General features: G+C 46.9%; 3 protein-coding genes across 7 annotated transcripts; 1 reads left to right on the top strand and 2 right to left on the bottom strand.

The window, feature by feature from the left end:
• Nucleotides 1-6959: 6959 nt before the first annotated feature.
• On the bottom strand, nt 6960-61210 carry MST1R (macrophage stimulating 1 receptor). 3 transcript variants are annotated; one of them, XM_090021987.1, is made up of 21 exons: nt 60747-61210; nt 57064-58395; nt 29472-29639; nt 28744-28869; nt 28161-28331; nt 25073-25251; nt 23568-23745; nt 23080-23225; nt 22450-22611; nt 21795-21888; nt 20895-21122; nt 20280-20426; nt 18990-19146; nt 18393-18485; nt 17727-17942; nt 16143-16223; nt 15123-15304; nt 14517-14626; nt 13939-14104; nt 12991-13127; nt 6960-12447 (listed from the first exon to the last, which is right to left on the bottom strand). In XM_090021987.1, exons 2-21 carry the CDS (start codon nt 58288-58290, stop codon nt 12222-12224), a joined length of 4194 nt encoding a protein of 1397 aa, XP_089878113.1. In that variant the 5' UTR covers nt 58291-58395; nt 60747-61210; the 3' UTR covers nt 6960-12221. The 3 variants fall into 3 exon arrangements, with proteins under 3 accessions (XP_089878113.1, XP_089878115.1, XP_089878114.1); XM_090021989.1 differs by lacking the exon at nt 60747-61210 and adding an exon at nt 60242-60659; XM_090021988.1 differs by lacking the exon at nt 60747-61210 and adding an exon at nt 58994-60140.
• Nucleotides 61211-74240: 13030 nt separating this feature from the next.
• MON1A (MON1 vesicular trafficking associated A) lies at nt 74241-99057 on the bottom strand. Of its 2 annotated transcripts, XM_090021964.1 has the most exons (7): nt 98818-99057; nt 95613-95695; nt 85006-85153; nt 83162-83629; nt 81794-82559; nt 79008-79155; nt 74241-77104 (listed from the first exon to the last, which is right to left on the bottom strand). In XM_090021964.1, the coding sequence occupies exons 3-7, from the start codon at nt 85130-85132 to the stop codon at nt 76964-76966; spliced, it is 1650 nt and encodes a 549-aa protein (XP_089878090.1). In that variant the 5' UTR covers nt 85133-85153; nt 95613-95695; nt 98818-99057; the 3' UTR covers nt 74241-76963. The 2 variants fall into 2 exon arrangements, with proteins under 2 accessions (XP_089878090.1, XP_089878091.1); XM_090021965.1 differs by lacking the exon at nt 95613-95695.
• A 3150-nt stretch (nt 99058-102207) lies between these two features.
• RBM6 (RNA binding motif protein 6) lies at nt 102208-204178 on the top strand. 2 transcript variants are annotated; one of them, XM_090021191.1, is made up of 22 exons: nt 102208-102272; nt 121335-121433; nt 124128-125448; nt 126151-126240; nt 127388-127457; nt 151797-151870; nt 183105-183179; nt 184887-184947; nt 186346-186414; nt 188323-188589; nt 189806-189966; nt 190981-191078; nt 192658-192700; nt 193496-193556; nt 194606-194697; nt 195463-195615; nt 196649-196738; nt 197565-197831; nt 198902-198976; nt 201338-201435; nt 202775-202904; nt 203880-204178. In XM_090021191.1, the coding sequence occupies exons 2-22, from the start codon at nt 121390-121392 to the stop codon at nt 204003-204005; spliced, it is 3465 nt and encodes a 1154-aa protein (XP_089877317.1). In that variant the 5' UTR covers nt 102208-102272; nt 121335-121389; the 3' UTR covers nt 204006-204178. The 2 variants fall into 2 exon arrangements, with proteins under 2 accessions (XP_089877317.1, XP_089877318.1); XM_090021192.1 differs by lacking the exon at nt 202775-202904.
• The last annotated feature ends 39615 nt before the right edge of the window (nt 204179-243793 follow it).

Below are 243793 nucleotides of genomic sequence, written 5' to 3'. Positions count from 1 at the left end.
GTGCTCTGATATGGTTTCCTGTGATCTTCCACAGAGGTGGTTGCCATTGGCCTAGGGGCTCCCCAGATCAAGTGTTCAAAATGGAGAGGGCTGAGTGCCCAAGATCATGGCTCCAGTTTGGACACCCTCTGTCCTGGCAAGACACATAGCAATAGCAGAAGCTAGGTGCCAGCTGTTCTCAGAGACCAGCCCTAGCAAGCCCTGCCAGTGCAGCTGTAGTTCTGACCCTTCTTCATCTGGTTGGCAGTGACCTTGGCACCCCTCACTGAAGCAAGCCCTTGCATGCAGCTGTCTGCTGAATACTTCTCCCCTCACGCCCCTGCTTAGCGCTGGCGGGGAACAGCACATAATTGCAGCTCCACTTCCCTTTCACACACTGCCTCACAGCCTTTCTTTCGCCTTCGCTCAGAGTTGAGAAGTTCCAGCACTACATTGTTGCTTGTCCTTATTTCCTCTTTAGCAACAGCAACTTCACAGAACAAATCCCCTTAGCATAATAAAGCAGACCCTGGGCCTTCGCCTCAGCTCTCTCTGCTCACTTGTCCTCTGGGCAAATTACCAGTGACTCCTTTCACTCACAAGATACTAGAATAATTCCAGCTGGCTAGTAGCAGTGTCACCGGGTTTCCTTAGCATGAACAAGCTGCACAGCTTTAAGCAATCTAAAAGCCTCTGGACAAACGCTGGCTTCAAAAGCCAAACTATTCCCAGACCTGATGATTGTCCAAGCAGCTGATTAGGCCTGTCACTGATTATTCATGTCACCAATAGCTGTCCATGCCTCTAATTAGCTGCGTCCCTGATGCACACTTCCCACCCTCTCTCTCGCTCTGTAATTTTGCACACTGCCTCAGCCTTACATCACTTTCCAGGCATATTTGATGCTTCTTTGGGAATCCTCCCCCACCATGTGTGGAATCAGTTAAGCTCTTGGAACCACTAGCAAATGGATGCAAAGGAAGATGCTAATTCAGGAGTGATGAGCTACATACACCTCCTTGTCTCTAATACTGTTGCTCTGGGATGAACTTGTGCCCTGCATGCACCAGGCAGACCTGTGGAAACATCACACATTCACGAGGAGTTGCGCTTATGGCCTATTCCATCAGCTTCCTGATGTCTGAGCTGCTGGAGAGCACCCGTAGGTCCCTGTAAGGTGTTTAGTGGCTGTGTATGGATGACCACTAGGTGGTGCCATCGACGTACAGTACAGCCATTCACTGGAGCAGGGCTGTCCATGGAGGCAGGGTAGGTGGATGGCCAAGGGGTCACATGCTTCAAGGGCCCCCATCACCACCTCCATCAAGCTATACTGTGCCATGGGCTCCTTGCACCTTATAGGCTGGGCTGTACCATGCTGCACAAACCCTTGTGGCCTGAACATGGCCTGTGGGCCACCACAAGTTAGTTAAGGCACAGGCCATAGGGCTCCCAGAATGCCTGCCCCAGCCCAGCTCAGTCTATCATGGAGATCCATAGGGCAGTGACAAAGGGCTGGGTAGGGCTGGATGGTAATGCTGCATGTTTTGAGGCATCTCTGTACCTACCTGTCATATAGTACTGACCTCTTTATACTAATGAACATCCAGGTATCCTAGATTCTGCATTTCCCAGGCATGGTCCCCTCCAAACTCACCCGAATGCCCCTCTATCCTGCCATTGCCTCCAGCAACCTCACCCTGTTGACTCAAGTTCCCTGCAATTGACACTAGGTGTGTCCACGTGGCACTCTGTACCTCTGCTGCAAGGCTGGGCCATGCAGAGGTAGGAGACCCTGCCATGGCCAGAAATGACTGAGCTGCACTATTGCACATCTGCCCTGCAGTGCTCTCTCTAAGGTGGGCTGCCATCAACAGATATGGACTGAATCTCCAGTTCTCTGGCAAAGCAGAGGGAGCAAGACTGAATTGAACCAAGGCTTCTGGTCCATTGGATGCCTGCTTCTATTTGGCTCAGACATTGGCTGCCAGGATCACATCCTGGCTACTTCTCACCTCAGTGTCAACTCTTCCACCCCACATTACCAAGGCAGCAAGACGAGGGTAGAGAAGGGGTGGGAAATTATTTTGGGTGGAGGGCCACACACATAAAATCTTTCAGAAAATAGTATTTTAGCAAATTATAGATAAAAAAAATCATATACTAAAAATCAAAAATCTACAATAATATATTTTAATTTTATTTTAAAAAAATGTTTGTCCTGATTTATGCTCTTTTGAGTACTGTATATAGAGGGTGACACAGATTCACAGAAGTTTAGGGCTGGAAGAGACCTCATGAGATCATCGGATCTGTCTCCCCTGCTCTGGACAGAAAAGACTGCTGGGGTCAAATAACCCCAGCAAGGTGTGTGTCCAGTCTCCTTTTGAAGATCTCCAGGGTAGGTGCCTGCATCGCCCCCACTGGGAGTGTATTCCAGGGTCTGGTCACACAAACCGTGAAGAATGTTTTCCTTATATCCAGTCTGGAACCTTCTTCTAGGAGTTTATGACTGTTGCCCTTGGTTTTCCCCTGGGGCACTTTGGTGAACAGTTGTTCATCTAGCCCTTGATGCTCTCCCATGATATATTTGTAAGCTGCCACCAAATCCCCCTGAAGTCTTCTCTTTTCTAGGCTGAACAGTCCCATATCTGTCAACCTTGCTTCATATGGCTTACTCTTCAGGCTTTTAATTGTACAAGTGGCTCTTCTCTGGACTCTCTCAAGCTTCTCCACATCCTTCTTGAAGCATGGTGACCAGAACTGGACACACTACTCCAGCTGTGGCCTCACCAATGCCACATAGAGCAAGAGAATAACTTCCTTAGTTTTGTTTAAGATGCATTGATTAATGCATGCCAGTGTGTTTTTTGCTCTGCTAATTGTATCATCACACTGGTGGCTCATATTCATTTTATGGTCAACTATGACCCCCAGGTCCCTTTTGGACATGGTGTTAGCTAGCAGAGCACCACCGAGCCTGTAAGTTTGTTACACATTTTCCCTCTCCAGGTGGATAACTTTACACTTCTCAATGTTGAACAGCATCTGATTCTGGTCCACCCATCTAACTAATCTGTCTAGGTCCTCCTGGGTCGTCAGCCTACTCTGAGGCATGGCTGCACTTCCCCACAGCTTAGTGTCATAGGCAAACTTTGCCAGTGTGTGTTTCAGCCCCACATCCAGATCACTGATGAAGTCCAAGTACTAAACCCCGGGGGACCCCACTAGCTACCTTCTGCCAGGTTGACACAGATCCATCTATTAGTACTCTCTGGGTTTGACCCCACAGCTAATTTTCTACCCATCTGACTGTACAATTGTTGAGCCCATAGTCCCCTAGTTTTACCTTGAGAGCCTCATGGGACACCAAGTCAAAGGCCTTCCTAAAGTCCAAGTAAAGGATGTCAACATAATCTCCCTTATCCAGATGGTGAGTAACCTGGTTGCAGAAGGAGATGAAGTTAGTCAGACATGACCTACCCACAACAAAACCATACTGGCTGTCATTCAGAATTTTGCCTTCTACTAGCTTATCATATATGGACTCTTTGAGAAATTTTTCGAGGCTTTTTCCTGGGATTTAGGTCAGGCTGATCAGCCTGTACTTCCCTGGTCCTCTCTCCTCCCCTTCTTGAAGATGGCCCAACACTGGCCCTCTTCTAGTCTTCTGGGACCTCTCCTGAGCACCATGAATTCTCAAAGAGGTTCGTCAGCAGTCCTGAGATGACTTTGGCTAGTTCATTCAGCACTCTTGGATGGAGTTCATCCAGTCCTGCTGACTTACAGATATTCAGCCCCTCTAGCTATTCTTTCACCAGCTCTACATTGACTATTGGTAGGTGATCATCCCTACTGTGACTATTCTGTGTCATATTTGTATTTGGCAGGCTATCACTCCTAGCCTCGTGGAATACAAATGTGAAGTACTTGTTTGGGAGTTCAGTTTTCTTCTTGGTGTTGGTGATCAGATGTTCAGATGCATTGAGCAGTGGTCCCACACTTCCACTTGTTTTCCTCCTGTTAGCTGCATACCTATAGAAAGACTTCTTATTGTCCTTGATTTCAGTTGCTAACCTGAATTTGGTCACCGCCTTTGCTTTTCTAATCTGCCCTCTACAGGTGTGGGCCAATCTTACATAGTTCTCCTTGGGGCCTATTCCTAGCTTCCATCGTTGGTAAGCCCCCCTTTTCTTTTTCAGAAGATCTGTGACTTTCCTATTGAGCCAAGATGGCCTTCCAGCTCTTGTGTCACCTTTTTTGCCTACAGTTATGGACAACTTTTGTGCACTGAGTATTGTATCCTTGAGGAACGACCACTCTTCATCCACACTCTTCCCCTGTGGTCCATGATCCCATAAGGCATTACTCACTAAAGTCCTTAGCTTATTAAAATCAGCTTTCTTAAAGTCAAGAATTTGTACCTTACTGACAGATTTCCCAGCCCTACGACAGACAGTGAAAGTGATAATGTTGTGGTCATTACTGCCTAGGTTACCCTCATTCGTTAGATCACTCACCAAGTTGTCCCCCTTGGCCATATTTTTCAATCACATCATGTAGTGGATGTCTTCCTTTTGGGCTTTGTTTGCCAGGTTAAGCAGTATTCCAGATCTCTTGATGTTATGAGCAGTGATTCCTGCCAAGATGAATATGTTTTCCTGTTCTGTGTATACCGGATGAAAGTCGTATACCTTCCCATGGTGCAACCTCTGAGAAGCTGAGGAGTCCATTCCACAGCAAAATTAAATACATCGAGTCAATTTCAGAATGGATACAGTCAATTGACAGGCACCCACCTGTGGGCAGGATTCAATTAGTTGGCAGCCTGGATCTGCACCGCGGGCCGTATTTTGCCCACCCACATTGTAGAGCCTCTGTGGATGGCCAGCTCCCAGAGCAGGAGCTGACTGATCAGCCTTAGTCCTCCTTTGATGTTCCTCCAGGTGTGTCTCCTGGCTGCAGACAATGTGTGCACCTGGCTAGGGGGATGTGCACTTTAGGCCATAGGGATATGAGCACACCTGGCCATGAGGGTTGTGTATGCCCAGCAATAAGGGATGTCTGGATGGTTCCTCACAGGGAAGACTGGGGCTTAGCCAAGCAGTGGAGTCAAGGCTGTGGAAAAATTGGCTCTGCATGAAGACTGCATTTTACCAGCTTTCAAGCAAACAGAGATCACTTGAGAGAGGACTGGGCCTCATTTCCACACAGTGCTTGCTCCTTCTGTGTGGGGCCCAGCACCAGCTGCAAGAGAGAGGTAGAACCCAGGGCTGGAGGCAGCCATGGGCCAACCTGTTCCTTCCTGGGCACGTGGGTAGGGCTGGCTTGTTCCCTGAAGCAGGAAGCTGAAATCCTGTTCCCTCTCTTGCATGCTGGTCTCTCTAAGCTCCGTAACAAGGTGACTCCCAGCTACTTTTGCCAGAGCAACCCCCTGCTGCTGGCACTCCCACCAGTACCAAGGGTGGCAGGACTGAGCCCTCTCCCCTTATTCAGAGCTGCCCAGGCTCTATATCCCAGCAACAGGGCTCCAGGGGAAGGAATTGAGTATTGAACCTACTGGAGTGCTAGCCCAGGAGAAAGGCTGACAGGCTGGGAGCTACACTGGGCGGATGGGCTGCATATCCCGAGCTCAGTGTGGATGAGTTTGGACTACAGGGTGGCTTCAGCAGAGTGTGATCATACCCAAGACTTGGTTCTGTGGTAAGTCAAGCTCACAGGCGTTATCAGTTGTCTGCTAATGGGATTTTGCACTGTTTGTTTCAAGAGAGCCTGGGAGGGCGGTGGTGAGGTAAAGCAGCCGCGTGCTCCTTGGCTTGTCTGTCCCCAGGTTGGAACACAGGAGAGAAGCAGGGAGCTCATGTAGGACACCCAGAATCCCTTGTAGGACAAGAGAGACAGCAATGGGATTTGGAGCAGAAGCTCTTGAATGAAGACAGGCTCTGTGATGCTCTCTCTCTCTTTTATAGATATATCAAATGTGTTTATGACTCACCAGGTCCCAGCCTGTGATGTTTGATATCACCACTAGAGAAGCCCCAAGCCTTAGCCCTGATGCACAGTCCCGGGCTGAACTGGTCCCCCCGCTCCAGTGCTTGGGGCAACATAGGCTATGTCCCTGACTGGTGCATGGCCTTGTCTTCCCAGCCTCTAGTGACATGTGCATATGGCTGCTACTGAATCACCATGCTGAGGGGAAACAGCAGAAGAGACTGCAGAGAGCTTTGCCAGAGGCCAGTCACAGGGGAGGTGGGAGTGCAAGTGCAGGGTAGGAAAGTATTGCCCCCCAGTTGTCCCTCCTGCTTCTGCTGCTCTGGTTGCTGGCCTGGGCACTCCTTACACCTGGGCACTCCTTACTCTCCAAACGCTGCAGGGCTTGGCTCTGAAGTGAGGAGCTAACAGGACAGAGGACACAGAGCTGGTTCTAAAAAAGGTATACTGGGCTCCCACTTTTGCTTCTGGGATAAGGAGTAAGGGAAAAGGGACTGGGGCAGTAGCACTTCTTCTCCATCCCTAGTCTCATGCGGCATGTCTGGAGGAACCTGGAAAACAACTGACCCACATGTCATGCATTGGAGAGCCATCCCCACCTCGCTGAAGCCTCTGCCCCTTAACTCTGGGAGTCAGGTTCCAAAGTTTCCACCTCTGTTGTTTTAAGGTTTTTCCATATTTTAGGTGTCTGGGGGACCCCTGCAAGTTATTTGCTCCTATGTGAACATGTCAGAATTTCCAGGGTCCTTCCTTCTCCAAGCATATTTGCTAAGCACTTTGGGTTAATTCAGGCTCTCCAACAGCCCTGCTGGTTCTCTGTCTCCCAAGTCCTCTTTGACTCCACATCCGTCCCCTGAAGGTCCATATGCTGCATGCGAGTGCCAGGAAGTGCTGGTGGTGCAACCAGACAGGACTGTTGGAGAAATAAAAGCACACATACCCCAACTTCTCCTAGTTAAGGAAAAAGGGAAGGAAATGCCATTTTGTGTTTTAACTGGGTTTTTTATTATTATCTAAAATTCAGGTTTCTTGTCTAAATGTTTCAATCTGAATTCTGCATTTCTATGTATTTTAGAAGACATCAGTGGGTAAATTCAAGAAATCTGAAGAGGAAACATGGTTTGGTACCAAGGTCCCTGTGAGGCATGATGGGCAACAATTGGGCTCAGGCCCCAGGGCACCTGCAGCCTGTGCCCCCACCCCAGCTGAAGCCTAGCTGAGGACCATATGACCTGGAGGTCTCGCAGGGGTATTAACCCCAACTCCAAAAGGCAGTGGTGGGGGAAAATACCAAGTCCCAGCAGAATCTGCTATCCCCAAGAGCTTTAGCGTGGCTGTAGGCTGTCCTGAGAAACAACACGCAGTTCCAAAGTCTGATCCAGCTTCTGCTCAACAAGTCATGCTGGGAGACACGCTTGAACAGAATACCACACTGCTGCAAGAAACACTGTGAGCTGTGTGAGCTGAGGACTCCCCCTTCTGGCCACTACAGGACACAAATCTGTCCAAGAGCTGCAGCCCGTGGTCTGAACTGCTTCACAGCTGGTCTCTGCCTGGCTGCCCAATCTGTCCCAATCCCTCCACCTTCTGGTCCTCTGCCAGGATTGTTTTCCAGTCTCACAGCTAGCAAGGAGCTTTGCTAACACTCGAAACCCTGCCTCCAAGACCAGCCCACATTCCAGAGCATTACTCGTTCACATGGCCCTGCAGGGCCCCCAAGGAAGAGGCACTGGGCCTGGAGGCTACTGGACACATGGACCCTGTGCTTCCTTTGGGCTCCATCCTGTGCTGGCACCACACAGCAACTCCGAGCCCCTGCCTGGAGTCCACAGTCACAACCACATTGCAGGCAACCCTGTACTTACTTGTGCCTTAGCACTGAGCGTGGGAGTGAGTGATGGGCAAGTGTGGAAGGGAGCTTCAGTACAAGTGCCTCATGAACAGGGGTGTGTGGATGAGCCAGCCCTGCCTTTCCCTGCACAGGGATGGAAAGTGAAGTAAGTGAGATTGGACAGTGAAGATGTAACACCCCCACCATGGAGACTCGATAAGCAAATACCCAAAATTTCATGCTTAAACCACACATGGCAGGGGCAGACAGGGGGCTCTAGGAAGCCTTCTTGGCCACCTGGGGTACCAGCAGCTCCAGTGTGGAAATGCAAAGGCCCCATTGGGCAGTGGCTGCTACCTAATGAGTTCATTCCCTGGCTGGGAGCCCTGGGCACAAGGAGGAAGAGGTGCTCAGTTGCCTCTGGCAGTCAGGGCCTAAGGGCTGCCTCAGCAGCATCTGCAGGGCCCCAGCCACCCTAAGCAGGTACACTAGGGTGGGTTACACTGTGCTAAAGCATTGCTGCTTCTTTGGCAGGGGAAAGGGAGCACTGCAAAAGGTGCAGGTGTCTCCCATGGCTAGTTATGAAATAGCTTGTCACTTACTAGGATACCACCTCTTTGCTGGTGCCTGAGTTAATGGCAATTCAGGTGCCAGCATCAGCCCTTCTGGCAGAGCAAAGAGACCCGTTGTCTTCAAGTTTCCATCATAGGGAATGTCAGGTCTGTGTCTTAATGTCCTAAGGAGTCCCCAAAGCAGGACTGGTCTCAGATTTGGAAAATGTGTCCTGAATTGGCCCCACACCCTCCAGCCAAATGCTCCAGGTGTCAGATACCACACTGCTGCCCCTCCTCTGATGCAGGACTAATTAACCTGGGCACAGTGCCTGGGTGAATTAGCTTTGACTCTTGGCTGGCAGCTGGATGGTGCCTGGTGCTACAGTAAGATGACTAACCAGCTTGTGCTTCAGTGGGCTACTGTCAAACCTGGATGCAGTAGAGCCACTTTTCAACAAGGGAAATTCAAGCTGCAGCAAGGAAAGCTTAGGCTAGATATTAGGAAAAACTTCCTCACTAGAAGGGTAGTAAAACACCGGAACAGATTACCAGACAGACTGTGAATTCTCCTTTCCTGAAGGTTTTTAAGACAAGGCTAGACAAAGCCTTGGCTAGGACAATATAGTTGGGGCTGGTCCTGCAGGGGGTTGGACTAAATGAGCTCCTGATGTCCCTTCCAATGAAAATTTTCTATGATTCTGTGATTTTAAGGCAGCACCCAGACTAATTAGCTCAGCCATCACAACTGCTAACAAGCCTATGAGACATACCTCTCTGAGGAAGCTACACAAACCAGACCTGGAAGTGGTGTAGACAGCTCCTGGTTCTGGAGGTCTAGAGAGCACAGAAGACTGCCATGGATTTTACTTCCAAAAGCACCTTAGGCGGCAAATCCTGGTGATACTCATGCACCCAAGGCAGCCATGAAGCAGGGCAGCAGGACAAGGGTCCTGGAAGGGCATAGGGCAGAATTTTTCCCTGTGACACACAGGTGGAGCACATGAAAGCAGTGGGGCAGGGCTTTCTCTGCCTCCATGCACAATGGCACTACAGGGAGCAGGGGGGGAGCAGCACCCAGGCAGCCAATGAGAACTGAATGGGGAGGTCAGCTCTCGGGCTGAGCGCTAGAGCATGGTGCTGGTTGTATTTACACCTGGACTCATTGAAACAGTGCCCTACTCTGCAGTGATGACTGCAGGCAAGGAGCAAGTCAGATCAGGGGTCAACCCCATGCACAGAACACAGCTCCCTTGCTCTGAACTGCAAGCGGACCTCCAATCCTTTGCTGACACTGCCCTCTGGTGGGGCTGGCCAGCTAAGCAAGACACTCCGGTTCCCCTGGCCTTGCCGGTGATGATCTGGGGTTACTTCTTGTGCCAGGCTGCAAGGACAGTGCGATTCTTAAGAGACTGTCAAGCTGGGATCCAGAGGCAACTGGTATCACACTCACTGGGGACCCTCTGGGGCTAGACTGACAGGAGCAGCAGAGAGCTGAAGACCCAGTTAGCAGTCTGGAGAAGAACGACCCCCTCCCCCAGTGTCCCCCCAGGTCTGAGGGAGCAGAGTGAAGCCAAGTCAGAGTGAGGGCAGGATGCCCAACAAGCCCTGCAGCCAGAGCTAGAAACCTGCTTCCAGTTCCTAGAGAGCAGGAGAGCCCCCACTGCTGTCCAAGAAATCTTAGCAACGCCAGAAAGCAACATGCTGGCTTGTGCTCAACTAGGATGCCACGTTGAGATGCTCAGGGGACCTGCAGGAGTGGCAAGTCGTTTATGCCACTGCTGCACACTCACACTGCTCCTAGGATGTGTGGTTCAAAAGCAGAGACTTCCTGCTGAGGTGGCAGCCTGCTAAGCTCACTTCCTAGAAAGGGCATGAGCCAGGCAAACACAGACAGCCTGAAGTAAGGAGCCAGAGCTGGGCTCCTAGTTCTTCCCAGCAAAGTGCTAGAGGAGAGCAGCTTTCAACCTCTGGCTGTTGGATGAATCAGGGGAAATCCAAACATTTATCCAGGAGGTGACATGACCTGGGATTGAGGGATTTTATTCCTTCCCTGGCCTCCTAGCTGCAGGGTCTGGCTAAAAAGATCCTGAAGTGGGGAGGAAGGGTGACAGGAAACACAGCTTTTTGGATGGCTGCTTAGTTTTGGAGAGATAAGAGGTTTGAAGAGATTGAGGCCCCTCCTGTGGCCCCTGTACACAGCACTAGGAGGCATGGGTAGGGTTCTTCACTCCTGAGAAGCCCCTTGTCCTGCACTGCCCCATTCAACTAAGGAGTCTGCATAGCACATAGGCAGTCTGACACTCCCTCCTCTGGGTAGAAGATGCAAGAATTGTTTGAGCCGAACCACAGGGCCAGAGGGGGCAGAACAGCATGGAAGAGGAGGAGGGAAAGGTCTGGCTACGGTCCTTGCTTGTGGGAGAGGTGTGGAAAGAAGAAAAAGGGACACATGAACCTCCACTGTGCTGGAGGGAAGCTATGTGCCCTGTGCCTTCAAATGGAAAGAGGCTGGTGTGCTACAGTGCAACTCCCCTGCCCTTCCAGCCTCTCCTCACAAGGCTGCCAGGTTGCATCATAGGACCCCAAGGACAAGCATCATGGTCACACTGGCTGAGGAGAGGTACAGGGACGGTCTGAGCACAGAGAACTACGGTGACCAAGCCATGAGGTCTGAGCTGCCCCCTGCCCCCAAGAAGGTGGCTCCACAGAACCATCCAGTGGGGCTGTATGAAGAAGCTCACCTGGCTACCTTCTCTATGTGCTTGGCCAGCTTTAAATTTTCACAGCTCCCCCTGTCCAAAGGGTTGGTGTGTAAGGGGGAAAACATGGCTGGGCCTGGGGCCTCTCAGACCTCCTTTAGACAGGCCAGATCCTAACCTACCATCTGGACATAGACTTTACTGTGCCCAGTGACAGCCCCACACCTATGCGGATGGGAGTCATCCCCTGCAGCCCTACTACCAGCATCTGTTAGGGCTTTCTCACCTCAGCAGTGACCAGCTTGTCCCAGAAAATGTGTATGCATGCACTAACTTACTCACAGGAGAGAGAGAGAGAGAGACAGGGTACACTCACACACCCAGGTTGTGCAGTCATGTCAGAGGTAACTATCAGCCTGGCCTGCATTTATTCCATATCCAAGTACATATTCAATTAAGTACAAGACATTCATGAAGCCCTCTGCAAAGCCAAAAAGGCTCCCTGTCACCTCAAGGGCTGTACTGGTACTTCCAGCCTCCTCCTGCTCAGGAGACCTAGCCCATTCACTCCCCTAGCAGGAGGCCACCTCAATCTTTTTTTACTCTTGAGCTGTTCTGGGTCTGTAGGGCAGGCAATGAGGGTGCAGAAAGGAAGGATTCACTGCTGCTGATGTTCCTGAGCTGGCCCATGGCCCCACTGAGGGAAGAGTTCTGAACCATCTCTGGAGCTGTCGTCACAAGTCAGTCCCACAGGAACAATCTTAGAGTTAGGGCTAGCTCAGAACTGAATTTTGTTCTGAAGAAAACTGGCTTTTCAGGAAGAAAATCCCTCTGGCTGGAGCCTGAATCACAACTCTCCAAGGAAAAAAAAATTCTGGAACCTTTCTATGCAGGACTAGCCCATCCCCTTAGACTGTAACAGTGCATGAGAATGTTTGAAAAATACTACGCTTGTGCCATAGAGGGAAATATCATTTCATCCTATTATCACAGACTCTAATGTTCTCCATTGAAAAGTAATGTTGAAATCAGCACCATCTGGCCAAGCCCCTGGGACTGCAGCAGAAGTGTGCTTTGGGATGGAAGAACTGCTCCATCTGCATTCAGGGACCAGTACTCAGTAGGGTCCGGCTCCAGCACTGAGTTGTGAAGCAGGGTGAGAGCCTACTGCTAGCACTCAGCCTCTTCCCCATCACTGCTGGAGACCAGCTCATCCTCAGAGCCCTGTGCAGGTGGGAAGGGCTGGTTGTGCTCCAGGTTGATGTAGGTGACAGTCAAATTGATGTAGTGCTCCCCCTTCAGGGAGACCAAGATCTGCTCCAGCTCCACAATCAGGGCAGAGAAGCTTGGACGTTCACTGGGCTTTGGGGACCAGCAGCTCAGCATCACCTCATACCTGTACCAAGCAAACAGGACCCTTAGCACAGGAAGGTCACAGACCAGCCCCACTACACAGCTGGGCAGTGCCACACCAGGCAGGCTGCTCAGCTGAACACTAGGAACAAACCCACATCAGCAAATCAGGCATACTGCCCCAGTACCTATGCACCAAGTCCCTCCTACCTCCATCCCCACAGCCAGAGTTCCCAAGGGAGGATTTGAACAGCTGGAGGAGCTCAGCAGAGGGCCCTATTCCAGGGGCTGCTGGAAGGCAGAAGCCAGGCTAGGGTGCCAGTCCCCAGAGGGCTCTGGAGGACTGGCAGGCAGGATCCTGGCAGCTGGGAGAGGTGAGAATTCCCTGGGGAAGTAGGAGGGGGGCAGTTGTAATGGGAGAGAATGTCACAGAGGAGCTCCTGGGCCACCATGTCCCAATTACTGGAGTATATGAGAGTTTCAGCAGAGAATCCTCACCCCAAAGGGGACACCAGGCCTGGGCAACCCTCAGGCAGTAAGCCCATGCCATGGCTGAGTGGTGAGTGTGGGGATGCCCTCTACTCACAGCAAGTCAGGGCAGTACTCTGGCTGTGGCAGGCGCCTTCCTTGCAGCAAATAGTGGGTTATATCATAGGGATCCACTTCACTGTATGGTGAGGCTCCTCGTGTCATCAGCTCCCACATGAGGACCCCAAAGGACCACTGAGTAAGAGAAAAAAGGGTTTGTTCTACTGCTGGACCAGGCACCTGAGAACACTGCTTCTGGGGCCAGGCCCCAGCTGGGGACACTTCACCCTTCCCTAGCTCCTTCTAGCCCAGTACATCCCAGAAAACACCCCCTACCCCACAGGGGAAGAGACTCTCACTAAAAATGCAGGAACTAGTGGAACAAGGGCTTAGGGGAGCCCTGCCGGGGTTGTGTTGCTCAGCCTACTCCAGACAGAGTTGACAGTGGTTTCATCTGCCCTGGCCTAGAGGGGGCTGAGAGTGCAGTACAGATCTGTCCCATTTGGACTGAGGTTCACTCCTGCCACCAGCCAACAGAACCATCCCCTCAGTGAGGTTCCCACTGCTCAGGACAGAGCCAGCCCTGCATCATTTACAGAAGACTCCTTGGTAACTCTGGAGAGCTCTTCTAATTGGTCCATGGGCTGTGTGAAATCCCCAAGTATCAGCAATACCTTACATTGCGCAGACATCAAGCATGCTACTCACCACTTGTCACTAATATTAACCCTGTACAAACTGGTTAGAAACATTCCCTGCCTATGAAGGGGAGGGTAAGAGGCACTGATCCCTCCCAGGCAGGAACAGCAGGGTGGACGCAGGCAGCCCTTGTCCAGGCCTGTGCCCAAGGCAGAAAGGACAGCATAGTATCTGATAGGAGGGCAATGAGGAAGCAAATAGCCCAGCAAAAGGCACTGAGCCTGGAGCAGGTAGACGCTTTGCAGACCTTCTGCCAGTCTGCAGGAGCAGAGCTGCCCTATAGCCCTGCTGTGAATTCCACACTCACCACATCTGACTTGCTGGTGAACTTCTGGAACTGCAGGCTCTCAAGGGCCATCCACTTCACTGGCAGCTTGGCCTGGCGGTGCTGCCGTATGCTGTAGTACTCCTTGTCAAAGACATCTCGAGCCAGCCCAAAGTCTGCTACCTTCACTGTAAACATCTGGTCCAGCCTGTGAGGCACATCAAGGGCTGAGGAGTGCGAAGGACCCTGCGGGCCCTCTATCACCAACAGGGGCAGCATACACAGGGCCTTGGCATGCAGGGCCCTTCAGTGTTAGCTGGCTGAACCCAGCCTTGAGGCAGCAGCACCCAAAGCTGCTCCTAGCAGACAGCTTTGTGAAATGAGTTAGAAGCTCTCAGCCTGCGTCTCCAGCGTTCAGCCTCCACTTCCTGGAACTGCTGGTGCTGCTGCAACTTTTGGGTGGTAGAGAGGTGGGCAGGGGAAAAACCCATGACTCCTGAGACAGGGGCTGCCATGGCAGAATCCATGGGAAGGGAATGGGACCACCTCCCTCTGGAGAGGGTGACTAGGAAGCCCATTCAGCAGTTCTCCAGCCACATACTGTGCCCAGTGATACTCACATGCAGTTCCTAGCAGCGAGATCCCTGTGGACAAACTTCTTCTGGGCCAAGTAGTCCATCCCCTGAGCCACCTGCAGCCCAAAGCTGATCAGGTCCTTCACCGTTGGGTTCTGTGGAGACAGAGCCATCACTCAGCCTCTTGGTGCCGAGCCTGGAGCTGGCAGTCCTCCTGGGCAGCCGAGTGCCCCTAGAGCAGGCCCATGCCATGACTTTGACACAGCTCCATGTGGTGACTGGTACCAGCATGGAGAAGGTGATGTCCACTAAAACTGCTCAAAGGCCCTGCTACCAATGGGCAGCAGAGCTCACTCCACTGTGGCTCAGCTGGCAGAGTGCTGCAGGCTGCAGCTGGCCTATCCAGTTGGTCTCACCTGCTTTTGTGTATGGTGAAAATAAGACCTGATTACTCAGTCAGCCCTGCAACGGCACAGCTGTCTGACTCCTGCAGGTACAGCAGGGCTGGGAGGTTATTGTTGCCTCCACCTCCAACAGAGTTGCTTTTATTTGAACTAGAGGCTCACTGAGCCCCAGCAGTAGCAGTTCTCCTAGTCCCATAGCCAGAAGGAAAAGCCAGGCATGGGGCCACGCAGCTAGCCCATCCCTTACCCGTTCCTCAGAGCGGATGAAGTGCCGCAGGTCTCCATGCTTCATGTATGGTAGCACGACCAGGGGTAGCCCCTCCTGGGGCAGGCAGATGCCAATGAGTGAGAGGACATGTGGGTGATGGAAGCTCTTCATCAGAATACCCTCCTTGAGGAACTCCTCCACCTCCTCCACATCAGTGATGCCTGCCAAGACACTGTGTAAGCCAGGCTGGTGAAGCACAGGGCTGGGCACAACCTTATGAGCCAGTTGCACCACACTATGGCTAGGAGCAGGCCTGGCAGGACAGCAAGCACCAGGGTTGTGGAGACCAGGAGGGAGAGCAGGGGCTCAAGGGCAAAGGCATAAAGAGCAAGGCCTGAGGTCCATGAAGATGATGACTGCTTTGGGGGTGGCTAGCCAGTCCCCACCTGCCCAAGCTACAGCCCCCACTACAGAACAGCTAAGAAAAGAATGGCACGAGGTTGCCTCAGAGGGGGGATCAGAAGCCAGGTCTGTACCTGCTTCCCCAGGTACCAAAGTGTCCCTGGGCTGTGCATGCTGGGGGCTGCTCAAGGGAGCCAGAGTATGGCTCCACCATTCAATACAGGTAAAGTGCCCAGGCTCTCAGCTCTGCTATGGTACCATGCAACATTGGGACTTATATCCCAGGAAGCAGTGGGAGTACCAGTATGTGAAGGGCTGGTGTCACTGGTGCTGAAACTTGGCCCAGTGCTCACTCAAAACCATGTGGCTGAAAATGAGAGCTGAATGCCCCAGCTTGCCATGGCCAAGCCAACCACGGTGCCCAGCTCAGCACTTCCAGGTGACATTGAGCCCTGGAGCAACACACAGCCCTGCTCTTCTTGGGGCCATGACACAACATAATCCACAGCGTCAGTGCAAGAGATAGGAAAGACTACCCAAAGCCCAGAAGGGTCCTTGCAGGTGAGGGGTATCTTGAGGAGGCATTTCCTGCATGGCTGCCATGAAAAGCAGTAAGAGGGTGTGCCAGGGAACAGGGACAGGGACAGGGATACTCACGGTTCAGGGACTTCACAGCGCAGTGTATCTCCTGATGGGACGCATCTGTGTATGTGCCATGATATACACTCCCAAAATGCCCTGGATGTAAGCAAATACAGTGGCCCTAGAATCATTCAGGCCTGACGACCGTATGGGTCTGCAATGAGCAGGGCACAGTTCCTTTCCATAGGGATGGGCTGTGACATGCATAAATAGAAGCAGTTGTGTCTTGGTACTGCAGCCTCAGTGGGGGGAGCTGGGCATGGCTGCAAGACAGTATGGCAGCCATGCTGCCAGCTTGTATCTAATCTAGTTCTGGTTTCTCAGTGTTAGCCTGATACCCTCCTATGCAGTTCCAGTCTAATACTGCAAGTGCAACAGCCACCAGCCTCAGCACTGCCAGGACTGTCAGGGACTGGGGACAGATGTGGGGATTCCCTTGACTCCAAGCAGTGGGCTAGTATCCCTACCTTTACTTTATGGTGAGAAGAAGTGAGGGCTCCTGATGCATGGAAATTACCGTACTCAAGCAGACTTGTGTCACGTGCATCAGCTTCCCTGCACTGAAAAATGGCGGCAGGCACTTTGAACTAAAGCTTGTTGAATGAGCTTTAATTCAAAGCACTCCATCACCATTTTTTCAGTGCAGGGATTCTGATACACGTGATGATTAGGCACTTTTAATTAGTGTGCCTCACTAATTAAGGCACCCCTGCCATGTATCCCAGAACACATGTAAAAATGCCCTAAGGCAGGGAGGCTGCAAGAAGAGATACACCTCAGGCCCTCCAGAAAGACAGTGGCTGTGTCTGGGCTCCTTGGGTGCCTATACATGTGCAGCACGGCTGCTCTGATGCATTGTACATACAGTGCATTGAAGAAGACTTGATCAATCAAGTTTACTGGAGCGTGGTAATTACTGCACTCCAGCATCACATGTGTCATCATCCCTGCACTGAAAAATGGTGGTAGGGGGACTTTAACTAAAGCTTGTTCAACAAGCTTTAGTTAAAGCACCCCCATTGCCATTTTTCAGTGCAAGGACACTGATACAAATGACACTCCAGGTGCTTTAAGTACAGCAGCTCTCTGAGCCACTCTAATTAACCCCCCCAACCCAGAGCTTGTGTATAAATGCCCCTATAAGTGCCAGGGTCAATCTCACATCCCCTGCTAGCCAGGCCGCCCCTGCTGGGCCAGTGCCAATGAGGGGAGTAATTCTTCCACCAAGGCTAAGGGTAAACAGCAGCATGAGCCACTGTCCACTCCTCCCACAAGAGGCCCAGGGCTGTTGCAGGCCAGCAGGAAGCCTGAGCATAGCCAGGCCCAGTCACTTTTGTTCTCCCCTCTCACAAACTAGGTCATGGCCCAGTGCCACTCACATTCAAAGGGCAGCCAGAAAGGGACAGCTACCCCAAGGCCCAAGGCTGGGACAAATAGGGAAAGGAAGTGCTGAGCTACTAGCGAAGAAGGGCAGCATTGTCCTCTTCACAAAAGGCAGGTAAACCAGATGCCCCAGGGACACTGGTAAAAGTAAAAGTAAGAGTCCTTCAAGCCTCACCTTGGGGCTATGTCAGTGTCCAGCCCTCATTGGGTGCTCACCTTTGCCAATGACACGGTCCCGGTGGGTGACCAGTCGCTCCTCAGGGATAAGAATGTCCTTTACCTCCTCAAGCAGCTCTGGGCGGAGGTTCTCAATGCAACAGGATGGCACCCTCATGAGTGGCACAACCAAACCATCACTGATAGCTGTGTGGGAGGCATCATGGAACCGTGCCCTGGCAGCACTGCTGTGGGGGGGTGTGGTTGAGGGCACCACTACCAGGGAACAGGCAGTCAGGGATACATCAATAAAGCCCCGCATCCCCTTCCCTTTGCCCCCCTTCACACACCTATCTGGCACTGTGGAACCTGGCTGCTCTCAGATCTTGGATAGCAAGGGAGAGGGACGGAAACTGGATCCCCGCTCTCCATTAGGGTACCACCACAGGGTCTGTCCCACAATGCCTGACAGCCAAGCAAATGGCTATTGGCACTCCCTGGGTGGCAGTACTAGGTACCAGTGGGCAGGAAGTCTCCAACTCTCTGAAGTGTGAAATCAAAGAAGGTCTCCAGCCTGAGCATGGGGGAGGGAGTGATGGGTCACTGGATGAGGAGCCAGGCACAGTCACTGCAGAGACCCCTCCCCAGGACATCAGCAACAGTACCCAGCAGACGGCTCACAGACAGACAATACTGGCCCTCTGTCTGTAGTGCCCCTGCCCTTACCTTGCAATTCCCGGTAGTCCCTGGCAGAGGGGTATATGGTGATGCTGGGCGCATTGCTGTTGGCAGTCACAAGCATCTGCAGATTCTCTGTCCCTGCAGACCCAGAATGAAGCACTGAGAAGCTGCTCTCACTTATAGGCAGCCCCTGCCCCATAAGCAGTATGGACTTAACCCACTCCTGCCAGAGCACAACCCCCCTTCCCCATGTGCCATGGGTACTGCTTATTCTTCCCCTGCCTGGAGGGTTAGCATACAGTTGGAAAGTAGATGCGGGTTGGGGGAACAAACCAGCTCCTATCCAGCTGTGCCAAACCAGCTCCTATCCAGCTCAGCACCAGTGCCTGGTGGAATGACTGGCAAAGATCAGCAGCACTGTGGGGGCCAGAGGGCTTGTAATGCTAGGTGGCACTCCCTCCTCCCAACCTGGGTGCTGGGGCATTCCCATTCACCCATGCATGTTCTATGTGGAGATGCCCAACTGTGCACTTAAAAGGCAGATACTGAGAGGGGGCAGGCACTAGAAAGATGTCCCATGTTGCCCGTGGGGATTGTGCTGCAGGACCAGCTATCTTGCGGAAAAGTCATGGAATTAAGTACCCCTTTTCTTCATCTGTTTGCATTTCAGGAGCAGGAACACCAGGACACAGCAGAGCAGGATGGCCACTACAACACCCACCACAATGCCTGTCCCAGGATCCACAGAAGGAGTTTTCACCACCCAGCCCAGGTCTGTGCAGGCTCCATTTACACAGATCTGGGAAGAGAAGATTGAATGTCACTCTTAGGGGTGCATGAGTCTTGCTGCAAGATGAGGTGAACCGCCCCACATATCCATATCTACCCATGCTGTCCATCCACATATTAACAAGCTAGGCACCCACAGCTGAAACTATCCTTTGACTGCCAGTCAGCTAGGGGCTTTGTGCCCAAAGGTACTCATTGTCTTGCTATGAATGAAGTACATAACCTAGGTACCAGGGGCACAGACCTTCCACAGAGAAGGTGAGATCCCCAGTCAGTCGTCCTGAAGCTGCCATGACCCAGCAGAAAGGGGCATGGTTCAGGAACCTGCCAAGCCATCTTCTAAGGCATGAGGGACAAAGGCACATTATCTGGCTCCTGGGGGACACTCCTGGCACAACAGGGTTATATGTACTGCTCCTCAAAACACATATGCTACATGTCAATGCCTCCTGTCCTGGTCCCTCTTGAGGCCCCATGCTGAGATCTGGCAACTATTCCATCCTCCCATAGTAACCACTAAGCTAAAAAAGCTAATGAGAAACCAAAAAAACCATACAGGAGCTCAAAGAACCCTCAAGCGCCCTCCCAGCCCTGGCCAGCAGCATCAGGATCTCTAGGGATGTGGCAGAGAGCCAGGGCAGGTTGGGAAAGCAAAGTCAGGGCTGTTCAACTTCTGAATGGCTGAGGGGCATGCACTGTGTGGCTGCAGACCCTTGAGCCACATGTGATGCGAGTCTCCTGACACAGATGGGCACATGGTGGGTACCTGCTCCCTTGGTACATAGGCTGCATGGGCTTCCTCAGTGCATGGGCAGTCCAGTGACCAGGAGGCAGGAAGCAGAAGCTAGAGGAGGGAGGGGAAACTGGAGATGCTGGCAGCAGCAGCAGGAAGGGTTGGAGGAGCAGCAACTGGGCAAGTCAACCCCTTGTGGGCTGCATGAGGCCCATGGGCCACTGGATATGAGTTGGACATCCCTGTGCTAGGCCATGCAGGACTGCTACAGTCCTAACATGCCAAGGTCTCAGAGTCGTGAGGGAGCAGAAGGACTGAAGCCAGTGCCAGCAAGAAAGTGCCTGTGCCAGAGCAGACAGCTAAGACAGGGTGGCCAGACTTGATCCCACTCCCCTTTCCCCACTCTCTACCTTCACAGGAGCCCCATCCATGGGGATACTCATATCCTTGGGGATCCTGCAGGTCACTTCATTCTTCAGCACGTTAGTGTTGCAGTCCCTTCCCGCCACCATCATGGTGATGCTCATGCACTCTGCCAGCATGTCCAGCCCTATATGCTGCGCAGACAGATTTGGGTTAGGGGGCACAGAGGAGTGGCACCCCAGTTCCTAATCAAGGCCTCCTTGCTCCCAGCCTGAGCACCCTAGCTTCTCCTCAGGGCCTCCCTCCACTTAGCCCAAACTCAGCAGCCCAGCCCCTCCCCTTCCTGCCCCACCTCTGGTGCTTTCACCCTGACTAGTGCAGGGGTGGGCAAAAAGTGGTCAATGGGCTGGATGTGGCCCGCCAGGCCATTCTATCCAGCCCGCAGGGCCCCTAAAAAATGTAGAAAATTAATATTTATTTGCCCCTTGCTGCCTGTCATGCGGCCCTCAATGGCTTGCCAAAACTCAGTAAGCGGCCCTCCGCCCAAAATAATTGCCCGCCCCTGGACTAGTGCCTCTACCCTTCAGGGTCCAGACCCTCAGTTCTGCAGCAGCCACCACCCCATGCTCTGGACCCTGCAATTTCCTGGCCACATGCCATACATGTATCTCAATTTCATCATCGCCTGGTTTCAGCCGGTTTGTCCTGTCGTCATGCTCAAAGGGGAGGATCTTAGGTGCAGGGTAGTAGCGGAGGCGGAAGACCCTGTGTCCAAGGGTGCCATCCAGCAGCACGGTCAGGTTGCCCTGGACACTCTCCCCCTTGTTCTCAAAGGTGTAGGTTGGGCTCTGGCACACCAGGGTCTTGGCAGAGTGTGATCCCTGGCATAGCTGCAGGCAATAGAGTATGGGGATGAGGGCTTGTGGGAACCCCAAGCCCAGAACACAGAGTATAGCCAGAGGAAGGGGCCCCTCGATGCTGATCAAACATACTGACCACAGAAGAACTGCTGGCCTTCTGAGGCACCAGAACATCAGAAACAGGCCAAGGACTCCTGCACAGCTTTCAGCTGTCTATGTACTCTAGACCCAGCCCTGGGCTCTGGTGATCTTGAGTCTGTCTCTGCAGGGAGCTGGGTACAGATGCACCATGTTAATGTGCCAGGCTTGTACAGCTGAGGGGACTAGTGGAATGAGTTTGAGTTCTCATCCAAGTTCCTAGTAAACATGGGTCCATAACTCAGCAGGATCTGGGCAAAGCTTACTGGAGTGTGGCACCAGGGCCTGTGGGTCAGGAGTGAGGGACTCCAGCTGAGCTGGGTTGGGAGGGGGGAGCCCACACCTGAGACAACAAGGGCAGCTAAGCAGGGTGATGCTCTGGCAGCATTAGGTGAAGGTGCAGTGGATTCTCACCCATCCCTACCCACCTGGGGCCATTCTCTTCCCTGCCAGCTCAGCATGATTCCCCACCCCAGCAAATGACTAGCTAATTCTCCCTGGGATCCATTGGTACCAATTTATGACACATGTCTTGGGCCAAGAGGAGCCACCCCAGGTACTTACTCTGGCCTGTGTTTTAATGCTGCTACTATCAAACTGGATCTTGGCGTAATACACAGAATCCAGGTGGGTGCCAGTGATGGTGAGGTTGGAACCCCTGCAAAAGGGCAAAAGTCACTGTCACAAGACCTGGGCAAATATCTCCCAGACACAAAAAGCACTCAGCCTGGGCTCCAGTTGAGAGGGCATCCATGCCAAAGCAGCCTGGCAGGGCTGGGCTGACACTCAAGGAAGCAAGGGCAGGACCTGCATACAGGGGAATTATGGATCCTGCCCAAACCCCTGTGGACAAATTCCTTGTGGTGAGGGCTAGAGTCCAGTAGGTGGGTACTGCCACTGGAAGCAAGGACTACAGTGATCCCAGGTCTTACAGCAGCGGTTCCCAACCTCACAACGGACAAGCTGTGCTGCGTGCTGGGAGCTCCCCCGCCCCAACCCCCAGGCCACTGCACTCTGCTCCCAGCAGCAGGTCACAACAAAAAAAGGCTGGGAACCACTGTCTTATAGGGTGACACCAAGAGATTCTCCTACCCTGGCTTTAACATGATGAAATGAGCTGGCTTGCTGGACACAGGGCAGTGGCAGCTCTGTGGTTCCTGCCAAGCCTGGCTGGTGTTAGAGGGGCAGCATAGTACGGTCTGCACCTGGGTACACTCACTCATAGCTGCAGTTTGGGGAGATGCTGTGGATGATGGGGTCCGGGCGGTATATGAAGGGCTGCAGGACAGGGAACAGTGCCTCGTCTATCCATAGGGCCACAGAGGCTGTACCCAGGATCCTGCTGGCAGGGGTGGTGCAGAAGATCATCCCATCTCCTTGGCTGGGGACAGAGAACAGCAAGACCTGAACAGACACTGAGCTGTACAGCAGCCCAGCAGAGCCAGCCCTTCCCTCAAGGCCAGGACCCCTGAAGCTCTTGAGTCTGGCAACATGCAAAGCTCTGCAGCAGAAGCTGGGAACAGAACCCTGGAGTAGGTGCAGTGCAGTTGGCAGCAAGACACATTTCATCACCTGCCTGCTCTAAACATATCATAGCTTGTGTTGCAGTGACCCTCTGATTAGGAAGGAGGTGGTGGGGGCTCATAAACCCCCATACTGTCAAGAGACTTGGGTGGAGCCAGTGATTTGTGTAAGATGGATGCTAGCCTGCTAGAGTGACTCAACAGCCTCCATCCATGGTACGTCCAGGCCATCAGACCTGATGGGGTCCACTCCCTGTTGGAATCAACACAAATCCAACCCCTGGGCTAGAGGAAAATGGTCCCAACACCGGAGACAACACTTGTACCTGTCCTCCCTCAGCACAGGGCATTCCACACCACTGACTGTCACCCTCCGGCTGCTTCCCACGGTGAGATTCCTGCCCTGGATAGAGACCTGGGTGCCGCCAGCCACTGGGCCGAATGTGGGGTGGATGGAAATGACATTGGGCTCCTGTGGACAAGAGGATAAGGCAGTGCTTGCCTATTGGATGAGGGCAAAGCACCCCAGTGGAACATCACAGGATCCTCACCCACCAGCCTCTCTGGGGCCCCTGCTCCCAGAAGCCAGGCAGAAGACATCACCTGTCAAGCCCAGCTGACCACTCCCAAGGTCACCTAGGGTGGGGCATGCAGAGAATGGATGCATCTACAGAACAAAAGCCACAGCCCCCCCCTGTAGAAGAGAGGGTGTGGACTTGGGGGGGACAACTGGGGAGGATGGAGGGATTTTCCTTGGGATTAAGCCTGGGTGGCAGGAATGGTTAGGCAGAGTACAGAGCAGCTCAGGACGTACCACAAAAAAAAAGCCCCCAAGGGTCGAGGAGCCACTGACGTAGAAGGGACGCAGCCTCATTGACTCCAGGATGGTAAGTGTTACCTCAACAGACACTGCCTGCTGTTGAGGCTCTGATGGCTCCAGCGTGCAGACCAAGACATCTGTGAAGTCCTGCCAGAGGGGCAACAAGCGGGGCCTGCAAGGCAGCAAGGTGGTGCCAAGCTGTGCAGACTCTGCAGCAAGCTGTGGTTGGGGACAGATTCCCCTGGCCTTACCCAAGTGGGAGGGAGGCAGAATGGGACATACACCTGACTGCCCCACTCTGCTGACACCCCACCAAAGCCTCCTTCCTCCCCCCTTACCTTTCTTTCCCAAGGGGCCACAAACTTCCCCTTGTAACTGTCCCTGCCCTTCTCTGAGGGGTCCCATGAGACAAATACCAACACCTAATTCCAGCTTCCTGTGGAGTCAGTCACAGGAGCAATCAGACCTCCCCTCCCTGCCAGCCCTGCAAGGAAGCAGCAAGATCTCTTGGAGATGCTGGGAGACCCCCATGAAGAACAAAGTTCAGCATGTCAGAGTGTATGACCCCTCACTAGAAAAAACAGTCCCAGATGCAACAGGATGGCCTGGCTCTGCACTGAGCAATGCTAAAAAAGATGGAAGGTCGATAATCTGGAAGAAGAAAGGCACAATTTAAGCAAGACCAGGGTATACTTCCCCCCACAGCTCTGCTGGTGCTGCTCAGTCCTAGTCTACAGCCCCCTGCTAACCCAACCCTGGAATCCACATACACAGTATTGCTGGTGTTTTTCTAAGTTGATTCACATCCCCCACCATGCCAGCCATGGGCTCCCCCTCGAGCTCTGCCAGTTCCCATCCATCTTAGTCAGCATTCACTGATACTGTTAATCATGCCCAGCACTTGTGTGGTACAGACAGAGGGACAACAGCTCAGGAGCCCATGTCATAAGAGGTAAAAAATTTGAGGCTGCTTTGTTCTTTGGCTGAGGAAGATGACTGACTCCCACCCCTGTACTAGGGAATGAACTTGGCACAAGTTGTGGTATCTAGGAAACCTGCCAGCCTCTGTGGCCAGCACCCAGAACAACATACCCACCTTGCAACATGACAGCAGGGCAGAGGCTGTTACAATGCAGTGTGCTGCTAGTGACCTCATATGAGTACATGAAGTACCACCAAGGCCACAGCATGCCAGGTACAGAGCAGGGGCCAGGGGTCACTTCTCAGCAAGGGGCCTTTTTGGGTCTGGCTGGGAGTTGGAAAGCCACAGCCAGTGCTGGGCTAAGTACAGGAGCTTCCTCCCCACCAACCAAATGGGGTCTTGCCCCTGCCCCCCCATCTTTGCCTTCAGCTGAACTCCGCTTCCCACCCAACTCTCAAATGGCAGCTGGCCATGGCAGAAGCCATCTGCAAGGTTTAGACAGAGTAGCCTCTCAACCAGTGGGAAAGATTAAAGGTAACAACCTTAGCAGACACTCCAGGTCCTGCACACTCCTCACCTGTTGTTCAGGCTTTCCTCAGGCAGCACAGTGCAGTTCCTGTGTCCCACTGTCACCTGATAGGTGCTGTCAGTGATGGGGGAGCCCACAGAGGCGGTGAAGAGTGAAGGCGACTGGAAGCCCAATCCACAAAGCGTCACCTTGGTCTTGCCTTGAAATGGGGCACTTCGGGGGTGGAACTGAGTTGAGGGAGAGAGCATGAAAATGTCACCTTCCCAGCACTACCGTAGGGTTGTTGTCCCATACACATTTCCCCATGCCTTTTAGGCACACTAACTGGCCTACAGGCTGTTATCCTTTGCTCTGCTATTGCACATCTCTGTCCTGATAGATTCAGGCTGCTAAACATTTTGAAGGAGGGAGGCCTGAAAGCCTAGATTTAGACAAAACCACTGCCTTCAGCATCCAGAGACAAGTGTGGCTCCAAAGTGGAGTTGCAAGCCCACGAATGGAGCTAGAATTTTTGCTGCTATGAGGCAAACAACTAGAGGTCTGGAAAAGTTCTCTCATGAAGACATTAAAAGATTTGAGACTATTACCATATCATGGGGAAGGTCTAGAAAGGAGAGAGTGGGGCACTGGTTCACCCTGCCTCCACACACGCAAACAAGGGAAAACTCCTACTTGTGGGCTGAAGCCAAACACTCGCCTTGATTGTGACCAGGCTGAGGCCCACCATAGGAAGGCAGCACATCTATCTGCCAGGAGCATTCATATATTTCTGAGCCATTTGTCAGAGACAGGGTCCCAGGATCGTGGAGCTCACCTCTGACTGCCCCTGCCCCTGCCAATGCCCACATGCCCACAGCATGGCTGCCACAAACCAGATCAGGCCCTGGAATCCCCTCTCAGCCAAACACTAGGGCTGTGCAAAACGGCAACATTTTGTTTCAGTTTCAGCTTCACTGTTTCAAAGGGACAGTGTTTCATTTCACTGTTTTGAAACACTGTTCCATTTTGTTTTGCCGAAACTTTTACTGTTTTGATGCGTTTCACCCATAGGCTATAACGGGGAATACAAAAATGCCTATAACGCTGTCATTTATAGCCTGATTCAGATGCAAGCAGCAGGGAGGTAACCCCTTCTGATGCCATGAAGCCTGTTAAGTTTCAAGGAGATAGGTGCAGGGGTTTCTGGGAAACAGCACCTCAAACTGTTCAGAGCAAAACTCATGACGTGTGAACGTGAAGGCACAGGGGAATGAAAACAATTGGCATGGTAGCCCCTGCTGAAGTCATGAAGCCTTCCAGCTTCCAAGGAGATAGGTGCAGGGGTGTCTGGGAAACTGCACTTTGTCACGGGGTAGGGTCCCTAGAAATGGCCGTGAGACCCCTAGGGCCCTGTGACCATGCCAGCTCTGCCCTGCAGGTGCCTTCTCTTCTCACTTGCCACCACGTCTTGTTGGAAAAGGTAACAGATAGGGAAGCTGGCCTCAAGCTTCAGCTCAGTCATGGTCCTAATGGACCCCACCAAACCCTGTAGGTTCTTGGACCCCTTGCTGGGACCCACTCTAAGTAGGTGCATCAAGGTGCACAGCAACAGGAAGAGCAGACTCAGTGGAGCCACTTATCTCCACAATCTCTATCTTAACCTCCTCCGAAGTGCCTTCTGGGGAAGGAAATCTGTCTCTATGGGAAACTTGAAGGGTGTGGAGAACAAACTCAGCTGATTCCCCTTCCTTCCCCAGAATTTCCCTTGCTAGGGCACTGAGATCCAGAGCCAGCTCTTCCTCTGGCACTGGAAGGCTCAGGCTGGGAGTTGAAATTGGGGTGGAAGAGACTGTAATGCTGGTGGTGCTCAAGGTTGTTGTTATTACGGTAGGCTGTTATTATGGCAGGTGCAGACACTGCTCCCATCTCCTTGGTGCCACTAGCAGAAGTGGCATGGCAGCTAGTTGTTGGAAAGAGGCTGCATCTAAGCTTTTTGGGGGGACACAACGGATGACTTAGAGCTCTCCCTCTGTCCTCTCTTCCACCCTGACCAGAAGAGTGGCCACCTGCCTTTCCAGCATGCTTCATGTTCAGTGTGCTGGAAAATCTGTGCATGTTTCTATAATGTTTTATTATGTACTTATGTAATATATAAATATATGTTCTGTAATATATGTTATGCTTTCCTGCACAGTCAATGCAGACTGTCAGGGAAAACACAGATTTATTTTACATGGAGAAAGAGTTACAGAGAATAACAAAAACAAAAAATGGATTTTGGGGGAGGAATAAATTGAAAGGAATAGATTAGCAAAGGGTATTAGGGTATTTCAGAAAGGATTGGATCCCACTTGCTAGGAACAGGCTAGCAAGTATGAAGGGACAGCCTTCCTGATGCTCCTGGAGGACACAGCTCAGTAAGCTGACAAAGGTGCAGTTGACAAAGCTCATTTCAAACAATGCTTTTATGCTTCTTCTCCATCCCTCCCCCAGAGCACCGGGATTGGAAGGGTCCTCAGGGAAGGATCATACTCACTGGCCAGCTACACGTGTCAATATTAGAGCAGTCCTTTCCCCCTCTTCCCCCTCCCCTTAGTTTGTATTATCCTGCAAGCCCAGCTTTGAAACTTGAAATGCTTCGAAATTTTCAAAAACTTTGAGTGCCCTTGTTTCATTTTGAAGCTGTTTCAAAGCCTTTCATTTCGGCGTTTTGTGCTCGAAATGTGTCAAAACACCTTTGAAATGAAACACCACTGAAATTTTGCACAGCCCTACTGAACACCTTCCACAGCTAAAGAGCGGCAAAGGGGAGGAAGCACCTGCTCAGCAAGATGCTTCTGCACAGGGGCACAGAGACACTAATGTGGCTGAGAAACCATGGTGCAAATAAGTCCACAAAGAGGTATGGCTGTGCCTGTGCAGCTTACTGTGCTCCCACTCAGAGAAAGTCACGGAAGAGCTCAGGCTTTCTGCTTGGAAGGAGAGCCATCTCTGCCTCACCTTCCAAGCACATGGGGAATCAAAACACTTGTTAGGCAAGGAAAGCTAGACTAGAAACCAATTGTCCCAGGAGGCTGAGAGGGGGCTGTGAAATAGGGCAGGGCATCAGGTATGTTTGCTGGGGTGCAGAGGGCATGAGAAGACCCTTGAGACCTACATCTGTGAGGACAGGGGAGCAGCTCTCCTGGCTCCAAGCTGCTGTGCAGTTCTCCCGCCGTGTGCATGAGCTTCCACACCAGCCGCAGCGCATGAACCGTTCTGCCTGCAGGCACCGCTGGCAAGTCAGGAAGTGCTGGCAGCCTGGGCCAGTAATGTTCACACGTGACACCTTGGGATACAGAAAGAAAAAAAAGTGTTAGCACAGAGCACAGAGGGGCTGGTGCAGAACTTGCAGGCAGCCCCGGGTACTCTCCACACACTGCCCTCCCACCCCTGGGAGAGCTTGGCCAGGAAAAGACACAGGAATAACACCAGTCTTGACAGCCACAAAAAGGCCAGAAAAAAACTAAATGAGTTCCAGAAGGCACTGATGCTGCTGGCATTGGCCCCTTCCTGCCCTGCTACCCTGGAGCCCGTGGTGAGAAGTCAAGTCACAGGCAGAGGCAGCTGTAGGTTCTGGGCTCTTTAGGATTCAAGGATTTTTTGGCCAATAACAGAATGTTTTAGATGCCTATGAGAGTGGAGTCCCCCTAGAGAGCACCCAGCTGAGCAAGGCCAAGGTTAAAGCAACTCATCCTCACCTTGTTGCCTGTGACGAAGAAAAGGGAGTTCCCCAGCAAGCCAGCTTCACGAAGAACTGGCAATGGTGCCCCCAGGGAGAAGTTGGTCAAGATGACAGGGTAGGAGCTGGATCTCTGAAGCACCACCTGGGGGAAGTGATTGCAGCAGTCAGGGCTGAGGAGAGCATGCCCTAGACTAACACTGTGGAGTTGGTGAACAGCTGATCCTGCCCCACTGTAGGCCTAAGTTTCACCAGCAGGGACAAGCTACCTTTGCCAAGTCTGCAGCCAGACCAAGTGACACTGAAAGGGACTCATGACTCTTCCTGCCTAGCACTGTGATCTAACCTCCTCCCTGCAGGATGCTATGAATCCAGGAGCAGAGTATGATACTTAGTGCCTTGAGCTCCTTCAAGCAAAGGAACAATCTAGGTCCTGAGGGCTGGCAGGGGGTGGAGGTATTTGCATATCCCCTGCCAACTCATTTCCCACTTTGACCTGGTGTCCAGTCACCTTAACAAGCACATCATACCCACCAGACAAATCAAAGCTCCCAAGGTCCTGTTCAGGTTTACCTGGTTAGTGCCTGGCACTAACTCCAGGTACCAGTTTTGTCTCATGGGTTGAATGTCACCCTGTGACAGTCCTGCTGATGTTGGCATCAGTCTTCAGTACTAGGAACTGGCCCCTTTGCCTGAAGTAGTCTGGATGCAGCTCTGGCCATGGAGCTCAGAGGCTGTGGAGCTCACCTGCATGATGCGCCCCTCTGATGTGCCCAGGTGGGCCACGGTCACATCCCCAATGGTGGTCACGAAGATGGATGTCAGAAGGACTCCAGCCATGTGCCCATTGAAGAGGTCTACCTTGTAGAGGGCTGCAGCAATCTGGGTGGGCTTGTTCCAGCAGCTGGAGTCCACCTGCGAGCAATCAGATCAGAAACTAGCTCAAGTCACTGGGGAGGACACAAGGCATACCCCTGGCACCCCACTAAGAAACTCATCTGGCTGCCTAGCAAAAGACTATAGCTATGCCCCACGGCCACCAGGAGCAACTATCACCCCCGCCCTGCAAACTTTCACAATCTGTCTCCCCTCCAGTTCCCTCTGCAGGTTCTACAGGACAGGAGCAGCTAGTGACAGGAACCCAGTCCTGGCCCCCAGCACTCCCAGCTACTCTAGTTAGCCTCACACAGTCACTACCTGCTACTCAGCACACCTTCCTTTCACACCCAAACTAACCCTCTAGCAACCCCAACTCCCTACACCATCCTCTACCCCATACATCCTTTATGCACCACTCCAGTCCTTCAGCCACCACAGCCTTATACTCCTGATACACCTGACACCACACACAAAACACTCACCAACCCAGTACAACTCCAGCTACTGAAAATCAACCCTAGACTCCACAATACATACAACAGCTTTCTCAAACACCCCAGGGATCCACCAAGCTCCTGTTGCCCACCAACTGGACAAGCTCTTCATCACCCTTCAACTCCACACATCCCATCTTCCACCTAGAAGCATGTGTTCAGAAGCTAATGTCCTCCTTCCTCCTGCATCTCCCTCAGCTGGTATAGGTAAAAATCTGTATTGTGCTGTTGCAGGAAGCTAGATGGGCAGATAGACAAGTGCTTATTCCTGTACTTTGGGTGTAATCAATAATGGGTTGGGTTACAGACCTGTCTCTTACCTCTTTATCTGACTTGGGTGCTAGCAGTACCTTGCCTGCTTAGAGGGAATGGAGGATCATTGGGAAATGTAACTGTACCTTCATTTGGTGTACAAAAAGAATAATCATTAAGGAGCTTGTAACTGTCCCTTAATATGCATCTAAACTTGCAAAAAAGTCCTGATTGGAGACTGGCTCTCTAAAGACCAAACAGTACTGGGGTTTTGGCAACATACCTGCGGGATCCTGGGCTAGGCAAGGGTAGAGGTTTCTGATTCCCTCCCCACCCCCAAAAATAAGTTGCAAACTGTCCAAGTCCCCTTGTGGGGACTGCCAAGCAGGAGGGAGCGATGAGTGCAGGGATTGACTCCTGGCACAGACAGGCTTTCTAAGCCACAGATAGGAGACACTGGAAAGAATCTTTACTGGCAGCAGACGCAGTGTGGGGTGTTGCTTCAGAGTCCCTGGCTGCTGGATCAGCACCAGGTGCCCTGGCATGTTAGACAGTTCCTGTGCTTGGACCGTGGTGCCACAGTCATGGAATTACCAGCTCTGGTAGTGTCAGGGGGCAGAGGTGAGAATGTGTGGCAGTGCATGGCAGAGGGAGGTAGCAGCAGAAGTTTTCCCACTGTCTTGAGCCAGCAGGACCCCATTCAGGTGGCCAGAGGAGCAGCTCACCAAACTAGGCTCTGGATCCCCTGCATACTGGATGAACAGCTCAGCAGGGTGTGGGAGTACCCCAACCAAGGAAGGGCTGTGATGGAGCAGACAGTGTGCCAGCAAGAGAAAGGACTGTGGGAGAGAATGGAGGAGAACAACTTACAAACTGAAAGACATCAGGAGATGAAGGAACACAGGGCCAGGGGCCTGTGTGAAAGCACCAGGGGAGAGGCCAGTTCCCCCATCTATAGCAACAGAGCAGCTCCCATACAGCACATAGCCTCAGCCCCAAGAAGCTTTCAGCTCACAATGGCAAGAGTTCTCAGTGGGAAAACTGAGGAAGGGCAGGGACTATGCCCTGATTAAAACCAAGGAATTAGCTGGTGGCAGAGCTGGGACTAGAACCCAAGTGTCCTTACCACCAGTCACATACACTAATCATAACTTCACCCTGTCTCCTTTACATGCTTTCTGCTGAGTCCAGAGCCCACAGCTGCAGAGATGTAAAACTAATGTTATACAAGGCTTTGATGATCCCTGCTGATTTCCTGCCCCTGGGGCAGGGGACTGGACTCAATGATCCTCCAGGATCCCTTCCAGCCCGAATGTCTATGAAATTTATGAACATGTGACATGCTGTACATGGGATTGTTATGGTACAGGTCTCCAGAAGGCAGTGCAGACCTTGACGTATGCTGCATGCAAAATTCAACACTGCATGGCAGTCAGGGACTCCCAAAGAAAGGCAATGTGTGGACCATGACATGCAGAGAGAGAAGGGGAAACAGTCTCCAAACTCTACTCTTGCCTAGCCCACACCTTGGGGATTAAGTAGAAGTAGCTCATGGCACAAGATGCCTTGAAGAGATTGCACCAATTCACCAGCAGTGCATATTTATCCCAAACTTAATTTCACATCAAAACTTCCATTTAAGAAATGTGTTGCATTCTCCAAAAATAAATGATACCAAATAATACTGTACAATGACAGACTGCTGATGGATTGCTCCCCCACACTGGAATTGCTTTATCTGCTTTCCTACCTCACATTCCTTTTTAGTAGCCTTAACCTTCAGCCACATGAAAACCATACAGTTGTATGAATAAAATAATTGGAAAGGTAAGATTTGCCTTTGTAGACTTAAAAAAAAAAAAAAGAGCCACTGAGGTATCAGTCTTTCAGCAGCAGAAAGTAAATGACCTTTGACAGCGGAAATACATCATCCTGTCAAGAAATCCTCTCTCAAGGACATAAATCTCAACTGACTGACACCTCCCAAATCTATAAGAGAGCCAGTTCAGTCCAGTCCCCAAAGTTGCAGTGCATCAAAGAAATTTAAATAAAACCAATCAAAGAACATTTATTAGAATGTTAGAAAAAGCCATCTAGAAATATAGGGTATAACCTGAAGGGAAATTTAGAAAACACAGAAAATCCAAGACCTGCTGTTAGTCTGCAGGATACCCTCTTCCTCCCCTCTAGTCTCCCCAGAGACAATATAGGTAAGAATCTATGTTGCACCATCATGGATAGCCGGGCAGACTTTACGGTGTTTAGGAGTGCAAGTAATAAAAGGTGCTTCTGCTGGCCTGTCTCTTGCCTCTTTTATCAGTAGTCAACCTACCAATTCACCTGTGATCCAGGTAAAAGCACCAAGCCTGGAAGAGCTGGGGTGAGACTGCCCCAGTAGCCTCCCCACAGGCTGCTCTGGATCTCTCCATCTCCACTGCGTTTGAGAGCAACAGTGGAGGCAGCCTTACCTCCCCATTTCTGAGTATGGTGCATGCTAATGGAAGCAGGTTGGCAAGGCATACCTCAGGGCAGGTGATCACAGGGGTGCCCAGGATGTGGTGTGGGCACTCCCTTCGACTCTCAGCAGGTCTGAGGATGCAAGCGGAGTTGACAAGAGGAGCCACCAGATTGTGCTTTAAGCCTTGTACCTCTAACATGACACACAGGGATGGGCCAGTAGGAAGCAAAGGCACTTTTGGCCTTCATTCTAAAAAATAAAAATAAAAAAAATCAGCCAATGGGTGCTTCTAATGACAAGGACGTAACATGTGCACCAGGGCATTTTGTTGGCTGATCAAGTTACCACTTGCTGTTCCCCCTTGTAGTGGAGTCTGGGCATGCTTCCCCCCAGCACATGCAAGGGGCCATTTGCTCCTGGGTTCTCTACACACCACTTCCCCAAGCAGCAGGAGCAGGCAACCCAGCACAGTCAGAGCCAGCTGCTGCGGAAGGGGAGGAGCCAGTGACTGTAAACAGGCCCGCCCGGATAGCATGAGTTCAAGCCAGTGCTCTTGTGAAACAGGCCAGTCCAGTCATCTGGAAAGAGTTTCAAGTTGAAACCACACAGTGCAGTAACTGATTTTTCTGCTCCTGGAAGCAAGGCAGGGAAATAACAACTGACTTCATGATGACTGCAGGGGCTGAGAATGATCTATTCTTAGGAATGCAAAAAGGAAAGACAGATGAAGTTGGACTGAGAAAGTCCACAGCAGCCTGCTGGTAGGGCAGGTTTTCTTCCTGCCTGCTCCCAGCAAACTAGAGATGCAGTCTTGAAGGATTTCCACTCCCTCCATCAGAGAGAGCTTTCAGGTTTTGAAACGAGGGAAGGAGAGTATTCCTTATGCCATTGTCTTCAACATCTGGGTCTGGACACCCAGCCTCAGATCCATTCCAAATCACCCCTCTCCTCTGCCAGGAAACCTGGGCAGGAACTGAACCATCAGTCCATACAGAAGGGGACAGTCCATGAAAATAGAGCTGTGCCTTCCACCACAGCCTCACAATCCTGCTCTGCTTCTCTCCCCCCACCCCAAGACCAGCTGACCCTAAATAGAAACAGAGCAAGATTTCTGCTCTCAGCAAGAAGTTAAATGTTTCCTCTACATCCTAATTACCATGGACATTTCACAGCCCTGCCCTGGGCCAAGAGGTGTTGAAAGTCAGTCACACTATGTGCAGTGTCAGGGTCTGGTGACGGGCAAGGTTTCCTCTGCACGTCTGAAAATAGTTATGCTCTGTGCCCTGCTACAGGAAGAGAGAGTGGTTGTCAGAGTTGCACTTGGGTGAGCCAGGAGACCACTGCAGAGGGTGTGAACAGAGGATGGGGCGGTTATTGCACAAAGGCACTCATGTCACTGGAGCTCACATGGCTGGCTCTGGCTTCATCTTCTCAGGGCATCATGTGCAATTCGCCTTTACGTGTAGAACTGTGTTAAAGTTCAATGAGATGACTTCCTCTGCCACACTGGTGGGGGTGGCTAGAGGGGAAGGGAGGGCACAAACTGGAGGATCTTATGCAGAAGGCAAAGAGGACAAATTCCTGCTCTCAGTGATGATGCCTGGCCTGACCGGAAACACGTAGGACAAGTAACATCCTACTTCAGCCATGGATTACAGCATGCTCACCTGTTCTGTGGAGATGGCTCCTGAGTAGTTTGACCAGCACCAAAATCTGGGAAGGGATGAAGCATGCCAAGTCAGGATGTAGTCTCCAGAGTTGAAAAATCAAACTAGTCTCTGTTTGGGTCAATTTTAGGGAGGGAGTGTTGGCAAAAGTCCATCTCCCACACAGAGACCACTTCCTGCAGATTTTAAAACCCCACTTTGACACACTGGGGATACTAAAGCTTTTCAAAGAAAACATCATTACAATGTTATTTAATGTGAGAGAAACAATGTGTTTTCCCTGCGCCTCATTCTCAGAAACACATGAATCACATATTTTCCAAATAGGTACTGCATAGTACAGCAACCAGGCAGAGCACACTTCAGCCCAAACATCTGAAGTCTGGTAAAGATGTAAACAATGGGAATCACAAAATCATAGAAAATCAGGTTTGGAAGGAACCTCAGGAGGTCATCTAGTCCAACCAACTGCTCAAAACAGGACCAGCCCCAACTAGATCATCTTAGCCAAAGTTTGGTCTAGCTGGGTCTTAAAAACTTCCGAAGATGGAGATTTCACAACCTCTCCAGGTAACCTGCTCCAATGCTTTACTACACTTCTTATAGTTTCATAGTTGGTAGGCTCAGAAGAGACCTGAGCAGATCATCAAGTCCAATCCCCTGTCATGGCAGAAAAGAGTACTGGGGTCAAACGACCACACCAAGGTGTTCATCCAGCCTCCTCTTAAAGACCCCCAGGGTAGGAGCCTGCACCACTTCTCTTGGAAGTTGGTTCCAGATCCTAGCCGCCCTGACTGTGAAGTAGCGTCTCCTGATATCCAGCCTAAATCTACCCTCTGCCAGCTTGTGACCGTTATTCCTGGTCACTCCTGGTAGTGCTCGGGGGAACAGTGACTCCCCCAATGCCTGCTGGTCCCCCCTGACTAGTTTGTAAACCGCCACTAGATCCCCCCTCAACCTTCTCTTGTGGAGGCTGAACAGGTTCAGGTACTGTAGCCTCTCCTCGTAGGGCCTGCTCTGCTGCCCCCTGATCATGTGAGTGGCCCTCCTCTGGACCCTCTCCATGCTGTCGACATCCCTCTTGAAGTGCGGCGCCCAGAACTGGATGCAGTACTCCAGCTGCGGCCTGACCAGTGTCGCATAGAGGGGGAGGATCACCTCCTTGGACCTGTTTGAGATGCATCTGTGGATGCATGACAAGGTACGGTTGGCCTTCCTGACTGCATCCCCACACTGCCGGCCCATGTTCATCTTGGCATCAAAGATGACTCCAAGATCCTTTTCTGCCTCTGCACTGACGAGAAGGGAGTTCCCCAGCCTGTAGGTATGCTGCTGGTTCTTCCTCCCCAGGTGCAGTACCTTGCACTTGTCAGAGTTGAATCCCATCCTATTCTCATCTGCCCACCCCTGTAACCTGTCTAGGTCTGATTGCAGCCTATTCCTCCCTTCTAGCATGCCCACATCCCCCCACATCTTAGTGTCATCAGCAAATTTGAACAGGGTGCTTTTTACCCCCTTGTCCAAGTCACTGATGAAGATGTTGAACAGTGTGGGCCCGAGGACCGAGCCCTGGGGAACCCCACTGCCCACATCCCTCCAGGTCGAAAATGACCCATCCACCACCACTCTCTGGGTGCGGCCCTCCAGCCAGTTAGTGACCCATTTGACTGTCTAGGTGTTAACACCACAGTCCCCCAGTTTTTTGATGAGAACGGGGTGAGAGACAGTGTTCCTGTTGAAGGCCTTCCTAAAGTCCAGAAAGACGTCATCCACTGCTACCCCTGCATCTAAGGATTTGGTGACCTGGTCATAGAAGGCCACCAGGTTGGTCTGACAGGACCTGCCTCTAATGAACCCATGTTGGTTGCCCATAAGCATAAGCTCCCCTGCTGGCCCCTCGTGGACATGTGCCAGAATAATTCTCAAAAAGCTTACCTAGGATCAAGGTAAGACTAACTGGCCTATAGTTTTCCAGGTCCTCCTTCCTCCCTTTTTTGAAGATGGGAACCACGTTGGCCCTCTTCCAGTCCTCTGGCACCACACCAGAGCACCATGAGTGCTCGTACAGCCATGCCAGGGGTCCTGCAATGACCTCAGCCAATTCCCTCAGCACTCTGGGGTGGAGATCGTCCAGACCAGCTCATTTAAATACGTCCAGTCCCTCCAGAAGTTCCCTGGCTAGATCCTCACTGACCTTTGGCCTAGGTGCGCCTCCCCTGCGGCCTGAGGGGGGCCTGGGGGAGCGGGGGCTGATCTAGTCCCTGCTCAGGAAAATGGAGACAAAGAAGTTGTTAAATAGGTTAGCTTTGTCATCTGGTGTGATGACCAAATTTCCTGGTGTGTCTTCCAGGGGCCCCACATTACCCAGTACTTTCTTTTTGCCCCCTGTGTATTTCAAAAAGGGCTTCTTGTTGTCCTTGATCCGGGAAGCTAGCCCCAGTCCCATCTCCACCTTGGCCTTCCTGACTGCCCCCCTGCAGCCCCAAGCAACCACAGTATAGTCCTCCCTGGTGATGACCCCACCCTGCCATTGGGTAAACACCTCCCTTTTACCTAGGAGACATTCTCGGATGCTGTTGGCGAGCCATGGGGGCTTTTGCGCTCTCCTACTCCCTTTGATCCAAGTTGGGATTACCTCTCTTCGGGCTTGGAGGATCGTCTCCTTAAGGAGCGACCACTCTTCTTGGACACCTGGCTCCCCTCCCCTCCAGGACCTCAGTGCCTCCCAGACTATTCTCCTTAGCTCACTGAAGTTTGCCCTCCTGAAATCTAGGGCTGCTGCCTTGCTGCAGGCCTTTGCTACCTTGCGCTGGATGGTGAATTCCAGCAGGCGATGATCGCTGTCGCCCAGGTGGTCGAGCACCCGCAGCCCCCTCACCAGGTCGTTGCCCGTGGCCAGCACCAGGTCCAACAAGGCGTCTCCCCTGCTGGGGCTGTGCACCTCCTGGGTTAGATGGAGGTCCTACATTTGGGCTAGGAACCTACGTGAGCGGTCAGACCTGGCTGACTGCTCCTCCCAGCAGATGTCTGGAAAGTTCAGGTCACCCATGATGACCACATTCTTTGACCTAACTACCTCCGTGAGCTGACTTAAGAATTCCCAGTCTAGCTCTTCCCCTTGGTTGGGAGGTCTGTCGTAGACCCCTACCATTAAATCTCTTTCCCCTCAACTGCCTTGTATTCTAACCCAGAGCACTTCACTGTGCCCCTCCTCTGACTCTGTGCTATCTGAGAAACTTTCTTGTGAGAAAGTTTTTCCTAATATCTAACCTAAACTTCCCTTACTGCAACTTGAGACCGTTGCTCGTTCTTCTATCATCTGCCATCACTGAGAACAGTCTAGCTCCATCCTCTTTGGAACCACCCTTCAGGTAGTGGAAGGTTGCTATTAAATCTCCTCTCAATCTTCTCTTCTCCAGACTTAATAAGTCCAGTTCCCCCAGCCTCCTTTCATAAGTCATGTCCTCCAGCCCCCTCACCATTTTTGTTGCCCTCTGCTGAACTCTCTGATTTGTCCGTGTCCCTTCTGTTGTGTGGGGCCCAAAACTGAACACAGTACTCCAGATGTTGCCTCACTAGTGGTGAATACAGGGGAAGAATCACTTCTCTTGATCTGCTGGCAATGCTCCTTCTTATGCAGTCCGGTATGACATTAGTCTTGTTCACAACAAGGGCACACTGTTAGCTCATATTCAGCTAACTGTCCATTGTGATCCCCAGGTCCTTTCCTGCAGAGCTGCTACTTAGCCAGTCATCCCCCAGCCTGTACAGTGCATGAGATTGTTCCATCCTAAGTGCAAAAACATGCACTTGTCCTTGTTGAACCTCATGAGACTTCTTTTGGTCTGATCCTCCAATTTGTTGACGTCTCTCTGAATCCTAGCCCTACTCTTCAGCATATCTACTAGTCCCCGCAGCTTGGTGTCATCCATAAATTTGGTGGCAGTGCACTCCATCCCATCTTCCAGGTCATTGATGAAGATACTGAATAAAACTGGCCCCAGGACTGACCCCTGGGGGACTCCACTTGAAACTACCTTCCAACTAGACACTGAGCCATTGATTACTACCCCTCGAGCCCAATGATCCAGCCAGTTTTCTATCCACCATACAGACCATTCATTCAAACCATACTTCCTTAGCTTGCTTGCGAGAATGTTGCGGGGAATGGGTCAAAAGCCTGGCTAAGTCAAGGTATATCACGTCCCATGCTCTTCCTTCATCCACAGAGTGAGTCATCTTATCTAGAAGGCAATCAAGTTGGTCAGACATGACTTGCCCTTGGTGAATCCACGCTGACTGATCCGAACCATCTTCTTCTCCAAGTGTTCAGAAATGGATTTATTGAGGACCTGCTCCATGATTTTTCCAGGGACTGAGGTAATGCTGCATGATCTGTAGTTCCCCAAATCCTCCTTCTTTCTTTTCTTAAAGATAAGCGCTATATTTGTCCTTTTCCAGTTGCCTGGACCTCTCCCGATAAAGATAAAGGCCAGCAGCTCTGCAATCACATGGGACAACTCCCTCAGCACCTGAAGGTGCACTGCATCCGGCCCCATGAACTTATACACATCCAGCTTTTCTAAATAGTCCCTAACCTGTTCTTTCACCACTGTTGACTGCTCACCACCTCCAAAACCTGTACTACCAGGTGCAGCAGTCTGGGAGCTGACCTTGCCTGTTAAGACCAAGGTAAAAATGTATTGAGTATTTCAACCTTTTCCTCACCATCTATCACTAGATTGTCTCCCCCATTCAGTAAGGGAGCCACATTTTCCCATGTCTTCCTCTTTCTGCTGCCATACTTGTAGAAACCCTTCTTCTTACCCTTGACATCTCTTGCTAGCTGCAACTCCAACTGTCCTTTGGCATTCCTGATTTCATCCCTGCATGCCTGAGCAATACTTGTGTACTCCTTCCTAGTTGTTTGTCTGTGTTTTCACTTCCTGTAAGCTTCATTTGTAGTATCTGACAACTTTAATAATGGCTCTCCCAGCAGTTCCTGTAATCAACATGTCCTAGGCTGCTGGCTCCTTATCCCACTACAAACACATGAAAGTTAAGCCATGCTCTCATACAGTGAGACTGCTCAGAGCTCCTAGCTAAAAGCTATCACCAGCACCCCACCCTGAAATATTGCACTAGGAATCCCATGTTGGCTTGGCAGCTATGTAGATGGGGTTCTGTGCCTTTAAATGTTCAGCCAGCTCTCTCAAAGCACATTCATCTTTGGCAGGACTGACTTGGCCCCTACCTGCACTTTCCAGCACACCAGTGGAAACATGCAAGTCAGGCAAAGTTCTCTGCCACCAAAGTCAGTGCAAGGTGGCAGGCCCCCGAATCAGGTACACAGGGTGAGGGTATGTAGCCCAGCCCCAACCAGGCTGGGTGAAGGAAGGGCACACTCCAATCTGGTTGTGCTGGGGGAGGGTCATGGCCTAGCTCTGACACACCTCACAGGGTTTGGGATTTTGGCAGTGGGGAGGCATGGCAGTACTAACCCTACTGCCCTGCTGCCAAATCTCCCAACCCATGGGGAGAACCAGAGGCCAGATTCCAAGGCTCCGCAGGCTGCAGTTGGCCTGTGGGCCTTGGGTTAAGCATCGCTGTGTTAAAGGGCTCGCTGCTGCCTGTTTAGGACAGCACGCCCAGCTAGCATGTGCCTTTACCCATGCCAGCCACTGTACTCAGGTAGAGGAAAGCCTGCCCCCAGACTCACATAGGCCAGGAAAAGACAAGACTTACTGCAGGGGAGAGGCAGTATGCTCCCTCGAGCAGAACATGGCCCAGGACCCAGAATGAGGGTCTGTTTCAAGCTTGGCCACAGAGTAGCCTGGTGGTCTTAGGGAAACTGCCTTCTTCCATGTGTCTCAGTTTCCTCATAAGTAAGACATGGACAACTAAGCTGATCTCTTTTGTAATTCACTTGAGACCTCTGGCTAAAGAGGAATGAGTTACTCATGATTTCCATTATCCCCAGCAGGCAGCAGCAGGAGAGGCTGAGGTGGCAGTGGGGGGCAAGAAATTTGGTGAGTGGGGAAGAAGATTGTTCTGGGGACGGGACAAGAGACTTTCTGCAATCTGACCTGGGGCCCAAAAGCAGCCCTGTAGCCTTGCCCAACCCACAGACAGATAGCAGCTGCACAGCTAGAGTGCCTCAAGCTATGACAGGCAGGATGACTGTCAGGAGAAAGAAATGGGGAGGAGCAAAGGGGAAATCTGACACTGTATCCCTCCTAAGGAGCTGTCAACACCCCCCACATCCATCTCATTTAGGGCTCCTAATGCACTTCTCACCCTCCAAGCTGACGCAAGCACTGCATCCCCTCCCTCCCAGACTCTGACATGCATGCTGAGGGAAACAGCTGAGCTAGCTGCTGACCAGTTGGAGCAATGCTGCAGGCCAGATCTCCCTGCCAGAACCAGCCTACAGTAACTCCAAGCTATTGCAAGTTATTGCAGCTGTGACATAAGGCCATGCATGTGCCTGTTCTGCAGATCAAGGACATGGCACCCTGTGCTCAGCTGGCACAGGAAGGGCAATGTACACGATACACACAGCCAGGGGCATAAGCAGCTGCTCAGCCTCTACCTCATGAGCAACCTTTCCACTGCTTGGTTGCTGACCAAATTACAAGCGCAGAAGGAAGCAAATGGGATGAACAGCCAACGAGACTTCCCTCTCCTGCTTCCTTCCACAGCTTACTCTTCACCCAGGACAAGCATTCCCCTCTGCAGCTGGAGCTCATGGAAGCAAGAGGCCTCTTGGCAAGCAGCAGGGGAGAGGAATATTTAGTTAGGTTGTGTGACAAACCCCAGCTGTGCATTTTCAACCCTGCAGAAGCCTTTCCTACTCATGGGCTGGTCCCCCTGGCCCTCTACACGGAACATACCTGTGAAGATGGAGAGTACCACCATCAAACACTAAGGGTTGAGGCACAGGCAAATGAGGTAACGGGTGAAGTCAGGGATCAGGCATAGACTACTATCCAGAGGTCTGGTACAACCTGGAGACCTAGCTCTCCTGTCCTCCGTTGTATTATACAATACAATTAGACCATGTTAAGAGCACTTAAAACTTGTATGATCATACATTAAGACTCATTAACTAGCACTAAGTGTCCTTTGGGTGTTTTAAAGTTATGCCACTTCAGGCCAGGATTATCTTTAGGCTAGACTATCTATCTTGAGTTGAATTAACTTCTGGATGTTCATCTGAGACAAAACCACTAATCTGCAGTATGCCAGGAGGCCTAATTCCCAAGCATACTAGCTATCATTCAGGACTCTGTGGCCCTTGATTTACAGCTGGGAACAGCCAAGTAAACAAGTGAGTGGGGGCAGGGTGAGTGAAGATTGAGGGTAAAGGGGTAAAGGAGGTAGAGGAGCCAGGGGGTGGGGGGCATGGGGAAGGGGTGAGATGGGGTAGCATTGCCAGATGATGGACAGCAGTAATAGGGGTTGGATTCAGACATAGGGATTTAACACCAACTTTTTAAAATGTAGCTGGAATCCCTACCCAGAAACCTGGGAAAGTACATTTTAACTGGGGTTCTGAAGTGAACAAACTTCCCCACTTACAAACAACATTCAACCATAACAGGGTTCATTGCAAGGGAAAAGTGGGAACAGATACAAGCAGTCCTCGGACTTAAGACAATTGATTCCTGAAAACCATGTCTTTAGGCAAAACATCATAACTAAGAACTAATTTTCCCGTAGGAACAATGTTATAAATGGGGGATTAGTTCCTGAACCAAGGAACCCCATTTCTTGTGTGCATGTGTGCAGTGGCCACCACTGCCATCCACCACCCTGTGCTGCTGTGCACTGCTTTTACACAGCCAGCTGCAGATCTGGCTCCATGGGTTGCTGATGGGTGCTGGCCGGGTACGTCTGGCCGTCACCTCCCCCACCCCCCGCAACGTCTCACTGCCACCCCTGCCCCACATCCGGCCAAGCATCGGAAAGTCATAACCAACTTTGGAAAGTTGAAACAGGGTGTTAATTTATAAACATTGTTGTAAGTGCTGTTCAGCATAACTCTAACATCATAAAGTCAAGGACTGCCTATACAACCTTAAGGAAAAAGCTCTGTGGCAAGGTCTGTATCTATATTTCTACATTTGGAAGAAAGCAGGGCATGGTAGCAGTGGTTCTCAGCCTCGTTAGGCTCCAGACACCCCTTAAAAATGCTCTTAGCTTTTACTAATTTCTTGACTACAGAAAAATAATAGAGCAGTTCTTCTGTTGCAAAGAACTCAAGACCATGACAGGTGTTTCTGACACTATGGATTCCTAATTTAAATCTCTAGGTTAATTTTGTGAAAATGTGTAGGTGTTTGCACACCCAAAAGTACTAATACTGTGTGTCACACCAGGACACCCTTAAGAGAATCTCACAGCACCCCAGGGTACCTTGGCTGAGAAACACTGTCTTAGAGACTAAGTGAATCAGAAGCCATAAACTTTTGTAAGTAACAGACTTGCAGAATCCATTCATAGCATCTGATGAACTAAACTGTTGCTTAGAACTTATGCCTCTCTGAACGAGCTAGTTTCTGTGGTACTCTGCCCCACCTTCTGCCTGACTTCGCATTAACACAATTAACTACCTTTCTCCATTTTGTGTTTGTACAGCACCTAGTACATGACTGCAACTCACGGGTGCTAATGCACTGCAAATGGCACAACATGCTTTGAGGCCAGGAAATCAAATTGTCTTGCGTGGAGTCCCAATGAACAACCCAGCATCGTTGGTGAAGAAGAAATCATTTAGTAAAAAAGCAAATGGTCCAACAAAATGTAATGATGCAAATTTTATACTGAATAAATACAATAACATGCCGAATTTTGACAGACTTCAAAATAGCATCCTGCTCTTCTAAGTCTTTGCTTAGAAGCTTCCACAACAATGGCTCAAGGTCTTAGAAGACCACAGCTGGGTTAATACCACTTAACCCCTTGGCTCTTCCCAAATGAGGCCCTAAACATTGAGTTTTGCTAATGTGTTTCTGTTGGATACAGAAAAGTAAGAACACAAAACAATGCAAGCCTCCACTAGGGAGGATTTTATTGTAAATGAAAGTGGCTGAAAGCTAACCTCCCTTCAACCCCCCTGGGACATTCCATCTCCTCACTACAAGGGAAGCATTAAGCCACATTTAATACAAAATGGGTTGTGCTGGGATGACCCAAATGCACTGGGGAACACTCAATCCACACAGTTTTCTGTATCTGGATGCTCAGCTCTGGCTCAAGTACACCTGTTCTAGTATCACAGTCACACACAATGTTAAAGGACCTTTGCAGACCTTTTCCTGCTATCAGTAAAGAGAAGTTAGGAACGCCCAAAATAATGCCAGGAAATGGATCACTCAGGACGCACCCAGATTGGTAGTACTCAGGTTAGGAGGTGCATGCCGACGCCTACTAACCAAAGGCTAATAAATCCAACTCACAGCAAACACGGGTGGGGACTGGCTGAGACATGCCTGTAGGGCAGGAGAAACGGCGACTATGCTGTTTCTCTGCTGCAGGAGGAAATTCCCAAGACAAGTGTATTCATAGCTAGGGGCAGACAAACTCAGGGCTGACCCCTCCTTAATTGTAATCTACTTAGGAGAAGCCAGGACCCCAGCATCTATTCATTCTACCTGTACACAGTCAGTCTCCATGGCCCAAGCCCCACACCTCTTCCTTCTCTCTGCTCTCATTCCATGCTGACATCTCCACCCTGATGCCACAGGTGAAGTGGTCACCTGTTAAAGTGCTTGCAGACCCTGGGTCCAGCAGCTGAAACTGAGCTTGGTCGTCCACTGAGGATAACAATTAACATTATCACCCAAATCATGCTGCAGTCCCAACACTGCCAGGTGCCATTGGAAGCACACTCTTTTTCAAGGCTTAAGACTACATGTTTCTAGAATCCCCTCTGCACTGCCAATAAGCACAAAGCCATGGGCCTGGAACTCCAATAGAGACTGCTGCATCAGCCAGGGCAGAAACACAAGGCTTTGTCCTGTAGTGCCAAGCCCACAGGCCCAGAGTAGTTAGATGTCAGTGTGATTTTCTCCAACCATAGAGTGAAATCCTGAGAATGCTAGTGGTAATTTCACAGTCCTTGGGACAAGCCCCTGTCTGGCTTACCTCAGCACTGCAGCCCAGGTGGCCAGGCAGCAATTAAAACAAGCAACACCACATGTCTGGGAAACACTCCTGGTTGGCCTAGAGGCCATGTACTCAAAATGGGCCAGGGCCCAAGGCAGAGGAGGGGCAAATCCAGGCATTGGAAATGGAGTCAGATTCTCTCCCCACTGCCAGAAGACACCCAGTACTTCCCCTGACAGCCAGCATGCCCAGGGGAACAGCAGACATGTGCTCTGTAATGGAGGCAATCAGGGAAAGCCCAGACACACTCCCAATGGCCAGCTGAAGACTGGCCATGTTCCATGGGTCCGAAAGGCCCAGGCAAACACAGGAGCCTGGAAGACTGAAGGGGATGCAAGCCTGCCTGACCCAACCAATGAGCAGCTTGGCATGGATGTGAGCCTGCTAGCCGCTGCAGACTGAGGACCACATGAGAACCTGCAGGTCAGGTGGGGCTGAGAGAGAGGACAGTCGAGTGGGCCCTGCGGGCACCAGACATGTAGGAACCCCAGCAGGGAGCCCCATGGACCCCGCATGCCCCACTAGCATGGCTGTGAGCCCAGGGCACACTGATGAGGAACTGACAGAGTGTCAGATCCCACTTAAATGTTGTGTGGAGCACCACAAGGCTGTGGCATACCTGGGCCATTAGTCAGACGGGAAAGAACCTGTAGCAGGAAGCTGGCTTGCCAGGAAGACAATTAAGGCCAAAGTGGGGGAGAGCGAAGAGTGCATCGGGTACCCAATCCCACACACTCAGAGGTGAGCTGTTCTGAGGCAACATTGCCCTGCCCACCGCCCAGGCCAAGCTCTTTCGGTTAGGTTTCCTATTGGGATTTTTTGGGAGCAAAGGACAGGGGTGAGAATCCTGTAGCACCCCTTCTTGCTGGACCCCAGTGTGATTGTGCCAAAGCGCTGCCTGGATTCATTACAACACCTGGGTGGAAAGGAGTGGGGTGTAAAGGAGGAGGAGCCCCAAAGAAGACATGCCCCATGGCCCCTAAAGGAACCACTGAGCACCACCTCCCAAGGTATACCAGGGAAAAACAAAGTCATGGTGGGTGAGTAGGCTCAGGTGCAATGCAGACCAAGGCAGCAGGGCACACCCACAGTCCTCCAACAAGGGAGCAGGCACAGGATGGGCACCAGTAGAGCAGATCCAAGCAATGTGTGTCAGCTCTCTCCTACACCAAACTCCATCTGTGTGGTACCTTCTCTCCTGGGGCTCTACTGCAGTTGTAGGTAAGAGTGACCAAGGACAGAAATCAGAGTAGTGAGATTCTTCACTGGTCAATAGACCAAGACTAACTTGGGTCGAACTCAAAGGTGCAATCACAGAACAAGCTACTTTTGTCCCCTCAGGATTTCAGTGAAGGTGGCTCCAGTCTCAACCCAAAACTCCAACAGGCTTTATGTAAGGGGAGACATCCACACTCTCATGAGAAATTTTTCTCCTGCTTCATGCTTCTAAAACCTTCCCCCAAGCTAACATGGTCAATGGAGTGAAAGGTTTGTGCATCTCTTCCAATTCACCCATTAATGACTTTAAATGCCAATGGTCTTTCTGCTCTCATCAACTTGTGTAGCAGGCATTTGTATGTCACTTCAATGTCACTGAAAAGCCACTGCCCACCATTGCCTCTTAGTGTACACTGCAATCTGGAAATTAGGCAGTGTAGCCAATTTAGTATGGCCCGAGTACTTGATAAGATGCACACCTGAGAAAGAGAAAAAAAAAATCACAGCCAAGCAGTCTGAGATCTGGGGTAGAGGCACTTCTCAATATACATGGTCAATTAAAAGCTGGCACAACCCAGGGAATTGGCACTGCAACCTCAAAGGAGGCCCTCACCTTGAAAAGAACAGTGGATTCAAACCAGGAAAGACAGGATCATAAATTCCTTGTGACTAATCATGTTTCTGTGCACATATCACCCAGAGAACTGTGATATGAATACTCAGAGGGGAGGGATCAGAAACAACAAATGCTCAGCAAGCTCCTTGCCCTGTCTGCATTTGAACTAGGCAGGTTTGTTACCTGCACTTCCTCTAACCTTGCTCTCAGCACCTGCTCATTCTGCTTGTCATTTGGGTATCTCTAGAGCTTCTACAGTAAGATGCACCTTACTGCTGCCAGAGGGTATAGGATAGTGAAACCGGAGCAGGCAATGAGCAAGGACCTTACTGGTGCCTCCAAGGGCTGAAGCAACCGAGCACAGAGATGCCCATCTGGCAGCACCAAAGTTACATAACTGAATGTGTGGCTGAGGTTAGGGAGACTCATTTGACTGCTATCCTCAATCTTATATACTATAGGAGCTGAGTATCTCCTACCTCCACTACAACACTGGTTACACCATACCCGTGGCTATCAGGGAGGATGCTACCAGTCTTGACATTGTCTCTAAGGACACCCCTGGCTCAATCACATTATTAATACCCCTTCTGTAAAGAAGTGTCTTTACAAAGGGAACAGTTTCTCTCTTGTCCTTAGCAGAAGCTGATAAGCAAACATCATACATGCTGAGGCTAAATAATTAATTCAAGAAGGAAACACATTGGTTGGGCTAGCTGGAACAACCCACGTTGGACTGATCCAACCCATAGCCACAATTCAGAGCTGCTGGATAGAGTAGGGCAGGCAATGACTCTCCTGTGACTTGACAAATTCTCTCACCTCATGAAAGGATAAAAATGAGACCTTTTGAAATCTTCTACAAAAGAGCAATTGAGAAAGGCCCTTGCCCACCCCCCAGAGAGCCAACAGCCTGGCAGGAGTGAGGGGGCCACTCAACTAGGATGTAGGACACCCAGGTTCAAGTCAGTAATCCTTCTCTTTCAGGCCACACTTGAAACTCAGTCTGCTCCATTCCTGGCAGATGCCTTTACCGTTAGATTGTAGTCAACTCATAATTTTCACTCCTACAAAAGGATCAGTTTCAGCAGGTGAGATGGGGAGACTGAACTCACTCTCTAGACCAGGATTCCTGATATTCCCCTGGGGTGTGGGAGTCTACCCTGCTCTGTCATTCTCCCCACTCCAAGGTGAGTGCTCTCACCACTGGGACAGAATCTGTTTTTTTTCCTCAACCATTTATACAAAGTGGAACAGCTTCACAAGGAGACCCTGAGCAGGCCTGTCCCCAGAAAGTCAATGTAGAGCTGGTGAAAGAACAGAACAGCTAGAGAGGCTGGATATCTATAAGTCAGCAGGACCAGATAAACTCCATCTGAGAGTGCTGAGTGAACTAGCTGAAGTTATCGCAGGACTGCTGGCAACCTCTTTGAGAAGTCGCTGCTCTCAGGAGAGGTCCCAGAAAACTGGAAAAGGGCCAATGTTGTGCTCATCTGCAAGAAGGGGAGGAGAGAGGACCCAGGGAACTGCAGGCCAATCAGCCTGACCTCAATCCCCAGAAAAATCCTCAAAAAATTTCTCAAGGAGTCCATATACAACAAATTAGTAGAAAGCAAAATTCTGAATGATAGCCAGCATGGTTTTGTCATAAGTAAGTCATGTCTGACTAACCTTATCTCCTTCTGCGACAAGATTACTCACCACCTGGATAAGGGAGATGAAGTCAACATCGTTTACTTGGACTTTAGGAAGGCCTTTGACTTGGTGTCCCATAAGGCTCAAAAGGTAAAACCAGGGGACTATGGGCTCAACAATTCAGCAGTCAAATGGGTGGGAAACTGGCTGCAAGGTCGCACCCAGAGTACTAAGGACGGATCTGTGTTGACCTGGCAGAAGGTAGCCAGTGGGGTCCACCAGGGTCTGGCACTTCGACCAGTGCTTTTCAGTATCTTCACCAATGATCTGGATGCAGGGATGAAAAGCACACTGGCAAAGTTCGCCGATGACACTACGCTGTGGGGAAGTGCGGCCACACATCAGGGTAGGATGACTGTGAGGGAGCGGGGCCTAGGGGCGGCCGTGAACTCCCTAGCGCCCCCTACCGTCACGTTAGGGTGAATGTAGCACCCTCAGAATCTCGCCCGCCACGACTTTGATGACCAATAAGTTGTATGGGAGGCTGCCTTTGTTCCCCAGTTGACGGTACTGGTGTTCCTGTCCCTACTCCTAAATGGGGTATCTATATGTGCCCCGCCTTAAGGGCTACGCGTGCCTCCAAACCTCCCCTTCAGCATGCCCCAAGCCTTGCAGCTGTTCTGGGGGACGTTTGTATAGTCCCCCGCCCCTCGGGTGCCCTCGTTCTCTCTCTCGGGCACCCTGGGCTCCTCGCCCACCTGGCGCCCCCTTGGGCCGGGCTCCTATCTCCAGGCCGTTCCCTGCGCCCTGGGCCTGTCTCGTCGGCGTCCAGCTAATCGCTGGCACCCCCTGGGTCCAGCTCGCTACCGCCGCCTAATACCGGCACCTTTGGGCCGGCTCGCTACCGCTGCCCCGATGCCGGCGCCTTTGGGCCAGGTTCTGACCGGCGTCCGGCTAAGCGCTGGCACTCCCTGGGTCCAGCTTGCTACTGCCGCCTAATACCGGCGCCCTTGGGCCAGCTCGCTACTGCCGCCCTGATGCCAGCGCCCTTGGGCCGGGTTCTCGCCAGTGTCCGGCTAATTGCTGGCGCCCCCTGGGTCTGGCTCGCTATCGCCGCCCTAATCCCGGCGCCCTTGGGTCTGGCTCGCTATCGCCGCCCTGTTCTGCCCTGCTCTGGGGCCTTACCCTCTCTAGGGCTGACACCGCATGCCTCGCGCTCCGTCTCTGCCCCACTCTGGGGCCTTGCCCTCTCTAGGGCTGACACCACGCACCTCGCGCTCCATCTGCCCCACTGGGCAAAACACCGCCCTTATGGGCTGGGGTCTGCAACCCCGCACACCGCGCCTCTCTGGCGCAATACAGTGCCACTCCGGCACCGGCAATAGTGCCCCACCGGCACTGTGCCCCTACTGGGCACCGGGAACCCCCTAGCTGCTGGGGAGCCCCCGTGAGGTCTCCTCGCTCCCCTACAGCCTCACCCAGTCCTCCGGTGCAAACTGTAACATAAGCTCAAGCCATCTGGCTGTAACATAAACACAGAGGTTCCGTACTCCAAACCATAACTCCAAGCCACGCCAGGGCTCTCAGTCCTACCTCCCTTCAGGGCGATCTTGTTCCCCGCATCATCGCAGCTGGTTAGTGTGGTAAGGCTGCGACCACTTAACTCGGACCACTCAGCTCGAGCCACAGAGCTCCTGCTCCTGAGGCAGCCAGAAGGGAGCTGTGAGGCAGGCTCCGGCCTAAGCTGTTTATAAAGGCCTGGCCCTGCCCCCTTCTGGCCACGTGACCCGCCTGGTTGCCCTGGTAACCGGCACCTGAGCTGCCAGGGTGATTGGCAGCTCTGCCAATCACCCTCACAGTCACGGGGCACTTACGTGACTCCGTGACAATGACGATGCAAGTGGACCTAGACAGATTAGTTAGATGGGTGGACTAGAACAAGATGCTGTTCAACACTGAGAAGTGTAAAGTTATCCACCTGGGGAGGAAAATCTGCAACAGACTTACAGGCTTGGTAGTGTTACGCTAGCTAGCACCATGTCCAAAACAGGCCTGGGAGTCATAACAGACCATAAAATGAATATGAGTCACCAATGTGATGTTACAGTTAGCAGAGAAAACAAAAAGCTGGCTTTAATCAACCGATGCATCTCAAGCAACGCTAAGGAAGTTATTGTCCCACTGTACTTGGCACTGATGAGGTCAGGCCATAGCTGAAGTACTGCGCCCAGTTCTGGGTGCCAGAAGCTTGAGAGAGTCCAGAGAAGAGCCACTCGTATAATTAGAGGCCTGAAGAGCAAGCCATATAAGGAAAGGCTGACAGATATGGGACTGCACAGCCTGGAAAAGAGAAGACTTCAGGGGGATTTGGTGGCAGATTATAAATATATCCAGGGTGAGGATCAGGGGCTGGGCGAACAACTCTTCACCAAAACACCCCAGGGGAAAACCAGGAGTTACAGTAAGAAACTCCTAGAAGAAAGTTGCAGATTGGATAAGGATAAAGTTTCAGATTGGATAAGGATAAAGATCCCTACCCTACAGATCTTCAAAAGGAGACTGGGCGCACATCTTGCTGGGTTCATTTGACCCCAGCAGTCTTTCCTGCCCAGAGCAGGAAGGCTGGACCCAATGATCTCACGAGGTCTCTTCCAGCCCTAAACTTCTGTGAATCTGTAACGGTCAACAGCCTAGGTTTGGGCACTTGCCTGGGATGCAGAAGACAGGCTGCTGGCTAGCCTAGAGGGTGGGGCAGAGGGACATGGGTCTCTCTCTGGCTTTGGCTAGGAAATCCATGCCGGTTCCAAGAGCTTATCCCCAGTGTAAGCCTTATTGAAATTGGTTTGCTTCCATAACAAGTGTAGGTATTGATGAGTCAGTATTTCTGTGCTGTTCTGACCTGGGGCACTTCCTTCTCCCTTTTAGTACCTGGCCTGACTTAGGCAACACCCCTTCACACATGCCTAGACTCAGGGTGGCACTCAGCCCTAGGCATCCTGAGGTCTGGGCTCCACACAGCACTCAGCTGGGATTGTTAGCTGCCTCATCCTCAACCCATCCAGCTAAGTCTGTTTTGGAATTTGGATTTAGGGACCTTAGCACAAAGAGCTGATAAAAGCAACAGGGATGTCAGGGCAAGCCAGCAGTAGGAAAGACTTGCTTACCACAGCAGGGAGTTGTCCCCTGGGATCTGCTGTATATTATCAAGGATACAGAAAGAGAAGAGGAGACCACTGAGGTTCACCACTGCCTCACGCTCTATAGCTAAAGGACATGGCTATGCCAACCTGATCCTACGCCAGCACAACTGTAAGAAACCCAGGCTTTGCAGCCATGCAGTCAGGTTGCTGGTTTCACAGAGCAACCTGCAGGTTAACTTGTTTATTTATTCTCCCTTGCAAACCTGAAGGGATTTCCAGACCCTGAACTGAAGAACAAACACATGCTAATCCAGGAAACACTTGAGTGGTTGGTGGCCTTTGTATTGGGAGTGTTTCCTACAGGAAGTTGCACCAACCTTACTGATTGCTTCAGTCTTTAAATAAATGCCACTCCCTTTCTGTTCCATGCTTCATATCCTAGGGGATTTTCAATTTTATCTAACCCTGAGCAATGCTGCCAACTCCCAAGAGCACAAAGGAGACTCCTCACTGAATAAATCCGAGTCTTTCTGGCAGGTACTGTTCAGACACACCCAAGATCCATCACACTAGCAGCCCATAAAGTAGGGTCATGACCAGGGATCCTAGTTTTCAGGGGGGCAGGGGAGCAGGAAAATCGCCATTTAAAAAACAGAAAAATCCACATTTTTCTGTGACCTACCAAGCATGGCAGCATCCTACAGTGAGAGGTGCCATTGCTGCTCTCTTCTTTTTACTGCAGGTTTTGCCTCTCAGCCAATCAGCAGGAGTGGGGAGAGAAGATATGTTGCTGATTGGCCAAGAGGCAAAAACTGCGGTAAAAAGAAGAGACCAGCAATACTGCTGCGTGCTGTGAGATGCCACTCGCCATGGGACACCTCCATGCTTTTGGTACTTGCGGAAAACCACGTATTCTGTAGTTTTCTCCCAACCCCACCATTAACATGAGTGTCCATAATTCACAAGGGTCAAGGACCCCCCTTGCTTCAGCAGTTCAGTGTTGACCATCTCTGTGCCAACTTTTACCTCAAGATAAGTGAAAGGTAAAATGGAACAACTTAGCCATATCTCATTCTGGGGTAAACTGCTCCATGTTTGCTTTTACTTATGCAGCGTAATTACCGATGCAGGGACAATTACGGTAATATGGGGGGAGGGGTGTCTTATGAAATTATTAGGAACCCATCCGTTTAATGCACATCCATTGTGGGACCAGAAAGTGACATTGCCACAAGGTGGAACTGAACTGAAGAACAAGCACCTGGATCAAAACGGGGCAAGGACCAATCCAGATGCCCATGTTCACTAGGGCAGAACAGAACCAATGAAAGGAGGTCACATACTCACCTGCTGCTCAAGGCAAGATTATCCCTGTCTAAATCACCTCATTCGAGTAGTTGTCTAACCTGCACCTAAAAACTTCCAAGGACAGAAAAATCTACAACCTCTCAAAATAATCTGTTCAAATACTTAACTACACTCATAAAGAGAAAGTTATTCCTAATCTCCCACCTAAATCTCCTCTGTTGCAAGTTCAACCCATTACTCCTTGCCCTGTCCCTTGTGGACAAAATGATTTAAAAAAACAAAACAAAACACCCCAAAGAACAACTGAACATCATCCTCTTCTTTGTAACAATCCTTTTTGTAGTGGGAGTGTGTAATCAAATCACCCCTCAAGGCTTTTCTCCAGACTCAACAATCCCAATTCTTCCAGAAGCCCATGGCTCTGTCAAATTTTCCATGCAGAATTCAGCATAACCAGTGCAAAAGAACATGCCAAGAGCTGCAGGGAAACATGTTGCTCATTCCCAAAGCCTGGGGTAAGACATCTCCTGGGCATGTTTCATACTGTCATTTAAGAGCAGAACAGGCTGGACTTTGTGCAGTGACAGTAGACCCAGCCTCAGAGGTCTTGCTCGTCTCCCAAGCAGTGCCTGGGTAAAGTTTTAAGCAGATCTGCCCTCTAGAACTGCACTAGATATTTGTGTAGCAATGTCTTTTCTGTCCCTTCTTTGAGGGCTTAACATATATTACGGTCCCAGCCAGTTCCCCAGTAGGATGGAAGGGACCCAAGCAGGAGCCTCTCTGTGCCATTCTTGCATCCCTTCTACACTCAAATTCCTCTTTCTGCCAAGGACTCACCCACTACCACTTCATTACAGTCAAATACACATGGGCTTCCTGTGAGCCTCACAGAGGCATTCTGCTGGGCACTCTTCTCCAGCACTTCTTCCTCTCACTGAAGAAATCTGCCCTAGAGTCAGAGTCTATGTAACAAAATGGGAGGGAAATGAGTCAGTCCCCTTGTGCAATCTTCTGGCACCTGGCTGCTGGATTCCAGAAGCAGCTCCATCCACTTGCTTTACAACACACTATTTGCTTTGTTTGTGCAGACTAAGGAGACTGGTACGAACACCCAATGCTATCAAGTCTCAACCTGTTTCCAGGATCAACTCCCACTAGAAAATGCCTAGCTGTTCCAACCATGCAGAGCAAGGTGGTAGCAAGAATCAAGCTCTTTGGCCACATACCAATACAGCGTGGCTCAGAATGTTAACTGCTGAACTTTCCTCAAAACTGGGATGCTGGCCCGACTGAGTCCCTCCCCACTGCAAGACCACACACCAAAGTGCCCCCTTGTGGTGAGCACTGCCTAGCCAGACCAAAGGGATTCCCAGGAACTCCCATGAAGTCCCAGGGACTCACATTTCAAAAGTCTGCACACAAAGCTTTGAGCATGTACCAGCTGGCATATACCCAGCACACAGACCACAGTGCCCAAAATGAGTGGTTAAACTTCTTACTTGCATAACTCCAGAAAAAAATAAAGCCAAGAGAAGTGGGGGCCAGAAGGGAGCCACAGCAGCACATTAGTAGAATGAAGGAAATGACAAATAAGACAAGATTCATCCCTTCTGACAGATTGTTACCAGCCTATGGGTACATAAAAGACAGCAAGAACTAATATCCATTAGCATGAACTGGGTGGGCACATGACTGGCTTTGCCCTCAACATCAGTTTGTCATCTAGAGTACATTTTTATGACAATTTTCTACTGTCCTGGGTTCATAGGCAGAGAGGTACTCAAAAGTACAAGGAACGAGCCAAGAGTTGGTAAAATTCTCTTAATAAAGCAATAGCCAAGGCATCATAAAGGGGATACAGGGAAACATGGACTGGAGTGCTGGCCAGAGGGTTGGAGTCAGGCAGTCACAGATTCTAATCCTGGTCTTGACAATGACTTACTGAATGGGTCCTAGGAAAGTCAGATCCATGCCTTCCACCTCAGCTTTCCCCTTCTGGTACTTACTCAGGCTTTGGGAGGACTTGTCAATGATCTTGTAAGGCATTTAACATGCAAAGTGCTATTTTAATGCCAAGCACTGGGGACTTGCTAATACAGTAGACTGGGACCCTCTCAGAAAAATAAAAGCAGCAGGGAGAGGGCACAATTATATGCTAAAACCCTGCCAGGCAGTGATGAAACTGAAGAGCTTGTGCAATCCCAGCTCATGTATACTTAATTGTGTAGAACAATATTAAACCAAACCTCAACAGCAGGGGGTGGAGCTTGGACAGAAGAGAAGGATTTAGGCCTGGAAAACTATAAGGTGGAAAGAAAGCCACTCCAGTATACCATAAAATGCAAGCATGCTCATTGGCCAGAAGTCTTACTGTAAGTTCACCCTTCACAGGAGTGAGTGTGCTGTGCAACAAGCTCAGTTCAGAGACACTGTAATGCTAGATAATCATTAGAGAGTCTGCTGCAACAGGAACACCACTTTATACTTCCTCTGTGCTAACTAGAGATGGGTAAATTATTAATTAATCTTTTATTCAGCCACCCAAGAGAAACAAATCAGAAGAAATTCATTCTGAGTGCAACAAAGCCTTTTGCTTCATTTTTAGGTATTATTTTAACCATTTTTTAAAAAAAACAAATCAAGCCAATTATCAATATTTCAAAACAGGAAACCAAAATATTTCATTCAAAAACTGGTTAAAACAATATGCTTCAAGTTTTGCAGAATTTTCTCTTCTCATTTATTCATCCAAAATATTTTGCTTAATTCAGCGTAAACTCATCAATATTTCAGGAGACCCCAAATCACATGTTTTGCAAATAAACTATTCAGTCCCAAACTTTTGCAGTGCTTCAGCACTCATCACACTTCTGCATGTGGATACTTATTGTGGCCTTTACAGTCTGCCAACCCAGGCTGGATTTTCTACAAGGAAAAAGGCTCTGAGGAGATCTCAGGAACTTCAAATTACTGAACACTAGGGACAGACATTACACATAAACCAGTTTAAGTGATCAGAAACTGGTTTAAACTTTGAACAGAACAGACATTTCAGTGCACATAAACCAGTTTGAAAATGGCTGAAACCAGTTTGAGATAAACCTGGTTGCATGTAGTTTCAGATTTAACTGATTTGGGACATTTGCAATGTCTATTCCAGACCCCTTCCTGGTTTAACTTAAACCAAAGTCCTACAGCATCCCAGATGCTTTGCAGCCCTGGGCGGGGCTCACTACTGAAGCCTGCCTGGCTTCCCCTTACCCCACTCCCACCACCCTGCTCATGCAGGGATTTCCCCCATCCCTCTCCCATAGCACAGACCGCAGCCAGCATGTGGTATGCTAGCTAATGCTGAGAGGTGAAGACAGGACAAAGGCAGGTAAGTCAGTGTCCACTTAGGGCTTTCTGGAGCTAATCAACAGGTCACCTGGTAATGTTCCTCCCTTTCTTCCTTAGAAAAAGTTGTTTAAGAAAAGCTTGAACTAATGAGGGAGGGTTTTGTTTGCTTGATGATAACACAGCATTTAGCACCTCAACTTCCAGCTGGCTCCCTCCCTGGACAGGAGCCTCAAGGGGGGAAACTCCTCCCTAATCAGAGTGTCCTGCCAGGGCCTGGACACATCCCCACCTCAGCTCAGCCCTGTAGAAGGGAAAGGAGGGCTGCTCTAATGCCCCCCAAGCTTCGAGCCTGAGCCATCTCAGACATGTGCCTACATTTATTCAGTCCAGAGGGCATTCTGTACAGTTGCAAACTGGTTCAGCCTAGCCACATTAAATTAACCTGCAAAGGCTGAATCAATTCAGGCTCAGGATTTTTCAGTGTCTGTCCCTAGCCCAGAAAAGTCTCTCACTGAAACTGCAGCATGTGCCAAGCCAGGAAACAGGGTGTCTATCTCAGAAAGTGTAGCTGGACAGTTCTATGCTCTGGATGGCAGCAACACATGAGATAGTGGCAGTGGCTGAGTTGCTAATGCCAGTGGCAGTGCAGAGCTGGCAGAGGGGGTGGCTGCTATTTTTGTGCCCCCCTTAAATCAGCACTCAAGGCTGGTAAAAATGTGTCCCATCCACTCCATCCTGCTCTATGTGCACCACATTCCAAAAAATATCATGTAGCTACTGTTGGCGTAGCAAAGGACAAGACTTGAGCTGCTGCTTATCAACCTGAGAGTCACTGGGTGCACCTCTAAACCAGGTACATGATAACTTTCAACCTGTGGTGTGCACAGAATGGGAACGAGAGGGCAGGGCATGTTTTCCTCATGGCGCTTCCTAGCATTGTCTAATGCAGTGTAGGTGCCCTTACAAAGACCAAGCTACAGGAAGGAACAGGGACCCACTAACCAAACTGCTAAGCCTCAGAAGCTGAAGCTCAGTTTGGGTTGTAGGGATGAGTTGCAAATGGTGATGGCTCCTATTCTATCCCAGATGGCCCACTTCCAAGAAACCCCTTTCTTAAAGAGGAACCAGGGTAAGGCAAAGGGCACTATTCACGGGGGACTCACGCTGTGCAGGCAGTACTCTTTTTCCTGGTAAAAAGTCAGGCCTCGTAAGATATCATGCTTGTCAGAGGCACAACATTTGTTCATCCCATCCTCGATGGCCTGGTTGATCATGCGTACTGGGAAGATGCACACTGCTGAATATTTCTGCGGCATCGCATTCTCTACTTCACTTTCAGCAAAGGTACCAAACAAGACCAGGTCTGTATCACTGATGCTAATTTCATGAGCCAGTTTGGAACCTGCCTCAGTGGCATAAGCTGCTTGCAGGACATTGAAAGCCACATCACGTTTGTATACCCGACCTGCTGAGCTCCTCTTCCGCCTCCGTTTAGACTCAAAACGGCAATCCAGTATCAACTCACGGTAGTGCTGCATGTCATGCTCATCAGCTCTCAGCCGCACTATCCTCGTGTGGTATGCCTTGGATGTGGGATTTTCCTTTTGAACTGTCAGGAAATAGACAAAGGCCTGGTCCCTGAATGCATATACGTAGTCAATGGGATAAGTGTCTTGGTATTCAGGCCTCACAGTTAGGGAGTGGAAGTCAGGGGAGAACCCATCTGAAGTGCCCTTTGGTCTACGGACAGACACTGATTTGGGATTGTATTTCTCAGCTATGCTGCTGTTGATGGTGGAGGCAATGTAGAAGTAGGAAACATGGGAGTCTTCAGAAATCAGAACCCTAGTCCCCAAGGGACTGGCCACACAGTCAGGGCATTTCAAAGGGTTGTTCTGCTGTTTTCCATACAAGCAGTGAGAGACTTTAACCAGAACTAAGCTGTCCTGGGTTTCCAGTTCATGCTGGAAACACAGGCCATGTTGGGAAGTCCCACAGCTGTAAAGCCATGGTTCAGATGGGTCCAGCACCAAAACTACATTATCCGTGTCTTCAGGCTGCAGAGCACCTGCTGTCCCTGGGCAAAGAGCACAGATCTTACATTGATCACTGCCCATGGGGCCAGTCACAATGACATCCAGAGTTGCCAGCTCTGGGCTCAACACATAGATCTTATTCCGTACTGCCACAAAGATGGCACTTGCACCACTTGGATCCTCATAGGTGACAATATTCTGGATGGGGCTGTCAGTGATGAAGTTGGGTAGCTTGTACTCCACCGTGTAGTTCCTCATAGCATTGTAAGAGATCCGTGGGCATTCCCATGTACTACAAAAAACTCCGGGGAGATCAAACTCCAGGAAAAGACAAACAAGGAACAAAAGCCCCATGCTAGGGAATTCCTATCCCAGATACTTGGATCCAGATGTTAGGTCAGTTCCTCAACTCTGAGTGGGCCTGCAATCCATTTAGGATGAGTCAGCATTGTATTACAACTGAAAGAGAGAGAGAGAAAGATAACGAGTGCATTATGCTGCACCAGTAAAAAGATGTCACATCCTACACTTAAGTTTTAATAAGAAAGCATTTGCCAAGAGAACACCACTTTGACCTTAGGAAAGGCTCTGGGATCCTCTCCAGACCTTCCCATGGTGAAATGATCTTCTCTTAAATAGCCACTGTGCTTCCCAGGCACCAAGAGTGGTTAGTAGGCCTCATCCACTTGAGGAAGGTAGGGAGAGAGCAAAATGAGAGGATTATTACTGAAGGTTGAGGAAAATTGCTGTCCTCACACTGTCCTTGTGTGTCACCACTCTCTTGAGAGCCAGAGCCATAGTAACCTGGGGCAGAGTTACTTATCCCACAGCAGTGATCTAGCCCAGATCACAGGTAGCAGGACAGGGTAACTCTCCCTGTATGGACCACTAGACATATGCATGGAGTTGGACAGGGTTTGAGCACTAGGCATGTTGAAAAAGTCCAGTTTTGTTTTAACTAGCCACAGTGTTCGAATTTAAAAGCTCTTAGATGTCAGGCAGGTGCCCGCCTTTGGGGTGGAGGATTAAACTGCATCTGAACAAACACTGCACATACCTTTCTTCCAGAATCCCTTCCAAGTCTCCCAGGCAGAAATCCATAGTTGGCAAACAGAACTTGTTCCATCCCTTTAATCTAGATCTTCACTACTCAACTTGTTTTATTTTAGAGGGTTTACTGCAGCACCCCACAACCATTTCTCTGATGGACTCCCTATTGCTAACTCAGTCCCCACTGCAATGAGCTGAAGCCAGAGAGATTGAAAGAGGTCAGAGGAAGAAGTCCATCCCTTTGTCAGGAGGTGGAAAGCTAATCATTTCACCCAGAGGTTACCCTGGTACAAGCTCAGTCTGTCTCTAGATACGGAAGGACTGAGACTCATCACAAACATCCTCCTTACCCTTCTCACAGTCTTTCCAAAACCATTTGGGTAGGACCCTCTGTGGGGAAAGAACCACAGATCACTGGAGTGCAGAACAGAATCTGAGCCAGACTAGAGAGCACCTCCTTTCCTCATAGGTTAATAAAAAAGAGAGATCAGGAGGCAAAACTTCCTGCCTTAAATCATTCTCAGACACAGCCCATAAAATTATGTTCCTTCTTTATAAAGCACCTGTCCCTTTTGAACCACTCGCTCTCTGAAAACAGATGTCAACAAATTTCAGACAGGACCTAGACTTGGGGGAAACAGCAGGCTTTCATTTCTTTCTAATAAACTTAAGTATATTCTGAAAACATTAGGATCACAGTTCCAAAATCTTAGTAGCCACACTCAGATGTGTCCTCTGGCATGATCTGTGTTTATTTCACTGGCCACTGATAGAGCTAAGTCATTCTTTCTGTGCCTGCCTTTAACAGCATCAGGCACTTTGTCTATATGGGAAAGCTTTACTGACTATAATAGCCTAGCCATATCAGGACAACCCCCATGTGGATACACCTGTCCTGGTATAAAAATGTCTTTTATGTGTTTAGTTTAAATGTCTTTGCAACAACATAAGCTAAACTGGCAAAAATTACAACACTTGCACACACTTCTGCTCTCAGGATGTGTCCCCATGGGAGTCATTCCACTATAATGGTTTAATCTCACAGTTTTACTTATACTGGCCTAACTGTCCTGTGCAGCAAGGCCTCAGGAAAATCTGCCTTTAAATAAAGTGGCCCTAACACAGGGAAGTTCCTCTGTGCCATCTACACACGTATTTCACCACAGTGATTACAGGGGTGCTCATGATCTAGAGTACGTTGCTGGGCTGGCTCTTCGCCTGCATTGTGCACCACCTGTTCTGCTCTGAGGCTCACCTGAACACAACCAGTGATCACAGAGGTGGGGAGGCAGACTGGACAGCGAGGGAGTAGTCCTTCCCTATCTGCTGAGATATGGAGAAGCACAAGGGGATTTCTGCCCCAGAGGGGTGGGGATGCCCTGGGCAAAAAGGGCTCAGGTAGGAACCAGGTCCAGGCCTGGCTCTTAGTGCCTGAGCAGGTGAAGGCGGACGTGAAGCAGCTGCTGGGGGCGGCAGGGGCTGTCCTCAGCCCAGTCCCAATCGCACGCACAGGGGAGCAGGTGAGAGAGGTGCCCACGCCCTGGCCCCGCCGGTCCGGCTGGACGTGGCAGCGGGCGCAGCCGCGGTGCGCGCTCCTCAGCCCTGCCGCTCGCCCCGGAGCACCCGCTCGCGGCGCCCGCAGCCCGTCTCCTGCCCGCTGCCTCGGCCCCGGTGCGGTGGGGACGGGGCCGCCCTCGCCACGGCGCTCCCGGGCCCGCCCGCCCGCCCGCCCGCCGCCCTCCGGCCCGCGGCCGCCTCACCTGGCCGGGCGGCTCCGCGCCGGGACTGCGGGACGGAGCCAGCCGCCCGCCCCAGCCCCAGCCCCGCCCGGGTCCTGCGGTGGGCCGGGCCGGGCCCATCACTCCGCCTCCGGCCGAGCCGCGCCCCGGCGCCCGCCCCGCGCCCACACGCCCGCCGCGCAGCGGGGCTCGCGAGGGCCGCCCCGGCGCCCCCGCCCATGAGGAGGCGACCTCAACTTCACTTGTAAGAGATCCGTGGGCATTCCCATGTACTACAAAAAACTCCGGGGAGATCAAACTCCAGGAAAAGACAAACAAGGAACAAAAGCCCCATGCTAGGGAATTCCTAGCTAGGGAAAAACAGAACAGCTTTCCGCTCCCTCGAGGCTGGAAGCTGGCACGGGCCCTGCGTCCGCCAGGGGCCGAGCGCAGGGTCGGCGGGGCAACTGCAGCGCTGGGCTGGGCTGTGCGGGGCTCCCGCGGATGTCGGTGCCCGGCACAGGGCCCGACTCCTGCCCCTGTGCCATCGTGGTCCCCCCGGGCAGCCGAGAGCGACCTCCCGCAGGTACCCGACGTGCCCCTCGGGCGGGACGTCAGCCACCAGCGGGTGCGCGGCCTCAGCTCCAGCCCCTCGGGGCCTGGAAGCATCGCGACATCTTCCTCGGGGGCAGGCCGTTGCAAGGGGGCTGTTTTGGGGGATTCGTTTTTTATGTACTATTTTAATATTTTATATGTTTTAATGGTATCTCTTGGATGTCTTACAAGCTGCCCGTAGCCTCTTTTTTTGGGGGGGGCACAGAAAGCCAATAGCTACATAAAATACAGATTTTGAGAGGGGAATAAAAAGGTTGACATAAAGCCCATAAACCCTCATCTGGACACATGCATGCACGTATGTTTACTAGTACACATGTGCACACATGTACCCATATACAGGTCCTATACTTTGTATACGTGTATGCATATACCTGTATACCCATGTGTGCACATATACAGTGTGTATATATTTGCATACATGGATTGATATACATGCACAAGTATGAACACACAAATACACATATATACAATACCTGCATACACACACCTACCTGAAGAGACAAACATGCACACCTTTGGGAAAGGCTAGTACATTGATTGATATGGATCTGTACAAGCCCCATTGAGTCAGCACGACCATGGGGGGATGGAGACAGCACTAATCTATTCAGATCCTTCCAGCTACCCCAAGCAGCACAGGTTGTTAGCTCTTCAGGCTTTTTGAAGAGCAATGTAAAATAGGATCATTACCAAGAGAGGCAGTGTAGGCTTGTGTTGGATCCCTGAACTGGGATACTGTAGAGACATCTTCAGTTCTGCTCCTGGCTCTGCTCAGTTAAATATGTAACCCGGGCGGTACTCCAAGATGTACCCCCCTCCAACTGAAGGGATCAGAGCAGGTGCACAAGTGCTGTGGGATGTGTAGGGACCATCCCTCCCCTATAGAGCAGAGCCAGGCCACCAATGGGGACTTAACCATATACCTTTTAATGAGAAAACAGTAGTGGGAACATAACATGTATAAACCAGGGGGCACAGGAGACACTATAATGATCCAAAGGGGCAGAATTCAATAAAGGTTGGGCATTTACATTCGTAGACATATTCATCCATTTGACAGAAGACAGGTTTAACAAAGTATAAAACACAAACACCAAAACAAACAATACTGGTTGGCAAAATATAAGAATGCACAAAATACAAAACGTCAAATAACAAAAAATATAGGGCATAGGTATGGAGGGGGGGGAAGGGAAGAACACAATGACCCCCTTCCAATGCAACAAGAATTTCTCCCTGTCACTTCACTCACCCCTACTTGACCCAGCTGGGACTTGAGTTCAGATCTCCCACATAATAGGCAGAAAGTCTACCACACAGCCACCAGTGCTGGCATTGTGCCAAGTGGCTAGGGTTTTTGACCTTCTGGGAGCCCCTGTCTCACATGAACCTTCCCAGCCTCTTGCTGGAGGAGCTGGAAGCAGAGCTGGGAACCTCTCAGCTTCTTGCTGGAGCTGGAGAGCCTCTTCTGCTGGCTGCAGACTCTCATAGGGGATCCTGGAGCCCAGCGGGGAGCTTCTCCTGCTGGCCACACGCCGCACTGCTGAGGGTCCAACTCCTGCATGCAGGTCCCACTCCTCCAGGTTCTTCTGGGGCAACTGCTCCAACCCCGCTGGCCCAGCTCTTCGAAACTCCTTCCTTGCAGTCCTCAGTGGCCTCTGAGTCAGCTGCACTGCCCCTTCTATCCCCCTCCAAGTGACCCAAGGGATCAATCAGGGGGCATGGAGGGGGAGTCTCTGGGGCCTGATTGGTGAGGAAAGGGAATCCCAAATCCTCCAGTCATTTTTTACCCTTTCAAAACCCCTGGGCCAAATCACTACCATGTAACCTGTCACAAATAAATTTGTGGCAAGTCACTTCCCTTCCCTGTGGTCCAGTATCCCCACCTGTAAAACAGGGAGAGTTACCTCCTATGTCAAATGCTTTGAGATCTGCTGAAGGATGCTGCCTACAGTAGCCTACCTGATTTTCTGCAGCTGGCACGGCTGTTCAAGCACTCATGGTGCTCTGGTCAGGTCCCAGAGGACTGGAAAAAAGGCCAGTGTGGTCCCTATTTTCAAGAAGGGGAGGAGGGAGGAACTAGGAAACTATAGGCCAGTTAGTCTCAACTCTATCCTTGGGAAAACTCTGGAAAAAAATCATTAAGGATCACATTAGGGAAGCCCAGCAGGGAGAGTAATGCTGAAAGGAAATCAGCATGCGTCATTGCAGGTTCATCCTGCCAGACTAACATTGTGGTTGGGTTTTTTTTTTTATGACCAGGTCACAAAATACTTAGACGCAGGAGTTGAGGTACATGTCATCTACTTAGACTTTAAGAAGGCCTTTGATTCAGTATTGTATTCTTTTCTCATAAATAAACTGACAGGCTGTGATGTAGATGATTACACACTCAGGTGGGTGGCCAATTGGCTTAGGGGTTGCACCCAGAGAGTGGTGGTGGACAGGTTGATATCGGCCTGGAAAGATGTGGGCACTGGAGTCCTACAGCTCAGTCCCTGGACTAGTGCTATTCAATGTGTTCATCAGTGCCTTGGACGAGGGCATAGAGAGCACCCTAGCTAAGTTTGCAAATGATACCAAATTATGGGGCGAAGTTAACACACCAGTGTAGGGAACGGATCCAGGCGGATCTGGACAGGTTGGAAAAATGGGCAGAATGGAAATAGGATGCAGTTCAACGAAGACAAGTGCAAAGTGCTGCACGTGGGCTAAAAGAACCACCAACACGCTTACAGGCTGGGGGATGACCTTCTCAGCAGCACAGCAGCAGAAAGGGATCTCGGAGTCATAGCCGACTCCAAAATGAACAGTTGGAGTACTGCATCCAATTTTGGGCGTCACACTTCAAGAACGACACAGAGAATCTCAAGAGGGTTCAGAGGAGGGTGACTTATATGGTCAGAGGCCTGCAGGCAAGGCCCTACAAGGAGAGAGACTGAGAGGCCTAGATCTCTTCAGCCTTTGCAAGAGAAGGCGGAGAGGTGTTCTTGTGGCTGTCTATAAATTCATCAGGGGAGGGCAGCAGGGAATCAGATATGCTCTATTTACTAGGGCATCCCTTGGAGTAACTAAGAACAATAGCCACAAATTGATGGAGAGCAGATTTAGGTTGGACATTAGAAAGAACTTCCCAGTAAGGGTTGCCAGAATCTGAAATGGGCTTCCAAGAGAGTTGGTGCACTCCCCTACCGGGGGTTTCATAGTTTCATAGTTAGTAGAGTCGGAAGGGACCTGAGCAGATCATCAAGTTCGACCCCCTGCCATGGCAGAAAAGAGTACTGGGGTCAAACGACCCTAGCAAGGTGATTGTCTAGCCTTGTCTTAAAGATCCCCGGGATAGGAGCCAGCACCACTTCGCTTGGAAGTTGGTTCCAGATCCTAGCCACCCTGACAGTGAAGTAGCGCCTCCTGATGTCTAATCTGAATCAACCCTCTGCCAGCTTGTGACTGTTATTCCTGGTCATTCCTGGCGGTGCTCGGGGGAACAGGGACTCCCCCAGTGCCTGCTGATCCCCCCTGACTAGTTTGTAACAGGCCACTAGATCCCCCCCTCAGCCTTCTCTTGTGGAAGCTGAACAGGTTCAGGTCCCATAGCCTCTCCTCATAGGGCCTGCCCTGCTGCCCCCTGATCAAGTGAGTGGCCCTCCTCTGGACTCTCTCCATGTTGTCCACATCCCTCCTGAAGTGCGGCGCCCAGAACTGGACACAGTATTCCAGCTGCAGCTTGACCAGTGTCGCATAGAGGGGGAGGACCACCTCCTTGGACCTGCTTGAGATGCATCTGTGGATGCGTGACAAGGTGCGGTTGGCCTTCCTGACTGCCTGCCCACACTGCCGGCCCATATTCATCTTGGAGTCAATGATGACCCCCAGATCCTTTTCTGCCTCTGCACTTATGAGAAAGGAGTTCCCCAGCCTGTAGGTATGCTGCTGGTTCTTCCTCCCCAGGTGCATCACCTTGCATTGTTGGTGTTGAATCCCATCCTATTCTCATCCGCCCACCCCTGTAACCTGTCTAGGTCCGATTGTAGCCTATTCTTCCCTTCTAGCATGCCCACATCCCCCCACATCTTAGTGTCATCAGCAGATTTGAACAGGGTGCTTTTTACCACCTTGTCCAAGTCACAGATGATGTTGAACAGTGTGGGCCCGAGGACCAAGCCCTGGGGAACCCCACTGCCCACATCCCTCCAGTTCACAAATGATCTGTCCACCACCACTCTCTGAGTGAGGTCCTCCAGCCAGTTAGCAACCCATTTGGCTGTGTAGGTGTCGACACCACAGTCCCCCAGTTTTTTGATGGGAACTGGGTGAGAGACAGTGTCAAAGGCCTTCCAAAAGTCCAGAAAGACTATGTCCACTGCTACCCCTGCATCTAAGGATTTGGTGACCTAGTTGTAGCAGGCCACCAGGTTGGTCTGATAGGACCTACCTCGAATGAACCCGTGTTGGTTGCCCTTAAGCATAATCTCCCCTTCTGATCCCTTGTGGACATGTGCCAGAATAATTCTCTCAAAAAGCTTATAGTCTTCCGAGTCCTCCTTCCTCCCTTTTCTGAAGATGGGAACCACATTGGCCCTTTTTCAGTCCTCTGGCACCACACCAGAGCACCATGAGTGCTCGTACAGCCATGCCAGGGGTCCTGCAATGACCTCAGCCAATTCCCTCAGCACTCTGGGGTGGAGATTGTCCGGACCAGCTCATTTAAATACATCCAGTCCCTCCAGAAGTTCCCTGACTAGATCTTCACTGACCCTTGGCCTAGGTGCGCCTCCCCTGGGGGTTGAGGGGGGGTCCGGTGGGGGGGCTGATCCGGTCCCTGCTCAGGAAATGGAGGCAAAGAAGTCATTAAATAGGTTAGCTTTGTCATCTGGTGTGACGACCAAATTTCCTAGTCGTGTAGGGGCCCCACGTTACCCGGTACCTTCTTTTTGCCCCCTGTGTATTTCAAAAAGGACTTCTTGTCCTTGATCTGGGAAGCTAGCCCCAGTCCCATCTCCACCTTGGCCATCCTGACCGCCCCCCTGCAGCCCCGAGCAACCGCAGTATAGTCCTCCCTGGTGATGACCCCTCCCTGCCATTGGGTAAACGCCTCCCTTTTAGCCAGAAGACATTCTCGGATGCTGTTGGTGAGCCATGGGGGCTTTTGCACCCTCCTGCTCCCTTTGATCCATGTTGGGATTACCTCCCATTGGGCTCGGAGGATTGTCTCCTTAAGGAGCGACCACTCTTCTTGGACACCTGGCTCCCCTCCCCTCCCCTCCCCTCCCCTCTGGGACGTCAGTGCCTCCCCGACTATTCTCCTTAGCTCATTGAAGTCTGCCTTCCTGAAATCTAGGGCTGCATGCACTGGGTGGTGAATTCCAGCAGGCGATGATCGCTCTCGCCCAGGTGGTCGAGCACCTGCAGCCCCCTCACCAGGTCGTCGCCCGTGGCCAGCACCAAGTCCAACAGGGCATCTCCCCTGGTGGGGCTGTGCACCTCCTGGGTTAGATGGAGGTCCTGCATTCTGGCTAGGAACCTAGGATCTTCAAGGGGAGACTGGACAAGCACCTAGCTGGAGTCACCTGACTCCAGCGCTCTTTCCTGCCCGGGCAGGTGGTTGGACTGGATGACCTATGGAGGTCCCTTCCAACCCAAACATCTATGAAACCAAACAAACCAATTTCATTTGCCTTCTAAACAGGGGTTTGGTATTGGGGAGGGGGTTGAGTGGGACGGGAGATATTAGAATCTTGGCAGTTTTCCAGCTTTTCTCCATAACCTCAAGAGATGGAAAAGTTCTCTTTTTTAAAAGCTAAAGCTACGATTCTCCTATGATCACATGGCTCCAGGAGCTGTTGCTTTAAGAAAAAAACCCAGAAATCCGGAACCTTGTGATAACATTAGCATTTAAAAGCCAAAGGTCAAGTGCCTGTTCACTCTGTCACCAGTCTCTTCCATGAGGAGTACTGAGTCCAGGCTGACTTTAAAGAGGACAACTTCATTCTGTGGTAGTCTGGGACAAGTCCCTTTATATGCTTTACAGTTGAGCCCCATTTTTCCTCTGGTCTGAAGGATGCTGTATGCCCTGGCTGGTCTGTTCCTCATCCCCAGCTCTATTTTCTGTGCCCTTTTCTAGGGGTATCGCCATTTATGACACTTTGCCTTTCCATCTCTAGAATGCAAAGAAAGTAGACTATCTTTATTTGCACGGGCTCTGATCTCTAATGGTCAGCAGTCCTCTCACAGTTTCCTTCTCTGAATTGTGCTTTTTGGCAATTCTTTAATTTTGGATTCATCTACCTGGAAACTGGAACTTGGATTCACTGGTGGGTAGACCCCTATCTGGGATGAGGGGATTCCCCTTTCAATAGCCTGAAAGTGAACTCAAGTGTTATGTCAGTTTAATCTAGAGAGGACACTGTTAGATAAGCCCATTTTCACTGTTTCCTATAGGCAAAACAGTCAACATTTTCAACACTTCTCTGAAATATTTCAGAAGAATTAAGAAACAAAAACAAACAAACAACCTTTCCTCCTCTGACTGACATTGTAGTCTCCGACAAGAAGCCTTTTTCAATATAGCTAACATTTCTTGTTGATATTTCAGAGAGGTAAAAAGCTTACATGAAGGGAAAGAAAAAGTGAAAGGAAAACATAGTGGGAGTAATTTGTTTCCTCACAAACCTTTCTTCCTTTAATCCTGCTTTAAGATCCATTAAATAGCCTCTATAACTAGTTCAGACACCATGCTAGCTCAGGCAAGTCTGTAAAATCTTTTGTGACAAAAATGCTGACAAAAGCAGAAATTCACTGACAAGTCTGTCTGTCTACAAAGTCTGGAAAGAGGGTGAACAGGGTAACAATACATTCAGTGAATTTCTCATGGAGAAAAGCAGCTCTCAAAAAGCATTAATTCTTTCCAGTAATTTGCAAGAATATTTCCTCCATGACACAACATGGTCAATTAATCCTATGGTGCAATCCCAGCAGCCACAGCAATTTCCAGTTAATTAAAGGGATAATCAGTATTGCTTAAACATCCACAATGACGTTTAATCAATGTTACTCACTGAACCTGTAATACAGGTCAGCAGAGGGAACTGTGTCATATATACTACACAGTGTGGACAAGTGATGCTCAATAAGGTTGCCAGGGGGTGCTGCACAATATTAGCACTGTTAGGTGTGTAAACATGTACATGTTCCACAATATAAACCTAGAAATTTCAACTAGGAATCCATAGCATTAAGAACAATCTGATCTGTTGCAGTCTTTCCAAATTTTGTCACAGAATACTTGGTCTATTATTTTCTTGTAGTTAAGAAAAGGGGGAAAGCTAAGGGCTGGCATTTTCCAATGGGTGCCTTGAATCTAAATGAGCAGGCCTCAAGTCTAACTAGGTTGAGAACCACTGACGTAGAGACTTGGATATTACTGGTATCAGACATTTGGGAGGTTAAACCAGGTTCAAAGTCGCGGCCCAATTTAAACTTACCTTGCCCTGATGCCAACTGTACACTTACAGACCAGGTCTCAATGACCAGCAGTTAGTCTAAACTTGTAACTGTACAGACATTCAATGTACAAAACCAGTCTAGAAATTAGATTCAGGTTTATCTTAAACTGGGCTTTCCATGTAGTATCACACAGTTTTCAATTTAGGAAAAAAGGGTGCATGGAACTTCTGTCCACTTCTGTGCAGCACCAGGGCTAGGAAAACCCAGACACCAGCCCCAGCTCTGGGACTTCTCTTTCACCTGCTCCTCCCCTTGCACTAGTCTATTTTTTGCCCCCTCCTGGTCCCATGCTCCCCGCCAGCCAGCCCTCTCAACCCTCATCCCACAAGCCACTCCCGGTACAGCTGCTTTTATCAGTGTCCACTGCTGCCAGTGCTGAGCAAATCCCAGAGGCAGGATGGATGGGGGTGCAGGTTTGCTGGGAGGAACCCACCCCTCCTGCAGGTCACACCTGCTCCCCACCCCCTCCCCGCAGAGAGGCACACTGGCCAAGCCCCGCATAGGGTGGTGCATGCCAGCCAATGCTCTCCTCTTTGGGGTTTGCCAGCCAGTGAAAAGGCTGTGCATATATGATACATATAAGCATGTGAGCATCACCATCCAGAAACTCACAAAGCCCTGAGAGACTGAGCTTGGTGTGGAGATTCCCCAAGTACCATGACAAGGAGGTGGCACCAAGGAAGCTGCTCCAGCCTCTAGAAAATAGCTTCCCCACTGTATCATTAATACCTGCCACACCTTTGATGAAAGGTAGGTTAGGGAAGTCAGAGGGTGAGGTAGGTAAGTGGGGTCACCAGGGGGTGCAATGACTGGCCTTGGAGGTCAGATCATTTCACATCTCACCTTATGTGCTGGCTTGGCCTTGGGGGCTGCCAGCACCCCCCATACACTGGCTGCCCCCGGGACTCATCAGACTTCCTTGTGGGCAGGGTTCTCCTGTGCACAGTCTTATCCCTGGCAGGAGACTTTTATCATAAGATGTGCTCTCTGAATTGTAACAGGAGAGCATAAGCTGTCAGCCCTGTCCCCCTGCATTGGCCTTTCCAAGCAGTAGGAGTGTCCTGGCTCCCTTGAGCTCCTCTACCTTCCTCTGGACAATCTGTGCTAACCCAGCCCTCCCCATGGTACCTACCTCTTTTGCCCAAAGCTGGGGCATCTACTTCAGCTTCACTCTTGGCTCTGTTAATATCCCCTTTTTTCTGTTTTGTCTGGAACTCTCTGGCCTATTCCCCTACTGTTCCCTACTGCCTCCCTGCCTCCCATCTCTGCTAATGAGTGGCCTGCTCTTTCTGTAGGGGAGATGCCCCAAGTCTGAGCTGTTCACCTCCCTGTCCTTCCCCAGCTCACCTTGGATCAGCCTGGCCTCCTCCCTCATTCATACCCTGACTCTTGCCAGGCTCTTTGTTCTCTGGAGCATCCCCCCAAATCTTAAATGCATCACCCCTGGCCTGCTCACACCTCAATTGCAGGCTGCCATGTTCTTTTCCTTTCCTTTTCAGCCCAGCTTATATGCTGCAAGCAAGTTCCCCTCCCTCAAACCCACTTGGGCCCTGTTTCTACCCCCTGTTCAGAGCCTCTCACTAGCTGCCAGTCCCCCTCTGATGGCCAACCCACATTCTTCTGCCCAGTGCTGCCAGCCTTCACCTCCATTCTCATTCCCCGACCATGTTCCCTCCATGCTCACTCTGCCTACTTCATCATGCCCTTCCTTTCCTCTTGGTCACATCACCCAGGGTCTTTTATTCTGGTCCCTAATAGGGACACAGCTTAATCAGATGCAGTTCTGCACCCAGGGTGGTGGTAGCGGCAAGGAGAATGGCAGTGCTGAGGCTGGCAGCAGCAGGTGTGGAGGCCAGGCTAGCAGCAGCAGCAGCTCTGTTTTTGTGCCTCCTCAAAGTCAGCACTGGGGTTTTGTCAGTTGTAGCTGAGAGGCCTGTGAGCATGGCTGCCCCTGCATTGCTGTTCACACATGTCAAGTCTGAAAAGACAGGGTAAATCCATCTTCGGTGTCCTCTCATGGCCACTCTTGAGACCTCAGGCTCCCATACACTTGAGAGAAGCTGGTGGAGATGGGCCTTGGAACAGCTTTCGGAACACAACCTTGGGTTTGGAGCATGCAAGTAAAAATAAGTGGTTTGTGTTTGGTTGGAGGACGTGCTGGGATGTAGCGGAGACATACACTACACCCCTTTACCATCCCTTTTTGACCTATACAATGTAAATAAAAGCACTGCCCTGCTGCAGGGGTGGGAGGGTAAATGCGTTAGATTAGGAGATGCTTTTTCATCCCACAGTTTTAAAGTTTCCATAATGATGGTTGTACTTGCACTAGAATATTACTACAACACAACTTTGAATGTAAAGTCCACTCACATTTCTGAGCAGACTAGGGTGAGCAATTACAATCAAGCAAGAGTAGGGATAAGTGAAGTGCCATCCACAAGGCTAAATGTTGGATTCCTCTTTCTGCTTTCCCCTCTTTTCTATCCTTTCTGTCTTTTCTTTTTTTTCTCTCCCTCTCTTTTTGCCTCTGACTTTCTTTCCTTTACACTCCGTTCTGCTTAGACTTAAATAAAATCAGCCAGGGTTGCATTTACCAAATGAAGGTATTAACTCTCATGACCATCTTAACCATAACTCTGCCCCTAAACCCAATGGATGGACAATTTTGTGATACAGTGAAGAGGAGAGTGCTCAACGAATTTGCTTGGAGTGAACTTTATGGAAGTGAACCTGACTGCTGAGCTATTTTGGCTAAGGTTTTGGGCAGGTGACAAAATAACTGGAGTGCTTAGGAAATTTGCTATCATGGACATGATTTATAGTTGCATTGTAGGGATCCTGAAGTCCAGACTTCTTCACTGTAAAGCTGACACCAGATGCTTATGTTAAAGGGTGCCTATACACATGCAGTGAGGCTCCCCCGACACGCTGTAATTGCAGCGTGTCAAAGCAGACTCGATGAATCAAGTCTGTTGGAGCATGGTAAATTACCGTGCTTCAACAGACTCCAGCTTCACATGTATCAGCATCCCTGCACTGATAGGGGCACTTTAAGTAAAGCTTGTTTGACGAGCTTGATGCACATGATGCTTTGGGCGCTTTGATTAGAGTGGCTCTTGGATCCACTTCAATTACAGCTCTCCCTCCTCTACTACAGAGCACACGTATAAATGCCCAAAGAGTTTCCTCTGCTTCCATGCTTGTTGGTGCTGAATTGAGGTAACAGCCACCTCCAGAAACTCCAAGCCTGGCATCCCCTAGTAGTAGCTGGTCTTTCTGTCACACCTGTTAACCCACAGTCAAGAATGAATCCAAGGTACAAAGACATCTTCCTTCCAGGCCATGGGCTGGAAGCCTGATTTCAATGAGCCTATGAGGGGTGAACAGCAGGTTAATGGTGGCTTCTTTCAAACCAGAACTTGCTGTGTCCCAGTGACGGCACCCATGACACATCATGTGACATGCAGGCCAGTGCTGCCTGTCATGATTGTACCATGGTTTGAAGATGATTAGTTACCTGATACACTTATTTGTCCCTGAGTACAGCTATGCCAGGTGGGCTGAGGGAAAACCGCTTTGTGGCACAGCATGGCCCTGAGGGCACCCAGCCCTCGGCTCCGTTCTGTAACTCATTCAGAGTCTAGAGCGCTTCTGGTGCCATGTTCTTTCCTGAGGCCAGGCTAGAAGATCTCTCTGAGGCACAGTCAGTGCTGGCCCTACCAGCCCAGCCCTCTTCTCTTTGGGTTTCCCAGTTCCTCTAAGTCAGGAAGCACTGCCAGTCCCACTCCTGCCCCTGGACTTCTCAGAGGATCTTTCCTACACATCTTCTCCCATCTTGGAACCCGGGCTCATAGTATTCTGGATCCCCTAGTTGTCTACTACAGGGCTATGCTGGGGTCAAACAGGCTCCCACAGTCTAACAACAACCCCATGTCAGGCCCATCCAAGTTCTCCTCAGTGTCACTTGACATCTTGGCTCTATCCTGATCCACAGGCTGTTCCTTAGTAACTACTTAGTCCCAACTCTGCTGTCCCCTTAAATATGTATCTCCCTAAAGAAGACACACATCATGGGACTGGGCTGGCTGGCCCCAAGACCTGCTACTTTTTCAAGGGGGCAGACCACACTATTACACTGGAATAAAGATGCCTCCTATGTGTGTAGCTTATTCTCCGTATTATATGTCAGGGTGGTCCAACTTCTTAAGCACTTGGGGGGGGGGTGTTGCATGCCAGGCACAGGTACCCTCACCTCACCCTCATTTCCCTAGCTACTGGCTCCTTTGATGCACCACACCAGTGGGCATCCTGGGCTGTGCTTTCTCCCCACCCTGTGGGGCAGGGGTAGGAAGTGGAAGCCAGAGGGAGTAGGAGCCCTGAGACCTCAGCTACTGCTGCAGCTAGAGCAATGAGGGGAGTGCCAGCTGGGTGAAATCCCAGGGGTTACCAATTAACTCATGGGGCCACCAGTTGGGCAGCCCTGTTATATATCATTGCTATGTGTTATCTGGAGTCCAGTTTTGCCTGGGAGGCCTAGTCTTGAGCCAGCACCCCAAAAGGGAAGTCAGAGCAGCAGAGAGCACTCTTGCATCAATGAGGTCTCGGCTCCATGACCTTATTAAGTTAGGAGCAGATAAAATATGGGGCAAAGCATTTTTAAAAGTAGAAAATGCATTCCCCCTGCCCCCACCTTGGTCCCTCCTCTGAGTCCAGGCCAATGTGCAGCATGGGGCAGTCCAGACAGGACCTTTCTGAACCACTTTGACAAGCCAGGGAAATCACTGAATCCTGCTTGAAGCAATGGCTTGAGACTGGGCACATTTAAGGGTCTCTTGGTGCTTGTTCACTACCAGTAGCACACAGCCCTGCTGTCTGTAGGCCTGGGACACAGATGATATGGGCACTGAATTGCTTTTTTCTTTGATGTGTTACCAAATAAAAATCCTGAAAACAGCAGTTATCACTAATAACTCCAACTCTCAAACAACCATCATACTGACCAAGTCAGCTGGAGACAGACTGGGCTACAGCAAGGGCAGTAACGTGACTAGGGGTGGACAAGCAGGGCCCTAGCACCAGGCACTGTTAGAAGGGTGCCAGAATGGCAACCCCCCAGCAAAATCTGTGCTGCCACCGCCACGGTGCCAGCATTCTGGGAGCTCTTGCTGAGGCAGTATCAGCCGCCATTGCAGCCGCCATGGCCCCTATGCAAGGAGGTATGTGCTTGGCACCCTTGTCCCAGGGCAACAAAATGTCAAGTTACACCCCTGAGCAAGGGCAATTTGCAGGGGTAAGGTGGAAGCTGACTCCTGTCTCCAGTTCAGCCAGCCCTTCCCCAGCTCATGTTCTCTGTTGCCATCATGTGGCCATTTATGGGCAATAACAAAAACTCACTAGCTGCTTCATGGCTTGTTTCATCATAGGTCTTTATTGAACACTCATTTTCCTCATCCTTTCACGCACCAGGACTCATCACTGTAGGGGTGCTGGGCCCAGACCACCCACTGAACAGGTCATAATAATCTAGACCCCAGCAGGGAAGGGGAGAACACCTGTTTTGGGGACCTGAAGAGTTGAGTGCAGGAAGGTTGGGGCCAGTACCCATAGAAACCCTTTGTCACCAGGCCAAGGAGTGGCTCTTCTTCCAGGGCTGCCCTGGGGGGCAGGATGACCTTCTAAATTAGGGGATATAGGCCTGGTGGGCAGCTGTGGTTGCATCTGCCTGGAGGGGCTGGCTGACAGAGACTAAAGCCCAGCTGTTACAACTCAGGAAAGAGACCTTGGAGTCCTTGTTGACAGTTCTCTAAAAATGTACGCTCAATATACAGCAGTGCCAAAACAAGCCAATAAAATGTTGGGCATCATTAAGAAGGAAATTGAAAACAAAATGGAAAACATCATCATACCACTATACAAATCCCTTGGACATCCACATCTTGAGTACTATGTTCAGTTCCGGTCTCCACGTCTCAAAAAGATGTAGTAGAATTGGAAGAAGTACAGAGAAGGGCAACCAAAATGAACAGGGCTATGGAGCAGTTGAAGGAGAAACTAAAAAAGCTAGGACTCTTCAGTTTGGAAATGAGAAAGCTGAGGGGGGGGATGTGACAGAGGTCTATAAATTTATAAAGGGTACAGACAAAATGAACAAGGAACTGTTGGTCACCAAGTCCTAGAATACTAGAACTAGGGGGAACACTAAAATTAGTAGGTGGCAGTTTAAAACTAACAAGATAAAGTGCTTTTTTATGCGAAATGTAGTTAACTTGTAGAATGAATTGCCATAGGAGGTAGTAGAGGCAGATAACACAGCCAGGATCAAAAAGGGATTGGATAAATTCATGGATGATAGATCTATCAATGACTACTGAACAGAATGGTTAGAAACATTCCCGCTGGCATCTTTAAACCTATAATGGCGGATGCAAGGGAGGGTACTGAACAGAGAATAGATCACTCTAGAGACATTCACTTCTGCCGCTGTTGGAGGCAGGATACAGGGCCAGAGAAACCATTGGTCTGATCTAGTATGGCAATTATGCCTTTATGTTCCTAAGGGTAACACAGTGGTACAGATCCTACTGAAGGGAAGGGCTAGAGGCATGTGCCCAGGAGCAGGAGCTCAGGAGCTCCCAGCCAATGACAGCTACAAAGTTTTACATGGCCCCATTGCACCATGTCTGCTCCTGTAGAACCATGATTCAACTTGCTGAATCAGCACAAAGCACTCCCTTTCCTGGGACTCTGCCCATCCAGTAGTTCTGCTTAATCCTCTTCCCCAGCCAGGCAGTTCTTTCCACTCCTGCACCAAGGTGCCCAGGTCACACTGTGCCAGCTGCATCATCTCCTCCTTGTGTGGCTGTAGCTTCCCTCATCACTAGAACCAAGCCCCACAAACCCCCTGGACCCGAGTGCAGGGAGAAGGGAGGCTTATCAGAGTTCTGTCTCTGGCCCAGAGGCAGGCCAGTAGCTCCATCTCAGGGCATTATGCTGCAGTGGAGTCCCAGGGACCTCCTTACTTTCCTTCATCCGGCTGCTCCCTGCCTCCTAACTCCCATTCCCCATGGCAGGCCTCTTTGATGAAGGACCAGCTCCCTTGCTGAGAGGTGTTGGTAAGAGATGCTGAAAGTAGGGGAAATGCTGGATGGCAGCCAGAAGATGGACTGAACATATGATCCAGACCCTGGGCAGTACAATTCTTCCTGCCCCTGGCAACTTCTCCTTTGTCCATTGTACATCCTAGAAACCCATAGCTGCCCTGTGAGCCCTTTGAGGTGTTTGGGACATTACACAGGTACCATAGGTCAGAGACTGGGAGGGAAGGGGCAGGCAGGTGCCAGCACCTCAGGCCCAGGTGGGACAGTTGGTAGGGGAGGTGCCACCTTAGTGCTCTCAGAGTAGACTCTGCTGATGGAGAAGAGCAGAAATGAGTGTCTTTCACAAGGTGCCCCAGAGAGGTTTTGGAGTCTTTGTCGGTAGAACTTTAAGGGCAGGTTAAACGAATGCTGGTCTGGGATGGCTAGCCCCTCCTGCCATGAGGGACTTGCACCAGATTTTTCCTCCAGCTGACTTTTCTCCTAGAAACTGAAAAATGGGAGTGGATCAGGGGTCCTAACACAGAAGAAAAACCCAAGAATAGATCAATCCACTTCTCTCCAGTGACCCAGGGATTTATAACCCCCCCACTTAAGAGACCACAGCACCACATAGATTTTCCCTGAAACACAAGAAAGCCTCCTGGGGAGATAGCACAGCTTCAGTTTTCAATGCACAGACTGAGAACCTGCAGGCACTGTTGATGCACTGGAGGCTTCAGCAAGGAATGTGCATCTGGGATGGATAGGCTGGGTGGCATTCCCCTTGGGAAGAAGTCCTCATTAGCTCCCAGCCCCAGAGTAATGGTGCAGCTGGTTTGGGAAGTATTGATTTCTGGTTTTAAGATCAGCTACTTAATGAATCCAGGAATATGCTTCTTGGACATTCCCAGAGGGCTCTGCTCCTGCATCCCCATCTTCCTTTCCACCATGCTCACAAAAGGCCCAGGTCTGCCCTGAGAAGAGCCCATCCTTTGGGGACAGATTACACAGTGCTGTTGGAGCTTCTCTAGGCCAGCAATGACTCCCCAGCACCCATCAGTAGGTCTGTGGTGTCAGGATGAAGAGCCGATCCTCTTCCTTACGGATCCACTTCATGAGCTTGTTGACAGTGCTGATAGCACCTGCCTTGGTCCCCAGAGGGCTGTAGCATACATACAGCTCAAAGGCACTGGTCACCTGGGGAAGAGGGAGCATACACCAGTCAGTTTCTGAGCACAAAGGTATGACTGTCTCGTAGTTAGAGTCCTAGCCTAGAATGTTAAGGCCTGCTGCTGACTTGTAGGTAGGCTTCAGTTCCCATCTGTACAAGGGGAAAAAGAGCAACGTGTGCATGAAGCACGCCACAGCAGAGGCTGAGGCATTCAATGATGGGGCCCCTAATTCATGAACAAGATGCATTTGCTTATTCTGGTAATTTACATCAATCACTCCAGTCATGGATGTTTAAGTACTGAATACCATGACCTTACTACTGGGATCTCATTGGCTTTCTACAAATGGCTAATGTAATTAACTTTCCTCCATTTGAATCTCTGGTCTTTTACAAACTCAAAGTGATGCCCAAGCTATGCCCACTTAAGAGCTGCACTGGGAATTTGCCAGGAGCCCAGGCCTGAAAGTAATTCTCATCCAGTGGAGTAGATCCTATACTCCTTATCTTTAGTAGGGAAATGAGGCCTATGGAGACGACAGCTCACAGCATACAGTGCAGCAAGACATCTCAGCTCAAGCCAGAACATTACATGCTGGGGCTGTTAGCCCCTAGGGACTGTCCTCCCATATTAAAGAGGCTGGTAGCTTTGAGCTGTGCTGCAGAATGCTGGGCTAGCCCTGTCTGATAGGTGACAGTTTGTCTACTTCCTCTTAGGACTGCCATGCTCCAGAGTATGGTGGGAAAGGTATTGTTCTGATGTGGCTGTTTTGTGACAGAAGTAGTATCTCCTTGTTTCCCTAACAATGCTGTGTTATTCCATAGACTGATCTGGAGACATGGGACTACTCCATAGCAGCATTACTAACCTGGGTGAAACTAGGGCCTCCCCACCACCTTTGGCACAAGTGGCAACCCCAGGCTCATAGTAAAACCTTAGAAATCTCTTGAAATGCACTGCCATTGAGACACTACATGGCTATGAAGCATCAGGGTCTGGAAGTTCCAAGACCACCCCGGGGCTGTGTGAAAAGACAAAGGCTATGGACACATCAGATGCTTAGGGATGCATTAAGGGAGCTTCATTGCAAATTTCTGGGTATGATAGGGCACCAGAGAAGCTGCCTGATCCTTGTGTTAGGATGCCTTGGTAGATTCTTGGTAACTGACCTGGGAATCTGCATAACTTTACTTCTCATAATGTCTGATCAAGAGCCAGGCTTAGTTAGTACCGAGAGTCCTCCCCACTTTGAGCCTGACTTCCTTCTTCAATACCACTTCTGGAGGTCTGGAACTGACTGCAAGCATACCAGGGCAGGGCCACCCAGCCCAGAAGCTCTCTTTAACCCCTTCCTTGCCAGGTGCTAGCCAGTTCACACCATCACACTGGGTATCTGGGACATCATGGTTGCCCCCATGCTGCAACACCACAGTCAGCTGGAACTTCCTGGACCTGGGAGGAATAAAACTCAGATATTCCTAGTCTGAAGTCAGGACTTTGCCATTTGAGCTAAAGGAGACTGTGCTTAGCTGCAAACAGGAAAAAGCTATGAATCTCTCTCATACACATTAGATATTTCCAGGGCATCTATCATGACAGTATTTCAGCACATATAAGATTTAATTCAGAGGCAATTCCTTTTAGAGGACAATGGGACACATGTACATGATAGCTGGATTATGTCAGCATCTTCTTGTTCTCCTGCCTGGTTATGTCATCCCTTAATAGGTATGTGAGGGTCTTTGTCTGTCTAGTTACTGGTCTGTACAAGAGGATAAGAATCTACTACTGTTTCTAGCCAAAGATAGTTCTTTAGCTCTTACTGCTTCCTTGCTATGGTCTAGGTTCAAACACCCTGCTGGCTTTAATGAGGTTGTGGTAAGCTCTGTGGTGGTTGTGCAGCAGTACAAAGGACAAGCAGTTCTTACCCAAGCCAGGAGGTTCTCATTGGGTCCAGTGAAGTATATATTCTTCAGGGGATGTGAAGAGTTGTGGGCCCTGCTGTGTAGATATTGATACAGCCCCAGCAGTCTCTCTTTCTCCTCTTCACTGACATAGGGAGCCTCAATCTCAGGGCTAGGAAAACAAATTCCTTTGATTAAACCAAGGCAAACACTGCAACACCAAACAATGGAATTCCTCTTTCTGTGATAGCAAGAGAGCCCCACCTGGAACTCCTGAGCTAGGGTTGGGCAATAATTAGCTGACACAGGCCCTTTTATTTATTTGTGTACTTATTTATGCAATGTAAATGACACTTTTCCCAACAAAGGCTCAGGGCTTACATCAAGAGAACAATGTAACTTATACAACAGGAGAGCAAAGAGAGAAAAGTGAGAGACAGGTGAGCTGTCATGGAGAGCAGAGACCGGACAGGATCATGCTTGTCACAGTTGCAGAAGATGCCAAGAAATGTCTGGCTGAGGCTGGGGGTAAGGAAAAGGTCCATCACTCCTGTATGTCTCTGTGGCTATGAGTAACATAACATAGAAATAACCTCAAAACCATGTCTAGAACATACTTTATCCTGTTTTCCCCCCTGAGCTCCTCATTCCCTTCCTCCCTAGTTGACAATCACACACACTACTTGATACACTGCTCTATGCATGACATTTCAGAGCATCTGAAGAAGTGATTACAGGCTCAAAAAAGCTTATACTATACATCTCTGATTTAATTAGTCTATAAGGTGCAAATCTGCCCTGTGCTATGCTACAATATGATACATCCTCCTACCTGTGTTGGTTCGCATGACACTGCCAGTATAGCCTATCAGCTGTTCCTATGTTATCAAGAAGTATCTTTGGTGGACAATACCAGATGATCCATCAGCAGTGGGGAACAGTACAGTGTAATAGAGTCTATTGGATAGACAGACCAAAGAGAACAGGCCAATAGAGTCTACTGAAGAGACCAAACAGCAAGAAGCCTAAGCAGAAGCTTGAACTTGTCCTCTGCCCTAACCATACAGGCCAAGGAACTAGCTAGGCTAGTTCAGGCTCTCTTTTGTTTACCGCATTTAAAATGCCAGGAGTTTGGGCCAGACTGGGCATCTCGCTCTTGCAAACAGCCCAAGTCCCCTGAATGGCAGGTTGGGAGCAGAAAGGTACCATCAACTTTCCCCATGATAGCTCTGCCAGCAAGAACAGAACAGAAATCCTGGGGGAGATTTGCCTTAGAGTTGCCTGGCTTGAGTGACAAAGATGGAGTGGGGCTTCATGCCCTGTGTAGCTGGTATAGCTACATAGACACTTGCTGTCAGGCTGGAGGGAGGTGGTAGGGAGGAACCTGGGCCACGGCAGTGATGGGAAAAGCCCTTGAAGCAGTTGTAATAAGAGTGAGTGCATGTTCCAGAGCTGGAATTTCCTGGTAATGTTTCCCATCAGTGCTACTAAGGCTGCAACCCTCCCAACCACACAACTAATGGGGGCCTAGTGTGAACAGGGCATGTAAGCCACATTGTTGTGACACATTTGAAGTGTCTGGATGGTGCAGGAATGGGAAATCTGGCAGCTGCTTACAGACTGTTTTCTCCAGGGCACCAATGACATCCATTTCCTTTTGAACTGTTTACTTCTGGACATCATTGGTATCCCTCAGGTGGAGCTTAATGCGATAAAGACAGTCTGGGAGTCCCTACTTTATGCTTCCCCATAGAAGTGTCTTCTCCATGGGTATCCTCCCACCCAGAGTATGAATCACACTGAAGATGGAAACCTGCCTGAGAAATACCCAAGAGGCTCTAGCTATTAGGTAGCCCCTTGTCACTACTGTCTTGGAAAACCTCCACGAACAACCACTCTGCACTGGAATGCCACCCACCTGCCTACTGCTGAAGCTGCCCCATTAGTGTCCATCCAGAACCAAGGCTCCTTGAAGCCCCATAACACATCTCATAGGGCCTCTTGTTTCCCTGATGTCTGCTGCCATGCAGCTGGTGGCAAGCTCAGACCTGACTGTGGATGGCATGTGGCTCTAAAGGCAAGACCAGATTGAAGTATAAACAGGGGTTTTGGTGGGGGGTCCCTGCTTGGACTTGCAACTCCAAGGCTGAGCAATATGTCTATTCAACAGTGACAGCACAGAGGAAGGCAGGTGCTGACTCCCTCACAAATCTTGTTGCAGGTCAGGGGTCTAAAAGCCAGAGAATACAGCCCTGGCCACTGGAGGGGTAGCTGAAAGTTCCCTCCAGTGCCTTTCAGGATAGAGAGGGCCATAGGTGCCATCTTTGTTTTTTGCTGGTATACTCTTGCAGATGTAACCCCTACCACAAAAAACAGCACTTTACTTTTAACTTGGCACATTCCTGTGGTGAGCCACGCACATGCCTAAAAGCGCCCTGCTCATACCCTCCTCTGCAGCCTCTGTAAAGACGGGGTGCTTTAGTGGAGCTTTTTAGGTGCTTTTCTCCAATAGCTGATTGAATCAGTGTTAGCCAAAAAGCCCCATGGAAGTGCATGATATTTGTAGATGCTGCAGAGCCGTATAGAAGCAACATGCTGCTTCTTCCAGTAAAGCGCTTTTTTTTTTTTTTTTAACATCTGCAAGTGGCTCTGTGGGTGCTGAGCACCTGCTAATTTTTTTCAGTGGGTGCTTGAGCCCCAGAGCACCCACAGAGTTAGCACTTATGCAGAGTACCCCAAGTTAGTCCCTTTACCATGGCTTCCATGCCCCAGTTCAGCACTTGGGGACATCACCTGCTGCAGATTCTCACCTGGTAAAGAGCCCTGAACTCTTGGATTTGTAGATGAAATGTCTGAGGTCTGGGATCCCCACTTGGGAGATGCTGTAGAAAGGGGTGCGCAGTGCCTCCTGTAGGACATGGTACACGCCACGCTTCCTTAGACGCTCCTGAAATCTGCGCTTGCAGTCAGATACAGTGAAGAAGTCCTCACGGTCAGTGGAGACAAGGAGTAGGCACAGATCTGTCTCTTGCTCCAGATAGGAAATGTGGGCATGGAAGAAGCCACTGGAATTGAACTTAGGTAGGCAGATGGGAGTCCAGGCTTCACCCTCCCGGAAGGAGGAGGAGGAACTGATAAGGTTAAAGAGCAAATGGAGGTCAATGGGGTGCAGGAACTGGTCCTTTTTTCTTACCAGAGACACCAGTTGGTTCCTGGACAGAAGGATAGAGAACACCAAACTTTTGGCTCGGGCCTGCTGGAGGCTGGCACTCACAGCATCCCGCACCCCGGCTGCCATTGGTAGGCAGCGCACAGCACCCATCAGGAAACTAGGGTCCCGTGCCATGAGGTCCAGCAGGTTGTCAGTGATGCGTTCAGAGCCTGCCAGTAGCCTGCGCAGATCGTAGTTCTGCTTTTGCTGGAAGATGTGGTTGAGCTGTGTCCAGGTCAGGAGGCTGAGGATCTGGTAGTAGATATAGAGGAGCTCATGGGCAATCTCCTGTTCTGATTGCTGGGTCCGAGCCACGGCCACCAGCACCAGAGGGCTCCTGCGCACAAAGACCACCTTGTAGCCATCTGTTCAGCATGGGAGGTCCCAGCAACAAGAAAGAGAGAGCGAGAAAGGAGGGAAGGAGAGGGAGGGAGAGGTGAGTCTGTGAGCAAAGTGCTGTTGGGAAATACCATGAGAGTGATAGTGCCTTCTGTGGGTCAATAGTGAAGAAGCTCAACTGGGATGTGGATATGATCATGGATTCATTTGGCAAATTCAGTACTCCTGGGTTGGATTCAGGCAGGGAACCCTGAGCAATTTCCAACTGCTTGTGTAACTTAGACAGTTATCTATTTGCATGTCCAGTTGGGGTCACTACACAAGCAATGAGGCATTTATATGTGTGACTTAAAGTTAGCTGCATGTGGAAATCTGGCTCATTATCTGGCAGTGAGCTTCTTTTAAAACTGTTGCTCATGCCATTCTGTAAAGCGGTAACTAAAGAAGCTCCTCAATCTGTGCAGATGGAGGCTTCTCCCCTTGCCAGATCCATCACAAAGTCCCTGCTTTGCTGAAGTGGAACAGTCATCTCCCCTAGTCCCTTACAGCGGTCCTTTCCAATCAAAAGGCCCACCCAATAACTTGGAGGTAACATGCACTTTATGGGCACCCCCAGATATGATGGTACCTGCATGGATAGATCTGATGGCATTCTTCTCTGCCTCCAGGAAGGACACCAGAGCCATCATCACCCCCATAGTGCTGGACAGCGCTTCTTCTGACCCATAGCGAGAGTATACTGGTTTGCCTGCTTCACTCAGCACAAACACATGTTTCTGATGCATGCGCCAGGCATCCATAGTCACATCCTCCTCTTCCTTTCCCGATAGCACAGAGTCCCGTCGGCATGTCTGGGGTGAGAGGTCCAGTTTGTCCTCCTTGCTCTGCCTCATCTCTTCCTCCAGGTCCAAGGCCATACCCGTCAGCTGTGTGCTGAGCTCACTGAAGTCCTTGCTGATTTGCTCCATATTGGTCTGGTCAACCTCGTCCCCTTGCCCTTCCTCTGGGATCCTGGATGTGACACCTGCATCCTCAGGGCTTGTCAGGTCCTCGTAGGACCGGGCGTGAACAAACATTGTCCCCTCCTGACCTGCCCCTAGAAACCAACAAACCAGAGAGCTGTGGTCACTCCCAGTCAGCTAGGGAAATCCTTGGGCCAGTGCATGAATGCCCACCCCAGTCATCTCCCCTTTCCTGCCAGATGGGTCAATAGATGAACAGAAGCCTCTGACACCAGGACAAAAATAAGTCCAGCTGGTTCACTTCCCCCTCCCTCCTCCCACAATGAGGAAGAAGTTAGGTTTATAGGGACCTATCCTCCTAACATGGCCAGTGTCACAAAATGATACTGCCCCTTTAAATAGGATGTGCCCATCTCTAGCTACAGGCTGTAAAGGCACACACAAAGCCCTTGATACTCTCCTGCAGCAGGAGGCTGGTGCCACTCTCCTGGGGCTGGTGCCACTGCTTTATGGCCTTCCTTATCTCTACTCCAGAGCTGTAAGGGGACTTTAGTCAAGGCCACAGAAAATAGTCATAGGCAGCTGGAACCCTGCCATGACTGTGCTAACTATGACTCCCCATAGTTTCTGGGCAAGACAAGGTAAGCCCCTGCCTCTGTGCCTGCAGACTTCCCTGGATGAACCAGTCATCACCCTCCCCCAAAGAACATGGGGAAGGTCATGAGTAAGTTAGATAAGCCTGCTGCCAAAGGCCTGCACTGTCCCTTCTTAGCAGGCTCCCCAGCCAGTGGGCAGAGCACAGAAAGGGAGAGCACATGAGGTTACTCGTGTCATTCATACAAGGGCCAGTGACTATGTTTACTGAAGGAGAGGAAGCTATAGGAGAGCAGAGTACAGAAGCAGAGGAATACTTAATGGGCCAAGAGGGGAAATCTGTGGTCTGGAAGAATAGTCCTGTCATGCCCATCTCTAGATAAAATTAGATCCTGTCTTAACATAGTGGGAATTGGTCCTGGGGACTGAAATGTGGCTGGGACCCTAGCATATACCTCATTGCCCTCTGGGCAGAAAAGTCAGTGTTTAGACCCCATGGCACTTTACTCACCATGAAGCACGCTCTGCATATCCAGGGCCAGGGAGGTACATACCTCGCCTGAACAGAAGCCAGCTTGCACAAATCCCATGCATGCTGGGATGGCAATAACCTCTGCAGGATCCTCTTGCACCAGAATGTCTCCAGGGACAGAGACACAAGGCAATGTGTGAGGGATGCAGCTCCTCTGGACTCATTCTAGCCAAGATCAAGGGATTAGGGGACCCAGAATCAGCATGGAGTTCTTAGCAGCTGGTATGCAGGGCACCTGCTGGGGCGCTGCTCACCCCAGTCTCTGTCCCAATCCAAGACCAGCAGGACAGGGGGGAAGAGTTCCTGGCCCCACATAGCCAGAAGGGCAATTGCATTGCAGGGGTATGGTTAACTCCATGGAGTGCAGCAATAATTTGCTCCTACCTGGTTCTGTTCCCTGTGCCAGTCCTGGGGTAGGGCTCTCAGACCTCTCTGTGTGCTGCCCATCTGCTGGCACCAAGGATCCATTGGGCACTTCCCAGCCTTTTTTCTTGTGGACATCAGCAGCCATTTCTCAGGGGATGGCAGGGACCTGCATGTAAATGAGACCATCAACCCTTTGATACTTTTGTTACCTTTTCGCTGCTACCTGGCTGGGCAACAGAAGCAATGCAACACAGTGGACACTGGAGCTGCTGCCCTTCATCCCACTGACAGGATAGGGATAGGTCAATGAAGTAGTGTCTGGGTAGGGTAGTACTGGTGGTATGTGGAATCTCTGCTCCAAAGGAATACTTCATTTCAGCTTGCTTTATTAATGCCTGGAGCATCCTGGGGAGAGAAAACACCTGGATAAGGCTTAGGTCACACATTATATACAGCATGCTCATGCTGTGAAGCTACCTTCTGAAGCTATCCGTAAATCCCTGTTTCTAGAACCAGTTCCTAGCAGCTGGAATGCATCTATAGGGGCACCCCTACAACAGTCAGGCTGAGATCATGTTCTGTATACCCTGCAGCAGGAAGACCTGAAGTTTTTTCTATAGAAGGGATGGTGCCTCTGGTGAAAGTCCCAAGTGTGATTAAAGGGTTAAAGACCTAGCCCATTTAGAAGGGGTGTGTCCTTTAAGCAGCCCTAACAAAATTCAGATAGGAAGAGTCTACACCACATACATGCTGAGCCTAGGAGCAACCCTTGTCTGCTCACTTCTGTCAGTATGAGCCAAAACCAGAAATTAGGCCGGTTTAGAGTAGACCTGAGCACAAAGCTCAGCACTGCTCTCAGACTCCCTTTCTCAAGCATCATCTTGGTGCATATTCAGGGCCACTCTAAGGTATTCTAACTTCCAGGCTCTGGCATGTGCTGAAGGGGAGTGAGGGGATGGGACGTGTTACTTGGCAGTACCCTGGGCTTAGTCTGGAGGCAGTACAAACGTAGCCCTAATGACATTTCTTTGGGTTGGGCTAGCTTGCTTTGACTAGGAATATTGATGGGACAGGTGAAGTGGGGAAATGTGGCCAATGTTTTGGTGGAAAGCAGAGCCTGCCTCTCATAAACTTGCCATAGACAGGGACTGATTGGGTTTAGTTTAGGGGAGGGGAAGATCAGTCAGGAGCTCCTGAGGGCAAGAACAGAAGGAAATGGGAAGGCTGAGGAAGTAGGAAGGATGAGAAACAGGGGTAGCCTACAGTAGGTGAAAGAAAATAGTCAGGCTAGGGTCAGGGACAAGGTCAGCCAGCCAGCCGTGGCCAGTTGTTGAGGCTCTTACACATAGATGACAAAGTCTCTAGTTTATTTTTCTTGCACATCCTACCTCTTTTAGAGACACTCAAAAAGAATTACCCACTTTTAAAATGCCCTCCATTTCCTATCATTCTGAACAGGAGGAAAGCCACAAGCTGCCTTCCACTCATATGTCCTCATTCAAAATGACTACCAACTCTTATTGTTGCTAATGTAAGTGAAGCCATCAAGGGAAATATGAGTCTCCCATAGTGTCAGGAAGGAGACAGAAATACTATAAGGAGCAGCTGGGCTGTTACATAGACACACTGTGTCCTCATTCCCAGTGAAACATAAGAAGGCAGAGCTATTTTGAAAGAGGACAGTTCTTTGTAGAACCCCTTATATAATATCATCCATTAGCCTCCTTTAAAATAGTGATAGAGAAGAACAGGAAAAAATGACCAATACTCAGGGGTCTACTTAACTTGCAATGAGACAAAGCAATTTTCATGCCTTGGCCACGACACAAAGAGCAGATTTCACAGCCATTTCCCAGCAATCCTGCTCCTTGCTGCTAATTAGTGTAGGGCATTAGTTTTGCATTTAACTTCTTAAAAGATAGCACTGAAACCTCTTCACTTCACTAACTCTCAATCATGTGATCTATGGCTGCAGTGATTGTGCATTGTCTTTGAACTGCGGTAAGCACTGGGACATTCTAAAGCAGCTTATTATCTGAATACGCTGGGGTGGTGGTTAGATTGATATCAAGGAAAATTGTGGCAAATGCAGTATTTCCTGGCGATTGTGGACAACATTTTTTTTGTGGTTTCTGCAAAAACCATGAAACCATGAATTAAGTAGACCCCTACTGATACTCCTTAAAATTAATTCTTTAGATGTAACCTAAATAGAAAATCTCATTAAACTTTAAAAGACAGAAGGTGCCAGATCTGTCTTACTCTGTCAGTAATACCATCCAGAGGGGCTGTGTCTACACAAGACACTTTACTCAAGATTAGAACAAATTACTACCCCGTAAGCATCAGTGTCTACACACTGTAAACACTTATTGGGCAGTAATTTGCTCTAATCACAAGTTAATCTGTTACCTATCAATACAAGTAGCAAGTTTACTCGGGAGTAATTACTGTGCAGTACAGCACATGTAGATGGCTGATCAGGAGCAAATGTGCAGACAGCTGGGAGAGGAAGATTGCTCCCTGCCCCAAGCAGCGGAGCTTGGGTGGGGACAATATGCTACTGCCCTGGCAGCACGGAGCTTCCAACCCGTCTGCACTCATGATTGTAGCAATCTAAAAGAACTTGCTGACATTTGGGAGGACAATGCAAATGTGGAAAAGAATTTTGACAAACTGGAGAAATTTTTAAATTAAATAGGAGGCAAGTCAATAAAGAAAGGTACTAAGTATTACACTGGGAATAATCATCTACACAAATACATGGTCAGTTACACTGGACATTAGGAGGAACTTCTTCACAGTTAGAGTGGCCAAGGTCTGGAATGGGCTCCCAAGGGAGGTGGTGCTCTCCCCTACCCTGGGGGTCTTCAAAAGGAGGTTGGATGGGCATCTGGCTGGGGTCATCTGAACCCAGCACTCTTTCCTGTCTATGCAGGGGGTCAGACTTGATTGTCTATTGAGGTCCCTTCCGATCCTAATGTCCATGAATCTACGAAACTACGGTGGATGACTAGGTAAACAGCACTTCGGCAGAAAAGTAACTGGGAATTACAATATGACATTTTTGATTTAAGGTCAATTTGTGATGTAATGTTGTGAAAAAACAAACATCATGCTGGGATGGATAAACAGGAGCGTCAAAGATAAGAAAACATGTGAACTAATCAGCGCTGGTAAGGTTCTAAATGGAGCACTGTGTCCGGTTTTGGGTATCATACTTCAAGAAAGAGGTGGAGTCCATAAAAGAGCAACAGAAATCATCAGATATCCCGAAAAGAGGATCTGTGAGGAAAGAACTGGGATTTGTTTAGTCTAAAAAAGATACGGGGGGGGCTGATAACAGTCCTCAAATATGTAAAAGTTACTGCAAAGAAGAAGGTAATAAATTCTGGTTATTGACTCCAGTCAGGAGAAATTCAGGGCATAGATTACTAATTAAATTAAGCGGTTGTGACATAGACTATTACACAGTCAAGTGGGTGAAGAATTGGCTTATGGGATGCACCCAAAGGGTGGTGGTGGCTGGGTTGTTTTCAACCTGGAAAAATATGGGCAGTGGAGTTCCCCAAGGTTTGGTCCTTGGACCAGTCCTGTTCAATATCTTCATCAGTGACTTGGATGAGGGCGTGGAAAGCACTCTGTCCAAATTTGCGGACGACACCAAATTACAGAACTAAGTAAACATGCTGGAGGGCAGGGAGCAGATTCAGGTGGATTTGTACAAATTGGGAAAGTGGGCAGATCAGAATAGGATGCAGTTTAACAAAGATAAGTGCAAAGTGCTGCATCTAGGGAGAAAGAATCACCAACACACCTACAGACTGAGAGGTGACTTTCTAAGCAGCACAGCAGCAGAAAGGGATCTCGGAGTCATAGCCGACTCCAAAATGAACATAAGTCATCAATGTAATGAAGTGATAAGTAAAGCCAACCACACACTTTCATGCATTAGAAGGTGGATCACCAGCAGGTCTAAAGAGATGCTTCCCCTCTATGCGGCATTGGTAAGACCACAGCTGGAGTACTGCATCCAGTTCTGGGCACCACACTTCAAGAGGGATGTGGATAACCTTGAGAAAGTCCAGAGGGAGGCTGCTTATATGGTTAAGGGCCTGCAGGTAAGAAATTATGAGGAGCGATTGAGGGACCTGAACCTCTTCAGCCTCAGCAAAAGGAGGCAAGAATGGATCTTGTAGCCGTCTACAAATTCATTGCAAGAGGGGGTGGGGGGCAGCTTAGGCGATGGGCAGGGGGGGGAGATGGGAGTTCTGATGGCCGGCACTTGCAGACCCCCCTCTGCAAGCGCCGGCCGATCGCTGCAGCCACTCCCAGAAGTGGCTGTAGTGATCAGCCGTAGCAATCGGTCATTGCGGGGGACCCTCCCCCCCCAGTTGGTGGGACTGGTTGCAGGGGCAGCACATGCCCCCTCCCCCCCACTAAGGCAACACCAGTTGCCCATGGGCACCCCTTGGGGTTACCAGGAACAACGGCCATAAACTGTTCGAGCACAAACTATCCTTCGAGCACAAAGCGAGACGATCCCCGTGAGAGGTAAAAGAGGGAAAGGGGCCAGGAGGCTTCCCTGGCTGATCAGAGAAATCCAGGGCAGACTAAGGGCCAAAAGGGGAGCACATAAAAAGTGGAAACAGGGAGAGATCACCAAAGAGGAATATACCTCTTCTGCTCGTGCTTGTAGGGAGGCAGTTAGACAGGCCAAAGCTACCATGGAGCTGAGGATGGCAACCCAAGTAAAAGACAATAAGAAATTGTTTTTTAGATATATAGGGAGTAAAAGGAAGGCCCAGGGAGGAATAGGACCTCTGCTAAATGGGCAGAAACAATAGGTGACGGACAGAGGGGACAAGGCTGAACTCCTCAACGAGTTCTTCGCCTCAGTGTTCCTAAGCGAGAGGCATGACATCGGAGGACCCGATGCGAGAGGCCAGTCCCGGAGGACAAGTGGGAGTGTAGGGAGGCAGCAGCAAGGCACCAGACTTCCATGCATGGACCCTGAGGTGGTGCAGGGTCACTTGGAAGAACTGGATGCCTTTAAGTCGGCAGGCCCGGATGAGCTCCATCCGAGGGTACTGAAGGCACTGGCCGACATCATTGCAGAGCCACTGGCGGGAATATTTGAACGCTCGTGGCGCACGGGTCAAGTCCCGGAGGACTGGAAAAGGGCCAATGTGGTTCCCATTTTCAAGAAGGGGAGGAAGGAGGACCCGGGCAACTATAGGCCAGTTAGTCTCACCTCCATCCTTGGCAAAGTCTTTGAAAAAATTATCAAGGCTCACATTTGTGAGAGCCCGGCAGGGCAAGTTATGCTGAGGGGAAACCAGCATGGGTTCGTGGCAGGCAGATCGTGCCTGACCAATCTAGTCTCTTTTTATGACCAGGTTACAAAACGCCTCGACGCAGGAGGAGGGGTGGATGTTGTATACTTGGACTTCAGGAAGGCCTTTGATACGGTATCCCACCCCATACTGGTGAACAAGTTAAGGGGCTGTGACTTGGATGACTGCACAGTCCAGTGGGTGGAGAATTGGCTGGAGGGTTGCACCCAGAGAGTCGTGGTGGATGGGTCGGTTTTGACCTGGAGGGGTGTGGGCAGTGGGGTCCCGCAGGGCTCGGTCCTTGGACCGATACTCTTTAATGTCTTCATCAGCGACTTGGATGAGCGAGTGAAATGTACTCTGTCCAAGTTTGCAGATGACACTAAGCTATGGGGCGAAGTGGACACGCCAGAGGGCAGGGAGCAGCTGCAAGCAGACCTGGACAGGTTAGACAAGTGGGCAGAAAACAACAGAATGCAGTTCAACAAGGAGAAATGCAAAGTGCTGCATCTAGGGAGGAAAAATGTCCAGCACACCTACAGCCTAGGAAATGACCTGCTGGGTGGCACGGAAGTGGAAAGGGATCTTGGAGTCCTAGTGGACTCCAAGATGAACATGAGTCGGCAGTGTGACGAAACCATCAGAAAAGCCAATGGCACTTTATCATGCATCAGCAGATGCATGACAAATAGGTCCAAGGAGGTGATACTTCCCCTCTATCGGGCGCTGGTCAGACCGCAGCTGGAGTACTGCGTGCAATTCTGGGCGCCGCACTTCACGAAGGATGCGGATAATCTGGAGAGGGTCCAGAGAAGGGCCACTCGTATGGTTAAGGGCCTGCAGGCCAAGCCCTACGAGGAGAGACTAGAGAAACTGGACCTTTTCAGCCTCCGCAAGAGAAGGTTGAGAGGCGACCTGGTGGCTGCCTATAAGTTCATCAGGGGGGCGCAGAAGGGAATTGGTGAGTATTTATTCACCAAGGCCCCCCCGGGGGTTACAAGAAATAATGGCCACAAGCTAGAAGAGAGCAGATTTAGATTGGATATTAGGAGGAACTTCTTCACAGTTCGAGTGGCCAAGGTCTGGAACGGGCTCCCAAGGGAGGTGGTGCTCTCCCCTACCCTGGGGGTATTCAAGAGAAGGTTGGATGTGTATCTAGCTGGGGTAATGTAGGCCCAGCACTCTTTCCTGCTTATGCAGGGGGTCGGACTCGATGATCTATTGAGGTCCCTTCCGACCCTAGCATCTATGAATCTATGAATCTATGACAGAGACCAGATTTAGATTAGACATTAGGAAAAATTTCTTTACAGTGAGGGTTGCCAAAATCTGGAATAGGCTTCCAAGGGAGGTAGTGTTCTCCCCTACCTTGGAGGTCTTTAAGAGAAGACTAGACAAGCAAGCACCTAGCTGGGGTCATCTAATCCGAGTGCTCTTTCCTGCCCAGGGCAGGGGGTCAGACTCGATGGTCCCTTCCAACCCTAAAAATCTATGAAATCTATGAAATTGCAGCAAGGAAGATTTAAGTTAGACATTCAGAAAAAGCTCTCAATGTAAGGACACTTAAGCACTGGACTGGATTAGTTTGGGAGGTGTTGGAATCTCCATCACTGGAAATTTTAGAGGGTTAGATAGATGAACGAACATCTCTCAGAAATGCCATATGAAGAGTTGATTTAGCCTTGGAGCAAAGCTTGAACTAGATGATCTCCTTAGGTTTTTTCCAAATGATTTTCAGTGACTGCATCTAAACATGCATTTGATCCATGATCAGTTTACTTGCGAGTAAACTATTCATGAGTAAATGCTCCTGGGCAGGCGTCTACACATGCAGAGAAGTGGAATTAGATTAGCTGCTAATGGCAGCAAACGGCTACCACTTCCTGGGGCCCTGCTCTGGGTCTCTGCTACCATCAGGGGGAACTCTAGCTTCCCCATGGATGCTAACTCAGGGGCTGGCAGGGAACACTGGACCAGGAGACAGCTGTCTTGTGGTCAGGGCTGGGACATTGCAACCTGCCCCTGGGGGCTGCCTGCTGCCAGGGTGGGGACAATGTCCCCCTGTCCCCACAGCATGGAACTCCCGGCCCTGGCTCCCTGATCAGGGGCAGGGGACTTGGAAAGAGCTGCAGGAGAAGGCAGGTCCCAGGGGGCAGTCTCAGCTGCAGGGGGGGGGGGCAGCCAGCTGCTAGTTTGATGCTAGCTGCCCCACCAGCAGATCAGTTCCCAGCCTCTACCCTGCACTTAGGGCAGAGGCTGGGGAGCCTGTTTCCTGCTTAGCTCCGTGAGCATGGAGCTGGGTGGGGAACAGGCTGGTATCTTGTTCCCCGCTCACCTCAGCAAGTGCAGAGCTGTGTGGCGAACAGGCCGGAGAGCTTGTTTTCCATTCAGCTTTGTGAGTGCAGATCTGGGTAAGGAACAGGCCGGGGATTATGTTCCCCGCTCAACTCCACGAGCACAGAGCTGAGTGGAGACCAAGTTCCCCAACCTGTTCCCTGTCCAGCTCCACACTGGTGGACTTGGGCAGGGAATGGGGTTCCCAGCCCTGACCAGCAGGGAGCTCCCAGTGCCAGCTCTGCACCATGGGGCCAGCACTCCGAGTGCCAGCTTCAGGACCTTGGGGCTGGTGCTGGAAGATGAGGATCTGGGGCCATGGAGCTAGTGCTGGGAGATAAGGATCTCCCAGCCCCTCCCTCCCCAATTGTGATGGAGGAGCAAGGGGCTGGGAAATAAGGAACTCCCAGCCCTCACTCCTCAATCATGATCTCAGAGGCAGGGGCTTGGCGCTCCCTCCTGCCAAGGCAGGGGGACACAGTCCTAGCCTGGGCCCCAGTGGTAGAACCCACCCCAGCAGCAGGCAGCAATCTCTCACCCCCCGGTGGATGGATGACCCGGAGCAGATTTTCTGCCTGTGAGACGTCTACACGAGTGCTATTGTGCAGTTACTAATTGAGTAAATTTGCTACCTGCAAATGCAAGTAGCAAATTTACTTTCATGATTACCAAGTTCAATGTGTAGTAAGCAGGTGCACGTGTGGATGCACAGGCTTACTGTGCAGTAAAATATGCTACAGCACAGTTAATCATCTCATATAGATGCACCAACCATTTCTATGATATTGGGAAATTAATGGTAAAAAGTGGTGTACAGCAATGTTCTAATTACAGCAGACATGACAACACTGATGATTATACTGGTCAGTAAAGCACAGACAATACACTCAATTAGAAAAGAATTTCCTTGTCAATGTAATAACTTTTGGAAATGCATCCAGTCCATAATACAATGCCAGCAATGCTCAACATCATTGAGCAGACCCCTTTTTAATTTGGATGAAAGTGGGATGGAGCCCTAACATTTCATTCAGGGTGCACAGAATGACCACACAGAGGCTGTGGAAGAGGAGCCAAGTCACCCTGGATTCAAAGCAACCTCAGGGTTAGCGTGAGGATTAAATCAGTGTTAGAGCCAGAGACCTGGCTGCTCTGCTCAGCCAGGCCTCTTGCTAGCTCTGTCCTTGAGTACAGGGTGACTTCCTGGTCAGGTAGGACACAAGATTGATCAGGAGAGGCTTCTAGCACTGTGGGAGACAATAGCTTTACAAATAATGGGACCCACATGTGCAACACTGTGGGCAACCCTTTAGGAAAAGCAGCCCAACACTTCTTATGATAAGACCTTGTTCTCAATTTCTCACAATTTTTCTAAACATCAATCCTTTATGTTGGAATTCTTGTGTTGACCAGAATGAGGATTTCTGGAAATTTTCAGGCCAAATGGTTCTGCTGTTTTCAACAAAAGGGCCAGTGTGAAACACCATATTGTTCCAATTACAAGTTGACCCTGCATAAGCTGACCCTAGAGTTTCAGGCTGAATTTTAGGAAAAACAGCTATTTTGCCAAATACAAGTCAATAACAGATAAAGACCTTGAACTGCTGTTGCCCTTGCAAAACCTCAGAAAATAATCAACCAACCAAGGAAAAGATCCCAAGAGTAATGCAAAAAAACTAAAATAATAACTGCTTTGAAAACTAGAAGTGCACTGCACTGATACATTGGTCCAATATCCGATTGGCACCAATATAAAAAAAAATTGTCTGAATTAGAAATCTGCCTGATGTAGCCGATAATTCGGCCGATAAATGGCCTGTGCATGCACACAATTGCAGCACAGCATGTAGGCAGTGAGGAGCACAGCTGGCAGCATGGAGAGCTGGTGCAACTGGTAAGTCTGTTGTGGTGGAAGAGGAGAGGCGCGGAGGCACAGATCAAGGCCCCTGCAGTAAGGAGGGTGTGAGGCTGGGGCTGGGGCAAGCACTGCTCAGATGCGGTGGGAGGGGGGGAAGGACGGAGCCACGGCTCGTCTGGGGCCTGCAGGGAGGGGAGGGTGGCTCCTGCTGCTGCGCCCAGCTCATTCGGCGGCTTGTCCACACATTTGGCAGCTCCTGCCACTGCTCATCTGGGAGGGCATGGGGGGCATGTATCCCCAGATCTGCATGGGGCAGGCAACAGTGGCATTGGGTGGGGGGCTATGGGGCGGTTATGGTGATTTCTGGGGTGGCTGCAGCCTTCCCCCATAGCCCTCTCCCAGCACCACTGCCTGCCTGGCACCACCCCAATGCCAGCCCCAGCCCGCAGCTGCAGCCTGCCCCGACCTTGCAGATCTGAAACACATCCCCCCCCCCCCCCCGTCCTCCCAGAGTGCATGCAGCAGCAAGACCCCCCCTCCCCCCCCCCCCCAACCAGGCAGCACCTGCCCCAGCCCCATTCCCTCCCTCACCACAGAGGCCTTGATCTGCCACCCCATGTCCCTTCCCTCCCCTTCCACCACAACAGACTTACCAGCTGCACACAGCTGTACCAGAAATGAGGTCGGTATCGGCTGATATGCCTCCTTAAATACTGACTATTGGTATCAGCCCCAAAAATATCTATCAGTACACCCCTACTGAAAACAATTCTAACTTAGTATTTTTATTGCATGCACAAAAATACTGCTATTACAGAAGTCAGGACTATCAAGACTCAAGCACAGGGTGACCCTGCATGTTAAGGGAATTCAATTTTTGTGGTTCCTTTGGAGGGAAATATAGGTTGACTTATAATCAGAATAATATAGCATACCGTTTTGACCATGTTAAAATGACAGAGTGGTCTCTGACCTCCCTTGGCCCCTGTGGGCAACATCAACTTTTGTTCTCCCTGTCACCTTCAGTTTTAACTCTTTAATTTCCTCTGGCCACACTGATATCAGTTGGAAAGGATGACACTGTTTTGGACACAGACCTTCCAAATCGAAGCATTTGGAGCCTCAGAGATCAGGCCACTTCATCTTCTGATTCTGTGCAGAATTCTTTGCAGAATAACAGCTGAAAGTGGAAGTTGGATCTATTAATATCAAGCCCAGTGCTGAACACAAAAGGCCTACTTTGGCTGGAATCACTCACTGCAGACAGACATATAGTCTTCTCTCTTCTGAAATGTCTGAAACACACATTTGGCAGTTAGCAAAAGGAACTGAAAGCAATAGTGGGAACCAAGGACGGTTCATTAACGTGATCTGTTTCAAAGCTTTCCCAAGCATGGAAGGGGTGCTTGAGCTCTTTTGACTTCAACATGTGTGTAATACCTGAGGGCAGAATAAAGCAATGGAGAGCTATGGCTTTGCCGTAGCTCTTTGTATCATCTCCCATCCTTTAAGATGATCAGAACAGAGTGAAGTTCACAGCCCCCCTGTGCTGTTTTTCCAAGAGCTGATTAGATGACATGTAGCAGAGTTCCATAAACTGCCTGCAGCCTGCTGCTTTAAGGGGCAGGTATGGCATCAGCTGGGATAGAGGAAACTTTGAACTCAGACCTCTGCAGCTGCACACAGGCAGGAATGATCTGCAACTGTTCTGAAGTCTCCATTTGTAAATTTCAAATATCTATGCATCAATACCTCTCTATCTTCCCACACCCTGCTCTGTGTCGGGACCATACTGTCAGTTGGGTGCTAGTTAAAATCATCTGATATCTGTCTGAGTTACAGTTCTAAGGATGTTGACATTAGATCTTGATAACTGTGAAATGCAAGCTGAGCTGAGCCTACTCACAAAAGTTAAAATACAAAATATTGATGACAATTGCATAAGTGCAAGAGAATATAATTTTGTGGCTAGACCTTCTGAAAAGAAATAATGAGGCACCACTTCCAGCTTATATTATTATATTTATGATGATTTTAAGCAGGCTCCTATATGTAAAATGCCCATCCTTGATTAATTAGTATAGTAATTTTTTTTTCCCAATTAACTTGTGTTTATGTGTAGGAAGAAACAATCTCCACATAGGCTTTAATAGGTGCCTCCTGATTTACTCTTGTTTTGCCTCCTGTTCTTCCAAGGACAACTCCTCAAAAACCTTGTGTTTTCCCTGGTTGTTAATCAATTTCCTGATATGTTCCAACTTAATAGAAATGGATAACCTCTTGTTACAGAGGAAGGTAATCAAATCAAAACTGGGACTTTCTGATAACCAATAATGAACAGTTTGATTAACAGGTTTTTCCCATTAATTACTGCTTGGGATTCTCTCTCGATTTACACAACTACAAAAATGCTTTGAAGATGCTGAGCTAAAGGGTATAAAAGAGGAATGAAGCAGCTAACAAGAATTAGAATTAAAGGTAATCACACCTTAGAGAAGGTGACAAGATCAATCACCTCTTTTGCCTGTAATTGGTGAGATACTATCACTTTTACAGTTAAAAATACTGGGCTTTGCTTTGCTTTGGGCTCATTTACCAATGAATACTTATAGTAAATAAAGTCTTTCTGTCATTCACCAAATGAGTTGTATCAATTGTTTAACAACAGTCCTTAATCCCATTTCATGATTTAACAATCTTTGTGCAGTAAACAGTCCTGAAACCCTGTGCTCTTCGTCCTGACTCCAGTGCTAACATATGCCTTTCCTGTTCTTCCCCCTCTGAGTTTTTTTTGTTCTGCAACCAAACAGAGTTAGTTGCAAGGTGACTTTTGCTGTAGAAGATAATGTTTGTGCCTGCTTCTGTAACTGTTCTCTAATCAGGCTCCCATTGGAAAGGGCTCAAACAGTGCTGGCCTGCTGTAAACTTCTCACTTGACTAGCTCCAGTCCTGCAGCTTGGCTTCACACAGGCTGAACACATAACTGTCTTGCACAACAAAAGCAGAATCTAATCTTGACCTCAGCCCAAAGCTCCTGACACTTTACCTCCCTGCTGCATCAAGGCAGTTGTGAATTGTCTGAGAGCTGACAGGAAAAAAGGACCTCCTAGTCAAAGAAGGAGGGGGAGGAACTCTGAGGATCATGAGCTACAGGACTATTTCTATGACAATCTCAGCTGGAAAGCAGAAGCTAAGAAGGTCTCCACTGCACTCAGGGTGGAGCATGAGTGACTGGTGCCTCCTGAATCGGGGGGGGGGGGACCCGCAGAAGCCGCTGACAGTGGCAGCCCTGTTGCGGGGGGGGGGCACTAACCCTACTGACAGCATTGGTGTCAGCCACCGGGGGCACTGGTCCCATCAGGGGGGGCACATGCACCCCCTACCAGTTGCCTATGAGGTGGAGGTTCTGCAGCCCACCAGTTCCCTGTGCTGGCAAATGGCTTTCCCCAGTGGTGGTCAAGGGGATGAAAGGGGAGCCTTTTGCTTCTGAATTGCTGGTTGGAATGCCCAGACCCAAGACAGCAACAATTACATCCCATCCCATGAGAGTCGGGAGGCCCTTGTGCAGCAGAGTCGTGTGGGGAGGAGACTGTCATGACAGCCATCCCTGCCCTTAGGATTAATTGCCCCACTCCTTGCTGACCTCATCTGCAGAGAGGTCAAGGCTTTGGTAGGTCAGAAGCAGTCATTTCTCTTTGACCCAGGCGCAGTTTCTGAGTGCAAAGCAGTGCCTGGCGTATAGGCAGATCTTGTCATGAGGTTACCTGAGGGGCTGGTAGCAGTGAACAGAGAGTTGAAGTCTCCAGGGCTCCCATTTAGTATTTTTCACCAGCACTTGAATACTGCTCTGGGCTTAGAAACACAGGCAAACAGGGCCCTCGGGAGGTCTAGTCCAAGCCCCTGCACAAGGCAGCACCAACCTTTGTGCTCACCATCCATGCCCACTCTCTGCCCTGAGCTGGGGCCCAAGTCAGGGGCAGCACTAGCCCAAACCTCAGCTGGGGGTGCTGGGAGCGCCCCTGGGAGCCAGCTCTCCTTCCTTCAGTCTGATCCCCCTCCCCAAGCACAACTGCAGGGGCCGGCTGAGGCCATCCACCCACTTTTGTCTCTCACAGCCCAGCAACGTCCCCTGCTAGGGTGCAATCGCCTGTACCTCAGAGTGCACGGTAGACCAGCCCCACCGCGGTGCACGGGCTCCAAAGCCGGGGAAGCAGATCTCCCTGTGGTGCCAGCTGCCTCCGAGGGACACCACAGACATGCAAGGAAAAAGAGGGAACGCGGGGGCAGCTCCAAGGGACCAACCTTTGCAACGCCTCCCACACGCTCTGGAGGCCCTGCTCGGCAGCACGGCGAGGTCAGAGCTCGGACAGGAACTGGGTGCTGCCCGCAGCAGTGTCTGCTTCCCCGCGGCCGAGCCGCACCGGGGCCCTCAGCCCGCCGCCGCCCGCGAGCTCCGCTCCCTGCCCCCGCTCCCGCTCCCGCGGCTTCCAGCCGGCGAAGGGCGACGCCGCCGCTTCGCCCCGCAAAGGTCAGTCTCCACCACCGCAAACCCGGTGCATCTTGGGAATCGTAGTCCGTAACAAAACCACTGCTGTGACAAGCTGCAGGTGAAACGGTCCCAGTGTGGCGCCTGCTCCGTGCTTGTCCTGCCCCAACAACCGACACAGCCTCGGTCCCTGTGGTCTAGTCACCGCTGCTCAGTTTTAAACAAGTTGCTGCTTGGCATGGAGTGATCCGCATGAGCACCCGCCTTGATTTCCATAGCCCCAGCGCCAAGCACAGCGCATACAGAGAGCTGATGGACCCGGAGTGCAGACACGCTGGCAGGTTGTGCTTTTATCTCATAATGACCCCCTCGGGAGAAAATAAATGTTTCTTCTCATTGCAAGGCAGGATATCTGAGAGAGCCTGCGTAGTGCCCCAGAGGCAAGGTATTGGGTCTGATACAGGGTGATGCATCTCTGAAGTGATTTAATTATTTTATGTGTGGCGAGTTGCTTTTGGTCCTGGTGGCTTTAAATAACTGGCTGAACTGGAGCAGTGAGTAGGGAAGCGGCAAAATTTGCAGATAAGAGAAGTTACTTAGATTCAGCAGGATCAGGAGAGGGTTGTGAGGAACCTGCTAGGACCTAACCCACGCCAGGTAAATGGGCGACATGACGGTGAAGGAAAATTGCTGTTGACAAATACAAGGATAACCTTGAAAGGACCCAGAGGAGGAGTCACTAGAAATAATGTCCACAAACTGACAGAGAGCAGATTTAGACTAGGCATTAAGAAGAACTTTTTCACGGTGTGGGTTGCCAGAATCTGGACTGGGCTTCCCAGGGAGGTGGTGCTGTCTCCTACCCTGGAGGTCTTTAACAAGAGGCTAGACAAACACCTGGCTGGGTTCATCTGACCTCAGCACTCTTTCCTGCCCAGGGCAGGGGATCGGATTTGATGGTCCCTTCTGACCCTGAATGTCTATGAAATCTATTAAAATAATGTACAGTAGTAGAGGGAAACATTTCCTTTAGCTGCTTTTGGATCATAAACTCAAAGACTGTGAAACAGCCTTTTTCTTGATGTATAGTTTTGCTAGACAACAATAACATGCTTTGCCACACCCTGTAGGTTAAATTACTAAAGCAGGAGCTCTTTATTCTTTCTGTAGATGCTATTCCATATCATATGGAATTTCTTTTTCATTTTAATTTCTTTTTAATAAGCCTAGGAATTTCCATTCAGAAAAGAATGTTAACATAACATAAATGTTGTGTAATGGAGCACTCAAAAGTCAGGAAATGATTGCGATGCCTCATGCAACCTTAACTGCCACATTTTGCATCTGCTTAATTTGTACTATCATGATGTTTAACTAGGTCAGGGGTGATCACCTCCTGCCCACAACCAAATCTAGCCTCTGATGCTGGGTGACCTGACTTGCAGGACTCCCCATGAGCCTGGAAATTTGGCAGCAGTATTCCTGGAGAGCCCGACCTTGCATACTGGATTGGGCATGCAAGGCAGTGTGGGGCCTGATCCTGGTGCGTGGGGTGTGGCATGGGGCTCCAGGGTCCAATCCCAGAGTAGGGGTGTGGTACAGGGCTGGATCTGGGTGTACAAGGCTGCATGGAGGCAGTGCATGGCCTGATCTGGCCTGCAGACCAGCAGACCAACCCTGCACCATTCATCTGGTCTGCAGGGCCAGAAGATTGAGCACCATTGAATTACTATCACAAGGGACACTTTTGCATGTGCTCTGGGGGGTGGGGATGGTGGCATTTTAATTGGAGTGGCTCTGAGTGCTGCTCTAATTAAAGTGCCTCCACTACTATTTTTAAGCGCAGGGACACTGATACATGAGACGCAGGAGGCTCCTGAAGCATAGTAATTGCCATGTTCCAGCAGACTTAATTAACTGAGTCTGCTCTGACGTGCTGGAATTCCAGCGAGTTGGAGCAGCCTCCATGCTCATGTATAGGCGCTCCATGTTCCACCAGGCTGTGCCATATTCAGTGAACAGAATAGACAGTGCTCCAAATTGTTGTTAACTTTCCTGTTCAAAGCATGACTGCTTTTTCCACAGTGTCATCCAACTCAGCATTGCACTGGATTGCATCACAAGGACTGTCTTCACACTACCAGCCTGGACTGCAATAGGGAGACCATGTGCCCTAGGTTTATGCACTGGACTAGGCTTCAGGAAACCCGATTTCTGATTCTAATTCTGCCAGTGCTCTGATGGATCATCTTAAGTAAGTCACTCCACATTTCAGTGCCTCAGTTTCCCCTTCTATAAAAGGGAGTAATGATAGTGACCTTGTTTGCAAAGCACTTTTGAGATACTTTAATGAAGAAAGATATAGAAGAAGTAAGTGCTGTTGTTATTATTATAGTAACTGAAGGCACTCCTGACTGAAGCCCCATTCACTGCACAATAGGCCTCATTATCCATCCCAGCATGGGGACACTCTGATAATTGGCAAGATCCCCCAAAAAGAATAGGGAGAGATAAATCAGGGGAAGTCACTTGCTGGAAATGTTATATCATCCAGAGTATCCAAATACAAAGGTAATGTTTGTGGCACGCAGTAACAGCATTGTGCTGTCTGTCTATGGAATATCAGTGAAAAGCAGAGCTGCGTGCTAGTGCTCATCAAAGTTCTCTGGGGCGGGGGCCAGACACAGCAGCCTCCTGACCGAATCAGAGTCTGTCCATCAAAGCCCAAGTGTCTGCAAGTGCACAGGGATCTGCTTAATCTGTTATGCTGCTGCTGCTTGTCACTTCCCGGTGTCCATAGGCTCTGGCCAGTTTCCAGAGCTACCGGGATCCAGGTCGTCACGTTTCTAACACACCAGCCAAAGCCCCTAAGCTGTACTGTACCCTGTCTTCACTGTCCCCCTGCGCCTCCCCGGCAGCAGGCAGGAGACAGCCCTGCCTCCCTCTCCCCGCACTGAACACCGCCAGGGCCGGCCCTGCGACCACCAACCCCGGTGTCAGGCCTCTAAACTACACCTCCCAGTGTGCCTCCGGGGGAAGCCCTTGTCCCCGCAAAGCATTCTGGGAAATATAGTTCGCTTTCTGCTCCGCTTACGCTGAGGTCGCTAGAGCATTAGGCCGCGGGGTGCCCGCACTGCATTGTGGGAACGGCAGTGCGGAAATGGGTCAGGACTCTACGTCCCATGGTTCAACGGGGCTGCCCCACCCCGGAACTTCCGGTTTCCTCTCGGCGCTGCGGCGAGCCGGGGCGGCCGACCCGTCCGTGGCTAAGGTGAGCGGCCCGGTTATTATGGGATGTCGGGCGGGAGCCGTGAGGCTATTCTCTGCCCCCGCGCTCTCCGGGGCGGCGACGACAGCGCGGTTCCGTTCGGACTTAGGCGCGGGCCCCGGCCTCGGCCTCGGCCCCGGCCCCGGCCCGGGAGCGCTCCCCGGCGGGCGCGGGGCGCGGCCTCACGCGGGTGCGACGGGGCGGGGCGGGGCCCTGCCGGGAGCGGAAGCAACCGCGTCCTGGGTAGTGGGGCCCTGCCGGCCGGGACGTGCCGTCGCTGTGGGCGCTCCCAGCGCTGCTGGGCCTTCCCTCCCCGCCCCGGGGCAGTGTAGCGGCTGCCGCTGTTTGGATGCCGGGGCATGGCTCGGCGGAGCGGGGCCCGCGCAGCTGCGGCTGGGGGGCGCGTGGCGGAAAGGCGTCGCTGTCCTGCGCGGTCCCCGCTGCGCAGAGCCCGGAGGTTTCCTTCCCCTGCGGCTGCCTTGCCGGGCGGCCCGTCTTGTGGCCTGAACGCTCCTGTGGTACATGGTAGCTGGCTGCAGCGCCCCCATGCCTCGTGAAGAGGCGGTCTACAGTGACACTTTCTCATGCTGCGAAGTACTTGGCAGCTGGAGATGCATGCATGCGTGCGCGATGCTCCATGATGGGCCAAGGCCCTGGCTCTGGGGGTTTAGACGAAGTTCTGTGAAACATGTGAAATAGCCAGCACTGCGTTCATGGGCTGCCAGCCTTCCTGTGGATTCAGCCTTTCTGTAGTTATTCAGCCTCTCCATAAGATTACAAAGCATAAGTAAAACTTTCTTGGACATGTCTGAATTTGTAAGGATGTGAAGAAGGAATTTTTGAATGTAGCCTCCCTTTGTGGCCTGCTAGTGCCCTGAGTTGTCCACATGTGTTACCTGCACCTTGATGTGCTCCTGCTTTGAATTCCAAAAATGTTTGTAAATAGCTACTCTAGTAATATGGGCATTGTCTACTTGCATAATAGTGCATTTGTGTTGCTAGAAACGCCCAGGATTTTCATACACAGTAATATTGAATACAGCAGAAATGTTATAAGCACTTCACTTAATTACATTCCTGATCTCTCTCAGCACTGCCAACTTTTTGTGGAAATAAGGAAGGAAGAGGGTTGTAGTTCTGTCACCTTGGATCCCTGCAATAAACTATCATGCATATGTAATAGGGAATAGTTAAAACTTGTTTTTATTTGTAAATTTTGCATTGTTTAATATTTGGTGTTTAAGTGAAACATTCTCTAAAATTCTATTGTATATTATGAAAATCCTATATTAAAATTATTAGGATGTGCAACTCTAGGTTGTAGTTCAAAAACTTCACTCTGAAACTATTCTCAGTGTTGTCAGTCAATTTTAATGGCATGTGTCTGTGTAGCTTCCGTATACTTATTGAGAGATGTTTGCTAGTTGTTTTTATTGAACAAAATATTATCTTTCCAAGTTGTTTATGAATTAGAAATGTGTTTGTTGTTCAGCTTTAGAACTAAGGGTCTGCCTGATGCATAAATGGGTCTTGGACCTTTCTCATAAGGTAATTTTGAGTATTAGGCCCTGTGTAGTCAGATTAAGTGGCTGTTTCTGGTAGAAGAGTGGTGATGTGTCTAATGTATTTTGAAATAATTCTCCAGGCCCTGATTAAGACTGGGGGGTATTGTGCTTGGTAGTACAGGTATCTGATAAGATGCCTGCTGTTCCAAGGAACTTATGGTCTGTCTGTCTGTCTTTAATAAACTTAGAAAATAAATTTAATAAATTTGAAAAAGGATAGAAATGGATATATGTTAGAATGTGAGAGAGGATAATCTCGTCTCTTGTTGGGAGCAGCATTTCTGAATGATATTGGGATGCTAAATGGATTAGATTCTGAGTAACCTGCTCAAAATACTGTTCTCAGTGGGGGAACAGGGTCATGGGTAAGACTGTAAATTGAGGATAATGTGTGGATGGCATGTTTTCTGGCATGTGCTAGGGAATATGGAAGGCAAATTTTCAATAATGAAAGCTATTAACAACATTGGGAACCCTAGCATAGCCAGTGTTTCTGTCCTTTTTCAACAGTTTACAATATTGATAGTGTGACGGGGAGATCTTGGTAAAAATAAATATTTATTAGTTGCAGACATTTGCACAGTCCTTGTGATGTGATGAGACCGGAAAAGTATGGAAGGAAATATCCCTTTACCTGCATTCAGTATGTAATGGCTTTTGTAATACATGTTTTTATTTACTCCACTTCTGTACATACCAAAATGTATTTCACTTCATATTGCAGTATTGGTATCGGTCCCAGTTTGTTGTCTCTTGTAACAATTAATTAATAGTTAAATGCATAAACCTCTTAAGTCAGAGGCTAGCAAGCTACAGGCCATGGACCAGATTTGGCTTGTAGAGACATTTTATTGAGTCCTTGGAGTTCGAGGGTTTCTGCAGTGTTTTGGTGGCGGGGGGCTTCTCCTGGGTGGCATCTTGAAGAACCAGTGGCATCATTGCTGGGGTGAACAGTGACAGATGCTCTTGTGGTGCCGTGGACCAGGTTGGAAGTAGCTCACGCTTGGCTCCACTTGAGTCCTTCCTGTGCCCCTGGCCCAGCAAAAACTTGCAGACCCCATCTTAAGAGCATACTACCTTTCAACCCCACTGACTACTTAATTATACTTGTTACCTGAATACCAAGTCTAGAAAATGCATCTCTACCCTGCCTTCTGCCTGGTATACTAACTGGAACTGTCTGCTTTGCAACTAATTGTCCTCTCTCTAACTAGAAACAGTGAAGGGAGCCTAATAATTTTTACAGCTATTTCCCCCTCACTTCCAAGAAGCAAGGTGATTTTTTTTTTTTTCATTCTTTTTTTTTGCAATATCTTTTACTTGCTGCTTTTCCAGGCCTGAAGGAGGACACTTGCTGCCCAGAAGTCTGTCTAATCTCTCTCCCAACTATACAGTTGGTTCAATAAGTTATATTGCTCAATAAATTCTTGCTTCCCGTGTGTTTCCTGACCCATAATGGCTATAACCCTTGAGCCCTCATGTTCAAGACTTTGAAGTAACATACCTAAACCTGTTGGAAGTGATTCTGTAAATTCTAAAACAATAACGGATATATTCCCCGTATCCATTTTCAAGTGGGTGTGTCTAGTCTGGTTTCTGGGAGAGCTGAATTATCCCTTTCCTACCTAACTTTCAAATATTTGAATGTTATAGTTTTAATGTTTTTGGGGTATAGGACTGCTGTCTTCAATTTTTAGTCATTTTCTTGGTTATTGGAAATTTCTATATTTTTAGAAGCATTCGGGTCTGTGACCTGCAGTGTTGGAAATCTGTAGAAGCTCTGCCTCAATTTGTCTAAGGTTGTGGAAGCTTTTACTGAGTGTGCAGAGAGGTTGTTGGATCTCCATCTTTGGAAGCTTTTAAAGAGTCAGTTAGACACGCTTGGTTGGGATGGCTTAGAGAGGAAGGATCTTCCTTTTAGCGTAGATGTGGATTAGATCAGTGTTCTTCAACCTCTGGGTTGTGACTCAGAAGTGGGTCTCAAGAATACAGGCATACCTCAGAGATATTGCGGGTTCGGTTCCAGACCACCGCAGTAAAGCGAATATCGCAATAAAGCGAGTCACGAAGTTTTTGGTTTCCCAGTGCATATAAGAGTTATGTTTACACTATACTGTAGTCCATTAAGTGTGCAATAGCATTATGTCTAAAAAAAAAAAAATGTACATACCTTAATTAAAAAATACTTTATCGCTAAAAAATGCGAAGTGAGCAAATGCTGTTGGAAAAATGGCGCCGATAGACTTGCTCGAGGCAGGGTTGCCAAAAACCTTCAATTTGTAAAAAAACTGCAATATCTGCGAAGCACAATAAAGCGAAGCGCAATAAAAGGACGTATGCCTGTATATGAAAGGATCGCAAACAAACTTTAAAAATGTTTTCTCCTTTAAAGGAGAAAAAATGTGGGAAACCGTGGCTTTTCCCCTGGGGCTTGGGATGCCCTCTGCCCTGCACACCTACCACCTGCCCCATACACTGGGGGCTGGGGCCTGGGGGCAGCAGGTTGCAAGTCAGGGGCACTGAGTTTGGACTGGCCATTAATGTTTACAAATGGGTCCTGGTGCAAAAAAAGTTGAGAACCACTGGATTAGACCTCCTGAGGTCCTTTCCAGCCCTACTCTTCTGTGATTCTGTGGTTAAAAGCTACCTCTTTTAGGAGTAGTTCTTATATGCTGTATAGGCTGTACTTTTGACAGGCTTCCAGCGTTGTAAATCAGTATACTTGTAGCAACTATTAAAGGGGCAATAAATAAGGGCCACCTGGAATAATAGGGATACACACTGAGAAAACAACCCTGAATTCTGCAGCAGTGTTGTTGCGCCATCATGAAATAGAATTGTCGGCTTCAAGGCATGGTTGCCTATTCAAAGGAGATGGGAATGAATGCTAATTCATATACATTTTATAGATTATTTCTGAGGACAAGGTAGGTTCCCCCTAGCTTCCTTTTTTCTGGCTTATGAATGATCTTTGGCAGTAATGCAATAAATTTTCATTTTTTAATAAACACTGAAAATCAAGAGGTTGCAGGTAGGCAGGAAGACGAGAACTGAATAGGCTGGTACCTGGCTACAGCAGAATGGCAAATTCTGCAGCAAAAATGCTGATTTTTTTTTTTGATGCACTTTGGCAAAATGTTAGACTCCCTGGTCATGGAACTGGGACGTCCACAAAGCCTGATTGAGATGAGTGAGATGGTGCATACTTTTTAGAGCAGTTTTTTTGGTCTCTTTACATACTCAAGTGTGTAGCATTGCATGAGCTGACTGAATGAAAAAAAGATCAACTTGAGGGCTTTTTTTCTGTATAATTTTTTTAGTGCAGCATTCAATCTTTTCCTAACTGACAAGAAATGTAAATGTTGGTGGACAGACTCTTGTTGCTTTGGAGTAAATGGGGAACATAAGATTCTGGCACCTGTTTAGCAGATTTTGCAATTTCAGTCACCATTGCAGTTTGCCATAGCTAAAAGAATTGTTGATAGCAGCCATCATGAAGGTGTTCAGGAGAGAGTGCTGATACCTCCGTGTCTTGGGATCACAAGACCACCCACTATCTGAAGAGTATAAGAGGAAACCGTTTCCTCAGCAGTTGCTCTTACTATCCTAGGGAGACAAGAAGGTAGAATAGGGGTCAGCAAAGTTTTTGGGCACAGTACCAAAAAATACCTGCAAGATGGACTTGTAAGATGTTGATGTGCCAGGGGTGGATGTCAGGGGAGCTGTGAGGGCCTGATCCTTCTTGTGGCATCTCAGACCTGGTCCCTTCCCTGCTGTCAGTCCCAAGGCGCACATGCATTGCTCTGGCATCTGTACCATGGGTTGCCTGGTCCTGAGGTAGAACCTTTTCTAGGGATGGACAAAAGGAGCAACCAGGAGGGCTACAACAGGATTGTCCAACATGTGGCCTGCCAAGCCATTTTCTGAGGCCTGAGATGGTGCAACGGGAAACAAAAGTAAACAATGTACTTTCGTTTGGGGGGTGGTGATGTGATACCACTTCCTGTGAGGTCTTTCAATATGGCTCACCAGCCCACTGAGTGATAAAAAGTTTGTGATCCAGCCCCACATATGAAAAGGTTGGACACCCCTGAGCTACAACTTCAGGGTCCCTTTAATGTTAGCAGGGTCAGCTCCATAGTATTAGAACTTTATGAATGTTTTGCCTATAGTTTTGCTTTGGAAATTGCATCCATTTGGAGAGCTTAAGTACCAGTGGTAAAGATATCACTTCTGTTTTGTAAGCCAGTCCAACAGCAGTATGTTCAGGGGAGGGGACCAAATGATTGGCACTGGGTATGACTTTTCTTTATTAGTTATCAGCTGCTAAATCGTCAAGTATTGAGGCTAATATATTCTTCCTATTTTAAAATAGCCTTCCCACTCACTCTTTCTATCAACTGAATTGTAATGGTCCCTGGCTTTAAAAAAGTGATATTTTTTGTTCATAAAGCAATCATTGGCAGTTTTAATTTCTTAGCATGGACATATTTGGGAGCATGCTTGATCTGGGCTAGAAAGATTAGCCTTTAGCATCTTTCCCTGTTCTCTACCATGCTGCATTCTCACTAATGGTTAGCAGTAGCCAAAGGGCATGCATGCCTCTTGGTAATCAGACAGAGAGAGGTTTATTAATTTTGATGAAAACTCCATATAGCCACTGTAAAGGCAGTAAAGGTATGATGGTCTGTGTTCCTAGTACAGTCTATGCTTCAAAACCTGGTTCAACTTAGATGACAGGACATGGACAAGGTCCAGCCCTACATTTCTCTCGAGCTGTTAATATAAGGAAGGATCTGTATTATGTATTACAACAATATCCATGGTTGCCCATCTGTGATCTCTGAGGATCTCCCCCCCACTCCAGTACTGCTGCTGCCTTCTTTCTGAGTAGGATTCCAATGCAGGATTTATGCAAGATCTTCAGGCAAAATCAAGACCCTTTTGGTGGCTGTCTATCAGTGTGCCAGTGCTGCAGCTGTGTTATCATTTTTCTGGTTGTTTGTTTCAGCTGTCAAACTTCTTTCTTTAGACCTGAGGGTGATTAAGTTAATGCTGATGTCTTGTCTTATTAATCCTTGTGGCATTGTTGGAGGCCTGTTGATGTTGCATGGTTTTTTCAAATGGTCAGTCTGACAGCATGAAGTGTTGTCTTGGGTTAGTGAGCCCTGCTGCACAGTCCATTGAAGAAATTGGCTAGTAGCTCCAGGCTTACTAAGATGGTATAACTTGTAGGGCATGTAGTTTGTGTCACAATCTCCTGCTGCTTCTAATGGCAAGGATGGTTGAGCTGCTATTGAATCACTTAAGAGTAGAAATAAATGTCACCAAATGAAATGGATCAGTTGTGCTAGGATTTGTCATCTGGCTGCTTTGTTGAACAAAACACACATCAGCCTGTTGTTCTGCATCAACAGGCAGGACAGCAGGTGACATGTTGTTATCCCAGTGCTTGAGGGGTCTAGTCTTGTGCCCCCTAGGAATTCCCATGTAGAATCGGGTGCCCCTCAAGCTTTGGGAACACCTTCCTGGCTTTTCCCACTGATGATCAATATGCACCTCTGATTTCCGGGGCATGCAGTCTCAGTAAGCTAGGGAAGTGCTCCCAGGGCTTGAGAAACCTGATCATGCACAGGAATTCCTAAGATGCACAGGACCAATTCCCTCAAACCTTTGGAGCAGCTGCCTGGGGTGGGCAGCTCCAGGCTGCCTGTGTTCTTACACCATAAAATAAACAAGACATCTGTCACTAGATCAGAGGTTTTCATAGACATTAGGGCTGGAAGGGACCTCAGAAGTTCATCGACTCCAGCCCCCCGCCCAAAGGGCAGGAAGTCAGCTGGGGTCATAAGGTCCCAGCAAGATAAGCATCCAATTTGCTCTTGGAGGTGTTCAATGTAGGTGCTTGAACCACCTCTAATGGCAGGCTGTTCCAGACCTTGGGGGCTCAGACAGTAAAGAAATTCTTCCTTACGTCCAGCCTGAAACAGTCTTGTAGTAGTTTATGACTGTTTGGCCTCGTGATCCCTTGGCGCGCTCTGGTGAACAAACATTCTCCCAGATCCTGGTGGTCACCCCGATAAACTTATTGGTGGCCATCAAATCACCCCTGAGCCTACGCTTTTCCAGGCTAAAGAGTCCCACGGCTCTCAGCCTGTCATTGTAAGGTCTGTTTTCCTGACTTCTGATCATGCACTTGGGTCTCCTCTGGACTCTCTCAAGCTTCTCCACATCCTTTTTGAATTGAGCCCAAAACTGGATGCAATTACTCCAGCTGCGGCCTCACCAAGGCCAAGTACAGGGGGAGAAGGACATCCTGGGATTTGCTTAAGAAGCATCTATGGATGCAAGCCAGTATTTTGGTTGCTTTACTAGCTGCAGCATCACATTGCAGGCTCATGTTCATCTTGTGGTCAATGATGACCCCCAAGTCTCTTTCTTTTGTAGTGCTAACCAGTGTAGCACTGCCGAGCCTATAAGGATGCTGCAGGTTTTTTTTCCCAAGGTGGAGAACCTTGCATTTTTCAGTGTTAAACACCATCAGGTTCTCGTCCGCCCATTTGCTAAGCCTGTCCAGGTCAGCCTGGATCACCTGCCTGTCTTCTGGTGTGGATGCTTTGCCCCAAAGTTTAGTGTCATCGGTGAACTTGGCCAGTCCGCTCCTGACTCCAATGTCCACATCATTAATGAAGATGTTGAACAATATGGGTCCAAGGACAGAGCCTTGGGGGACCCCAGTGGTCACAGGACACCATGATGAGTGACTTCCATCAGTTACTACCCTGTGGGTCTGACCATGGAGCCAGTTTCCCAGCCAGTGGATCATGGTGGACCCAAGGCCACAATTGGCCAGTTTCGCCAAGAGGTGATCCTGGGATACCAGATCAAAGGCTTTTTTGAAGTCAAGACATATGACATCAATCTCTTCTCCCTTGTCCAGGTGATGGGTCACCTGATCATAGAAGGAAATGAGATTGGTCAAGCAAGACCTACCCGCAACAAACCTGTGCTGGCTATCCTTCAGGATGTTGGCATTGGCCAGTCCATTAAGGATGACCTCTTTAATAAACTTTTCTAAGATCTTCCCCAGGGTAGAAGTCAGGCTAATGGGCCTGTAGTTAGCCGGATCCACTTTCCTCCCTTTCTTGAACATCGGCACCACATTGGCCTTCTTCCAGTCTTTGGGCACAACACCAGAGCGCCAGGAGTTTTCAAAGATCGATGCCAGGGGCTGGGCTATGACGCTTGCCAGCTCCTTGAGTACCCTGGGGTGCAGATTGTCAGGGCCAGCTTCTCAAGATGTTCCTTCACAAGGTCAGCATTAATGGAGGGCAGGGGATCTCCCTCATCCGGACCGCCCTGTCCTGTGGTGGACATGGGCATCCTGTGGGACTGATGAAAGACCAACGCAAAGTACCCATTTAATAGGTTGGCTTTTTCCTGGACGACAGTTGCCCCATCTGGTTCAGCAGGAGTCCAGTGTTGCCCTTGCTTTTCCTCCGGTTCCCCACATATCTGAAAAAGGACTTTTTATTGTCCTTTATGCTCAAAGCTAGTTGGAGTTCAGTTGCAGCCTTGGCTTTCTTGGTTTGCTCCCTGCAGGACCGGACCAGTGCAGAATAATCCTCCTTGGAGGTGAATCCCATCCTCCATCCTTTGTAGGCCTTTCTTTTTAGCCTCAGGAGGTCTGCTAGGTCCCTGGAAAGCCACAGGGGCTGCTGTTCCCTCTTGCTGCCTTTCCTCCGAGATGGAACAGACTTAGCGATCCTCAGTGCACAAGCTCCCTTGAGGAGCAACCACTCCTCTTGAACTCCTCTCTCCCTGGGGTCGTGGTTCCTTAGGGCCTCCCTGACAAGCCTGAGCTTGTCAAAGTCGGCTTTTCTGAAGTCAAGAACTTGTGTGTTGCTGACTGACTTGCCAGCTTTACGGTGGATGGTGGTGGTGATCAACTCGTGGTCGCTGTCACCCAGCTTCCCATTGATCACTAGGTCGCTGATTTAGGTCATCCCCAGGAGCCAGTACCAGATCGAGCAGCACTTTGCCTCTTGTTGGCCCATAGACTTCTTGAGTCAGGTAGAGGTCATCCACGCACGAGAGGAAGCTTTGTGACCGTTTGGATTTTGCTGAGTGATCCTCCCACGAGATGGGCAAAAAAAAAAAAAAAAAAATCTGGGTGACAGACCGGAACTGGCTCACCAGTTGATTGGATTCGTCTGTGGCTTCCCCTATGGCATTCTACACGGGGCCAAGCCCCGCCCACTCCTTTGTGGGGTAGCTCCCACCTTTACCTGCCCCATGCCCACTGATGGCCCCAGCCTTGGCCAGTGTACACAGCTTCCTAGCAAGGCTGTTTTCTACCTACCTGGCTGCCTGCAGATGGCTACTAATTGAGCCAGATGGCTGAGTGAGTAGAGGGTGGCTGGGAGCTGGAGCCCAGTGTGCTGGGGTAGGAGCTGCCTGGGTGCACCTTCCCTCCTTGGCCTCCCCCCGTTTGGCTGGGCATGTGGTACCCCATGCTACCTGCTGCCTGGAGCTGCTCAGGAGGGAGGAGGAGCTGCTGGGGGTTGGGGAGCTGAGCAGTACCCAGTCATACACCAGACTTACCACCTGAAGGCAGCTGTATCAGAAATCGGATCTGTATCGGCTGATATGCCTCTGTAAATATTGGCTCTTGGTATTGGCCCCCAAAATCTCTATCAGTGCACCCCTAATCCTTTTTTTTGTGGCTTGGTCACTTAATATTTCTGTGCTTCAATTCTCCACCTGTAAAATCGAATAAGTAGAAGTGCACTGATGCATCAGTCCGATATTGGATTGACAATGATACAAAGAAAATTGACTATATCATAAATCGCCCTTATCGGGCTGATAATTTGGCAATTAAATGGCCCATGCATGCATGCAGCCGCAGCGCAGCGCAGCACAGCACAGGCAGCGAGGAGCACAGCCTGGTAGTGTGGATTGCTGCCTGGTCAGTCTGGTGTGGTAGAAGGGGAGGGGCGAAGGGGGGCAAATCAGTGCCCCCCTGTGGTGAAGTAGGTTGTGGGGGTGGGGCTGGGGCAGGGGCTGGGGCAAGCACTGCACAGCTGGGGCAGGCATGGCATGTCTGGGGGGGATGGGATGGCTCACACCACTTGGCCAGGAGCCTCTGGTCCAGCAGCTCGTCCGGTGCTTGTCCACTGTCCCCCTGGACAAGCTACAGCTCCATGCTATGCCTGCCTCACCCTGGCTGGGCAGGAATTGCCCTAGCCTCACACCCTCCCTCATTGTGGGGGGCGTTGATCTGCACCACAGCCCGTTCCCTCCTTCCTCCACACCAGACTTACCAGCTGGAGGCAGCTCTCCACACTGTTGGGCTGGGTATCGGAAATCAGATTGGTGTTGGCAGATATGCCTCCTTAAAAACTGCCTTTTAGTATTGGCTGTAAAAATCTCTATTGGTGCACCGCTACAAATAATACTGTCTTGCCTAAACATTAACTTACCACCCTTGTTGACTTCAGACAGTGTATTGGTGGATTTAATATAACTAACAGTTATCACTTGCACACTGTAATCAAGGAAGTTCCTTCATTCTTAGGTAGAGGGTCTGTGGAGTAGGATATTAACAGATTGGTATGCATGCTTCGTGTTTTGTCTGCTATCAGAAGGCCTGAAAGTTTAGGGGAACAGCAGTGTTCTTTTGTATGGCATCAGTCTTTTTATCCATTGTTTTGTTTCTCAAAATTATGCAAGCAGTATAAAACATGCAGTCTCTGCAAGCTAAGTTGGCTGCATTAATATAGTCAGGGACACTTTCTCTTAGTTGCAGCTGTCAGTTGTCAACTCTGTCAGTTATTCTTGGTGATCAGAACTGTCACAGACTTTTCTGGAGAAAGCAAATGCTTGGTATCTGCCCTGGATTTGGTAATAGCCAGCAACTCTTTAGAAATTCTGGCCCTCTGGGTAAGAAAAAGTGGGTGAGAATCCTTGCAGTGGTAGATAGCGGTAACTTGGTCTAGGAGTGTGTTTTTTGACCCTTCTCAAAATCTTGGCGAATACTGCTATTCTACCCTACCACTGGACTTCCTCTAAGAAGCTGTGGATGTATGTGCTGTTTGTTTGTATTGCTTCACAGTGAAATGAGTTTGTCTAGACACATTCTTAAGTGCATTTCTCCACCAGCTGAACCATGCAAGAACAATTACTTCAGTCTTCTATACTACCACCATTCCATGCGTCTAGAAGTGAGCTTGCTTATATGTTGCACCTAGCTGTTTAAGGTTAAAATCCATGCAAGGCATCTGCTGACATTGGTCAAATTATCTTTGTGCAGTTGCTACCATTAAGGTTAAAGTACTTCCCACACCCTGCGACTCCTTTTGTTCTTCATCCTATTGGTTTTCTGGATAGTGCTCAAGCACTAAAGAGGCAACCTTGGGAATTTTAATTTAACTGCTGCTTTCTAAGAGCACTTGTTCCACTGCTGTAATACCCTCTTCTGCCTTTCCTTTGTGCTAGTCAGCTCTAACAGTCTGTCAGCTGTGAGTTGCCACATTGTTTTGCTTGTTACCTGAACCCTGCTTAAAGTGGGTTCAGGGTTGAGATGTATAAGGAGATGCAAGAGTTCTACTCTATAAAGTGCATTTATTGCGAGAGAAATGCATTGTGTTGACAGGCAACGAGCTGGGTATCTTGCTAAGCAGATGTTCTGTCTCAGAGAGGGTTGATTAGACAGCGCTTGGGCTCTGTGGGACCGCATATCACCCCAGCAGTTTTGAAAGCATGTCCAGCCATACTTTTACACCCTTATCTTTTTGTTAGCTTACCTCCTTTAGTGCCTAAATATGGTTTATTATACTTTCCCCATATCTGTTATCTTAACTGTACCTTTACGCTCCCAATCTCTCTTCTCTCATTCCCATACAAGGTGTTTTTTTGTTATATCTTTCTCCCCACAAAACAGAATTAAAGTTAACCTTAGTCATCACAAAGTTTTGTAACTTTTAGGCCTGACAAGCTAGAGCAAATAGTTGATAAGCTCAATTATTCTTATTCAGTAGGGCCTTGTTAAGTTTCTGGAACAGAGATGGAGGAGGGTGCAAAGGTGGAAAATGTGAATAGATGCTGACTAGCTTTTTGGCCTACATGCCCACCTATGCAAGTTCTTGTTCTAACTCCACACAGGCTATTAGACTTTTCCATCTAAGTTGCTATGAATTCTTTTGGTTGGTACCCTCAAACTCCTCTCCTTCTTGGTTATTACCACTTGAAAAGCTGTCCTTAAGTGTGAACCTGTCATGATTTTGGGCTTACGGGTGTTTTATAATCTACCCTGGAAGTCTTTTCAAGGGTTTATTTGTGAACTTTACAACTTTCTTGATTAGGATTATGCATAAACATAATGCCTATATAGTACTGTATTTACCTGAATCCAAAATGACTGAATTTAAGACAACCCTCCAATAATTAAATTCTATACATGGAAAGCTTATAAATGTATTATACTTTCCAAGTATACAATTTAATTATGGAAGGGTAGTCTTAAATTCATCCCTCCCCTCCCCCTCCACTGCAACCGGGGGGGGGGGGGGGGCAGACAGTGGGGGAATCTAGAGGCCTGATCCCTTGCCTCTTGCTCCTTGCCTTCTGCTGCCTGTCCCTCTTGCTACTTGCCTCCCCCACTGTCTGCCTCCAATGCTTGCTGTTACGGTGGGGGCAGCTTCAGCCCAATCCCCAACTGGAGCTGCTGCCACTGCTCCTACTATCAGGCTGAGCTGAAGCCAAAGCAACCATGTGCTCCATGCCCTGGGCCAGAATCCTATCAACAGGGATCTGGGTTTTCCGTTTCCCATGAAAAATCAGTGTTTTTTCTGTTTTTCTCTTTTAACTGAGAACAAGGCAGATTTTCCCTGTTAATGGAGAAACACACAGATTTTCCATTTGTGCAAAGAGCTCTATTCTGGCTGGCAGAGTTCCAGCCTGCAAGGAGCTGGAGGGGGCAGGAGAAGGGTGGTCAGGCATGGGGGCACCACATGTGCTCTCACACATGCATATGACCCCCATGCAGTCTGGAGAGCAGCTCTCACAGGTAAGTCTGGGAGGTGGGGAGAGGAGGAAGGAAGGGGACGGGAAAGGATTGATGTCTTCATAGGGAGGGAGGGAGTTGGACAGGTCTGGGGCTGCTGCCCAGCTGTGTGGTGTGTGGGACTTGGCCAGGATGTGCGACTACAGAGCATAGACAAGGGGGGACGCGTTCCCTACTGCTGTGTGCATTCCTAGGGGAGCGGCAGGGGTGGGTGTGGGCTTGGGCTCCCTGCCCTGCTACCCTCTCCTGGGGACCTCCACAGCCCAGCGGGCAGGGCAGAGCAGGGCCAGGAACTCCATGTTGCCATGGCAAGGTGTCCTTTGCCCATCTGGCAACAGAAGGGGCAGTAGCACTGAGTTGTACCCCTTGCTGCTTCCAGACGGGCAGGGGATGCCTCACCAGGGTGGCACTGGGCTCCCAGCAGCAGCACCGAGTTTTCCTGCCCAGCCGTGCTCTGCCCTTCTGGGTCCTACCTGCTGGGGCATGGAGGCCTGGGAGGAAGGCAGCAGGATGGGGAGCCACGAGCCTGCAGTGGGCAGCCTGCTCCCTCCTTCCCAGGCTACTCACTGGCAGTGTTGCGTGTTGGTTGGAGAGCCAGGCTCCATGCTCCACTCCCCACTTGGGCTGCAGCAGCTGCTGCTGCCTCCCACAGGTGGCAGCTGGGGTGGAGGACAGGGGGTTGTGGACACAGGTCCCTGGCCCCATAGCCCTGGCAGTTGGGGGGCCCCCTCTGGCAGGGCTGGGGGTCAGCAGGGGTCTGTAGGTGGGGAGTGAGGGGCCTGGACCTGCATCCCGGTGACCTGGGGGGAGAGGAGGGGCAACTCTGATTTTTTTTTTTTTTCTTTTTTTTCCCATGATAATAAACGCAAAACCAAATACCAAGATTTATAGGTACTTAGAATTGATTTTATTACAGTGATTAAGGCACTGGTAAGCTTCAAAATTACTTTAAATTGTAAATATATTTCATAGTTTCATAGTAGCTAGGGTCAGGTGGGACCTAAACAGATCATCTAGCCCATATTAGTAAAGCATTGTGTTCTCTGTGGTGTGTGTGTGTAGTGGTGTTTCATTTTAATTGCTGGTTTGGGAAGGTTTAATAAGAGAATCTGTGATTGATTTTTTTTTTTTTTAATCAGAACTTGTGATTTTTAAACAGAAAACCAGGATCCTTGCCTATCAGAGTGAGAGGGTTAATTTTCGAGGGGCGGGGGAGAAGCTGTAGCTCCAACCCTGCATCAGAGCCCTAATTAGACCTATAGAAGCTGCCTCCTCAACCACTTTCTCCTTGAATCTAAGATTAGGGGTTCCTCCCTCTTCACCCCCATGTTAAGTGGGGAAAGAAAACCTAATTTTGCATTCAAGTAAATACGGTATTTTAAGTGTGTGTACTCCTTGATAGTAGAGTAAACTTGGTAGATCATTAAAATGGAAATGCTTTCCTTACTTAGCCAGTAAAGTGCCTTTAGGAAGAATTGTGCCTGTCTTTAACATTGTCTGTCTTGGTTTTGTTTTTGTTTGGTTGGTTTTTGTTGTTTTTAAAAAACAACGGCTCTAGTGATTTTTAGACTGCTAGTGTTTTCTTCTGTATAATTGGATGTAAATGTCACAGTAATAAAGAATGCTATTAGTGTTGTTAATTAAATACATATTAAATTGCTGTTCCATGCCATATTGACAGGCCAGTATAAAAATATGAGCTGTCTGAGACTGAGCATGAAAGGAGAAGTTTAATTGTTGCACCTATGTACGCTAATACGTGTATTAATACTTCACCTAGATTCATGGGTGGAAGGCAGGGTGCATTTGCACCATATAGACTAGTCAAAGTAGAGAGAGATAGCTTCAGCCTATGAAAGCCTGTGCTCACTTCATCAGATGCTGTGAAAGGACCTGCACAAAGCAGTGGATAAGGAGAGAGAAATTTGAATGCAAAAGACAAGGCAGTGGGAGGGGGCAGTGCTGGCAAGGCAAACAAACAAGCAGTAAACCCATAGGAACAAAGTAGTCACAAAAGCTAGCCCAGGTAAGGGGTTAAGAAACATTGTCCTCCTTTAAACTATGCTTAATGCAGTCCAGCCTGTTGATCATATTTATTGTTCTGCAGTTTCCCATTCAAATTGGTTTTAGAAGTTTGTTGTCTGAGAACAACCACCCTCCTGTCAGTGATGGAGAGATTGAAGTGTTCTGACACAGGCCGGCATGCCTTTCTGCAGCTGATGTCAAATCGGTGTTCATTCATTGTGTCGTGTAGGAATCACACCATCTGTCCAGTGTAGACAGCAGAGGGGCACTGTAAGCAAGTGATGGCATATATGACAATGGTGGAGTTGTAAGTGAATGAACCTTGGATGTTGTAATCCACATTATTTGGTCCAGTGATGATGCAGTCTATATTGATGCTGGGGCACAGAAAGCATCTGGGTCCATTGCAAGGCATCGTGCCTTGGTGAGACTGGGAGTTAAGTGGCCTGTTGCTTGAGAAACATTGGGGTTGGGAGGCTGTAAGCTAGGACAAGTTTGTCCCCCATGACTACTTTGAGACAATTGTAGAATCATAAGAAAAATAGGGCTGGAAAGTACCTCCACAGGTCATTTAGCCCAGCCCCCTGCCTGAGGCAGGATCCAAACCATCCTATACAGTCCACAATATAAACACTACGTAAGACCTACCGTCAACCCTGACACAGTCCTAACACCCTCACCTGCCACAGGTAAAGCAGGGGAACCATGACAGCCTATGTCCTGCTTCTATGAAATGTTGTCAGTACATGCTCAAAAGATCCTGGAGAGAGGGCTGTGGACCCCACTACAGAGGAAGGGAAAAACCTCCACAGTCTATACCAATCAGCAGAGATGTGGGTTTTCCAGAATATTTTCCAATGCCCTAAATAGAGTGTGATCTGATTTAGCGTATTTATTTGACTTAAAACTAAAAAAGTACCGCTGTGTTTATTTTATGTCCCAATAGTATTTGAACTGAAATATTTGATTAGGAAACAAAAATAAGTACAGCACACTTAATGTGGTTTAAATGTTATATTCAAACAAATTCAAAGCTTTATGTGGAAAGACATTATTTTTATTGTAATACTTGTAATAAAAGACAGTACACAATAGCGTGTACTTCCCTTACATTGTTTGTTTAAATTTAAGGAAAAAAATGAAGACCCTGAAAACTGTTCATACGCTAATTTTAGTGCACCCAAAGAACTGTGCATGACATGCTGTGATTGTCCACCCATCTATTTCAACAGAGTTTAACTCTCTTCCACTGAGGTCACTGCAGCACCTCCAGTTTCACTGTCACGATCTGTAGAATCACTTACATGACTAACTCCATTTCAGAGCCAGATTGAGGCAAATCTGATTCAGAACTACTTGAACCACATTTTCTTTCGCTAAAGAATGGTTTTACCAATGAGTCTATGGGCAAGGGCAACTTATCATAATTGGCAGAGGTTATTGCAGGGCCCCTGGCATGGCTTTGAGTGCTCATGGTGCTCTGGCCAGGTGCCAGATGACTGGAAGAAAGCCAACGTGGTCCCCATCTTTAAAAAGGGAAGGAGGGAGGACCTGGGCAACTATAGGCCCGTTAGACTAACTTCAATCCTGGGGAAACTCTTTGAGAAGATTATCAAGGAGCACATCTGTGATGGGCCAGCATCAGGGATGATGCTCAAGGGCAACCAGCAGGGTTTCATTAGGGGCAGGTCCTGTCAGACCAACCTGATTGCCTTCTACGATCAGGTCACAAAAGCATTGGATGCAGGTGTTGCAGTGGATGTAGTCTTTCTGGACTTCAGCAAGGCCTTTGACACCCCATTCTCATTAAAAAACTAGGTGACTGTGGCATTGATGCCTACACAGTCAGATGGATTGCAAATTGGCTGAAGGGTCGTACTCAGAGGGTAGTGGTGAACAGGTCATTTTTGACCTGGAGGGAAGTGGGCAGTGGAGTCCCCCAGGGCTCAGTCCTTGGGCCCACGCTGTTCAATTTCTTATTGGTGACTTGGACGATGGTGTCAAAAGCAGCCTGTTCAAATTCGCTGATGACACCAAGATTTGGGGTAAGGTGGGCATGCTAGTAGGGAAGGACAGATTACAGCAGGACCTGGACAGGTTACAGGGGTGGGCTAATGAAAATAGGATGGGTTTCAATACAGACAAGTGCAGGGTGCTGCACTTGGGCAGTAGGAATCAGCAGCACACTTATAAGCTGGGAAACTCCTTCCTTGAGAGAACGGTGGCAGAAAGAGATCTTGGATTCATTATTGACTCCAAGATGAACATGGGCCGATAATGCAAGGTCACGGTCAGTAGGGCTAACTGTACCTTATCGTGCATCCATAGATGCATCTCAAGCAGGGCCAAGGAGGTGATCCTCCCCCTCTGTGCAACACTGGTCATGCTGTAGCTGGAGTACTGTGTCCAGTTTTGGGCCCCAGGCTTCAGGAGGGATGTGGACAGCATTGAGAGGCTCCAGAGAAGGGCCACCCACATGATTCTGGGACAGCAGGGCAGACCCTACGAAGAGAGGCTACGGGACCTTAACCTATTCAGCCTTCACAAGAGAAAGCTGAGGGGGGACCTGGTGGCCATCTGTAAACTCACTAGGGGGGACCAGCAGGGTTTGGGAGAGACCTTGTTCCCTTGAGCACCTCCTCCGGAGTAACAACGAATAACAGCCACAAGTTGTTAGAGAGTAGTTTTAGACTAGACATCCGGAGGCACTGCTTCACAGTCAGGGCGGCTAGGATCTGGAACCAACTTCCAAGGGAAGTGGTGATGGCTCCTACCCTGGGGGTATTTAATAGTAGGCTTGACATCTACCTGGGGTCATTTGAGCCTGGTTTTCTCTCCTGCCCAGGGCAGGAGGTTGGACTAGAAGGTCTACAAGGTCCCTTCTGACACTACTTCTATGAATCATCATACTTCATCTTCTTCACTAATTGTGCTCCTGACTGATTCTCCAGAAGCAAGAGCTTATGAGAAATAGAAACAAGCTTAGCTGTGCATTCATTTGTTAGTCTGTTCTTTTTTGTCTTGATGGGTGATGCAGTAAACTTGTTCGCTGATGTGGCGTTGTGTTGGATCAAGTGTGAAGACTTCTGATGGCAACGGTCAGGGGTTAGGTGGCAGGACTTCCGGTCTCAAGGTTTTGACCGGGGCGGGGCAGCTGTTCAGTGGTCGGGCTCTTTGAGGCCCTCGACAGCTCACGTAAAGTCGTGAAGTGGCCCTCCAGCTGAAATAATTGCCCATCCCTGTTGTAAGTTGCCCCAGCCAGGGGCTGTAGGAGACAGCCAGAGGGACCGTTGTCCTTGTCCCTGGGAGGTGGGGTAGGGCTCAGATACAAAAATATTTACAGTGCTTAGGTGATAGTTTTCTAGGGTTATTTCTTTGTCTAATGGCATATGGATATTTTTCCTACAGGTTCTGTTTGAGGTTTTTTTTGGAAAGAGTTTCCATTTCTGGAAGACAAGGAAACATGTGGGGTGACCCTCGACCAGCCAACAGAATGGGCCATTTCCAGTAAGTATTTGAATTTGGACTTTATATTTCAAGGGTGCTTTTTTTAATGAAAAGTTTAAAGCAATGTGGGCTGTGACATTATGTTCTGTCTGAAGCATCCAGGCATTACTGTATAACAAAGTGACAGGTTCCGAACCACTCCTCTCCCCCACTCAGGGAGATGAGGGTTTGCAAAGTATCCCTGGGATGCACAGAGCTGGAACAAACAGAACATCTCTGCGATTTCTGCAGAACTAATTTGGGGGTGGGCAATTATTTGGGCCAGTGCACCACATAAGGAGTTTTGGTGAGCTTTTGTGGACCAGGTCAGCACACCCCAGCATGTAACGGCTCACCAAAACTCCTGGGGAGCTTGGCTGGGATGGGTCTGCAGGCAGGTGGGGAGCCGCATCTGGGAGCAGGGTGGATAGGTTGGGATGGTGCTGGGATCACAGGCTGGTGACAGTGCAGGGCCGGGGCCCCACGGCAGGGCTGTAGTTCATTGCCTGCATGCCCCTGAGACCGATGTAGCTTCTGTGGGCAGGAGTATGAGGGGAGCAAATTGGGGCTCTACCTTGGGCCCCAGCCCCACACTGTGACCACCCAGCGATCCCTGGGTCTCCATGCACTGGTGCCTCAGGCTGGCAGGGAGCTGTGTCTGGGGTTGTAGCTGAGATCTTGGGGCAGTAACAGTGTGCGGCTGGAGCCCAGGGCAGAGCCACAATCTGCTCCCTGCATGCCCCTGCCTCCAGTACCCATACCTGTCGCAGGGGTGTGCGGGCAGTGGATTGTGGCTCGTCCCCGGCCACACTCTGTCACCACCCTGCAATCCTGGCCTTGGCTGCTCGTTCTGCTCCCAAACACCATTCCCTGCATACCTGTGGTCTCATCCCATCTGCCCAGCTGCCCCCACTGCCTACACAGGTCCTAACCCTGGTGGTGGATGTGGGGTACATTGGGCCTGGGTCTAGCAGCAGCAGCTGGAAGGAGCTGTTGCCAAGGCTGCTGGAAAGCGAGTCTGGCCACTGCATTGCTCCAGCCCCTCTGTGCACCCCGGAGCAGTGGGACTGGCAGCCTGGGCTGCCCCCTGTATCTAGGCTGGGAGGGACCCTCTGTGGGCCAGACAGAATCCCATAGTGGGCTGGATCCGGTCTGTAGGCCATATTTTGCCCACTACTGTTCTAAGTGCCTGCTGTGGCTTTTATTTCAAAGATCACTACTTTTCCAGTCAGCCATTCAGGGATGGTCATGATCCCCATGGGTGCCTGTAATTGTGCAGGGAGGCTGCTCCAACACGCTGTAATTACAGTGCATCAGAGCAGACTTGATTAATCAAATCTAGATTAATAGACTCTGCTGGAGCGTACTAATTAGCATGCCTCCAGCAGCCTCTACGTCTCGTGCATTAGTGTCCCAATGCTTCAAAATGGCAGCAGGGCTGCTTTAACTAAAGTTCATTGAACGAGCTTTAGTTAAAGCACTCCAGCTGGTATTTTGAAGTGCAGGGACACTGATACGCAAGACATTGTTGGTGCTTTAATTAGAGTAGCTCTTGGAGCCACTCTAAAGTACTCCCCCCCCCCCCCGACATCCCCGAGCACGTGTAAAAATGCCCCATTTGATTGGAGAAGTAGCACCTTATGAAGTAAAAGCACACAATGCTCAACTGAAACTCTCTTGTTCTGGCAAACTTAGCATGTTGTGGACCTCCTCAATGGGAATGCTCTGCATTCAGATATTTGTCAGACTTTCCTCTTCATCTTGCTGTGAAATACTGTTTTTTCCATGATGTCTAAGATATTATGCAGGTACCAACACTGGCTTAAGCTGCCTGTTTTCTAGCACAACATTTTTTTCCAGCTTTCTGGAAAGTCTTACTGGTTTGTTTTTTTTTTTTTTTCTCTCTCTCTCTCTCTCTCTCTCTCTCTCTCTCTCAGGAGAACTGTTTCTAACTTTTCTGCTCCACTCATTGCCAATTTTCAAAAATATGCTTAAATGTAAGGAAGATATACATGCCTGTGGGCTTTAATATACACCTGACTTTGACTCTAGATGTTGCTAAGACCTCTGGGAATTTTAAATATTATAATGTGGATCCTCTTGGATCACAATATCTTTCTTAGTTTTACATATACCTGCAGTTTCGTAACTTCTGTTATGTCTCTTGTGTGGATTGAGGGTTTAAGCTACTGTGAATACTAGAGAGAAATTTCAGAGCATACAGCTAAAGATGTGGGTGTACAATAAGAGTCCTGGGGATGTTAGAGCTGTCCTCAGATATGAAAGACCAGCACAATAGAACACTTTACTCATTTTGCATTTCTTTTGATCGTCTTTGAGAGAACCTTGTCAAAGCTGGTTGGTTTTATTCTAGCATTGTATTGATGATGATTACACAAATGTACTACTTGAGGGAACCTTGCACAGCTCCCTAGCCATATACAGTTCAGGATTGTCAATTGCTACCATCACTAATCCATTAATATTGCAGGTATTTCCTGTTGAGTGCTTCTGGAAATTGTGGTGAAATGGGAGCACGCGAGTTTTCTTTCTCACAACTGTCGTATGCTGCCTCATCTTAAACTGCCAAACATCAATATCTTCTGCGGATCTTAGACTGTTACACAACTCTATAAAGGGTTAGAGAAGAATGTGCTGCTGTGTAGATTGCAGACTCTGAGCGTGTTATGAATAATACTGTCTTTATTTCTACAGTGGGAGCCAAGAAGAAAGGTTTGCTCCCGGGTGGAACAGGGAATATCCTCCTTCCCTTGATAGTCTTGCTCAAGAAAGACACTCTGGCAACTTCTCTGGCAGAGAATCACTTCCTTTTGATATCCAGGCAGTCACAGGCCACCTCAATCCTCAGTTTGCCAGCAGAGAGGAAACTTCTTTCAGCTTTGGAGCTAGAGATGGACCACGTAGTGACTTCAGAGGTGGGGAGGGGCATCATGATTTCAGGGGCAGAGATTTCCCACCATGTGACTTTCAAAACAGAGCTGATTCACAGCTGGACTTCAGAGGAAGGGAACCTCCCGCTTCTGAATTCAGGGGCAGGGAAATGTACTCAGGAGACTTCCGGCATAGGGAGGGGCTACATATGGACTTCAGGGGTGGAGAAATTTCTTCAATGGATTATAGAAATAGGGAGGCATTCCGTATGAATTACAGAGATAGGGAATCTCATACAATGGATTATAGGGGAAGAGATGAACCCCCATCAGATTTCAGGGGTAGGGGTTCATTTGATCTGGACTTCAGAGGTCGAGACGGATCTCATTCTGACTTTAGGGTAAGGGACATGTCTGAGTTAGACTACAGGGGTAGAGAGCATTCCTATTCAGATTTTAGAAATAGAGATGTACCCGATTCGGACTTAAGGTGCGTGGGTACATCTGATCTGGATTTCAGGAACAGGAATATACCACCTTCAGACTTCAGAAATAGGCACAGGTCCCGGTCTGATCAGGATTTTAGGGGCAGGGATGTTGCTTCTTCTATGGATTTCACGGACAGGGAGATGCCCCCTGTCAACCCAAGTCTTACAGATTTTAGGCAGAGTCAGTCTACGGTACCTTTAGCAGACAGAGAGCCCTCTGGTGCAAGTGGCAACAAAAGAGAGGAGTCTGCTACTCTAGACAGACCTTCGTTTGGTGGACAAAAAGGAGAGTTTCAGCCTTCCGAGCCAAGAGCCAGAGAAGAGGAGTCCCTTGGACTGGGTCTTGAAACTGAAACGCCACTCGATTTCCAGAGTACCCATGGGCCTGTTCCCACTCTTCAGGACCAGGATGAGGTGCCTCAGAACTTTGCTAACAAGCAGCAGCTTTCTGGGGGTGAGCAGCAAGGAGGCGAGTCTACCCTTGAAGTAAAGGGAGAAGGTGACTTGGATTTCCTTGGAAGGCAAGATACAGACTACAGAAACATCGAGTATGGAGATGTAGATCACCGGGTGGCGGGGGTTCAACTGTTTGATTATGAGCATGGCAAGTCCTTTACAGAAGGAAAACCCAGCAAAGATTCTAGGCAAGACCTTCAGGTATGTGGTTTTATTGAAACTGAGCCATAACACATCTTTTTTTTTTTTCTTTCTTACTTTTTCCTTACATGCTTTAAAGAATGGGGGGAGTTTCTATTTATGTCCTATGCTGACAGCTGTATCCTACTTTTCCTACTTTCTCTGAAAGCTGCTTCACTCTCCAGTTCTCTGCGCCTACTCCCTTTCCATGAAACCTCTTTCTTGTCCATATTTAATTTAATTCAAAGTAATGTCAAAATAAATAAAAGAAGTTGGCTTTCAGTGTCTAAATGTCTAACGCTTATGGGGGAGCACATAAAAGACAGACAACAAATAGCCTACCTTTTGTTAAATTTTTTTTTATTGTCCTATGATCTTTTCAGGATTTGGGACTCTTGACAGGGACTGATTATTCTGAATTAGTTGGCATGTAGGCACATGTTTGTTCAGATTAGATTGAGACAATGACATTTTATCACATAATCTAAAATCCATTTGAAACGGATCTCCCTAAAGAGCTAGAGTAAGTTGCCCAGTAGGCTGTCTAAATCTAAAAAAATAGCATTACTTTGAAAAGGTTGTCTGAGGAATTTTCATTATGGTCTTTGAGCAATTTTCATTATGCTCCCTGTGTTAGAATTTTGCTCTGCATTACTGTTCACTATTTTGTCTTTTGGACAAGTATGCCTTATTTTTCAAACCATCTTGATTTCTAACCTTAAGGACCAAGATTACAGGACCTGTCCCAAAGATGTAAAACCAAGCAAACTCATTCGGTTAGGAGGAGTGCCTGAATCTGCCACAAAGGATGATGTAAGTCATTGCTTTAATACTTCCAAAATCTATTTACCCATGTAGCAAAAGGGGTTTTACCCTCCTATGTACTGCAGGTAGTTACTAGCATATTCAGAAACAAACTTACTCATCTTCCCCCAAGAAAATCTTTATATCTATTTAAACAGAACAAAACCAAAAAGCCCAAAATTACCAGTCTGAAATTGTCAGGTCTTTTGTTTCTAAGTGATATGCTGAGTAGAGCTTACCTCATCTCCTCAGGTTTATTTTCCACGTTTTCCTATCCAGGTTTGGAGCTGATCAATACTAATTATTATGGGTAGTTCTGATTTGACTGAGTGGTGTGTAGAGGTTACATACCTGTTCTCTCACAGGTGGGGAAATGTAATTAATATTGGCTTGATAGTTTAAACCATTTTGGTGGTCCCAAGGCATTAATTTCCTTTTCTGTCAAGGCTGCCTCCTTCATCTACATTCATCTTAGTCATAAATGCAGTTAACGTCCAAGGGAGTGACAGGCTGCTCCATAGTGAATAGCTAGGAATTGCTAATATAGAGATGTCGTTTTCTATCTTGTACTGTATTTGATTGTAGTAAAAAAGCCAACTCTGCTTCCATGAGGTGGCAGAAATTACCTCTGTAAAGCTTTCAGTTTGTCCCATGGTATGTTTTACAGTTATTCCAAACACTGGACCTGTTATCTTTAACACTCTTTGCTTAGACCTTCGGTGATTGTCAGGTGATTACAGAGATCTGGCTACCTTGAAAATTTGTGAGAATTTTCTTTGCTGTAACTTTCATCAGAGGCCCTATCAAGACCCAAACTGTCTCCAAGATGATGAGCAATCACTGATTTTAATAATGAAAAAGAAGTGGTCGGGGAGGATTGCAGTTCATTGAGGAGATTAAAACCAACATAACACTATGTAACAAACCTTTTGCATTGTAGCTAAAACAGAATTCAGCTGTGTTCATCTTCACAAAGCAGTTCGCAGATTTGAAGGGGACTTGGGAGACCATGTCCAAGAACACTTGTCCAAAACTAATAGAAATCTTAGAATGTGTTAGGTAGTACTGCATTGTAAATATGTTGCCTTTCCAGAACAATCTATATTTTGGTATTTGGTTATGAATAATGCAGATTTTTGGGGCTTTTTTCCCGTAGATTCTCAGTGCTTTCCGGGGACCTGATGGAACGCGTGTGAAAGGCCTGCGCCTGAAAGATTACTGTTCAGGTGAGTGTGTGGACTTTTTCAACACCTACAAGACTGGTGCTCACTTAGATTTTCTTTTTTCTTTTTTTTTTTTTAACTCCTTGATGTCATAACCACACACATTTTAAATCCACAGTACCTATTGAGTCATATAGTGTGTCCCCTTGCTACCTTCAGGATTGATGGCATCAGTCACAGATGTAGTAGTTCTGAGGTTAAGCACCTGCACTAGTTCCACAATAGCCATGGGGGCTAGACTGGGAGTGACAAAGTGCACCAAGGCTGTTCTGATGGACCCTTTCACAATTAAAATAACTTTTCACACCAGTGTTGTGTAATAAAACTAGTTATTGGGCAATATTTTTTCCTGTTCATGAGGCATTGACCTCTGGAAAAAATTCTCTGCAAATAGTAGTCTTCTGAGAAGACCTTGTAACAGCTGTATCCATCAACGTTACATCTCATAGATGTGAAACTTGGGACAAAACCTAACTTTTTTAATCACTCTAAGTACTGGATCAGGATCGATTTCCACATCTCTACCTATCTGTCTTGGTTCACATTGCTTTGCTTCTCACTTGTATTCAGAGGAGTCTTGCACAGGAAATCTTTTATAAGGTTCCTTTCTAGGGAACCACCTGGCTGAATCTGCCTGCCTGCTTGCCTGCCCAGACCAGCGGAGCAGGAGCAGGAGTGAGAGAAGGAGCTGCCGCTGGAGATGAGGAGAACAGAGCAGCACCTAGCCAGCTGCAGCTGCACCAGGAACAGCCCTGCCAGATGCTGCACACACTGGCTGGTGCTCAGGCCAGCGGGGCTGTCCTGCTACCTTTGCTTCCAGCTGCAGCTGCTGCTGCCCACTGCTCTGGGTAGGTGTGCCCAGCATATGGAGCTTTGGCTCTAGCTTCTGGTTGCCTTCCACCCACTCCTCCCACTTGGCATAAGCAGCCACCTGTGAATGGGTGGAAAGCAGCTGGGAGCAGGAGCTGGAGCCCCACATGCTGTGCAGGATCTGTCTAGCTGAAGCTTCCCCAGGCCTGCCTGGATCATCATGGGAGCAGCAGCTACAGCTGGAAGCGAGGGGAACGGAACAGCCCTGTCGGCCTGGGTCCCAACCAGTGCATGCAGCTTCCAGTGGAGCTGTTCCTGGTGTGGCTGCAGCTGGCTGGGTGCTGTTCTGCTGCCCTTGCCTCCCATTGACAATGTGAGCCCAGCTGGCTGCAGCCACATTGGAAACAGCCCCACCAGAAGCTGTGTTCTGGCTGGAGCTGGAGGTCGTGGGCAGGAGCATGGCACAGGCTGCCCCAAGCAGGGGATGGCTTCATGTGGAGTGCAGCTGTCTACTGGGTGATCTTTGTTGCATGTGCCCCCCACCTCCCTTTCCCTCCCCTCACCCCTGGCTGGCTCCCAGGCAGCACCTCCACACATGCACGTGCCCCCTCCATGCACTCCTGCCATATCCCTCCTCCCTGCCAACAGGACAAGGTGTGTAGGGAACTGATCACATCTGTCCTGCTCCCTGCCCACCCAAAGCCCCACAGGGAGTTTGAGTTGTGGTGGGGGGTGTTGATCTAGCCTGTAACTGCATCAAAACTGTACATGTGGTCCTTGGGGCCCAAATAATTGCCCACCCCTGTGTTAAAATCATACTAGCAGGGGTGGTCTGTAACGAGCGGGGGTGGTCATTGTAACCCTGAAAAAGGTAAAAGTTTCTGTGCTTGCTACTGCATTGTTTTATTACAAGTCTAGGTTGTTTACTGAGCACTTCGAGTCCTTGGGGTCAATTCCTTACTTATTTGCAGTTAAGGTGTAGGGGTGCACCAGTAAAGATTTTTTTGGCTGATACCAGTGGCTTATTATTAAATAGCCATATTGGCTTATATCAGTCTGATAGCCAACATGCAGCCTGGCCACTTGGAAACAAGTGTCCAGCTGGTAAATCTGTTGGGGCAAAGGTTGTGGGGGGGGCACAGATAGAGGCCCTGTCGATAGGAGGGAGTGGGATTGGGGCTGGGGCAGGAGCAGGTGCTGCCCAGCTAGTGTGGGGTGGACCTGCAGGCAGCTCATCTTGGGGGGAGTGGGGAGGAGGGACACCTCCCAGACTCTGTGCACACCCCTGAGGGAGCCATGGGGGGCATGTGCCCTCTGGATTTGTGTGTGGGGCTAGGTTGGACTGCTGGCTCTGGGCCAGGGGCTATGCCAGCCTTTTCCTGGTGGGGGCTGGGCTGGGGCTGCATTCAGGGCAGGTGGGGGTGGAGTGGGTGGCAATGGTGCTGGGAGAGAGGCTATGGGGGGCTATGGCAAATTTTGAGTTACAGCCCACTCCATAGCCCCTCCTCCCAGTGCTGCTGCTGCCCACCTCAAGCCAACACCCCCCCTCTCCCCCCTGGCCAGGAAGAGACTGGCACAACCCCTGGCCCTGAGCCCACAGCAGGCAGTCCATCCTTACCCTGCACGCTAATCTGAGGGGCACATACCTCCCCCAGAGGTATGTGCAGAGGGGAGGAGCAACTTCCCACCCCATTCCCTGCAGCTCAGTCCTGTGCCCTGCTGCTGCTGGGCAGCACCTGCTCCACTCCCTCTGTGGGGGCCTCCATCATGGAGCGCCCCCTCCATGCCCTTCCCCTCTGCCCCTTCCTTTCCCACCCACCCCCTCCCCCACAGCAGACTTACTGGCTGACCAGTGCTCTCGAAGCTGCTGTGCTGCATTCTTGGCCACATGCATGCTGAGGCTGCTCACTTCCATGTGGCATTTATTGGCAACATTATTGGCTACACTGGCCAAAAAAAGCCATTTGGCTGATAGTGTCGGTTTTCCTTTTATTGGTGCCAATCCGATATGGACTGATATCTTGATGCACCTCTATTCATTTCCCACAGTTTTATTAGCTAGGGGCAGAGAACCAGGAACAGCTGGGCATTTCACAAAACAAATCCTTTTAATGCATCTTTGGTTCTAGAAACTGAAAGAAGCTTTCTCACTTTTTCTGTGGTCCCCTGAATTATAGAGTGTACCAATGTGATGTTGCTTGCTTTTGCCCAACAAGCAGGATTCACAGAGGGTATCGTCAGTGCTTCTCTGCACCCTTCCATTTTCTTTAGGTAATGATATGGCATGGTTATCACCAAGACTTAAACAAATACAGTGAAATACAGCAATTGCAGAGCATGGAGGTTGTGCAAAATGGTTCTTTTTGGTATCCTTTATCAGAAATATCTCACTTCTTTTCAATCATATATACATTCCAAATTAGACTTCTCTTCACAGGTCTGGTGGCTGCTGCTGTTAGGAATTGACTTACTGCCCCACAGATTCAGTACTTGAAACTGCCAACTCTTGGTCATTCCTTACCCTTAAGGGTATCAACTTTCTTTGCTAAATTCATTTTGTTTCAGTCTTTGTCCTTATCAGTTTGGCAAGAAATAAATTGTTTTTTATAAAATACATCCATGTGGTGGGAAGGGGCTGCTTGAAGTAGCTTCTGCTTTGAGGGCCATCTGAAACTGTAGTTTGATCCTCTTTCGGGAACTTGACTGGTTAATAGACTGGCTTTGTAGTGGCTGGTTTACAACCATGCAGAATTATTGTATGTCACATGACTTTTTCAGCAGTTTTATTATTTTAGCACTCTAACAGATTTTCTTTTCAATATATCCCAAATCTTAATCTCAACCATGTTGTTGGAGTAAACAGTAGTTGGAGATCTCAGAATTTGAGGTTCCCATGTTATTGACTTATCTCCCTCAATGACAAAAGAGCTTTATAAAACACTTAATCAGGTACCTAAAGAGATTTAATAAATTTTACTTAATTAAAAAAATTACTGAGTTGAAGAGGGTTTATGAAATTGAACACACGGTTGAGTTTTTATGAAAAAACAAATATTTGGAAGTAGCAGTACCCTTGTGACTAGGACACTGCTCCTGCAGCTTAGGTGGGTCAAAATCAAAAGCAAAATTGTGTGGCAAACTTTGTTAGAGTATAGCTATAACTTCTATAACATACCTACTTGTAATAAACTGGCCCATTAGCTGTGGTGTTGATTAAATACAGTATTTTGAATTATGCTGTGGAATAATGTTAAAACCCTCTAAGAGTGGATTGTGTATTCTCCTTTGAGTGTGTATCTGCTCTCCTACCAAAATTGATAAATTTAAATGCGTAATTGTGTTGGTAATATGTTTTGGAAAGAAGAATTACTGCAGATACAGGGAGAAAGAGGTTACCAGTAACTAATAGCACATTTGTAGAATCATGGAAATGAAGTTGGAAGGGACCTCTGGAAGTCATCTAATCCAACCCCATGCTCAAAGCAGGACCATCCCCAACTAGTTCTTCCCAGCCAAGCTTTTTGTCAAGTTGGGTCTTAAAATCCACTAAGGATGGAGATTCCACCACCTCTCTGGGTAACCTGTTCCAGTGTTTTACTACCCTCCTACTGAGGAAGTTCTTCTTAATATCCATGCTAAACTCCCCTTCCTGTAACTTGAGACTACTGCTCCTTGTTCTGTCATGTGTCACCACTGAGAACAGTTCAGCTCCATCCTCTTTTGAACCCCACTTCAGGTAGTTGAAGGCTGCTATTAAATCCCCTCTCCGTCTTCTCTTCTCTTGACTAAATAAGCCCAGTTCCCTCAGTGTTTCCTTGTAAGTCACATGCCCCAGCCCCCTCACCATTTTCGTTACTCTTCGTTGGACTATCTCCAACTTATCCACATCCTTTCTGTAATGGGGGGGGGCCTCAAAATTGGACACAGTACTCCGCATGTTGCCTCACCAGTGCTGACTAGAGGGGAACAATCACTTCCCTTGCCCTGTTGGCAGCACTCCTACTAATGCAGCCCAGTATGTCATTAGCCTTCTTTGCAACAAGGACAACACTGCTGGCTCATATTCAGCTTACTGTAGCCCTCAGGTCCTTTTCTGCAGAGCTGCTACCCAACCAGTCAGCCCCCAGCCTGTATTACTGTATGTGATTGTTCCATCCTAAGTGCAGAACTTTGCGCTTGCCCTTGTTGAACCTCATGAGAGTTCTTTTGGCTTAATCCTCTTAATTTGTATAGGTACCTCTGAATCCTAGCCCTACCCTCCAGTGCATCTACTATTCCCTCCCAGCTTTGTGTCTTCGAAAATTTCCCGAGGGTCTACTCTATGCTATCTTCCAGGTCATTGATGAAGGCACTGAACAAAACCGGCCCCAGGTCCAACCCCTGGGGCACTCTACTTGATACAAGCCATTGATTAGTACCCGCCGAGTCTGATGTTCCAGCCAGTTTTCTATGTACTTTACAGTCCATTCATCCATCTCATGCTTCCTTAGCTTGCCTGCGAGATTCAATTTGAAGTAGGCTTTCCATAAGTAATGATCAGATTGGTTGGAAGTTATAAGATAACAAATATAGTAAAAAGGTCAGCTGGCTCTCTCAAAATCAGTGACCCTGCTCTGCGCCTTTTGCAAGACTAGTTTGTATGTCAAAATGTACGTAGTTAGTTATTCATTCTTAAGATTAACAACTTGACTTGTTTATAAACATAATCTTAAAAATGATAAAATGTAAGAAGGGAGGCATATTTCCATCTCTGTACATACTGATCATGGAACACTACCTTACACCGAGCTTTATTTTTGTTGTTGTTTGGATTCTGGTGATCTCTTCCTTAGACTGTTGGCCCATGACATATGCAAAACAGTAAAACACTTTCTGTGTGTTTTTTTTTAAAGGGGGAAGTAGAAGGATAAATCAAGATAACTGGCTTTACAATGCTATCTGACTTTCAGCAAAAAAGCTAGCACTTAGATGAGCATCTTATATCCAAGCTAAAATTATTCTACCCTGTTACCCTCCACAATGCCAACTGATTCTGAGCTCCAAGTTGGGTTTTTGGAATGCTCTGTATGGGCAAGGTAAAGGGACTGAGCAAATACATTGGTATGGAGGTTTTTCCAACCTAATGGTATAGAATAATGTTGGCAGATATAATCATAGTGTAGGGTAAGTAATCTAGATTGTTGGCTCCTTCTTTGATTACACCTTTTTCAGAGTCTTGGTTAGTGTTTCTTTAAGAACTGTATGCCATTTTATTCTCTATCGCCTTCTTTCGTTGATTGATGAGGAAGTGTTTACCCTGAGGTTGGAACGTTGTGGAGCTTGTAGTAACATACCACCAGTCTATTTGTACCACATCTTCATTTCTTCCTATTTTATTTTCTGTAAATTTGAAATGGTGCTGAAACTGGCAGAAATTTGAAACTGAAAGTTTGTCCTTCAAAGGGAATCGCGCTGAACAGTCCCTCCTTTTAGTTGTCAGATCTTCTCATATTTTAAAACCCACTGTTCCTGCATTACTTTTTTCAATCTTTATTTTTTACTGTTTTGGCTAGTGTTTAAATGCTTCAATTTTTGTGTGCGTGTCTAGTACCAACAGAGCATTTGGGATCACTGTACATATGAACAGCTCAATAGAGAGTGATGAGATAAATTTATTTTAAAAGGACTTTTAATGAATTGTGCTCCTTTTAAACAACTATAGTAATATTTGCCAAATGCAAAATTAATTCTAAGTAAATGAATGAAAGCATGAGATTGGTACTGTATAATCCATCTCAGCTTTCTGTTCAAATGAATTGTTGCTTCTTTGGAAAATCTCTGCAATGGAAAGAACATGGAAGGGGTGCTTTCTTCAACCAAAATTTGTATTAGGGTTGGTACCAGCAGTTGGGGAAGCTGTATAAGGGTGATGAGCCATAAGCAGAGGTTGCTGGTAGACCCCTGAGGTTGTTCTGGCTTGCTCTACAAGTGCATCTGGGGAGCCAAGAGGAGTTCTTCCAGAGCTGGGAGACCCTTGCGGAGGATGGACACATTGGCCGAGGTGGAGAGCGGAGCGCCCAGAGAGGAGTCCCATGAAGCGGAGCTGGAGGGATCAGGTGAGCCGGGGAGGAGATAGTGCTGGTTGAGGGAATGATAAGACCTGTAGCAGCCTATTTTAAATATACCTTAAGTGGCTTGGGAGTAGAAAAAATTTGAGTGAGGAGGTTATGGGGTTTTGAGTCCGATTTTTAAAGGGGAGCTGATTTTTGAATATTTCGTTTGAAAGCCTGTGTTGGGTAATGAAAGGGAGAGCCTAAGAGCACTATACATTGAGCAACGGGAATATCTTCCCCCCCTTTTCCCCCCACCCTGCTTCTCCTATTAGTAGAAATATATGGGTGACTTGGGTGCGGGGGGGGGAACTGAAAAGTTTGACTGGATAACTGTTAGAGGTAGGAAGCATCCCAGAAAAAATAATCTGGGTACGACACTGCTATGACAGACCAGGGATGCTGAGTAGCCCCATGATGTATATACTGGATAAGGTGATATGAAACAATTGGGTGTTTGAGCTTTGAAAGGCACTTCAACCACAGTGTCAGAGTTACAGACTTCATCCTCAGAGCAGGAGGAATATATAGAGCAGTAATCTTCCCTGCTCATTGAAGGAGGATAGTTCAGTTGGGTACAAGTGTCTGATAATGGAAGGGGAGGGATATTTGTAATTGCCGATTTTGCTTTTGGTCTATAGGAAATTAATAGTATTGCCTATTAATTTGCATGAACTTCTTAGAAGCTGCTTTTAATATCAGCTGTTCTGCTTTGTTTGTTCTTGGTGGGTGTTCTAGATACCACTACTTTTTCCTTTGATCCCATTATACCTCTCTTTAGTGGCCCCGCCAGCTTTTTTTGCTTGTTGGCTCCACTGAGCACTGCTCTACTTACTCAGGTAAAGGGTGGGATGGAAGGTGCAAGCTTTACATAGCTGTCTGCCTTCTCTGGCACCAAGCACATTGACTTTATGTTCATTCTCTATGGCCCTGGATATGTACTAGAAGGTGGGCAGTGCAATGCACTTCCCTTCCTATGCAACTTAAGGCAGTTCTTTCTAGGACTTGACCAAGAGAGTTGAACTTCATGGTCATTCTGCTTAACTGCTACCATATTGGTGCCCTTTCAGATTTTGATTAATAAGCTCTATAGGTAAACTCATGAAAGAGATTCTTTCTGGTGCAGTCTATCCTGTATATCGGACCAATGAAGTGAGTATCCATTAAGATTTTGAAATTTAAAATAGCATTCCCTTATAAGGCTTATTAACTTGGTAAGAGCTTGTAGTTTGAAGGCTAATAGTCGACACTTCCTCTGGGATTTTTTTATGTTTTTCTCTTCAGAATGAAGCATTCCCACATACTGGGACATATACTTTTCACCTTTTAGGGTGCATGCCAAGGTAGATGGGATCCTCTTGTTAAAGCAGAGCTCTTATGTTCTCAAGCATTCATTGTCCTTTTACTCTGGGGTGGGTTTTTTTTTCCATATAACCTAATTCCAGCTCCCTCCTCCTATCCATGAGTGTAGCTGGGGAAGGTGGGAAGGAGAGGACTGACGGCATGCTTTAAGACTGAAGTCTTGCACCTTCACAACCTGCTGGTGTTTGTGTAATTGCACAAAGCATTGCTGCACCTTCCTGCCCTACTATCTCCTGAAGGCTTAGTGCTACTATTCTGACACTGCCAGTGCCAATAATACCTATGTTTGCATCCCATATCCTACATAGCAGTACAAAGCCAAGCTGCTGTTCTGGTCAGTGGGAATTGTTTTGTGAAGGGTGGACAAGTGCCTGACTAAACTGAACCTTTTTTTTGTTTCCTTTCAGAAGTGACTCAGGTTAATCCTTCTGAAGTATGGATTTGTGGCCTCCATTGGAAGCCTCACTGCAGAAGAGGTCTTGGTGCCAACCATATGGAGCACAACTAGAGATAGATCCCACAAGGGCTTATGTCATAGTTTGGTACAAGGGACATGCTGTGGAATGAGTTACTGTCTCTAATAAAAATCTGTGGCACAGAGGGGCGTTTTGCCCAATGTAGTAATTATACATGTAGGGGAAAATGACTTGGCTCACCAACCAAGGCTGGGATTAATGAACATGAAGAATGACCTTATAACATTGTGTTCACTGTTTCCCAAGGCAAAAGTTATGTGGTCCACTCTACTGCCTAGGGCATGGCTGCTGATGTACGACCCACCAGCACTTACAGAAAAGTCTAGGAAGGTGATTATTAAGGAACTCTCCAGATTCTGCAGCATGTTTGGAATCTCAATTTTAAGGCATGACCAGATATGCTCTTCCCTGAAGCTATTTAGTCCTGATGGATCTCAACTTTCAGAAATGGGGGAAAGTGTCTATAATGCCAGCCTGCGAGAAAGAATTGAATCCTGTTTGTAGCCAACAGAAGTGGCCTGGACCAAAGATCCCACTTAATTTCAATTGGTTTTTGTATCTGGGCAGGTCAATTGGCCCCTATTAAGTTTGTTCAACAGAACAGACAGTTACTTCTTGACAAGTTTCACGGTTCTAGGGCTACAATAAGCTGCCTCTTGCTAGTAAAAAGGAAGCAGAGAAGTGCTAATTGCCTTGTCAACCCTACTATAGAGTTATGGGGCTAATGCAATAACCCTAAAATGCAGCAGCAAGCAAGGCCATTGATTAAAAAGTGTTCACAGCCTTTTTGAGATGCACAGTCCTCTTTCTACATTTGTTCATGTGCACTGTGCTGGCCCTTTCCACTTCCTTCCACAGACTCTGACAGCTCCTAACCCCCTCTACAAGTTGACTCTCTACCTGCATTTTTATTGAGTTACTTGATCTATTTTGTGATTTGATACAATTCCCCCTCATGTCACTAACTGCTTGGGGTGGTGTGTTTAGAAACATTGTAATACAAGACTCCTGTATTTAGTTATGCCTTCCATCATGTGCAGCTTCCAGTCCTCTTATGGGATATTTTGATGGCTCCCACTACCAGATTTTGGGATCTTCTGTATATACAGTGTTGTAATACTTTATCCTTAATAAAAGTGCAGTGTGTACAATCTAGCAGTATTGTGGATTTCTTTTTTATCTCTGTTCTGATCAAATCTGGAGGCCGTGATCCTGAAACTGTTATCAGTTTTGTTGCTTTAAGGGAAGGGAAAATGAAGACAGGGTGTATTCAATGAAGGGCTCAGCCCCGTGTGTGTGTGTGTGTGTGTGTGTGTGTCTTGGGCAGGCCATTTCTGCACATTTCTCTCCCCCTTCCCCCCCCCCAAAAAAAAAAAAAGAGTAGCTGCTATATAACAAAAAAAAATGGTTGATGATGTTTCCCTTATTTTAAAAGTGGATACATATATGTTTGGCTTCACTGCCTCCTCTATTGATGCAGTTTTGTTGCGTTTTGAGTTTGTGGTGCTACCCTCTTAGTACAGAGGCGACAATACGTTACTTTATCATTAATAAAGTTACAGACTTCTGCCTTGCCAATAAGAGTGTATATTTTCTGTATGTTCTATCTAGAGTGAAGAGAAATTGCATAAGGTTTCCTATAATCTGTGCTATTGAATTTCAGGTGGAAAAAAAACAAAACCATTCATCTAACTCCCTGCCCATCCCATCCTTTATGACCTTTAAAGTCTTTTAGTTATGTATAAATTATGTAGAATCCAGATTTGGAAGAAAAATTCCTACCAACCCAGAATGCATCAACTGCTAATAAAATGAAAATAAGTACATTTATTTTTATTTTTAGATTCTGAATTCCATTGCCAGGAGTTTTGTTGGTTGCCATTCACTGTAATATCACTAGCATACTAAAATATCAGTGTTGGAATTAGCCTGACTTGGCCACAGAATTAGCTGATATTTTTTCATAATTTTCTTTGACTTGTATTTTAAATCTAGCTTACATCTTAAAAATGAACTTTTGCAATATTATGTTCCTACGAGCATGACCCATGTATTCCATAAGTAAGCTTCATGTTCCTGTGGAGTCTAGAAGAGAGAGAGAATGGAGGAAGGGGGTGTTATCTGCAGTGGGACTGGATTTCAAGATCTTCAAGGGCAGTGGGTAAAGTAGCTCTTAAATGCATAAGTAAGGAATAGATACCGAATGTATTGGAACTTTTATTTTTGGTTTGGTTTTCAAATTGCCTTCCATTTCATCATCTGGACTATTGGGAGGGGTAGATTTTTATTTTTCAATCTTTGTTAAAATAAGCTGTGTGAAATGCTGTTTCCAAGTAGCCCTGTTTTTGCAAAAATTATGAGCAGGGAATTGATCTTCTGATTTAGGTAGACAGTGAATCTGTTGGTTTCATAAACTTTTATGGTGTCAGTTGTATACTCTTGTGAATACCTTACAATAACTGTGTTTTGAGTAATCTTGGATAAGTTTTTTGTATTCATATATTTTCTTTCAGGCTTAATTTGCAGTAAGAGTCATACCTATCTAAATTTCTTATCAAACTAAACTGATCACTAGCATAAGTGCAATACTTGGGGACATTTTTTTAAAAAGAAGGTTACAAAAAATATTTGATTTGTTGCTTCTTGGCCTGGAGAGCTTACTGTGCATTAGTACAAACATCTGAAATGTTGCTATATCAAAGATGTAATAAAATCGGGATTTTTTTAAGTGTCCTTTGTTCTGGTTTAAAATCTAACCCCTCAGCCCCTTTACTTCCAATCAGACTGTATTAGTGCTATTAGTTTTAATTTGTCCATTCCAAGTTCTTTGCACTGCCAAATGTTTCTAATTAGTTAACTATATTTGCCTGGGTGACTCTGATCCCAAGTTCTATTTTCCTTTAGGCAAGTGTGTTTATTTTGTAAATATTAATGTAAAACTATTGGAATCTCATCTTGCCCTATCATGGCTGAGAACAGGATTTGGTAAACTATGGCCCGTAGGCAGGATCTAGTCCATTGAGCCACTGGTTTCAGCATGTGGATCTAGGGGGCTTTGGCCGCTTTCTGGCACCAAGCAGTGGAGAACTTAGTCCATACTGCAGTGGGGCAGCAGGGAGAAGCTGTGGTGGTGGCCTTCCTCAAACCCCAGTGGGGTCATTCTGGCCCTCCGTAGGAGAAAAGTTTCTGACTGCTGGCTTAAATGATGGCAGAATGAGGACATTTTTATTTGTAACTTTTTAGTTCACTACAGTGTTTAAAAAGTATTTTAAACTGTAAGTTAAGTAAGAGTGAGTTAACTAAGAGATACCTGAAAATGTAGGTTTTTTTGTAAAGTATAACGCATCTTAAATTCAACTACATATATAACTTATATTCACTAAAAGCAAACAGCCAAACATTTGTGTTTCCAGTTCATTTGAGTTCTACCTGATAGGTTTCAAGTCTATGGCAGAATGATGCCATTTCTAACCAGACCTTTCACCCGGTGGAGCAGGGAATAAAATACCTAAATTTAAGGGATTGTCTAAAAATCTAAATTGCACTGTCTTTACTATGGGGGCACTTCCATTTTAGGTTTAAATGCGCGTTTTATTGACTAGCTTACATCTTCAAATTGCAAGTGCAGTATAAGAATCTACATCCAATTGACATCCATTTAAATTGGTTTGGGACAAGTCTTGAATTTATACCGGTTTAAACTTAATGTATAGACTAAACATCAAATATTAATTGCAAAAGATCTTGTGGGTCACCTTGTAAAAATGTCTTCCCTAGTCTGTGAGAGGCAAGAATTTCTTAGGGAGATATCTTTTATTGGACCGACTATGGAATAAAGTTAGACAGACTTTCAAATGAAAATGTTCTTTGGTGGGTCTCACCTGATGAAGAATGTCTTCATTTGAAAGCTTATCTAACTTTATCCCAACTACATAGCTGGTCCAATAAAAGATAATCACCTCAAAAAAATCTTGCCTCACAATTTCTGGACTATCACAGATACAACATCATTCTCACATTTCCTAACCTGCACACTTATGGTGGTAGTGGTGCTTCTAGTTTGTTTTACCATTTAAAAGAATATATTTCAGCTGGAATTTTCAGAAATCCTGAAAGTAGTATGGTTAGTAAGGTACTCAACTTAGGTTCCTTTTGAAAATCTTGCCATTAAAATTTGAAGTACAAGAAAATCCTTTACAAAGAAAAATGTTTGTAGTATGCAGATATAAGGAATTTCTTTAACCTTTGTGGTCTAGTGTGTAAATTTTCAAGGAAAATCTACATTCTCCAGGGATAGCTGGGGTGTGTGAAATGGATTTGACAGAATTTGGATTTTGAATTTATCAGGGTGTGCCTTTGCATGGTAATCACACTGAAACCTTTAACTATTTAATTTCATAATGACGATATTCCCTTATGGGCTGACTTTGTCCACAGATTGGCAGTGAACTAATGTTGTCCTTAAATTGGACTAACCTCCAATTATGTACCAGCTGGCAAGTCTGATAGTTTTACATCTGCTACTCTCCCAGCAGGGTGGAACGGTGTCCTTTAAAAAGCAGACATCCCTTCCTCTTCCAGTGATATCTTAGCTGTTATGGATGGGACCTCTGGGTTGGGTCAGAATCACCATGGGGTGACAGCTCCTGAACTTGTGCAAGTGTCCTTAAAAGGGCAGAGGTGTACTTGGTAGCTGTGATGGTCTAAGGCAAGAAAACATACAAAGAACTAGAACTTTTGGTTCCAAAATGATACCTTTTATTAGACCAACTGGGAAATTCCAAGAAAACTGTCCTTCCCATCTTCAGCTCCCTCTGTGCAAAAATGAAGTTTATTTCCTACCTATGGGGACTTTTTACCATCTATACTTTTCCCAGAGTCTGATGAAGGGACTTTGATCCTGAAAGCTTGTAGAAAAGGACAGTTTTCTTAAAAGGGCAGACATTCCCTCCCTCCTCTTCATGCTGTCTCAACTTGTGGGGCATGTGCTAGCAGCTAAAAACCTGTTTGAATTCAAAGGTGTCATTCAGGGCTGTCTTTGCTTTTGTGAAATGAGAACATAGTATTGTCTACTAGCATTGTTTTACTTGCATCTTGAACCTAGAGGGACGTTCTGGGGAGCTCTGGGATCTGTGGTGCTGACTCTTTCAGTACTCTAGAGGAAGAACCTGGCCTGCACTAAGGGAATGCAATAACAAAAGCATTCACCACATGCTTTTTCCCTTTTCTGGAGAAGTCTGCTTTATTCATGGAAATACGTGCTGCTTAACCAGATTCTTGTTCTTGTTGGTGCTTAAAAAATTGAGATTTTGTTTCATGGCTGGGAAATAATTATTGGCAGCATTAGAATGGGGGCAGCCCCTTTTGCAGCCATGTTGTTTCAGTGCATTGGAGAGAGGTTTGCTGTTATAGCTGCTGGTGATCAGACTGCACCCTTCCACCTCTGGTTCAGGCATATCTGCAGAAGGGGGTGATAGAACTGTTGCATTGTTAAAAGTTGTTGGTAATTTTGTTATCCTTGCAGGAAGGAAATATGGAGCATCTCAGTCTGCTATTTGGATAATCGACCACAGAGTTATTCATTGGGCCCACAAGAGGGTCGCCAGCAGTCCAGGTGGTCCCCAGTTGGGCTTCAGAGGTGAAGCCATTTGCTTATTCTGGCATGGCAGGAAAGGCACACTGTGGGACCAGTTAATGCAACTCCTGCATTCTTTGACAGCTTGCTTTTGCCCACTGCAGGTTCTTATTATACGTCTAGGTGAAAATGACTTAGTGACAACCACTGGGGTCAGTTTGGTGCTCAGAATAAAAAAGGATGTGCCCCTAATTACTGAGCACTTCCAAGAGATTAAGGTGGTGTGGTCAGAGATGCTCCAGAGAAGGATGTGGCCAGGAGCAGCTAAACCAGCTGGGATTGACTGGGCCAGGAAGGGCGTGAATAGGGAGATAGCAAAGTTCTTCTGTGAAATGGGGGGATCAGTGATCAGCCATTGACAGATCTTGTATATGACCTCTATTGTATTCAGGGAAGATGCCATGGAGCTCTCTGATGAAGGCTTAGGCATATTTTTGGCTGACCTCAAAGAATGGATTAGTCAGTTTCTTTCTAACTTGTAGAAGCAGGGATGGGAAAGCACTGAATCTTCATGCTAATTATTGACTCCCCACTGCAGGAGGTGATCTTGGGGAATTGTGGTAGCAAGGGCCAGCTTTTTATTCCAAACCTGAGTACAGGATAGGACCTGCTGTAACAAACAGTGTTTGGGAACCATACTGGACTGTTAGCTCTAGGATATCTGGGGAAGGGGTTCTGTTTCCTAACTCCTCTTACACTGTTAAATAGCTAATAAAGCCTATGCTTCAACTATGTATTTGTATGCTGTATCTTATTCGGTAGTCAAATGCAAACTTAGACCTCTAAGAATACAGAATGCACTGTTCCCCCAACCCAGGGAATGTAGAAAATGTACCGTGAAAAGCAGCAAAGGATCTAGAGGTCAGAGTAGTCTGTGTATACAAGCTCACAATACAGTACTGTGGCCAAAACGGCTAATACAGTCTTTGCAAACTTTGAATATACGAGAGTAGTGAGTAGAAATAGGGATGTCATAGTTATGTTTAAAATTGATTAGACTGATACTAGCATGTTGCATCCAAGTACTGTGTCAGTGTTTTGGAAAGGGTGTTATAAAATGGGAGAGGATGCAGAAAAGGTACTCAGAAGTGCTATGGGGGCTGAAGACACTGCCTTGTAATGTGAAACTTAGTTCTTCTTGGTTAGTTAGTCAAAAAGAAGATGGGGTGAGGGTGATTTTGTTTTTGGCATGCTGGATTTCTGCACTATAAAACTGGTTGCTAAAATGCTCTTCCATGTAATAGAGAAGGGCATAATGTGAATCCGTTCCTAGAAGCCAAAACAAGAATGAGAGAGAAATTGAAATTACAAATCTGTCACTACTTTTAAAAAAAAAAAAAAAAGGGTGGTTAACCATTGAAACTGACTACCAAGTAAAGCAGCGGGTTCTCGCTTATTCTTTATGCCTTTTTATCAAAAACTGAATCACTTTCTGAAGATAGACTTTAGCAAAACAAGTTGTTGGGGTTCAAAACAAGGACAGCTGAGTAAAATATAATGGACTATGGTATGCCATGGTAATACAGTGATGTCTTCTGACCATACATCACACACATCTGTTTGCTTTCAGCAATTTTGCAGATGCCCATTCTATTTGGCCCATCAGAGGATGAATGCCTTTAAGATCATGGCTGGCTTTTAGAGAGCAAAACTGCTCTCAATTGTAATTATTTCTTGGTAGTTCTTTAGACTGTACATTGAGCCTTCTAGTATGCTTTGGTTTTAGTTGATCATCCCTTGTATACATTTTCCACTTTGAAAATCACTAGATAAAGTAAATTCTACCTTGTTCATAGCATCTATTTGTTTGTCACAACTTCTGGCAAGCATTCAGTAGAGGATTATTACTATAGAGGGGATTCCTTTGTGGGTCTCCTACTGGAGCACAGGCCTGGGGCCTACTGTGGTGAGCAGGTCAGAAGTGTGGGTTTCATTGCTGTGTGCAAAATGAGGTGTCCTTCATTTAGACCTTGAATCCTTGCAAGAGGGAAGGGTGGTGTGGGATGTTTTTGTTGAATTCCATGCCTCCGTTTTGTACATAGTGTGGCCTTCAATAATCAAGGGTTAAGAACTGAACTGAATCATTAGCAGGGATCTTGGTTTTCTGTGATTTAAAAAAAAATCACAAATTCTCTGATAAATTGCAAATTCTCTGATAAAAATCCCCAAATCTGTAGTTAAAATGAAATGCCCCACACAGCCCTGCTGGTGTCCCTTACTCCCCGCCCCCCCCCCCCCAAACAGCCCTCCAGCCTTGCTTGTGCCCCTTGCCTCCCACCCACAGCCCCTGACCCCAGCTGCCAGGGCTATGCAGTCAGGGACCCAAGTCTGCAGCCCCCTGACTTCAACAGAAGGTAGTGACTGCTACAGCAGGAACACAAGCCAGCTTCACGCACGCACACATGCACCGCCCCGTCCTGCCTGCTGTGGGCTCAGAGTGCCTGCCTGGCTGAAAATCCCCTCCAAGTCAGAAAGTGCCCAAGCTATCTGGGGGCTGAAGGAGTGGAGGAGGCTGCAACACCCTCCCCCCCCCCCTCGGCCAGAGTGCCCTGCTGCTGTAAACCTCTCCAGTTCCTCAGCCCCTAGCCAGCTTGGGCACTCACTGGCTGGGCACGCTGGCTGGGTGCGGGGCTTTGCAGCTGGCTGGGAGCAGCAGGGTTTTGCAGCCAGCCAGAATGCCTGGCTGGCTACAAACCTCCCCACTCCCTCAGCCCCTAGCCAGCTCTTTGCCACCACCCCAGCCCTGCCCTGCAACCCCCAAGCTCCACTTACCTTCAGCAAGAAGAGTGAGCCTGAAGCAGTCTCTGGTAAATGCAAGTGTCAGACCCTGCCCTTCCCCCTCTCCCTTCCCCTCTGGGCAGGGTTGGGGCTTTCCTGCCCTTTTGCAAACAGCTTTTGCAGGCTGGAACTCAGCCAGCCTTCAGAGCTCTTTGTAAAAGGGGGAAATCCATGGATTTCTCTGACAAAAATGGGAAATCTGTGGCTTTCTCTGTTTTTTTTTCATGGGGAAATGGAAAACCCGGATCCCTGATCATTAGTACCTGCGGGCCAAGCTGCCCAGTAGCTGTTTCTTACTTCCTTTGGTATTCATGACTATTAGCTAATAGAGTTGTAACCTAATTAACCATATGATGGTGTTGTTCACCAGCATTGTCCAGAGAAGAGGTGTCAGATTTGGATTTGGCCCAAACAAACCCACCTCTGATAGTACGGGGAAAAGGTCTGAAGCTCTTTCGCCCACTGTGATATATTCATCCCCAACTGTATGACCATACCCTGGCTGTTGGTGGCAGGCCCTATCCCTGGTTGCCCATTTCCTAGTTTCGAGTCCCTCTGTGAGCACCGTGGTCCCTCTGTTGGCACCTCTAATCTAGTCAACCTTCCAGCTCAGTCTGGATGAGTGGCACAGATGTGGTCTGAATGCTGGAGCCCATTAGTGGGATAAATGTGCCAGATCTGGCCGTGGAGTGACAATGTACCCTGATCCAGCCCTGCATGTTTGATCTGGCTGTGGAGTGACTCTGCATACTAGATCTCACTGCAGAGTGATCCTGTACACTGGCACAGTCTGGTGTGTAGGTCCTTGTAATCCAGTTTGCAGGGCTCCCCACGGGTGCAGAAATTTCGCTGTAAGGGAGCAGTGTTATTTGCCATGGCTCTGGTAGCTGCAACAGTTGATTCTGCCATTGTTCCCCTGTGGCCAAATTTCTGGACCTGGTGGGGAGCCCTGTGGGTTGGCTGACACAATGCCACTGATCTAGGGCAGGGGTTGTCAACCAGAGGTACGCGTACACCTGGGGGTACTTGGACCGGTCCTAGGGTATATGCATGGGCGGGCAGGGACAGAGTGCTGCTGCCTAACAGGAGCAGGGCTGGAGTGGAGTGAGGACATCAGAGCCCTTCTGTGGGGCAGGGAAGCTCACACGTGGCAGTCCGGTGAGCTTTTCCACCCCACCCCGGCACTGCTCCTGGGAGGCAGCGGCACACCATTCCTGTCCGCCCACATGCCATCCCTGCTCCATGTCCATTAACGCACTACTCCCCTCTCTCCTGTTTGGCTGCCGGGGGTACTTGCACTAAAAAGTTGAAAACCCCTGATCTAGAGCAATGGTATATTGTCTCTTAAAAAGGATTTATTTTACGTGCAGTATCAGAATGTAAATTTAAGTTGTGGGACTGGTACTGGTGGATATTTGGCTTACTCGGAATGGTTTGTGCTTTCAAATGAGTATGTTCAGGCCATGTTTACACTATAAAAACACCTGTTTTAAAGCATGGTGGTCATAATTTTTAAAAGCACATAGGATCCTAACTATCTAAGGGTATGGACACATGAACAAATTACTGCAAGGTAAGCTAGACTATGAACTTCCCCTGTTAGTTATTACATGGTAGGGATCTGTACCCATTCTTACCCAATGGTAAATGTGAAGTAATTCACCCCTCATTGTAAGCAAGATGGGCTGCTTTTTTTTTTTTTTTTTTTTTTTTTTTTTTTTTACCAGGTGCTAAATACAACTTAGTGTCTAGAGTGGAGATAGTTGTGGTCAGCATTAATGCGTTTTAAAATGCTACTTGCTTGGCTCATGCTACGTGTAAAAATTCTGGTTAAAATGTGTTGATTAATGCATATTAACCCAGCCATTTTTCCTACTGTAGACATGCCCTTTAGGCTATTTGGAGCTCTCATTTTGGAGGCCTGCTAGTGACTTTTTAGAAATAAAACTGTATGTGGGTGAAGTGCCAAGTTTTATAGCTATTTTTGACACCCTTTCTTTTCTTTTGAAAATGAAGCAGCAGTTAGTCAAAAGTCTGAAGTCATCAAAACTTCATTTTGCATGAATTTTAGAAGCCATCTGTTTTATAGGCTTTGTGTAAAACAAATTTATGTAAATAAAGAAGGCAGTGTTCCCATCTCTGAATCAAGCAGATCTCATTATTAAAATAAAGGGAAAATCATGCTGCTATACTCTTGATAATAGATTGCAGATATAAAGTAATTGATCTATCACTTGCAAAGGGAAAATAATTTCTTTCATAAGGAATTTGTTCTGGATTGGTTAAAAGCTATTCAGAATATATTAAGACAAGTTTTCTTCCCTCTGTTTATAATATCTTAGCTTAAAATGTAAGATTTTATTTTTAAATCCAATTTATTCTTTGTATACGCTTGCTTGCTTTTTGTACCTTCAGTTTTGATACTGACAGTATGTGAAGCCACTTTGACTTTCCTTTCATTGTAGATTTCACTTTCAGATTCTCCCAATATTCGGGGTTGAGCTTAAAACTACAGAATTAAAAAAAATTCCTAACATTTTGTAAAACTTTAGAAAAGGATATCTAAGCTTTTGACAACATTTGTGGAATGTGCCTTAACACTGTGGTTGATAATTTACCATGTAATCTTGGGATGTTTTTGTGCGTCTTCAGAAAAATGGCTGAATAAATTCAAAAAAGCATTTAATATACTTTATTGAATTCTGTGGACCGTTCTCTTTGTATACTCATTTTACAAGATACAGCCCTACCAGGAACTCATCCTTGATGTCTAGTAACCCAACGGAACATTAAATAATTAGTATTAATCTTATGCAATACTTTACATGTTTATTTCTCATATTTCTGATGTTAAAGAACTGTTTCACTTCTTGTTTGAGAGCAGAATATATTTCCAGTGTGTAAGTCAGGAAGATGGAATGGATTCAGTGGTCTGTTTAAAAGTTAAGTAACATCTTTACAATGTTGATAGTTCATTTTAATGGCTACATTGATAATATTCTTAAGAGTATATCTGCATATACTTAATCAAACTTGCTGATTTAAAGAAAAAAAAGATTAAGAAAGCTAAAGGACCATTACAAATTCAAGGGAGCTGTTTTGTCACTTTAGGGAATTGTTGTCAAGAAACTCTTCCTCTGACCTCGTACCCAAGTAGTTTTTATTAATTAAGCTCAAAAAATTGTGTTCAGTGTTGGAATTTTCTTTTGCAATTGGAAGACAGTGTATCTTAGTCGCAGGGGCTTCCTGACCTCACACCCCTGCCACATGGACTTCTTCACTGGCTTGCTTCCACCATCCTTACAGTCACTGGTGTCCTTTCATTCCGTAGGATCCCAGATCGGTGGCAAAGGTGAGTGTCTTAAGTACTGTAGCTTCATGAAAGCTATAGTTCTGTTCCTTTCTGCCTTACAGTCTGAATCTTCATATGAGATTTGGGAAGTTAAACCTGAATTCCTTGCTCCATTATTTATGTCATGAGGTGTAGATAGGTAGTTTTCCAGAAGGAGCATCCTAGTTTCTCCGTACACTCAAAGGTGTGCTATGAAAGAATTCTGTAGCTGGAGAGTAAAGACAGGTTTCCAAAGAGCTACTTCCAACTTTCCATTTTTAATTGTGCAGGGACCATCATGGTATTAACTTAAACTTTCACTGTTTTTGATCACATGAGATGGCTCTTCTCAATTCTTCTGCCACCTCACATTACTTAAACTCCAGAAAAAGAATCAAGACCAGAAGACTTCAGGTTGTCATGCTGCTTTTAACACAATACTGGTTGGGAGCATACTTTTTCCAAGTGAAAGAGGCCATGTGGTTCTCCAGTGGACTATGCTTTTATCTAAAATTTATATGCCATTTTTTACCTTCTGGATTCCTGTTTTGTTATATGGTCCTGCTTTTGGGGTGATGTAGTTTAATGCATAAAGACTCCATCATCAAACCAAATTGATTCTGTGTGCTTTTAGGGGCTTGGTAGGAGCCTCATGGTTCTTATCTATAGCATCTCTTTTAGCCAGGGTTTTTAGTTCAGTTATATATTCGAATAGAATGCAGTGTGTTCCGGTCAGTTTTCCTGGCTTTGTCTGAAAGGAAGATCCTACATTTGTTTTTATCATGTTTTTGACAAGGGTTAGTCTCCTTACTGTCAGATGTTAATAGTCATCTGCAAATCTGAAAATAACAAGTGTGCATATCGTTTGGGAAGGGGGAACAGGACAGATCTCAGTCCCAGCCTTCTGTGTGCCAGTCTATAGTATCAGTCTGAAATAGCGCACTCTAAACTTTGTTCTCGTCTTGGTTTTGAACTTGCTTAGTACATTCTGCATAGCGTATCTCTGTGAATGTCTCTTTGTTCAGAACTTCTGGTCTGAAGCCTCCTCTTGACATAAGTTGGCATTGTAGGGATATACTACACTGCTTTGAGTTTCTTATTTTGTTTCTTTCTTGAACATACAAGGCAAGATGGGTGAAAAGGGAAGAAGGGTAAAACATCTGACAAAAAAAAATTCTGCATGAGTTTTTTTTTTTTTCTTCAAACACTTGTATACTTCCCACCTTCTTTGTCTCCCAAACCCCCTCCTAGAACATGATATTTCTCAGATGTCTCCCTTTACTGTTTTAAAATGATTCTACTTCTGCAAAAAATTAGGTTGCTTTACATTTTAATTACCAAGGCATGAGGTGTGTGTATGACATTCAAATCTTACTCCTTACCCTACCGTAGTCAGATCTGGCATTGGATCAGATCCTGAGGGGTATCTGTAACTGCTGAGCATCTGCAGCTTCCATTCCATTCTACCAAATGTTGAGTTTAAAGTGCCTCTCAAGGTGGAGGAGAGGGGAAGCAAGATGCAAATCACTACTATCTCACTCCTTGTGGGAGGGGGAGTGCATGTGGTATCTGAAACTTTCCATGTGGCTGCGATTATAAATCAAGACTCTTACCTGCTGGTACATGCCACTCTTGCAAGTCTTTTTTTAAGAAAAGGGAGGAGGGGTGCTTTAGAGTTGTAGATTTTGGGGACATTCAGATGTATCATGTGAGCCATAGTGCTGTTGAACTAGATCGACTCTTCTAAATGCAAGAGTAATTTGCCTGCAGATGGCAGCACCTTTCCTTCAGAGTGGCTTTTGTTTCTTGAGCACTGCTTCTTAGGTGTAAAAAAAAAAAAACAACCCCAAAACAAACAAAACAAAAAACAAAACAAAAAAAACTGCTTATGTCTTAAAGGTGACTGATGTCACTAAGGCAGAATCAATGTTTGGAAGACAGCTGCATTAGTTTGCCATTTTCTCTGCTGACTTCTTGACCAGTCTGTCTCCCATTAATTGATTTTATTACTGCAATTCCAAGTGACTGCTCTGTATGATTGCATACTGCTCATTCCATGCAGTAGGGGTCCTGTGCTTGCCTATGTGTTTTTCACTAAGCTTAAAAAATATATAGTTTTATCTGAATCGTATTTGCATGGTATTATATGGCAAATACAAATCATGGACAAAGCAGAACTAATATATGGAAGAGGAAATCCTATAAAAGGTAGAAGGGGAGGTTCAGGTTGTCATGTCTCTAACTGGAACAATTAATGCACAAAATTAGGATCGTATAGCTAGAACAGAATGTAGAGAGTTTGTGGAGCATGGAGGAAGCGCTAACATGAAAATGTAAGAAGTATGGAAACCAAAATTGACCAGAGCAGCAGATAAAATTCTGAAATAGTTTGGAGAGCATAATGTGGGCTTGTTATAAGAGACTGATGTGTCTCTTCTAAGTGGACAGTGCTGCTATTCCCCACCCACTTGCCCCTGCGGTGTTGGAGTCTCTTCTGAGAATGAGGAAGTATAGGTTCTCTGACTGTTGTTATTGTTGGCATATGCTCAGCAATGTTGAATGGCAGCTAAACTGTTTCTGGGTTTTGGCGTGTGTGGAGAAGGAGCATGCTTCGTGAACTTCATGTGTGGGGGGGGTGCGTCATGGTGGTGCTCTAGGATGTGCTGCAGAGAGTGTTATTTAAGTCTTGGCTACTTTTGGAGGAAATGCCACCCTTGGGAGGATAGGAACTGGAGTATTCAGCTGAGGTGATCCACCCAAATACCATCTGTGACGCTATGCACACATCTACTGGTTGACCCCAAAGAGTGACAGGAAAAGGATATCAAAGTGTATGCATAATACTTGTCTCAGCTTGACGGTGTCCATCCAAGCTAATTTGGAAGAAGCTGCTGTGGGGTGAGGGGCGAGGAGATGCAAAAAATCAGAATGGTATAAAAATTCCTCATTTACTACTAGATTTTTTCCTCAGAGCTTCTGTTCTTGGAGTCACTTTCAGCATCAGGGATGACTCTTAGGACAATCATAATTCCAGTAACATTAATACTACACTTTTCCTATGAGACATACTTCAGCACAGGCAGGTGGGTCCCTCTTGCTCTGACTGAGGCAAGGACTCATTCAGAAAAGGTTAAAAACATTGTATTTCTGTTGTGATTTGAAAACAGCTTCACTTGTAATTTCCTCCTTCCTTTCTTTGTTAGTGTACCAAAATATTTATAGGAAAGACATTGGGTTTATCTTAGAAGCCAGGATGAGAAAAGGCTGGAATTTCCCGTCCTGTTCTATGCATGTTACTCACAATTCAAAGGACTTCCAAATCAAGCAGTTATTACAGGAGCAGAGTTAAGAAGCCAAATAAGTACTTTTGTTCTCTCTTTGAGGCACTACCTGAATTAAATTACTAGTTGCTGGTGGCTGCATGGAATTGATACTGTCTAGATTTGCACTACAGTAGTTGTTCTGAATTAATCCATATTTGTTTCGGAGCAAGCTGTGCTTCATAATTATTATGACCCTGTACCTGTCACACAGTATCACTGTGCCTTTCTTTCTTTCTTTTTTCTTTGTTTTTAAAACATGTGATTCATTATTACTTGTTTTAAGGACGGGTCATCTGGTTTCAGAGGGGGAAATGGAAATACCATCTTTGTGTTGAACCAAAACATCGGCTTAGCACCATGAAGTTGAACAGCATCTGACATCAGCCACTGATCCTCTGCTTTTTATCTTGCACATATTTTGGGGAGGTGGTAGGAGGGTTTGAGGTTGAGGGAAAAGAGAAATGGGGTGTTTAATTATGGCTTTCTTTATTACAAGGCACTAACATGACTCCCGTCTGTATTTAAATGCTGTCCCCAGGTTCCCACTATGGCTATGTCTGCGTGGAGTTTTCACTCTTGGAAGAGGCCATCGGATGCATGGAAGCCAACCAGGTTGCTTTACACTTCGGTCAATGCTGCTAGAAAAAAATTATTTTGCTGGGGGCGGGTGGAAAGCCAATGATCTCTTGGAGTGATTCAAAGGAAGATCTACTCTTGTGTCATATCCAACACTTCATTTAAAATTCCACTGTTTCCAGAACCTTGGAAAAGGCTTAGACATGCCCTTATAGACCATCAATGTTCTGCCCTATTTTGTGTTTTTTAGCAGGTTGGCTAGATTTGAAACTGGTAGCTGAAAGATTCCAGGTCCAGGTTGTTGCATTTATACTGGAAGCAAAATCCAGTTGGAAAGAGCTCTGCTAGTATGAAACATTTCACTTCTTAACAGTGTACAGTAATTGTAAATACCCTTCACTGTATACAAAGATTTCAAGTTTAAATACACATACACATGTAGTTGTAGGCAAGGCCTCTGCTCTGCAGCTCTGAATTCAGATGTTACTTGCATGCACTACTTTTCCATGTGCCTCATCTGGGTGGAGAATTTCTTGTCTGTGTCTCCCCTTGTATTTACATTGTCCTTTGGCAAATTGGAGTTGCATATATGAGGGCTGGCCTATGCACAGTTGCACTTGGTGAATCTAAAGGTTTCCAGTTAGTTTAATTCAAAATGATTGTTTAGAGCATTTCATATTTCCAACTGTAGCTGTAACTGTGGTCTGATTTGAGATTTGTGGCTATTGGTCCCTGTACCAATATGATGTGCCTAAAGTCTGTAAATTAATGACAGGGAAGAAGAGAACAACACCCATTGACACCAGTCCTCCAAACAGATTGCTCACCTGGAAGATAGACACTTCTGGATGAGCCCTGGTGGTCTACCTAATACTTGATAGCAGTTCAGAGTTGCACAGAACAGTTATTTCCTTATGCCCTTCCTTGTTAGTTTTCTCCTGTTTGGGGAAGAATGTAATCCCACTTCCTCCTTTGTTTTATGTGAATAATTATCACCATAATTATCTAAATCTATCCATGCCTTAGGAATACCAATGACTACCTTGCTTTAGCTGAGCAAGAGCCACAAGTCACTAATTTTAGAATTGTGCATACAGAAATGTGTGGTTACAAATGTACATGCAACCCCACTGTTAAATTTCTCATTGCTCCCTTACATTTTCCTACATGTGCTATTACAGTAGGAGTTCAGAGTAGGAACTTATTCACATTCAGTTAAAAGGGCAGCCATGGTCACTTTAGCTGAAATGCAGTATCCCTTCAATAGTACCCACGTGTTTTCACTGAAGCTCATCCTATTTAAAACGTACTTGGAAAAACTCTAGATAATTTGAATTAAACTTCATGGTAACCAAACCCTTCTACATGTGCAGTGTTGTCTCCAGTTCTGCTCATGTGTGACAGTAACCCCAAGGGACAGCCACAGGACCTGGGAGAGTAAATCTCTCTCCTGTTATGCTGCCTTTTCATTGCCCTGTTGAGACACTCCCAGAATGTTTTACTTCCATGTTTTTACTGACACAAGTTTTATATAATGTAAAGGGAGACTTTCTGCCAGGCCCCGGGTGGCAGGAAAAAGGGTGGCGTTCAGAATTAGAGGTTTAACACCAACCATAGTTTAAAAAAAAAAAATGGTTGTCCTTGGACCCACCACCCAGCCTGAAACTCCGTCTTGGCCATACTGTCCCCTTCCCTGTACCTTCAAGGCAAACAGCTGTTAGAGGCAGGGGGTGGCCAAAGGAATGCAGCAGCAGTACATGACTGGGGAAGGGTGTACACAGGCTCCTGAGAGCCATAAAGACCTGACAGGAGTTATTTGTAGAGTGCTGTGTTCCCACTCAGACACCAAGGGGTGTTGCTGTGCTTCATCTGTCTTTCATTGCTACCTTTCCTGTAATGGAGCTTCAAGCTCCAGTGGCTTTGTGCTTTTATGGAAGACATTTTTTTTAAATGTTTTTGTATGGACCGGTGTTTTAGGTTTTTTTGTTTTTTTTAAACGGAGTGTCTGAAAATTTATGGGTATTTGGCAGTGCTGGTCTGTTTAGTTTACTTTTTGACATTACATACCAAGGTTGAGTGTCCCACCAATTGCTTCAATAATTTGTGATTTAATATAAGAAGAATAATGCACGTTCCTCAGCGCTGTAACAAAACCAATTGATGTTAATGGAAAACTTCCTATTGACTTTAGATCAGCACCAACCCTCATTCCAACCTAGTAAACTTCTATTATTTGATAGACCCAGAGAAAATGGCCTAAAAAAACTTAGGTTACCACACTTAACAGTGTGCCTGAGATGCTGAAAAGTAACACCTTTCAGTTCTGGGGCAAGTACAAATGTAGATCAATAGCAAAATGAATGGAAGAAGAATGTCATGAGTCACTCCCTAGCAGACAGCAGTGGTATCATTTTAGTCTTTTCCTGAGACAAATCTGGGGCTGAACTGTTGAGGGGAAAATTGTGTCTTCAAGTAATTTGGAGTAGTTTGAATTTTTACAACCTATAAAAAATAAATAAATAAAAATCCAATGGTTTAAATGTAATTGAGAATTTTTTGCAAATTTATCATTAACTAAGCCCATCAGTAACTCTCAATTAAACCAGGTAAGCCTCTGGAAGCATAGGTATCTGAAGAACTGATATTTCCATACATCTGCGTAGCCCTGTCTTGCACTAAATACATTACAGGCTAAGAATCAAGAGATCTGTAAAGGCTGGAAATTTGCAGTGACACTGCCTGACCATAATTAGCTACTCTTTCCTGTATGGCACTCTGCTTACACAAACTACTGTTCAGTGTATTGTGATGTCATTTCCAGATTCTTCAACCACAGATTCACCATGTCCATCTGTTTCTCAATTTAATAAATACAACATGTGTATATGTAGTGTAAGATTTGAGGGGACTTTCTAATGAATGCATGATGTTAAGGAAACCTCCGTCTTGAGCTGTCCTTTTATGAGAAGGATGCCTTTCTCACATGGTCACTCACCAACTGGTACTTACAGCAGTACTTCAAGTAGTTGAAATAACCTCATTTTAAATTTGCACCTTGGCATTTAGGTGTTTAATTTACATGGAGAGGTCATTTTGATGCAGGGGCAGCCAGACACTACCTAGTTGTTTGCTATATGTGCAACTTGTTGGTAGCTCAAGGTTTACATCTGATAAGTATATGTTGTATGAAAGGTTTCAATGGGCTGATACTGCAAATGATAGCATGCAGAACAGCTTGCTCGCTCAGGTCAGAATGGAGATTTGTATAGTGTGATCTGTAAACTCTATGGGCTGGCACTCCTACGTTAATGAAGGGTGGCTGCAGTCTGCTTTGCAGAACCCAGCAGGTGGCACTTGGCCGTCTCTGTTTTAATACTATCGATTATTGGTGCTGTTGGTTGCCTCAAATGTTGGATTTTGAGGGTGGAGGCTTTTTCTTGTTCATGTGCTGATATTGGACTCTGCGAGATGGAGAGAACTTCAAAACCACCAATCCTTGCTGGTTTATGTTTGTGGAATGATGTGGTTTCTCCCACATGTTTTAATTATTTATAATCCTGGAGGAAGAGAATAGTACATAAAGCTGCCTTCTTCCATTTCCTTCATGCATACAATTCTGTGGTACCTGCAGAACACAGTTGTATCCCCCTCCTGATGGCATTATAATACTGGCTAATTTAAGAAAAACCTTATGAAAGAAGTAACTGTTATGGCAGTTATTCTCTTCATTGTCATTAGATCAGTTTTGAGTGCCTGACACCCCTCTCCATCTGGTGATGTATTCATTTTTGAGAGAAAGATCAGCTCCATTTTAAAAAACGTTGGGACTTGTTCGTGGTGCACCCAGAATTCATCCTTCTCTGGGGGAAATGCATTGAGATCTGAGCTATGGTGGAATTAAAGAATCCAGGAAATAGTTAAATCATGGACTGATACATGTTGTAAGACAGAAAATATAGTTGTATGCATTCTCTTCCTCTAAAAAATGGTTAGAAAGGTAGAAACAGAAGGGGAGAGAGATTTTACGTGTATTGCTTTCTTTACTCTGTTATTGAGCTCTTGAGGTGACGGGTATAAAACAATGTATGCGCCTGTCAAACCTGTTTAAGCTGGAGGACAATGAGAATCTGTAAAGCCTGTTTCTCCCAAAAATATTGGCAGCATAGTTATTTCCTGTATCCTGTTGCCAATGACTGACCTCTTCCTGCTGATCTCTTACTGGGAGTGTAATTTGTAGATGAGAAGTTGAGCAATGGCACTGCCTATGTTCTGCTAGATTCATGCTAGAGTGGTTGTTCAGTGCTTTGCACAGAGCTCCAACTGTGAATGCAAGAGGCATATACCAAAGAGCTACTGCTGTATGCTGCAGCACTACCTGGAAATATTTTTACATGATTAGCCCAATGATGTTCCTTTCCTTTGCTTGCTATCCAGTAGAGGGAAATTTAAACTTTATTTTGGAACCTTAGTTTTACATGAACGGACCCCGTATCTGTGATATCAGAATGAAGAATTGATCTACCATTTCTACTGTTGTCTTCTTTCTCTTATCTTGTCTGATAGTACTGCATTGCTGCTTTGGGCATTGGGAGGTGGAACTCCTAATGGTACAGCAGGAGCTAATCCACAGCTGCTCCTGTTTAAAATCCATGACATTCTGGGACTATGCTTCTCTCTGTCATCACCTTCTTTGGGCAGGGCTTAGGAGTTACCAACCTGAGAACAAACTGCAATAACAAATCCTGACTTGGCACCAAAAACATTGTGTAAAAAACATAACTGTCTTGAAATTAAACTGCATTTTTAATATTTGTTTGGGAGTATACCTGTTGTACAGTATTGGGGTCTATGTGAGGGATTTTCATATTCAGTGTAGAACTCAGCATTGAACGCTGATTTCATTATCCAGTATTGGCATAAAGTGTTGATTTGTGGAGGCCTGTCATTTGTTCATAAAACCTGTAGAAATGTCCCATATGTATAATAGGAAACAACACTGTTGATGTAATAGCTCTAAAATTAATGTTTTTCTTGGGGTTCAAGCTCCCATCACTTTGCTCTCAACTTGTCCAGCAAATCGACCCTTTCCCAATTTACTGAGTAACCTTCTATTGGGTGTGTGGTGGGGATAATGATCATAAATATGGTTCCATGTATACTATTTAGACGCCCAATTCATATCTTAGATTGAGAGCAGAAGAAGGTCGTACTCAGATGTTGTTTTGTGGGTTAAAGAATTGCTGTGTAGGTTTTTTTTGTATTGACTTTATTCTATTTGTCTTGTGAAATATATTAAACACCTGGGTTTTTATAGGTATATTATAAGGGATAGTTTTGTCCAGTTACATGTCCTGGTTTAATTCATAAAACAGTTCTAGCAGTGTCCATTCGAGTTTCCCGATGCAGATTGCTCTCTCGAGGGCTGTGAGATGATGGAGTCTTGTCCCTATGTCCTTTCTCCAATAAAGCTGGTCAGCATATTTACGAGACATGCAGGAAATGGGCATTGATATGTAATTTTTTTTGTAGTCCAAAGGGGATGTGTGAGATGCCTTTGTTAGGATACATATTAACTGGAAAAGTGGATTTTCAGATAGAGCAGCAACAAGGCTGATGTCTTTTGTTTGTTTTGATTCAGAGCTGTTTGACTTTTTCATGAACTGATTTGCAACCTCGTGAACTGCTAGGGCACATGTTCAACCTTGTTTGCTCTGCCATATAAGCTACCACTAGGTCATCTAGTCATTTGAGTTTTTAAACCGTGGGAGATGGACATGATTTAAGCCTGTAGCAGTACTGTACACCCATCGCCACTCGGTGTTGTTTCTAGTTAAATGGTAAGTTCCATTTCCTGGTGTCTGACACAACTGTACTTGCATACCCTGTGCTCATGTTCTGACAAATGCAGCATGTACTTGTCTTGAAGAAAGGGAATGGCTCAGCTCCTGTGTACTAGAGACATTTTTGCTCTGCAAAGGGGATTCATCAGACTGTGACAGATTTTGCACAACTGAGGAACTTTCTGATTTCCTTTTTTTAAATTGCAGCAGTTCTCTAGGTCTTGTCCTCTTCTGTCATCTCCCCCAGTCTCCCCATTTTTCTCTCGTCCCCTGAATTTCTTTTTGGGAGTGTGGATGTCTGGGATCTCCCTTTCCAAAAGCTCTTCAGTGTATTGATTCTTCCTACAGCTATGGTAGGGGGGACCCACAGTATTGCTGCTCTTGCAGTCTGCCAGAGGAGATGAACACTCTTCTACTCAAGAGATGAATGTGCTTGTGCTGTTCTCTGAGGGAGCAAAGCAGCCAGATTTGTCCACTTGGTTCCAAACTCCTTTGCTTCTCCTGGTTTAGTTGTGCAATTACTTCCTCTCCTCTAATTTGGTTGGTTTTTTGGTGGGGGTAGGAAAGGGCACTTTTCTCATTTCCTTGTACCATCTCCCTCAAATCCCATTTTACTGTTTCCTACTCTCCTCCAATTTCTTTCCAAGATCCTGGTCCTATGACTTTCTTCAACGGGTATTGATGGCCTCAGTGGAGTGAGAAGGATTTGCATGACTTGTTTGCTGTTATCTTGTTAGATTCTCCCACAGGAGAGCTTCAGCAAGAGAGAGTGCTCTGTAGATGAGAACATAGGAATTGCGTCACTGTCAAAGCTTCGTATGTTGTGGGACTCTCATTCTATCTCTGTCTTCTGGTGATAGGTTAAGACAGAGAAAATGTGACCCCTGGATTTAATTGCAGCAGAATTGTCTGTTTTATGAACCACATTTCAAAGACCATAGCATGTTTTGGGTACTTATATAAATAGCAGTTGTTTGAATTTAAAACCAACCAACCTTCCTCTTCAAAATGTAGTTACTTTACTCCAACAGGTGTCTTCTAATTGTCAGACCTTTTTTATCATTGGATGATGTTAATAAAGGGATATGAGGCCAAAGCTCTGAATGATCCCTTCAGTCTTCATTGACATGGGTTTCTGCATATTTTCAAGTTTAATATTTCTCTGTGACAGAGGATGCATCTAACAATCCAGAATCTTGTATTGACAAACTTTAAAGGACATTAGCCTGTTACCCCTGTCTGCCTGCCTGAAATGTCATATCCCAGTGCTCATGCCATAGCTGTTTGTGCAGTATATGGGGGCTGCAGTGTTAAAGGTTATTTCCTTTATATGAGATGATATTTATAAAGGCGGTTTTAAAGTGGTAAAATAAATCAGTATGAAATCTTACCAGTGAGCATCGCATGTAGTGCATGCAGCAGGTAAGTCTACTCGCAGTTTCTCTTTGGGGCTTATAGATGGCCACATCCAAAGAAACTACTGTAAAAGCTTGAGCTTTTTGCCAAAAAAAAAAAAAAAATCCACAACCTCTTCCCCCTATTTCTTTGTCTCCCACCCCCTATTTCAACTGTTTTCATAATAGCGCGCCTTCCTTGGTGATGTGGGATATAACCACTCTCCAGACTGTTGGAGCCTGTCAGATACTGTGATTATACTGAGTATCCTTTCCAACCATGTCCTAGCAAGCTGACAAGGAGGTATCGCGTTTCTTCCAAGGGACTTGTGTATTTTTGTTTCTATTCCTTGTTGTAGCAGCTGGAGCCTTCCAACTCTGTAACTTTGGAGAAAGACCTAAAAAGATTGGATCTCTTCAGGCGCTTATACATGAGCAATGAGGCTGCTTCAATGCGCTGTAATTACAGCGTGTTGGAACAGGCTTGATTAATAGAGTCTGCTGGAGTGTGGTAATTATCACACTCCTGCAGACTCAAGTCTCATGTATCATCATCCTTGCACTTAAAAATGGCTTTAAAATTCCTTGAATGAGCTTTAGTTAAAGCACCCACACTGCCATTTCGAAGTGTGGGGATGCTGATGATACATGAGATGCTTCAGGCACTTTGATTAGAGTGGCTCTCAGAGCCAAGTGCCCCTTGCACCCAACTCCCAGAACATGTGTATAAATGCCCTCTGGTTGTAAAGCCTGCACATCTGCCAGCCTCTACATGTGTTAATTGGGTAACACAATATGATAATTGTGATTAGCTGCCCACTAATTGTCCAAATAATCTTAATATAATTGCAAAGAGCTAAAGACCGTACATAACAGACAGCTAACAACATGCTCATTGTTAAAGCCTGCTTTGGATGCATTCAGTCTGGTGCCATGCATTATGACTACCTTGACCATGAGACAGTCCTTCTGGCTTCAGTCTTCAGGGGTTCCCAAGGATGTCCAAACAAAAATTGAGGACCTTCACTTTAAGGGCAATGAACCCTTAATTTGTAGACAGATATAATTTCTGTTCCTTAAAAGGTTAGAGTGTGACCATATTCTCTGTGCCCCTGCTACAGCCCCAAGCAGGAAGAAAGCACAGTGAAAAATTGAGGTAGTATTCCGCCCATTAGTATTACTTTGTCAAAGGACCTTGGACCCACTGAGAGAGAAAGAGGTTCTAGTGACAATGACCTTCTACTTCTTTCTCTGGTGCTGCACAATGCGTCTTCCAGGCTGCCGGTTTGTCAGGAGCCTGGTTGAATGTCTCCAGATTCTCTTCATTACTTCCATCCCTGTTGGCAACCACCTTTTGTTCTTGGAGGGAGGGGAAGTGAGGACATTAAGGATAGGAAGCACGTACGTGCTTGCATCACTTTAGATCTGTGGATCATGGTAATTGTAAATAAAAGAGATGCTATTCAATTTTTGTCCCCTCCTATTCCCATTTGTATTCCTGCTTTCAGGGACCTTTCCATAAGAGATCTTCTTATAAGATACTTCTCATTAAAATGAAAAGAAGACTGTTCTACAGTGTCAAGAAGTGGTTTTCAAAGTTATGGAAACCTTTCGCAGACACGGTTCTTTGTGTGAATCTGTTATCTTTTATTAGACCAACTTAAATAGTTGGAAAAAATTTTCTTGACAAGCTTTCAGGTTTAAAAACCCTTAGTCAGGCTGAGGAAGCATCTGCAGTTGGCAGTTGCTACAGCCTACAGCCCTGGAAACCTTTCATATCACCTCTGCCTCGGAGCTCCTACCCCTATCCTAAAGACTCGCATGGAGCCAGACCACTCAGCCCAGCAGTGGTGGCACACTGCCTCCTGGTCTACTCTGTCGTTACCTCCAGTCTCCTTGCAGAATTTCTGATGCTCTATCATAGAATCCCAGGGTTTTTCCTATGCAGAATATAGTTTGAAAACCACTTAAAGCAATGGAAGAGATGCCCTTTGAATTCAGGGGCAAGGGTTTTTATTTCCATTATTCTTTTCACCCTGAAGAAAGGAGATTCTTCAACTCTGGACGTTTGACATGTCAACACAGTCTTCTTTGGTTTTAAGTTTGGGATGATGATTGTGGCTGCAGTAATTCCATCATTAGATCCATAACATCAGTTCACAGTGCTGAACCGTGAGATGCCTGTTTCATTTATCCAGTTACCCAACCTATTGCTTAGTATAAGCATCCTGCTGCTAGTATATTATCATACTTTTTGGTCTTTCCGTAGCTCAACATCTGATGAAGTAAGCTGCTGCTGCTTATGAAAGCTTATGAATCTCGGATAGAAAGCTTGCGTTTCTATCCTGTCTTTTTTGCGTAGTACCAAGTGCTTTGGTACTCATCATAGCTTTATCTCAGGGAAAAGGGCACCAGATATATTTGTGTATAGACAGCTGGCAGATTTGAGGAAAATCTCTTCCTCAACCTTGAGCACAGTCTTTGTAAAGTTGTCAGCTTCATTGAGCTTAAAACAAAGCGATCCATACTTCTACTCAAAACAGATTGCAGAGGAATTATGTTAGATTGTAGTTAGCAGAAGCTTACCTTCCCCATCAGAGATGCAAACTAGAGCAAACCTCATCAAATAACTTTAAGTTCAGTGAAAGCATACTTTGTGCTGCTGGGACATATACACTTGCACGAAGCAGTTTGCCAGAATTCACGTATGCTCCATGAAAAGGTAGTTGGAATTAGGATATCAACCAAGCAGGCATTGCATGGACAATATTTCAGTGTATTTTAACTGTGTGGAAATGTAAAGATTCTATTTTTCCCAGATCAGTGGGAAATAAAATAAGACGATGTGCTAAATTTCTCAACAGATACAATTTTATCAGTTTAATTCTTCAGCTAGTTAACCAGTTTACTTATGGATTTTCTGAGAATTCTTCTCAGGGAATGAGTGTTTTACTGAAGAAACTAGAACTGTAAAAGCATTACTTTTTGTGAGGATGCTACTGGGGGCTTGGTTATGGGTATGAATAAAGTACAGATATCTGCACAAATATCCTTAAATTGAAATTTTAAAAGTGCTGGCAAAGAGCTATATAAATAAGAGTCAGAGATCTTGAGATTTCACATTTTTATCTCAATTAAAATTGAAGTACTCTTACTTTGTGCTCCAGCTGTTACTGCCATTTCTTTTGCCAAATTTATAGGTAGCTAACATAACAATGTTCAATTACTTTAGTAGGGTGACTTAGTAATATGGGTATGTTCCCTGGTTGTATGTAGGATCTCTGTTTAAATCTCTGTTTCAGTTCTTTGATTTGTATAGAGCTTTGTTCTTTAATTTGTATTGCTTTAAGTGGGAAGGTTTTAGGGCAAAGATACTGATTTTTCTCTCCATTGAGGTTCTGAGCAGCCATGACTTCTGTTGCAAGAGGCAGAGTAAAGTTTGAGAGAATTTTTTTGTGCATGGTGGTATCCATGTTTATGCAGCAACATGTACACATCCATGCAAGAACCACAATGTCATACTTTTGCTTCCTTTCAGGAATGGTATCACACCCAAGAGACTAAAAGGTGGTAATGGGAAGGAAGGATCTTTCTCCTACTACAATAAGGGCTTTCCCAACCATGGACCATGAAAACAGAAAGCTAGCTGAAAAGCATGGCTTGTGCTTTACCCTTACCAAATTTTAAATTCTTCTTTACAAAAAAAAAAGTGTTTTGGAGCCAGTGGTTTCCTGTTGAAAGCTCTGCCACCTGACTTCAGGAATTACAGTTTTGTACCAGTCATAGCTGTTGTGATGGGACATGCAGGCAGTTGATATCTGAGACGGACATTTGCCAAGCCAGTCCCACATTTATGTATGTTAACCATCTTACACTTTTAATCATGCCCATAAGTTAAATGGCACAGGGGAGATTCCTAAGTATAGTTGTTGTGTACCTGTTCCACTTGAAATAACACTAAGTACATAATTTATTAACTAAGTTTCAAAGTTACTAAAATTTCAAAGGTGGCCATGAGCAACCTAATAGTAACAGACATGAATTAACAAGACAGAGTCCTCATTGTAGAACAATGTTTGCAAATTCTGGGTTAGTGGAAGAGAGGTTTCAAGCTTATGACCTCCCAAGGCTTTGAATCTCTGACACTAAAAGTGGGAATAATCATCAATAAAAGTAGACGACATAACTCAGTTCTTCAGTATTTCTCCCTACCCTCTTAGGATCTTCTGTCATGCCTGGACTGAGTGTAAGTTCACTGGTTTTTCTTCTATGGGGGGCACTTTGGAGAGGAAGAAGGCAGAAGCATTATAAGCCTGTAGTCTGTATGTACTACAACTCCAACATGTCTCTGCCTTCCCCAGCATTTTCATATTAGAGCTTCTGGAATGTTACCCATCACAAACAGGGGGGAGTCTTGCCTAAAAACACATGAGGGGGATCCCTATCAAGCAGTCCTGCCCAACCCTAACTAAACCCAGAAACCAGGTGAACTAAATATCTCATGACTGACTCTGTTTCAAGATTTGCTGATAGGTCCAATAAAAATTGTATGGACATCTTATCTATTTTAGATCAGCCATCATGGCAGTTTTCATACTATGCATGAAACATATGATATAAGTATTAGGCTCTCCTGGAACCTCTCTTTTTGAGAAGCAGGAAGGTTCCAGGGTAGGAATTACTCCCTCCTCATTTTTGGTTTCAAACCGGAATATTTGAAACCAAATACCAGAACTATGCACTTGCACCCCTCCTCCCCCTTGGACACACGCACACACTTTGATTCCTGGTCCATTCAAAGTTTAAAACCAACTCCCTGACACTGGCATCAGCATTTCTAGCCAGGCAGTCAGTTGACTTAATGGCTCATTGTAATCTAACTGATCCCTTCTAAACTCTTCATTCCACAGGTATTAACAACCCTCTCTTCTTTTTAATGGTCTCGATGTTCCACCAATCAGGTTTTCCTTTGTTCTGCTGTGTAGCTGCTCCTGGTAATGAAGTTCTTATTTCACAGTCCTGCAGATTGTTTTTAACTAATTCCAATTAATTTAATTTGTTTTTGAATAATATAGCCCTAGGCCCCTAGCATATTAGTAAAGTTTCTAGTTAATTTTTAACTGGAGAAATATACGTCGTTTTATATGTAATGATACACTTCACCATCCTCACTCCCTCTATAGATCCACCTATGGGTTAGGGCAGTGGCACCAACAACTTGAACAGTCTGGGCATTGTTCAGACATGAGCAGTCGGGTCCCAGCAGAGCTCCCTGACAGTTCACTGCTGGTTGGGCCACAGGGAGCCAATGCTCTCCCTCCCTCTCACCCCCTTCTGTCAGGGGAAGGGAGAATGGAAGACTGCGGGCTAGTGGGTGTTCTCAGGACCCTAAGAAAAGTGTACGGGTGTAACAGGTAAGTCTGGAAAGCTTCTTTCTCCAAAAATATTCCTGGTTGTAACTGCTATTGCTTTTTCATGCAAGGGCTGTTCTTTTTCCATGAATAAAAAAGCTTTTATGCTAGCTTTTTGAGCTAGGAGAAAGATGGTCTTCCTGGCAGAAATGTAATGTCTGTCAGTAGTCTTAGAGAACATCTAACTGGAGGTCTTGGTCTGCCAGCAGGAAGTATGACACTTACCCAGGAAAAAAAAATGAAAGGAGCATAATAGCAGTTTGAAAAAGTCATGAGATTTGTACAGAGTGAGTCTAAAGAGTGAAAGCACAAAAGATTGTGAAGTAACCCAGTCCAAATATAGCTTCTCAATAAATGTTATGATATCCAGTTCATTGCATTGCCAAAGGTCTTAAGAAAGACTCCCAAATGTCTCTGTGAGGTAGGTTAGAGGAGTGTTAGCCTATTTTCAGAGTGAGGCAGCTGAAGCACAAAGTAAGGATAAGATTTTTCAAAACTACATAAGTATTATTGGAAAGGAAATCTTAAGTCCTAGAAAAGTAGGACTGGAAGGAAACATATATGATCTAGTTTAGCCTCTTAATCAAGGCAACATCCTCCTTATCTAAACCATCCTGTGCAGGTCTTAAACCCATGTGAACAACCCTCATGCAGCTACCAGGCAGTGTCTCAAGAACCCCTTAACCTGCTGCAGGTAAAGCAGAGGGATGAGGGCACTGTCAGTGTCCTGCTGCTGCAAGGACAAGTAGTTTGTTAAAACACACCTGAGAGATCCAAGGAAGAGGACTATGCCCTGTCTTAGAGGAAGGCAAAAAAAACATAAGCCTCCCCCCCCCCCAAAAAAAAAAAATCTGCACCACAGTTCATGCTGATCTGACTGGGATAAAATTCCTCCCTCGTTCCAAATGTATTTAGTTTGACCCTGAGCAGAGGAGCAAGACCCAGTGGTCAGGAACCTCTGTGTTTTTTATTCCTATCAGGAGCATTGGTGCACCCCAGTTAAAATCCCCAGCCTTGGCTGCAGACAATACCCAACACTTCCAAGGAAGGTGGAAACCCTTCCACTTACCCCCCCATACTTAAAGTAACAGGAAGGAAAAAAATTCCTTCCTAGCCCTGTGTGGCAACCAGTAAAGCCAAGAAACATGGGGGCAGGGGGTGGGAGCACCCTCTGCTCTGCACTTCAAACCCAGGGCTGCAAACAATTCCATTCATTACACATCCTAACTAGAGAGCAGGAACTCTGCTTTCTGTCATCTTATCCATAAATATTTCCCAGCTCCTTCAATCTTTTGTAACCAAAGTAGTTGTAGCGCTTCATTCTGTTGATGATCATGATCAGTTTTCATGTGTTTTGGGCTAGAGCTTGCAGAACTTTGTAATCACCATGCAATGCCAGTGTTGCTATTCCCAGCCCCCTCTAGGCATTGCTACTCCTGGCTTATCTCTGACTAAGGCTTATCCAACTTCTCAAAAATCTCCAATGAAGGAGATTTACATATCTTCCCTAGGCAGTCTATTCCTCACCTTACTATTCTAATGATGAAGTTTCCAATCTAAATCTACTTTGTCAGAATTTCAAGCTGTTGCTTATGCATCCTACTGTACACAGTCTGCTACTGTTTCCCCTTTTCTACTAGCAGAAGATTCCTGTTTCTCTCCTTGTATGGCTTGCCTTCCAAGCTCTTTATCATTTTTTGTTGCTCGTTTCTGGACACTTTCTAACTTCTCCATGCCCTTTTTAAAATTGTATAACTCCAAACTGCCCACAGTACTCTATATGAGTGGTGCTCAACCTTTTGGCCCTAAGGGCCAGTTCAATGTTGTAAAGCCAGTCCATGGGCCAAAGCAAACCCTGTATACCTGGATTAGGCCCCACACCTAATCTTATATGTTGAGATCAGACTCTGGGGCTTCATGCTACCCTCATCTGGTCCCTGGTGCTGGGTTCAGACTCAAGGCCCTGTGCTATCCTGTATGCCAAGATGAGGCTCCAGGGTCCTGTGCTGCTCCCACCCAGCCGTGTGTGCTGGGATTGGACTTTACACTGTTCTTTGTGCTTAATCTTGCACACAGGGCTCCCCATGGACCCCTGGTGAGCCCTATAGGCCATATGACACAGCTCTGTGGCCAAACACCCCTGCTGTACATGAGTTAAAGTTAAACCTAACGCTTCTGTTGATGCAGCCCAAAACCATGTTTTTCTTTTTTACAGCTGCACTGCATTGCAGACTTATTTTGAGTTTATGATCTACCAAGATCCACAAGATCTTTCTCTGCAATGCTACCATACAGCCATTTGTCACCCCAATGCCCATAGGGGCAGGGGTGGAGAGGGGAGAGAGAAGGGCTATTTTCGCAGCTGCTGCTCCCTTTCTGGATCCCTGTCCCAGTCCCAATCCTGGAGCAGCAGTTGTCAAAGACAGCCTGCCATCTCCCCTGCTGGGGAGTAGCAGCAGCAACTATCAATGTCATCTACCACCTACAGAGATGTGTGTGTGGTGGGGAGGGTGGGGGACAGGCAGGTGCATTTAGGAGAGTGTTCTAAGCATCTGGCTGCCCCTCACCCTTGTAGCTCAGCTTTTTCCTTGGTTTGCTGCACTTGGTACTTATGTGCAGCAATTAGTACTACAATTAGACCCTCTGACAGAGGGGTAGTACACAGGGATTTCATATTTTATAAGCAATAGAGCAATTACATCTTCTGTACCTTTGTTATACACTGAATAGCTATAGAAACCAATTAGATCTTAGTGCTTCTGTAAGAAAACCAATTGACAATTACCACACAGATGTTTATGCAGATGTACCCAATACTTTTGTTCTGTACATTCATGAATTAGTACCTGTGTTGTTGCACCTTCCTTCAAACTTTCCGGTCTTCATGGACTTATTTTCCAGATGTGATCTGTAAGGGTCTTGAAACTCCTTATTTATTATATTTTTTGCAGCCCAGTTGGGCCTGGTACCATCTTACCCTGAAATTTATCACCTTCCAGGAAGGTTTGAAGCTGAGACCTCATTAAATTAAGGTGAAGGGGGAGGAAGGCTTGCTAGAAGCTGTGGCCTTGTTGAGTCAAGGTTTTGCTGAAGCCTTAGTAAGTGTTAGGGCCACAGGGTCCAGGGGTGGGCAAAATATAGCCCACAGGCCAGATCGGGTCTGCCAACTGATTTGTATCCAGCTTGCAGTGCTGTGCATGGGGCTGAGCTATGCCTGCTCCCACTCGGGGCAGCCCACCGTGCTGCCACCTACATGTGCTCCATGCCTGCCAGTGGTACTGCCCTGGCAGGACTGCTGTTGCAGCTGCCCAGGTGCTGCTCAGCACCCCTGCTTCCAGCAGCTCCTCCTGCACCTGCTGCACCACTCCGGGCATCAGGTAGCATGGAAAAGCAGTGGCAGTCATGGAGACACATGCCAAGCACCACATGTTCAGCTAGGTGGGGAGGAAGCTGCAGTTGGGAGGCTGCAGCCCCAGTGCTCAGGGCTCCAGCTCCAGTTCCAACTCCTGGCTGCCTTCCACTTGCTCTGCCTGCCCGGTGCGATGAGCAGCCAACTGCAGGCAGCCAAATGTGTGACTGCAGCTCTGCTGGGAAGCTGTGTGCACTAGTTGGGACTGGGGCCAGGCCAGTGCCCTCAGCAGGGGTGGGGTAGGTGTGGGTGGGAGCCTGGTGCAGGCTGCCCCAGGCAGAAGTGGCATGGGCTTGGCCCCATGTGAAATGCCACAGGGGCAGCCACAAGCTGGATAGGGTGGAAACCACACCTGCACTGGCACCACACTGCATGGGCAAGCTCTGCTGCACGTGCCCCTCACTCCCTTCCTCTCCCCAGCCCTGGCCAGCTCCCAAGACCTAGCATCCAAGCACTCCCCCTGCCCCCAATTCACCTCCATTCCCTACCTCCCCATCTGCACAATATACAAGACTAAGACTTCATTTTGAGCTGTCATGCAATTGCCTCTATATACACTACTGAAAAAAAACCAACCCATAAATCAGGACAAAATTTTTTTTGAAATAAATAAATTTTCAAACTGTAAAATTTTCAAAATGTAAACATTTTATAGTAGATGTTTGATTTTAGTTTTTTTGTCTATAATTTGTTAAAAGAATATCTTCTGAAAGATTTTATATGTACAGCCCTCGACAGCTCACCAAAACTTGTTAAGTGGCCCTACAGTCAAAATAATTGTCCAGCCCTGCTCTAGTCTATCCAGCAGAGAGCCATCTCTTCCATCCGGGAGGGGGAAATTGAGATATCTTTGACAACTTGACTCCGCCCTATCAGGGACTTGGGTATTACTACATAACCCTGCGTGAAGCGACTCTGTGTGGCATCTGTAATGAGATCTATAAAATGGGAAGAATGACAGTTGCTAGCTTACTAAATTAGGGGCTTGATAGCAAAATTAATACCAGTCATTGGAATAGTTTAGATTAGAATTCCAGGCCAACTCACCTTCCCCCAGGCCAACAGGGCAGCAGTGGTTGGTACTACCATTTCTTGCACACCATGGTCTAGGCCTCTGCTTCCTATGTATGAGTCATGCTGTGAGCTGGATCATGATCAGTACAGCTAGAACGTTCAGAGTTCAGCATCAAGTCATTAGCAGGTTTTGGTGAGGATGTTCAAATTCAGTACTTTATGCTTGGCTAAATGTGGGTAGGTTTTTAGAAGATCTGCAAAAGGGAGATCTGTATCATTAGGGCCATTTAAGTCCTAATTTTAAATCCTAGGGCTAAAATCCAGAAACTCCTAGTACTGGAACTTTTCTCAAAAGAAAAAAAAAGGTGGGGAGGGAAGGAGGATGGGGAAAATGCACAACTAGCAAAAATATCTCTTGCCACATTCTTGGAAAATAGTTCATCTGTTTTGCTAGAGCTTCTCCATAAATTCAGCATGAAATAGATAACAAGAATGAAGAATTTCGGTTAATTTAAGGTTTACATTTTGGCAGGCTTAAGTACCTGAAAACTATGGCTTGAAATACTATTAGACACCCTTATCTAATGGTGTTTCTAATGGTTCCATGTAAAGTTATATATTTTAGTGCTCCTTAGTGTGCGTTGCTTATTGGTTCAATCTACACAGCTTAGATTAACCTGTGAAGATTGAATTGATTTAGCCTTGGGCTTTTTTACTGGCTATACTTAGCCCCGTGTAGTCCAGGCCTCTACTCATGGCAGTTCATCCCTGCCTAAACATCTCATACAAGTGTTTATCGAACTCAGTGGTTGTCAAGTTTTTGGAGCCATGAGTTGAAACAGCTTGGCTGTTTTTTGGGTCCGGTGTTCTGACCCAGCTGCTGCTCCCACTGCTTTTTATTTCAACTGCTTCATCCCACTCCTGGGTGCAGCTCACAGCAGCCTGGCTCCATCACAGCTTCTTGTTGCTTGGTGCTAGAGTAGGGGCTTCTAGCTCTAGCGGCCAGGCTGCCTGGTACAGCTCTGGCAAGCCAGATCCAGCCCATGGGCCATATGTTCCAACCCCTGGTCTCACCAGTTCTTAAACCTAGAGTTACCAAATGTCTGGGTTTTCCCAGACATTCCTCTTTTTGGACCCTCCAGTCTCTGTCCGGGTAGTTTTTTGACATTTGAACCAGTGTCTGGGATTTTGCTCCGCTGTGTTGCTTGGAGGCAGCGGCTGTATGTTAGTCTGTGTGTGCATACACATGTGGCTAGCATGCAGCCTGGCAGGGTAGTGGGAGCAGCCCCAGCAGCTGGATGCAGGTAAGTCTGGGGGGACGGGGGGAGGGGCAGAGCTTGAGGACTTTCCAGGGTGTATGTGTATCGGGTATAGGGTGGGATGGGTATGTGAAGTAGGGCAAATGGCTGCCAGTACTGGGGGAAGCTGTCTGGGTACTGGGGCTGTGGCAGGACAGGTAGCATGGGGGGCAGGAACATGCTGCTCCAGTGGGGGAAAGGGGTGGGAGAGCCTTTTGAGGACAGTGGGGAGCTCTGTGGCCAGGCTGGCGGCACCAGGGCCCGTGCCCTTGCTCTCAGGGTCGGGCCAGCCGGGAGACACTGCCCGGGGGGATGTTGCCAGGCTGCCTGGTGCAGCACTGGAGCCCAGTCCAGGGCAGTGGGTACCACAGGCAAGCCTCTCTTCTCTCCCGCCTGCTCTGGGGGTGGATTTGCTCCACTGCCGCCTGTGCAAATTGGAGCTGCCATGCTCTGGCCTAGTTGGGATGGGGGCAGATGGGGGACCCTCCAGCAGGGCTGGAGGGAGCAGAGGGCTGCGGGTTGGGAGTGAGAGGCACCAGCATGGCCTGGGGACACAGGGGACTGTGGGTTGGGATGAGGGGCATCGGCAGGACCAGGGGTCTGTGTGTTAGGAGTGAGGATCAGCAGCAGGGATTGCAGGGCTGTGGGTTGAGGCTGAGGGGAACCAGTGCTGCCTGGGTGGGTGAAGGACTGTGGATTGGGAGTGAGGGAAAGCCACATGCATGGGGGGCTGCAGGTTGGGAGTGAGGGGCACTGGTAGTGCCGGGGGCTGTGGGTGAGGAGTGAGGTGTCCCTCAACAGCTGTCCTCTTTTGGAACTGGAGATATGGTAACTCCTACTTAAACCTACACAAACAGCCTTCTTGCACAGCTACCAGGCACATTGTCTGAAAACATTAAAAGTGCTCCAGGTTGCCACAGGTTGGCAACCATGTGGCTGAGGGTACTGTCAGTGTCCTGTCACTGCAAAGACAGAAAGTAGTGTATTAAAATACTCTCAGGAGCTCCAAGGAAAAAGACCATGACCTCCCATCCTCACTACAAAGGAAGGCAAAAACCCTCACAGTCCATGCCGATTTGCCCATGTGGTAACATACCTTACTGATTCCAAAAGTGGTGATCAATCTGATTCGGAGCAGCGGAGCTGGGTTTTTTAGTCCCAGCAGAAATATTGACACTCCTCAAAATCCCTAGCCTTAGCTGTAGCCACCACCCAGTGTTTGAGGAAAGCACCCCCCCGGCCTTGACACCTGTAACAACAGAAACGGAAAAAAAATCCTTCTCAGCCCTGTATGAGAGCCAGCAAAGTCCAGAAGCATGGGAAAACTAGGCTCTCCTCCATACTGTAATCTTGGGATTGTGCCCACAACTCCGCAAAATCATGCATGATAAATTGAGTTAAGAAAGTTTACTTTTAGGTGAAGAAATGTGTTCCTGTTGTTCCTGAGGGCATGTTATAGGCAATACACTAAATAAGACAGAGGCAAGGCTTTTTGTGATATCTTGTATTTAGACCAACTGTATAGTTTGGAAAGCTGTTGGACAAGCTTTTAGGCATTGGGTGCTATTTTTCTTGGATTAAACATTTGAGGATGGGCACCTGATGCCTGGAAAACTTGTCCAGCTCTCCCATCTATACAGCTGATCCCAAAAAAAAAAAATCACAAAAAGCTCTTGCTTCTTGACTTTTCCTGGACCATCATGGCTACAACACATTCCAGCCCTACTAGATAAGATAGCTGATTTAATAGCCATGTCAAACAGAATATCTGCATTTTATATTTTTTGTTTCCTGGTCAACAAAGATATGTCTCCAACCTGAACACATCTGTAGGTTAACTTGGGTCCCACATTTCCTCTTTATTCTGGTGTGTTTGTTTCTGGGTCCTTGGATTTGTGTGTGTTCAGTACTTATGCTAGAACTGTGACCCATTATTCATTATTTTGATTTACCTCATCGTACCGATTATATTACCATGTAACACTTAAATCAGTCTCCTGAAACTCCAGTGGTCATGACTAGCTTCAGTGGCAAAGTGTCTCCAGTAAGAGTAAAAGTTTTTCTTGTCTGATTTTACTTGTTATCTGTATGGATTTTTTTCTCTGAAATGGTTTGTGAATAACATTCACCATGTCTGACTATCAAGACCTTGGGTGTTGTGTTGCATTGTGAGTTTTCTATCTTAAAGCTGTTTGTTCTTTTGTTGCCAAGACTAGTGCTAGTCTTTTTGGTATCTCAGTATTTTCCTTGGCTGCTGCAGCACTATTTTCTGTTTTGACTTGACTTGTAGCAACAAAAATATAGTTTATAGTACATATTAAGCTTATATTTATCCAGAGGTCTAAATGTTATTTGTTAGTGTATACTGTAAAGACAGAAGTTTTATATTGGTGAGAGTTTGGAATGGTGAGTCTCCACCTAAGTAATTCAGGTCATTGCATATTGCCTTTATACCACATGATGCAGAAAGTTTTAAAGCTTTTCTTGTAATTTTTTTGTTGGTTTTTGACCAATCAACTGTACATATGGATTCCAACCTATAGATCTGTGACAGATCTGTGTTTATATTTAAAACACTTTCAGCAAAACCTGGCAGTGTTCTCGTCGGTAATGTGGTATTCAGGTCTGCTGTCGCTGCACTTTTCAGGACCCAGAAGTTAATGTTGACTCCTTTGGAAAGCCAAGAATTTCCCTTTCCACTAGTATAAAGCACCCTCTTCTTGCTTTTTAGGATCACTTTGGATCCTAAAGCATTTATTTGTATAGGCCACATATAAACTGACCTGGGCTCAAGTGATTTTTAAGGAAATGCATTATTCATCAAGAAGAAGCAAGGAAACTTTTCTTTGGTAACTTGATTCGAAAATGTAAAGACAAAGTCAATCAGAAGTTTGGGATGTTAGAAGTCTTAAGGCAGATCAAAGGTGGGCCAGGTGCTGGTGAGTTGGTCAGAGATCCATAATAAACTTTAGCGACATGGCAAATGTCATTGATACATTTCAGTATCATTATCATGTGTTTCTATTCTTATTATATATTTTGTATTGTGCCACTAGTGAAATTTCACTAGTACTAGTAAGAGTGATCACAAGCAACCTAAATTCAGTGTTAGTAGTTTCATGGGATGTACTTTGTGACCACATTCTGAGGCCGTGGTAAAGCAGTATGTGACAACAGTGTGTTCAGTTCAGTACATTACTCGTATTGTATTGGAGAAAGCTGAAGCATGTGGAAACCATAATAAAGGCTCTATTATAAATATTCAGAAAAAAGGGTGTGTTCAAAGTTTTAGAAGCTGTTTTAGGACAATAGAAAGCAGATAATTGGAGGAAGGCCTGAAGGGAAAATATAAAGACATTAAACAAACAAACAAAAATACTGGCAAATACGTTGTTAAATGAAGTAAGGGGTTTGAAATTATCTGGGAGAAGGTTTATTAATAAATGAGACAAGGCCTTTTAAAGTCACTCAGATCTTGAGCTCTGTTAACAGGTGTCCTTAATGAGCAAAAGAGAGATGTATTGGTTTAGTAAGTAATGGTGATAAGTTTGTGAAAATTGCTAATTATTTTAATAAGGTGGAAACTGAGTAGAGGAGCACATAATGTGAGCATGGAATCAGAAGAATTTGACTAATATATGTTAAATAAATTAGTGACTCAAACTACTTGTGGCTTTTTTAAGTCTCTGAGAAATGGGGTCGTGGCAGAGGTTCAATACCAAGTCCTTTTTTCCCAATCTCTTAGAAAAGTGGGAACTTCATAATTGCTGCCTGATAAGCTTAGCCTTAGTCACTACTGAAATAATGGAGTGAATATTACAGACAGAGAGAAAAGTAAATACTGTTGCAGACCTGGATCGTAATCTTTTCCATACTATGAGGCCTTCCTCCTGTCTTAACTAAAATCCATCCAGAATCCCTTATTAGTTTAATAATAAGTAGAAGGCAGCATGGTTAAATCTTCTGAAATTTGTGAGAACTCCTTGTCTATTAGGATGGTAGAAGCCTGAGCATTAACCAGCAGCATTCCTACTGCAGTAGAAAGGAACACGCAGAGGGATCAGAACCTGACTGGAGGACCATAAGGCAAAGATTAATGACAGTAAACAGATGTATACCAAGTTGCAGGAGAAATCATTATTGGGGATGTGCACAACACCAGCATTTGTTTCATTAATTTTTTTTCAGTGATTTGAAGAGGGGCAGATGGCACTTGGATGAAATCATTGGATCGTACTAAATTGGGAAAATACTACTGAAAGCAGAGGAATACTACAGAGGGACCCAAGGAGGTTAAAAATGTGAATGGGAAGAAATGCAAGTTCAGATGCACTTGCTGCCACAGCCTGTGATTGGCAGCATTTTGGAAGGGACCAAAATGGTTCCTTTTGCATTGTTGTGGCCATGGTGGCCCTTCCTAAAAAGGGATTTCACTGGGACAGTTCCAGACCCGTGTAGTAAGCACCAGGATTGGTCCAGTTAGAACCTGTATCAGTTATACCTTACATGGGGGAGGAGGTTCTTTCCTGCATCATCCAAGGGGGAAGTGAGGAAAAAAGCTGGACTGTGGGCCTTGTGGCCTATCCCTTTAAACCCCACTGAGGAGCTAATGGCAGAGTTTGGGTGGAGCCATGCCATCTGCACCCTGGTTTCTTACCTGGTAACTGGATCTTCCAGGTTTTCCTAGTTCCTGCAAACATTTAGCTCTGTGCCATAGGATGGATGTTTAACCATATTCCTGGAGTTTACAGGTGCCACCCAGCCTATTTATTCTTACTTTGAATATTCATGAGCCTTTTTGCCCCAGGCTGTTGGCTTGACTGGAGGCCATTGTATTTTTTGTCACATTTCAGGCAGATGAATTTCCCCCCAAAACCAAAGGGGGGCCTGTCTTCTCCAAGAAGGTTTGTATGTAATAGCCAAAGGATCAAACTGATACAAAATTCCTCACATCCACAAGAGGTTTCCCTACTAATGGCACCACTGGAAATGTATGCTTCAATTACAGGGTGACATTGCAGTTATCAACTTTGGGTACTCGTGGGAATCCATTCATGCTCAACCACCACCACCTCTCTGTAGCATGAGAGAGACACTAATCGCCATGTTTCTTGATCTAATGGCTTCTGGCAGTCAGTCTTGACAGTTTTGCAACTTCGTTAGCTGCCATGGGGAATAGACCTTGCTGAGGCTGAGGTCTAATTTCTGGGTAGCTTCAACTCCACTTGCTTCCAGGCCTGTGCCCAGTCATATTTGTCTGCTTTCAGCACTTATGCTGTATTTAAGGGATTTATGTGGGGTGCTGTGACTGTGGCTCTGCCGTTCCTATTTGCCAGCCCTCTTTTTTATTCTGCCCAAAGGTGGCTTATCCCTTAAACTTTATAACATTAATGCCTATTAAGGGTAAGAATAAACAGAAAACTGGATTGCTATTTACGTGATCTAGCATTAGGAAAGTCGAGGCACATTGAAAAGCAACGTCTTAAATTCTCTCTTCGCACCTATTTTTGGGGTATCTTTATTAACAGGAGGATGTAGATCTGTGGTTCTCAGCCTTATTGGATTCAAGGCACTGCTCCATAACTTCTGTGAATTGAATGACACCCAGTTTCAAAAACTAATATATATTACAGTATTTACTTCTTTGCAGAGGGGCTGGGCAGTGAGGGTAGGGAATCAGCCAGATGCAAGCCTAAGCCTGCACTTAATCTGCTTATATCTTCACATCTTGTGACTTTATCTTCAAAGGATCTGGGATGTCCTGGTTGAGAATCACTGATGTAGACAAAACAGGATATTTAGAGGAGATCAGCAAAAATGCAAAGTGTGCTGGAAGGACTGATTTATGAGGAAAAAGTGAAAAATAGTAGTGTACTTGATTTAACTAAGTATGACTGGAGCTTTCTGCAAATATTTCAAAGGTGGTACACCAAGGAGGAGGAAGAGTATTTAAGGTCCATAATTAAGAGAGACTGAATAAATTAAGACTAATAATACTAAATGTTTCTTATGTAGTAAAAGTAGGGGGTAAACTTCCAAACTGGAAGATGATCTCTGGGAAAGTTTAAAAACTACATCAGACAAAGCAGTAGGAAACAAACTTTAGGAAATAATACTGAATTGGCCTTTGGGTGACCTAGCATTTTTTTTATTTCACCCTGAACTTGTCAAAAATCATTTTGCTTCCTCTCAAGGTTTCTAACAAGCACCAAGCTGAAAAGTTCTTTTCCTTTTGTTCCTCATTATTCCTTCAAGAAAAAGAGTCTTTGGACTTTCATATTTTGCCATTAATGAAATTTAGGAGTGTTCAAACTTTTAAATGTTTGTGCCCCACAGTTATGGAATTGGCTTCCTCTTTCTGTTCAAAGGCCAATCCAACCTATACTTTAAAACTAGAATAACAAGTGCATGTATTGTTTTATGTTTATATAGCTTCTGTTTACCATGGAAAACACCCAGGACTGTTATGAAGGGGTTTACATGAATATATGTGGTGTTATTAGCTGTGAATTTTTACATGTTAAAGACATGGCATCAAACAAAGTGTGGACCTCCTCATTTATTGGACTGCTTGCCTCTTTCTGTGAATTCACGCCATGACAATAGGCAGTTTGTGGAAATCTAGGTCCCTTCTATGTGCAGGTAAAGGTGCGATGGGATCTAGTGTAAGATTCACACAGTCGTGCCTCCTGCCATGCTACATGAGCATGGCAGGAGGTGTGATTGTGGGATCGTGCATTGGATCACATTGTATCTTATGGCCAATGCAGGGGGAGCCCTCATGCAGCTGGGAGCTGCATGCACTCCAGTACTGTCTGTACTCTTGGAGGATTGCCACTGTAGCAATCTTCCCTGCTCTGGGGGTCTGTGAAACTCCCAGGGTGGGGGGAGAGGGTCACTGCTGCAGCAGTTTCCCCCTACCCTGAAAGTTGAGGAAGCCCCCAGGGCCAGAATATCGCAGCAGTCCTCCAGACCCAGGGGCTTGTCTGCACCCCGAGGGCTGGGATTCTCTGGCCCTGAGGGTTTCCCACACTTCTGGGGCTGGGGGATCACCTCTGCAGTGATTTCCACCACCACCCCCATTTCTCCCCACCTAGCCCCAAGGGTTTCACGCACCCCCAAGGCAAGGAGATTGCAGGAGCAGCAATTCTTCAGCCCTGGGGGGGTTTCCTGCACCTGAGAGCCCTAGGGATTACAACAGCCACAATCCCCAGGGTCTGGAGGTTTCGCACAATCCCCAAGCCATAGGGACCATGGCTGCTGCAATCCCTAGGACTTGGAGATTTCACACTTGGTGCACCCCTGCAGCTGGGAGCTCCACCAGCTGACAGGGTTCCCTGCAGGCTAACATCATTAAGAGTTTAACTAGGTTAAAGCCCTAAGTACAAGGAGCCATTGGAGAAGCCCAAAAAGTTCTTTTAGTACTTTTCCTGTGTACCCTGACTGCCATTGAAGCCTGTGTCTGCCAACTGGCATGATTCCAGACAACTAGGTTGGTGATTCCTTTTGGACAGTACTAAATGAAGTACAGGTTGGATGAGTGGTGGGTAGAAAACTAGCTGGATTGTTGGGCTCAGAGGGTAGTAGTCAATGGCTTGATGTCCTTTTGGCAGCCAGTCTCAAGTGGTGTTACACCCCCATGGCGCTAAACGATCCCCAAAGCATAATTAACTTGTAGTTTAATGCAGAATATGCTTCACATCATTCAACTAAAATCTAACTTTATTAACACATTAAATGCATTAATAGTTTCTACATACAGAGAGCGAGAAAAATAGTTCAGTGGTCTCACCCAATCCCAGATGTTACTCTGTTTCACAGAATAGACGGCCAATTGATTCCTGAAAGTAGAGGGTGGTCAGCTATGAGTAATGGTTGTTTTTCAGTCCACGTGTTATTGGACGACGACACACACTCAGCTTTCTTACTTTCACTCCTATGACGACTTCATTTCTGGGTATCGTTGATTGGTTTCCCTGTGGTCATCATACGGTTCGTGTTCTTATCCTGTAAATATATTCCTTTGTTTCAACAAACTCATCACATGCACACATCTTAATTTGGTCTTTTACCAGTATCTTTATTTGGACATGGCCCTGAGCTCCTAATTTGGTCTGTCCATCAAAACTGGTAATTCCAAGGGCTCTGCAATTGGGCATTGTCCAGTTGGTCCCCTCTTATCACCCTTCATTAACGTATCCAATCATGTCATCCCTCTGATTCAGTCAGTTAATACCAAGTTCAGTTAATTTGAGCTAGTAACAAGGCTTACGTTTTACATGCCTATGTTGATAATGTTAGAAGAAAATACTCTTCTCACAGTGATAAGAAAAGAAAGAAACAATGGGAAAGTGAGCTTGAGGCAAACTCAGAACGCAGAAGAAAAGTTCAGATAATAAGGCTATACGCAGACTTAAGCAATGGTTAAATAAGGCTGAATATAAAAGAAAGTTCAAATAATACTATAATTTACCACTCAAGCAGGTGCAGCTAAAGCTAAATATGATAAGCTACCCTAACAGTGGAGTGTCCCAAGGCTTAGTCCTGGAGCCAGTTTTGTCCAATATCTTCATTAACACTCTGGAAGATGGAATGGAGAGCACCCTCAGCAAGTTTTCAGATGACACCAAAGTGTGCATGTGTGGGGGTGGGGGTAGGGTGGGGAGTAGTAGTAGATATGCTGGAAGGTAGGGCTGGGAGTCAGAGAGACCTAGACAAATTGGAAGACTGGATCAAAAGAAATTTCATGAGGTTCAATAAGGACAAGTGCAAAGTCCTGTGCTTAGGATGGAACAAATAGCTGGCTAAGTAGCAGCTCTGCAGTAATGGATGTGGATGTTATAGTGGACAATAAGCTGAATATGAGCCAACAGTGTGCCCTTGTTGCAAAGCAGGCTAACAGCATACTGGGCTGCATTATTAGAAGGGTTGCCAGCAGATCGAGGGGAAGTGATTATTCCCCTCTCTTTGGGACTGGGGAGGCCACATCTGGAGTACTGTGTCCAATTTTGTCCCTGCCTCCGCCTCCCCACCAGCTACAGAAAGGATGTAGACAAGTTAGACAACCTGTGGAGAGCAACGAAAATTGGTGGGGGGGGACTTACAAGGAGCGACTGAGGGAACTGGGCTTATGTAGTCTGGAGAAAAGAAGGCTGAGGGGGGAGATTTAATAGCAGCCTTCAACTACCTGAATGGTGGTTCCAAAGAGGATGAGCTAAACTGTTCTTAGTGGGGGCAGATAACAGAAGAAGTAGAAAATGGTCTCAAGTTTCAGCAAGGGAAGTTTAGGTTAGATATTAAGAATTTTCTCATGAGGAGGATAGTAAAGCAGCGGAGCAGTTTACCCAGAAAGGTTGTAGAATCTCCATCCTTGGAGGTTTTTAAGACCTGGCTAGACCAAGCCTTGGCTGGGATGATCTAGTTGGGGCTGGTCCTGCTTTGAGCAGGGGTTAGACTAGATGACCTCCTGAGGTCCCTTCTAACCCTAATTTTCTGTGATTCTAAAGGATATGATGAAGTAGGGTGAGGTTGCATATGACTTCTGGTTACCTTTGTCCTGCTGTGGGACATGGCTGTCCTTCACAGGGTATACGCTTTCAAACCTAATCCTCCTTGTTCAACAACATTCCATTGCTCCATCTTTTTCAGGACGCTTTGCAAGGACAGGTAGATTCTGAGCCCCAAAGAAGGAGCTGGCTAGGTACCTGTGCTTTGGATGTCTTGACTATGGTATTGACATGCACTTTATTTCTTTTTCTGAATTGACCAGAAGGGTTTGGGCTGTGGGCCGTTGCATGGTATCCCCAGGGAATCTGCCTGTCTCTGCTCTAGAGATATTTCTTGATGCTTATCAACAGTGTTCCTGCTTTCATCACTCCTCAGACAGGTGCTGGAATAACAGTACATGGTGTTTTCCAACAGATGCAGTCTTCTCCCCTGAGTCAAGGGGATGCCTGCTTTAAGATCTGTCTCAAGGTTATGTTTTCTCTTGTGCCCAAATGCAGTGTCATACATGAACCCTATAGATTAGGGGTCGGCAACCCCCCGGCGCAGATGCCACAGCATGGCACACAAAGGCTTATTGCTTGGTATGTGCACCTTGGGGCAGACAGTGGGGAAGGGATCGGGGCTGTCCTGCCACGAGAAGGATTTGGCCCCTTTGGCTTCCCCACTGTCTGCCCAGAGGCACGTATGCACCCACTAGCTGAAAGAAGCTGGACTGGGACCCTGTGGACCCCAGTGCAGTTGCTTGCAGCTTCCCCACTGCCTGCTGTGAGCAGCCTAGGATCCATGGTAGGAAGCAGGGGCCTGCCTAGAGCCTGGGCAGTGTAGCCCCAACCCCTTTTTTCCTGCTGTCCGCCCTGGGGCATGTGTACACCTGCAGACAGTGGTGCAGCCTCCCGGTTGTTTGCCACAGCCGACCTGGGCTGGGCTCTGAGTAGGCCCCTGCTGCCTATCCCAGAGCCCAGGCTGCTCACAGTAGGCAAGAGGGAGGCTGCAAGCAGCTGTACCAGGGTCTGCAAAACCCCAGCCCAGCTCACTGCAGGTGGTGGCTGCTCTCGCACCTTGGGACAGATGGCAGGGAAGGGGCTGGGGCTGCATTGCCCCAGCAAGGATCAGGCCCCTTGTGGCTTCCCCACCATCTGCCCCGGCACACCAACATCTTCCAAGGAGAGGTTGCAGGTGTTTTTGGCACGCTGCCCAAAAATGTTGCTGACCCCTGTTGTAGAGACTCTTTGGTTTGCTGTTCAAAGCACTGAAATCCAGGCATGCAAGAAAATTGTTACTGAGTGCTACAGTTTTCCATAAGACTACCTCAAAATCATTTAGTCCGTCTGGTGAGATACAGGGTTTGAAACTGCTCCGGAGGGCAAGTGGATGGCAGCAGGAGATGACTGCAGCAGGAAAAGGACAGCATTGGGTTCCTAATGGTAGGTTACAAGGGAAACAGAAAAGAGATGATGACAATACTGTCTTGGTAAGTGATGCTGGGTGGATGCTGTTACTGTTGTCTAGTTACCCAGGGCTGAATTGCTGGTCATGCATGTAGTTTCCAAGCCATTCTTTTAAATCCTTCCTTCCTAGCTATGAAGGGATCTTGCAAACTAGTTATTTATGAGCTTGTCCACCACAATATCTACAGCAAACAAATGTATATGTTTTAAACATTAACCAGACAAAGGAACTCTAGGAATGTGTTCCAAGAGGTCCCTAGTAAGTAGTCTCCTAAATCAGACCCTCTAGAGAAGATTCTGATATACTAAATGTTTCACAAACAGTGCAGAGCAAGCACCCAGTTGCCAGAGTGCTGTCTGCATCGACTGAGGGATTGTCTAGTTAGCTACAGTGTTGGTCTGGGAGTTGGGAGACATGGATCCAGTTCTCTGCTCAAAATTTTATCCTGCAGCCTGCTCATGCTACTGCCAGAGAGAGCTTGATCTGATGAGGCCTTCCAGTGATATGTGAGATATTATATGACTTAAATTTGTGGTGATTGTTGTGTCTCTTGGCTATCAGTGTGCTCTAAGACAACAGGTTATTTTCTTTATTACTGTTTGTGTGTTCAGTTATCCAGTAATTAGATGGAGCACCTGGTCAGGAGCATTGAATGAGAGTTGTGAAAGCATGTTTCACTTTTCCAGAAGGCTAATTTGGAAAGGAGTGTAGAAGTATAACTGACTCTCTAGTACTCTGGCTGTCCGTGTGTGCATTAGAGATAGTTGGTTGTTGTCATTTGGAAAAAAAATTCCCAGCAAAGCATAGTCTTTTTTCAAAATGAAAATTTCCATTCTTTGATGTTTGTTCCCAGCAAACACCTGGGAATGGGAGAATTCTCTCCATGTTCCTGTGAACATTGGAAACAGGTTGTCCATTATCCATGTGGTATGGATTAGACAGCCTGGCCCATTCAGTGTCAAAAGAAAAAGGGAATTTGCCTCCTGCCATTCTAAAGTCAAACTCTATATAAAATCTGGACTACAGGTTTATGGGTAACTCTAATATCCTGGGTATCCAAGCATGGGCTCCATCTGAATCTGCCACTGAGAATCCTTATTTACAATTTTCATAGGAAGATGCAAATAGATAGCTGGGGATTTTCACCTTCATTTTGTCCTCTAAAATCCATATGCTCAGCTGCAGTGAAAGAGCTTGTTGATCCTATTGGTTTCCAGTGTGTGTCACAAGTGCTGTTTCTTTCCAAGGCACTTAAAGAAAGAGCTAGAGGTATACCTGTCACTTGACAGGCATAGACCCGCTCAGCAGTACTCTCAGCTCCTGTCTGCCCACTGCCCGTGTTGCCTGAGCCCTCAGACTCAGTCCCACTCTTGGCTGTTCCATGTGGTAGCGTTATGCTATCAACCAGACCAGCCATGCCCATGTGCTTGGACATTTCCTTCAAGAAAAGCTAGGGCCTGAGGAAGGACACAAAGGAAAAACAGGTACCTGGCTCCTCTTGACTTCATGATGTTTTTTCCTTTGTTCTTGCTTGAATATGTGCACCAGCAAGGCTTCCGCTCCTGAAGCCCATCTGGCCAATGTGGAGGATGGCTGGAATGGGCAGCTTGGCCCACTCTCCTTTTCCCAACTTCTCAAAGAGAGTCCTGTATATTTTAATCTTAGTAATACATATCAGGCTATTTTGTGTCTTCTGCTCCAGAAGAGACAGAATCTTTCCTGCCCAGCTCACCTGGGGCTAGCCATGCACAGTTAGGTAGCCCATGTGGCAAGGTCATTGCCTGTTTCCCTTTAATTTCCCTGGCAAAGCTCCAGCTGAATGGCTGACCCAGGTAACCTTTTTTTACTATTTTTTCTTCCCTATTGTGCTTCCAAAACCTGTTGGTTAAGAATCTTAGAGGCTTCCCGACCTGTGTGTCTTCTAGTGTGTTTTGTCATGTCTCAACAGGGAACCCTTGTGATTGGTGGCAAAGAAGTGACTCTTGAGTACACCCCATGCCCAGAATTTTGGCGCTGTAAACATGTAAGTACATGGCAACCAATGACTCCTGCACTAAATTTTCCACCATACTTTTTCCAAGGAGCACTAGGCAGGAGAATTAGATGCTTAGTGGCTGAAGATTTCCATGAGAGTGCTTGATGAATCCTGAATGTCTTGATTTTCCTGAATTTCAAGAAAACGTTGTTCTCTCTACGTATTTTTGCCAGTGCAGGAAATGCTGTTTCTACAACTCAGTGCCTAAGTTAATATGCCCTTACTATAAATAGCAAGTGGCAGCAGACGCCATCTCCCACATCTGGTTTTCTGGTTGCTCATGTTCCTCCCTAGAGCATGATTTCACTCTGAGAGGGGGCACTGAAACAATATCATCTTCCCACACTATGGATTATCTCACCTCAGTGGCCCAAATAAAGTAGTGCTTCTGCTGACGCAGAGTGGTACTAGCTCAATACAGTGGAGCAAGCTAAATTTTGTTCTGAGTCACGCATCATCAGTGAGCATATCTCCAGTGCACAGTTAACCAAGGCACTCTCACTCTAGGTTTAGCCCAAACCTGCAGATCTCACAAGCAGTCACAGTTTTGAACCTCTCATCTGGATTTTGTGGTTTATGAAACATGGACTAGCAAGGTACTCAGACCAGTGCCAGTCACCTGGGTTTAACTATACATTGAAGACAGCCTCAGGTTGCAAACTAAATTCTGTCTTTAGAGAATTATTCATACCATTATTCATACTTAAAACATTTTGATGAGCACAGTGGAGCACATAATTGTCATAGGATATGGCGGCAAAAGTAGAATTATTCAGCTGTCAGTTCAAGTAGACTTTTTTCCTGCACAAACTTTATTTCTAAAGTTTATGGACAAGCCTGAAAGTGCCGGGCTTAACTCCCAGATCTCAGGAGGAGTTGGTAGGGCTAGCAGGAAGAGGGAAAAGTGTTTACAGATTAATGTTATTTGAGCTGGAATTTAGGATGCTATAGATACAGGACTTCCCAATGCTACATAGGAATTAGACTGTTAGTGTATAGGGTATAGGGTTCTTGACCTTTTCCATACCAAAAGCCAGGCCTGTGCAGCTGAAACTCCTCCCATTTATCAATCCCGTAAGGTTAGGGTGACACCTGTTTATTGCCCACCTCCAAGATGCAAGTGCTCAACTTGAAAGTGAAATGACACATTAAATTAAGTTTCCTCCCCTGTCTTAGAGATCACATTAGTAGGAGAAGGCATTTTGCCTCCTCCTTGTGACCCAGGAGGTTCCTTCTGGGCCGTTGGCAGTATAAGTCAGATTTCTGGTCTCCCAAAGTCTCTCTACTATGGATACTGAACCATTTGATCCTTGAGTTACTGGTTTTTAGGTTCTTTGAGGACAGGGTCCAATCTTAAAAAAACTGCCCTGAAGTGTACATATAACTGTACCAACCGGTGCAACCCTCCCATATGGCAAATTGATAACAATGGGATTTATACTCCAAAATCTCACAAAAATATAATCTGAGTAGGATAATGTAGGACTTCCCCAATACTTCCCCAAATCCTACCCTTTGTTCCAGCCCTCTCTGTTCTGAGTGCCTAAAATCATCCATTTTGCTTTTATACCCTTTCCTATATCTAACCTGGATACATTCTTGAAGTATTGCAGCATCTGTATTGTTTAGAATAAGCTGACTTTTGCAAGAACCTTCTAAATGTCATCTCCTCATGTGGTCCCTCTTTCATTTCAGTGTAAAGTGAGCACTGTAGGGTACAGATCTTCCTGCTCTTTTTGCAAGCTCCCAAGAGATGGTGAGTATGTTTTATCATGATTTTAAGTTGCATTTTATCAGTTAAAAGCCTTTCCCCCCCACCTTATGAGTGAAGATCTCTGTTTCTGAGTTTCTGTGTGTATCCATTACTATTCTGTCATGCATCTAGACCACTGGAGGCCACGACCTTGGAGCAGACAATTAGGTGGGCGCCAATGGATGAGACACACCATGGAACTCATGAGTTCCCTCCCATCTATGTGTTTTGCTTAGGAGATGGGTTATGACTTTTTTGGCTGCCACTGGAGCTTCATTTAGCCCCAACTTATTGTAACTGTTGGCAGCCTATGGCCTGGGACCTGGATCCAGCCTGCAAAGACAGTGCATTTGGCCTGCAAAGGTCCAACCTCTCCTGGTTGGCATAGGTGATTGGGCAGAATGAAGCTGCGTTGAGTTGCATTTATCTTCATTTCAGAGGGACTGCGTCACAAGCCCCAGCCCACAGCGGCACAAGGTTGCCAGCCTCTGGCCTACCCTAAGAAGATGATATTTGGTGTTCCAGCTAACCAAAGTGGCTTTCAGCCACTATTGCTTGGGAATCTAGGAATAACGATAAATCTGATCAGATTTGAGACTGTTGTCTCTGTGTCAACAACATTTGGTCACAGACTCTGACCATTCTTTAACGTTCCTCTCTCTCTCTTTACCAGTGTTATCCGGGGGATGAATTTGAGCTGACAGCTGTCCATCCAGGATTGCATTTGTTGGACATTGTCCCCTCAAAATTATTCCTGTTATTCACAGTAGAAGGTTTTGCTTTGCTGCTGTTCTCCTTGGAAATTTAGAATGGTCTTTATGTAGCAAGTCTTTGTCATGGATGGATGTTATGCATTAGAAAGTTTTGCTTCAAAGAACAAAATGACTGACATTACCATTTTAGCTCCTAAGCTTTCCGCTCTTTTCAGAACTTTTTATTCACTGCAGCCCTATCCTTGCAGAGTTCAGCTTCCCTATAACTGGCTCTGTAATGTGATGGCTCCCCTGTTACCCAGGAGAAGCAGAGCCTGGCTGACCTTTTATCTCCATCTATTTAGCTTGTGTAACAATTGAATGGTAGTGCAAACAACCGAATAGTTATTTAAACGTTTGCAGTTCTCTCAGTGCTGTGAATGTCTCATTTTACTGATCTTATCAATTGATGATAAGGAAAATGTATGTATTTTAAGGGTAGGCAAGGTTCTGTGGGTAGATGTAATATCTCTTATTAGTCCAATTAAGGGTGAACTCTGCATGACTGTTCTTTAATGGAAGAGTGACATGAAAGTGCAGATGAGGTATATGATTATCCCTTTGTATAAGGAGATGTTGGAGGAACTTCTGTGCACATTATTAGATGGTAGTTTTGAAACACAGTTTTTGTCATGCCTTTTTCTTGCAGGAAGGAAACCAGGGACAGAGCCCAAAACTGGTTCTGAGGAGGAGGACATGCAGGCTGAATTAGACTTCAGTAAGAGAATTGCCGTCACAAAATATGGGATTGTGGTTCTTTAATTGTGGGAGAAATGCTTATAGGCCAGATTTTTTTAAATGTACGTGAAAATGTTCATGCATAATTTTATATAAACAGTACCACAGTTGCATGTGCAGTGTCTACAATTTCATGTGCAATTTTGCACAAAGATTTTTAGGCAACTTTGGCATGTAGTCAGGATCCTGTATACTGCAGATTTGAAGTGAATTATTAACTGTCCTTTTGTACTGTATGTGTTTGTTATCACAAAGCATTAATCTAGATTACACCAAATCCAGTGTGTAGCTCTCTCAATATTTGTACAGTGTATGATCATATTACTGCTCCCCGGGTCCCACATGGGGTGGCATTAAGAGATTTTCACTTGTTGGGTTTGTCTTGGGTAGTGCACAGATATGGGAACATTCTAGTATACAGGGCCTGTTGGATGTCACATAGTACCTCTTGGTACTGAAATGACAGCATGATAGCATCAGTTCCTCCCATTCATGGCCAGCCTCAAGTCCAAGAACTTTCACAGAATATTATATTTCCCAAATTAAAGACAACCCAGAATTTAAGATAATCTGCCTAATAATTATGATTCTGTATATGGAAATTATAAATTTGTTGTAATTTTCCATGTATAGATTCTAATTATTGGGAGGGGAGGTCATCTTAAATTCATCCCCCTCACCACTGCAGTGGGAAAAACAATGGTAGAGGGACAGGCAGTGGGGGGGTCGGTCAAGCAGCTTGTCCTTTCCACTGTCTCCCCCCCAACAGCCTCTGCCCTCTCCGCCTGCCCCTCCTCGCAACCTTGGGCCCTCTGCTACCCTTTCCCCCATCCCCCACCCCTGAGCCACCTCCGTTAACCATGTTAAATGGGGGAAAAACCCTCATCTTGGATTTGAATAAATATGCCATGAAAACAGAGTGTTGTCTCTGCATAGTCAAACATCCTGTTGGAATTTTATCCTCATAGGATTCTGGGATATGGTAGAAGGGGACCCCTTAAAAGGGGGCCAAAAGGAAAACTGTTGGCCCCCTTTTCTCTCCTCTTGGAAGTTCTAAGGTGGCAGAGGGGCAGGGGAGGTGAGGATAACAGCAAGATGTGATATGATCCAGTCTAGAAGAGAAAATGAAAATGTGAAGTTAATTTATAAACAAACCATTTCTTCCTTTAAGATGGTGCATTGGTGTTGATACCTTGCCTCCACAGGCCCACATCTGTGGAACACTTCCTCTCTCTGTCAGCTTTAGAAGGATCAGCGCTAGATCCTTTTCAGAGTAGGGCTGAATACCTCTATATCACAAAGGCCTTTTAGCACAGTACAGTGAGGCTTTGATCAATGGATTATGGTTTTATTTAAAAGGTGCCTGTATTATCTATGATGAATAGGCATCTAATATGAATGATCTCACTATATCGCATGTCAGTGCTATAGTTACACGTACCTACACATGGTTTTTCACCAGCAGATAGGAAAGACAGATACCACGTGCCAATATGCATAGCTACAGTGGTCTACAAATAGATTAGATAAAAGACTGAGATCAATGCAAGGCAGGGTTGATCCTGTACTGGACCAGCAGGTAGTTGCCAAACCCATCTGGGGTTCTTACTTGGGTAACAATTAAGCCTAAAAGTCAAGAACTTTTCTTTCTGCAGTAAAAAAAAAAAAAAGGTCAAAATAAGAATTTCGTAGTAAGAGCAGAGTCATGGTGAGATGACATAAAAAGTGTTGCTTCTCTAAATCTCAGAAATATTTGTACTTCTCACTGCCACGCTAGTTAAAATATATGAACGCTTAAAGGTCAGAAAATTGTGCAGTTTCCTCTACAATCAGCTGCTACAGGTGACAGAAATAATAAAGATAAAATCCATCTCCTTGTCTTTTCTAGTAACAGAAGCACCACTTGAAAAACCTGAGCAAGAGTTACCAGGGCAGCCTAAGCCTGAGAAACTAAGTGCTGTGGAAGCAATTTCTCCACAGCAGTGCCAGCCTCAGGAATCTGAACCTAGGAAGAGAGAAGAAAGTAAAGAACGGCCACCTTCACAAGAGAAGAAAAGGGATGTGGACAGGCACTTTCCTCGGAAAGAAAGCCAGGAGCCTGCTTCAAGGAGAGAAGCTGAGGAAACTACACAACAGGAGGGTGGTGGGAGCAAAAGTAAGTTGAGCCATAGGTATTCAGACAATGGGAAAACACTGAGACCCCCTCCGTCCCCACAGTTGGTTGTGTGTTGTGCCATTAAGTGACAGATGGTGATGGCTTTCCAATAGAAGACCTCTTTAAATAATGTTTTTTCACGATGTATAACAAAGTACAAAATGTATTGAATTCAAGCAGAGTAAACTGGGAGTGAGGTCTCTGTCCAGCTTATACAGGTGCTGGAGAATTTGGGGAGGGCACCCCAAAGTGAGAGGGGTTGGTGCCTGCTTAGGCTGCCCTCTATAAAAATTAATTCAGGGCAAGCTGCTACCATCCTTTCCAATTAGTATCTCAGTCACTGAGCTTGCCTTTCTGTATGGCTGCCTCTTGAGGGAGGTCTTTAACGCTGGGGCAGCTATGAGACCCTGATCTGAGGGCAGGAGAAGGCCCAGCTACTCAGGGTTCCCCTGTTTATTGGATGCAAGATGAGTGGTTGCAAGGAATAGGTGTTGAAAGTTCTTCATCTATTTCCTGGCAAGGGGAGGAAGGTGTTACCTCCCAGTCTGTGAAGATGGTTACACTAACAATCTTACCTTACTCCCCATTCCCCTCTCCCCGATGCAGAACAAATGTTGGACCTATCACTCTCTCCTTGGGAGAGTCTCTTACCCAGCCACACAATCCAGCTACTGCTGCTCCTTGCCCTTGTGGGAGCACCACCTGATGATGCAGGACTGCCACAGAAGCAGTGCAGGCCATACTGCACCACACTGCAGCTGAGGACTTCATGAAGCTGCATCTGTCTCAGTGGTGCAACATGTCTGTGCTTATACAGTGGCACTTCCCAGATAGGCCTGATTAATGTTTCAGTAGATTCTAACCAACTCTTTGGACCACCTTGCATGGCTATTTCATATCTGCCTTTTTCAGGGGGTTCTCTGGTACAAGTACAGCATTGATCATACTTATGCACAATGCCAAAATTGAGAGATTAACAAGCACATGAGAGGGCAGGGCAAAGTTACTAAGGGACTTGGAAATAACAGGGGGGACAACAACTGGGACAGATTAGGTCTTAACTGATTTAAATCTAGACCAAGAGGAGGAAAAAAGCAGCACGCATTCTTAACTTACCCCACTGCATTCAGACGAATTGATTTTCACTTTGCCTCTGCCATAGCAATGAGAGTTTGGCTTCATAATGTAATCTTTCCCTCTTCCTCACCTTCATCAGCAATTATGCTAAAGCGTATCCCTCGTTTCACCCCACCTGAAGTGATTGTGGGGCTTCTGGCACCGTATGTTCGACTCTCCATCTCTAGCGTGCGCATCATGAAGAACAAGGCTGGCCGGATGGGGCACACTTATGGCTTCATTGAACTGGACTCGCATGCTGTAAGTGGCTGTATTTGTGCACTCTCTGCTTTGGCCTCTGTAATAGGTGGAAAAAAGCTTGCCAATATTAAGAGCAAACAAAAATGCAGTAAACTTCTATGTTCATGTCAGAGTAACTTTTGGAAAGTCTTATTTGGCTGACAGCAGTCATTTTAGACCACCTTAGCATCACCTGCTCAAGGTCAGGGAGGCTGGACCTGATGATTTTGTTAGGTACCTTACAGCCCCTAACATCTGTGAACCTCAGTTTATCCAGATGAGCCCTTAGATATAGGAAGTGGCTGAGTGCTCGTCACCTATCCTTTCCCTCTCCCATATAAGCAATTCAGAATTTACTGTCATAGCTGCCATTAAGCCAAATGAATTGCTTGCACAAGTAGTGCATAAAAGATGCAAATGTTGAGAGAGCAATGTATATTCTCCCTGAAGGAGTCCATCTTGTCTTTGGACAGGTCTGCTTCTAATATTATACCCTCCCTTGTCAGTCTACTTTGGTACAGAGTCACCAAAATTATTAGCGGCAACTTTGAAGACACAAGGTTCGAGTGCCATGCCAGTTAGCTGATGAAGGGGCCAGAGAATGGACAAATAGCCTAAATGTGTATTTGCTTTTTCTCATATCCCATGGGTCTTTCAAAAATATGTAAAACTAGAGGGCCTAGGGTGTCCTCTACTCTCTGGCTTCTAGCAGTAAGTCTTCTTTTGGATCTCTGGCTTTGGGGTTCCGGGTGATTTGGCCCAGAATTTGGCGCAGAAAAGCTCTGTCTACTAGTAGTCTGGGTACCCTAACTGATATGCGTTTTCTGATTGCCATAATTGGAGCAATGGATATTGACCAGATCTTCGTTAAACCTACAAATCCTAGACCAGGATGTTTGCAGGAGGAGAGTATGTTTTCCCTCCACTGTGCAGGATTCAATGCCCTTGACAAACACTGCACTCTATCTAGTCACCTCTATCTTTGAGTTCCTTCAGTCAGGATTGGTTTTTAGAAATGTCTCCTTCTGTCCACAGGAGGCTGTACGATTGGTGAGGATTCTGCAGAACCTAGATCCCCCAATCTGCATAGATGGACGCACTGTGGATGTCAACTTAGCCACAGGGAAGAGAAGGTATGAAAAAGAGACATCATAATCCTATATATAATCTGCTGTCGTATCGTGGTCTGTCCTGTTAGGTCCCTGTTATCAAACTTGGATACATAGTTATGCATGCATATCAGCCTGTAAGTGCCGGATTTGGGTAATATAGGTACCTAAATTTCAGGGGTGAAACTTAGGCACCAAGGTATGAGAAGGTTGAGAAAACTTGAGTAGCAGGAAAAACAAATGTAAGAGTAGTTTGGCTCTTACGGGATTAACCCTCTGGTAAAAATGCACCCCAGGGAACTATGCAATTATGTGCCTGCACAGCTTTGCGTATAAAAGGCACGGCCACACATAATTGCATAATTTTGCATAATTTAACCCAGCAGGCTCTGTGCCTCCACCTCCATGGGGCTCCTGGCACTCCAGATGGGAGCCCCATGTGGAAGCACTGAGTGTAGTGGCATGTGACTAGACAGCTGGTAAGTGGGGAGAGGAGCTTCTGCCTGCAGGAGGCAGGGGTGGGCTAGGCATGGGGTTTGTGAGTGGGTCTGAGGGTGTGTGCGGAAGCTGTGAGCTGCATGCCATCAGGTCATGCCAGCCAGCTCCATGCCTCCACATGGGGCTTCCAGCACTCCAGCAGGAAGCCCCATGTGGAGGCACAGAATCGTGTGCCCAGCCTGATGATGCGTAATTCCATGCCTTGGAGAGCTGAAAGCCCCACATGGAGGCATGGAGCTGGCATGGCCCAGCCAGGCCCAGTGGTATGCAGCCCCTGCCTGCAGTGCTGCAAGCCTCACATGCTGGCACAGTCAGCCTGGTCTGGTCTGAAGGTGCACGCTAGCTGACTGGCTCTGTGCCACCATATGCAGCCCTTGGGACTCAGCCAGAGTTGTGTGCTGTGTGCTGCCAAGGGCTCTGTCTGCTGTAGCCATGAGTGCCCCAAGAGCCCAGCACCTGCTGCTGCTGAGCCACCGGTGGTGGGGGCTATGCACCATGGTGGGGGTATGTGTAACAGGGGTGACCCACACCCATCCACCCCCCCAACTCCATATACTCCAGTACCCACACCACTCCACACCTCTCCCACAAATTCACACCCCACACCCATCCCCCAGCCATACAAAGTACCTGCATGTATTTCTAAAGAAGGGTCAAATAGTGTTATATTTAATTTGTAACAAAATAAAAGTAATTAATTTTGCATAATTTTGAATTTTTCTTTGCATAATTCCCTGGGTGTATAAAGAACCTTTATTGCTGATGTCCAGTTATCAGCTCTTATTGGAAGAGACTAATAAATATGGCTTTGTCCTTTTCACAGAGCCTGGGAAGGTGGGTACCAAACCCAATACATTTTTTGTTGATTCAGCAAAGAGGTTAGGTAGAACTCCTTTGGAAATGGACTGACCTCCAGACCCTGTGGAGGGGTGCAGCTCTGCAGAGCCTTGAATGGATTCTTACAAGACAGTGGCTACAAGAATAGTTGTCCCAGGGGTACAGAAGACTCTTCTCATCTTTGTAGCCCAACTGGTCATGTTGAAGATGCTGAGATTAAAGTGAAGCTAAACTGACATTAATGTGAACATGTTTTCTTCCTTAATAGGAATGACTATGGGGAACACCCTGACCATCCCTACTATGGCCCGGTAGGTCTGTGAGAATGATTCCCCTGTATGTTAACAGAAGCTAGTTCTGTTGTGACAGCACAAATCCTGGGCTCCCCCTGGACTGACAAGCAGCAAGCCATGCATTCCTGCAGCTGGGAGCTCCAGTCAGCTGATTGGGACTCTGTGGGTGGGAGCTCATGGAGCACTCCCAACTTTTGGAGCAGATGGGAGTCTTGAAAGGCTCCATTGTGCTCCAGACACTGAAAGCACTGGCCACATATTTAATTAAGGCCTGATAGGGACGAGCTACAAAGTTATTACACATTTTATGTAATAACTTTGTAGCTTATTGCTCATTTAACCACACTATTACTAGATTGAACTGTTGGCCAGGTAATGTCAGGGGCTTTAGACAATGTGACATGCTATATGACCTATAACATGCTATTCTGAACTACCATAACTGGGCACAACTGGACATTATAGTCAGAATATTTTAACACTGTGAATTCCTATTTGAAATCTCTGGGTTTATCTTATGAAGCATATTTTTGCACCCAACGGTGCTAACATTGTGTGGTACCCCATGGCACCCTTGAAAGCATCTTAAGGCACCTCAAGGTGCCACCCCAGGCAGCCTAGTTTGAGAATCATTGTTTTAGGAAAATATAATTGTCCTTTTATTAAAGGAAAAGCTATTTTTGCTTATGTTCCATTTAAAGTGGCTGAATTAGTCTTTCCCTTTGAGTGTACAGAGGGAGAGAGGAAGAACCCTGTGATGTGTCAGATTTGTCTCCTTTCTTGATCTGTCTTTAAAAAGCTCTCTTATTCTAGGGTAAAAGAGGTATGAGGGACAGAAGGGGCGCCGACTCGCAGAGACGCAGCAGAGCACAGTGTAAGCCTAAGCTCCACCTTTCTTTTACAGAATTTTCTTGTTTTTCATGCCCCATCCGCATGAATACACTCAGCTTACAAATGTTTAAAAAAACTGTTAGTAGGTACAAGTGCTGCATTCACCCCTGATTCCTTTGCCAGTATAATTGCATTACAGTCACATTTTCCTATTTTGTTGTGTTTTTTCTCTCTCTTGTTGTGTAAATAACCTGGATATCAAGAGAAGCTCACTGTAACATAAAAAGTAGCAAAACTAAGTAGCACAATGCCTATCATAGCAGAGGGTTTTTTTCTTTAATCTTTTTCAGTTACAGAAATCATACTTGGTATGCCAAATGGTATGTAAAAATTGCACATCTGTTTGACATTGTTTCACTGACTTCTTTCAAGTAGATTTCAGTTCTCACACACAGTGACTAGAGATAAATATCCTATACCATGTACTTGATTGGTTGTCTTTATGGTCTGAATGACCCTGTGGATCTAGTCAGTTTTATGGTGGCCCCTGCAGAGTCTCTTGCCTTTCCCTGTTGTTTATAAGGGCCTTCACATAACCACATGGCACAAACACATTTGAAAAAGGGAAGCTTTAATGTAAAGGCAAAAAAATCCTCTCAAAGATATGTAGGAACAGACCTGAAAGTTATTCTTATTTCTTAAATGAAAAAATATTAGATTTCAAGTTGGCTTAGTTAATTTAAATGTAACAAGTTGGTTACCTCAGTCCACTTGCTAGTGGGAGCTTGTGGTCACATCACGTAAACTATCACTTAGAGGTATCAGATGGTTTCCAGAATGAGAGTCTCACTGTAATCCTACAGCTGGATGAGTTGTGAAAACTTGTCTATTTTCTTCATCTGTAGAGGAATGAAAGTTATTTGCAAAGCATCATGGTGAAATACAATGTCACTGCCCAGGCTCAACCTGCTTTCATCTCCCATGTTCTCAAACCTCCCACCAGAACAATATTTGTTCATACCAATGTTTTTTCAGAAGTGTTCTTTGCGTTCCCTTTTGGAGAATCTGATTTTGGCTCTTCTCTCCATTTAGCTCCATCAGATATGTCCACTTTTATTTATGATCCTGAAACTGGGAACTACTATGACCCAATAGCTGGATTATATTATGATCCTAAGACTCAGGTGAGTATGAGAGATGAGGGGGGAAGTTTACGCCTTCCTGGTTGTAGAGCAGGACTTGTGAACATGCCCCCCCTCCCCCCGGAGATTTTTTTTCCACATTTGGGTGTCATCATAATACAGTGTGAAGAGGAGTTGGGGAACGATACCTATTTCTAGGTCTCATCCTCTTCATATTAAAAAATTCTAACTTCCTAGGAAACTTCAAAATGACTGACTTGCTGGGAGGAGAGATTTGTAACTGGCTGGTTGCATTCTCTTCTTCCTGAAGTACTACCTTAGAGATTTGGCGCTCTTTTGTTTACTGGCGTATCATTGAGTATCCTTTCTGGGAGGTACTAGAGACTGGGAACATAACAGTGCCAATGCAGCATGCTGAACAGTGAAAGTAAAGCTTTACATGGTCTCTTGGCTTACTGCACCTTATGACAGTAAATGGAAAGTTACTGTAATAAGGAGGAATCTATAATATTAGCTACAACTCTGCTGGAAAAGAGCTGCCCAGAGCACTTCTACAGCACTGTGGTCACACCCCCTTCATGTCAAGAGTTAGCTATTTTGCCCAATGGGTTTCTTAGCTCTGCTGCGTTTGCCCATTCAAGTCTATAGTATCACTCCCACTACTCATCCTTGTGCTTTCTGCCACAATGCCATTTACTCTTGCAGTCTTTCTCTTTCATCTCATTGTCCTAGTAGTTGAATGCTGTCACTTGAGTGCACTGGCTAGCAGGTGTTCTTCACTAACTTTGTTTCAAATTCTTCTTTCAGAAACAAGTCATAGTGAACCGAGAAGAACCCACATCACCTCCAAACAGCAGGGGAAGGCGTCATGGAAGCCAAGAAAGGACAACTGAAAGGAAAGAGCCATCCAGTCGGGATAGCAGGGACAGAAAGGAGAAAGGAAAAAGTACTTCAGTTAAGGTAAATCTTTCTCTCTCAATGGGGAGAGTAGTTTTAGAACATATAGAAAAGGACAGGAGGGACATCATGAGAGCAGAAGAGTCATTATAGGATGAAGCTCAACCTGGCTAAACCTAACTCATCCTGGGAGCCACAGTTAGGTTTCAAGTGTTACCCTTTTTATGGCTAAGAAGCAGAGAAGCAAGATGTTGAGATTCTTTCCTGTTGAAATAAGAGTGTTTGTTCACACCTGCCAGCTGCAGGATTGTAGCAGAAGTCTTATTGTGCATAGCAGGGTAGGTTGCCTGCTGACAAAGAGGGTTTTGCTACTGCAAAGGAGTGAGCGCACTTCGACTTTCTGCCAGCAAAACTTTGCAGCATAGAGTAGGCCTGAGGTAGCAACTGCGATCCACTTCGTTTGAGCAGATTTGGGCAGGATAATGTTTTATACAGTACTTTGCACAACAAGTTTTGAATCTCTATAACTTGGCTAAAAAAATACTAACGGTGGGTCATAGGATGGAATGGAAATGTTTTGATGCGAGTATGACCAGAAACTTCTGTTGTCCTTTCTCATTCTTCATAGTACATCCTGTAAAAGGAAGGTGGGACCTGGTAGAGGTAACTGTTCCTGAAAGCAGGTTCCTTAACTCTGTTACTGATTAACATGGTGAACTACAAAGAAATCTTAACTTGCTCAGTTTTGGGTTGGGAAGTCATACAGTCTTCTTTGGGACCAGAGGTGCCTGGATTCTAACCTTCCTCTTGTTTTGCCCCTTATTCTCAGCTGCCTTGTAGCACTGTTGGAACATGCAGTCTCCTGAGAGGTCACTGCAAAGGGAATATCCAGCAGAAGCAGCTTAACAAACTGTGTACACAGGTTTTGTGGGGAGCTGCTACTGCTGCCACCACCACAGACAGTGCTGTTTCTCTGCTTGCTCCTTAGTTTTGCTTGATTGTCTAATTTTGTTTCAGTGCATTCTGAGCCACTCTGTGGAGACACCTTTTGATTCCCATATTGGGTAGGTTTAACTCCTCATCTTGGATGTTTCAGAATGAATCTGGAGATGAGAAGTCCCCTGCAGAAGATGTCTTTAAAAAACCATTACCGCCCATGGTGAAAAAAGAAGAGAGTTCAACCCCGGTAAGACATTAGACTTTGTAAGAAGCAAAGGGCCTTCATGTTATCACTGGATAAGTAATAGAGAAAGTGTTCAGCTAGATTCTTTTCCTGGAGTACTGAACTTAATCTGCTGTGGAGCTTTGCTGAGACAAGCCTTGCTGCAGCTGGCAAGAGCTGACTTAGTCACTGGAGAGACAAGTGCAGTTAGGGATCCCTTTGTTCGCATATCTCAACCCTTTGGCTTCATATGCATTTGCAAGTGAAAGGGATTGAATGATCCTGTCTCAGCACTTCCTTAACTTGACACGGATTTACACCTTAGCTCTGTGATGACTCCACCCTCAAATATTCACTAGCCTTGAGAGACTGTAAAAGTGGTCTGTTCAGGGATTTTTACTCGAAACTTTTTTACAAGATTCTAAAATAGTAGAATTCTTTAGTGAATATCTAAGAATAAAATCTTCACTTCAGTAAGCCTTATACTAAAAGTCTAACCCTGCCTTCCGCATCTTTAAGGTCTAGACTTTCTGTCACTCTGTATACCAAAGAGCATGACACTGCTGCTGCTGTTAACAGAGTCCAAAAGAGCCTTCTCATCTGCAGTGAAAACTGCACACTTTTGTACATATCTCTTTTCTTAACGGCTGTTTGCAAACAACTAGCTTGACTGCCATCCCCTTTTCCTATAGTGCCCATGCTGCTAAAGTGTCACCTGCTAGCTTTCCTGTCAGACTTAAACAGTGAGAATGTGGGGTGGGGGAGAAATCCCATAAGGCACCTACTCCCACATGGTGAAGTCAGCTTTGATATTGCTAACTGGCAACCTTTTCTTCTGTTCTTTCTGCAGCCCAAGGTGGTGAACCCTCTTATAGGCCTTCTAGGAGAGTATGGAGGAGACAGTGACAATGAGGAGGAGGAAGAGGAGGAGCAGCCACAGATGCAGCAACCACAGCCTCACCATCCTCCAGTGCCACGGGAAGAGCATCCTCGGAAGGCTGAGGGCAATGAGGAGAAGCTGACTGACTGGAATAAGTTGGCTTGTTTGCTGTGCAGGAGGCAGTTCCCTAATAAAGAAGTGCTGATCAAGCATCAGCAACTCTCTAACCTGCACAAGGTACAGGGAGACTGTATGGCTAGGGGCTGCTCATGCAGTCAACAGCCTTGTGATTATTGGGGGAGAGAAAAAAATTGGATGGGAAGAGCTGATTTTGATGCCGGTTCAGTTTATAGAAGAGGTGTCTCGCAAAGCTTTCTGTTTTAAAGTTGTCTACTGCAGGGCATGTATTGCAGCTTTTTAACTTAGCTGAGTTGTGGTATAGGTTGTTCAACCCAGCAAGCATGCATAACTTCACCATATGAGGCACCGTATATGGGGACTGAAATCTAACAGTATTCCAGCCATGGGTTTCTTTGTAGTGGAAAACAGAGCACTGGAACAGAGCAGTGCTGAGCAAATGTATTGGAACATAGCATGCAGGTGAATTGAAGTCAACTGTACTCTGCCTATGCTGGCTCCCCTTTGGCACTCGGTATTTGTAGAATAGCAACAGAAAGCTAGGGCTAAGCAGCAATAATTGTATCAGTCTGGATCTGTGCTCCCAGCTGGTTCTCTGATGCTGTGGATTAAGATATGTTGGCTGATGTGCATTTCTAGTGGTACAATACTGAGATTACTATGTACAAAGCAACACTAACCACCCAAACCTTACAGGTGCTGTTCTGTGAAATGTAGCAATAGTGCTGAGCTAGGAGGACCCCATACAGGAGCAATGGTTGGAGGGGGAGGCAGACAGGTTTGGGCTGCAGAGCTATAAGGAGGAAGAAGTATGCACAGCATGTGTCTCATTCTAGGTAGTATCAGATAGCTCACTTCTAAAAAGCACCTGATTTTCATGCTGCTGAAAACAGGAAAGAATAAAAAGAAGTCCTAAAATGTGTAAGAAGAGAAAGCAGAAATTTCTTTCTGATCAGAGGCGAGTGTCAATCTGGGAATGTTCAAACAGGTGTAGAAGCAGAATCTTGGACAGCCTGGTGGATTGTGACATCTCACACAAGCAGATAGGACAAGAAGTCAAAGGTCAAGTTCTTTAGTGCATCCAGTCAATAGTCAGACCCATCCAGACTGAAAGAACAATGGTTTTTCGCCACCTTCTCTCTTGGTGACTTCTGCTTTTCTTCTTCCAGCAAAATCTGGAGATCCACATGAAGATCAAAAGATCTGAGCAGGAGTTGGCATATTTGGAGAAGAGAGAGCGAGAGGTAGGACTTTTATATAAGAGAGGGCATGCTTTGACTTGGTACTGTCCACCTATGTCCCTATAGTTTCATAGTTTCTAGGGTCGGAAGGGACCTGAGTAGATAGATCATCTAATCCAACCCCCTGCCATGGCAGGAAAGATTACTGGGGTCAAATGACCTAGCATAAGTTAGGACCTGGGAAACTGTAGGCCAGTTAGTCTTACTTCGATCATTATGCTGGCACCCATCCATGAGGGGCCAGCAGGGGATTTCATGCTTAGGGGCAACCAACATTGGTTCATAAGTGGCAGGTCCTGTCAGACCAACTTGGTGACCTTCTATGATCAGGTCACCAAATCATTAGATGCAGGGGTAGCGGTGGACATAGTCTTCCTGGACTTTCTGAAGGCCTTCGACACTGTGTCTCTCTCCCTGTTCTCATTAAGAAACTGGGGGACTGTGGTGTCTACACCCACACAGTCAATTGGGTTGCCAACTGGCTGGAGGGCCGCACCCAGAGAGTGGTGGTGGATGGGTCATTTTCAGCCCGGAGGGATGTGGGCAGTGGGGTTCTGCAGGACTCAGTCCTCGGGCCCGCACTGTTCAACATCTTCATCTGTGACTTGGACGAGGGGGTAAAAAGCACCCTGTTCAAATTTGCTGATGACACTAAGATGTGGGGGGATGTGGGCACGCTAGAAGGGAGGAATAGGCTGCAATCAGACCTAGACAGTTTACAGGGGTGGGCAGATGAGAACAGGATGGGATTCAACACTGACAAGTGCAAAGTGATGCACCTGGGGAGGAACAGCCGGCTTCATACCTACAGATTGGGAAACTCCCTCCTTGTCAGCACGGAGGTGGAAAAGGATCTTGGAGTCGTCATTGACTCCAAGATGAACATGGGCCGGCAGTGTGGGGATGCAGTTAGGAAGGCCAACCGTACCTTGTCATGCATCCACAGATGTATCTCAAGCAGGTCCAAGGAGGTGATCCTCCCCCTCTATGTGGCACTGGTCAGGCCGCAGCTGGAGTACTGCATCCAGTTCTGGGCGCTGCACTTCAAGAGGGATGTGGACAACATGGAGAGGGTCCAGAGGAGGCCACTCATATGATCAGGTGGCATCAGGGCAGGCCTTATGAGGAGAGGCTATGGGACCTGAACCTGTTCAGCCTCCACAAGAGAAGGCTGAGGGGGGATCTAGTGGCCTGTTACAAACTAGTCAGAGGGGACCAGCAGGCACTGGGGAAGTCCCTGTTCCCCTGAGCACTTATGCTATGGTGAGCATTCAGCTGTGGTGAACCTAGGCTCTGGTATGGAAGACTGGACAAGTCCTTTTCTTCATTCTGCTTTTCCCAAAAGAAGGTGCATGTCCTAGTTTGTGGGATGTGGTATATGAGGAAAATATAGCCTTTTGTGTTTCTGTACATGGGATGCTGGTTAGTTCCCTCTGCACTGAGGGGGACAGCTCCATCTGCTCCCTGGAGAATCCCAGGAAGTTGGTCCAATCTTGGGCTGCTTTTGTTAGACACATATAGTGCCCTGAGCGGTGAGATTTAGGCTGCGAGCTGTTGTTGCCCAGTAGGTGTGTTCTAGCTTCCCCTTTTAACCAGCTCAATCAAGGTTTCTTCAAAATCTTCCCTAGGACTGGCCCTAACTACTTGGGGCATCTATCTACCTTCTGTGGTGGAGGAGATTGGTGTGTATGTGAGAGCACTCCCACAGCACTAGGCTATTTGTGGAAATCACTGCCACTAAAGAGGCTTGCAGATACTTTCAGCTCTCCTAGATGATGGTTCATGAAGTGTTGTTTAACCTTTCTCTGGTAGCCTTGCCTGCATCCCAGCTATTGGGATTTCTAACCAGTCAGTGGAGTTCAAGGCAAGGTGACTTATTTTCCCTTCTGGAGTGACCTAGATGGCCACATGTTTGTACTTTGACTGATTTACCATAGTCCTGTGTGCAGCCATGGCCCATAACTGAACCTGTTTTGGCCCAGTCTTCTCATCCCAACTCTCTGTATAGGAGAACATCCCAGAAAGCATTGAAATCCTCAGAATGAAATGAAACTGAGATACTTTCAACTTACTGAGAAAGAAATAAGTCCATGGTTGTAGCCATGTTGGTCTAAGGACATAGGCAGACAAGGTTTTTTTGGGTGAATCTGATCTCTTTTATTAGATCAACTTAAGATGGTCTAATAAAAGATATCAGAGTGTTGTGACAGACTGACTGGATAGAGGGATTTCCAAATAGACCTGCTTAGGTGGAATTGGTGGTTTGAGCAGGGGAGGGCAGGCAGGCCACAGTGATGGAGAAGTCTCTCATGCAGGATGATGACTCATTTGCAGTTTCTCTCCTGTCTTCTTTCCGACATAAAGGGGAAGTGTAAAGAAAAGGGAAATGATCGAAGAGAGAGATTCCAGCGGCTAGACTCTCCTGAGAGAAAAAGACCGAAATATGATCAGAATTCTGAGAGGTAAGAAATGTTTTTCCCCCTCTCAGGTTGTTTTGGACTCCTCAAAGCTGCTGTTGTGCATAACATATTGCATTAACTGGAGGAAAATGAGGCCAACCAGTGGCCAGCTAGGAGGAACCATGAAGTTAAGGGTCTCACAGCCTTAACATGTACAGCACCATAGAATCCTCGTGGCTCATTAACTCTCTCATCCCCTCTCAACTGTTCTCATCATGCCTCAACTCCAGATGTGTAACAGGTCCCTGGAGGGCCTTTTAGTGATTCTTCCAAAGTACTGTGTAGGGTTGGGGTTAGGGATTTGGAACTAGGAGCAGATCATTTAAAGAGAAAGGAGGAGCCCAGCTATAAGTTAATGTCTACAGTAGTGAAAGCCAGATACCTTTAGCATGTGAGGATTCTCACAGGGCACTCCATCTCTGTCTTCCAGCTAGCTCTCTCCTGTGGCACACCCATCCCTTCTCTGTGGTGTGGAACCACAAGAAGTGAGAAGAGTTTGTACATCTTTGCTCTGCTGCTGCATTGAGTCAGACACTCAAGTGCTCTGCAGATCACTTGACTGTGCTGGGGGAGGCCCTGCGGTACTCGGGGTCAGTAGGCATGAAATGGGCAGGCTCGGTTAAAAGTGACCTGTAAAGGGCAATGCCACATGTTTGTTTTTGATATATGAAACCTGGGAAGGAGATGTTATCACAGCTGGGTTTTCTTTGGATTAGAAACTCAAGTACTATCTTCTTTGTATTTTTTCTGGAAAAGACTGGGGATGATTTCAGAATTTGGTGTGTATATGGCACTCAGACATAGCCATGAGGTAAAACCTGACTGAGAGGATAGACGTGATTTTTTTCAGAGTTTCAAATTTTGTTTTTGCTAACAAGCAACTTTAACACCTACTGAACTTTTAGAAGAAAAGTTCTGCCAAAGATTGGACACCTTTATCTCTTCAAATGAAATTCTGAAATCAGAAGTAAAGATCTTGCAAAATGGGAAAGGCCAAATTCCTGGTATTTCTAAAGTTTATTTTTTTTAAGCCTTTGTAATGCCTTTCAGGCATTCTTTATGTATCATAAAGAAGAGAGGAGGCACACATCCATTTTACCCTTCACCTCTCTGTACATCCAGGAGCTAGGTTTGGAAAGATGTGCCTTAATCATGCATGCAAAAAGTACCATAGTAAGTCTAGCTCAGGCCTCAAACTTCATGTTTGTTGCATGCAAGATGTGCTTTTCTGAGCCCTTAGATTTGCTTGCAGTGCAGCCAACTCTATCTTAAAAATACCTGCTATGTTTTCAAAACAAAACAAAGCTGTTTGTTTGGTTATTTATAGTTGTTTCTTTTGCAGTGACTATAACCCTATGAATAAAACAAGATTTGAGAATAACAACCAAGGAGGGCGTATGTTGCAACCTCTGGGTTGGAAAGAAGGGTCAGGCTTGGGACATAACCAGCAGGGCATGATGTCGCCACTAGAGGTGAAGCATCTTTCTTTCCCTTCAAAAACAAATTACTACAATCTTTTATTTGGTGGCAGTTCCCACGCCAGTCTGAGTGGACTGTGGTATGCCCTTCTCCATCTGCAGGGAAAGATTAAATCAGGTTAAAGCAGAATCTGACAAACTTCTGGTGGAGGGAAACCGCCATTAGTACAAGTGTCTGTACTTCTTGACGAGATGTTTTGAGTTCAGAAGATTACATCATAAGGAACAATTGATTTGTTGCATTTTACCCTAGGTTTTTTGAGTAGTCTCAGATTACCTGTGTTTTGAATTAACTTGGGGATTTTTTTGAATGTTTCCTCTCAAGAGAATAGTGTATGGCTTGAATAGCATATGCAAACATTTGAAATATGCACTGTATTGTTTAGTGACACCAGTTGTATGTAATTGTTTCTGATGCCTGATTGAAGGACATGCACAACTTAGACACAGCTCAGATTGCAAATTTTGAATGTTACAGTCAAATGTCTAATTAAAGGCAAATATTTGAGATTGTAACATTAGTGTTTCATAAGCAGGTAAGGTTCAACAGTCAGTTCTTACAGGCAGCAAACACACAATTCCCATTCCAGTTCAAATATTGTCAGGAAATGTTCCCAGGTGCTCACTTGGTTGTTGCTGTGAGGTGCCTGCAGTTCAGGATGGGGTTTTGGAAAAAAGCCAGCTCAGATTAGCACTAGGAGGGCTGCTCTGCAGCCAACATCCCTGTGTTGGACAGGGGAGCTGGCCATATTGAAAGCAGACTCTCAGGTATTTCTGCAGAGACCTCATAATGAAGCCCATCAAAGTAGCAAGTGCTTTCCCCCCACTTTCTGTTAGTACCAGGAGAATATTGTGTTTAATGCAGCCTCCGGAGACCTTGAGCTTAATTGATCAAAATTTTAGTATCCTTTACTTTCATCTCTTTGTTACTGTTTTGCTAAAAAAACAAGTTGTTTCTGTTGTTTTCAGGCAGAAAATTGGAAGAAGGGAGCTGGTTTAGGAACCCAAGGGAAACCCAGCAAGAGGCAGTCCAATGAAACTTATCGGGATGCTGTCCGGAGAGTCATGTTTGCCCGCTACAAGGAACTTGAGTGAATCCATGGAATTCATTTCTCTTATTCTCTCTCTCTCTTTCTCTCTCTCTCTCTTTGTCACATTGTCTCTCTTGAGAGTTTTGTTTTTGGGGTTTTTTTTGTTTTTGTTTTTTTTAATTGTTAAAGGTTTTGCTGCTAGAATTTTTTTTAATAAAACTGAAAATTTGTCAGTGATTATTTCCATATTCCTTCTCCAAAATTCCGTGCACTCCAAACAGATTTCAATTTGGAACTTTTATGAAACTTTTCTTCCCAAAAGCATAACTCTCTCAAGGATTGGTAGAGCCTTTTGGTTGAATGGGACAGGATTGCAGAGGCAAAGTCTGGCTTCTTTATTCCTAGTGATGCTTTTATATTGTACAAAAAACTTTCTACCAGCTGTGCATGTGAAGAATCACTGCCCTGAAGTTGAATACCTTTCCACATTAGAAATGGAGGACTTGAGATCCATCTAGTCCATTGTCCTTTCCACGACAGTAGCTACAGAGGAAGATTAACCCCGCAGTTGACCAAGTTAATCCCAAGGGAATCTCCTCCTAACCCCCAAGAGGGATTTGCTCAAGCTCTGAAGCATGAGGTTCCTTTTCTGCAAGGACTTGGTTCAAATAGTTAATGTTCCCTGAATCCTCCATTTAGCCATATAAACACATGACACATCCAGGAAGATTGCTGTTCCTGCACCATAATTTTACCTCTTCCAATTTCACACCCAGTGGTTGTGACCTCCCAGTGGAAATTGTGAGTTCCTGTCAGCTACTTCCTCAGGTCTAACTTTCCATTTTGTTTTAGAAAATGGAAGGGTTATTGTTTTGGGGAGTACTTCACACAGTTTAATAGATTTTTTTAAAAAACTGCTGATTGCCAGTGGTTCTGAACATAGCTAAATTGTGCTGGGAGGCACTAGGTTTGGGATTTCCACATTCAGTAGTGGTGATGGGATTTGAGAGGGGACAGTAAGAAACTTAACTTTCCCAAAGATCTTTTTCTGTCTTGGTGGATATGGTAATATGCAAGAGCAAAAGGCAACAAAATAAAAACTAGAGTATAAAGCTGCTGGAGGTGTGAACTCAATAAGGGCTAACTATCAGCAAAGGAGTCAGCAAATAGAGCTTTGGAGTTAAAAGATTTGCAATTCAGAAGGTTTTTGAGATATCTGACACCTGTCTAATTACAGTAAGGGAGGCAAAAGATATCACATATGTGAAAGAAAATGCCCAGTCAAAGCTTTACATGCCTCTAGTGAAGAGGCATATGATGCCTGGTCATCTTGTTCATGGGTAAGGAGGTGGCATTGAAAAGGAAACTGGGTCATAGTAATATTGGAGCATGCATTGCCCAAATTCCCTTGATGTGAACTGGGATTTCACTAATGGAGAAAAGAAGTGGCTACAGCCCCAGTTGAGCTAGCGATAGGATTCTAGTGATTATTGGCCCTCATAGTTTCAAAATACAGTAAGGGTATGGAGAGCCCTTTCCCCCACGGGCAGATCATTTAGTTGCATACAAATACTTATAAGGATAAAGGCCCCAGGAGCAGGTGTTAAGATGTATGGCCATGATGATATGCTTTTGGACTGTGGCTGGTGGCTATTTCCTTATTGGTGACTGGTAACTTTTTTGGTATTCTGCTGGTTAACTTGATTCTTTTATTGTCCCAGACATGGAAGGGAGTTGTTAGTGCACAAAGGGGCTCTGATGCAACAAAACATTTATCAGGTGCCACAGTAGCGTTATGTATTTCCAGCCCTGGTAGATTTCATTCTACACTAGGACTGGAAGGGACTTCATGAGGTCACCTCATCCAGCTTCCTGTACAAGGCAGGATTGCCCCCAAGTAAAACCACCGCAGTCGAGTATTAGTCTAACCTGTTTTTAGAAGTCCCAAAGATGGATATTCCACAGTCTCATCTGTTCCAATGCTTAATCATCCTCATAGTTGGAAAGGTTTTCCTAATAAGAGCTAGGACTAGTGCTTATGAATATTGGATCATCCAAGTGATGACCCAAGTAATGGAACTTGTGTTCCACTGAACAGGTTCCAAAGTCCATTTAGGCTGTCATCTTTAATAAACTAGTTTGGCTGAGATTTTTATCCCCATAACGTTTGCAGGAACTGATTTTTCCTTTTCTCCCACCTGCCCTGTCACCCCTTTAAACAAGCCTGGTGTGAGCTGTCTGTCAAACTGCTGCTGGTTTGTTTTTTTTTTTGTTTTTTTGTTTTCTTAGTACACCTGATAACCTTTCAAGAATTCCCCTATACAGGCTGAGAAGAAGGACCTGATTTAACTTGTGGGCCCAGCTTGCAGCACAGCAGCTCCTTTAATCTCCTGTGCACCCCTCTGCTGCTGATTGGCAGGAGGGAACCCGTCGGCCTCGCTGCTCAGTCCCGATGGCTGGAGGCAAAAACTTTGGTTTTAAATATGCCATGGCTTTTGCCTCCCTTCCAGTCAGCAGCAAGTGGCAGGAAGCAAAAACAGCAGCATATTTTAAACCATCGTTTTCACCTCTTGGTCATCAGGGAGACTGACAGGGTCTCTCTGCCAATCAGTGCCAGGAGGTACATGGGGGGGACTCCAAAATTAAAGGAGCCACTGTACCACAAGCTGGGCCCATGATTTCAACCAGGCCCTGCTGATAAGACTTGTGTTAATTGTCTGAGGGTCTGCAGACTATGTCTAAGGGGTCTATGAAAGATGACTGTGATCAATAAAAAGTATGTGAATACCCACACTTACAATTCAAAGGGTTCTGCACCTCCATTTGAAATTTTTTAGGGGTCTACAAATAAAGGTAGAAAACCACTGGTCTAGTGAGTGTCAGGTATTGGAAGATGGGCTAGTTAAAAAAAAAAAAGGAAAAACCCTAAAATTGAAGAAATGAAGAATTTAAACACAACGAACATCCTGTCCAAATTCACACAGCAGGGACTGAAAGTTAAGCTCTGTTAAATATGCAGAACTGAATTTTAGCTGACAATTTGCATGATATTCCACAACCCAATGCAAGATGAGACAGGGCCAGTTTAAAAAACTTCAAGACTCTCAGACAACTCTTAAAGGACTAAGAAATGGATATCCCAATAGTTATTGTTTGTGGGTTTTGGACTATTCTAATAAGAGTAAGTTGAAGACTTGTCTGGTGAATTGAAAATGAATCTGATTTGAAGAAGCTTCGTCAGAAGAGAACTGCAGCTTTTGAAGTCGAGACATTCCGTAGCCCACTGGGAAAACATTAACTTGACGGTGATTATAGGCTTAAGGCTGCAAGATAGGCAGTTACAAAAAATAACTTTGAAAGTGGGTAGGGACTCAGTTCTACAACACTCACTGATGGTTAAATAATAAGGCTGCCTAAATGTTTAAAGCCACCTGGAGGGAAATAAAAGACTGGGAGTAACAAACATTTTTTCATTCATAATGTCACCAACTTAAAAGAATAGAATGAAACATTTCATATGGTGCAGGCAGTTGTACTTTTCCTACTGTATGATTTTAACATTAATGAAAAAAACTGCATAAACAAAAGATAAAAAACAATGTGTTTATTCAGCTAAAACCTGGACATCTTGATAGTTATTGTTTGTGATTTTTGGAATATACTCATCACTACATGTAAATGACAAATGACTAATTTACTTACTTTTGTATAATTTTTCCATAGTCAAACACAAGTGAAAAGTAAGCTGGCATTTTCTGAGGGGTGTCTTGAACCTAAAAAGGTTGATTACTAGTGGTGTGGTTAAAGGTTTGCAGGTCTCTCAAGTCAAAATGCTTGCATACATATGTTTATAAACAAGAACCTGTTACAAGTGCCAATATCCTACCTCATTTATCCTTGCATTTTAAACAGACAGTTGATAAGAGGTCCTTTGCTTCTTAAATATGGCATAAGATAAATAAGAGGAAGATAAATCATATTATCAAATGTAATGCTTTGGTTTTGTGAATGACACTTCAGCTATTTTTTGCAGTATTCCTCATCCAAATAAAATTATGGGCCATTAAGAGACCTGGGAAAAGATTTGTTAGGCAAATAATCAGCCTCCATTTGGCATTGTTTTTAAAAATCTCCAACATTAGTGGAACATGGATTTGCCTGGCCAGATAGTTATATCTGCAGTTAAATCACTTGTTAAACCAGTAGTGCTCAACCTTTTTGGCCAGATGGGCAGTGCTGACAAATGTTGGCTCATCACTAGTTGTATGACAGCTTCGTTTTGGTTTTGTTGAAACAACTCCGGGTGTCAAGACGTGCCAGACCAATTTTTTTGGACTTGTCATACTATAGAATTTGCTTCTGCACAAATGAGGCAATGAGGATGGAGCCACAAGGACTTAAAAGCCTCAGGAGCAGAGTCCAAGGGAGGTGGGGGGTTGTGGTAGTGCGAGAGAAGCACAGAATCTGACCCTCCCCACCTCCTCAAGGTTTGAAGAAAGATAGATTTGGGGGTTTGATTGTTGTATGCTTGTTTTGTTGTTTGCCTCATTGACTGAGGACAAGGTTAGCCTGTGTAAAATAAACTGGCTGGAAATCCTGAGCACAGAGCTGACTGGCCTTGATAAGGAACCTGGGCGAGTGACCTGCTTACAGATGCAAGTAGCAAAGGAAAAATAGACTGGAGAACATGGTATCCATGTTCAGCTTGGGAGGCTGGGGAGGGGGATGTAAGGGGGACAGCTTTCAAGAGGCCTTTCTGAGAGAGAGTCTAGTGAAGTGAATTATTTTTTCACTTTAAAAAGAAAATGGGTGGAAGTATGCACACTTCCACAAGGTGTTGTTTATGCTAGTTGGCTACTGTTAGTGTTACTCTTCTCTTTTTAAAGTAACGCAGTTCTACGTGCTTTGATATAAATCAGTCTTCTGTGCAGGTGTCCTGGGGTGTCAGTTCATACTTTGCAGCTTGCAGTGGCTTCTGTGGCTCTGCTGGAGACCTTGGAGGACTTCACTCCCATGAAAACTAAGTAAAACCATGTACTTTGAAAGCTCAGTTTTCTGAAAGCAAGGTTCCATATCTGAGGCTAAGAACCAACCCAGTGATTCTCAACCAGGGTGCCGGGGCAACATGACTTCTGAGGATGGACTGAAAGATCTGGAATGATTTAGTTTGGAGAAGAGAAGGCTGCAGGGGATGTGATAACAGCCTTCAAATACCTGGAGGGCTGTTATAAAAAAGGATGGAGACGAACCATTCTCTGTGGCCACAAGAGACAGGACAAGAAGCAATTATCTCAGTTGCAGCAAGGGAAATGTAGGCTGAATAATGAGAGTTCTTCCTAATATTAAGGTGGTTAAGCATTGGAACAGACTACCTAGGAAGGCTATGGGATCTCCATCCTTCAAAGGCTTTAGAAGCAAATTAGATGAATACTTGTGTGGGATGGCTTTGTCAGGGATGATCCTGCCTTAAGCAGGGAGTTAGACAGGATGACCTCCTTGGGGTCCCTTCCAGTCCTCTTCTAGGATTCCAAGCCACAGCTGGGAAAGTTTGAATGGTAAACCCAAGGGCAATGTTCTATCTTCTAGTAACATGCAAGTATAATTTACATGAGAATAACAACAATACCAAATGTTGATATCCAGTATTGAACGTCTATTGAGTGAGCTTGGACTGGGAATGACCACTTGCATAAGTCAGAGCAGAAATAGTCTCAAGATTTCAAAATTGCAAGATAAAATGTAACTGATGTTGAAAACCAGTTGGGAAATATTTTAAACATGGAAGGATTTGGGCTTGTAGATCACAACTACAGAAAGCATTTGGGAGCAAAAAGACCAAATACTAATTAGAACCACAAAGTCATTAATGGAGTCCATTATCAGTCACTAATTTTCAAAAGAGACTATACTCCCTGAAGCCAATGGAAGGCACAGGCTTGTCTGAGGGCTACATGCTTTGGTTGGCAGGACTTTACAAGACATTATGATGGCTCTGATTTAAACTGGGCATTTAAAAATACAAATGAGTTAGACATGTAGCCTTGACCCCAGGGAAGTCAGGGTTTGGATGAAAAATATAAGAGAAAACAAAATAAAATAAATGATGGACAGGCTAATACAGTATCTCATATTTGTGAATTGTACTTTATATTCATAAGGGCTCAATTTGGCAATATTGAAAAATGTTGGACTTCCTAGAACTAAAAAAAATTAACTTTTTTTAATTAAAAAGGAACATATCTCTAGTACCTGAATGGAACAATACCCTATTTACTCAAATATAAGATGAAATATCCAACCTGCACATAAGTGAAAAAGCCCCATGTCTTTTATTTGTATATCAGCAAACCTCCTCCTTTGAATACATTGTCTAACATTAAACTTCTGCTTCAAGCAGCATGGGCTCAATCATGGACATCAGTTATGAAATAGAGTAAATGCAGGCTACACTGAGCATGCCCATAAAGTACCTGGCCCACATTGGGCAAACACCGATTGGGGGAACCTTTTATTTTAACTTATTTATCATGAAAGTGTCAAAACTTAAAATCTGCTTCCATCAGCTTACTTTGCACTACAAAACCACATCAACTACCAGCCACCAAAACAATAAAGTATCAAAACTTAAAACATGCTTCCATCAGCTTCTAAAATTTGACAGATAAGACCAACAAAACCATAGGACATTTTTACATTATCTAATGAATTCCCTCCTTTCTTAAATTCCCATTAATCCAGGGGCCTGGACATTTTTGTTTCTTAATACTGCATTAGTCCTTGTCACTTTCTAGGTTTGTCTATTAACACCTTATCAGTCACCCTTTATCCAATCTTTTAGCCCCTATCGTGCCTTTTTCCTAGCCAATCCCACATCTGTGGCCACCACTTCCCCACCTCTCAGGCTTCCCATGTTTTCATCCTTCCAGATCTACTAGGCATCGCCGTTCTTCTTTTCCATAAATCTGTCACTTGCTTCTTACCCAGTTCTTGTGTCCCACCAGCAATACCACCCCAGTTTGCTCACACCCAAATGCAAGGTCTCTTCTACAGAATGTGCTAGTTGCAAGACTACTAAGTTTCTTACCTTCCACAATGCCATGCAAAAGCTCACTATGGCCTTCCCTACTCTTTCTCTCTTCTTCCTCTGGGTCCCACTCACATTTTGCACAGAACCACTTCTTGCATGAGTTGGCTCTTAGCACCCAGCTGCTGTAGGAGTTTCTCTGCCTTCCCAGACTGTTCTGATGAACTGACACTCGCACATCACGTACCATACACTTTTGTCCCTGCAGCATGTTTGCCTGGGGCATTCCACTGTTCTACGCATTCCCCAAGTGTAATGAAGCACCCGTATGAGAACATCCCAATGTGCTAGCAGCCAGCCAAAGTCCTGGTGCTGCTTCTGTAAACTTTTGTCAAACACCCCCCTCCAAATTGTCTATGCTTCTTACCCTATAAGTCTCCCTGCTGGGAACACAGACTCCTTTTCCATAACCTAGGCCTTGATTTTTTTTTTTTAATGGTCCATCAACTATGTTGCAACTATTGTCTACATCCCCTACCCACACACAAATTTCACAATCTTCTATATTAACAGCATTATCATGGTCCAGGCACATGACAGTGACCTTTTACATGCATTATGTTCATGTAATAATGTCCCTGCATAGTATGGGACATAGACAGCCCATTTGGTACCCCCCTTTTATCCCTTCTGTGCAGCATACACTGACATATGTCACATAAACAAACAGAAACACATCTGGGAAGCCCCATCCTTTCTTTATTCACTTTCTCCTTGTATAGTGTTGTTCTCCTAAGCCTTTCACTTCTGGTTTTCCAAAAGAATACCATCAGTTCCCATTGAATCCTACATGCAGTGGTCCACAATGGTGGGAACACCACACGTACATACACTATGACTGGAAGTACCACCTTCTTACTTACATTTACCCATTCCTTCATCGACAGCTTGCAGTCATACTATTCCCCCAGTTTCTGTCTCGCCTTCCCTTTCACCTTCTCCCAGGCCACTTCACCTGTTAGTAACATATCCATCTCCACTCCTAATATCTTGATTTGGTCCACTGTGACTTGTAACTCCAGTTTTCCCATAAAGTCTTGCAAAATTCTTCCAGGAGCCTGTCATTCCCTAGGGACTTTCCTGTTTTGAATGTCCAGGTTCCCTCCCATAGTTCCTCCAATACCGACATCTTCTCCAGCTGCTGCCTCTCATTTTCCTTCAAGCTTGCCTCTCACCCTGCCCAAAAGGAATCAAGGGCTCCCTGATGCAAAACTCTGCTGAAGTATAAATGGTGGTAAAATTCCTTCACCACACTCAATATCTCTTCTGTCTTTGTTAGCCATACTCCCCTCTCAACCTACACTGCCCTTATACTTTTCCCCCACTTTCCTCTAGGCAAAACTAAGAGAACCATTCTTCTTCTTCCACTTAGGTGGCCTTTGCAAGGAAGATGTTTCCTGTCCTTTCTCTCTAAATCATTCCTTCTGTAGGTTGTTTGTGTCCCTAATTTCCTCTGCTACTGGGAATCACTTCTCCATGTGTCATAGGAGATGCTGCAGTCTCATAAACCTTCTTTGCTTTTTCTAGGCCCTTTTCCCCAAATTCTGAAAAAAGGCTTATATTCTTTCTTTAACATCTTCCTGCCATCTCACTCAGTTTGTATAGTATATGTTCCTTTAATCACTCCCCATTCTCCATAGTGGCTGCCATAATATTTGCACCTTGTTAGTCTTCCAATAGTCTCATATTTAACTTCCACTGCCCTCTGACTGGCATTTCTTGCTCTCCCACACCCATCAGTTCCTCAGTAGCAGGTGGTCTGACAGAGACCTGTCTCTCTGCTTCTTGAACTTTCCAGTCTACAGACCCAAAAGTGAAGTGTATGCGGGACTATAAGTAGCCCACCACATTCACTCAAGTAAACCTACTCTCAAGTCCAGGCGCTGCCTTTTGGGTGGCCTGTAATTTATACTCCCATACCGTCCTTTCTAGTACCCATGAGGACTAGCTAATCCTTAGGTGTTGCTTCCCTACCTCCAGTATGCAATTAATTTCCAACCAATGTTAGGGGCAGTACTCCCAGTAGGAGGGTTGTCAGTTCCTCCAAGAGGGCACAGCATGCCTCCTGCTCTGCCAGTGCATAAATGTATGCTAAAGCTTCCTTCTCCCTGATCACCTGTAACACTCTTCCCCCAATTATCTCCTGATAGCCTATTAGTCCCGCTGTGGATCTTTAATAAGTGCTGCCAACACCCACTGCTCTGTTCTCATTACTGCCCAGCTACACAGATGGACCGTGCTTCCATCTTCCTATGAGGCTTTTATACTCTCTCTGTCCCAGTGTCCCAAATTCATGCAGGCATATCACGTCTGCCTCCATCTGGTCTAAATACTGGCCCACCCACACCCATTTTGCATGGCTGCTAACACTCCTTACAATAACTGACGTTAGCATAATAAGCATATTTATCCCAAGGTACTGCTCACCATCCTCTAAGTCCAGTCTATGCACTGAGGTCTAGGTCTGGTCATGACTCTGCTTTAATTCCAAACTCAAGAGCGATCCTTCCTTCTATTCTTGTGTTATTCTCCTCTGCCTTCTCCTTTCATCATGTCCATTGCACACCAAGAAATTTGGATTTTGCCTTCCTCTAAAAACTCTACCCCAGCAGGGTTCTGGCCTCTTTCTCCAGGACCCAATGAATCTAAGAGCTGTAGGGGCAGGAGTGGGCTATAGTCATAAGGGGGCTCGTGTTGCCTATTTATCTCCCTTTTTTTTCCCTCCTGCAGCTCCACCTCCTCTCAAACACCTGCCACTCTGGTTTCTGCTTCACGCATCCTCCACACCACTCCATATCATCATCCTCTTCCTCCTCCTCCTCCCTACCATTTTCCTTAACCTATCTTATCTCTGTTGTCCTTTTCCCCAGTCCTCCTCCTATTACACCCTCCCAACTTCTGTCTTAACCTTTCCCTCCCTCCATCTTCTCTACTCCATTCATCCCCACCTCTTCTTCCCTTCCCCTTCTGTTTTCCTTTTCCTTCTCCTATTCCTTCTGTCCTCTCTTCTTCTCCATTCAACTCCATTTTCCTCTCTCCTCATCTCCTTGTTTCTCACCCTCCTGACTTTCTCCGTTGTGAACTACATCTTTTCTCCATCTCCAGCCTATTTTTCCTTGCCTCATCTAATTCCTCTTCTCCCATCTGTCTCCCTGTAGTCCCTCCCCCTGCCCTCCCTGCTCACTTTCTCCTGCCGTAGTCTCCCCACCTTGTCTTCTGACTGTATTTGCAAATGATCTTGGCCAGGTGTGGAACACATGACCTGATTTTCCATGCAAATTATACTTCCATTCCTTTTTGCACTCTCACACACCATGACTCTTCTCTCTGCATGCCATGCAAATCTTGTATGGGCAGACCATTGAAAAATGTCCCTCCCCTTTGCACCTCAAACATAATTTTGGCTGCCTAGAGGGCCCTAAGGTAATTCCCAGAAGCAGGTGTAATACCCTGCCTGCTCCAACTGAGTCCACCCAGAGCAATACCCAGTCTATACTCTGTCTGGATCTTGGACATTGTTCATGTTCTCCATTTTCTCACAGTGCCTCGATAGCCAACATTTTATATCCTCCTCCTTCTCCTCTTCAATAGTTTGCTACATCTTAATTATGACTACTCTTTCTTTGGTATCGACAGCTGCAAACCCAAAATGTGTCAGGATGGGGTCTTCCCAACATTCCTTGTAGGTCTTGCTGAATTTTTGGTATGTCATCTCATCCCTGATGCAGAAGGGATATCCTTATGTTGGGGAAAAATCACACCTTTTTTAAACCAACTTTTGAAGCTGGCTTAAATAACTGCTTCTCTTCAGATTTCTCCCCGAAAGGCAAGGTGGATCTTGGTCCTGTCCATATCTGTCACTGGTTTAATTAAAAAACACTATGAGGATGACTTGTGGTACACAAATGAAACTGTTTATGAAAGAAACACAGAACAGCCACTATTTTGTTAATATACAGGACAACCGGAACACCAGTAACAACACTAAGTATAAATTCTATAAATCCTATAACCAGAACAAAGGGACAGCAATCACGAGATGTATTTATTGGACAACCGCCGTTGGCGGTGGCTCTGTCCACCTCTTCAGGCTCAGTGCCAGGGCTTACCTTACTCTATTACCGGTCACTGGTCTTTTATAAAGGTATATGACAGAAAGGATAGCCCAAAACAATATCCCTTCCCAAGGTATGGGCAGGGTACTCACCAAATACTCGGTGAGGCCACTACCAAAGCCCTTAAGCTCCTGATGGGAAAATGCCGGGGAGCCCACCTCTGACTCAGTATAGCTGCGTGCTGAGGAGTGGTCTCCGACTGCTCCAGGGATCTTTGCTCCTTGCATAGGACCCAAATTCTGCAGAGGATCTGTACCCACTCACACCAGCCATCACCCTCTTGGTCTCCTCAATCACTGTCTCTATCAGTCCTTACAGGCCCTCGTGCATTCCTATACAGTCTCTTCCACAAACATACCCTTACCCCCTCCCACACGCACAGACACACGTGTATGCACACACCAAGCCCCTCACTCGGAGACCTTTTAAAGGGCCAGTGCACATGGCTCTTTGGATGGTGCAGTCATCCCCAAAATGTGCACACTGCCCTCTATCCATTATACTTAAGGGTGTTGTATGGAAAATTACAAACTTAGGACCAGCATGACATCATTTGTCCTACTTACAGTCTCACCTGTGAATGACCTTACCAGCTTGAACTGTCCTGGTCCCATAACTTAACATGAGCCATCCACAAGCATCTTAATTTGCTCTCAACACTTAGACAGAACTGCTTCTTTCTCCCTGTTCTTATCCACTGTCCTCCACCAGGTGCAGCCTCTCTTCTCTTTCCTTGCCACCATTTCAAACATTGCTGCTGCATTCACTCTCTGGGATGGGAAGGGACAAGGCAGCTTGGAGTCTCATCTGCATATACATTTTTGGAAGGTCCCCAGGCTTGCAACAAGGACATCTGGTTCCACTCATGAGTGGAGGGCTAATTAGCATATGGATCCTTTGGGGAGGGGAAGGAAGGGTATCTGGACTACAGACACATACTGAGGAGTGCTGGGCTGTGGGGTCACAACGGCTTGAAATGCTGTTGACTATCACCTGGACAAGGGAGAAGAGATTGATGTCGATATATCTTGACTTTAAAAGAACCTTCCATCTGGTATCCCATGACTACCTCTTAGCAAAACTGGCTAACTGTGGCCTCGGCCTCACCACTATCCGCTGGCTGGGGCATTGGCTCCGTGGTAGGACCCAGAGAGTGGTGGTTGACAGAAGTCAATCATCATGGTGGGCTGTGACTTGGAAAAGTGCAGGCTCAGGGGGGACCTGGTGGCCACCTGTAAGTTTATCAGGGGTGCTCACCAAGATCTGGAGAAATATTTGTTCACCAGAGCACCCCAAGGGATGACAAGGTCAAACAGTCACAAACTCCTCAATGACCATTTCAGGCTGGACATAAGGAAGAACTTTTTTACTGTCCGAGCCCCCATGGTTTGGAATAGACTGCCGCTGGAGGTGGTTCAAGCACCTACTTTGAACACCTTCAAGAAACATTTGGATGTTTATCTTGCTGGGATCTTAGATCCCTGCTGACCTGCCCCTGGGGCAGGGGGATGGACTTGATGATCTTCCAAGGTCCCTTCCAGTCCTAATGTCTATGAATCTATGAAGTCATGAGCCTTTTGACTCAGTACAAACTATGCATGGTATTCAATGTATCAGTTCAATGTATCAGTAGGAACAAAGGTGCTGCTCAAAGTGTGTTTATGGAGTATCTGTACTGAAACTTGCAACAGTTTCAACAAGCCAAAATGCATAAATTCTAAATGAACTTATCCATAGTAATTTGCATATATGCAAGTTACTATGGGTGGGTATGTTTATTATAAAGTCAGTCGGTTTTCTGTCCCTTGCATTGCAAAATAACAAGGTGGGAAGTGGGGGCAGGCAACTGCTGCAGTTCTGACTCTGGCACTGAGTCTGGGTGAGGACCATAGTTAGACCACAGCAGTCTCCTGTCCCCCTCTGCTTATTCTGTGCAGCTTCTGCTCTTCCCTTTGTCCTCTCCCCTCCCCCCCTTACTGTCAAATATAAAACACAAGCTTACTCCCCTGTCCCACTTCCCTTCCACTTTGTGCTCAGGGTGGGAACAGAACCTGAGCATGGACTGACAGTAAGGGGGACAGGAAGGCTGCAGTGGAGGAAAGTGGGGTGGGTTCAGAGGGCAAGGGGGACGCCTCCCCTCCTCCCCCCCACCACTATTTTCCTTGCTTTGGCAGTGAGAGGGAGAATTCAAGACAACCCTCCATAATTAGATTGAACATCTGGAAAATTATAGCAAATTTATAAATTTTCCATATACAGAATCTAATTATTGGGGGTTGTCTTATATTTGAATAAATATGGTAAGTAATGAAACAACTGTTGCTGAAAGATATTAACACTAATCAGTACATAGTACATTTAAGAACTTTTATACCACATATCCGGTAGAACCTAAATTCTTCTCAGGGGGTACATAAACATTTTACGGAGAGCTAATTTTTACATTTATAAAATGAAAAAGTGTTCTATGAAATTTAAACTATTAAATTCAATATTTTTCTCTGATTCATATCTTAATGGATTCCCTTTGTCTTCATGACAAGCATGATGCCTGAAATCAAGAGCAGAATTCATTGTTATACTAGTAGTTTAAAAAAACCCTCTTGTATTGTAATGACTCTATAAAACCTCAATTTTAAGTAGCCTGCTTTCTCTCTTCCCACATTTTCTCTTTGATTGCTGTTCTTTGTACTTAAATATGAACAGGGCAGCTTCCCAGGCCAAAAATGCTGACCTGCCACATGCCAAAAAATCCAAAAATTCTTGTGGTGGAGAAAATTGTCCAGACTTTCATGGCAGTTTCCTGGGGCCAACAGCCCAGACATGCAGGGCAGCTCCCTATGGCCAAAACGCTGACCTGCTGGGTGCGAAAAAGTCTGAAAATTCTGGTATTTATACTTTAACTAAAATACATATACAACACAAACTACTGTAAGATTTTTTCCTGTGATTTCAGTAACCACTAGATAGCAACATGAAAAGGAATATTGATACAACTTGAACTAAATAGAATTAGCTCACTATACTATATAAAACAGATAAGTCTAACATCCAATGTTATAGTGCTTCTATTGCAATTCAATATTATGTAAAGATGAAAAAATAACTGCTATTAAGGCAAAAAGTCAAGGCATTTAATTTTGTTGAGAAGTTGAAATAAGCTGTAATTGGTTCAATGTCTTGGCACTGATGAAATGAGGTACTCAAATTATACAAATTATACATGTGATAAATTAGGTTTCAGACTTGACATTCACATGACAACTCTGGTAGACATAGTTAAAAACCCATTCTGCTAGGCAGATTTCAACTGTCTGAACAATCAAACTCTTTCTCTTCCTGGATTCTCCTCCCTCATTCAGTACACACCTTCCAGTTTTCCTAACACATGAAATGTTGGTGCTAAAGAAAACAGACTCCTTTGACACAGCTCCTGTAAATCTGTGAAGCCTGTGCACCCTTTGCACAGAATGAAGCATGTCTAAGAGTCATAAAAGGTCAACAGGAAGGCAACACTTTGGGTGTGTACATCATGGGAATTCTAGGGTGGTTGCCCCTCTATAGCTGTTATCGTCTCTAGGCCTCACTGATACGGATTCCTTTCTTGGTAAGGGGGGATGGACTGGGTTGCTCTGCCTCCAGCAGGAGCAGATCCAGTCCAAGCAGTGGTGAGAGGCACCATGGCGGCTAGGTGTTCTGGGGCTGGAGGTCTTGCTCTGCCCTCATAGACAGTGAATTTGTCCTTCCCTCAGCTCCTAGTCCTGCCCCTGCTCACCAAAGCCTCTAGCTGTGCAAGTGAGGGCAGTCATAGCAGGTTTTTTGCTTTGATGTACAACTACTCCAATAAGCTGAACAACACCAAGCTGATTAAAATTTGTGTGGCTTTCAGCCTAAGGTGTAACAAGGGCTTTAAACTGGAAATAAACACATGTTCAAATGCCTAAGAACAATAATTCACCATGATAATAGGAGTCGGTTATATATTTGGAGCTCAAAGGCCCTGATTCTCAGTTGAACCACTCTAACATTTTATAGCAGAAAACCACTTGTACTGAATTTAACCGATAGAAAAATCTTAAGGAAAAACATCCTGAACAAGCAGCTACTGCTGTGTTAATCACCAATGTCACTCCTGTGCCTCAGATAAACATTGACTTCCACTGCAAATGAGCCTTGACTTCCACTGAGAAGGAATCCTGCTTGGGTGTCAAGCTCCTCTCTCTTAAGGAGAGGCAGGTGGGGATTTTCTAAATTGTCAGCCAACCAACAAGTTGGATGGCTGCCCTCTAATTGCTCTTATTAAAGGTTTAAAATTTAATTTTAAATCTTTAATAAAAGCAATTGGAGGGAAATCTTCAATGCTACTGCTTCCTCAGGGCAGAGCGAGTGCTCCAACCCTGGAACGCTTGACAGCCACAGTGCCGCCCTCCACCTCTTGGACCAGATCTGCTCCTGGTTTTGCTCCTGGCCTTGTTACAACTTAGGCTTGCTAGGAAGAGATGGGAGCAGCCTGAGGAAGAGAGGTAATAGCATCTTTGCAGATAGGCTTGCTAATCTAGTGAGAAGGCTTTAAATTATGTTCACTGAGGGTGGAGAACAAAGCCTTGAGGCAAATGGGGGACCTGGAGGAAGCAGAAGCAGGAGGGTGCAGCAAGGGGAGAAAGCAGGGCATGGCTAGTCACCTCAGATGTCTGTACATAAATGCATGGAATCTGGGAAATAAGCAGGAAGAATTGGAAGTCCTTGCAGTGAAGGAACTATGAGATTATTGGAATAATAGAGACTTAGTGGAGAAAAACAAACTGTTCAGGAAGGGGAGAAGAGGAGGAGAAGTTGCACTTTATGTAAAATTGCTGTATGATTGCCCAGAGCTTCAGTATGAAAATGGAGATTAATTCTCTGAGTTAAGGTCAGAGGGGAGAACAACAAGGGTGATGCCTGATGCTCTATAGCAGATGCCCACCACAACAAGGAGGATGAGATAGACGAATCATGGAAGGTTGCGGTTGGAAGGAACCTCAGAAAGTCGTCTAGTCCAAGCCCCTGCTCAAAGTAGGGCCTTCCCCAACTAAATCATCCCATCCAAAGCTTTGTCTAGCCGAGTTTTGAAAACCTCCAAGGACAGAGCTTTCACCACCCCTCTGGGTAACCTGCTCCAGTGTTTTACTACCCTCCTAGTGAGAAAATTCTTCCTAATATCAAACCTAAACTTCCCTTGCTGCAACTTAAGACTGTTACTCCTTGTTCTGTCATCTGCCACCACAAAGAACAGTCTAGCTTTTTCCTTTTTTGAACCCCCCTTTGTGTAGTTTAAGGCTGCTATTAAATTCCCTTGCAGTGTTCTCTTCTCTAGACTAAATAAGCCCAGTTCCCTTGCTTTTTTCCTAATAAGTCCTGTCCCACAGACCCCTCACCATTTTTGTTGCCCTCTGCTGAACCTTCTCCAATTTGTCCACATGCTTTCTGTAGTGGGGGTCCCAAAAGTGGACACAGTGCTCCAGATGTTGCCTCACCAGTGCTGAATAGAAGGGAATAATCACTTCCATTGACTTGCTGGCAACACTCCTATTGATGCAGCCCATTATGCCATTAGCCTTCTTTGCAACAAGAGCACACTGTTGGCTCACATTCAGCTTATTGTCCACTGTAACCCCCAGGTCCTTTTCTGCAGAGCTGCTGCCCAGCCAGTCAGCCCCCAGTCTCTACTGGTGCATGGGATTCTTCCATCCTAAGTGCAGGACTTGGCAGAGACTTCTTTTGACCCAGTCCTCCAATTTGTCTAGGTCACTCTGAATCCTAGCCCTACCCTCCAGCACATCTACTACTCCTTCCCCACCCCCCCTCCCAGCTTGGTGCCATCTGCAAATTTGCTGAGGGTGCACTCTGGGGCATTCCACTTGATACTGGGTGCCAACTAGACACCGAACCATTGATTACTGCTCTCTGAACCCAATGCTCCAAGCAGTTTTCTATCAACCTTATAGTCCATTCATCCAGCCCATACTTCCTTAGAAAAAAATAATAATAATAAAAAATAAAAAAAATCTAATAAATAAAAATAATAATTAAAAAATCTAATAAATAAATATAAAATAAAATAATAATCAAATAATAATAAAAAAATAAAAATAAAATAAATATATAAAAAAAATTAAAATAAAAATCAAAAAAATAAAATAATAAAAAAATAAAAAAAAATAATAAAATAAAAAAAAAAATCAAATATAAAAAAAATCAAAAATAAATAAAATCAAAATAAAAATATAAAATAAAAAAATAAAAAAAAAAAAATAAAAATAAAAAAAAAAAAATAATAAATTAAAATAAAATAAAAAAAAATAAAATAAAAAAAAAAATAAAAAATATTAAAAAATATAAAAAATAAAAAAAAAAAAAAAATCAAAAAAATAAAAAATAAAAAAATAAAATAAAAATAAAAAAAAAATTCATAATAATATAAAAAATAATAATAAAATAAAAAAATAAAAAATCATAAAAAAAAAAATAAAAAATATAAAAAAAAAAAAAATATAAAATCTTGCCTACAAGAATGCATAAAATATAAAAAAAAATGTAGAAGACTGTATCAAAAGCCTTGCTAAAATCAAGGTATTCCACATCCATTAGCCTTCCCACATCCACAGAGCCAGTCATGTCATCATAAAAGGCAATCAGGTTGGTCAGACATGACTTGCCCTTGGTGAATTCAAGCTAACTGTTTCTAATCACCTTCTCCTCCATGTGCTAAGAAATGGATTCCTTGAGGATCTGCTTCATGATTTTTTCCAGGGACTGAGGTGAGGTCAACTGTTCTGTAGTTCCCTGGACTCCTTCTCTGTCTTAAAGATGGGTACTATGTTTTCCCTTTTCCAGTCATCTGGGATCTCTCCTGACCACCATGAGTTTTCAAAGATGATGGCCAGTGGCTCTGAAATCTTATCAGCCAACTCCTTCAGCACCCTTAGGTGCATCCCATCCAGCCCCATGGACTTGTATATGTCCAGCTTTTCAAATTGGTCCCTAAGCCGTTCTTTTACCACTGTTGGCTGCTTACCTCCTCCCCAAACTGTTCTGTCAATGCAGTAGTTTGGGAGTTGACCTTACGTGTGGAGACTGAGGCCAAAAAGGCATTGAGCACTTCAGCCTTTACTGTATCCTCTGTAACAAAACTGCCTCCCCCATTCAGTAAGGGCCAAGGGTAAGTTCAGTTAGTCAAGTTATTATGAAATATCAGGATGCAGCCACAGAAAGACAAAAAGAGTACTATGACCTTAGGGTCACTGGACTATGAACTGGGGGAGCTGCTATGGGTACGAAACTAGACAAGGAGGAGGGGACAGTGCCAAAAGCTACATAAAAGTTTCAGTGATCTCTATACCATCATCAGGAAGTTATCTGAGGTGCTGTATGGCAAACAGGTCCAGTGGACATATATCAGCAGTACGCTATAACTGGATGAAACCCTATTTGTGTTCAGAGGACAGAGACCCTGGCTCAAAAAGGGAACTAGGGAGGTCTGCTTATCAACACCCAAGACAATGCCAGAGGCTTCGTAATCAAACTGTCACCAACACAGTCCCAAATAGGCCAAACAGAGTGCTACCAGAGGGTGCTTCCAAATCCAGGGATGTAGGGTGGGATTTATGGCTTGAGGGAGATAAGAATAGTGAGAACGGATGAGTATGGGGGGTGAGACCAGGGCTGTGGGTATACCTGGTGGTAGCTAAAAACTACCAGAGTCAGTATAGGCCCCCATTACTGAATTATCAGGTACGCCACAGAAGCTAGGTACAGACAGTCAAAAAGCCTGAAGCTGAATTGACTCAGTCTTTGCAGGTTAATCTAAGCTGCATAGATTAAATTGAAACAGAAGTAAACAGAAATTTACCTTTGATACAGGCAATGCAGCCACATGCCTGCACTGGGTCATACCAGAAGCCAGGGGGCACTAGAGCATCGCTTTCTGGCTGCGTTCACTTCCTCTTCCTGATGCCCCTGAGGTCTCTGGGGTTTGTAGTCCAGAATTACAGCAGCAGGACTCTGCAGGGTTGCTCATCACTTCCTGTTTCTACTTCCAGGCACCTCTGGGATTCATAGTCCACAGTCACACCCAGCAGTAAATTTGAGCAGGGGAAGGAGCAATTAACACCTGCTCTCTGGCTCCAGACCCAGCTGGGGTTTGCTTGGGAGGGGGCACCCGCCCCCTGCAGACTGGGCAGAATCCCCAGCCAGGCTTGCCCCCACCCACCCCCTTGTCATCCAGCTCTCACTGCTCCAGCTAGACAGCAGAAGGGTGAGGCTAGCCCTGCTCTCTGGAGCAGATGGCACAGCCCATCCTAGGGCTGGAAAGCATGCTGGCGGACTGTAATTTAACTTGAACCAGGAAGGGGTCTGGGACAGAAGTTTCTTAAACTGGTTTGACCCAAATCAGTTAAGTCCGATACTACATTCAACCAGGTTTATTTTAAACCAGTTTCAGCCATCTTGAAACTGGTTCATGTTCACTGAGCTGCTGTTCTGTTATGGATTTAAACCAGTTTCTGATCATTTAAACTGGTTTAAGTGTAATTTTTGTACCTAACCAGAGAGAGCAAACAGCTCCCAAGTGGTTTAGTTGCTACATGGTGTAACTTTGGTTGGATGCAGGAGCACAACCAGTTAAAAGCAGGGTGGGAGGGTGGAGGGAGCTATGTGCTGGACTGTAAAGTTGAATGTTGTATACTGCAATGTTGTAATGTAAACTACAACTCTCAGAAGCATCCAGGGGACTAGAGGACGGAAGTGTAACATGCACTATAATTCCCAGAAGGCTGTAGGGAATGGGAGTATCGCAGGGCATTAAAGTGCCCTGCTCCTAGAAAGAAGGACAGGTGCCGGTTGCTGGGGCAACCGCAGTTTGGTCAGCTGACCAGAAGGGGGCAGGGCCTGGCCTATATAAACAAGCCAGGCTGAGGCTAGAGACAGTTCCCTTCTGAGAGCTGAAGAAGTAGGAGCTCTGTTGAAGCAGATAGAGTAGAGAAGCCCAATGGCCTGAGCAGCTTCCATGGAAGGAGATCAGGTAGAGGAAGCCCCGGTAGGAATTTGGGAGGATAAAAGGCCTGATGGTTTAGAGTGACGTTTAGCCAGGTGGCTTAGTTCTTGAGTTGTAACCGATTGGTTTATGATATTGCTTTGTTGTTACACCGGGGGACCGGGAGAGGCTATAAGGGATTGGAGGAGACCTCAGTGGGGCTCCACAGTGGTGTGGAGACCCCGGTGCCAGAGAAGGCACAGCATTAAGGGGGCATGGATCCCAGCCCTGTGAAGGGGCATAGTGGATTGGGGCCAGGTAAGGCTGAGGCCACCTGAGCCCACAAGACTTGTAGATCCGCGGCGGTGGGGTTTAGGGGCCAGGCACGGCTATGGCCACTTGAGCCCCAAGTGCAGAGATAGGCCCCAGGGAGGGCGTGCGCCTAGGACTTAATCATGAGGTTAGACTCCAGTGTAGACACGGTCGTGAGTGAAGGCCCAATCGCGAGAGAAGGCCCAGTGCGGGCTCGGCCGAGAGAAAGGCTGGGGAACGTCCATGGGGAGCACGGGTGACTGTAAGGAAGGAGAGGCCAGAGAGCGTCTGTAAGGATGCAGGCCATCTGAGATTGACTAGACAACGTCCAGGACATCCGAGAGGCTTGGGGTGTGGTATCAGGGGAGGTAGGAGCCACGCGTAGCCCTTGAGGTGGGAGCGCACAGAGTCACCATAGACGGGGCACAGAATAGAGTATGTCAGGGGTACCGTGTCAAGGAGGATAAAAAGGCAGCCTCCCTTAATAATTTTATCATCAAAGACGTGGCGGGCGAGATCGAGGGTGCATTGACACCTACTTGGCACGGTGGATGGGTGGGCTCTAGGAGAGATCACGGCTGCTCTTAGGACCCTGACCCGTTGACAGGGAGGAAGCAGAAAAGCAGTGATAGAGGGTGGGATACCACAGCTGGGAGAGGCAAGGTTGGAGACTCAGAAGGAGCAGCAGAACAAGGACTGCGAGCTCCAGCAGCAGGGCTTAGACATAGGAGTCTTTGCAGATAACTATTAAGCATTTCTGGGACCAGAGGTTGTTTGGAAGTCCCTCTGGAGTTGTGGGAGGGTTTAAGGTTTCTCAAGTGCATATACCTCAGTATTAGTGGTCCCTACATATTACCTGTTTTTTGGTGGTTTCACCACAGTTTCAGTGTTTATTACTTGTTACCTGGATCTGACATATGTGTACCTTAATATTGGTGATGATGAAACAAGTGTTGCCACACTCATATGTCAGGAGCATGAGGACCAGAAAGCCAACAACATGTAGAATGGTCAATGTCCATAAGACCTTGGATGCCCAAAGGAGGGCTGTAAGGGCATTCATAAATGATGTGGTTGGCTGTCTGAGCTTGAGCACCAGAGCTGGAGCTAGCATTGTTGGAGAGGCTCCAAGAGTACATGCTCACCTTAAACCATACAATGCCCATTCTGAGATGGTTAAGAGCAGTCCAGACCCTATGGGGAAGCTGCCAGCCTGAGGGGAAGAAGCTGGTGTTGGGGATGAAGTTCTTTAGCTGAAGTCTTTGTGCAGCATATTTCCTGCTCCTCTGATGGGAAGTCCATGCTGTGGATGACATGCCATCTGCAGATTCAATGAGCATATTGGCCTGAGTAGAGAATTGGTTCATAGATTTCATAGACATTAGGGCTGGAATGGACCTCAGAAGATCATCAAGTCCAGCCCCCTGGCCAAAGAGCAGGAAGTCACCTGGGGTCATAGGATCCAAGACTTCGGGTGGTAGTTGGTTTTCTGGCTTGCAATTACTAGGCTGGAGTGCACAGAATGGCCCAGATCTTGGGCTTTGAGACCTAGGGCCAGGGTAGCAGCTTGTCTCTGGATGTTGCGGGGGAAGGTAGGGTTGGTGTAGCTTGTCACATTTAGCTTTAGTTGCACCTGCTTGAGTGGTGAATTATAGTATTATTTAAACATTTCTTTTATATTCAGCCTTATTTAACTATTGTGTGGGAGAGTGTCAGCTGTCCGCCCCCTCCTTCCTCAAGACTCACCTGCCATGCTTAAGAAGATGAAAAAATGATTTGATGTTAATTCCTGAGGGGAGGGATAAGAGATGCTAGACCACCCAGTATGATGCTTCACAAGTGCTAGTTTATTTAATATTGAAACAAAAGAGAATCCCCGTGCTAATTGCTTCATTAGCGAGAGGTGGTTGAATCACCACTTGGATCAATTTCAGGCTCCCAGCTGCTCTGCTGTGGATTGCGGGGCTCCCTGCTGCTTCAGCCAAGCCAGTTGTCCCTTGGGGTCAAGTTTCCCACTCTTCTCCCCCTTCCAGAGACACAGTCTGCTAGCTGCTGATTCCTATGCCTAGGGGAGTTTCTCCATTCTTCCCTCTCTGATCATGGCTGTTCTCTGCTGCTTTGGATGCCTGTCATCCGTCCCAGGCATGGAGCCATCAGGGATTGCATCTCCCACCTCCCCGAGGTCTTATCTGCCAGCATCCAGCCACATGTCCCAAAGGTAAGTATTTCCCAGCGTCTCACCAGTCCAGGGTCGTCTTCACATTCCCATTCACGGTGTCCTTCACACTTCAGGTAAGTCTGCCACCGCCACCACTTCTCCTCTTCCTTTCTTCTAGTACCCGAGGGCAATATCTGGTGCTTTGCCCCTCCTTTTATGTCTGGCAGTGGTCATCAATTCTTATCTCTTCCCAGTGTGTGTCCTACCTTCCCCTCTCCACCTGTGCTTTCATTTTCAACCTTGGTTTCACCCTCAGTAACAGTGGTTCGACTTAAACTCCATTACATATTGCTTAAGTTTGTATAGCCTTATTATTATTTGAACTTTTCTTCTGCATTCTGAGCTTGTCTTGAGCTCACTTTTTCATTGTTTCTTTTTCTTTTATCACTGTGAGAACCCTGTTTATGTTATCAACATATGTGTTCAAATTAACTGAACTTGACATTAACCAACTAAAGGGAATGATATGATAGAATATGTTAATGAAAGGTGATAAGGGGAGATAAAGGTGATAATTTCCAAGTTGAGGTACAGATCTAATTAGGAGTCTGAGGCAGGGCATGCCCAAATTAAGACATTGGTAAAAGACCAAATTAAGATGTATGCATGTGACAGGTTTATTGGAACAAAGGAACATGCTGACAGAATAAGAACATGAACAGTATGATGATCACAGGGAAACCAATCAACAGTACCTGGAAATGAAGAATCATCAGAGGAATAAAGTTAAGGAAATCAGATGCGCATCATCATCATCATGAATGCCACATGCCCCCAGAGGCTGGAGGGAAGGGGGCATGGTGACCCCCTGCAGGTGGTGGTGGTGGTGTCAGTGGCAAGGGTGTGGCAGTGGTGAGTGGGGAGCTCCTGCAGGCAGCTGCAGTGGTGGCAGGACCGGGGTGGGGGGGAAGGTGGGCAAGCGGAGACCGCTCACAGGCACTACTGGTGTTTTTTGCAGGGGGTGTACTGCCAAGCTCAGGGCACCCATGTGCACCCCTTACATGTCACCAGTGGAAGCCATCCAACAACATCTGGACTGAAAAACAGCCATTACCTACAGATGACCACATTCTACTTTCAGGAACTGATCAGCTGTCTTTTCTGTGAGGTAAAGTAACATCTGGAATTGTGTGAGACCATTGGGCTAAATGTTCTTCTCCCTCTCTCCGTGTAGAAACTATTAATACATTTAATGTACTAATAAAGTTAGATTTTAGTCAAGTTGTTGATTTTAGTTTAGTTGTGCAGCTGGGGGGTTTCCATCCTTTTTGCAATCATCTCTTGCAGGCTGGAATTCTGCCAGCCTGTAAGAGCACTTTGCAAAAATGAAGGAAATGCTGGTTTCTCTGCTAAAAGGGAAATCCGTGGCTTTCTCCATTTTCTCATGGGAAACGGAAAACTCAGATCCCTGCTCATCAGCATAGCCATACTTCTTGGACTGGGTGTCAGGGAGGCTGACAACATACATGTTGAAAAGTAATGGAGAAAGTACTGAGCTTTGTGGAATGCCATTCTTGAGACTTCTAGGGTGGCTTTTCCTGTCCGTTGATGGTCTTGAGAGTGAAACTGTGGTTCTGAGACATGAACATAATAAGGACACCAGAATATACAAAGAATCCAGTCTCAGATCTGTAAATGGTTACTGAAGCCATTTATTTTTATAATGGCCAAAAGCTGAAGAATATAGAGGGGTTTTGGGCAAGTTGGCTCAAATACAATTATGAATGTTCATTTTGCTTGTTGAGCCTGTAGCAGAATGCCATCTTAGTCTCTTGTCAAACTCTGCTATCAGGTTTTTCCTTGCCATTGTTTTATCAGCTGTCTGTCCATTTGGTTGCTGTGGTCACTGTGGTGGGCCATCTGTTTCATGTAATCCTGAGTTGTAACCTGAGCTGGAGATGTTCCTGAGGGAGGGGGAACCTGCTTCTGTGGACAGGAGGCCCTACAGATAACAAAGGGGGAGAACTGGGAAGAGATGGCCTCCACCTCTCCCCCCTGGGGAGGAGGCTCTTCTCAGTCAGGCTGGCTGACCTGCTCCACCGGGCTTTAAACTAAGCCCGCTGGGGGATGGGGGGACTACTGCCACTGCTGGACCACTGAGCGACCCTTGCAGAGCCAGCAAACCAACGCACTTAAGAGAGCCCACCCCTGCCCCAGCCCTGGAACAATCTGTGGGCAAGGCAAGAGCCCCCAAGGGCACACTTGCCTGCCTGTACACTAATGCCAGGAGCCTGGGCAACAAGCAGGAGGAGCTCGTCCTCCTGCTCAGTGCAAAGAATTATGACATCATTGGGATAACGGAGACCTGGTGGGACTCCACCCATGACTGGACCATGGGTATAGAGGGCTATACCCTGTACAGGAGGGATCGTGTTGATAAAAGGGGCGGGGGAGTAGCTCTCTATGTGAAGGAAAGCTACATGTCCCTGCAAGCTGATGTTAGCGACCAGCATGGACAGCTAGAGACCCTCTGGGTAAAAATTGGTGGGGAATACGGCACAGGGGACACAACGGTGGGAGTCTACTACAGACCTCCCACTCAAAGTCCTGAGCTTGACCAGGAGTTCGCCCGGGAACTGACTGAGGCCGCTTGCTCCAGGACCTTGGTTGTCACGGGTGACTTCAATTACCCGGACATCTCGTGGGAAGAACACTCAGCAAAATCCGAGCGGTTGCAAAGCTTTCTCTCGTGTGTGGATGACCTCTACCTGACTCAAGAAGTCTATGGGCCAACAAGAGGCAAAGCGCTGCTCGACCTGGTACTGGCTACGGGGGACGACCTAATCGGCGACCTAGTGATCAATGGGAAGCTGGGTGACAGCAACTACGAGCTGATCACCTTCACCATCCGCCGTAAAGCTGGCAAGTCAGTCAGCAACACAGAAGTCCTTGACTTCAGAAAAGCTGACTTTGACAAGCTCAAGAAGCTTGTCGGTCAGGCCCTCGGGGACCATGACACCAGGGAGATGGGAGTTCAAGAAGAGTGGTTGCTTCTCAAGGAAGCGATCCTCAATGCACAAGCTAAATCTATTCCAACACGGAGGAAAGGCAGCAAGAAGGCACAGCAGCCCTCCTGGCTCTCCAGGGACCTAGCGGACCTCCTGTAGCTAAAAAGGAAAGCCTACAAAGGATGGAGGATGGGATTTACCTCCAAGGAGAATTATTCTGCACTGGTCCGGTCCTGCAGGGAGCAAACCAGGAAAGCCAAGGCTACAACTGAACTCCAACTAGCTTCAAGCATCAAGGACAACAAAAAGGCCTTTTTCAGATATGTGGGGAGCCAGAGGAAAAGCAAGGGCAACGTTGGACCCCTGCTAAACCAGATGGGGCAACTGACAACTGATGCCCAGGAAAAAGCCAACCTATTAAATGGGTACTTTGTGTCAGTCTTTCATTAGTCCCATGGGACGCCCATGCCTGCTATGGGACAGGGAAATCTGGGTGAGGGGGATCCCCTACCCTCCATAAATGCTGACCTCATGAAGGAACATCTTGAGAAGCTGGATACCTTCAAGTCAGCCGGCCCTGACAATCTGCACCCCAGGGTACTCAAGGAGCTGGCGAGCGTCATAGCCCAGCCCCTGGCATGGATCTTTGAAAACTCCTGGCGCTCTGGTGTAGTGCCCAAAGACTGGAAGAAGGCCAATGTGGTGCCGATCTTCTAGTAAGGGAGGAGAGTGGATCCAGCTAACTACAGGCCCATTAGCCTGACTTCTATCCTGGGGAAGATCTTAGAAAAGTTTATTAAGGAGGCCATCCTTGATGGACTGGCCCAGGCTAACATCCTAAGGGATACCCAGCACGGGTTTGTTGCGGGTAGGTCTTGCTTGACCAATCTCATTTCCTTCTATGACCAGGTGACCTATCACCTGGACGAGGGAGAAGAGATTGATGTCATATATCTTGACTTCAAAAAAGCTTTTGATCTGGTATCCCATGATCACCTCTTGGCCAAACTGGCCAGTTGTGGTGGCCAATTTCCCACCATGATCCACTGGCTGGGAAATTTGGCTCCATGGTCGGACCCAGAGGGTTGTGATTGATGGCAGTCACTCATCGTGGTGCCCTGTGACCAGTGGGGTCCCTCAAGGCTCTGTCCTTGGACCCATACTGTTCAACATCTTCATTAATGATGTGGACATTGGAGTCAGGAGTGGACTGGCCAAGTTCGCCGATGACTCCAAACTTTGGGGCAAAGTATCCATACCAGAAGATAGGCGGGTGATCCAGGCTGACCTGGACAAGCTCAGCAAATGGGCGGACGAGAACCTGATGGTGTTTAACACCGAAAAATGCAAGGGTCTCCACCTTGGGAGGAAAAACCTGCAGCATCCTTATAAGCTCAGCAGTGCTACGTTGGTTAGCACTACAGAAGAAAGAGACTTGGGGGTCATCATTGACCACAAGATGAACATGAGCCTGCAATCCGATGCTGTGGCTAATAAAGTGACCAAAACACTGGCTTGCATCCATAGATGCTTCTCGAGCAAATCCCAGGACATCATTCTCCCCTTGTACTCGGCCTTGGTGAGGCCGCAGCTGGAGTACTGTGTCCAGTTTTGGGCTCCACAATTCAAAAAGGATGTGGAGAAGCTTGAGAGAGTCCAGAGGAGAGCCACGCGCATGATCAGAGGTCAGGAAAACAGATCTTACGATGACAGGCTGAAAGACTTGGGACTCTTTAGCCTGGAAAAGCGCAGGCTCAGGGGTGATCTGATGGCCACCTATAAGCTTATCAGGGGTGACCACCAGGATCTGGGGGAACATTTGTTCACCAGAGCGCCCCAAGGGATGACTAGGTCGAACGGTCACAAACTCCTGCAAGACCGTTTCAGGCTGGACATAAGGAAGAATTTCTTTACTGTCCGAGCCCCCAAGGTCTGGAACAGTCTGCCAGCGGAGGTGGATCAAGCACCTACTCTGAACACCTTCAAGAGTAAATTGGATGCTTATCTTGCTGGGATCCTATGACCCCAGCTGACTTCCTGCCCTTTGGGCAGGGGGCTGGACTCGATGATCTCCCGAGGTCCCTTCCAGCCCTGATGTCTATGAAATCTATGAAACTCCACCTCCCTATTGTGTTAGCACTGACCTCATGGCCTGTGGCAGGGGCTTGACTCCTATATTTGACCAGTGTTGCTTTTAAACTGATTGGACCTGAAAGGTGAGGTCATTTGAAAGCACTGGGCTTCAGCCAATGGGACTGCTTCTGGTGGGACCTTAGAGATGAGGTCATGAGAGGGGATAAAAGGGGTCCCCATGAGGAAGGAGGTAGAGAGCCATCTTAGAGAGCCATTTTGGACAGCATGGGAGCAACTGACCAGACAGAGAGAGGGGGATCTCTCCCTCTCTCTCTTGAAACTGTACACACATAGAACTGGCTGCCTCTACAGGAAAGCTCAACCAGCCTCGGGTTGATACTTGTCAGTAAGCTACTTGAAACCTATTTATATATATAGCAGGCGGTATAGCAGGTGCATAATCAATAGCTATCTAGCCGCAGCTTGCTCTAACATCCAGGGAGGTGATGCTTCCCCTCTATGCAGCACTGTTCACGCCGCAGTTAGAGTACTTCGTCCAGTTATGGGTGCCACACTTCAAAAGGGATGTGGCCAATCTTGAGAGGGTTCAGAGGAGTGCCACTCATTTGGTCAGAGACCTGTAGGCAAGGCCCTACGAGGAGAGACTGAGGGACCTAGATCTCTTCAGCCTTCACAAGAGAAGGCTGAGAAGTGATCTTGTGGCTGCCTATAAATTCATCAGGGGAGGGCAGCAGGGAATAGGAGATGCTATATTTACTAGGGCACCCTCTGGAGTAACTAGGGACAATGGCCATAAATTGACAGAGAGCAGACTTAAGTTGGACATTAAGAAGAACTTTTTCGCAGTAAGGGTTGCCAGAATTTGGAATGGGCTTCCAAGGCAGGTGGTGCTCTCCCCTACCTTCGGGATCTTCAAGAGGAGACTGGACAAGCACTTAGCTGGGGTCACCTGACCCCAGTGCTCTTTCCTGCCCAGGGCAGGAGGTCAGACTTGATGACCTACTGAGGTCCCTTCTGACCCTGATATCTATGAATCTAACGTTATTCTCTGCTTCTTCCCTATCTTGAATCCTACCCCAAGCCTCCTCTCTGTAAACCAATAAAGTTCTCCACTGTACCTAGCATGGTGGATTCATTGGGAGAGGGATAAGAGGCATGCCTTCATGTCCCCTTGGTCCAGCAGAATAAGGGAGGCTACTATTTGTGCTCCAGGCCAAGGGAAGTGCCCCACATTTTTACAGTGGGTTGAGTACCCTCAAGGTCTACAAGGCCTGTGTATCCCAGGGGGTACTCAGAGCCTGATAGATAGTTAGGTGCAGTGAGGTGCATGGCTCAGTGCAGGAACATCCCTTGCTGAGCTGCCACAGAGCCAAGTCGGAGCAGCCCCAGCTGGCTCACTGTGCTGCAGAGGGGCTGACCGAGGCACAAGGGTGCTTCAGTGTGGGGCTAGCCAGCAGGCAGCCCCTGCACTGAAGTACCTTCAGGCCCCAGCCAACTGCATCAGCATCTACGGGTGCATCCAGGAGAGCCCGCACGTGCCTCTTGCAGCATCTCAAAGCCCTTTGAGATGCTGCAAGAGGCATGTGTGGGAACAAAAAAATGTTTATACCTCAGTTTATACTTATTAAACAACAATATCAGTTTCAAAATGTAAACCATTAAGTTTTCCATAGCATCTCCCTAAACTCCCTCCTTGGACTTGACGTTTCTCCAACGTGCTGTAATTACAGCCAGTTGAAGCAGAGTCAGTTTCATAGACGTTAGGGCTGGAAAAGACCTCAAAGATCGTCAAGTCCAGCTCCCTGCCCCAGGGGCAGGAAGTCAGCTGGGGTCAAAGGATCCCAGCAAGATAAGCATCCAAGCACTTCTTGAATGAGTCCAGGGTAGGTGCCTGCACCACTGCTGGAGGGAATCTATTCCAGGACTTAGGGGCTTGGACAGTAAAGAAATTTTTCCTTATGTCCAGCCTAAAACAGTTGTGGAGGTATTTATGACTGTTGGTCTTTGTTTTTCCTTGGAGCACTCTGGTGAACAGACATTCTCCCAGATCCTGATGCATACCCCTTATACTTATAAGCAGCCACCAGGTCCCCCCTGAGCCTGCGCTTTTCCAGGCTGAACAGTCCCATAGCTCTCAGCCTTTCTTCATAATGCCTATTCTCTTGCCCTCTGATCACATGCATGGCTCTTCTTTGGACTCTTGCAAACTTCTTGACATCCTTCTTGAATTGTGGAACCCAGAATTAGATGCAGTACTCCAGCTGTGGCCTCACCAAGGCTGAGTACAGCGGGAGGATGACATCCTGAGACTTACTTGAGAAGCATCTATGGATGCAAGCCAGAGTATTGTTTGCTTTGCCAGCTGCGACATCGCACTGGTGGCTCATGTTCATCCTGTGGTCAATCACGACCCCAAAGTCTCTTTCAGCCATGGTGCTAGCAAGCGTAGCAAGTCTGACGGAGCGTGGTAATTGCCACACTTCATCAGCCTCCAGCATCTTGTGTATCAGTGTCCCTGTGCTTAAAAATGGCAGTGGAGGTGCTTTATGTGAAGCTTGTTTGATGAGAATTAGATAAAGCACCCCTGCTGCCGTTTTTAAGTGCGGGGACACTGATACACAAGACACTCTGAGTGCTTTAATTAGAGTGGCTCTTGGAGCCACTCTAACTAAAGCACTCCCTCCCACACTCCCAGAGCATGTGTATAAACACCCTAATAAATTTTCATTTCATCCTGTTGTTGTAGCTAACCAATTATCTTTCTAATAAACTAATATTTCAAGTTACAAGGGAAAATCAGAAAAAATATACCAACTAAGAAACACAAATGATAAGAACCAGCAAAATGAACACAATTAAAAACCAACACTTAAAATTTGTCATTTGGATCTGGGGTATACCTACCAGATGCTTTTGGAATAACCTAATGAAATGGATCACAAAGAAATGTGTTACTTGCAAACTTTAAATTGTGATTCAGTGGTCCAGCAAAACATAAAAGTACTATCGAAATGGAACAGCCTGGATTTGGTTGACTTTTACGAAGCAGCAACACCACTGCAGAATCAAATCTCAGCAAGTTCAATTCCAGGATGATGGTAAAAACAAAAAGTCAAGTGATAGCACTGATTTGGACATCAAACCTTCCAAAGACATAGCATTTGTGACTGGCAGGGCACAAACATCTAGGCACCAGAATTTGACAGAATACTTTCTCTCTTTTCCAAGGATTCCCAAGGGGCTTTGGAACATAGTTATTCAGACTTCTCCTAGCTTCAGGAAACACTTTCCAGTATTTAGGAGGAAAAACTAGCAAGCTAACACACAAGCAAGTCTTTAACAGAAATTCCAACTGAGCCTGAAAGCACTTTCCATGTCAATGACATTCTTTCTGAATAGGATCTCATGTCTTCAGGCTTTTCTTATTTAAGGATAACTAAACATTTAGAAGATGGATCTAAAAGAGACAAAGGAATGCTAAAGCACAAAGCAATGAACCGCAGCAGCTTTGGGAAGTGGGGGCACCTTACACATGTGCCCAATGCCTGTGCCAATGTGTGCTAATTAGCACAGGTCAGAGCAGACTCAATTAATCAAGTCTGTTGGAGTGTGCTAATTAGCATGTTCCAACAGCCTCCAGATCTCATGTATTCAGTGTCTGTGCACTTTAAAATGACAGCAGGGGTACTTTAACTAAAGCTTGTAAAATGAGCTTTAGTTAAAGTGTCCCCACCACCATTTTGAAGCATTGGATGCTGAATACACAAGGTGCTGTGAGGGATTTAATTAGAGTAGCTCCCAAGAACCATTCTAATTAAAGTCCCCACCCCTCACCAGGGGTAAAGATGCTCCAAGAGACCAGCAGGGGCTGGGGGCAGGGAAGCACATCAACACAGGGTCTGAACCAGAGGGATGCAGGCTGACCCTGCAGGCTGCCAGTGAAGGAGCTCTTGACTGGCAAAGCTGCCGGGAGTGGGGGCTGGTGGACTGCTTTGTTGCCTGGGAGCTACCAGCAAGGTTCTGTGAGCTTTCAGGAGAACATAACTCAGCTCTGGGGGTTATTTTGGCACTCAGGGAGGGCTGCCCCTCAGGCAGAACCGGGCTGCTCAGGCTGTCACCTGGGGGCCTGGCAGGGCTTGTAGGGACTGTGCATTGCACAGGCTGGGTCCTGCCTCCATGTGCCCCACGCACCATTGGACCAGGCTAGTTCCATGGAGGCAGGACCCAGCCCAGTGTGATGCACAGTCCTTGCGAGTGACGCCAGGCCCCTGGGTGACAGCCTGAGTGGCCTGGTCATGCCTGAAGGCTCATGGCCCCACACTGGGAGAGGCCCATGCAACATAGCACAGGTGGCACCAGATGCCAGGTGGCTAAGGCTGCACTGTGCTGCCCCACACCATGGGGGGCAGGGGAGGGCTGGACCAGGAGGATGCTGACCACCCTGATGGTGGCTGCTGCTGTGGAGGTGCTGTGGGCCATGTGGGGGGCAGGTGGAGGACCCACCCCCCAACCTCCAGTTGTTAGATTGCTGCTGAATTCAATGCAGCTGCCATCCTCTTGCAAGAAATGCACTGTGAATCACCTGGCAAACTAGAACTACAAGGCGTTAGTCTGGCTGCCTTTACCCTCAGCAAGACCTGTAACCTTTCAACCTTCCTCAGAAAAGAAATAGAGTCATGCCAAGTTGCTTTCTTATCAGATGACAACAACTTTGAGTGGCTCACTATCAGTTTTCCCACCCAGGAGAACTTATACCACCCTCCAGTTCTCCTGTGTGATATGAAGTTTTGTTTCTACCTGGGAGAAATTTTACAATCTGTGCATTCTTCTTTGCCTGAAGAAGGGTGTATGAGCCTGAAAGCTTGCAAATAAAAAAAATTGTTTTGTAACTATCTAGTTGGTCTAATAAAAGATATCGCCTCTACCACAAGAGTTCTGACTGCTATCAAGATCAGCAACACTTCTGTCATCAATGTCTATAAGCCTCCAGGAATTCTACTTTCTGCCCACTGCCACCAATCCAACACCCACGTAGCTAGTGATTTCAACTTGCAGCACAAAGAATGGGGCTATAAGAACAAAAATCTTGATGGGGAGTTTTTGGCTAACTGGACAACAGCTGTCAGTCTACCAGATGAGTGCTGGACAAGTTCCCATGGTCATAACATTGGCTATCACTAATTGTATGCCTAAGCTTTGTAGCACCAATGAAGAGCAGACCATCATTTAGGTGGAACTTTCACAAAGCCAGGTGGGAAAAAATTCAAAACTGATCCAAACTCTGTTGCTGAATCACTGCCAAACCCACGGAATACAGATGTGAATGCCTCTTACACTTCATTCTCTGACGTCATTCTTAGATGTGCCAAGAATAGTATCCCCGGAGGGTATAGGAAAAATTATATCCCTAGCTGGGATGGTGAATGCTGACAGCTGTATGAAAATTCCATCTCAGTTGAGCTGGAGCAAGCCGACAATAATGCCATAAACCTCCTCAACCATTTAGACAAAGTCAGAAAAGCCCAGTGAAAAGAAACATTGTAGTCAATTAACTTCTCATACTCCAGCCAGAAGGCTAGGCAGAAGATAAACCAGCTCACAGGAAAGAAACAAAGTGCAAGCAAGTGTGAAATCAAAGTTGAAGCCATTGCAGCTCAACTTGTGTGTAATAGTTGCTACATCAAACCTGACAAGGAATTCAGGCAGGTAAAAAAGACATTAGACAGCTCTGGAAGGCTCATGGTTCCAATGCTCATCTGGCTGGAGAATTCAACACTGAGGAAATGAACAGCCCTAGCTTTTAAAAACCAAAAAATCACCAGGGCCTGATGCCATGCATACTGAATTTCTTTGCAACTCTGGAGACATGATCGTTTGGCTTTCTGAGTTCATTTCCAACTGTGTCAAATGCAACAAGATCCCTTGCCTGCCCCCCAAGCCCCCCCAGTCCCTGCCCCACCTGGCCCCAGCATCCCCACAATTAAAAAAACAAATAAACAAAAAAAACCCCACACTCACGGCAGTACCAGCTGCTGTCACCCCCTGGTAGCATGGGCCAGATGACAGCCAGAGCTCCATGATGCCTTGCCAACCAGAGCTCCCACAGTCCCTGGTACTGCCAGTGAGCATGAGGCTTTTTTTTTTTTTTTAAGTGCCAAGAGGCTGGGGTCAGGTGGGCAGCCATTGGGGGCTGGGGTGCAAGTGGGGGTGGGGTTGGGTGGGGCAGCCATTGCAGGAGCTGGCAGGGGATGGGGCCAGGCAGGGCAGGAATCCATGGGGTTAGGAGAGCAAGCAGGGGTGGGGCATGTGGCCCCTGCAGGGTGTGGTGGTAGCCCTTGTGGTGGCCATGTGGCCCCTGTTGTGGGGGTGTAGCCCCTGTGGACAGCAATCTCAGCTGTGCAGGGGGGGCTGCGCCCTGCGAGGGGCAGGGGACCCACCCCTCCTGAGCAGCCCCCTCGCACAGTCCCTCCACAATCCACCCACACCTACCCACACACCCCATGGCCCCCCACATCCCTCCCCAGCCACCAACATCCCTCACCCCCATTTCCACCCCCCTCCTGCAAACCTCACATCCCCAGCACACACCCTGCATGCCCAGCAGCCAGGCAGGAGCTGTGGCTGCAGGGGCAGCTGTCCCCACATCCTGGTTAGTGAAGGGGTCACAAGGAGCTCTAACTGCTCTATGGTAAGAAAACAAAAGGCAAACAGCAAAACACACAGGTATTTAGAATTCATTTTATTATGATGATAGAGACACTGGTAGGCTTCTAACTTGCTTTAACACTGTAGATAGATCAATAAAACATTTCTCAACTGATCACTGTCTCTCTGTCTCTGTCTCTATATATATAAAGTGGTCTTTTTTTTTGATTGTGGAAGAACATGGATTTCAGGGTATTTTACAGAGTGACTTTGGGATTTTTTTATCAGGGATTTTTCAGTTTTCAAATAGGGAATACCAGAATTCCTGCTAGGGAGGCAAGTGACAGGACCCAGGCAGAGGAGCCTGCTCAGCGCTCACACCTTGGACCCAGCTGGAGGTGGCTCACCTCCTGCCCAATTGGGGTTATGCTTTGACAGTTCGAAGCAGGCCACCACACTGGGAACATCTTCCAGGTGATAGCTGCCAAGATGTCTGGGCAGGGGGCACACATGGCAGTAGTGCCACACAAAGGCCAACTCTGCGGCCACAGCCCACCGGCAGCTGGCCCAGAGGGCAGATGCCTCTACTGGCTGTGCAGTCCCCATCTGGGTCTGGCAAGGTGTGCAGCAGGTCACAGCCAGGCAGCAGCCCCCACTGCCAGACTGCTGCAGTGGGTAGAGGGTGCAGGGAACTCTCAGGGCTGCTTCAGCAGTCCAGCTGGCACAAGGGTTAGTCTCCTCAGGTACCATCTGGCTGGACCCCAGAAGCTCCTGAAAGTGAGTAGTCCTGAGCTATTTGCCAGGACAGCTTTTTGTGCTGATGGGGCCAGGACAGGGCAGCTTTTTATATTGCTGAGGACAGCACAGGTGCTGGCCCTGGGCTATAGCTCCCCCTGGCTGCAGATCCAGGAGGAGCCAGGCAGAGTTATTTTGCCCCAAGTGGCATAATTTGCCCCACACCAAAGTGGTGTCCAGGCACATGTGCTGAGGCAAAAAGCCCCAGCTCAAATTTGCACCACTTCTATTTGAGCTACTGCAAACGCATGTGCTTGCATGTGTGGATGCACCCTACATGTGCATTGCTGCATACTAAAAAACTCTGCAACAGGATAGTACTTGTATTTATAAATACTAACCTGCTGTAGAGTTTATTAGTTTCCTGTAGAATATTATAGCTCAGTGTTCCAAACCACGATCACAGGTGTGCCCAGGGCACCAGCAGGATGAACAGAAGGACAGCATAGTCATTTGGGCTGCCTTCTGACTGATAAAAAATAATTTTGAACTGACCGGGGTATATGCTGCAGGGGGATGCTTGGGGTATGAGGGGTTGCCATCCTGCTGGCACCTCCCTGGAGAGGGCACCTGCATTGATGGCAGGGTAGTGGCCAACCCCTCACTCCAGTTGTCCAATGGCAATCCCCCTGACCCAAGCCTGGAAAGCATGGGCTTTCCAATGGCAGTGTGGCACCTCTAAAGCAGTCATCCTGTAGAGAGACAGGGTGGCAGGGAACTGGTCTCACTTGAAACCCTATTGTCTCCTTTGGAAGGGAAAGAAGGCCAGGCTGACAGCAGGCAATTCTAGGTGTGTTGATGGCCACACACTAAATGTATTGGGGGGAGGGGGAATGGTCTGGTGGTTGTCCACTTCAGGATATCCCTGCTACCCCTTAAATCTTACTGTTATTCCTGGCCACTTTCTTTAAACTGCTTTGCTCTGATCTAAGGCTGTGAACAGCTGTTCCCCTGTTTAGTGCATCTTATCTGTGCAATGTTGCAAACTCCCACAAAACCCTCTGTGTCTTCCCTGTTCATGGCCAACATCTGGACACAGGGCAGAGGCAGCAGGCCTTTAGGGTACTGCTGTATCAGGGGTGCCTGGAGATACCCATAGCTTCATATGCCTGGGCACTCACAGGCAAGTAGAACATATCTAGAATCAGTTTCTAAGTTAAGGACAGTCAGTTAAAGGTGTCATTTGTAATTTGTTCTCATTCACTGCTCCAATACCATTAAAAAATGACTGGAAACAGCTTTAGATTTTTGCCCAGGCAACCATCACAAGTGAAGTTCACAAATACAAAGTGTCATTCAATGCACGGGCATTCAATACAATGACCACAGACAAAACAACCCCCACACCCAACCAAAGTTCACCTCACTTCTTGTCTAAACAAATCCAGGATGCATGAAGTATGAAATCCATCAAAGACAACATTTAACTTTATTTATATTAAATAGTAACATAAATAAAAAACAGAAAAGGAATACAACTAATTCTGAGTCATTGTTCTTAACTGTAATATGCTACTATTAACCTATTACTGAAATCTAAAAACAACTACCAAAACTATAAAAGAATCAGAAAACTTAAGAAACTGATTAAAGAACTTAGAGGAACAGCAAGGAAGTCTTTAATTAGAGATTGACTGATTGGTCTCTGTTGTGAGTGGTTGAACCTGTGGCTGTGACCTGGCATGAGAAAGTGCATAAGTGCCAGATGGCCTTGTTCCAGTGACCACCAGCACCAGAATGGTAAGCAGTACACCTGAGAGCACCTGGCAATCCTTGCGGTTCTCTCTATGCCTCCTTAAGGCTGTGTGGGTGCTTTTGTGAGCCCATCCCCCTCGCCCCCCATGATGCTTCCCAAAGACCATCAGACCTGTTGGACTAGTTCTTCTATTCTGTTCTTGCATTCGTTAAGGCTATTTACCAGCCTGTCTGTTCTCGCATCTGCAGCTGCCTGGCTGGGCTGCCAAATAGTCCTTGGCGGGGGGTGGGGGTGGCAGGACTGCAACTGGAACTGCAAATGAACAACAGAAAACACTTTGTAAAACAAATGTAGTTAAGAGACAAAGTTAAATACATTTTGTGTTACACAAATGACACACTCTGTGAATCCTATGGTCAACAAACAGGCCTTGCCTAAAACGCATGAGACTGTGTGCCTGGCAAGGGTCAGGGAGCGGTCCCTGATTGTCTATAAAGAATTTGGATACTAAGCCTGTGCGAAGCTTCAGATCATGATTCAATTTGGAGAAGATTCAGACCAATTCGGAGGCCAATTCTCTGAATCCAAAATGAATTGCTAGAAGCTTAAAACTTGCCAAATTGATTTGGAGCCTCTGAATTGATTTGGAAAAGATTTGGAAAAGATTTGGCAATTCAGAGGGCAGTCTTTCTGGGGAAACAGAAACTTAGAAGAGGGAGGGGGAGCGGGGGCAGAGGGGGAGCAGGGTAGGGAAGGACTAACATGTCTAGCTGGCCAGTGAGCATTTCTCTCTGACTACCCTTCCAGTCACAGCGTCTGAGGGAGGGACATAGAAACAGCATTAAAGCCTCTGTCTGCAGGCTTGCTGTGCCTTTTGTGAGCTGGTTCTGAGTGAGCAACAGTGTCAGAAAGGTACTGGACTGCCTGGCTTGTTTCATAGTCAGTCGCCTGCTCCTTTTTGTTCTTAGGAAGGATTGGATAGGATTTAGCTTATTTTATCTTAGTTTAGATTAGAATCTCTCTACTTAATAGTTATCCAATTTATTTCTTTCAGTTTATATTTGTTGTCTTTTTTTCTTTTTTGCAAACTTTAAAAAAAGAAAGCTCAGTGTTTTCCCTGGCAGTGTGATCCAACACTGTGCAGGGAAGCACACATGGCACACATACACTCACACACGCCTAGAAGAAGAAAAATCAGATATTCATATAAGAGATTGTATAGCTATTACAGCAAAAGCTCTGTTGTCCAGCACCCATGGGAAATGGGGGGTGTTAGATAACCAAATGTGCCGGTTATCTGAGAGGTGTCTTTGCCCAGTTGCCCCTCCTGCCACATCTGGCATGTCCACCTCTCAGATTAACTGTGCCACCCCCCTCACCCCTCCCCTGGTGTCAGTGTGCTGGGGGAATGGGAAGGGGGGGCTCCACGAAGGCTGCTTTCCCCTGGGCTGTGGGATTCGACAAAACTGGAAGTCCCACTTCTGGTTTCCCTTTTGCCACGTCAACTGGGATCAACTGGCATGCTGGTTAATAGAGCATGCTGGTTAACGAAGTGTTGGTTAATGAGGCTTTTACTGTACATTAGTTATTAATATTATTAGTTATAGTTAGTTTTAATAGTTTACATACTGACTAAAGAGAACACAGAAGAAGTCAGATAGAGATTTAGAAAGAAGATATTTTAGGTACACTACACAACACAGAACAGTACAGTAAAGAAACACAACCCAGAAGAAGAGGGAGAAGTCAGACAGTCACCCATTCAGAGTTAGGGTAGAGAGCACACCACCGAACAACAACACACACCATATACTTTATTAACAAGCAAGCAAGAATCAAGCCGCAGTTGTCCACAGAAAGTGAAGCGAACAATTCAGACAAGCTAGAAGGCCAAGAAGAAGTCCTAAAGTCACACAGTCAGTCAGGGTAGAGAGCACACAACCAAACAACAACACAAACATGCACCATATACTTTATTAACAAGCAAGCAAGAATCAAACTGCAGTCTACACAAAGTGAAGTGAACAAATCAGACAAGCTAGAAAAAGCCAGACAGATGCACCTTTTGCGGCACAGGAAAGATTAGTATGAAGCGTGCTAGAAAGGCAGGTGCCAGGACTTCTGGCAGGGGAAGGAGAGGGGGTAGTGAGAGAGCTAGAGCTGCAAGTCCCCCCCGCAAACATAAATGCATTCTCTTCCCAAGCAGCCATGAGGCTTCTGCTGCCAGTGGAAGCAAGGAGGTGGGAGAAGTACCTGTTCCTGACATCCCTGCACCACTTCCTCTAACTCCAGAAATAGGTACCAGCAGCAGAATCAATGTCATCTCCCAGCATGAGCCTCCCACTGCCAGAGGAGCTGGAGCTGGAACCAGGGGACCTGAGCACCCTGACTCAAGCAATTCTGGGAACCGAGGGGAGAATCAGAGTTTGTGCTCCACCCAGGTCTCCTTCTTGGGAAAACAGTACCTTGGAGGAGGTTGAGGTTGTGGAGGCTCAGACAAGTGGCTCAGCTGAGGCAGCTCCTCCTGCTGTTGTGCCTCAGTGCTGGCGATGCCCTCCTCAGCCAGGTGATCCCCATAGTGAGGGAACTTGAGAACCAAATGGAGAAGTTCCAGGGGATCTATGTTCCTGGCTGGGGTAGGCTGCTGTCACCAGACATACCAGCACTGGTGAGGCAGCTGAAGGAGGACATTGGGAGACGGCTGGATCCCTTGCAGTCCAGTACAATCCACATGCTGGTGGGCATGTGTAACCCGAGGGTGAAGGGGAGCATGTGCATTGGCAGCACCAAAATCCTCAATCACTGGACACAGGTGCTGGCCAACAAAGTTAAGGAGGCCAAAGGGCAGAGGTAAGGGGATGTGGAAGAGGGGGATCCACTTTCCCGTGCTAGCACTCCCACCGGCACCAGCACCAGCCAGTCTCCTCCATTCCAG

This window comes from Crocodylus siamensis, chromosome 11 (assembly GCF_052110815.1).
Source record: "Crocodylus siamensis isolate JL-2025a chromosome 11, ASM5211081v1, whole genome shotgun sequence".
Taxonomy (NCBI): Eukaryota; Metazoa; Chordata; order Crocodylia; family Crocodylidae; genus Crocodylus; species Crocodylus siamensis.
Note: the sequence above shows the minus strand (reverse complement) of the source record. Positions and strands in the feature narration are given on the sequence as shown.

What these genes read in the sequence shown, in the direction of transcription:
- MST1R (XM_090021987.1), bottom strand. Translation starts at nt 58,290, where the DNA reads ATGGGGCTTTTGTTCCTTGTTTGTCTTTTCCTGGAGTTTGATCTCCCC. An exon ending in GCATTAAAACACAGGCCAGA is followed by an intron (nt 21,123 to 21,794) that starts GTAAGTACCTGG and finishes TATTGCCTGCAG; the next exon opens with CTATGCCAGGGATCACACTC. An exon ending in TGGATGGGGCTCCTGTGAAG is followed by an intron (nt 19,147 to 20,279) that starts GTAGAGAGTGGG and finishes TTCTCTTCCCAG; the next exon opens with ATCTGTGTAAATGGAGCCTG.
- MON1A (XM_090021964.1), bottom strand. Translation starts at nt 85,132, where the DNA reads ATGGCTGCTGATGTCCACAAGAAAAAAGGCTGGGAAGTGCCCAATGGA. An exon ending in GGCACAGGGAACAGAACCAG is followed by an intron (nt 83,630 to 85,005) that starts GTAGGAGCAAAT and finishes GTTGGTTTCTAG; the next exon opens with GGGCAGGTCAGGAGGGGACA. An exon ending in AGTTCAGGGCTCTTTACCAG is followed by an intron (nt 79,156 to 81,793) that starts GTGAGAATCTGC and finishes TTGTTTTCCTAG; the next exon opens with CCCTGAGATTGAGGCTCCCT.
- RBM6 (XM_090021191.1), top strand. Translation starts at nt 121,390, where the DNA reads ATGTGGGGTGACCCTCGACCAGCCAACAGAATGGGCCATTTCCA. An exon ending in TTGAACTGGACTCGCATGCT is followed by an intron (nt 189,967 to 190,980) that starts GTAAGTGGCTGT and finishes TTCTGTCCACAG; the next exon opens with GAGGCTGTACGATTGGTGAG. An exon ending in TGGAGAAGAGAGAGCGAGAG is followed by an intron (nt 198,977 to 201,337) that starts GTAGGACTTTTA and finishes TCCGACATAAAG; the next exon opens with GGGAAGTGTAAAGAAAAGGG.